Source organism: Magallana gigas, chromosome 3 (genome assembly GCF_963853765.1).
Source record: "Magallana gigas chromosome 3, xbMagGiga1.1, whole genome shotgun sequence".
NCBI classification, from domain to species: Eukaryota; Metazoa; Mollusca; class Bivalvia; order Ostreida; family Ostreidae; genus Magallana; species Magallana gigas.
This window is the reverse complement of record NC_088855.1, coordinates 15,661,919-15,863,814: the sequence shown is the minus strand read 5'-3', so window position 1 is coordinate 15,863,814 and position 201,896 is coordinate 15,661,919. Positions and strand designations below refer to the sequence as shown.

Genomic DNA, 201,896 nt, shown 5'->3' with positions numbered 1-201,896 from the left:
GTTGAATAAACTGTAATATGAATGAATCACAGAGGAAGCTTCAGATGCAGAGCTTGATCTTCATTATCAAGGATGCTAAAAAATATATATTAGTTATTACAGGTCCTAAGTTCACCAAACTTGAATGGATGGTGTGTCTTATGATTCAGATGCACCTGACAGGCATGGATGTTGAATCTGAGCCATAGGTTGCGGATGCTGGAGCAGCTTAAGGTTTTAATTGCTAGTGCCCTCTGATGATGATATCTTAGTTATTACTGGTCTGAACTCCACCAGTTTGCATGGAGATGCGTCTTATGTATACTAATGCACCTGACAGGCTTGAATGCTGAATCTGAGCCATAGGTTTTGGATGCTGGATGAGGTTTAGTTTTTTTGGAACAGGTCACATGTTTTATAGATGATAGCTTGCATAGTTGATTTAACTATATTATAAATGAAACGCAGAGGTTGCTTCAGATGCAGAGCCTGATCTCCATTATCAAGGATGCTAAAGAAATCTCCTACCTCACTCAAACCTGCTCGATAGATAGATGTGTTTGTATGGGGCGCCGTTTTAATATTTTTGAGGTATTTTCTGATATCAGAAAATGATTTTTTGATATCAAGAATTCAAATTTCTGATATCAGGAAATGATTTTTTTGATATCAGAAATTCGAATTCTTGATATCAGAAAATACGATCCATTTTCTGATATCAAAAAATCGATTTTCTGATATCAAAAAATCATTTTCTTATATCAGAAATTCGATTTTTTGATATCAGAAAATGATTTTTTGATATCAGAAATTGAAACAGATTTTTTGATATCAAGAATTATATTTTCTGATATCAGAAATTTAAAGAAAATGGCAAATAAATTTCACCTATTTAATGAATACTCCCTTGACCCAAAATTAAATTGCCGAACTACAGAGCCAGATTTGCATTTAAATATTTGTTGTCTTTTATTTATTTTAATGTAAAATTTAATAAGTGTTCTTGATAATTCTGGTCTTATGTATTGAAAGCACTAACTGTACGCCTGTATAACTCTTTATATTATGCGAGGCCATTATTTTTCAAAATTACAGCAAATCGCAAAGAAAGCAGTGTTGATCATTGTATATGTGGCAAAACTTGCCAGAATGAAACCAGGTTTAAAATAAGGCATTCATTATTATTCTTAAGAGACATCTACAGGCTTGAAACACATTTTCTTACAAATTACAAAAGTTGCATAAAGGGAGCATTCATTAAGTTGATAGTAATTTTATGTAAGTCTTATTTTCTGATATCAAAAAATAGATTTTCTGATATCAAAAAATGTAAATGATTTTTTGATATCAAAAAATGATTTTGTGATATCAAGAAATCGATTTTTTGATATAAAAAAATGATTTTCTGATATCAAGAATTCAATTTTTTGATATCAAAAAATCAACTTTAATTCTTGATATCAAAAAATCTGTTTGTGATATCAGAAAATCATTTTTTGATATCAAGAATTCGAATTTGTGATATCAAAAAATGATTTTCTGATATCACAAAATAGATTTTTTGATATCAAGAATTATTTTTTGATATCAAAAATTCGAATTATTGATATCAAATATTTATTTTTTGATATCAGAAAATACCTCAAAAATATTAAAACGGCGCCTCATATGTTTGTTGATAAATGATATAACATGATTCTTATGATATAGTATTGTATGGTATGAAACACTATTGTTTAATATGATACAATATAATATCATATGTAATATTATAAAAAGTTATATGATACGATATGATATTGTATCAATTTTTCTTATATGTTATGATATTGTATCATGATATCGTTATGTGTAGTATTGTATATTATGATAGAATATTGTATAATATTATATTGTATTGTTAATGTATTATTTTATCACATGATACTATTACATAAGATATTGCAAAATATAATATTGTATCCTATATGATACAATATTGTATAATTTATAATATTGTATCATACGATATTGTATAATATGATATTAGTTTCTGTAATATAGAATCATATCACATGAAATTGTATAATATGATACTGTAATATTATATAATATCGTATCATACGATATTGTATCATATGATTATGGTTTATAATATGATATATTATCACATCACATGAAATTGTATTGTATGATATTGTAAAATATATTATTGTATCATATGATAAAATATGTATAATATAATATTGTATTATATAATATTTTACTTTATCACATAATATTGTATCATTTGATATGATACAATGTTGTATCAAATTATATTGTATCATATGATACAATATCATATCATGTATCAAAAATCATACAATATTATACTATATTATACAATATAATATCATATGTTTCAATGTTATGATATATTATGTAATATGATATTGTAATATACAATACTATATTTTGTTTTATATATTATGATATTGTATTATGTGATCAAATACAATGACGTATAACACAATACAATGTCATATCATACGTTATAATATTATATCTCATCATTGTTTATTTTGGTATTTTATTGTATTATATGATATATGTTGTAAATATGATAGGATGCAATATTTAATTTTATATTATTGTATTGATTAACATATGAACATATGATTATCATACAATTTTTTAACAGATGATATACGATATTGTGTCAAAACAGAATCCATGAATATCCAAGATCATAAAGTATGATTTTCATTTAATATGATAAAGGTGGTCTCATAAAGGTGAAGTCTCATAAGGGTGATGTCTCGTCTCGGTGAGCTTTGTAATCTGTGATTACCTATGGGTTTTTTTTTTAAAATTCAATTAGTACTGCAGCATTCTATATTCACATTCTACTTTGCTTAAAGTATAAATGAGACAGATATACCGGTGCTTTTAATAATGCTTAGTGTGTAATGCCACAATTAGTTCTAAAGTTGTGTTTTACATTTAAAAAAAAGTTTAAAATTTTTACACAGTTTAACAGATCAATTCTATGTATAAATAAAGGAAAATTGTATGAGGGCAATTAAGAAATACGAAGACAGAGTGGCTGCATATCATATTTTTCATAATTTTAAAAGTCATAACTAAAAGATTAATCTATGCACTAACACTTATTTTATTGATATGTGAAGTTTCAGTCCATTAAATGGAACTGTACTTTGTTACCCAATTTTAAGTTTATAAAAATACTCCATCTTTATATCACGCTTAGTCTCTTGTGCCTTTCATCACAGACACTGTACAACTTAACATCTTGTTCGCTTAAATTTGTAAGAGAGTAATAAGTTACTTCTTTTAAGTTTCCATTTTTTATGGTGTGTCTCCTAATTTACATTAACTGAACGTCAGATAACGCCACCCATTCATTTGATACGGTTTATTGTTGACATAACACAAATTTTGTACGTGCGCCGTGGCCTCATATTTACAGGATTATATTCTAAATAAGTCTTAGAAATAAAGAAATATATGAACTTTTTTAAATTTTCAATTGTTTGAAACTTTTGCTAAATTATGTCTACCAGATTTAGTAATATGACGATAAGTAAAATAGCTGTAACAAAAGTCTTCGTATTTTAGAATGACCCTCGTATATATAGGGGATTCGTCCCGCAAGTCACGAGATTTTCTTTATAATGCATATAATGATACATATAGAAGTATTAAGTAGCAAGCTTCCATAAATTTGTTGCTAAGGGTTACCTTTGCTATGGTAACGAAGACAAAGAATAAAATGAAAATTTTTAGCAAAAATTGCAGCCATTATAAGTTATGATATATGAAATATTGAAATAATTATACGGTCAATTTTCAAATTAACGTTAAAAAAAGTTGGTGAGCAAATAAAAAACTAAAGAATGTTACCGTGGACACCGAAAATTATTTTCAAAAAAACAAAAACGCAACACCGGCGAGAATCCACGAAAACTTAAGTATAAACAAACTAAGGATAATCCTAAGCCAATATGCACATGCTGTTTTGCAGTTAAAATGATGTTGTGTCGGGTCCCAAAAGGTCCCGAAAAACTGACTCAATTAGGAATAAGTTCTTCATACATGTTAATGTTTCTAAGATATCTTCGTGAATATTATATGCCTGGAGGACTCGAATACGAATTAAAATTGAGTAAAAACAAGAGGCCCATGGGCCACATCGCTCACCTGAGGAACAATAGGTATGATAAAATCAGCTTAATGGAGTCATAATACAAACAATCTGGACAATGTACAATAATACACGTAGATCCTGTATAAATAAAATCCCTTTTTTCCACCTGGATATTCTTATGTTTATAATCATTAGTCCCTTTTCTAACAGGATGATTTTATAGTCATATCACATGTGGAGTATTGCAGTCCTCAAAAAGATCCCTTACAATTGTTTATATATGGGATATTAAGCTACATCAAACTCTGAACCTTCTTGTGAGGCCAAAGAATTGTCCTGGAGCCAAAGTCTTAACAATTATAAAGAATCATCTGGCTGATTAGTTCTGAGAAGAAGATTTTAAAAGATTTACTCTATATATTCCTATGTAAAACTTTAATACCCCCCCCCCCCATGTGGGCTCACCCTACCCCCAGGGATCATGTTTTCACAACTTTGAATCTACACTACCTGAGGATACTTCCACACAAGTTTCAGCTTTCCTGGCTGATTAGTTTCTGAGAAGAAGATTTTTAAAGATTTACTCTATGTATATAAATTCCTATGTAAAACTTCGACCCCCCATTGTGGCCTTACCCTACCCCCGGGGGTCATGATTTTCACAACTTTGAATCTACATTACCTGAGGATGCTTCCACACAAGTTTCAGCTTTCCTGGCTGATTAGTTTCTGAGAAGAAGATTTTCAAAGATTTACTATATATTCCAATGTAAAACTTTAACACCCCCCAATGTGGCCTCACCCTACCCCCAGGGGTCATGATTTTCACAACTTTGAATCTACACTGCCTGAGGATACTTTCACACAAGTTTCAGCTCTCCTGGCTGATTAGTTTCTGAGAAGAAGAATTTTAAAGATTTACTCTATATATTCCTTTGTAAAACGTCGACCCTCCATTGTCCCCCACCCTACCCCCAGGGATCATGATTTTCACAACTTTGAATCTGCACTACCTGAGGATGCTTCCACATAAGTTTCAGCTTTCCTGGCTGATTAGTTTCTGAGAAGAAGATTTTAAAGATTTACTCTATGTATATAAATTCCTATGTAAAACTTCGACCCCCCATTGTGGCCCCACCCTACCCCCGGGGGTCATGATATTCACAACTTTGAATCTACACTACCTGAGGATGCTTCCACACAAGTTTCAGCTTTCCTGGCCGATTAGTTTCTGAGAAGAAGATTTTCAAAGATTTACTCTATATATTCCTATGTAAAACTTCGACCACCCCATTGTGGCCCCACCCTCCCCCCGGGGGTCATGATTTTCACAACTTTGAATCTACACTACCTGAGGATGCTTCCACAAAAGTTTCAGCTTTCCTGGCTGATTAGTTTCTGAGAAGAAGATTTTTAAAGATTTACTCTATATATTCCTATGTAAAACTTCGACCCCCCCATTGTGGCCCCACCCTACCCCCGGGGGTCATGATTTTCACATCTTTGAATCTACACTACCTGAGGATGCTTCCACACAAGTTTCAGCTCTCCTGGCTGATTAGTTTCTGAGAAGAAGATTTTAAAAGATTTACTCTATATATTCCTATGTAAAACTTCGACCCCCCATTGTGGCCTCACCCTACTCCCAGGGATCATGAATTTCACCACTTTGAATCTGCACTACCAGAGGATGCTTCCACACAAATTTCAGCTTTCCTGGCTGATTAGTTTCTGAGAAGAAGATTTTTAAAGATTTACTCTATATATTCCTATGTAAAACTTCAACCCCCCATTGTGGCCCCACCCTACCCCCAGGGATCATAAATTTCACAACTTTGAATCTACACTACCTGAGGATGCTTCCACACAAGTTTCAGCTTTCCTGGCTGATTAGTGTCTGAGAAGAAGATTTTTAAAGATTTACTCTATATATTCCTATGTAAAACTTTGACCCCCCATTGTGGCCCCACCCTACCCCCGGGGGTCATGAATTTCACAACTTTGAATCTACACTACCTGAGGATGCTTCCACACAAGCTTTCCTGGCTTTCTGGTTCTTGAGAAGAAGATTTTTGAAAATTTCTCGAAATTTTTCATTAATTTTTAATTATCTCCCCTTGAAAACGAGTGTGGCCCTTAATTTTGAATCCCCTTTGCCTAAGGATGATTTGTGCCAAGTTTGGTTGAAATTGGCCCAAGAGTTCTTGAGAAGATGTTGAAAATGTGAAAAGTTTACGGACAGACGGACGACAGACAAAATGTGATCAGAATAGCTCACTTGAGCTTTCAGCTCAGGTGAGCTAAAAAACCTATATATTTTTTATATTGTATGTATCTATAATTCTGGAAAACTAAAAAAACAAAAACAAATTTATCACATTTAAAAGTAGTTTTCAAGACTTGCTACTATTTTATTTATTTATTTAAAACCCATTCACGGTAATTGCGGTACTGCTCTTTTGCAGTGCAACTTGACATAGTTTTATGAAATATGATGTAACGTCAATTGCTTCATTTACATCATTCAATTATCAACATACTAACACTTCGGCAAAATAATATACCAATTTGCTCTTTAAGAGAGCAGTATTCCGCAGCTATATGGTTCTGTTTGATCATACATTTCAAACAGTGTATAGATTGTTATTATGATGATGTGATAATTCTTTAATTGGTCTTTTTTTAATCTCTCTGAGACGAGAAAACATGTAGTCCAAATAATATGGAATTCCATATACGACAGCCAAGTGTCAGCTGCCAACTGTTTACTGTTAACTGTTTACTGCCTATTGCCAACTGTTTACTGCCTACTGCCAACTGTTTACTGCTTACTGCCAACTGTTTACTGCCAAATGCTTTCTTTACCTCTTGATTGGGTTTAGCGCATGTACATACATTTATTTGAGGATAGAGAGATTGATAGCCTTTATTTATTTATTTTTTTTACGCAAAAACCACATATTAACAATTCGAGTGCGTATGAAAACCCATCATGCACAAAATTTTAAGTGCATTAATTCGAGTTCACCACTTTTGAAAGACATGATCGAGAGATAGTGGTATTTTGGTTTGTCTGATGCCATCCATATAGAACGTCTGAGATTAAGTTTCATTCCCGTCATCCAGAATGACCTTGAAAGAGTGATGGACACAAGGAAACATAGAATTAGAAACCAAACACACATGTCCATCTAACGAGTGTTCTGAAATTGCTGTAGAAACAATCTTGCATCTAAATCTATGGCTCCCAAGCACGTTGCAAGAGGCTATGAAACTTTTTGGGAACCCTTTTATAACATTTTTAGTGTTTAATGGAGTAAAATAATTTCTGTAAAAATAAAATCATAAATGTTAAACTCACACCCCTACACTTTATAGTTTTAATTTAATATGCTCACACCAAGTTGGTCAAAACACGTTTTGAAAGCCATGGATAATATTGGCAGTCACTCATAATCTATCATGCCAAGCGCAAATTCTTTGCAGCAAGTTGCGCAAGGGGATACTAATTACAATATCGCGTACAGAGCAATGAAATCAGGATTTCAAATTACAACAAAAATTTGCTTGGGGGCAATAGTTAGATGCGGCATCGTTTCTAGAGCAATTTCAGAAAACTCGTTGGATGAGCCCATTACAAAATCATTTTCAGTTGCCTGTATATTTTCAAACATATCAAGAATTAATGTTTAAATCTACATCCTTTTTCATATCGCAACAGCCAAATACTTCTGGGTTGCTATACAAAAATACGGACGACCCGATGATATGGACGAAGTGTGTTTTATTTTCTAGATATATGATTATTCCTTGTGTCCATCACTGTTTCAAGGTCATTCTGAATGACAGGAATGTAACAAAATCTCAAACATTCTACATGTATCTGGATAAAATCAGACAAATCAAGAACTCCACTATCTCTCATGTCTTTTAAAAGTGGTAAACAAGAGTTGATGTACTTATGTGCGTGGTGGGTTTTCATACATACTCGAATAGGTTTCTGGTCACGTGATCAGGTAATTTAAATAGTAGGATCATGCAGTGGCGTGACACTCTAAGCTCGCTCGCTAGATGTGATTTAAGGTAAAATGGCAGATGATATGGAATGCAGTGATCCAGGGCTGACAGATACTTGTTAATTTGTGTTTAATATGTTTAAATTAAAATAAACGCTATCAATCCCTCTATTCTCAAATTAATGTCTGCACATAAAGAGGTAAACAAAGCATTTGACAGTTCGCAGTTGACAGTAAGCAGTTTGCAGTGGACAGTTGGCTGTCGTATATGGAATTCCATAGAATAAAAATATTTAAGAAGATTAGGGAATAAGATGGCGCAAATGCCTATTGGGTTTAGTAGTGAAATACAATTTTGAATTTATTTTAAGAAGATTAGGGAATAAGATAGCGCAAATGCTTATTGGGTTTAGTAGTGAAATACAATTTTGAATTTATTTTTCCCCAATTGAATATGTTCAAATATATTATAATACAAGTTTGCAAAAGCACAATTTCTAACTACATGCAGTTTTGATATATTTAACAAAAAAATAAGAAAAAAATATATTGCCTGTAATTTTGGTGGTATCGAACCCATAACATAAAAACTTTAGATGTATAAGGTTAGCATATGTCAGGTACTTTAACCACTGAGCCATTTCAGAAACATTAAATGGGCTGTTTAAATATAACGTGTGACTTTGACCACGAATTTACGGACCTGAATTGATTTTCAAAACGTTTAATTGTTGGGATACAAAATGATATTTTTAATGTATAGTGGGTCATCTCTCCACGTTTTTGTTGATTGAAATCGGTTTGTTTTCCAATAGACCTTATTCAAACTATGAGAAAAATATGGAACACAGACCCTATGTACAAAAGAAAATGCCTTGAAGTTCTAAAAAATGACAGTATTTGCAGGTTTTGATTCGTATACGCCCGTTTGAGTCGACATATTCCAAGTATTGAACATATCTATAGGATAAAAATCAATGATATGTTAAATATATGTTTTAAATGATCTAGAAAAAAGTATCAGATTTATTTATAATTTAATTTTTCAGTAGCTTGTCCGACTGTGTATGGGCATTTTACACGCCTTATCTATCCATCTTCTTTTTTTTTTTTTAAATCGCACAAATATCGATATAGTTTTATAACAAAATTGTAAAGTGCATTTTTTCTCTTTAGACTGGAAGAATATAAAATTCATAAGATTTAAACCAATAAAGCAAAAAAAATAAAAAATAAAAAAAATACAGTACTTAACTTGTACATGCTTTTCCTTCCCTTGGCTAGCGAAGATAAATGAAATCCGCCAAGGGTTTATGGGGAGCAAAGTGGACCGAAAACCCTTGGCTAGCGAAGATGTCGTTCAGTAACTTATAGAACATGTAAATACCAATATCAATCAATTTTTACCTTTAAAGTATATGTCATTGAAACATTTTTTATTTTTCAAAAAAGCAAAGATACTAATTTTGTATTCATTGAAAATAAACCCAATAAAAAGTATTGTTCTATATACAAGAGTGCTTTGAAAACCACAAATTCAAATATCTTCAGTTCTTCAGTTCATATTTACTTCAGATGATATGAAATCATATTATGCATAATTGCAAGAGAGTGGGGTGGGTGGGAGTGATGCAATTGTCAAAAGAAAATCCTATCTCAATACGGCATCTTAAGAACAATCCGAAAACATAATTAACATCGTAATATTTTCAATGCCATATTTTTTCACTTTTTTCAGGTATTATTTTCCAAATATAGTATCATATTGCATATTGATGACCAAGCTGTTCAAAATGTAACTTTAAAAAAAAGTATGTATAGTATAAATACATGAACATGACCGCACTAGAGCATACTCTACAAAACACTCATCTGTTTGAACAAAATACAATCGTAAGTACATTTTTTGTTAAATCGTAAACTTGAATATGTTGTTGATAAATTTTGATACATTATATTTTTAATCATATATTAGTTAACTATTGTGGTATATCTAATAAATTTCTGCATTTTTTTAATTTTTTTTATTTTTGTGATAATTTTTGTTTCATGATGAAGTTTTTTTTAAAATGTTACAAAATTTCAAGTTCCAGAATGTTGATCACATTTGTCGCATTTTTACTGGCAATGGATTGGGGATTATGTGAGAAAGTTTCCCCAAAACCAGGTCTGAAATTATTCAGAGAGGATTATAAAAGCGTTGAAGAAACATGTCTCGCTGTTGGATTTGTGAGGAATAACTGTAGAAATGAGACACGTATGAACACTTAATAGCTTACTTGCTTTCACTTGTATATCTTTTGATCTTGTTTCTCTCTCTCTCTCTCTCTCTCTCTCATTTTTATTTGATGATTTCAAAACAATGCTAATAAATAACCGCATTTTTTTGGTTTATTTGTTACATTGCACAAGTATTTGATCTGTGGACATGTTCCCGAAACGACTTTAAAAAAGGTTAAGAACATATTATGATCACTTAGATATAGCTCGACGGTAACTCAGGAACATCTTAAAATATTCTAACCTTCTAAGAACGTTCTTATTTTTCAAGTTTATTAATACAGATCAAGTTTGAGAGATTTGTGCAGGGATAAATCATTGGACATTTTACCAGAGAAAATTGTACGTGTCGGTAGTTAACACGATATGCATAAAACCAGTAATTTTAATGTATAAACTTTAAAAAATATACATTTACTTAAATATGTATAAGTGACCAATAACGATTTAGTTTTAAAACAAAAACAAAACCAAAAGAAATACACCCTCTCTGAAATCAAACAGCTGCAATTTTGTGTAAAGAAAATATGTATCATGACAGAATTGGCTTACGAGCAAATAATTATTTGCTCGCAAACCAATTTCTCTTTAATCTGCAACATATTTGTATGGGTAAAATAAGAAAAAAAGTTGTAATATATCTCGAAAATACATAAATACAGTTTATTCAACATTACGTATTTTTTTAAGATTATTTTTTTTTTCAGAATGAACTGAAAAAAAATGAAGAGTGATCAGGCATGGTTTATATCAACCAAATTAATCTTTAAATAGCCTTAGAAAATATTTTGAATAAATTTTGGCAAAAACTAGTCATCAAAACAATGAATGTAACTTATTTAAAGCAGATCTTAAAAATAAGTGAATAATTTTCTCTCGCCAAACAGAGACAGTATTTACGCAAAAAAATAAAGCTTAATTTATCAGCTTCCAGGCGGGCCTGTCGCAATGGAGAAAGGGGGGAGGGGGTCGGGTCCCTCTTTACATAATTATGTTCAAATGAACGTACATGATAGAATAAATGGATATACCTCCATCCCCGATTAGGAATATGAGTTTTGTGAGAAATACATTACTGTAGAAAAGATTACTTTATTCTACCGATCTTAAGAAAAAACTTCACAACAGTCCCAATATTCCAAAACAACGTGATTTTACAACCTTAAGATGGTCTTAGGACAAGGTAAGTGATGTGATGTCCGAAATTTAGGACGAAGTTATGTCAGTTCCTAAATTTAGGAGAGCTTCGAAAAGCAAACTTAAGACAAAGACGTATCCTAAGGCGTGCTTAGGACGCGCCATAGTCCCAAGTTAGCTTCGTGAACATGCCTGCAGGTTTCCAACACATGTTCAGGCGTATTTGAATATAAATAAAAAAGAGCCATTTATAAAATGCAGTGTGAAATACTACTCTAACAACTGCATAGTACTTACAAGTATTGTCTAAAACTGTATACTAATAGTACACAACCTTGCATTTAACGTTAAAGTTTTATTGACTTTTCTTTTCAAACATACTGCATTCATTTTAGATAAGGTTGCTTTTGACGTTCGGTTAAAGAACCATAAAAGAAATCTCGCCACCAAAGCAAAGGTTATATTCGAAACAGTTGATCTTAACGAAGGTCTCGGATATGATGCCTCTTCCGGAGTTTTCACAGCCCCCAGCGGCGGGTTGTACGTGTTCGACTGGACAGTTATGGCATGGCAGAAACAATTTGCCCGCACATCACTTGTTGTTAATGACCAGGAAAAGTCATGGAATTTCTGTTTTGGTAGTTCCACAGATTTGTGGCTTCCATGTAGCAAAATGACGATAGTTAGACTAAAACAAGGGGATAAGGCTTGGATTGGAGTTAATGCTGCGCAAGCTCATATGCATGAAAAACATACGTCTTTCTCTGGATATAAACTGTAATCAAAACATTAAATAAAATTTTTTTTTTATTTTAACAAAACTATTATTTTGGAAGCAGTATAAAATATGATTGTCGTTAAAAACATTGTACTCTTTTTTTGGTCACATCCGTAACTGTAGTTTACTTGAATTTTATTAGCTGCAGGTTTGTAGTTCCCGGTCTGAAAAAAATCGGATGGACGACCTGGGAGTTACAGTGCCGCCCATAGTAAAAAACCGCAATTGCGTTTTGAACTGATTAATCTAATTTCCGAACACATTCTGTAAAAATGTTTGATTCCAAAGCATTTCTAGGACATTACTACAGATATCGTCACTTCACTTGCCTCTGGTATTCTTTTAAACACCATCACCAGCCCCGTAAAGTGAAGTGGTGCAGTTTGTTTACATGTAAAAATGGCGACTCTCGATCTCGACGAAAATTAATACACTTCATTTTCCGAGGTCGGAAAGCATGTTTAAGAGATAGTTGGAGGCAAGTAAAGTGACGATTTCAGTAGTTACTCGCCTGAAAATGGTAATGACACTAACTGTTTTTCCAGAATTTGTGTGAGAATAGGGTTAATCAGTCCAAAACCAGCGCATTTTTTTGTGCGCCGTAAATTGCAGGTTTTTTGTTTTTTTTACAGTGGGATGCACTGTAGGTCCCAGGTCGTCCATCCGAAAGTTTTCAGACCGGGAGCTACAGACCTGCAGCTAGATTTTTATTTACAACCTGAACGTAACAACGTAACAAAGCATTTTCTGTTGGATAAACTGTACTTTGGACGTTGCAAACCCTACATGAATAACGTTTTTTATCGCACAAAATGAATTCTTTAAACTATTACTTTCATCTTACCTAACAGGAAAATAAGCTTACCGTAACAATAAACGTGAAGGAAAAAACCACCGAAAATTTTCTTAATTTTTAAATTGCATCCAACAGTCAAACTAAGCTTATCCTAAGAATATTAAAAATACATCTACCAAAAGCAGATGAATAGTTGTGAAGAAATATAACTAAAATTATTTTTCTTCGTGTCAAGAAAATTTGAATTTTCTCTCATATGGCACAAAGTATCCCTAACAAAAATTGAAATTGGATAAAAGAAAAACAAACCATTCTCTCAGTTTTGATGGTCATTTAACAGCAGCAAAGCACAAGTTCGGGTTTGAATGATGGCATAGTAAAAGGTCTCACCAAAGAAAATAAACTAAAAATTCGGATGCAACGGTAGCTTTGATTTGAAGTTAAACGTGTGTACATTATTTTTTGTATGTCTGCAAATGTATTACATTTTCAAGTTTTGTTTCATCGGTATGTAATTTAGTTTTCAAATAATTTCCCATAGTTGCACCCTTACAGAGTGTTTGGTCAGTGCTGCGTTAGCATGAACTTTTTATATATCGTTCGACCGCTTCAACTATTTTAACACTTTACCAAAGCCCTCCTATCTGGATATATCAAAAATATCATTGGCCAAAAAAAAGTTGTTCCTTGTCAACTTTGTTCAGTTTAATTTTGTACAATCATCAGTTTTGGATGCATGACAGCACAGAAACTCTTGTGTCGGACACATTCTTTTCTAGCTAAATGTTTTTGGTCTAACCCTTCCCCCTGTACGTGGAGAGTGGAGTGAGAAGACCACCAAAAACAACTTCCGGGAGCCGCCCCATACTCACTGTCCCCGAAAAACTTTCACCTGAAAGGGGACTGACATAATTGCCTTATATAAAATATACCCTAGTTATGTCAATGGAGTTGTTTGAGTTAAAATTCCTATATCCAATGAAAAAACCGAAAAAATGTGATAAATGATTAGTATAAAAATATAATTAAAAGTCGCTTCCATATGACAGTTTAAATCTTTCTTTCAAATACACCTCACACATAACAAAATAAATATGATAGACAGATTATTGGAAATCAACGTTGTCTGATTATGACACATTGAAATATGTCTTTTAATAGGTTTAGACGAATTATTACAAATTAATCTTATTATAAAAATAATGAGAACACAGATTCTGGTTGATATAACAATTAAAAACTCGCAAATATAATTTCTCTCAAATATATCTTACACAGTACAAAATAAACATGATAAAGTCTAAGCTATTGCTTGAAAAGATTTCTCATACAAAGGAATAAATGACGATGTGGAAACTGTGTCTTTCCTTATACATATGGTGTCAGCTGGTTTTTCTCCGTGCCATTGGTGTCTTATGACATCATCAGCCTATTAGTATCAAATTTTAGCTGAGGGGATTCCATGTGTTCCCAAGGCTCATTTTGTACATCTGATGTCATTGGGGTTTCCTCTGTGATATTGTCGTCATATGATGTCGTCTGACGATGGATGTACGATATTAGCTGAGTAGATCCCATCTGTTCCAAAGGTTCACTTTGTACATCTACAGTGGACTGTTTGCTGTTTTCTAGCCATATGCTCGGAGGTATAAGATATTCTTAGCCTGTTCTTTAGATTGATTTCATAACAAACGTAAGATGGGCGGATTATGCATCTTTAGTTCAATGTATTTATATTCTTTTGGTTTTGATAAACACAAATACAAAGTTTCTAAAATACCATATTTAACCGAAAAACATTTTAAATGATTCGAAATAAAAAACATAATTTTTTTGTTTAAAGAAATACCTGATGTTGTACATTTACTTGAAAATTGTTACTGGAATATAACTCCTGCATGCTCAACAGATGAATATTGCTAAAACAAAATTCGTTATTATGAGGTAATATATCATAATTACAAGATAGTTATCTAAATGTAATGATAAAAAAGTTAATTTGGTTATTACGAGAAAAAATCTCGTTGTTACAAAAAATTATCTCGAAACTATGATATCTTAACTTGATCGGTTTGATATTAAGGTTTTAAATATTCATAAATTCATATAGCTAAATGTGTCTCTTAAATGAGATTGCTTGCACTGTTAGCATAACAAATATACTTAGTAGCTAAATCTGTTTGAAAATGATTGTTAGGGATATACATTCATTTATATATTCAAATATTCCAATTCAATCATTTGATATGCTAATTGTGTGTTGAACCATGAGTTTGAATAATTTACAACATTCATAAAAATACCTTGAACTTATCTCTTACAATTTACTTTACATGAATAATCTTGTGAACTACAAATGTCAATCGAAAAAGGAATAAGTTCCTTAGACGTAGTTAGTTTGTATAATTTATTAAACCCTCATGGTAACTAAGAATTGTTTTTATAAATCAAACAAATACATGCACTAGTATCAGAGGTGTTATGAATTTCATTTTTATGTTTTGAATTTTTTATTGTCTTAGTTGTACACGTGTGTATACATTGTATAAATGGAATCATGTAGAGTAGGTCTATTCTGGTGCCAATGATCATTTGTGTAATCATTTACATGTATAGTATGCTTGATATAACAGTGCTCAAAACATCAGGCACATGAAAATGGCAGCAGTAAAGGAAGTAAAATTATTATCCTCTGACCTCTCCTTGTTACTTCTTTTCTGAAGAGAATATACAATAAGTGGGATTCATATTGGTATAAATCAACTGAATACAATGCACACGTGTCCTTCAACGATATTTACTTTCAAGTATCTAGCTGTTTATACTTTTAATATGGAATACGCCTATGCATAATATTGTTTGATAAAGGTTCCTTAAATCAGTTGTATTCAATGAATATTCTATGATAGTTTGAAGGTATGAACGAGACGGATATATTTTTACGTAGGGTGTCACTATCTAGTGAAAATACATTCATTTAGATAAACCGGATGAGTTGATTGCCTTAATGTGGATTTTAGGTACGATTTATTCTTCAATGTTTATGAAAACATTGCCTTTTTTTGAGTGAGAAATCGCACACATTTTTACAAAAAGGCAGCTCTAAGATAAGTATTGGTGATATAAAAAAATAGTGTCATAATTCAATTTAAACTTTACCTTCTCATGAACGTCCAAATATTGCAATTTTACAAAAAGGAAATTTTGGTCATTCATAGGGGATGAAGGTGGGTGATGAAAATGTCACAAACTTAATTATCATTTGTGGGTTATGTAATTTTTTTCTGCATTACTAGCTATTTTTCCGAATAAAGCACCAAAGAGAGCATTTTACTGTAAATATTCACATATATATTTTTTAAAATATATATTGGTACTGTAAATTAAGCAAAGAGTAATTACAAAATAACCCTTTGGTGCTTTTGTAAATCGGAGGTGCTTTTGGAAGATGCGAAAGAAAATCATTAAAATGTCATCTCTTAAAAAATATTTTAAAAATTTGAAACAATACTGTTGGGTGTCCACGAAATGTAGAAACGATTGTTTTATACTTGCAACAGTAAAGAGACATCACATTTGTTGCGAGGATCCATGAAATAATAAATATATAAGACATTTTGTATGCTGTCAAACAGTTAGGATGAAGTGATATTGAGTCCTAAAAGAAAAGCTTCTTGAACGTGATGTAGGACTAGAGAAACATCTTAGGACTAAGACTAAACGTAACTAAGACGTTCCCCAGTTATAGTTTTTAGAACATGCATGTACTCGAATATGAATTAAAATGAATATACAAATTACAAATTATATATTTTGTGTTTTTTATAATTCAGGAAATTGACATAATTTATTACATTTTATTTTAGGTGCAATTTTGTTTATTTATTAGATGAAACATCTCCGATAATATTGATCGTATTATGATTATATAAGTATGGTTTGACTGATAACTTGTTTGTGAACCAAGTATTCCAAAAGTTAAATTCGTGTTTTATTGTTTTTGCAAAAAAAAATATCAAAAATGAAGAAATATTGACATATTTTTTAACTTATATACAAATTATAAAATGCAGTTTTTCTCTTTAGAATACCGGTAGAAGATGTTTTGCACCCATAAAGCAAAGAAATTGTAGTAAACCAGTTACATGCTTTTTCTTCGTCTAATAACTCGTTGTCTGCTTTCGTTAAAAAAAGTAGTTAAAGTTTTGTATATTTAATAACAAAGGCCCTAACACAAGAGTGTTTTGAAAAATACACTTATTCAATTTTTTATTTTACTTCTGCCGATATTATATTTTGTTTAGTTGATATTATACATTATTGCATGTATCATGTTATGAGGGAGATAAAAAGATTTATTTACCCCCCAAAATGATTTCCTGAAAATTTTCTTAGAACAATCCCACAACTAAATGAAACATTTTTTCATTTCAAGGACTTATGTTTCATTACTTGATAAATTGTTTGGTCGATAAATTTTCAAGATATTGTTTTATCAAATATAGTATCAAATTGCAATTTAATGTCCAAGCTGGTTCATAATGTAACTTTAAAAAGTGAGTATAGTATAAATACATGAACATATGAAAGTAGTTTTACATACTGTACAAATTTCTCACCTCTTCGATAAAAAAACACCCTTGCTCGTAAGTACTGAATTCATTATATTAAGAATGTGTCAATATTAGTTTTAGGGTTTTAGAAAAAAACTTTTAATCATATATTTGTTAAGCAACTGTGTCGTATGTAGACAATTTTTTTTTATTTTGATATAAATATTTGATTTTTGCGATGTTTTCCGTTGTATGAACTAATTTATTTCTTATCATCTTCAGTTAAGTTTCAGAATGTATATCACATTTGTCGCATTTTTACTGACAATGCATTGGGGATTAGGCGAAAAATTGTCTCCAAAACCAGGCCTGAAATTATTCAGAGAGGATTATAAAAGCGTTGCAGAAACATGTCTCGCTGTTGGATTTGTGAGGAATAACTGTAGAAATGAGACAAAGACAAGTATGTACACTATATAAATTACCTACTTTCATCGGTAAATCTTTTGATTTTGCATTCTTTTTCTTAAATTTGGTAATTTCAAAATTAAACACATATTTTTGTACATCGCTCCCGCATTCGGTTTCTCACACTTGTACAGGTATACCAATATATTTATAAAAAAGAGTCGTTTAAAGATTCACATCGAAAGCAATGTGAATTATTACTCTGACAACTACAATCTAGTATATTTTCTAATATGGTACATGAACAGGAATTTGTTATTAACTTTTCTTTCAACATACTACGTTTATTTTAGGTAATAGAATAGTTGCTTTTGACGTTCGGCTTAAGAGTCAAAAAAGAAATCTCGCCACCAAAACAAAGGTTATATTTGAGACAGTTGATCTGAACGAAGGTCTGGGATATGACGCTTCTTCCGGAATTTTCAAGGCCCCCAGCGGCGGGTGGTACGTGTTCGACTGGACAATTATGGCATATGAGGATCAATATGCCCACACGTCACTCTTTGTTAATGACCAGGAAAAGTCATGGAATCACTGTTATGGTGGGACTCCAAAAGCTTGGCTTCATTGCACCAAAATGACGATAGTGAGACTAAAACAAGGAGATAAGGCTTGGATTGGAGTTTTCTCGGGAACAGCTAATATTTTTGAGACGTATACGTCTTTCTCTGGATATAAAATGTAATCAAGGCACTTATTCAAGAGTGTTTAAAAGATATTAGCTAGGAATCAGGAAAATTCTAATTGAGTATTGTTTTAAAAGACGAACTGTAACTGTTTGGTTGAACTATTTGAATAAACATCAGATATTTTTTTTGGTAATATTTTTCAATATAAAAAGGATACACTGTATTTTAGACGTTTCAGATGTTGCATCAATGTTAGTTTGTTGATGATATAAATTCTTACAAACAAATCACTACATATATCATAAGGATACGCAAATAAAAACATTAGGGATGATTAGGGATACCTCCGTACGTACTTAGACAGATTTATGCTGAAAGTAACGAAGTACATTTTCTCTTATAAAAATAAAGCAAGATGAAAGAAAGTCCAACCAATTCATCCCTGGATTGTTAATTTAATGAGACAATCCCAAGTTCAGGTTCGAATGATGTCATAGTAAAATGGCTTATCAAAGAAGAAAAGATTTAATTCTGGTGCAACAGTAATTTCAATCGCTTTGTTTTTTTTTTGAGGGACTGCTTTCCAAAAGAGTTAAGTATTAAATTTCCGTTTAGTTGTAATGTATTCGAAAAGTTATGATTGATTGATTAGTACAAATGTATTTCATTTTCCGGTTTTGTTTTATCGGTATGTAATGTAATTTTCAAACGGCTTACTTTGGTTGCACAGTAACACAGTGTTTGGGCTGCATGTGCAACATTATCATATTCTCTGTTATAGTATTCTCTAAAAGCAACTCTTACACTAAACTAAAGCTCGCCTCTCGGGATTAATCAGCAGTATCATTGGTTGTAAATATTTGTCTCTTTTCCCATTTGTTTGGGTTGATTTTGTACAGTCATTTGTTTTGCTTGACAGCACAGACACTCTTGTGTCGGATTATTAATGGCATCATCTTCGTTAGCAAAGTATGTTCTGTCATTTCCGCCCTCCCCCTTTTTTGTTGGGGGGGGGGGGGGTGAACCGAAAATATCCTTTGCATACAAAGATTGAATGACACATATGCATACGTCTAGTTAATTGTTTAAGATAAGTATTTAATCATGTTCAAATCTTGCAAACGTGTATTAAAGGCAATAACGTTGAACCTGTTTTAATTGTCTGCTGTGACAAATATTTACATACGTACATTAGACAGATTTATGCTGATGAAATAGTTTATTTCAAAATATTGTCTGATTAAGACATTTAAAAAAGTGAAAGTTGTAATAGCTTGTAGTTTCATTTATTTTTAAAAACATAATTGAGAATAAAAAAGCATTCTTTTAAAAACAAATAAAATTCTATATTAAGAAAAATAATGATGATCCAATGCCGTTTTATGAATTTTACATATAAACAGGTTCAAAACAACAGTCTTGCTATCACTGATATTATTTTTAAGATGACTATTCTTAAAATTGTTTGTAAAAGTATTGAAAACAATTTAAATCTTTTCGCTAATTTAACGATACAATGAAAAATCGCAATCATACGACAACTTTAATCTTTTTCTCAAATACATATTACACACAAGAAAATGAACATAATAAATGTTATGCAATTATTTAAAAAGGCTTCGTATGCACCGGAAACTATGACAATGTGAAAGCTGTCTTTCCTTATACACATGATGTTATTTGGGTTTTCTCCCTGTTATTGGCGTCATTAAACGTGGTCGGTCTATTAGCATCTAATTTTAGCCGAGAGAGCCTCATCTGTTCCCAAGGCCCACTTTGTATATCTGATATCATCGGGGTTTCCTCCGTAATACTAGTATTTGCGTCATATAATGTCGTCGATCTGTTAGTGTCAAATTTCAGCCGAGAGAGTCCAATTTGTTCATGAGGTCCACTCCGTATATCTGATATCATTGGGTTTTCGTCCGTTGTGTTTGCTTCATATGACGTCATCTGACGAGAAGTATATAATATCAGTTGAGGGGATCCCATCTGTTCTCGAGGTTCAATTTGTACATCTGCAGTGGACTGTTCGCCGTGTTGCTGGCCATATGCATGGAGGTTACAGATATTCTTAGCCTGTTCTATAGATTGATATTATAAAAATGTTTTTAAAAGAGACATAGATAATTAACCTAATATTGATTTTTTTATATACGATTTCCACATCAATTGTAGCTTCTTGAACCTTTCAGCCTGGAAAATCTCAAAAAGTTGCGATTGCTTCCACATGTGTAATCAATTAAATTCATAGGGGCCCATTTTCATGGATTGTGGGAAGTTTGCTTATTCGTCGGGATGTAATTTTGTGGACATCGGTTTCAGTAAGATAACTTACCCTTTGAAAATATGATTCATCGAAGTATAAATTCGTAAGGGGGTGCGGGCTTCCTACGAATACCACGAAAAGTAAGCCACCACAAATTCCAATGATTCCACAGTATTTTATATATTATATGACAAGACAAACATTTGTTGGAAAGTAAAATTTTATGAATTCGATTAAAATTGGCCAAACACTTATTACTTTGCTCTTCTGCTTCATAGTCACGCAGCGCAGGAAAATAAGGATATTACAGCATGACATTTATTATGAACAAGCGGCCTCTCAGTGGAACCCGATGTCTTCAAGAACTCACATAATTTGTATATTGTAATACAAATGGAATATTTAAATATATATTTTTATTTATTTAATAGATTTTTGACGGCTGAGATGAAAACAAAAATGTTGTAAAAGAAATGAACATGAAAAGGCATGAAAAGAAAATCAAAAATGAAATAATGAAAACAGAATAAATGGAAATCAAACATAATAATTTTGTGAAGCACTGAATTTTTGAAAAAATTTTTTATTTAAAGGGAGGAGTTGTCATGAATGCTCAACACATGTGCTAAAAACACGATATTGATAAATATGTTACCATTTGAACGAGTTAAGATATCGTAATAACGATATGATAATTTCGTAATCTTGTAATGATTAGTTAATATATCGTCTAATAAATCACAGAATCTGTTATCGTAATTACAAGATTTTTTCTCACGTTATAAAGAGATATCTTTATTACAAGATAATATTTCCCCCTAATATTACACTACAATTTCAACTGTTACCCTCCCAAACAGGCACTATTTATATAATGTTTCATGCAATTAATAGTTTATCACACCTAACGACAGACGATAATTTAAAATAAATAGGTTTCTATTTGTTTATCAAATGTAGTAAAGCAAATAACGTAGTTTATGTTTACCGGTTTCTTTCTATGACAGTGTTCTTATATGAAAAGGATTTAAAACTATTTTTAATAGAATTAATGAATTAATTACATCGTATGTTTATCCTCGAAATTTTTCTTAAGCCTGGAATGAAAATTCGAGGGGAAGGGATAGGGTGAAAAATATGACGATGACAGAAAAATATTAAGTTTTATTGCCCTGACACGTGATTGTATAGCCTAAGAACCAATCAGATGCCGCATTATATAGAATAATAATATTGAGGTATAATAAAAAAGATAAATACCTGCTAATAAAATTAACTTTAGCATATGAAGGTCCAACTGTTCAGTGGAGGTTGGATTATTCCTGTTGATTTCATATTCTTTAGAATCTAAAAAAAGATTTGAAATAAAAAAAAAATAAACAAGTATTTTCAAATGTTTGTTAATTACTTGAACCCATGTTAACTTTGACATTTCAGGGCGTTACTTCACTACAACCACAAAATAAGAAAAAGAATTTGGGTTAATAAAACAATTAAAACAATAGAAATGCCGATTTGTTGATATAAGGTACAATTCTAATAACCTTATAAATTCAACTCTTTCATAACATTCACAAAAATATTCTTCAGTCGAGTGACATTTTTAAAATTGAAAAAAAAATCAATTGTCAAAAGTAAAGCCATTGAAAATAACGATAATCAAAGGCAATATCTTCTGTCCTAAATTCGATTCACAAGGAACAAATGTAAGACATCTATCACATATAAATGATATATTACAAATAATATTTCAAACTAAAGTTTTCCTTCAACTCCCGCTTGTAATGAACAGAACCAAGTTATCAATTGAATTCTTAAGTTTAGAGAGTAAATTATTACTGTATCAGTAACATCAAAATATAATTTAAGAAGAAAACATTATTGAAATCAATTTTTCGAAAGAGTTTTTGAATATTTTGAACGTCCTATGTTCATGTCTTCTTCCTCGGATGTCTTTACTGATTTTGTGTACTCGACAATTCTGGGAGTTAGTTAGGATTACAATTTTTTTTTTCTATAATAATATCTTTACCTCATTTTTTTTTCAAGAGAAAACATCGAATTAAATAGGATTACAACAGAACATCAGGGATATGTGAAAATATCATACACATATGCACAAATTATTGATTTTTAAAGATAGATTACATTTACACCATACTTACACGCATCATCGTCTTCTTCTTCTTGGTCTTTGCCACAGCAATAACGGGAGATCAAACAGACCATGAAACCCATTAGCATTATAACTATACCAATAATAGAAAGGTAAGTAATAAAGTTTGATCCCCCTCCTCCTACTCCTACGCTTCCGCCTCTATAATTGAAAAACCCAATAAAGCATGTTCAATACATGTATATAATACTAAATATATCATTTATATTTTAACACATACGACGTATTTTGGTTCCTTTTGCTATAAAAACAGGTCATTTTAACGTTTTATAAGAAAATCTTTCATTTATACCCTATATATATTTTACAAACATCGAAATCTACAATGTTAAAATAGGTATTTAAGTTTAAGTAAGAATACAATATTGATAAACAAATATCATGGTAAGGAATTATTCTAAATGCCAAATAAAAAGTTTAATTGTTGAGAACATTAACATTAAGGATTCTTTTTCTCACACTATTTGTCGCAATCTTTTTGATAATGCTGACATCGTTCTTTGGTTGGTGTCTTGTTTTATACTTTGACGTGACATGGTCTGGATTAATTTCTTATCGATCAAGACTTTAGCTACATTGAGAACACGAACTTGCACGGACTGACATTAGGCTGCCAAGTAGATGTGGTAACCATATTATACTATACATATTTGGAAGAATTGGCTGTTCTTTCTGTTTAACGCGCTGATTGAAAATAGTGAAAATAGTGATACTGTACGTAAACATGTATGTTTTCATTTTAATAATAATTGAAATTGAGAAAGAAACCGCATAAAATACCAAGCAATGCACTTTGTTGTTAAATTAAAATGTTGTGAAAACTTAACTCACCGAACTTTTATTCTTCGGGCCTCTATACCTGTGATTAAACAATTCATGTTGATCACAAATCTACATGTTTGAATTTTTTAGACTTAATCAGTTTTATTTGATCCAATTTTAGGTATGATATTAATAAATCATGTTAATGACCCTATTTATTCAATGAATAAGTTCCTCAAACTTGTATACATGGAAGAACAATTTATAATAATTAAACAGTAATTTAAAAATTTCAGTATTAAGCACAAACAAAATCCTACTATAGATGCTTGTAAAGACTGAATGCCTTGTAAAGAAGAAGATGGTTGTAAAGAAGTATATGTTTTGAACATAGCTCAGATACTAGAGATGGTAAACTCTTCTGATCGTATATGATCCAAAGTCTGTCTGACTTTTACGTCCAGACTTACTTAGTAAACTTAAACCAACCATTTTATGAATTTAATTTGTACAAATGATATGTCGATATGTCAATATGAGACGATAAAAAAACCCAGTATACTTTCTCGGAAACACTTCATGTAAAATATCAATGATACCGACTACATAATATTTTAAATTGTTAAAATCATGATCTTTGCATAAAAATTTGGTCTTAGGTGGGGTCCAATGATTAACATAGCAATGGTTCTTTAAAAACTACTATTAATTAATAGTGGACGTTATTGGTGTTCGGACATACGGTAGAAACTCTGTGCCATGGACCAATAATGAACCCACTGAAGGATGCCATTTTAAAACTATTTTTCTGTTAGTATGAAATGTGCATGGCTATGTTTTTTTTAAAGCTGCATGATCTGATGTTTTGGCTATTACAATATCAAATAACTCTCCATACAAACCAACTATTTTATTAGAAAGTTATATACTTTCGCTTATTTACACTAGCAAAATCGGTCTTCTTTCAAAGTTAAAAATATCCAAAGTAAATTCAAGCAATCTTGTAATTAACTTGTCAATTCCATTTTTGGTTGAACTAGGATAGTCGTACCAATGAGGGATTTCAGGAGATTGAAGAGCAAGGAAAATTTTTAAAGATTTTTTTACATCAGAAGGAACTTTACACCCAAAGCTGCTGCTGTGCGATTTCCGGATGTTGTACATATCAAATTCCGTAAAACCATCACTCAGGCCTATAGCATTAAAGGTTTTCAGAGTTGCACATATACATGTATATGAATAAATAGGGTGAAATCCTCACTAGAACTATAGTGGTTCTGTGTGTGATTCATATACACGTGTTTTTATAGCTACAAAAAATCTAAACAACTTAATAAATCAAGACTTCCTTTAAAAATACATGTATAACAATAATAGATATGCGACATTTAAAAGAATTTAAAGCAAACAAATTTAGACTTTTGAAAATTAAAAAAAGAGTAAAAGAGATCCATTTGAAATAATTATTTTGAAGTCTTTATTAAATGGGGCACATTTGCTTTTTTTTTTTTAATGAATTATGAACTTCCTACAGACAAAAAATGATTAAATAAAGTGTATATTTTCGTAAGATCTATAAATAGACATGACTCCCAGTCATATGAGGTATGTACATGTATATTAAAATTCTATCTTCTACCTTTATAGTGGTACAATTTCCATAAATTTGAGACAATAAGGACACTTTTGACGAAAGAACATAAATTTATAAAGCATGTACAAGTATTTATATACGTTTAACTTTGATTTTGTTAGTTCCAACTTATAAAATCATATAATTTATTTGCAGGATATGAACTACTAACATTTGAAGTTAACTATCGACAAAACTTACCCTGAAAATATGCTGCAAGAACCACGAAAAACACTGAATACATAGCTGCCATGGCTTTTTTTTCATTTACCTTGACCAGACAATAACGCTTTTATTCCAATACGCTTGGTAGCATCTAAAGATTGTATAATCCCATGGCGCATTGCAAGTCACATGAACTGAAGGTTTTTTTTTTAAAATTACACATGTAGTTCTTAGAGATGTGACCTACTTATCAAATGACCCTGCATTCCGTGATCCAATGAAGTTTTAAACGGCAGATGAAACCGCATTGCAGTCAAGTCAGTTTGTGCATTAATTAATAAACTCGCTATAATGTGCATGTTGAAAATGCTGCTTGATACTTTTGAACAATATCGTGTCGTAATATCGATAAAATATAACTTTGAAACTGAAATGCTAGCAATATATTATTAGAAACTTTCGAGGACTACACACTCCTAGAACTTATCTAATTTTCAACCCCCGTTCTGTACACAAACAATACACACGTATTGCACAGTATCAATTTTTGTTATTTTTTGTTAATATAAGTAAATGATATGACAAAGCCAGATCCATTTGATAGACTTAAATCGACCTGGGTATATAGCGACTGTTACCTCCCCCCCCCCCAACCCCCCCCCCCCCCCAAATTTAACACTATGAAACGTATGTAAATATACAAAAGCACTGATACTAGGTATATGTGACCTAAAAATTACTTGTACAACCTGTTATGTTAAAATTGTCCATTACTTTTTACTTTTTTGAGGGGGGGGGGGGTGCAGGTGCAGGAACGAATAATATTATATCATTAATCATCTCTTATTCACATTTTTTGTTCTAAAATAAACGTTTGAAACTCATTCAATTTTTTTTTTTGAATTTCATGTAATTACACCATTCCACAATTATTTGTGTTAGTATCTATAAACAATGTTTTGAAAGTGACTATTAATTATGCTTGTTCCTGCATATTGCATATTGAGGCAATATGGACGGGGTGTTTTCTTCGTTTTCTTCTATGGAATGACCCAATTGAGATTTTCTCTATTTTGAGACTGTATGGAAATAATACTCGTTAATGATAGTATGTCCATGACACTTTTTTTCAGCTTTGATTCGAAACGGAAAAAACTGGAAACCCGGAAGTAGACCACAATTCAATGACATTTAAATTTTGGTGTCAAAAGAACCCTGTCAAAGTCTAGAGTATTCAAATTTAGGGAAAAAGCTTTTTATATGCAAATCGTTATCTGACATAAATCTTGCTCCCTTTTAATTAAAGTAATATTAAGGTCGTATACTGCATGTTTTACAGTCAAGTTGTAAAACGTGACTCGGAGTACCCCAAATTGACTGTGAAAATGGGAATGACTGAAACAGACCGGAGACTGAAGAACGAGGGACGGACTTTTAAATGTTTAATCTTATTACGATAATTTTATGAAACCCTTTTAAGGTTTGTCCATTAGTAGACGTCACAATATCGATATACCATTCATGATTATTGATAGCAAATATGGCTTTTACGAGTGGCTTCTAATACTGAACATCCTTAACTTTTATAAATTGACATCACTGACCTCCCTTGAGAAAACGTACCTTGGAGAAATTGTAACAAGAATTGAAATAGATATTTTGAAAAAAATACTAATGCAATAAATTACCCTATCTAATAAACATTTGTATCATTTTTGCTTGTATCAGTGTCCAGTATCATTAAATGATTCCCTCATACAGGAACGCATCGTTTTTGAAAGTTCTGGGGGACTCACTCATCTTGAAAATCTTGACGAGAAATTAAAAAAGACAGAAAAAAAGATTCGCATGAAATCATGAAAATCCTAATCCGTTGGATGGGGTGCAGGAATATGGGTTAAAAATGTGTTAGTGGGGGGGGGGGGGGGGGGGGGAGGGTACCTCCTTGATAATGCAGTGTTTTATTTGAAAATTTAAAAATAGGTTTGCTGCAAGAAAAAGGAGGAGGGGGCATCCCCCGGCCCCAATGATGGTACGTGCCTGCAATATGTGATTACACACGAACAAGCGTCAGCTGAGCAGTTAAACTTAAATCAATCGATACAATTTAACTAAAATCGTTACAAAATATACAATATTTTTGATTGCATTGTAAATGGAGTATTAAATTTTATATAATAATAAGAATAACGTGATGGTTTTGTGTATATTTTATTTTGTGTATTCATTTATTTATCCAAGTATGTGATGTGTATCTGTATATTATCTATTATGTCTATATGTATCCATATATATTAGGCGTGCCCGGGTCTATATTACCCAGCCGTGGTTCAGTATTATTATATGATAGGTGCATTTGTTTAATCAGCAACAGTCGACAAAATATTAATTAATTATCGATTAGACGCACGTACATGTATAACGGGGATTGGGGCCTAGAGTATCCTATTCTTGGATTTTATTTGATGTAATTTCATATCTCTTACGTTTGTTTTGCATGGTTGTTATTTACACAGAATATAGCATCTAATTCTTTAAACACCGAGATTTTTGTAATTCTTTTATCCTTCTGAACTCGGGTTATGTTCGGGACTAACTCCTAGCCAGTCCCATTACAGTAAGAAAACCAGCACTTGTTTTTGTTTGTTTATTTGTTATGGATCCGCACATAAAAAACTTTTCCTATAAGTCAAGGGTACGTTTTCTCTAACTTACGTTTTCTCCGGGGCACGATTTGAACTGATATCTCTTTGCAAGCCATTATGTCCACTAAAGATTCCATTGAAATATAGATACATGTATATACATTTTTTCGTGACATTACATCTGTTTTTTGCCATTATATCAATTTGTGTACCTTATGACACATTGGTGTACAAGTATATATTAGATAAACATATCATATATTAGAATACATTTACAAACAACTAAACTGTATATATTAACACTATAACATAAACATGATGAACACAACATTTCCTCTAATCAACGACAAAGGTTGTATTATAAAAGTCACATGAGCGATAATTCAAAATTTAATATAAATTATGAACTTAAACATTTGTTCATTGTTAACAAATTCCATAATTTTATGCTTTCCTTTATAGAACGTAGAGACCTATAGCTAAAAGCGCAAGTATTCGTTTGAGCTTGCCTGAAAGAGGTAAGCATTGTTAATACTGAGAGCAGACAATGGTTAGGCTGTTATGCAAGTGAACATTCACTCCATAGTGAAATTGATGATTAATGTGGCTTAACAGATTATTGGGAATAAAATCTGTCTGGTTATGACATTTATAAGGATTAGTTTAAACTGCTTTGCAATGAGACAAAAGAAAAAAAAAACCAATTGTCATGAAAACCTATTCAAAAAATTGTAATTAAAAGATATTAAACGTACTGGCTCAAAGCAGCTAATTTGATCTGTCTAAGAATTGTGTTTTTAAATAAAATATTACAAATTTTTGAAATCGTATTTGTATTAATATTGAGAACACAGCTTCTGGTTGATATAACAAAGAATTGCAATTTTACAATACAGTATCTCTCTCAAATACATATGTATATATAACACACTACAAAAACTGAACATGATAAATAATATGCCATTGTTGTAAAAAGATTCTCGAGCAAAGGAAGCTTTCGGAATGTAAAACATCTGGTTTATTTTGCTTATACATAAGATGTCATTGGGGTTTTCTCTGTGACATTTGCGTCATATGACGTCATCGGACTAGTTGTGACGAATTCTAATTGAGGGTATTCCTTCAGTATCCAAGGCCCACTTTGTACATCTGGTGTCATTGGGGATTCCTCCGTGATGTTGAACGTCCTCGGGTCTGAGTTAAGATGAGAGAATCCCATCTGTTCCCATGGACCACTTTGCTCATCTGCAGTAGACTGTTCGATGTTTTGCTGGGCACGAAGGTAGGTGACAAGTTTAGCCTGTTCTGTAAAATGTTTTAATATTAAACGATTTCAAAACAAAAGTGTATTAATACAAAATTGATGTTTTCAAAAATTATTTGTGCATTGTAAGTATGTATTATTGTCAAAAAATCTCTAAGGATTTTCACAAAAATTACCACAAATGACAATATCATTTTTACTATTAACCGTACGGTTTTTGTAATAATAGAAATACTATAAGTACATTTTGTCATCTTTTATTTGATATAAATGAAACTTTTCATTGTCCTTTTTGGACTTTCATCATCATCATCATCATCATCATCATCATCATCATCGTTACATCTTTACAAAAGATAAATAAATACCTGCTAATAAAATTAATTCCAACATGTGTTGGTCCAACTGTTCATCAGAGCTTTGTTTATTGCTGGGGTTTTTCAATCCTTAAGAAAGTAAAAAAAAGTCTATTTAAGATGCATGTAATTTTTGCCTATGTTCTTGTTGACATTCTATATCGTTCCCTAAACACAGTAATCAATTTAAGACTAGATGTCATTAGACAGCAATACTCGGACTAAGTGTTTACCCCTTAATAACAATCGATTGTATCAGTTTTTGTCAAAAAGAAGGCAACGTGCAACTTCTGGTACTTTTTAAAAATTATAATTTTTATAAACTTCAAATTTAAGGATGAGATCGCGTACCATAATACACATGAGCAGCCCTTTATGCACAATTTGGGGTTAAAATGTTTGCATGTGAAATTTCAATTTATCGATTATCTTAACATTTCAATTCAGTTGCCGATGCTAGATTTGCTTTTGTGTGCCAATGTCATCGTGTGCCGCATTTAAAAAAAGGGTAGGAATGGGGAGTCCAATTCATTTATATAGTAAATTTTAAAAAAATAAACCTTGGACTCCAACCCCATCACCCCATCCATGCAACTACAATTATTACTGCACTTTGCCACTCACCATAGCAAAAACAGAAACGCTCTTAATCTGCGCATGTGCCGCTACTACCTGAAGATTACATCAGAATATTTTGATATAAACAAAATTTTCTAATTTAGTTGCAATGAAGATGATTGTAACCAGGGCAAAATAATTGACACACTGCGCAGTGCTTTTCACTGTAGGAGATTTAATTATTAAAGTTGATGTGGGACACATGTCGATTGTAATGTGAATAAAAGTACTTTATAATCAAAACACTTTCACCATGTTAGAATTTTCAAATTTTACAATATTTGGTCCAAAAAGATAAGTTCTTGACATTTTAACAGGCCCAACAGGATTCGAACTCTCTACTTGCAATTATTTACCCAGGAAACCCCATGCCACTAAATCTGGCTCACGTAAATGTTGACACACAAAAGGAAATCTAGCGCCGAAACCGTCGGGGGTGGGTATAATTTAATTTTGTTTGTTATAATTATATAGACCATACTACATGTATCTACGAGGGTTGTTCGGAAATCATTGAGACATTTTCTCTTATTCTTTTAGTTAAAAAGATAAACTCTTGAAATTTCACCAAAACGGAAATCAGGATAGAGATTATCAATGTGAAAAGTTTCTTGTCCATGGCATGAATAGATCATTCCTGGTAAGCTAACCAACATGCCTTCGTCCAGTGACCCGGCGCAACTGCAAACTTTACGCAACGTCATTTTAACGCTTCTTATTGTTCTTGTGTTTTAAACACCTTACAAACGAACGGAAATAAGAATTATTCTTTATTGCTCATCTTTTGTTTTCATTTCAAGATGTCATCATTTATATTTTCTATAATTCTTGTGGTTTTGTTTGTTTGGTTTTTTTTTTTGGGGGGGGGGGGGTGGTGGGTAAAAATCGAGTTATTTTTACCCGAAAGTCTAATTACTGTGAATGTCTCATGCAGTCATTTTTTTTTTTATATATTTTAGAACTGTTGACAACAGTTAGTATGTCAAAAATACTTGATAATTAATCCCTTTGGCCTAATTCTAGTTTAACAATTAGTGAAAAAAATATGATGAACTGAGGCTCTATGCCTTCTTTTGTCATCGAATAGTTTTTTAAGCAATTGCGTGGCCCTAAAAGGTCCTTTTCTGATATTTTCACCAGTTTGACGGTTTTCAATGCGCCGCCTTGACGTCAAAATTCAATGTAAAGTCGTTGTCAGATTTCTATTGTTTGGTAAATATATGTGTACCATATCCGTATTTCAACTCGAACATCAGTGAAACTTAAATCAAAAGTTAGTCGCAAAGAATAGCAAAATGAACATGTTTAATTTGATTTCTTTTATCATTAACTGTAATTCTACGGACACTTATAAAGTAGATGCTTAAGTTGTTAAATCTCCGACCACCGACTTGATTATCTACCGTCGTAAACAAAATATTAAATATTCTTTTAATATTACTTTGTTTTATTATTTGTTGTCGTTTCTTTAGTGTCTATGCCAATTTTCACCAAAATTCGTCAATTAGAAAAGAAAATATTCGAGTTGTCTCAATAGTTTCCGAACAACCCTCGTATGATATGATATGTTAGATTATTGATTTTAAAATTTACATGCAGTTTTACACCAAATTGTACATAATGGGCCGTTTATGTGTGTTATGAGATGAGATCTCATCCTTTATGAAAATTGTAATTTTTAAAAAGTACCAGAAGTTGCATGCTTCTTCTTCTTCTTCTTCTTCTTTTTTTTTTTTTTTTACTAAAACTGGTACAAGAGAGTGTGTCATTTAGTGACAATTCATGCGGTTATTGCCGTCTAATGACTACATCGTGTCAATTGTTTTTTGCTGTAGCTACATATCCTATTCATGTCTGTTCTTTAACGAGTTTGTGTTTTTGGCGATTCCTGCAATTAATTATGACTAGTAGTATGCATATTTTGGTTTTTCAAATATAATATCAATTCTTAATAGCAAAGGATAAACATTCTCCATCAGTATGCGTCAGCATCGAGATCACGTGAGATTGCAAAGCTATTCCCAGAATTCAATGCGAAGTTTGACCCAGATTTGATCAGTCGTGGAATTTTATGCTCTGTAATTTAAATTTGTTTTGTGACCGTTTTTTAGTACATTTAGCGTTTCTCGTTGGATAGTGAATTGGTGCAGAACATTTGCGGTAAATTTGAAAGGAGTTTTTAGATGTAAACTGTTTTATCGTGCGTTTTTACGATATGGATATGGACATGATGGACGAGGAGCGTCCCTCAGGCTCCGACGCCATTTTGGGGGATTTTCTAACCCAAGTCATTGAACAGTCGGAAACGCATCATGATCAAGATGCGCATACAAGTGCAAAGCATTCTCGTAAGCGAGATGCGCTTGAACATAATTCGTCACCAAATGCCCATAAGTGGGTGGACGATGATTCTTCGAGACCAAGATCTAAAGAAGAAGATTACGTAACTACACAAGATAAAATGTGCAGCGAACAAGATACTGTGCATAACACCGAATTTGTTACCGAATCGATGTTCAAAAGATTCATGGTAGATCAAAATTCGGCTATGATGGCCATGAAGAAATCTTTGGATGCAATAAATAATTTGATTTATGTGCAAGCAGAATCGGCTGATGATAGTGATTCTGAATCGGTTGGAAAACATAGTACAACTAAAAGAAAGGCCGACAACGTTTCTAATAACGCGGCAAAAAAGGCCAAGATAAGCTGCGAGTCGACCGCGCATGGAAAATTACCCGCTGTCAGTCAAAAGGAGGCGGGGCCTTCAGACTTGGGCGGACATGACGTAGAGGTAAACAAAAATGGCGGCACGGATAAACATGACGAAGATTTCTTCGCTGTTTCCAACTACATTGTTGAGGAAAAAACTTCCGATGCCGTGACAACAAAATTAGCAGACTTAGTAAATAAGCTGTTAGTCAACAAATTAGAAGATTCGAAGAAAAATGACTTGTTTGATAAACATTTACGGCCAGAAAACTGCAAGTTGGAATTTCCTCGAGTGAATGATTTCGTTTGGAACTATTGTATGAACGAAACTACGAGGTCGACGGACGTAAAGGTTCATAAGATCCAGAAAACCCTATTGAAAGGACTTGGTCCCGTAATCAAGGTGGTGGATAGCTTGCTGAAACCTAACAATGAATTTGACAAAAACAAAGCAGCCAAAGATCTGCTCGATGGTGTGGCTTTGTTGGCCTCTAGTAACACTGAACTTTCTTTGCACAGAAAAGCATGTATAAAAAATAACATGAAACCAGAATACAAAAAACTGTGCACTAGTCAGACTGAAATAACGGCATATTTGTTTGGTGATGACGTGGTGGAAAAAATGAAAAACATCACGGAACACAACAAAATGGCTAACAAGGTAGCTTATGATGACAAAACTTCCAAAACTAGAATGAAGTTCAATCCTCGTCTGAAGTTCAGAGAAAGATCCAAACCTAATTTTTTAGGGAGAGGACCCCAGCATTACCAGCTGGGGCATTACAACCGGAACTACCACCACAGCAATCACGAAACAAAGAAGAACTACAACAAGAAACCCGTGTCCCACCAAAAGTAGAGAAGGTAGGTGACATTCAACATGCCGGACGGATTAGTCAATTTCTATCAGTGTGGAAAACTATCACACATGACAGATACATCCTTAATGCTGTTAAAGGATATTCATTAGAATTTACTTCAGTACCTGTTCAATATTCAGTGAGAGAAACTAAACTCAACTCTGCAGAGGCTGTGGCTCTAGACAGAGAGTTATTAAAGTTAATGGCGAAAGGGGTAGTGGAGAAAGCTTCACACTCTGATGATGAATATATATCATCTGTGTTTTTACGTCCTAAAAAGGATGGCAGCTATCGTGTTATCTTGAATTTAAAACAACTGAATGAAAACATTGAGTATGCTCATTTTAAAATGGAAACACTGTGTACAGCTTTAAGATTGATTCAACCGGGATGTTATATGGGTTCTGTGGATCTAAGTGATGCATATTATACTGTGAATGTAGCCTATCCTGACAGAAAATATTTAAGATTCATTTGGAAAGGAACTCTTTATCAGTACACATGTTTACCAAATGGTCTGTCAAGTGCACCCAGACTATTCACTAAGCTCCTAAAACCAGTATATGCTTCACTTAGATCTAAAGGACATGTGTCTGTTGCATACATTGATGATTCCTATTTACAAGGAGAAACTTATGAACAGTGTTTAAAAAACATACAAGACACAATAGATCTATTTGAACAATTGGGATTTAAGATCAATAAAGAAAAATCAGTGGTGGTACCTACACACGAAATTGTATTTTTAGGATTTGTTTTGAATTCTAAATCAATGACAATCAGTCTTACTCCGGAAAAGATAAAGAAATTCAAAAATCTTTATCACCATTTTTGTTCAAATAAATCACACTCAATTAGACAAGTGGCAGAACTAGTGGGAGTCCTTATTTCATCTTCAGTAGCAATTCCTTTAGGATTGTTACATACCAAACTACTTGAAAAAGAAAAAGCTATAGCTCTTAAATGTAACAAGGGAAACTTTGATTCAAAAATGACACTGTCAGCAGAGGCGCTTCAAGACTTAAAATGGTGGTCAATACAAATAAATAGTGGCATCAAGGCTCCAATTCGACAGAAAAGTATCCAAGCGACACTAACCACTGATGCATCAGGAATAGGTTGGGGGGCAGAATACAATGGTGTCTCTACAGGGGGACATTGGTCCATTGAAGAAAAACAGTACTTGCCCAACATTAACTATTTGGAATTACATGCAGTTTTTCTTGGACTACAAAGTTTTCATGCTGAGTTGTGTAATAAACATGTAAAAATTTATTGTGACAATTCCACAACAGTGGCATATATTAACAATATGGGTGGTACAAAATCAACAGCATGTAATTATAAAGCTAGAGAAATATGGACTTTTGTGCAAAGAAATAATATGTGGTTAACAGCTGTACATTTACCAGGTGTTGATAATGTAGTGGCAGACAGGGAGAGTAGAATGATTCGAGATGAAACAGAATGGATGTTGAATGAAAAACTTTTTAAAACTATAACTAGTGTATATTTTAAACCACATATTGATTTATTTGCATCTCGACTTAACAAACAGTTAGAATGTTTTGTAAGTTGGAAAAATGAACCTGGAGCATCTTTTGTTGATGCATTCACTATTTCTTGGACTAATTTGTCTTTTTATGCTTTTCCTCCGTTTAGCATTATCGACCGAGTATGTCAAAAAATCCTGATGGACAAAGCAGAAGGCCTCTTGGTTACACCTCTATGGGACACACAGAACTGGTACCCAATCATCTTGAGAATGTGTGTGAAACCTCCACTTGCTCTGAAGCCATCCAAAACAATGCTGCAGTTGAAAAACAGTCCTACACAAGTGCACCCTCTGGCCCGAAAACTTCATTTGATGGTGTGCCATGTTTCAGGGAAAATTTCAAGAAACTTGATTTATCGGAAAGATCAATTTCAGTTCTTATGAAATCATGGAGAGGCTCCACATGTAAACAATACAATGTGTACATTAAGAAGTGGTTTCAATATTCAAGTCAAGTTCAGTGTAACAGTTGTGTACCTACTATTTCTAATGTGTTAGATTTTTTAGCATCACTTATGACAGAGGGTTGTGGTTATAGTGCTATAAACACAGCCAGATCAGCACTGTCAGGTTTCATTATTGTAGATAATCTCCCTGTAGGCCAACATCCTTTAGTGAAAAGATTCTTGAGAGGTGTATTCAATATTAAACCTTGTTTGCCTAGATATGGTACTACTTGGGATGTAAATATAGTGTTAGAATACCTTAGTTTGTTAGAAAATGAGAGTTTGTCCTTACCAGATATGACCTCTAAGTTGACTATGTTATTAGCTTTAGTTTCAGGACAACGTTGTCAGTCCTTAGCTTGTTTAGATATAAGAGATATGTATATAGAGGATGATTGTATAGTATTTAGGTTTAATGTGTTACTCAAGCAAACAAGACCATCTTTTCAAGTTGCGCCTTTAGTGTTAAGAAAGTTTTCAGATAGTCCACCTCTGTGTGTATATTCACTGTTGAAACTGTACTTAAAAACAACAGCAGATATTAGAGGAGATACAACTAAGTTATTGTTGATGATTAGAAAACCACATAATGCTGTAACTAGTCAAACGGTAGCTCGCTGGATCAAAAAAGTGATGACAGACGCTGGCATAGACACGAACATTTTTAGTGCACATAGCACACGCTCCGCTGCCACTAGTGCTGCAAAGTCTGTGGGAATGTCGCTCACCGGTATCATGAATGCTGCAGGATGGTCTAACTCAGGAACATTTCATAAGTTTTACCACAGAACTGTAAATAGTGATAATTTTGGACTGTCAGTTTTATCCAAATATTCCACAAGTGACAATTCAACCCAATAGGTTGAAAATGTTTGTTTTAATAAATTTGGTAAATTAAAAAATTTGTTAATGCTTTCAGTAGAAATTAGGACATTATTGCTAAGTCCATTTCTCATATTTAGTGCTGTGACCACACTTTAAATCTCTCACGTGATCTCGATGCTGACGCATACTGATGGAGAATTTAAAAATTAAACGATACTTACAAAGTAGAAGTTTGATTGTAATTCTCCGAAGTATGCGTCAGTATTAGAGATCAGGTGCCACACCGCACCCACCCTGTATTGAGAGTCTCTGTTTGTGGCCTCAGCACCTTTTAAGATTGAATTCTGGGAATAGCTTTGCAATCTCACCTGATCTCTAATACTGACGCATACTTCGGAGAATTACAATCAAACTTCTACTTTGTAAGTATCGTTTAATTTTTAAATCAAATTCAATTATTAGGATTACAACAGAACATTGTTGATATATGAAACAAATAATAGCTTATCATAAACGTATACATGAAATATACAATATTTATGGGTTTACATACCTGCATCGACTTCTGCCTGTTGGTTTGCGCAACAACAACAACAAAGGCGAAACAGATAGCGTTTAATCCGCCGAATTGTGGGCAAGAAATAAAGGACACAAGCAAAGAAACACACTCCAATTATCGCTGAACCAAAGATACCAAGGTAAACAAGAAAGTCATTTCCTCCCCCTCCTCCCCTTCCTCCTCTGAAGAAAATAAAACCGATAGTGTTATCAGCTCAAGGTTCTTGTTCGCATGAAAATGATTCATAAATGTATATAATATTGAAACAAAATTCATCTAGCTTTTAATATAATGCTGTTTTATTTAAGCATTGAATGGTTATTCTTAAATATGCTCGTTCTTAGAACACGCAAGGCCACAGAGACAAAACTTGATTACCGCACGCTAGCGCGGTATGATACTTAGTCTAGTCTATGGTGTTATGGAACCAACAATTTCAAAATTAGAATTCAATGTCTATAATCATTTTGATGTTTATTTGGCTCGGAAGATTTTAGGAAACGTTTAAAACTAACAAATATTGGATTTTTTGCATTGATGACGTCATTTATGTTTTTGAGATATTGACATTTCAAACGATGTTTAGATTTTCTACTAAATAAATGAAGATATTGAGTTCAAATTTTCAGGGATTGTAGACCGAAGATTTTTATTGTTCTGTCATTAAAAACACAAAAGCTTGTAAAGCTTAAAAATTAAGGTTAAAAAAGCGTCCTGATTTTTAATAGTTTTTTAAAATATCTCTTTTCTCAAAAGTATGTTGTTAAGACATGTAAAACAAAAAGAAACAACTTTAAAAAATTAAGAGCTAGAGTTTATCCACGGCATCTGACCGCTTTTATACCTCTGTCTTAAATGATATGTATTTGTGATGCGTATGCACTGTAATGCACTTTTATCTAATTGTATGTGAAGATATGAACTTTTACATGAAATAAATTCAAAAATTAAGTTTTCATTTGATATCAAGAAAATGGGTTGGCCTTTCAAATTAGGGGCCGTGAGGGCTCTTAAGGCATTGGCTTTTTATAATAACTTTTAATTGTGAAATATTTTGTAATTCTTTATAGAAGAAATTTTGTTAAACGTTATTTTCCAATACATTACAATTATTTACTTCTTTATTAGTATAATTTAGGGATTTTAATGGACCAGAAGTCCGAAATTTTGATCTTTTGATTATATTTTCCTTCTTCCTGTATTTATACCCACTTAAAATGATAAGATAGCATTTTCAATTTATTTAATTCTTTTAAATGTGTCAATGTGTACCTAACTCACCGGAATCTTACTCTTGCTCTGCGGGCCTCTATACCTGTAATTAAACAGTTTTGTTGATTACATATCTATATGTTTAAAGTTTGAAAATAAGACAGTTTTATTTTGTTCCTTTTTATAGGTATAATGTAGAGTTAAACCATAATTATGACAGCTAAGTCAATTTCACTCTTAAAGTGGTTCACATGGAAGAACAATTAGAAATTGATTAAAATTTGATTTGAAGAGCACTGATCCTACAGCATTCAGAGTATTTTGTCCGACATCCGCCTGTTTCTTTGTACTTCCGTCTGTAAACTAATATCATCTCGACGTTTTGTCCTAGACTCAACAAAAACATTTTCGGTATTGTGTGAACGAATAAAGGGTCATAACCCTTTTCAAAAGCGGATAATGAATAGAAACTTAGCAAACCTTTTTCGGAGGCACTGAATGGATTTGAAATGTCGTTTTTTTTTCAAGTCAAACTTTATGATGAATATATTTCTATCGTAGCTAAAATCTGAAACCATCCAATAAGTTTGAAAAAGAAAAAAAATATTTTTAAAGGTTTGATAGTTTTGGAGATAAGCGACATTTAAAGACAAAATATTGAATGGATTCAATGGCGCCTCTTCCTGTTCATTATTTCAATACTGTTTGTACATTTGTGTTTATTTTACAGACTTCAATCTTGTTCGGGCATTGAATGTAAAAGGAAGGAACAAATTTAGACTTTTTTAAATTAAAAAGAGTAAATGGTTAGAAGATTCATCAGTTATTTTATAGTCTTTATTTAAGGGGCTCTGTTAGCTTTTCTCCATGAAAATATCTATAGATAGACAATAATGATAAAACATATGTGTCAAGGAATATCTATAGATGAGCATTACCCCCGCTCTAACATTGATTAAAATGTACATAAAATTCAGTCATGTACTTGTAGTGTTTTCTTAAAATTTAAGATAAGGACAGTATTAATTAAAACAGGAAAAAAACCCTTTTGAAAATGTAAAAAAGCATGCAAAAGTATCAAAGTTACCGTAACTTTAATTTTGTTATTATCCTTTTAATGTAATACAGAATTTTATTTACAGAATATTAATAAGAACTATCAACTTTGGAGATGAACTTTTTATAAAACTAACCTTGAAAATATGCAGCAAGCGCCATGAAAATCAGTAAACATTTAACCGCCATGTCTTTTTATGATCCTATCTTGATCAAAGAATAAGTTTTTATTTATTAAAACCCCGTTTACCCATTAAAAGTTCTAAAATCCCATGATGCCTTGCAACTAACTCATCCGATTGGTTTGTAGCCACACAACTAATCTAGAATACAAATTTATGAAAAGAAGTAGGAAAACCCAACTGCCCGATATTTTAACTTTTTAAAAAACTAGAATGTAAAGTGGGTTATGCATAAATATTTTCTATTCCGACTTAACCTATTCATGTATTCGTTTAGAAACAGGAAATAGTCTTCCGTTGATGAGAGAGAGAGAGAGAGAGAGAGAGAGAGAGAGAGAGAGAGAGAGAGAGAGAGAGGGGGGGGCTAGGGAGGGGGGCTTAGCCCCCCCCCCCCCCCACTTTTTTGCCAAGTAAGACCTAACCATTAGGCACATAGCATAAAAGAAGGTTGAGCCCCCCCCCCCCCCCCCCCACTTTTTCTCGCAGCAAGCATAATTGATCTGAAATTTACCTTGAAAAGATTGAAATATTTAGAAGTTGGAATTATAGGTATACTATTCCCCCCCCCCCCCCCCCCCTACACGGATAAGGAATTTCATGATTTGGGGGGGGGGGGATTTTGGTAGGAAAGATTTTTTTTGGAACTATGGTTATCACCTCCCCTCCCCCCCCCCCCCCCCCCAACGGATTAGGATTTTCATGATTTTGGGAGTTTGGGGAATTAGGTTTTGTCAAGATATCTGAGGATTAGTTTAGCCCCCCCCCCCCCACTTTCAATTTGCTTCCGACTGATTTATTTATATCGCTTTACGTTTTAACCAATATACAGGAGCTTAAAGAAGTCAAAATAATTGATATTTCCTCCCCCTTGAGAGTGTATGGAAATTATACAAGCTTATGGCTTAAAGGTCACAGGCGGTAACAAGACGGCCGCTAATTCAAGACGAACTGTGGTCGCCTTATGTTGTTTGTTATGTCATTAAACAAGGCACCTAATCTACATTGTCTCATGCCATCTAGCTGAAATTGGGTAACGACATACGCTGAGAGTTAACCTGTGATTGACTGGTGTCCAATCCGGGGGTGGGGGATGGGGGTCAATGTTTCTCTAGCTGAAATTGGGTAACGACATACGCTGGGAGTTAACCTGCGATGGACTGGTGTCCTATCCGGGGGTGGGGGGTGGGGGTCAATGTTTGTCATCCGCTTAGCACCACGGAAACCAGGGAAAAGCATCGGCCTTATATTCGCCTCTATGGCTCGGAGAAAGATTTGTTTATATTAGAACTAGTATTTCTATCGCGCTTTCTTCTCAAAACTGTGATTAGGAATTGGGAAAAAATAACCGCAAACCAGGAAATAACCCACAGAATAATGAACTTTTATTTTTGGTGTCACAAAAGCCCTGGCATAGTGTTATTTTAAAAAGCTTTGTGAGAAGTAAGTTGCTATCTGACAGAACTCTTTCTCTGTTCAAACCAAACAACTAATTAAGAATTTGTAAACTGTTTTGCAGTGAATTTGTGAAAAGGGATTTGGATTTCCCCACATTGATTGTAAAATGGGCATCAGCCAACTGACTGGAGAATGCAGTACAAGGGACGGCCTTTTAAAACTTAAATCTTACTTGACTTTGACCCGTGCGTTCACGGGTTGACATTGCATATGATATCGGACATTTACGAAATAGATACATCAACACACCTTTTTTTTTTTACATTTAGTTAACCAATCTTTAAGCCTACAATAATGCTATTAATTTCACTACACTTTGCTTAGTTAGAATAATCTGTGTCTTGGGACAGACCTTCACCACAGTTAAAATGACTCCCATCAGAGACACAAATAACATAACATAATAAAAATTATTTATGTCTCTGCTCCCATATACCCGTAATGAAGCAAAAAATTGCAGAATCGCTCCAAAACAATTTTTGAGAAAATTAATGAAGCTGCATTGAAAATAACAGTTAAATTATTCATAACAAACCATTTTGAGACTGTAAATAACTTTCATCAAAAAATTTATTCATATTTATAAAGATTTGTACACTTTTTCACCAACTTTTTTACTGGCTTCGAACACGCATTTATGAACAATGAGTCAGTATAAAAATTATGAATTGTGAGAAACATACATCTTGAATTTTGACAAAGACTCAAAATGTAGATCAATTATGCTTTATAACAATGTTGTCTTTATGAGAAGTGAGAACTTTGATTTTGTATAATTAATATTGACACTGTAGAACTTTTCTTGAAACCTTGTTTAGATAATTCTAAAAAGGTCCATTAGTTTTGAATTTTGATTACAAATTCAAAGAATATAAGATTTTTGTAGATGGTGTATAATTAGTTTTTTTTTTATAAATTAGAAGTTGATACTAGTAATGTAGAGTTTTATGTGTCCATTTGTTTCATCATTTGGCTAAATTATTCTAAATTTTTTAGGAATGACAGCTTAATCGATTATTTTAAAAAATATAACTGCGGGATATTATATGAAGCGTAATTTAATAATCGACATAAAATATTTGCCTGCCTGACGTTCAAGTTCCCTTTGTAGTCATGCCAAATGAATCCGATACAGTTGCAAGTATGCTCTACAGATCAGGACTAATTCTCTTATTTTGTGTCAACTTATTTATTGATTAGGATAATAATTTAATACCATTCGATAGTACACAGTTAAAGTATTGAAAGAAAATGGCTACAAATGATTCTCAGAAAAGAGTAGTTCAAGCTAATTTTAGTCAAGGGGATGTTTATTTCTCTAATGAATCCAGGGGTAAACAGTGTATGACAAACTGTGTTGTCTTCATAATGCAAAGTTGTTTGAAAAGCTTTGAAGATATTGACAGAAACGATTTGAATTTTACTTTAGTGAAAGGTGATATTTTGTATAAAAAGATGTGTCAATATGGTTTTCTTCGACCAAATCAAGAACTTTTACAGTTTTCAGATTTACCAAAGTTTGTCAATTTCAAATGCGTTAGTTTCTCAATTGAAACTTTATCGACATTTTATGGAAACATGTCAGTCAATGGAAGTGTTGATGGTGTTGGGAAGAAGCTAGAAACAAGTTTGAATTCAGTGTTGTCATCTTCTTGTTCCAAACAGTTTGCCATCCTAATTTTCCATTCATCTGCAGTTGCAATCACTTTTAATGAAAGAAATGGCACATATGGAGTATTTGACTCTCATAGTCGGGGTTTGAATGGTTTGTGTGATCCAAATGGATCAGGTGTTTTAAGTACTTTAGCATCATTCCAAGATCTGTGTTCATTTCTGAGAAAACTATGTATTTCATTGTCTCCAACATCAACTTTACAAGAAGTTCAGTATGAGATTTGTCGAGTCAAAATAGGAGTTTCCAAAAAGCGGAAGAAAACTTCCTTAGATTTGGATACAGATGTAGATGATGACCTGAACATTACTCACTCAGTAAGTGGCAAAACATGTGAACATGCTTTTGATATTGTAAATAGCGAATCATCATTGAATACGGAAAAAACAGAAAATGATTTCACTTTGAAGGATGTTACTGATGCAAGAATAGACAAAGTTGTTCAAAACTTTCAAAAGAAAGTTTGTCATGGACCCTGTTATATATGCAGTTGCTGTACACAAACATGGTTTAGGGAAAATGTTCATAAAGCCACTTCCGTCATTGGTTCATCAGATTTATTGCAAAACTGCTTACTTGGAATCAAAAGTGTGGAAAATGCAGAATGGGTATGTAATACTTGCTATAGAAATCTAAAATCTCAAAAAATTCCACCCTGTTCTGTCTTCAATGGAATGGGGTTCCCAGAGAAACCCCCTGAGCTTGACATTACTGAACTTGAAGAAAGATTAATAAGTCCAAGAATACCATTTATGCAAGTCGTAGAGAAACCTCGTGGTGGTCAGAAAAGTTTGAGAGGAAATGTTGTCAATGTACCATCAGATGTGAATTCTACAGTTACATCTTTACCAAGAACTTTGTCAGATTCCGAAACTGTTCAGGTTAAGCTGAAAAGAAAGATGAATTTCAAGCACTCTGTATTGCATGAAGCAATCAGACCAAACAAATGCTTGAAAGCTTTAAAATGGCTTTTGAAAAACAGTTCATTATTTCAGACAGAAGGGATTAAAATGAATGAAAATTGGAACATAGAATCAGAAATGCATGAATGGCTGGGGTATGATGTGGGTAATAGTGAAAGTGATTCACATATTGAAACATTATCAAGTGAAACTAAACTGACTAATCAAAACAATGCAAATCATGATGATGACTCTGATGAGTGGACAGAGGATCCAAATTTTGAAAACAGGCTAACTGGTAGCACAGATACATTGCTTCATCCCGTTGATGTAAGGTCCTTGTGTAAAACCTTTTCATTTGCCCCTGGAGAAGGTCAGGTACCACTTGGTCTTTATCAAGACAATAATGCAGAATATTTAGCATTTCCAAGTATTTACTGTGGTCAGAAACGTCCCGAGAACAAAGACAGGCAAATGCCCGTGCATTATAGCACTATCTGCAAATGGGAATTGAGAAGTGTTGACAGACGTGCAGCTTGTTCAGTTCCAAATATTTTCTTTAAACTAAAAAAACTGCAAATCAAGCAAATTCAAGATCGAGTAAATTTGGCTATGAGAAAGTGTCAACTGAATGGGCAAAAAGTTACAGTAGGACAAGTTCTGAATCAATCAACTTTTGATAATATTGTGAGACTTGATGAAGGTTATCGTGTATTACGGCAGTTGCGTGGATCTCCAGCTTACTGGGAAAGTGCGAAAAGGGATGTTTTTGCAATGATAAGGCAGTTAGGTGTACCTACCTGGTTTTGTTCTCTATCAGCTGCTGAAACCAGATGGCCATCTCTTCTCAAAATTCTTGGACAACAGGTTAAACATGTTGAATACACCGATGAAGAAATTGCCAATTTAACATGGAAAGAGAAGTGTGAGCTTGTACAAAGTGATCCTGTAACATGTACACGATTTTTCAATCACAGAGTGCAAGTTTTCATTAGTGATGTTTTGAAATCATCAAATTTTCCATTGGGAAGAGTTGTGGACCATTTCCATAGGGTTGAATTCCAACAAAGAGGATCCCCTCACATTCACATGCTTGTATGGATTGAAAATGCACCCCTGTATGCAAAATCTGACAAACAAGATTTGGAGAATTTCATTGACACCCATTCTTCATGTCAAAAGAGAAATGATATCCCAGATCTCATCAATTACCAAACTCATAGACATGCTCGCACATGTAGAAAGAAGGGGAAAAATATTTGCCGGTTCAATTTCCCCCTACCTCCTATGTCAAGAACACAAATTCTTGAACCATTACAGGATGCTGAAAAGGAAAAATATCCAAAAATCGTTGATGAATATGAAAGAATTGCTTCTCTTTTGAATGAAATGAAAACTGGCTTTGACATGTCTTTTTCAGAATTTCTTTGTAAACTTGAAATTTCAGAGGAAATGTACATAATGGCTCTGAGATCTTCATTGAAATCACCAAAGGTTTTCCTAAAAAGAGATGTATCTGAAATCAGAGTCAATTCTTACAATGAAATGATATTGAAATGTTGGCAAGCAAACATTGATGTTCAGTTTATTCTTGACGCATATGCCTGTGCTGCTTACATTGTTTCATATATTTCAAAATCGCAAAGAGGAATGTCAAACTTGATGTACGAAGCTTGTAAAGAAGCAAGGCAAGGAAATAAAACTTTGAAGCAGCAAGTGAGACATATAGGGAACAAATTTTTGACTCATGTAGAAGTATCAGCTCAGGAGGCAGCATATTTGATATTACAGTTACCACTGCGTGTTAGCACTAGGTCATTCGCATTTATTAACACCAATCATGATGAAAACAGAACATTCCTTTTAAAACCATTGGATGTTCTGTCAGAACTACCCGAGAGTTCAACAGATATACAGTCAGATAATGCTTTGAAACGTTACCAGAGACGACCAAATGCTTTAAAAAATATCTGTTTGGCTGATTTTGTGTTACAATTCGATGTTATTTCAGAGAAAAAAAATGAAGGTAATCAGAACAAAGATGGTGATTTACTGGAGGATGAAAGAAATGAAGAAGACGAGGACATGCTTGCAGAACAGGATGAAACTGTAGATTCATTGCAAATGGAGTATCACATGAGAAATGGAACAATTCTTAGGAAACGCAAGACAAATAAAATAATTCGATATGTAAGATTTAACAAAGACCAAGATCCTGAGAACTTTTATAGAGAACAACTTATGTTGTTTTACCCTTGGAGAAATGAGACAAAGGATTTGCAAGGAAACTATGGAACATATGAGGAACACTACAAAAGAAAAGTTGAAATCATAAATGCCAATAAACTTAAATATGAGGTAGATGAAGGCATTATTGACATTGTTGAAAAGAATATGACAGATTGTGATGAAGAATTCCACGTGATTGCAGCAGAAGTGCAGCACAATGAAGAAGTTGACCAATATGAAAAAACAGATGATGAAAACATATTTCATGGGTGTTTCAACCCAAAAGATATTGGTCTCGACTATGACATTGGCCTTGATTTAGGCATAACAAGGAAACAAATCAGCATTTGTGATACACCTGTGAACTCACTTAGTCATAATGATTATATGAATTTGGTCAGAACTTTGAATGAAAAACAGAAAATATTTTTCTATCATGTATTACATAAAATGAAGATGAATGAAGGACCAATTTACTGTTTCTTGACTGGTGGAGCAGGTGTTGGAAAAAGCATTGTAACTACTGCTATTTACCAGGCTGTGACAAGGTATTTTGCAAAAAAAAATCCATGAAAATCCAGATGATGTGAAAACTCTTTTGTGTGCCCCAACAGGAAAGGCAGCTTACAATATAGGTGGACAAACAATTCATTCTCTTTTCTGTATTCCTGCAAATCAATCTTTGAAGTACAAACCATTAGATATGAAGCAGTTAGATTCCTTCAGAGTCAAATTCCGTAGTTTGAAAGTTATTTTCATTGATGAAATATCTATGGTTGGAAACAAACTTTTCAATTACATAAATCTAAGACTTCTAGAAATATTTGCTACAGAGAAACCATTTGGTGGAGTAAGCATTATTGCTATTGGAGATTTGTTTCAGTTGAAACCGGTATTTGATGGGTGGATCTTTCAGAATTTGGTAGATGATTATGGACCTTTGGCAGCAAATCTTTGGCAAGACCATTTCAGGGTATTTGAATTGACAGATATCATGCGTCAAAAGGATGATAAAAGTTTTGCTGAACTACTCAATAGAATGCGCAAGGGATTGCATTCTTCTGCTGATATTGCCACTCTGAAAACAAGGTTAAAGTCACTTGATTCCATCCCATCTTCTTTGCCTTACTTGTACACTATTAATGCACAAGTAGATGAGCATAACATGCTAGCATACACAAATGCAGAAACCAGTAAAAAATGTACAATTTCAGCCATAGATACTGTTAGTGGAGATGTAACTAAAGACATTAAACAGAAAATTTTGTCAAAAGTTTCTGATTATCCATCAAAAACAATGGGGTTATTCAAAAATTTGCTAATAGTTGAAGATATGCCGGCTGAAATTTGTATCAATATCGATGTCGAGGATGGTCTCACTAATGGAACAACATGTTTGGTTAAAAAATTAGCCTTTCGAGTGGAAAATTCACAGAGGTGCAGTATTATTTGGGTTGCATTTGAAAATGAAGCTGTTGGTTCAAAAGCACGTACAAAGTATGCACACCTTTTTGCTCCATATTGCAGTAAATCTTGGACTCCTGTCTTAGAAATTACAAGAAATTTTAATGTAGGCATGTTTCGCTCTGCATATGTGATCAGAAGACAGTTTCCTTTGCGTTTGGCCTGTGCTAAAACCATACACAAATCTCAGGGGTCAACCATGAATAAAGCCGTTTTGCATTTTGGAAAAAGGAAGCAAGAACACATGCATTATGTAGGTTTAAGCCGAGTTAGAAAATTAGAAGATGTGTTTTTATTAGAACTAAATGAAAGTAAGATTTCTGTATCAAAGAGTGTTGCTGATGAAATGGATCGTTTGTACTCGGAGGCTACTCTACACTCATGTTTGCCACTTTTACAAAATCTGAACGAGGATTTAAAACTGCAGATCACTGCATTTGCATATCAATGATATGAAGTTGGAGAAAAACTTGATATCAGCTGATATCATTGCTATAGCCGAAAGCAGACTAAAACCATCAGATGATGCTACATGTTATGAATTACAAGGATATAGCACCTTTAGATTTGATGATGAGAAATACGTAAGTGGAAGGCCATATCACGGAATAGTTATTTATTCAAAGATCCCTTTCCAGAATATAAGAAGACTCCATATTATGGCAACTGAAACAGTGCTTTGTCATATAATTCACCGGGAAAGGATATTGCAACTTGTCTTCTTTTATTGCTCTCCTCAAAAAGCTTCACAGGGGTATTTGTGTCAGTACCTTCAGAATTTGTTTGAATTGCTTGGAACAGAACATCATTTTGTTATTATGGGAGATGCAAATGTTGACTTTTTTACACAGACTTGTTTATCAGAATTTCTCATAGACCATAAAGTAAGCCAGGTTGTTCACTCTGTTACAAGTGATTATGACTCATGTTTGGACCACATTTATACCAATATGATGTGTCCTTCTCAAATATCAAGTGCAACATTGGAGTCATATTACTCTGACCACAAGCCAATTGTGGCTTATTTGCCATATCATGATGATCATACTCATGAACTTGAATAAAAACAAAAACAAAAAACCTTGAAATTATCATGATATTTAAGCATTTTTTCAGTTGTCAATGTAACATAAACTCAGTTGTCAATATAACATTCCTCTTGGAGTTTAGAAATAATTTTTCATACCGAATCAGACTTGAACTTGACATAAATTTAATTTTCAGTTATTCCATTAATATGAAAAATCTGAGTTACAATCAGGTGTATATTAGTTAATTCGAAAAAATATACATTTGCAAAAGAAACACTTTATTCCCTGTTAATTTTGTGAGATAAACTGTATTATCAATATAATATTTTTTTGTGCCATCAAAAGCTATTCTCTATCTCTTCTGACTTTGTTTCAAAGTTGAACAGTGACAATATTGTTATTTCTTTGTAGAATGCCATTCAAAAGCATTCTTGACCTCAAGGAGGAAAAATGGTAAAACTGTCAAAGTGTTTACAAAAGGAACACATCGCCAAAAACAACAAGAATGGGTGAAGGCAAGAATAGATGTACCAAATGCCATAGAGGAATCTGCAGTTTAAATGACCATGCCCACATCACCAATAAAGAAGGTTTCTGAAACAAAGACTTCTCCATGGAGATCCATTTTCTCTGTTAAGAGACAAATAATCAAAGTAAGACTATAGTAAAATCTCAATCTTTGACATTGATAGTAGAAAACAACATACATTTACAACATGTTGGTATTTTATTCATGTACATCTGAATTTCTCCATTTGTTTATTTTAGAATGAAGCCTCAAAAACTGTTACGGTTAATGGAACAACACATTTATTAGATCAATAACTCTTCAAGAAGATAACCCATGTACATTGATGTCACTCTTTAGACAGAACTTGCAGAACAAGAACAACAGATAGGGAATTCAAATCAAAATCTCCCATTGTCTGTTGAATGAGTTGCAAGATATGGAACTCTTAATTCAAGTAGGAACACTATTGTTTAGGTCAATTATTTGTTCATTGACTACATGAATGTATATATGTATTGCAAATTACAACAATATTATAACTGTCATTTTCAAATTTAGATTGTTTTTGTCACACTTAACTACCATATTTTTAAAAGATATACTGATAAAGAAAGTCAATCTGACATTTTTTAATATATATTTGCAATTTTCTTTCTTTGCAGAAAATACAGCCACTTCAAATTCAAATTAGTGGACACATGGAAGCACTTAGGTCTACAATTGCAATAGGGCCATTAAAGAACAATCACTGGATTCAAACTACAGGGACATTACAGTTCAACTATAATCAGTAATGAAACAACATTATCAGAAAGTGACAACCATGCCTCCAGTCTCTCCTTCAATGAACCAAAAGATTATCTCTTGGAGTAAAATCCCAATTAACATTATTACCACACAACAAGGATCTGAAATTCTCAGTCTGAATATTGCATTTACTGACAACAACCACAACACCAATCTCAAATGAGAAGGAGATGGATTTCATACTGTAATTTCAGCTCTATTTATCAACTCAAAATTTTTTGTATACTTCTGAAAATTAATTATTCCCAATAGTTATGTAAAATTCTGAGGAAAAAAAATGTTTTCGAAGTATACACTCTCCCTCCTTTTTATATATTGTTATAACAAATATCATTCCAATTTTTAGAAAAAAACGTTTTGTTTTTTTTTGATTTTTATCGTAAAGGATTTAAACAAAAATATATTCAAAATGTGAAAGAACATTTAAGCTTTTGTTGTGCAGCAATATTGCTTGTTGTGTGTACATGTATATTATATGAATTTTGCAAACATTTTCCATTTGTTACAAATTAAGACATGGTTAAACCTTATCTGCAATTTTTTGATACACTTGTTTGTCCATTATTGTTATCGATGAACAATTTTGTGACATGATTACTATTAAAGAAGTATTGTTATGGTTATTAATATCTTGCAGATTGGATTGTGCTTGTATTTAATTCATACCTGATGTACATGTGTTGGTTTTTAGTTTGTTTTGTTTTTTATCTTATTACATGTTGAAACCAATCTCCAGCACCATTAAATTTCATATTTAATTTTCTAGGCCAGCAAACAGATTTTTGTAATATTTATCACACTTAACTACATTTTTTTATTGAAGAAAATATGTTTTTCTTCATCCTAAAGAACCTCTACTTGTTTATTTTTTTTCATTTCTTTTTTCAGTGTCAAATAATGTTTTACATTACCATTGTAAGCATTTCTAACTTTGTATTCATTGTGAAATTCTTTGCAATAAAACTTGTTAAATCTCTTAAATTTCTTTCCACTTTTACCTCTACAAATAACTTAAGACCTGCATGCATTGTGCAAATTACTCTTAATTCCCTTTACAATTTAAATTAAGATATAAACGAAATTATAAATGCATGGCTAATAAAATGAATATAAATGTTTTCACCTGCACAAAACATCAATGTTAATCTGAGATAACCTAGAACATTGTTTATGAAACCAATAATTACCTTTTTGCAAATATTTCAAAAATTGAAACCTTTCATTTTCCAGTAAACATGATAAGGCTGTCAAATCCAACAAAAAATGGTACACCTTCATTGTTTGACATACTTTATAGATTTTCTCTTTCCTTTAATTGTTGTTCAACAGCGTAGAAAATGTGGTACAGCAATAACTAAAAATTTGCAGGTTGTGAGTTTGAATCCCGCTGGGACTTTCATTGTATAAATTTTTGCCTTATCCCATTTCTTTTTCAAATAGTGTTCAATTTCAAAATTCTAAAACAGAGAAAGTATATCTCATGTACATTGCTTATTATTAGATTTAACAGATGTTCCTTAATACAGTAACAAACAGCAAATGCTTAGCGCTTCTCAGTACTTTCAGTACTTTGATTTATGTATGTAAACAAACCAGTGTTCATGTATGGAGAGGGTGATTGGGGGGTTCAGAGACAGGTAAAATAAAGAAATCTGCAGTAAATGGTTTGTGGATATTTTAGTATATATATTTACACCGAAAGTGATAGGGCAACAGAAGAGAAACGAATCGGACACTTGCCTAATGAAGACGCACATGTACAAACCTCCATGCACTCTCCACTTCCGTCTCGTTCTTTCACACCATCGTTCAATACTTTTATTGACTGTCGATTGCCGATCGAAAGGTGTAGAAATCGAGGAATTCATACCTATCACTTTGACTGGCAAGTTAGTAGGTAATACATGTGCATTATACATTTACGGTAACCGTATTTACATGAAATGAACGCTTAGCACATGCAACTTTTAAATATTATATTTTTTATAACGCCGTACTCTGGACCGTAGCTTGAGGCTATGGTTTAACGCCCGTTTACCCACAGAGAGAGAGAGAGAGAGAGAGAGAGAGAGAGAGAGAGAGAGAGTTTGTTTAGCACAGAATTTAAACATACGGGATAGTCGATTTTGAATGAATAAAATTGGGGGGAAATAAACTGTTCTGAGAAATCATTCAGCTCTGGCATTGCATAAGCGTATACTGATAACTCGGCCTAAAAATAGGAGTTAACCAATCATATAGTTTTCACACCGGCGGCGTGTATAATTTATGCATGACGTAGCTGACAGAAATGATCGTGACGCTATAGGAAAAGTCAAACCAAATCGGTTTTGATAATATATAACAAATTTTCAATGAAAGTTTTCACGTATTTGTAAAATCGTTTTTGAGTTTATACATGCAAATGTAATATTGTGGAAGCATAAACTAAAGAGCCTCCTGTGATTTAGCGTGAATGTAATGCACATGCGCAAGATTGTAAAATCCAAAAAACTCAAATGATTTCCGGATTTTTTAAAGAAATTTTCGTTGACTATTAATTAGCGACGCTTGATTGAGAAAAAATAAAAACAAATTGGTAATCTTCAAGTACCAGATGTTTAAAATATAGAAAACAAAAGACAGTACTCTTCCGATTTCTCGGTATTAAAGCCCAAAAATTCTAGTCTATTATTTTAATGTAGTAGTATAGATATCACACAGTGCAAAATGAACATGAAAAATGATATGCCATTGCTTTGAAAGGATTATTATGCAGGAAGGAATGGGATTGTGAAACTTTGTTTTTTCCTTATACATATGATGTCATTGGGGATTTCTCTGTGACATCTGCGTCCATTGACGTCATCAGACTAGCGGTGTCTAATTTTAACTGAGGGGATCTCGTCTGTTTCCAAGGCTGTCTTTGTACATTTGATGTCATTTGGGTTTCCTCCGTGATGTTGGCGTCATTCAACGTCGTCGGACTATCAGTGTCTAATTTTAGCTGAGGGTACCCCATCTGTTCCCAAGGTTTACTTTGTACGCCTGCTGTAGACTGTTCGTCGATTTGCTTGCTTCGGAAGTTAGCAACAAGCTTTGCCTGTTCTGTAGAATGTTTTGATAAAAAACAATTTCAAAACAAAATTATATTAGCATAAGATTGGTGTATTTCGTTTTATTCTACTCATTATATTTAACATCCTAATAAAAAGAATTGTAATGCCTACTGTAATTGTATTACATTGACTGTCTATTCAATGCAGCAATTTTTTGTGGAATGCAGCTTTTGCCAACTCAAGTACATCGCTATATGCTACGCACATAAGATTAGGAACATTCACAAGGTGTTATGTTATTAATTTAGATTATAATGAATGAAAACACTCCTTATAATACATATGTCATTAGGAAGAAATAAGTATTGTTTTGATGGCTATATAATGTAATCCCCCTCTCAAAGAACGGTCAAATAGTAAGACCCCAATGGAAGAATGGCTACATGTATGTAGTAAAATTCCCTCAGAAAATATCAAATGTAATATGTTTTATGTATGGCAAACATAACAGGTATTTCTCCATGTGTAGAAAAATTGAATTTATCAAAATTAAACTATAATGACTCTAAAGCAGAAGATTTCTTTAATACCTTGGAGAGAGTGATACTTTGTTTAGAAGATCTTTTTATATGTAATCTTGAAAGTTACAAATCGTTTTGTGGGTAAACGGAGTAAAGTTAATAGTGGAGTTAAGGTTGTGTTTTAATTATATACAATTTCATGCATTGCATGTTTGTCAAAAAAAGGGGGGGGGGGACTTCCAATAACAAGTGCCACGGTATCTTTCTCCTATTTGCCCTAAGGTTTTTGAATAATAGGAAATGCTATAATTATTTTGTAATGTATTGTTATGTATTTTTTTCAAATTCATTACATGTTTCCTTCGTCGTCGTCGTCATCATCATCATCATCATCTTAAATAAATACCTGCTAATACAATCAATTCCAACATGTACTGGTCCAGCTTTTCATCGGAGCATTTTTCATTCCTGACGTTTTTCAATTCTTTGGAATGTAAACAAAAAAAGTCTATTTATAATATCGTCTTTACAGGTTTATGTTATCTGCACCCATTTAATTGTTAACATTCCAATTTTAAATTTCATGATATTCGTATTTTTAAAACGATATTCGAGCACCACTTTGTGTGACGTCATAGGTGTCCAAACGCTCATACTTCCAATAAAAAATGAACGTGTTTTAATACGTATTTCTGACTAAAATGAAACCTTGTATTATTTTTGTTAGGTGTTCATGTACATATAACTATATGTAAAGATTGATATTATCAACATATTATATTTCTATTTTTTAAACGATAAATTAATAATGTAGTGGAAAGTTCATATCACAAGTTTTACAAGGCTATTGGTCATTTTCAATTCCTTATGCTGCGAGTCCTAAGTATTTTTCCAGCAATGGCACTAATAGCAGTTTAAAGACGATATTTCTTGTGAACTTACAATGCAATTTGAATATTGTAGAGATTTGACAACTTAAGAGGGATGTGCGGCCATCTTGTACGTTTGAGAATATGAATGTAAACATTTCTTGAACTGCCTTGTTTCTGCCCGAAACTGGCCAAACTGTTGCCAAAAGATGTAAAATAATAAATATGAGGTCCTACATATCATTTTGTTTGAAAAGTATGCATACAAGAACAGGACAATGCCTTTTAATAATTCAGAACAGCTGTTGAACTGCACAGCTACAGACTTATTTTGAAGATTTGAAAATCTGAAAAAAATATAAAGGGGGTTCATTGGTGTCTTCTATACAACCATTTGTTGAGAAAAGTTTGAATTTTGCTAATTTAAGTTGTGACTTTGGCTCAAAATATGGTACCCTATTTTTATCAGTCGGCATGGACTCTATTTTTAGAACAAGAACAATCCAGTCTATAGATAGAACTCCTGTGTATATGGAGACACATTGACGATAAATTTTCAAAAAATAAATAAAATAAAATAAAAAATAAATGTACAGCGTTTTGAATTTGATTTACATCTCTATACCTGTCCAAAGCTTGTTTTATGGGGATTCTTTAGTTCGATAATTATGAAATAAAGTATATTCTTTTTAGAATTGTGATAGAGGTCCAAAAAAGTGATTGTTTAAGATTAAAGAAGTTTACATTATATTTCAAGAAATATTTATCTGCAATGTACCTCCATAGACGCAGATAAATATATCTTGTGGTTTTTGAGGCCTATTCTAAGGTACCTTACTTTGAGACAAAGTTACAACTTAAATAAGCAATTGCAAGCTTAGACATTTTTCTCAGCAAATGGTTGTATAAAGGACACCAATGAACCCCCTTCATTTTTGAAATTGATTGGATTTTTGTTTTGTTTTTTGGTTTTTTTTTTTTGTATTTTTGAAATTGATGAACCCCCTTCATTTTTGAAATTGATTGGATTTTTGTTTTGTTTTGTTTTGGTTTTTGGTTTTTTTTGTTGTATTTTTGAAATTGATTTTTGAATCTTCAAAATAAGTCTGTAGCTGCGGAGTTCAACAGCTGTTCTGAGTTATTAAAAAGGTATTGTTCTGTTCTTGTATGCATACTTTTCAAACAAAATGACATATAGGACTTTATATTTATTGCTTTTATATCTTTTGGAACAGTTTTGGCCAGTTTCGGCCAGAAACAATCCAGTTCAAGAAATGTTTAGATTATTATCCACAAATGTACAAGATGACAGTACATCCCCCTTAATACTACATTCAAACTCGACTATCTCGTCAGCATCGGAAGTAACTGTAATAAAATAAAAGCTTCCTACCAAGTTTGATTTAAAAAGCTTAGATTTATTTCATTGCTACCAGATTTCGTCATGTTTACTGTTTACCGTTTTACTGTGGCTGTTATGATGTGCTTAGAAACAATGTTCACAGTAGTGTATCGAATGAAAAAAAACCCCAGATGAATAATTAATATTTGTTTTTATATAACTGAACACCACTCCTAAATAGCCACAGCAACACAGGTATATAAACCCTTCAATTTCGTTACACCCAGTTGCACACCTAAAATTCGTGGCCGACGTGTAGTGTTCCTTTCGGGGTCATTTGGTATTTTTATTTGCATATTATGTTAATAATGTACTGAGTTTATTTGATGTTAGTATTCCCCTGACTTGAAAAAAAAGTGCGTAAAATTTCATAAATTCATTGCAACCGAATAACACGGCAATGCAATAGTTGAGACTTATACTGTAAAATCCTTTAAACTGTTAAGAGGTCTGGGGATTATATAGGGGTTGCAGGGAGAGCGGTGAAGAAAGAGAAATATGGCGAACAGTGCTTATTTACGAGCGGTGTTCAGCTTTAAGTTCAAGTAGAAACTAATAACAATTTTTAAAATCATTTTGATAATTATATGTCAATCTGATCAAATCTAATCTGGTTTCAAAAGAGTCTATAAACACCTTTTTTTAATTATTGTCCGTCCTATCGTTGTCTTATCTATCCACGTTCTTTACTGATTTTGTGTCTTTTGCGATTTTAGCGGTTAATTAAGATTGCACATGTTAAATTTTTATCCGCATATTATCAATTCTTTATTGTTAATATTAAACATCAATTTCAATAGGAGTACAAAAGAACACTATTAGTATATGAAACTTATCATATACATATATGTATGCGCGAACTACATGTTTTTAGTAAATTACACCAAACATACCTGTATCGACCTCTGCTTGTTGGTTTTCGCTAAGACAACAAAGGCAGCGCGTAATTATGCATGAATAGCAAATATATAAGATGAACACTGAACCAAGGACAGCAACGTAAACAATCCAGTTTACCCCTCCTTCTCCATCTCTGAAGAAGAAAAAAACCCAGTAGTGTTTTCGGTGCAAGATTCCTATACACAAGTAAACATAAAAGGTTAATGTATTAAATATAGAAAAAGTATGTATTTTGTTAACAAATTTTCCATTTTGCCATGAAACAAGACATTTTAACATTCTATGAGAAAGTGTTTAATATTATGATATCACGACAATTATTTTCCGTTAACAAATTGCACAAAAATGCCTTGACAAGAGACATTTATTTACATCTGAATAGTTAAATAGCTTGGGGTGTCAGTTGTATGTTTTGCACCATGTATAGTTAAATAGCAAAGATCTTTCAAAATAATTGGTTGGGGTGTCAGTTGTATGTTTTGCACCATGTATAGTTAAATAGCAAATTAAAGATCTTTCAAAATAATTCGTTGGGGTGTCAGTTGTATGTTTTGCACCCACAGAGTATGCTCTCTGCTATATCTTTAAGTAAACTGATTGTGTTTCACATATCCAGGAAAAAAACAACACGAATTAAATAATTTAAATCAATCCGGGTATTAATAAAGGTACACACTCTTTTATTTTTTTAAACTGCATTCAAATGCACTGTTTAACTCATCAAACCTCAGCGTTTTTATAGATACCTTTAACTGATAATGTTTAATTACGTCGTTTTAGAATAGCTTGTTTGAACTTTCAACGCCGTGGACAATGCGTGGATTACATGTAATTGGTAATCGACCAAAATCTTAGCTATAATGAGAACACGAACTTCATGCACTTTTACGGGCTGACCTCAGACTGTCAAGTAGTTGTTGTAACAATGTCAACCTTTCTCATATATAGATTGACAATGGTGATAATTAAGGTATATCTGAGACAAAGATAGATATATTCTTACACACGCGGGTTTTGTATTGTAATTTTAATATCCACATAAAACATTTAAAAGGTTGTTTAGATAAAAACAAACCTTCAATAATTGTATTATTGTGAACTTTACTTACCGAGATGATTTTCCTCTTTCTCCTTGGGCCTCTATACCTGAAAATAAACAGTTGTATACATGTTTAAAGTTTGAAAATTACTAGTGACCCAATTTCATTTGGTCCCATTTTAGGCAAAAAATAGAGATAAAGCATGACTGTGATAATAAATTCAATAAATAAATCCCTAACGGTCTTCACATCGAAGAAAAATTGAAAATTGATGAAAAATTTATTCAGAAAGATATTGTTTGTAAGCCCAAACGAAATCCACTAGGGGGCTTTTAAAAGAGTATAGCTTTTTAGCATACATAGGCTATTAACGCTTGGGAACTTATTTGAATGTATTTTGTCCAACGTCCGTTTGCCTAGGTCATACACCTTTTTTAAAAGCAGATGATACATCAAAACTCATTAAACCTTCTCGAAGGCTCTGCATTTGAAATATCAATGTTTTTGATGAATCTTTATGATGAATATGAAATTTCAAATCAGTAAAGCTGTGATCTCTGCATTAAGTACGAGGTTCCAGAAGGGGATCAATTTTACAACAAACAATGCATTTTCAGATGTTGTACAAATTAAAGTTTGTAACAACAAAAAACCTGGCCTCGAGCATGAATGGAAATAAAGTATTGTTGCAAAGTTGCATTTTATACGAACAAATAGGGGGAAATAGTCTTCATTAGAACTACATTGTTACAATGCGTGGTATAACAAAGCAAGGATCGGGATAAAAAGCAGATCCAATTGTATTCAAACACTGACCCCTGGACTGATAATGTGGTCCCGTGGCCTTAATGTAAATTAATAAGATAGGGATGGATAATATTGACCGTTTGCTAACTGTAATCTACGTGAAAAGAATTTTTAAATCCTAATTATACAGAAATTTTCTTTGCTTTTACAATTAAAAGTTAAAACAAAGGTAAAGATATAATGTATAGAGCTGAGGGGTATTTGTTTTTTATCTAACCTCCATGGTACACAGGGTAAAAGAAGTAATTTAAAAAGCCTTTGTATTATAAAATATACAATGCTGCCATTTGTAACATTTCTATGCCTGCAAGCTATCAAAATGATATAACAATGCAAAGTAAAGTTGCTCACTTTAGCCAAAAATCACATTTGCTCTTTCCTTATCATCATTTTTATGACTTACACAGTCCTCTATAATATTTTAGACTTTGGATTTTTCTTTAGAATCACTTTTCGTCTATGATTAGACAGGGAAAATACTTAGATCAGAATTTAAATTATTCATGGATTTCTTGTGTTTAGCTATTTCTACTTATTTGAGATAATCATTGCAGTTCTCATCAAAATGGAAAGACCTATATGAATTTTAAAAGCATGCAAAATTATTAAAGAACCTTTAACATTAAGTTGGTGTTTTCCTCCTAACATATTTTCTTTAGAATTGAATTTACAGAATATAAAAAGGAACTATCAACTTTGGAGATAAACTTTTGATAGAACTTACCCTGAAAATATGCATCGAGTATCATGCAAGTAAGTAAATATTTATCCGCCATGGTCTTTTTTTATTCTTAACTTGATCAGAGAATAAGCTTTTCTTTATTTAAAATGTCGTTTACGCACTGAAAATTGTATGATGCCATGGTGCATTGCAACTCGGTTTGTTGTCATATGATTGATTTAGTATTCAAATTTATTGAAAAAGTCCGGAAAACCCAACGGTCTCTATTTTTTTTTTTAAAAAAGAGAATGCAAAATTGTTTTCTACCCCAGTCTTAACCTTTTCATGCATTCAATTTGAAGCAGGAAGAGGTCTTTTAAATTTCACAAATATTGAGGTGCAATTTATGTCTATAGAACAAGAGGGATGGATTCCATTTATATCGCTTCCTGTTTAAATAGCATCTGACCTGTTAATTGAGGTATTCAAATTTACTCCACGATTTGTGTTTTTTAGAAAAAAGCAAATAAAATCCATAGAACAGTCATCAGCAGCGTTTTATAATAAAAAAAAAACTATTTAAACCGACTAAAATTGAACAGAAAATAGCATACGTTAACAAATCAGTTGACATAATTGTTATAGTTTATTGTAGAGAAATGCTCACGTTGAAAATGTTGTTTGATATTTCTTTATAATGCCGTGTCCTTATATCGACAATACATAGAATTTAAAATGAAATGTGAGCATTTTTTTAAAAAATAGTTTCCCCTTAAATTGTATATCATATATATCCCCAGTCTTTCAAGGGGCATGGTCACGATTTTGGTCAAATTCTATTTTTCTGTTTTTATCATTAACAATGCTCTAAGAATGCATTTCTAAGTATTGAATGAAATTTGAGGGTCAGTCTTTGAGTTTTAAGCAAGATACAGGGCATACAATTCTTTATCATGTAAACAAGGCTCGTGTCCTGTTTTTGTTTACAAAGGTTCAATATACCAGTAAAAAATCTATTTCAAGCTGATTTGTCTACCTTTCTATTCATTTTAAGCATAAATAAACAGTTCTTAACGTGAAACACATTCATTTTTAGTCTGAAACTGGCATTTTCACTTGAACGTTCAAAATGTAAACAAAAGTTTTGTTTACATAGCAAAGAAATGCAAGCTTTGTAACTCGCTTATAACTCAACGAATGACATCGAAATTTTGGTTGCCTATTAAAAATGTCTTACTGAAGCATTGTAGCAATCAAAATTGATTTTTTTTAAACCAAAACCGTGACCATGCCCCTTAAATGATTACAAACACCATGTACACACGTGATGAGCAGTGTTCGAGGTTTTTGTACGTTCAAGTAATTGATATGACAGTGCTAGTGCCAGTATAAAGCAAAGGTTAAAATCCCCCCTACAAAGAAAAATCATTTAAAAAAATTAAACATCATATATAGTTAAAAGTACTTTTTAAACAATTTTTTGAATGCTAATTATTGCATGATTCTTCCATGCTTCCATGGATTGCATATCGAGGCGAAGTAGACGGTGTGTTTGTATCAAACCGAAAACCCAAATTGATATCCCTCTGTTAAAGACTTAATTAAGGTCTTCCGTTTCCAATGGAGCACCTTATTGTAATTGTTTTGTTTCTTTCCCCCTATTATTATAATTATTATTAGGGTCTTCCGTTTCCAACGGAAGACCCTCTTGTTATTCTATTGTTTCTTTCTATTATTATTATTATTCTTTTTATTTTTTTTTCTGACTCCTTTTCGGCTTAATAACTCAAAAAGTTTACAACCGATTTTGATGAAATTTGCAGAGGTTGTGTGCAACTATAATACCTCAAAGTTTGTGCACTTTCTTTGAAAACGTCACTTCCGTTTTTACGTTACGTCATTTTTAAAATTTTCAAAAAGTCATTTTGTCCGCGGCGTTTCTCAAAAACGCTTTAAGATAGAGGCTTGAAATTTTCAATGGTTATGATTTAATCGATTTACCTCTGTAATAAGGCTGGAAATAAAAATCTGTCACTTCCGGTCGAAACCGGAAGGAAATCAAATTTTTCGAAAAAATGAATTTTCTGATCAAATCAAAAAAGAGTATGTGTTTTATAGAGCTTATTTAGCTGAATCTAACACTGAAAGCCGTTTTAAAATCGGACGATGCATTACAGAGATATAAGAGTTCAAAAAATGATTTTTCCGGAAATTTTGATTCCGCGTTTTTGGTTAAGAAATTAGTATGAAGTTCTTGGTTAAATTAACTTGTACCTAAAAATTAATTGTTAAGTCGTACTGTAACACATTCGGATTTTTTTTGTTAAGTCGTTCTTGAAATCGGAAAGGTTTTGTTAAGTCGTACGTAAAATTATTCGGTTTTTGTTAAGTCGTACCAGGAATAATTCGATTTTTTCATCTTTTTATTTAAGGTACTCTTGTTATTGGTTTAAGAGCTCTGCTTCTTACAGGAAACTTCCAGCTTTACTTCCGACATTAACGGGAGACCCACTCGTTGCTTTGCAACGAGCTTTGCTCTAGTTGTTATTATTATTTTACATTTAATATCGTTTATCAAAAACGCTTCAGCCGACTTCAATGAAACTTTTAGATTTTTTAAACACAAAATTTGTAAGAAATTTGTCGATGAATATTTTGGTCGTCACTTCCGGTCCCGAGATATTAAGATTATATGTTTTGCTTGTTCACAATTTTTCTCCAAAAGTGTTAAGGAAGATAGAAATTTCAAATTTTCAGGGATGGTAGAGCGTCTTTAGCCGCAGTGTCTCTTGCATATCCGAACGTCAGCCGTCGCTTTCGATCGTCACCGAAAGGAAATGAAAAACCTAAATTTTTCAATTTTTACTTGACTTTTTTTTTATGTTCTTATTTGATAGACACGCTCTCAAAACTTTCGAATATGAAATTTGTTTTAAAATCGATCCATGCATTCACGAGATTTTGTGCTCCAAAGTCCTGAAGCGAGAGTCCGCGTAGCGACCCGGATTCGGTCCCCGAGTGCCGAATATTTTTTCGTCCTTAATTGTGTTAAGATTTATGATTTAATATTTGAATTGATAGATTTTTTTCTTATTTCTATTTTAATGTTATCAAAAATTACAATAATCATTATGGCGACTTTTTAAAGTATAATTTAACTACATGTATAATTATATATTTGCATATCAATTGTTCTTTCCCACTGTAAGTCCATACGGAGGAACTGCAATTATTTTTCTATAATCGCAATTGCTCTGTCTGTATACTATGATGTCATAAAGAAGTGACGTCATATACTTTTCCATGACGTTATAGATTTAAACCACTATAACGATACATCATGTGTTTTTCTCCAACTCCATAAAATTGATGTATTTAATTTGAAAAAAACGTGTCTTATAATAACATTTTAAAGGAATTACTTTATAACACATCATTGATTCTGTTAACAAATCTATGTGAATTAAAAAGAAAACGTTACATTACAGTCTGAATGTTTATTTTTGATGCAATAGCTAAATGTCAAGGTCTAGGGTAATACAGGGTATTTTCGAGTGGTAAAATGCAAATATAAGTAATAAACAACAATTATTTAGTGAACATGGCGTTATGAATAGCAACTGCTCTGCTGGCATATTTTCCATGATGCGCTAGCGCGCATCATGGAATATGCCAACAGAGCAATTGCTATTCATAACACCATGTTCACTAAATAACGTTGTTTATTTCTTAAATGTCTATTGAAATTTAAATAGAGGGTTCAATGTAATTTGATAAAGTGTTAGGAAATGATAGAAAAGAACAACTATCCCTATTGTCTACTATATGGTAGCAACGAGCGTCTAGTTTCTTCTTCTTCTTCTTCTTCTTCTTTTCCCCACAAATTTTGTGCACGTGATTTCTCGTAAAGTATCCAACCTATATACATGTACACCATTTTCACAGATGATTGGAAATGATCTGAATTTATTTTGTTTTTAATATTTTTGCCGTCGTCACTTCCAGTACCGATTTATCGCTGATTTTGTAGCTTTTACGATCCATGCTGTGCACGCTTGATCACAAAAACTATCAGAGATATATGAAATTTTCAGGATAGGTAGACCATAGTCTGAAGTTGTGCCCATTATTCTTGCTTTACGCCAGTTGCGCCATTCTCAAGAGCTCAATTTGGCTCGAAAATTGGGTACGAATTTTGTTCCCCTTTTTTGTACACACGATTTCTTAGAGATGGCTCGATATATTTTTTGAAATTTTCTGGAGTGATAGAAAAAAAATTATATCTCAAGTATCCATTTTTCATTTTTTCAAAGTTTATTTCCTGTCGTCCGTTTTGTTTCCCGGGGACAAAAGCTTTTGTCATTGAGATCACAAAAATGATAAGAACTTGAGCATTCAGACTTTGTATGAATATAGACCTATAGTTGATGATATCTTTAAATTATTTTGGTTTTTTTCGTTATTACTTCTGGTCGTCAGATGAAGCACTTCTAAAATTATTTTTTATTTTGCATTTAATTCGTTTCACATAGAATTGAAATATAAATAATAATCCTTACAAATGTCATGTATCCGATGTTAAATAAAAACAAAAAAAGTCTAGTTCCGGTGAGATATCTTAAATATCGCAGAATGCGTTTTTCAAATAAATGTTTTTCCAACGAGACCTCAGAAAGGCAGTGATTAATACACGAAACATATAGATAATAGACATTTGATAGAAATTTTAGAAAATTTAGAAAATTTAATTGCTTTCATTTTGTCAACTGTCACTTCCGGTCCTCACCGGAAGGGTTCAAACAAATCAAGCTGTTTGAAAGTTTAATTGTTTTTCTTTGACAATTTTAGTAAAAATTGATAAACAATAAAGTGCAAGTGTCTAATGTTCAAGAAATACTAACTTTTTATTTTCACTGAGCAATTCCGTTTGTCCTTTTCCTGTCAAGAGACAACAAAAAAACAATGACTTCACGAGATTGAGCTTTTTCATAACCTAATTTGAAGCCATGTTGTAAAAGGTAAGTCAGAATTCCTGAGATCACTGCACATATAGTAATGAGCGGATATGAACGGAGACAAGTACTAAAGATGAGCTTTTTAATGTATTTTTATCAATTGAGATTATTTTTGAAAATTTAACAATATTTTGTGGAAGTTGCTGCTATGATATCGATATGATCTAAATAATTATTGGAAGCAAATATAGTTTGAAAAAGTTGGGTGACACAAGCAATAATTTATACACAATAATCATAAACTTCTTCATGATTAACAAGTCTCATTACTATATACTTTTCTTTATTTAACTTGGGTGCAAAATAAAAACGAATTATTTATAATTTATTTCTTTTTCAAAGAACATACATACAGAACAGACATTCAGTCACACACACACATACATACCCACACCTATGAAAAAACACCTCAATGAATTATTCAATGGTTACTTGCCTACATAACAAAAACTACACAAAACAAAAGTTTAAGTAACAAATGATAAATAGACAAAATAATCATATTGGAAATAAATCAGATGTCAGCATCAAAGATACCTTTCCAACTGTCTTATAATTTTTCAAAATATTGTAATTTACAAGTTTGTTTTGCTACATATCTTTCAATATTGTAAGATTAATCAAGCATTAAATCTTATTTGACATAAGACAACAATATATATATATTATTTCATATAAAGACTTATAAAATTAATGACTTTGTTATGAAACGACAATGAAAGTTGGCCAAATATAATATGAGACATATTAAATCCAACTCTTTCAGAGGTCTTTTTGTAAATATACAAACTAAGTTCACTCCACATGGTATGTATTTTCTCACAGGAAATAAAAAAATGTATTATCGTTTCCACATTATTTTTACAGAACCCACATCTGTTTCTAGTTTTGTAATTAATTTTTTAGGTAGTATCCAACTGGATGAATTTTGTGTAAAATTCTAAAATGAAGTCATTTTACAGAAGAATCTTTCAAATTGGTAGTTTTAAAACAAATCTTTAATATGTCATAAACAGTAAGATATTTAACATTATAATCAGTTAGATATGTTTTCCATTTGGTTACAGCAATTGGAAAAACCACATTTTCATTCAAAATATTGTAAATAATTTTTGTGCACTTTTCATGGGGTATAACTGTTTGGGGGAAAAATAGTATACATGCATGGATAGAAATTTCTTTTAGCAGAAGTCCTGTCAATATTAGACCTTTTAAAAAACTTTAAAATTGCTGTTTTTACACTATTGTATTGCATTATACATTTATCCTTGAGATTGTATTTACATCTAAATATATCAATGCCTAAAAAATTATATTTTTCATCATAAAATTCTTGTATATAACCTTTACACCTATATTGTACCAGGCTTCTTTGAAATCAAACAAACTTAATCTTTGTATTTCCCCGTACTGGAGAGTACTAACAGCGCGGGTATTCGATTGTGTAAAAGAGGCGGGTATTGTTTCAAATCGGAGCACGCAGCTGTAAAAAAAAACTAACACCATTAAGGAGACGGCAATTAATCTGGCTTCACAGATTTACTTCCAATATGCTAGAGAAAGAGAAAGAGAGAGAGAGATATTTTCCTGTTCAACAATTACACTAATCTAAACGCATTAGTTGCCTACATGTATCTAAATTGATTGTATCTATTTGTGTCTCTCAGTCCTGTCGTTTAGCTTAATTTTGTATAGTCATTCCCTTGTTCCGAGTTGTTTTTACCTGAAAGCATAGAATCCCTTAAGAAAGGGTCACCAAACAACGAAAGATATGGTTGTATGAAACATATGTATGTTTATTTATATGATGTTATTGGTGTTTCCTCCCTGACGTTGGCGTCATATGGCGTAGTCGAATTAAGAGTGTCTTATTCAAGCTGAAGAGCCATCATCTGTTCCCAAAGTCGACTTAGTTCATCTGATATTATTTGGTTTTTCTGTGTTATGTTGACGTCATTTAACGTTAACTTACTAGGTGTGTCTAATTTGAGCTGAGGAGCCATCATATGTTGTCATTGGGGTTTTTTGCGTTATGCTGACGTCATTTAACTTCAAGATGCTTAGTGTGTCTAATTTGAGCTGAGGAGTTCCAACCTGTTCCCAAGATCTACTCTGTATAGCTGATGTCGCTATGGTTTCTTTTAAGTCATCGGTGTCATCTAACGTCATTGGGCTAAGCGTGTCTAATTTTAGCTGAGAGGATCCAACATGTTCCCAAGGTCTCTGTATATCTGATGTCGCTGTGGTTTCTTTTGAGTCATCGGTGTCCAATAACATCATTGGGCTAAGCGTGTCTAATTTTAGCTGAGAGGATCCAATTTGTTCGCACGGTCCGATTTGTCCAACTGCAGCGGATTGTTCGTTGTTTTGCTGGGCTCGAAGGTAGGCGACAAGCCTAGCCTGCTCTGTAGAATGTTATACAATAAATGATTTTCAATTGTTGAACTATATTACCGCAAGGTGTACAAATAAACATAAAAATCTTTTATAATCTACTGATTTACTTAAACCTAATAAAATTTTGCAGTGCTAACAGTCAGGAAAGATCTTAACATGCTATACCAAATCCACCTCTATTAATAGCACTAACTGCAACACTTGCACGTGTTATTCAGTCGAAAACTATTAATATATGAAATATATAATGTTCGATAATCTTAACGTATTCATTGTTCAGTCAAAGACAAATATCATTCAAATAACTCAAATTCTTTATTTCTATTATGATTAGTATGATAATGTTAAAAAAAATTAAAGATAAATACCCATTAATATAATTAGATCCAACACGGTAAGGTCTACTGAAAAGACAGAAAAAAATTGAAAACTTTTTATAACGTTTAATTAAGTTGCACAGTTTTTGTTGTTAACGTAGGATGGGCTTATTAACGATGAAAATAGGCTGACAATAAGGCACTTTTAAATTTTGAAACATTTTCAACTCAACATCTTTAAATGTTTCGGCATATAGAAACAATCCCTATCTACCAGTGGTTAAAAAAGGTATTTTCTCCTTGAGATTAACTACTGATTTTCTCTAAACTTGAAAAAAAAAACCCACTGGGAAACCAATTCAAAACTTGAGATAATCACTGTAAGTGTAACAAACAAATAAAACATTACAGTTTGTTTTAATAAATTAACTCTGTGCTTTTGTTTTAGGGAGGTAATATTTAATTTGAATAGAGGCAACTGACCGCCTTTCATGTGTATTGCATACTGCGGTACAAAGGAAGTAACCCAATCAATGATTGATCAATGTTTCCGTTAAATAGAATACTGTAGATTCCTTATTTTACGCGAATACATAATTCCATGTTTCAACGGTTTTCCAACAAATGGCGAGAACATGAAATCACGTATGTCGCGATTTTATCATAGTTTCATGTGGTTTACATATTGCCGAAAATTAAAGTCGAGATTTTAAAATTCGCGAGACGGGCTTCTCGCGATTTTACGCGGATATTAATTTCTCGTGTTTAATTATGAATTTACAGTACTCTTCTTGAAATGTAAATATAAAATTTTGAAAAAAGACCCGTTGTTAAAATCACACGACAATGCAGTTCTTTAATATAATATTATTTACATTGTTTTGTTGTAAATTTTGAATTTACCCGATGGCAGTTAATACAAAATTTTCAACATGACAACATTATACGTACCTGCATCGTTTCCTGCTTGTTGGTTTTCGCCACGACAACAAAGGCGGAAAATACGTTGTTTAAAGTTCGGCCATTTAGAACGGCAAAACTTAAATAAACGACAAATGCAGGTCAGGATCACAATAGCTATGATTGATCCAATGACAATGAAGGCTATAACTATACCTCCTCCACCTCCACCTCTGAATAAAAAAAAAGTAGTGCAATTCATTTAAAGATGTGTAATGGACTTCCTCTTCATGAACATTTTGAAAGAGACCTTTCTTATCAATGTAAAAGTATCATTGTAATTATCGTTCTTTAATTGTGTACATTGTGATATATAGGTGTCGCTTTATGTTTATTGTTTCTATTCAAACGATGTTTATGTTGGTTTTGTGAGAGTCAATGTATTGATGAGCTCTAAAAAAGGTGGAGTTTTCTGAAAGAGGAATAAGTTGTTGTTTAACTGCATTCTACCTTAATCTCAAACGACTGTGCAATGCGCGACCAGTGCCAAGTTCCTTGCTGGGGAAGAGGTGGAACCCCAATCTCTCTCTCTCTCTCTCTCTCTCTCTCTCTCTCTCTCTCTCTCTCTCTCTCTCTCTCTCTGTTGTTTTTTCTTCAACATTTGTTTTATTTATGATACACCAAACAAAGATTGAAATGAATGTGAATTAAACTCACCGTCCTACTCTTACTTTACGGGTCTCTATACCTGAAATTAAAAAAATAGTGCTGATTATTTACCGTTATGCTGGGGATTTTTTTTGTGGGTCATGAAATTGGCAGATTTGGGCCAACAATGTATATTATTATTAATTAATATTTATATACAATTTTGATCTATTGTAATTTTATATTAGTTTTGCTTAAACAAATAATGATAATGTCACTGTATGCATGTAAAAGTGTAATAATTTTATCAGTCTCGCAGCCTTTGGAAAATGATATAAAAAAGTATACCCTAAATCTACATGTGTGACGGGGGGGGGGGGGGGGGGGGGCTCCCTGTCACCGTCACTGATTGATAACTATTGTTAATATTTACAAGTTTATTTACATATTTACAACGAACACGAATTACACAATATGTATGAAACACAGGTAATATCAAAATGCGTCCAAACTCATTCTCTCCTGTCTCCGACGTGTTCCCTTGGTATGGCCATACCAATTATCTCTCACTCCCCAGACTCATCCATAACTCAATCAACTGCTCACTTTCATCTCTCAGAACTTTATCATGTACAATAAACAAATGACAACTACTGATATTAACTCAGAAATTATAGACTCATGTTCGCTCTCTCTTACTTGCCTAACGAGCTGAAATGATACTCTTGGGAAGCAGGGCAACAACGCCTGCCTCGCAGATCTGCAACCTTATCAAACCTTTCATACCACATTTTTCACCCAACATTTATCAAAGATAATTAACCCAAGGGATGGCCGGCCCTGTAACACATGTTTGCCAAAAATATCCTCACAGAAGTATTCAAATTTGGTGATTTTTATTTTGATTAATTTTCATAAATCCCCCAAAAAAGGCAAAAAATAAATACCCGCCTAAACAATTAGCTATAGGGTATTTATGTGTTTAGAGTTTTAGGAATCAGCAAGCTTCGTTTGGTCCGATTTTTGGAAATATGTTAATAAATAATGATTTTATGACAATAATTTTTCAAAAAGTCTCATAAAGTTGTTCACATGGAAATATTTAATAAGTTTCTGGTAGTAAATACAATTAAAATCCTACTAGACACTGGTGAATAGTAAAGCTTTTTTTCGCATATGTGTGCTACTAGCGTTAGTGACCTCTTCAGATTGCATATGATCCGTCGTATTTCTGTCTCTCTGTAAACTTAGCATCAATTCAGCATTTTAGTCCAGAACCACTAGATCAATTTACACCAAACTCAACGCAAAACATTCTAGAAATTGAATTAGTTTTAACAAAGAGTACCTATTAAAAACATGAAAAAGATGATTATACAGAATCGTTCTCCGGGCACTGATTATGTAATTGGAATGTTTCTGATAAAGCATTATGATTTACCTGTAAAGTTTGTTAAAATCATGATCTTTGCAACAGAAAAAGGCCCAAATAGTACAACTTTTGAATATTTTGATATAGTGTCTATTCAACCTTGCTCAAACAGTGTTCTGAAATCACAAATCACAATGGGGCCCAAGAGGTTGACTTTTTAAAACAGGAAGTGATAGAAAAAAGTTTTTAAAATCCATTTCAAGCACTATACTGAAGCGAATAAAAGCCACATTGACAGTTGCTCTTTTTAATTTTATCTATAAAATTTTATCTATCTATCTATCTATCTATCTATCTATCTATCTATCTATCTATCTATCTATCTATCTATCTATCTATACTTCTGCTTCATGTGTGCAAGTAACTTCTCTATCAAAAATGTCGACATGCAAGATAAATATGTTGACAATGACATGCAAGAAAGTTATGTCAACATGCGACATAATTATGTTGAAATGTAAGAAAATTTCGTTAAAAAACATGGGAAAAACAAGCGGTCTCAAAATTTCATTTTTACATGTTATACACAAGTATTGTTTTAGCACATCTGTTTTCTACCTAGACCCAAATCAGTACTACAAATTAAATTTGAAGACAAAGAAGACTTTAAGTATTAAGAATATCTATTATAAAATAAGCAGACACACTTAGACCTAGCTTTCATACAAAATTCAGTATGGTATTTCGAAATCTTTTTTACGAATACTCGTAATATGAAATAACTCTTAAAGTTCGATTTTGTTATTTTTCAATTAATATCATTTAAAAGAACTTTGACATATAGAATAATGATATTTTCATAGTTTTTTGATAAACGTTCGACAAGTCTTACCCAGAATATGTGCAGCAAATACTACGCAAAGCAGCAAATAGTTTTCAACAGCCATATCTTCTTATGTGCGTCGCAAATAAATCAATCGATTAAAAATGAAAATATATTAATTTAGCCAGCAAACTTGCAAGAGAGAAAATATGGAAAACCCAGCGGTCTTTCTTTTTTTCGGAAAAGGGGGTGGGGTGGAGGGGCTCATTTGTGTCTAAACTTTTTTTGAGGAAGGAAGAGCTCGAAATTGGAATTGATAAAACAATCGATAGTTTAAGTAGATATGCGAAGAAATGACTTTATATGAATGAGCTCCTTTTATATCTCTTCCTGTTTATTTATCCTAAACAACCGATTCAATTGATTTTATTGTCAAAATTTAGAGGTACATGCTAAGTTGGTTCATTATTTTTGTCGAATTGATGTTAAATGTCAATTGCATTATTCCGATTTACCCAGCGTTCAGTATCGATTTTCGGAAATTGTCATTTGACCGTTTTAAAGTGATTTAATTCATTAAAAGATGAAACATGAAACACACAGATTAATTTAATCATAAATGTGTAATCCCATAATTTTGCAGTCATCAGTATAATAAAATAATGTGATGATTGTTCTTGCAAGGTTCTTCTGTGCCTCAACAGACTGCTTGTAATGGGATTAAGAGGACATTTTCATCAAATAATGTGGGGCATAAACCCTCTGAAATCCATTTGGAAAACCCACATTTTTTTCTTACAAATATCACATTTGTTACATTTATTAGGCATATGTAATCAATAACATTCAGTATTGCTAAAACCTTAAAATATTGACCTCAAATTTAAATGATATTGAGACATCAAAATATGTATATGCTAATTGAGCAACAAAATGTTAATGAAATCGGGTGTTTTTTTTTAGAGTGGGTCATCACATCAATTCTAAAAGGACGTATACTGATAAAACATGTAAATGTATATCTTTCTCATTTTTAAAAAAATGGTACCAAGACCCACTCTATAAATACTGACGTTTTTCATACTAATTGTTAGACCATAATTAATCACCTAATTGTCTACGGACTTTTCCGTTTTTCCCCGATTACGACAAAGAGCGCACTGCAGGTGTGACCGGTCAGCGGAGGATGCTCACTCCTCCATGACACCTGATCCTACCTCTATCTTTTTTTTTAGGTCCGTGTTGCTCTGCTTTGAATTTGTATTTCGTTTTGTGGATTTTTGAGATGGTTGACAGTTTGTTATTGTCATTTTTTCATCTATAGTAAAAAGCAAGTTTTCTCCCTTCAATTTTCAAGATGATCACCAAATGGCATAGACCTAATTATGTTTGCGCACTACTAAATTGAGGTTGTTATCTAAATGGATAAAAACATGTGAATCCGTGGTGTAGAGGTTATCGAGGAGTTCTTGGAACATAAGTATCTTGAAGTCGGTGTTCAATTCCAATGAATCGTGTTGTAAATACTTTTTTATATCTTTGTTTTCTTTGTTTAATTCAAAAAACTCATTTGATCTTAAAAAAAAAACAAAACAAAAAAACAAAAACAAAAACAAAAAAACAAAAAACTTCGTTACCATAAATTAAGCATAATTTTATGCACTTAATCATTTGATAGTTTTTTTTCTTAAAAAGTTGCCTTTCATATTATTTTTTAAAATAACATGTTACATTGTTGGTTTGGGTTGGGTTGGGGGGGGGGGGAGTGTACAAATTAAGGACTTTAAGACAACAGGTTGGGATTCTTTATTCTATGTACATGCACATAATAGATTCTCTAGAGATATGTAAGCACAGGAACACAAATATTAAAAGTTATTACAAATATTATACTAAATGCTTGATTGTCATTTGAAACATACTAGTGAAAGTATTGTGGCCATATCTAGGCATATACCTCGGCTTATTCCCCCAGGTTCTTTTAAGACACCTCAAAGTATGGGTGCGGCTTTAAGGCTTACTAGTGGCATCATTTAATCTGGTTTAATGTAAATGTGGTTATTTTGACAGAAAGTTAATTGTGAACATCTATTCCCTGCGGAGTTCACCATTTTGCATATTTAGGGATGACATGCCAGGTTACATATTGATGCCTCGGCTCCCTCACTTAAACAGCCATTAAAAAATAAGATCATCTGACAGCTAACTTCTTTTTACTTTATTTACTGGGTATACCGAATCTCTCTAATTTTAACCTTCATCTTTTATGACGGTGATTTATAGCATATAATGTTTGCCTTAATAATTTAAGACTGTATGGAAATAATACCAAATAATATGTGCAATTTTTTTTCATAAAAGAACAGTACGGCGCAACTTATTACAAAACCGACTTTAAAAAAATATCCGATCGGGTTTGGTATTTTTGTACAGCTCATAATTGTATTAACTTTCAGGAAGTTACAAATGTCTCCATGAAATCAATCTAATTATTTCAATAAAATAATTATGTAAAACCCATAAATATATACATTGTAACGAGTTACGTGGTTTCGCATATTAAGCATGCGTATTTACTGTAAACGAAACACATGCAAGGCTTGCGAAGATTCACCTGGACAGGTTTGTCGATAGAATTATGTATTTTCTACTTTTCCTAGATAAATATTCTTTAATGTTTTCAAAATAGCCAGAATAGTTATTTTGTAAGCATATATTTTGCGTTTTTATCACAGGAATTGATTTTTATAATGAAAAGAATGATGTGATGGTTTTGTGTACATGTATATTTAATTATGTGTATTCATTCATTTATCCACATATGTAATGTGTATCTCTATATCTATGTTTCCATGTATCCATATAAGTAAAGGCGCCTGGGTCACAGGTACCATATTTTATCAATTTATATTATTGTTAATGAAAAACTCCCCAATACATGTAATGCAACACATGTGGGTTTTTTTTAGATAGAAAAAGATTTAAATTAAAGGAAAAAGTCATGTAGTGTGACTGACCCCATCCAACGAAACAATGGTAATATTGTGAGACCTCCACGGAAGACTGGCTTTATAGCGAGATTTTCAAAGGAATAGAACTAAGCAGTATTTTTTCAAAATAGAACATAAAAACCAAATGTAATGTATTTCTATGCATGGCAGAAATAACATGAAATAACTTCATGTGTAGAAAAGTAGAATATATCAAATCAAACAAACTGGTCCTGAAACACTGGATTTCTTTAACACCTAAAAGAGAACTGAAGTCAGAAATGCTTTTACACGTCTTTGAAACTGTTGTCATTTAAAATAGTGAGAATGTAATAATAGCGAGATAAATTTCTCGTAAAAACGATGTCATTTATGTTAACTTCTGAACATAATCCACGTCAAAAACGTAATGATTATCGTTTAATTTGCTTTTAAAATTCGAATAATGATGGGTTTTTTTGATGCTACAGTAAAATAGCCTGCACCATACCTATGTATGTTAAAAAATTCACTCTAAAGTTTTTCAAAAATGTACCACGGTATCATTTTGCCTATAATGATGATCTTTTTAATAATAGGAATACTGTAATAGTTGTCCATTTTATCATCTTTAATTTTATCTATTAAATTGTTCATGTCCTCCTTAGACTTTCATCATCATCATCATCATCATCATCATCATCATCATCATCATCATCATCATCATCATATCATCATCATCATCATCATCATACTTATTACATTTTCACAAAAGATAAATACCTGCTGACAAAATTAATCCCAACATGTATTATTCGTCCAACTGTTCATCAGAGCTTTTTTTATTCCCAGGGGTTTTCAATCCTTTTAAATGTTAAAAAATAGTTTTTTATGGATTTTTTTTTATCTCTATCAATGTTCTTGCTGATATTTTACAGCGTTCTTTCAACACAATAATCAAATTAAAAGAAAAAGAACTCTGGTAATAGAACAGGAAAAATGACCATGTGTTAATCGTATGACACTGTATGAACTAAGATTCGCTTTTAAAATTCAAATGTATGTCTGTTTCTTAAGTTTACGTTGTAACTTCTTACACTGTGCTTAAAATTTTCTATAACGTGGTTCGGTTTTCAACAGAGTTTTAAATATGTTTTAATTAATTAAAATTATGTATATTTTTGTATTTCCATATAATATCAAATCCTTATCGCTAAGAATAAACTCAAAATCAATAGCATTAAAACAGAACATCATTAATATACGAAACTTATTGTAACTTATTTAAAGTGTGCACAAATTACACGGTGTAATAAACAACACCAAACATACTTGCGTCGACTTCTGCTTGTTGGTTTGCGCCACAACAACAAAGGCGAAGCATATAGAGTTTAATACACCGAAAATTGGAAAGGCATAAAATGATAACAAAAATGATAGCTGCTATCATTATGACTGAACCTATGATAATGAGGAGAACAATCCAGTCATTTAGTCCTCATTCTCCTCCTTTTCCTCCTCCTCTGAAGAAAAAAAATAGGCTCAGGTTCATACGAAAGTAGTTAAACTTGTATATGATACATAGGATGATAAAGAAAATATAATTCATATTAATTTTAATCTGATTGATATCTTTATATCAACTAATAATTTAATTCTGGTTGTAACGCGCTTTCTGATTGGCTAAAAAATTATTTTATATCGTATAAAGAATGTTGCCTACGTCATAGTAAGACTAACGTCAAAAACGTATCAATAAGCCTGACGTTATGTTTGAATTTTGTACAATTTAACGTCATTTTAAAGGTTAAATGACCGTTTTTATCTACAATGAAGAGTAAAAAATTAAATTTTAAGCAATGAATTTAATATTTAGTAGTTTTATACGATATAAAATGGTTTGAAACAGTTAACGCTTTTTTATAAACCGCTTCGCGGTTTTGTAAAGCGTAAACTGTCCCAAACCATTTTATATCGTATAAAACAAATACATATTGAATTAATTCCTTAAATAAAAACTCTATTAAGAACTAAATGGTCTACATCTTTCCGCGTTCTGTGTAATTGTATAGGAACACATTCCACTACTTTTTAAAAACATCTTTCAAAAGCATTGTTTAACTCAATAAATCCCAAACCTAATTCAAATACCTTTTGCTAATAAAGTAAAAAAGTATTCATTGATGTTTTGTTTTATAACTGATTTTTTACTTTTGACGTTGTCAATGCGTGCATTAATTTGCCAATAATCGAGAATTGCAGAATCGCTCCGAAATGATTTTGGTGAAAATTAATGAAGTTGCATTGAAAATAACAATCAAATTATTTATAACAAACCATTTTGAGGTTGTAAATACCTTTCATCTAAAAATTTAATTCATATAATTGAAGAATTCAACACTTTTTCTAAAACTTTTTTACTCGCTTCAAATTTAAACACCATTTTGACATTCGGAAATCTCGGGATTTTTCATAGTAAATGAAATGTGTTAGGGTTATCTCCCGTATTTTCTTTGATGAACAGAATATATTAATAGCAAATCTCCAAAGAAAATGTACACGTATTTGAATCGTTTCTGAGTTTATCCATGCAAATGTGATATTGTGGAAACATAAACTAGAAAGTCTCCCGTAATTTAGCGTAAATGCAATGCATATGGGCAAGATTTTAAAATCCAAAAAATCCAGATGATTTCTGGTATTTTTTAGCAATTTTCGTTGAATACTTATTAGCGAAGCTTGATTGAGAAAAAATAAAAACATTGGTAATCTTAGAGAACCAATGATGTGTGAAATCTATAAAACAAAAAACAGTGCTCTTCTGATACATCGGTGTAAAAGGCCAAAAATTCGAGTCTATTGTCACTGTAGTATAAATAGTATAGATATTTACATTTTTCGTCCATTCAAAAGTTACTCGGAATACCTCGCAAATTTTTCACTTTTAACATCCGGACTTGCTGCAATAAAAAATCCCCGTAGACATCACATTTTTTTATCAGTGTATTGAAACCTGATAAGCTAATGGGGGCGTTTCAACTGAGAAATCTTGAAATTTTTCATACTTTTGAATGAACATCGTTTGAATCCTGAGGTATTTATAAATATCAAGTAATTAAACATCGGGGATATCTTGAGACAGAGTATACAATCAGTTGATTAAAATGTATCAAATAAAACATGACTCACCGAACTCTTACTCTTGTTCTACGGGTCTCTATACCTGTAATTAAACATTTTATGTTAATCACTTATATACATGTACATGTTTTAAGTTTAGAAATAAGCCAGTCTCATTGCGACCTTGAGGCATACTCTATCATTATACTTTCATGTTAAATACTGAAATATGATTGGTTTAGACGCAGTTGATAATCCGTTCTATTACCCTCAGCGTTAGCAACACACTTAGCAACGGGTAACACAACGAATTGTTACATGCGCGTAAATTATGTAATTAAACTAAGACATTAAGTATAATAAAATAAATGGTGTCTGTTTAGGAGGATAACAGTTGAAATTGACACTCCTTGAAAACCATTGTCAACCGACGCGAAGCGGAGGTTGAGATTGGTTTCTTGGGGTGTCAATTTCAACTGTTACCCTCGCAAAGAGGCACTTTTTATATGGTATAGAGTTATATCATGATTACCATATGACAATAGATTAATAAGTCTATTAAAGTGGTTGACACAGAAAAACAATTAGAAAGTGATAAAAATTTGTTTTGATGGTTTTTGTTTGAAACAAGCAAAAAACAAATTATATTTTTAGAGCATACCTAAACTATTCGTGCCTACACCCTTATCTGAGTGTTTTTCGTCCCACTCTGTACGTCTATCTGTCCGTCCGTCTGTAAACTAAATATCATCTCGAATTTTCGTTGAAAACCTCTTCGTCAATGTATACCAGTGCTAGAGACCTTATCCAATGAATTTTGTCCGACGTCTGTCCGTCTCTCTGTACCTCCGTATGTGAGAATAAAATCATATCGACTTTTTGCCAAGATCCACTTTGTCAAATTATTCCAGACTCAACACAAAACATTCTGGAAATGAAATTTGTTCAAATAAAGGGTCATACACATCTTCAAAAGCAAATAATGAATTTTTAGAAATCGGCAAAACCTTTACACACCCCATGCGTTTGACATACCGATGTCTCTTATGAAGCTTTTTGATATACATGTAAATTTTAAATCCTTAAAACCGCAATCTTTGCATCGATAATAAGGTCCCAGGAAGGGTGAAGTTTTAGCTAATGATGCACATTTCCAGATGCTGTAGTAGGTAAAGGAGATGGATGAATAAGGCGTGGATTGCTTTTATTATGACGGATAATATACTCAAGAATAAAAGATATTAAACAATAGCAAATCTGATGATTCTTTTAAAAAATTGTTTTCACCAATGTATATTTAACATTACATCAAATTGTTATCTTCAAAAGGTTCAAAACTTTGAATATATTGATTTCAGCTGGTGTATCAGTACTAAATTCTGCAAAAAAGGCCAATTTTTAGACCTTCAATGCCTATTACGCAGGCTGGATGAATACCAATAGTAGAGTCAAGTTGATAGTTCACTTTATCCCAAATCTCAGTCGCTTTTTAATTATCATCATTTGTTCGACTTCTGCAGACTTTCATCACATTTTAAGACTTGATTTCTTGTGTGGAATCATTTTCCATCAATGTTTAGAAGGTTTGGAAGGAGTGTGTAATAAGATCAGACTAATACATAAGTAAGATTATAAAAATAACAATTTTGAGAGCTTTCATTCACAATATTTTTACGTGAAAACAAGCCAGTCTAAACTAACCGAAAACCCATGATAAATAAAATATGTAAATAGCCAAAACAAAGTTTTAAATTTATTATAAAAGATTAAAAGACCTTTGCTTATTAAGAATGTGAGGGTGAAAATTCATTTTATAATAATATAGGTATGTTTACATCAACAAAAAAGGTGGTCTTTAAAATTGTCATAAATAAAAAAAAAACGATATTTGATAGGATGCCTTTAACTCATAGTATTGTTGGTACAAACGTGTTTTCTATATATGTTTTCTATTGTAACTGAAATCTAAGACCATCCATTGATTTCAAGGGTAAAAAAAATCCTTCTTTTTGAAAATTTAACAAGAGTGGTTTGTTCGGGAGATATACTTGTAAAACATTTCAAAGACAAAATATTTATTAAATTAACTTCATTTACACGCCTACCTGTTCATTGAAATACTGTTTGTGCATTTGTTTTTTTCTATTGACTGTAATCTTATTCAAGCAATGGATTTAATGCAAAACAATTTAGACTTTTAGAAATTCAAGAGAATCCATAGTAGAAGATCCAGTAAGACATCAGTATTTAAAGGCTTTATTGTAGGAATTGTGTTTGCTTCATGGAAATATTTATCGATAGACAAGCTTAAAACTACATATTTTTGTTGATGAATATCTATAGATAAGCATTCTTCTCAATCAAACATTGATGAAAATGTATTGAATAATAGATGATGTACTTCTACTTTTTTCGATTTCTATAAATTAGAGATAATGAAGGTTTGAATGAAAAAAGCCATGAATTTAAAAAAACATGCACAAGTAGAATGTACTTTTAATGTTGTTATTTTCCAACCTACATAATTTTTACAGAATATGGTAAAAACTATCAACTTTTAAGATAAACTTTAAAAGGTACCTTGAAAATATGTAGCAAGCACAATGCAAAATCAAAAAGTATTTAGCCACCATGTCATTTAATGTGCTGAACTCTACCAGTTTTTATTTATTAAAACCCAGTTTTCTGACTAAACATTGTAGAATCTCATGACGCAATACATCTCATTCAGTTGATTGGTTAATTTTAACATAACTAATTTAAAATGCAAGTTCGTGAAAAAAAAGTCGGAAAGCCCAGTTGTCTCGATGTCTTTATTAATCATAAATGCGAAGTTGTTTGTGTATTTGTGTATTCAATCCAGATTAAACTTGTCCATGCTTTCAATTTGAAGCAGGAAATGGTCTTCTTTTGATATTTACAAGATTTCTGATTGAGAGATAAGGACATCTATGCCTTTATCGTTGGAGAACGCTTAATTAATATCGTTTCTTGATTTTTTAGCAAAAGACCATCGAACATTCATCACTAACAAAATATAAAAAAGAAATTTTCGGAAAAGCCTAAACAAAAAATTGAAGTGTATACACATTTTTAAGCTTTTGAGGACTGTACACCCTAAAATTGTAGATCTGATCTAATCTTTTTTCACACACCATTAACCTTCAGTATAAATCACGTATGTACACATAAAAAGAAACACAGACACCTCACACGTGGTGAGTAATATTTGTTTTTTTTTGTGGGTTTTTTTTTGTTAGTGATATGACAATGCTATGCTGTATTATAGAATCTAAGTCAATAAGTCAAACTTCAAATTGATAAACACCTGATAAAGGAAACAAAATAACCGGAACTAGCAACATAGTTTGTATTGCTTGGTGTTATCTTTTTTCTGTTACTTCACATATAACATTGTATACTTACTTTATCATATATTGTTGATCTGTACATTTAGGAGACCAGCATAGTTTAATTTTGTATTGTGATTACGGCTTTTGGTCTGATCCCCTTTCATTTTATGCATTTAGTTTCCATTGTTTCATCTTTTAATGACATATACAATCTTTAGATTTGTGTTAATTTCCTTTTTAACAGCAAAACCTAGTATTGGCGAGATTAAGTAGCATTTGAACAACATAATAGATTTTAAAACATAGCTTCATAAGTCTCTAGTAAAAGTCGCTTAAAGAAATCTGACAAACTTTTCGCTCCGTGTTCACAAATCAACCAATGTTGAACTTCTTTATAATCTAATTTATAGCCATGTTTTAAAAGGTGAGTCAGAATACCTGAGATCACTGTACAAATAGTAATGAGCGGATATGACCGGAGACTTAAGTACAAAAGATTAACAATTTTTTGTGCAAGTCGCTGCTATAATATCGATAAGATCTAAATAATTACTGGAATAAATATGGCTTCTCTGTGTTGCTACAAATCCTGAAATTCTATAAATTTGCATCACTGACCTCATTATTATAATCGGTAAAAGACAGAAACACCAATGTTATGGGTTTACAAGCAACATATATTGCATCAAACAGCATAAAATGTCATTCTTAAAAGATTTTCGTTAATATATATAATCTTCGGCTTTGTATGCCAATACCCTCCAACGTTGTTTCTTACCCATGTTTTGGCATAAATTATGGTTTATAGTTATTTTTCAAGTTAAGGCCATGAAACACAAATTAAACGCACAATAAAGCAGTATTAATTACAAATATTCGGGTAATGTATAAGAAACAGATGTAACATGCACAATCATGGTGGATAGAACAATTCATATTTTAATTGAAATAGATATACAATGGATATACAATTTTCATATTGTTTTACATCATTCTGTTTAATTTTATTTTTTTTCCCATAGGGTAAATTAGTAAAATTTGTGAGACATATATTGAAATTCAACCAACAGGTAAAAATACACAGCATATATATTTACAAACAATTCAACTATTTGCATGCAAGTCTAAATACTAGAACATAACATGATAATTTAAGGTTTTTTAAACAAATGGGTAAAAAAAGTGGGGCTATAATAGTACACAAGCAATAATTTATACACAATAATCATAAACTTGTTAATGATACACAAGTTTCATTATTATACTTTTCTTTATTTAACGTGGGCACAAAATAAAAATGAACATAATCTTTGTATCTACCGGTACTGGAGTGTTCTTACAGTGCGGGTATTCGATTGTGTAAAGAAGGCGGATATTGTTTAAAATCGGAGCATGCAGCTGTCAAAACCTAACGGAAACAATAATAAAGATTTAATTCCAATATGTTGTAAGGAGAGAGAGAGAGAGAGAGAGAGAGAGAGAGAGAGAGAGAGAGAGAGAGAGAGAAAGAGAGAGAGAGAGATTCCTGTGCAACAGTTACACTAATCTACGCATTATTTGCCTATCTTATTATAATTTAATTGATTGTATCTATTTGTGTTTCTCGCCCAGTCGTTTCGCTTGATATTGTATGGTCATTCCCTTGTTTTGAGTTGTATAGAATCCCTTTAGAAAGGGTCAACATGCAACGTAAGATATGGCTGTGTGAAATCTATTTTTTTTTATTGATATAATGTTATTGACGTTTCCTCCTTGATGTTAGCGTCATATGGCGTAGTCGTACTAATAGTGTCTGATTCAAGCTGAAGAGCCATCATCTGTTCCTGAAGTTGACTTAGTTCATCTGATATCATTGGGTTTTTTGGTGTTTCTGTGACGTCCTTTAACGCCGAGGTGCTACGTGTGTCCAATTTTAGCTGAGGAGATCCCACCTGTTCCCAAGGTCTACTTTCTATATCTGATGTTGCTGTCGTTTCTTTTGAGTCATCGGCGTTATTTAACGTCATTTGGCTAAGAGTGTCTAATTTAAGCTGAGAGGATCCCATTTGTTCGCAGTGTCCAATTTGCCCATCTGCAGTGAATTGTTCGTTGTATTGCTGGGCTCGAAGGTAGGCGACAATCATAGCCTGGTCTAGATCTGTATAATGTTTTTACAATAAATGATTTGGAATCTCTCAACTATATTTAAGCTAGATGTACAAACTAACATAAAAATCTTTTATAATCTACTGATTTACTTAAACTTTATACAATTTTGCAATGTTACAGTATAGAAAGATCTTAATATGCTAAACCAAATGCACCTCTATTAATAGCATTAACTACAACATTTGCATGAGTTATCCATCCGAAAATTATAAATATATTTGATTGATAAATAGAGGATATCTATATTGTGTGATTTTATATTTGCTTTATCCAACGAGCTGAAATGGTGTATATTTTCGCGAGGCTTGCCGAACGAATATAACCATTTCAACGAGTTGGATAGAGCAAATATAAAATCACACAACTATAGAGATGTCCTTTTTATTTCATATTATTTGATTTATATCAAAAAGCTTTTGAGACAGGCCCTTATATCAACAAAATTGATTTTTTTTCAAATATTAAAAACAACGATGCAACGTTGTGTAATGCGGTTATTGTGACCTTGCGCAATACAATTTAGTACGTCATTTCGGAGATAATTCTAACTGTTTTAATGTAAAGTTTTATTGAAATAAACCTTGAACTAATTTTTTAGGTCTAAATAATTTTTCTTAGAGTTTAATCACCTGATTAAATGGAAAAACTGATCAGATGACCGGATGATCAAGTTTGTCGACATACATAAAGTTGCAAATGCTGGTGAGTTTGAATACACTCGAACGTGGAACAGTTGTTAATCTTTTATAAAACAAACACTAGCTTAATAATTCGGAAAATATTGAATAAGGATGCTGGTGGCGGAACAAAAGTTTTAAGAAACATTATTTCGGTAAGCATTCTGTTAATGTTTTCATCGCGTCGGCAGGATGAACTCCTTGATAGCTAGGGGGCCTATTAACGGGATTTGCATTTTTATAACCTAACTACACAGTGGAGTCAGATGCAAATTAAAAGTGGGGTGGGGAGCTAAACTTATCAAATATCTTGGCTAGCCAATTGGCTAGCCAAAAAAAATCTACCCTCCTTATAACGCCCACCCCCCTCCGGTTCCGACGCCTATGCTACACAGTTATGTGTTTTCCTTCATATTTGTAATATAAATCTTTGACAAAATCCATTTTATATCAGTTTTTGGCAGTAGATATAGTTTTGTTGAAAGTACTATAGCAAATCTTCGAAAATATATCACTGAAGCGTTTAAGCGAGGGGCTGCGTCAAAAATAGTTCGGACCAGAAGTATTTGATGAAGCATCACCTGTTTGATATAGCAAAAGTTTATCACACCGGTAGTATACACCACACGTATGAGATAAATGAAAGTATTCATTGTTCTGTCAAAGACATATGTTATTCAAATAATTCAATTTTTTATTTCCATTATGATAACTGTTGTTAAAAAAAAGAAATTCCCACTAAAATAATTAAATCCAACATGGTTTAAAAGTCCACTGAAAAGACAAAAAGTTAACTTGGACATTTTATAATGTTCCGCTTCCACTGTCACAAAACTTAAAAAAGAAGATGGGTTTATAAACGGTGGAAATAGGCTGACAATAAGGCACTTTTATATTTTAAAACATTTTCAACTCAACAACTTTGGATGATTCGGCATTTTGAAGATGGGTTTATAAACGGTGGAAATAGACCGACAATAAGGCACTTTTAAATTTTTAAACATTTTCAACTCTACAACTTTGGATGATTCGGCATTTTGAAATAATCCCTATCTCCCAGTGGTAAATACTGGTATTTTCTACTTAAGATTATCTACTGATTTTCTATAAACTTAAAAAAAAAACTACTGGAAATACCAATTCAAAAGCCTTGATGACCACTGTAAGTGTAACAAACAAACAATTACAGTTTGTTTTAATATATTAACTTTGTGCTTTTGTTTTAGGGAGGTACTATATAATTTGAATAGAGGTCATTGGCAGCCTTCTTATGTGCATTGCATACTGTGGTAATAAGTCACCCAATCAGTCTATGATAGGACAAAGCTTCCGTTGAAAAGAACACTCTACTTGAAATATAAACATAAAAATTTGAAAACAAAATCCCGTTTTTTTTTTTTTTTACATCAAATGACAATGCAGTCCTTTAATCTAATAATAATCACATTGTCATGTTGTAAATTTTTAATTTAACGGGTGGCAGTAAATACAAAATTTACAACATAACAACATTATACGTACCTGAATCGATATCGTTTCCTGCTTGTTGGTTTTCGCAAGGACAACATTTAGAACAACAAAACCATATACGACAGATCAGGACCAGAACAGCTATGATTGATCCAATGATAATGAGGACAATGATTACATATATACCTCCTCCTCCGCCACCTCCACCACCTCCACCTCTAAGTAAAAAAAAACAGTGCGACGTTCAATTTATTTAGAGATGTGTTATGGACTTCCTCTTTATGGACTTTCTGAAAGAGACCTTTCTTATCAATGTAATGTATCATTGTAATTATCGTTCTTTAATTTTGTACATTGTGATATTATATAGGTGTCGTTTTATTATTTGGTTTTAACTGCGTATGTTTACATCGCTCGACTGTTCCAAATATTGACGTTGTGTGGGTTATTTTGCGATCTATCGTAACTTAGAGAGACAGAACAGCTGAAAACACATTGTGTTTTAGTACAGATTTACCCATTATATCATTAAGAAATATGAAATAACGTTGATTGTGACAGTTGAAGTACATAAAATTTCCTTTCACATTCCTAATTGATATGATTATGAGCTTCCGAAAATTTAAGGTTCGTACAACTGATCAACAAACCGGATAAATCTTATATCGTTCATTTGTACCACGTGGATTTTGATTGACAGTAACTGACACTTGCTGAATGCTACAAGATCTTCGCCCATCTACGGTTATCATGGAAAACGAGGTAAAACGGACTCTCTAAACGGAACACATCATCACTTTCTCGATACACATGTAGTTTATAAATGGTCGACCAATTTCAGTCCACTTTAAAATGAACAGACAAAAATATGTCAAATTACCTCTCCAGGGGCCTAACATGTGTTTCGTTTATAGTAAACTAGATGATAGCCAGCGCAAGCGCGGGAATTAACACGCTACACATTATTATGATATAATGCTTAATATGTTAAACCATTTTTTTTTTGCTCATTTTTGTTTATACTTTGTCTGATTTTTTCCTTATCTTATTCTTGAAAATTGAATAAAAAAAATAAATTGCATTGTTGAATATTTAAAGGAGCGGACTAGGATGAAAAAATCTAAACTAGAATAGATTATATATATATATATATATATATATATATATATATATATATATATATATATATATATATATATGTATATATATATATATATATATATATATATATATATATATATATATATGGGCTTAATTCTGTTTGTTGCAGCTGACTGGTAAAAATTACCTTTTTATTGTATATATTTCAAACCAGTGAAAGGGTATTTCGTGTCTCTCTCTAAATTTGGTTCTTTAGGTCTATTTTTAATATAATTTCTATTACTGTCCCAAATAAGAATTTCAGATAAAAGGCTTTTTTTGAAAAACAATCTGGAGGAAGGGGAACTTCCCATTTAACATCCCCGTTTATGCATTTAGTCAACCCGTTTCTGGGCATGCACCCCGTTATGGAAAGTCCTTCCCATTGATACTAAAATTGCATTAATTGTTCCATTTTTTATTAACTTTTTATATTGATCAAATTCCGATCTAAGGTATCTGCCCGCGATGCATGATGAACTTGTCCTACACTTTTCGTTAATTAGTCAATCTGCGTTCTTGGTTACTACGTTTTGGAAAGTTCTAGCCCATTCTCTTACCAGAGGTCGTACTTCGCAAGCGAATGAGTATCAAAACTAACATCGCCCACTAAAGAAACGAATTAACATATTTTATTTATTCAACATTTGTCAAATCTTAACTTATATTTACATTATCCTGTGTCTTTGCCTGTGGTAACACTACGTATCGATTTTGTACTATATAACTGATAAATCCAAATTAAGGTGCCAGCGGGGTTTGCTTATTTAATCGTAAGATGGTTTAAAATTATATAAATATAAGTAATTAAAATAAGTAAAATAAAAAAAATAAATAAGTAATTCATTCTCACCAACGATATTCTTACACAGCACCAATCTGGCTTTAGACCAAATGATTGTACGGTCAATCAGTTATTAAGTATAACTAGTGATTTTTACAAAGCAGTCGATCAGGGTAAAGAAGTTAGAGTTGTATTTTTCGATATAAGCAAGGCTTTTGACAAAGTACGGCACATTGGTCTACTGTACAAGCTTGAAAAAATTGGCGTTCGAGGAGAATTACTCGAATGGTTTTGAAATTACTTACATGATAGAAAACAGTATGTCGTAATCAATGGTAGCAAGTCAAACATTGGCCATATTAAGGCTGGGGTACCCCAAGGTAGCATACTTGGTCCTTTACTTTTCCTTATATATATAAATGACTTGGTCACCAATATTAAATGTATGGTCAAATTATTTGCTGACGATACATCTCTTTATATTGTTGTTGATAATGCTGATACTTCAGCATGTTTATTAAATAAAGACCTTGAAAAAATACATAAATGGTCAAAACAGTGGCTTGTGTCTTTTAACCCAACCAAAACGGAATGTCTAACCATATCTAATAAAGTCAAGAAACCCTTCCATCCCTCCCTAATATTTAATGATGTTCACCTGAAAGAAGTAGAAACCCATAAACACTTAGGAGTTATTCTTAGTAGTAATTTGTCTTGGAATTTACATGTAGATGAAACAATTAAAAAAGCATATTCGCGCCTTGGTATGATGCGAAGACTCAAGTATATTCTTGTTAGGAAATCTTTGCAAAAACTGTATTTTTCTTTTGTAAGACCAGTCTTAGAATATATAGACATTATATGGGACAACATACCAGAATACTTGGTCAATAAGATTGAAAGTATACAATTGGAAGCAGCCAGAATAGTTACGGGAGGGAATAGGCTGGCATCCAGGCATCTGTTATATAAAGAAACGGGATGGGAACCATTATCGAAACGTAGGGAAAATCATCGTCTTATTCAACTTCACAAAATATTTCACAATATGGCTCCTAATTACTTATCTTCTATCATCCAATCACAAAAAACTCAAGGACATAACTACAATACAAGAACAATGCACCCACTGCGAGAAATCAATACAAGAACTAAGCTTTATTTTAATTCATTCTTCCCAGCTACAATAAGACAATGGAATGCTTTACCCCAAAATGTGCAATCAAATCCTTCATTACATTGCTTTAAGACATACTTACATCCCAGTAGGATTAAAATCCCAAATTATTTTTATTTAGGTACCAAAATAGGCCAAACTCTTCACTCCAAACTAAGACTAGAATGTAGTGGTCTTAATCTTCATTTGTTTCAAAGAAAGTTAATCAACTCGCCTCTTTGTACTTGCGGCGAAGTTGAAAGTACTGACCATTTTTTACTACACTGTAATACATATTCCAGAGTTAGGATCAATACAATCCTGACACTTCCATATTTTCTTAATGTTGAATTACTGTTATATGGTAACGCTAATTTATCTGAAAGTGAAAACAATAATATTTTTTACCTTGTCCAGAAATTTCTTGTTGAAAGTAAAAGGTTCTGAGTTCACCTGTTGTTTAACTATAACTACTGTAGTACATTAAATAACATATTTGTATGTACCTGTATGTTCACAGATATATAACGCTTATTTAGAGCTACTAAGCAACATTATGGTTCAATATTAATACATGTTTAAGTAACCTTAGTTTATTAGTATAGACATTATCTATTGGTTTGATACAATTGTGAAAACAACAATATTTTTTACCTTGTCCTTGTTGAAAGTAAAAGGTTCTGAGTTCACCTGTTGTTTTACTATAACTACTGTATTACATTAAATAACATATTTGTATGTACCTGTAATAGGTTCTGAGTTCACCTGTTGTTGTACTATAACTACTGTATTACATTAAATACCATATTTGTATGTACCTGTATGTTCACAGATATAAAATGTTTATTTAGAGCTACTAAACAACATTATGGTTCAATATTAATACATGTTTAAGTAACCTTAGTCTATTAGTATAGACATTATCTATTGGTTTGATACAACTGTCCCAATACTCAATTCCAGCTATTCTTTTCTCCCCATTCATTTTCTTTTTTCTTTCTCCTACATTTTTCCTAATCAATGTTTATGTGCAATGTTATAGTAATTGAAAATTTTACCCACCTCTCATTTGTTAAATGACGAGAGCGAGATTAACATAAGCCTTTTGGCTTGTTTCTCAATCTTCTGTGTACTGTTATTATAATATGTATGATGAAATTCACTAAATAAATATTGTTTAAACTAAGTAATAAGGAATCAGTCTTTGAATATTATGAGGTGATAATTTCGGTCGGGGCGTGATCAAATCTATCATAAAGCCCTTCGGGCTTTATTGGATTTGATCACGCCCCGACCAAAATTATCACCTTATAATACTCAAAGACTGATTCCTTATTCCTTATTTAAATATTCTCTAAATATTTTTTTATAACAACAATATATTTTGATCGAGATTATTCCTGACTTGGATCCGCCAAAGCGTGTCCACCACCTTTCTTTCATTTTTGCTATTTCGGGCTTGTTTATCTAAAATGATAGTCGGTTTTTAACAGGTCGAGACCACTATATTTTGTGACGTCGGCATAAATTTGCATACTAAATTAGCCATCCGTTTACTTTTATCGACAAGCCAATCAGGTGAATGAGTTGCAAGGCACTGTGGGCTACTACAAGTTTCAGTGTATACAAAGCGTATTGAAAATATATACCATTTTGAATTGTCCTTTGGAAACTCATTTTGAATGATTTTTCAGAATTTATGAAATTAATCTGGACAATTATGTCTGAACTTCAATTTCTATGCTCACATTCAAAAAATATTGCATATGAGGACTTATATCAACCTATTTAAATACCCCATTGTCAATGTTCAAAAGAGAGGTACGTCCTATAGAATTAGAAGCAGTGAGTGTCGTTTTTTCACGTGATATCCCATATTTAAGACAACATTATTAGAATGCGCGTTGATATTTTCTTCAGGGACATTCATCAGAATGCTTAACGGACAAAATACTATATGCTGCACAGCTTGCGCTTCTGCGTTTGTATATTTGTGCATTTTGACTACCGTGGCTATTCACGTATGTTAAAAATGTACAGTTACCTGTATTTATTTCTAGTGCACAATGATAAAGTCACCAATACACAACTGTGCAGTTTTTTCTTATCAAAACCTGTTTGTACTTGTATGCGTATGCTTGTCAGTCGTTTGATACTGATCATTTTGGAAGCAACAATTGATCAACTAAAACAACAGTATTTTTCAATGAGAGCATGGAACAAAGTTAATGGTACGTAATCTTTCCTTTTTTACCTTCTAAAGTAAAAATCAAGATGTACAAACATTCCGGCAAGCAATTAAATATTGTGAATAAAACAGACAAAAACCACGTGCGTCTGTTGAATCGTAAACACGTTGTAGACCGTCATGCATTGCAACTCATTCACTGGATTGGAGAATCTGTTTGACGAAAATATTGTCACGTGTTAAGTAATGCTATCCATATAAGGTAGTGTACCCGACCTGTTTAATTAATCTCACAATTATAACTTATCAGTTAAAATTCCATTAGACCTTACGCTACCTTACCCACGTAAGAATATTTCATATGTGTGTCCAGTGATAAATCCCGTAACAGGATATTTTATTTGATTTCATGGAGAAATTTGTAATTTTCTGAAAGTTTATACATTTATGATTAGTACAAAAATACCGAACCCCATCAGAAAATTTTTCAAGTCCGTTTTTTAATAAGATGCGCTGTACTGTCTCTCTAAGCAAATTGAGAGCAGAAACTTCACTGACTAGCACAAGCTAATCTAAGCATCAAATTTTTGAAGATCTGGTTGAATTTTCTGTAAAGAGATACGTGGATTCTGACACACACATGGTTTCTGTTGTTTTTTTCCTCAACATTTGCTTCCTTCATACCCGCATGATACACCAAACAAAACATTTTATTGTTAGATTGAATTGTATCAAATGAATGTGAATTTAACTCACCCAGTTGCTACTCTAACTTTAAGGGTCTCTGTACCTGAAATTAAGAAATCAGAGCTGATCATCTACCGTTATGCTCGGGATTTTTGTGTGGGTCACAGACTTGGCAGATTTGGGCCAACAATGTATTTTATTAATTTTGGCGGATAAAATTTTGATTTATAGTAATTTTATATAAGTTTTGCTTAATCAAATAATGATAATGAATAAATGTATTATTCTATGACATTGTTTTGATGTAAAAAAAAAAAAATGCAATGTTTCTATCTCGCAGCCTCTAGAAAATGCATTTAAAAAGTAAACCCTTAAGCTACATGTTTGCCAAAAAATCCTAACAGAAGTATTCAAGTTTCGTAAATTTTAATTTAGTGAATTTTTATAAATCGCTAAATTAGGCAAAAACTAAATACCCGCCAAAACAATTAGCGATACGGTATCTATGTTTCAGGAATCAGCAAGGTTCGTTTGGTCCGATTTTATGAAAAAATGTTAACAAAATCTTAATTACAATTTTTTCAAAAAGTATCCTAAAGTTGTTCACATGGAAATATTTAAAAAGTTTCTGGTAGTAAATACAATTATAATACTACTAGACACTGGATAAAGAGTAAAGCTTTTTTCGCATAGGTGTTCTACTAGCGCTAGTGACCTCTTCAGATTGTATATGATCAGTCGTATGCCTGTCTCTCTAAAAACTAAGCATCAATTTAGCATTTTGTCCAGAACCACTAAATCGATTCATACCACACTCAACGCAAAACATTCTAGAAATTGAATTAGTTTTAGAAAAGAGTACCTTTTAAAAACACAGAAAAGATGCTTTTACAAAATCTATCTGCGGGAACTGCATATGTTATTGGAATCTTTCTGATAAAGCTTTATGATTTGCCTGTAAATTTTGTTAAAACCATGATATTCGCAACAGAAAAAGGCCCAAATAGTACAACGTTTGGATATTTTGATATAGCGTCAATTCAATCTTGCGAAAACAGTATTCTGAAATCATAATTCACGATGGGGTCCCAGAGGTTAACTTGTAAACTAATCGGTGTTGAGTTTTGGCAATTTCGATCTGGAGGAAGCTCTTACTGCGGAGTAATATAAAAGCGCTAAAAACAACTTTGTAAGCTATGGTACAAGTAACTTACCCCATATGATTTTGTTGATTATGTGCAATTGTACCATAGCTTGGCGAGTTTTCTATTGTTAAAAGTGTTGGTTATATGTACATACCCCACACCGTTTTTTAACTCCGCCCACTATCTCGAGTAAAAACATCAACAAAGTTGTTTTTAGCGCTTCCATAATACTCCACAGTAAGAGGTTCTTCCAGATCAAAACTGCCAAAAACTCAACACGGATAAATGACTCGACTAACTTAGTTCGTCGAATAAATCTCATTTTTAGCTCAAGACAAGACAATATCGGCAATGGCTTTGTCAGAATGACTCTATTTTGATATTTCTCTCCATGTGTGCAGACAGTAGAGAAACGCGTGTTAAATGAAATAGGGGTACCCTGTGTAAAGGTTTTACAGAAAGTCAGTCACGTGATAGGAAAGCGTTTGAATAGAAAACGTGTTTTGTGGACAGAGTGAATAGCGGTAGCCAATCGAATTTGACATTAACCATTAACGGGTTCGCGATATGCATTTCTCAAATAATTTTTTTTTTTGCTTATTGATTTTGTTTAAATTATATATGTACGTGATTTTTCTGCCACTTTTAAAAAACATACATTGATACAGAGTATCAAATAAGATTTTGAAAAATCATCACCTTCATCAATTAAAATTTAATTTCAATTGTTCAAACAGAAGCATTGCACAATTTAGGGTTCGTTCATATGAAATTGTGTTACTAAATTTAATTCTTTAAAGCAAATATTGATACTATAAGTCGGAAAATGAATGAATATGAAATAAAAATATAACAATGAGAAGTCGATCTAGTCATTATAACTATGATTTTTTTTTAATGAAGAATAATTAATCTTTGTCGGGAAAGAAAGTCATTTTGGAAATTCACGCGAAGTACATTGTACATATATAAAGGCCAGCGCATTGGCACCGTATTGTTTAGAGGCAAGTGCACTCCCGATATTACTATAATAATAAGATACAATGAATAATCGTTAACTATGGTACAGGTAACTTACCCCATATAATATTGTTGATTGTGTGCAGATATCCGATGGGCGTGGTAATAACGACACGAGGGAGCTACGCTCCCTATGTCATTATGACCACGCCCATCGGGTATCTGCACATAACTAACAATATTATATGGGGTAACTACTACATACTCGATGGGCGTGGTCATAACAATACTCAGGAGCTACGCTCCCTCGTGTCATTATGAAAACACCCATCGGGTATCTGCACATAATCAACATTATTATATGTGGTAACTACTACATTTTTATAGTTTTTGACAAACGTTCGACAAGTCTTACCTAGAATATATGCAGCAAATACCACGCAAAGCAGCAAATATTTAACAGCCATATCTTCTTATGTGCGTCGCAAATAAATCAATCGATTAAAGATGAAAATTTATTAATTTAGCATGCAAATTTGTGAGAAAGAATATATGGAAAACCCAGCGGTCTTTTTTTTGTTTTGGGGGGGGGGGGGGGGGTCATTTGTGTCTAAAATTCATTTGAGGAAGGAAGAGCTCGAAATTGGAATTTATCAAAAACTCTATAGTTTAAGTAGATATGCGAGACAAATGTCTTTTTATGAAGGAGCTCCTTTTTTATCTCTTCCTGTTTATTTATCAAAAACAATCGATTCAATTGATTTTTTTGTCAAAATCTATAGGTACATGCTAAGTTGGTTCATTATTTTTGTCGAATTGATGTCAAATGTCAATTGCATTATTCCGATTTACCCAGCGCTCAGTATTAATTTTCGGAAATTGTCATTTGACCGTTTTAAAGTGATTTGTTTAATTAAAAGATGAAACAGATTTATTTAATTATAAATGTGTAATCCCATAATTTTGCAGTCATCAGTAAAATAAAAAAAATACGATGATCGTTCTTGCACTGTTCCTCCGTGCCTCAACAGACTGTTTGTAATGGGATTTAGAGGACATTAACCAAGTTTTGTTTGTTTGTTGTTGGGGGTTTTTTTTTGGTGGGGTGTGTTTTTTTTTGTGTGTGTGTTTTTTTTGTTGGTTTATTTTTTTGTTTTGTTTTTTTTTTGTTATTCCGTCAAGTTGTATCATGTGCAAATTCTTATTTTTTCAATAAAAAATATGTTGAAATTAAAATCTTTCTGTCAGATTCACCTTTTTTTCTGTTAGATTTCTTGTATCTACAGGTTGTATTCCTTTTGATTTTGCTGAAGTAAATATACTGTCTTCAAATATCCCATAGTCATGGCCGTTTTACGCATCTTCATCAAATGTGGGGCATTAACCCACTGAAATCCATTTGAAAAACCCACATTTCTTTCTTACAAATATCACTTTTGTTACATTTATTAAGCATATGTAATCATTTACATTCATTATTGCCAAAACCTTAAAAAATTGACCTCAAGTTTTAATGATATTGAGACATCAACATCTGTACATGCTAATTGAGCAACAAAATGCTAATGAAATCGGATGTTTATATTATAGTTTTTTAAAGCGTGGGCCATCATGCCAATTTTTAAAGGACGTATACTGACAAAACATGTAATTATCTTTTTCAATTTAAAATAAAATGGTACCATGACCCACTCTTTAGTTAAAAGCAAGTTTTCTTCCTTCAATTTTCAAAATGATCAACAAATTGCAAAGACCGAATATTGTTTGCGCAATACTAAATTGAGGTTGTTATTCATGTGAATCCGTGGTGTAGAGGTTATCGAGGAGTTCTTGGAACATAAGTATCTTAAAGTGGGTGTTCGTTTCCAATGAATTGTGTAGTAGATACTTTTTTATATCTTTGTTTTCTTTGTTTCATGTTTATTTTGATGCCTCGGCTCCCTCACTTAAACGACCAATTAAAAATAAGATCACCTGACAGCTAACTCCTTTTTACTTTATTTACTGGGTATACCGAATCTCTCCAATTTTAACTTTCCTGTTTTATGAAGGTGATTCATAACATAGAATATTTGCTTTATTATTTTAAGACTATGCAAATAATACCAAATATAATGTGCAAATTTTCCCCATAAAACTTTTCTTTATATTAAAGCGACAGTACGGGGCATTTTATATATTATTAGAAAACCGACGGTAAAAAATGTTCCGATCGGGTTCGGTATTTTTGTACTTCTCATAAATGTATAAACTTTCAGAAAATTTCAAATTTTTCCATGAAATCAATCTAATTATTTCATTAAAATAAATAATTATGTAAAACCCATAAATATAAACATCGCAACGAGTTACGGGGTTACGCCTTCTATACGCACGCGTATTTACTGCATGCATGTAAGACTTGTGAAGATTTACCTGGACAGATTTGCCGATAGAATTATGTATTTTTTACTTCTCCCAGGTAATTATTGTTTCAAGTTTTCAGAATAATTAGAATTATTATTTTTTCAGCATGTATTTTGCGTTTTTATCACAGGAATTGCTGCAACCTAAGTTCATTTTGTACTTGAGGCCCTTTGAGGGGTTATTTGACATATTCATGTCTGTTTATTTTAAAATGAATTGAAATCGGTAAACTATTTATAAACTATCGAGAAAGCGATAATGTGTTCCGTTTAAAGAGTCCCTTTTACCTAGTATTCCATGATGACAGTAGTCGGGCGAAGATCTTGTAGAATACAGCAAGTGTCAATTACCGTCAATCAAAACCCACGTGATACAAATAAACGATAAGATTAGTTCGATTTGTACAGCCCTTAAATTTCCGGAAGCTCGTAATTACATCAATTAGGAATGTGAAAGAAATCTTATGTACTTCATCACCTGTCACAATAACTGTTATTTCATATTTCTTAATGATACAATGGGTAAATCTGGAGTAAAACACATAATTCATGTGTTTTCAGCTGTTCTGTCTTTTTAAGTCTTTTTCAGATTCGGTTATTGTTTCGGAAACAGATTAGCAGGAAAGCCGGAGTCTCTGTCCTAGTCTTCATAATGAAGACATATTTTTTGGTGACGCAGATCGTTCTCTGACAGACCCAACTTTAAGACGATTTGGGACTTAGACACGATTTCATTACGGACGTTTGGTATCAGAATTTTGAAAATTGTTTTACCATTTTTTAAAGGTAGAAAAGTTAATTGAGTCTGTGTAATGTTTGAATAAATTTTTAATGTTAGAAATCAGGATACGAGTAAGATAGAGAATTCTTCGTTTTTAAAATAAGCAATCTGATCATTCTGATATGCTTATCTCGATTGTAACTAGTCAAATGATTTTGGTCAAGCATTGATAACGCCACAGTTAACATTCTTAAACATTAAAATTGAAAATGTTGAGCTAAAATGGTGATTCGGTCTTTTGAACACCAAATCGCTTCTATTGAATTTGTTATATTCTGGAGTCAAGTTGTTTCGGAGACGAAATATTAACTTACAATATTTGTAATAATCGTACTACCCGTGACGCCTTTGGCGTGTATTGCAGTAACATGGGTTCTCCATTTTTGTCACTGGCTAGCTTTTGGAGTATGCCCTAGCTTCTCTTTTGTTCTTTTATCTCGGCTTCCATTGTTCGCAAAATAAATGTAACTAATATATAATTTCTGGTGCCATTCTGTACACTGTTCTACTTTTGTGCTTGCTCTTAACAAGATCAATACAACCCAAAAACAAAAAACAATAAAAAAAAAAAAATTGGCATTTGCGTTCTGCATTACAGAGAGTCACTCACACAGAATCTGCAGTATTAAACATCAATATTCTGCAATATTCAACATCAAATCAAGTTTTTATTTGACGAGCAGCTTGTCATATATGCTCAAGTGCACATTACCATTATACCGGTATACTCAATAAGAACCTTCTTTATAAGCACTGATTATCACAACCATACACTTTAAACTTTCCCTTGCAAAGTTTGAACGCAAGAAGGAATACATATCGAACACGACTTACCGACAAAACCTTAAGCCCCGCCCCTTACTCTTATTGGCGTTACCACAAAAGAAAATAATTTTATTCAAATTTACAGAGTTCAACTTAAATAAATTTTATTATGATGAATCTTAGTGAAAATATTTGATCTATACATCCTCGCCCTGGTCTATATCCTGCTTGTTCTTTACGCAGTATGACATCTACAGCTATGGATATTCTTATGATGGTAATTGTTGGCCTTTATCTTACGAAGGATGGAAAGAACTCGCCAATTATTGCAGTCACCCAAGTTGACTTTCTTTGGTATTGTAATGACGACTCCATGATTCGATTAATCTGGTATGTTTTTTCTTTCCAGGATTTTATAAAAAAAAAATTGCGGTAAAAGTGTGGCTGTAAGGAAATTACCTGTATTGAATAATTCTGCATTTAAGTTGTCATGTCCAGAAGCTTTTCCATTTTTTAGAGATTATCTTGCAGAGACAATCTCTAGGTTGTTTTATGATGATGTTCAGGTCAGCTGCTAGATCACTGACATAAGGTTCATGAGTTGGTGATGGCCTGTTCAGTATTTCCTCAAAATGACCTGTTCATCGTTCTTCCAACTCTTTTGACCATAACTACTTTCCTCTTTTGTCCTTGACAGGTAGATTTGGAGATGGTCTATTCCTGCCACTCACTGCCTTTGTTATGTTGTAACGGTTTCTTTGCTCTCCTCATTTGGCTGCCTCTTCTCCTTTTGTTGCTAATTCATCTCTGTTTGCTCTCTTATCTGTGCGTAAAACCTTCATTTCCTTCTGTATTTTACTGTATGCCTTTTGATGAATCTCTTTAAGTCTTAATGATTTAGCCTCATTTACTTTCTTTTTGGCATCTTCTCTTGAGCCAATCATTTTCCAAGTTCTATGCGTTATCCAGTCACTCCGTTGCTTTTACCTGTATATCTCCAATACATTTTTCACTAGTCTTGTTTCTTTAATTGACCGCGCATAAATGAGTTGACCTGGTGGAATACGACAATAGCGATAATTTTAATACTTCAAGAGACAAACATTTTTTTATTAAAAGAATTATCAATATAATTTTTGTCTTATTTTTTTTCAATCGCTACCGTCGTAGTACCAATATACATTATTATTTTTTTTTATATAAAAAACAAATAATTTTTGGACGCTATGAAGGTTAGTAACATCGTTCAGTTAGCTTTTGTGTTAAAATCACATTCAAAATAGAATTTAATATATTCAGAAATAGCCTTCGGTGCATATTGGAATATTTGATCTTTGTACGTGCACGAGTTCTCCTATAAATACACTACCATATCATGTTATACATATGTTATTACGATAAGCTGTAAAGCTTACAGAAATAAAGAATTGAATTGTATTGAATAGATACATCCAATTTCATGCCGCACATTTTTTTCTATAAATTATTTGATATTTATAAGTATTACATCGTTCAAACGAAGTCGATTCGAATGTATGAAAAATCCCAAAATTTCTCCTTTAAAACGTCCCATCTAGCTTGTCTGGTTAGAGTACATTACTAAAAATAAAACGTCTACGGGGAATTTGCATTAATTAATGCAAGCGAGATGAAAGTTCCAGGATAATATATATAATGTTGAAAATTGTCTGAGTGAGTTCCGAGCGAATAAAATATGTTATAAATCTCCGTAAGAAATCTGTTTTAGTTCCTGTGAAATGTTTTCTCGAGTGAAAAACAATAATTGTCAATAAAGATGTTTTGGATATTTTATCTTTCATTGATTTCAACTGCAATTCTTTCACAGGTATGAGCATGTTTATTCCAAATCGCCCAAGCATACTGAAATCATATCTTGGGACAGACTACATGTATATAGTATTGTGTAGATCGCTTGGAAATCGTCAATACACGAGGGACGAATAAGCAACAACTAAAAGGAATGTGCGTATATTTAATAAAGAATGACAGTTGTTTATTACTACAATATATTTTAAGGAGAAATACTCGAATGTTGTAGAAAATTGCTTTTTGTCCCTCTAGTATATGTTTTTGTCATGCGCGGATCAAGTAAATTTTCCCGGGGGGGGGGGGGGGGGTCCGAGGCACATTTTTTGGTAATTTATTGTGTAATGTAAAGAAATTTGAATTTTGTTGAATCCCCCTCCCCTTCTAGATCTGTGCATGTTTTTACAATAAAATATGTTACCATTGGATTCAAGAAGCAATATATTCCCTTGTGGTTCAAGCAAAAACATAAACCTGATTCATGTATTAATATTTATTATTTATTGTGATAGTAACAAACAACGATAATGACCGTGAGAAATCACTCGGAGAAATTTCTAAAATTACATCTGTGAAGGAAAAAGCAAAAAAAAAAAAAAAAAAGCATGCGTTGTAAGATTAAATATTTCAACTGAATTAAAAATGTCGATCAACATTCATGTATTGCCTGTTTAGTCAAATTGCAGTGACCTTGATAATCCTAATATTTATCATTAAAATGCGTAATAGTTATTGTATTAATAGAAATACTGATTCATGGATTAAGTAGTGTAGATATATGTACAGTCTCTCTCTCTCTCTCTCTCTCTCTCTCTCTCTCTCTCTCTCTCTCTCTGTGTGTGTTACATACACACATATATCAAATTCCAATCAATCTTTAATTTCCATCTATTATCTTTAAACGATTAGTATAGACATTATCATAATAAATGTGTTGTCACAGTATAATGCTTGTTTGCATGCTTATGTGATAAACATACAATACAAAAGAAATGTTAATAAAAAGTAACAATGAATATTATCAGCGATTTCAATTTTCCGGAATTTCACGTGACCTATCACTGCATCGGGGTCTTGTTACCGGTGGTCTCGTCATAGGACGGCAGTGGGTTGTTATACTGTTGTCCTGGCGGCGGGGCGTTGGCGTATGGCTGTCCCGGGGGAGGGTAGGTAAACTGCTGCCCCGGGGCTGTGTAGAGTCCCGTGGGTGCGTATGGCACGCCCGCATTGTACTGTCCCGGGTAAGGCTGTGCCGGGTACATACCGGGTACTGTGTTTGCTGTAAATTTAAACATTTTATTGTTGAAAAGATTAAAATTGTCTATATCTTTATTTTTCTGACGATGTATTAAAGCCATGATGGAACAGTTCTCTTCGTTTCAATCTATACTGTAACATCAACATTGTTCGGGGAGGATCACTGTTTGTGGTTTTCGTCGATTTTCCTGACCCATAAATACATTCAAATTATTGTGTTATAATATGAGCAATCCAACAAAAATGCTTTCACTGATCATTTGATAATTCATGATATTTTTATAGTGCTAGTTCACCTTTATTGAATCAATTCCCGTAATTCTCGTTTGATTTCAATCTATGATCAATGTAACATAGCAAGTTATGGATATATATAATAATTCTTCCGAATTAATGAAGAGGCTGGATAGGCATCAAATTATCCATCATTTATCTACCTTAGAATTTTACTTATGATATTTTTTACCATGAATTGACATATAATAAAAAAAACCCAAATATTTGGGCTTTAGAATTATATCTCTGTTTAGAGCTCCTCTTCTCAAGGAGATGGAAATGGTCTGAAAATGGTCATGACGATCCAATGGATGATACAGGTAGACTTAGTCAAAAATGTACCTGTAGTAATGATAGATTGCTGGCCCCCGTTCGTGTAGACCACTCCGCCCAACTGGTTCCTCCTCTGCGCCGCGCGACAGCAGCAGATGATAGTTATAACGGTAACGGTCACGGCGGCGCCAATGGCCAATACAATGGCGCTGATTACTCCTGCGCTGTAACATCGAGATTGAATGTACTCAAAGTGGGGCTTTCATGAATTAAAACCATAATTAAGTGAGATTTATGGAAAGAGTGATGCATCGCGTTAAGCAATTAGTTCGTCAGTAAAAAAAATATGCATAATTAGTATATTAAAAAGACAGGAACCTTTTAAAATGTTTCATCACCCAAATGTACAGATTATTTTGAGATATTATAAAAAATTTTATTTGATAGTAATTTTCTTGCATGTCAACATAGATATGTTGAATGTTGACATAACTATCTTGCATGTCAACGTATTTATCTTGCATGACACATATTTGATAGCAAAATAACTTGCATATAAGGGGCAGAGATATGCCACCAAATTTAGAAGAACAAACAACATACTAAAAATGATAAGCTCCGCCAGCCGTTTAACTAAGTAGAAATTCAGGCGATATTGATACTATAGCATTGAACGATTTATTTCAAAATGATTATTTTAAAAGTTGAAGCATCAGTAACTACCGTCAGGTCAGCAGAAAAATTAACGCACTGTTATAGATTGTCTGCTTATCTGACAACCATTGTTATTGAAAGAATGGGTAATTTTTAAAATCTTCAATTCTTTCCTTCATACATTTGTTGAGAAACAGTTAACAAAGCTTTAAATTTATCAATTTCATCAAATTGAGATCTAGTTGACCGCTCTATTTCTCTAGAATTCAGACAGGGCTTTTTTTTAGCAGAATATTAGCACAGGAATGTATCACATTTTTTAAAAATTGATATTGCTAACAGAATATTACAAAAGTGTGATGGCATACTTACGCCTTTTATATATATACCAGTTATTTTTCTATACATCATGTAAACACATAGGAAAATTATGTCAACATGCAACACAATTACGTAAACATGCAAGCAAAATGTAAACATATACAAATTTGAAAATTTTCAGAAATTATTAATTACATCCACATATGACTTCCGACATGCCAGATGCAGCTTATCTATATTGACATGCAACTCAAATATGTTTACATGCAAATTAACACTGGTACATGTGTATCAATATATATATTCCATACATATAGGCAAATGGAACAAAAGAATAGTGAAATACTAAAATTAAGGTAACAAATCATTTCTTATGGTGCCATATATCTGCCTCTTGTGTGCAGGTTAATTAATTTTTTATCAAATTTGTCAATATGCTAGATAAATATGTTGACATGCAACTTATTAATGTCAACATGCAACTTGTAAGCATAATTAAATTGCATGTCAGCATAGATCAGTTACATGTCAACATATTTTTATGGCATACTGACATAAAGAATTAGCATGTTATCATATTTATCTCGGAAGTCAACATTACTAAGTCGCATGTCAACATAAATAAGTTGCTTGTCAACATAACTAAGTTGGATTTCGTCATTTATAAGTTCCATGTCAACGTGACCAAGTCGCATGTCAACATACATAAGTTGCCTCTCAACATGAATAAATTGCATGTCAACATATTCATTTCGCAAGTCAACATAAACAAGTAACATCTAACTTGCTTGAAGTTGTATGTAGGCTATGATGGCATACTTCTGCTAGTTTTTTTTCTATCAAATATGTCGATTTGCAATTACGTTGAACTGCGAGATAAATGTGTTGACATGAAACTTATTTACCACTAGTTATGTTGACATGCAATATAAATATGTGGACATGCAACATACATTTAACGATGTTGACATGCAAGATTTTTTTATTAGATCAAACACGATTTAAAATCTCAAAAATAATCAAATTGCACCAACATGTAACGTCCAACATGCTAAATGATACATGTAGTTGTTTATGTTGACATGCAGCTTATTTATGATGATATGGTCTAATTTATTTTGATATTTATCGATTGTATGTCAACATGCAACTTATAAATGTCGACATGCGAAATAAATATGTTAGCATGCAGTTTATTCTTTTTTTTTTGACATGCAACAGCATGTCTACGTGTATCTTAACATAAAAAAAAATTGCATGTCAACATAAATAAGTTGTATGACGACATCAATAAGTTGCATGTCAACATAAATAAGTTGCATGTTAACATACATAAGTTGCATAATAGTTTTTTGCATGTCCATATAGTTAAGTTTCATATTAACATGAATATGTTGAATGTTGACATTATTTTCTTGCATGTCAACATATTTAGCTCGCATGTCGTCATATTTTATTATTAAAAAAATTAACTTGCACACAAGGGGCAGAGATATGCCACCAATATTTACAAAGCAAAAGGAATACATGTATTGCATAATTAAATAAATTGGTAAAAGAGGATAATGTAAATGTAATGGATTATTATACTCACGAAATGGAATAATAGGAGTAGTAGTAGCTATAGTAGGAGTAATAACGGTATCGGTAGGCACAGTCTACACCTAGAAAAAAAATAGTTTGTATGTAGTCATGCCCCATCTTTACAGTCCCTGATACTGGAATTGAATTTCAAAGAAGTAAATTAGATGGCTGCAAAATTTATACTTATACAAACTTGGTTGTTGTAGTTTACACTTCTTCCCATAGGTATAAATAAGTATGAGAGAGAGAGAGAGAGAGAGAGAGAGAGAGAGAGAGAGAGAGAGAGAGAGAGAATATCACATTGTTGTTTTGATCTCGGTCCCAGCACCAGCCCTATCGGTTGTTATCGGCCCAAGCCCGGAGGTCATAGTAATTTTTTTTAATTAAGCCAATAGAAGATTGCGTTACAACAGGATTTAGATTATTAGGTAATAAGATTTTTTTTCTGGTTAAAGGCACTGTTCGTCGATGTTATGCAAATATTTACGAAGTATCAAAACCAGAACAAAGCCGTTTCTTAGCTAGTCAAGGATCCAATTCCTTCCCATATTATATAAATTCACATGTAGTAAAAAATAATTCGCATATAATTCTTAAGGGTTCTCACTATTTAATAAAAAAAATCATCTCCGTATTGTTTTCATTATGAAAAAATATAAAGTCTAATTCATAAATGTACCGTATATTTGGAAGTTATTGTATTAAGAAATCGAAGTTCTGAAGTACGGACGGGGAGCTGATTTTATTGATTATTAATTATTTTGATATCTGCAAATTCGCCTGGCAAGAAGTTTCTTAGCGGTATTTGAATAATTACGCACATTCAGGTTTTCTAACGTGAGTTATAGGGGTTTTTCGACAACGAATCCGAGATTTAGACGGACAAACCCATATGAATCACGTTGTGTAAAATTCAAAGATAAAATTAAAGCCATCAAACTCTACGAGATAAGCAGGGAATGCTCACTCCTCCTAGGCACCTGGATCCGCCAGTGAATCTCAAAACACATTTACAAAATATGTTGAGAAGACCATATGAATCCTATATAGTACACATTTTTGGCAAGATTCAATTTGTAATTCTAATTTAGTGAATCGTCACCCATCGCTTCTTTTTAGTAGACGGTGTTTAGTTGCCATAATAATGACAAGATATCTAACCAGGAAGTCAGTTCAAAATTATAAGACTATACCCACTATATCTACACAGGCTTTATAAATATTGTGTCGACTATGTAAATAATATAAAATTATTCTAAAAAGGTGAAATTGTAGTTTTTTCGAAATGAAAAATAATCTTTGTACATTTTGTTTATAGTTTGTTTATATTAGGGACTATTATGTCTTATCATCTTTATCAATACATGCTTAATTCTGATTTTTTCAATAAATTCATTCAGCATTTTAGTATTCATTGATGGCAAAACAATGAGTTTGTCTGACAATTTTCGATTAAGATGTACTTATAATATTATGGAATTGACGTAGTTTCAATATTTTTGGTTTTGAAGGCATGGGATAATACAAATTTAGACTTGTCAGCCTTTAAAAAGTTTGTTTTTCTTTCATATGAAGTTGTATTACGTCTGATGTGCTGTGAAGCATTATATTTAAAACGTAACTGGACCGTAATATAAATAAAGTAATATTTGGAAATAGCCACCAAGTATTAATCAATGTACGGCAAAAGCAATAAAGTACCCTACAATCAATATCTAGTGTTCCTTGTGGGTGGATTTAACACCAAGAACTTCATACAACCACCAATAAATTCTTTACTTTAAAATATTTCTTGTACATTACGCAATTGTCTGATCGATCTCCTTACTGAAATTCAATATCCAAACTACGTAGTTTAGACGTTCTACATGTATCTTATAATATGATGTACGATTACAATACAAAAATAACACTACCCTTATAGATCCTAAAACATGTTTCTACAAAAACATTTCAAGACTTTGTACAACAGTAGACATTTTACAACGAGTTACTTTAAAGGCGCTCCTTTCCGAGTGTGTCTTGCCCTATATATATATCATAAGACATCGATTCCGTTGAGGAAGTCAAGAGAATTTGTAATTTACTCTTACATGTAGTTGATCCGATTTGCTTCTCCTGGCAATCAACAACGATACAGGTACAAGTATTAATAAGGGTTTTTAATTAATTTTCAAAACTTACCCTGAAAAAACGCAAAAAGGACCAAACAGGGAAGAAGGTGAAATAATTCCGTGAACGCCATATTTGTTTTTAGTGTGTCTCTTCAAAGGTAACAACCGGTCCTCCGAACTTTAGGTATTTAAACTAGCATGGTTGGGTGCATATTGATCCTACATATCCGGAGTTGAGTTTTTTTAAACTAATACGTATACATGTATATAGCTTTTACATTCAGTTTATATTCACTGTCTTATATAATTTGAAGAACTTTCCGTGTCTAAAAATAAAAATTAACTTTAAGATGAGCGATAACGCATTTGTAATATTTGTATACATAATAAATGTATGGTCAATACCGCTTTAAAAGGTTAAGCGTTTTAAATCAATAATTCAATATACATGCAAGTCACACATTCAAATCTATCTAATTTCACAAAACTAAAACTCTCTCTCTCTCTCTCTCTCTCTCTCTCTCTCTCTCTCTCTCACACACACACACACACACACACACAAACACACACACACTTTGTCCACATTCCATTATTCAGTTTAATGGTAACTTAGATTTTTTGAACTCTTAAGATGGGTCTTTTATAAAATATGTGTTCTATGACACTTTACATATACATGTACATGTACATAAAAAACAAAATCCTATCCAAGTCTTCAAGGGGTGAAAATTAACTGAATTTCAAAATAGCAATAACAAAAACTGGTTCCAAATATTTTATCACAGAATGTTCGTAACAATATACATCAGTCACATGTGCGTTACAATGGCTCAATTTTTGGCTGGCGGAGGAACAAAGTTAGACTCCTTTGGCGACGTTGGGTAGGGCGGGGCCTTGTTTTCCGGTGGTTCAAACATGGAATCATAAGATGGCGCCGGCTCGCCGTAGGGAGGCGGCTGGGACGTGGAGGAACCGTTGTCTGAAGGATAAGGTACATTAGGAGGCGGATTCAGCGTCTCTCCGGGCGCTAGGTTGGAAGCCTGGCTTGTGCATCGAGGAGGATAAATCCCAGGGGTGGCATCTGCTTAAAAATCAAGATTAAAATTGGCATAGTTCTTTTTGTATGAGAGCTGTAATAGTTTTCAGAAATCGATGATGTGTAATTAAAAGGTAGTAATTAAGTAGGGACACGGCAAAATTGACATATTTTGCAATAGAAAAATAAGGATATTCTTTACAACTTTTCAAAATATTGATATCATATATCATAAACATACATAAAAATATATTACCATGGTTACAGAAAAAATAACAGTCGTATCTACATTATATATCCCTGATTGCCATGCAGGATTTTAGATATGTATGCATGCGCGGATCTAGAGGGGGGGTCGGGGGGGTCCCGACTCCCCCTGGAAAATGAAAATTTATTAAATTTACACAGTAAAATTATCGCGAAAATATGCCTCGGACCCCCCCTGGCAAACACAATTATCCTTCGGACCCCCCCTGGAAAAATTTTCTGGATCCGCGCATGTGTATGTGTTGATATTGGACTGATATTGATAAATTTTTGACGTCCATATTGTAGATAAAGGCTTTACGTTTACCTGTAATGATGGCCCGTTGACGTGCTGCTCTGGCGTTTAGAAATCTTACGCTTAAATTGTAACTATTATTTGTTCCCCTGTGTTTTATTTTACAGATGCAGGACTTGATGCAGTACGTCATTACACCGAGGAAAATGAGCCCCGAGATCACAGCTCCAATGATGCTTCCGATGAAAGAAAATAGTTTTTATTAAAGATCATTTCATTATAGTATCGTATCCAATCAATCAGAACAATACAACCAGTAAATAACTTCATGATTCATTACATATTTAATTATTCTGATCTCTCTCTCTCTCTCTCTCTCTCTCTCTCTCTCTCTCTCTCTCTCTCTCTCTCTCTCTCTCTCTCTCTCTCTCTCTCTCTCTCTCTCTCTCGTTTGGTTTGAACATATTGTTTGAACATATTGTTGAACATATTGTTTTCGTACTGTTTCTTATTTTTTTCCCCCAAATTTTGTGCACGCGATTTCTCGAAAACTACTCAACTGATCTCGACAATTTTTTCACAGATGATGGGACATTATCTGAATTTGATATGTTTTTGAATTTTTTGTCGTCGTCATTTCTGGTCCGGATTTACGGTAGATTCTCTATTATAATTTTTTACGACCAATCTTGTGCAGAGCTGATCTCAGAAACCATGGTTTGAAGTTGTGCTCTATATAGTTGTTTTGCACCAGTGGCGCTATTCCTTGGAGCTCGCTTCGGGTACAGATTTTGAATTAAAATTTCCATACGTTTTGATCAGTATCTTTTTATCGGTGGATATTTTGTTAAGACATATAGAACAAAAGTAGTAGAGAATCAAAAGTTCTATCCACCAAAATCAAGAAAAGGGGGCTGGCTCCTTTATTTAGGGATCAAGAGACTCGTAAAATCTATTACGAATAACTTGAAAACGATAAATATTTTGTTATGCATTATAGAATCAAAGTTGTTGATCGCTACAATATCTGTTTGAAAAAGTCATCGTCAGGCCCATGTTTGACGTAATTAGGGATTTTTATTCATTATCTTAAAATTTGGGGGGGGGGGGGTGTTAATTTTTAAATTGTGTCGATATTTCATTGTATCATTCCAAAAAAAAAATCGGACGGAAGACCTACTCGTTACTTGCAACAAGGTCGTATCTAGTTATTATTAATTTTTTCCACAAATTTTGTGCACGTGATATCTCGAAAACTTTTCGGCCAATTTCGACAATTTTTTCATAGATGATTGCCAGAGGTCTTAATTCTAGAAGTTTTTTGAAATTTTGAAATCGTCACTTCCGGTTCCGATTTACGGCCGTTTTTGTAAGTTTTTACGACCATTTTTGTGCAATAATAAACTCAAAGACTATTTGACTATTAGAGATATGAATATGAAATTTTCAGGATAGGTAGACTATAGTTCGAAGGTGTGCAGAATGTAGTTTTTTGGTGCCAGTGGTGCCATTTCTTTGAGCTCGCCTGGGCTCGAAAATTAGGTACAAATTTCGAATCAAAATTTTTCATACGTTTTGATCTGTATCTTTTTATGAGTTGATATTTTGTAAAAACATATATTATAAAAGTGGTAGAGAATCAAAAGTTCTTTCCAACAAAATCAAGAAATAGGGGCTGGCCCCTTTAATTAGGGACCAAGACACTCGTAAACTCTTTTACAAATAACTTTAAAACGATAAAGATTTTGTAATGCAATAAAGAAGCAAAGTTGTTGATCGTTACAATATTTATCAGGTAAAATCATTGCCACGCCCATTTATTACTTAATTAGGGATTTTAAGGTGGCCAAAGTACTAAAACTTTGACACAATATATCTACAGAAGGAGACATATTTTGTTAAGCATTGTAGAAAAGAAGATTTCTGTATTGATTATTCTAATCGATTCCATTAATCACAACACCAATTTCTGTGCCCATTTAGGATCCAGAGGGCTGGCCCCTAAAATATTAAATCATTTGTATCTAAAAAATAAACAACAATTCTAGATAAGTGTAAGAACAAACAATGTTATCATTCGTGAGACCTTTCGAATGAACTCAAAAAAAGGGCTGGCCCCTTAATTTAAAGGCCAAGACACTCGTAAAGTCTATTGCACATTCCTTAAAAACGATCAAGATTTTTTAATGCATTATAGAAACAAAGTTGTTGATCGTAACAATATCAGTTTGTAAAACTCATTTCCAAACCCATTGAAGACATAATTAGGGATTTTAGGGGACTAAAATCTTCAATCTTTAATGTGCTGTATGTGAAAAAGCAAAACACTTTGTTAAGCATTTTAAAGGATAATGACAATCGTATACATTATCTGAAAGGGAGTGGTTGAGGGTGAATTCTGAAATTCATTGATATTTAATCGTATCGTTTAAAAATTGAACGGAAGAGCTACTCGTTACTCGTAACGAGATCGTATCTAGTTTATTGTATATTTACACAATGGGATTGGGCACAAGTTCCATAACTTATTAATCTCTCACCCTGCAAAATTATTAACAAACATAATATAAAGCATAGTAAAAGGTCACATATTCAAAACAGATGCAATATATATCACATACATTACTAAAGTTGCTAATGGCACTATAAAATAGATATAAATATATAAAGTGTAGTACATTACGAAAAACGTTCAGATTTTTTTATGAAAAGGTGAACCATAGATAACAAAGTTTCATTAACACTGTCACTAATTGTAACATCGCCCCAGAGCAACACATGTGTGTTGACTTTATTCAAATTCTGAATCTTAAAAACATTATTAAAAAGCTCGTCTCTGGTGTCTGCATACCAAGTACAAGGAACAAATAATGATGAGTGTCTTCAACTTTTCCACATGTACATAAAGGGCTATCAATGATATTATATCGAAATAAGTAACAATTAATTATGCAATTATGACGTAGTTTAGTATGGATTATATTGTAGGATCTATCTCCGAAAGAAAAGTATGATGGCGGAGATTTATTTATATTTAAAATATCTTTATCTGAAGTGATTAAATTGGTGAAGGTTGATAGTGAATTAATTAACCTCCCTGATATGCAGAGGTAAGGAGTTCCATTCCCCAATGACTGTTGGAATTAAAGAAGATTTGTACACTTGCAATCGACATTTTGGTAGGGAATAGTTCTAAGAATCTCTCTCTCTCTCTCTCTCTCTCTCTCTCTCTCTCTCTCTCTCTCTCTCTCTCTCTCTCTCTCTCCAGTCTTACTAGGACGAGGTTCCTGAGGGATCGTAATAATAGTTGGATCTGTAGTAGCTATAGGATCTGTAGGAGCTATAAGATCTGTAGGATCTATAAGATCTGTAGGATCTAGAGGATCTGTAGGCGCCATCACAGCCTACAAAAGAAAAAAGTTGATATAAAGATCAGTCTCTTTATATCTTAAGAGCTATAATTTATCTCTCTTTTACTTTTAAAATTTTGCATTTTGAACATTGGCCTAACATTAAGACAGCACGAAATATCATGAAAGCTACAACTAATGTCTATGAAAATTATAGTGTCGAGTACAGCGTAAAAATGTACATAATTAAAAAAAACCCACTAAGTTTAAGATGTAAGAACCGTTTTTTCGGATTAAAATAATTAAACTTGTTGATAAACTTAAAGGAGTCACAATGTAACGATGGTAACCTAATCATTCGGTTGTAATACTTTTTTTATTGATATGCGTTATGACCAAATATCTATTATTTAATCAAATAGAGGAAAAATTCTTTATTAGCATGGGATTGCATCCGGATATTAATTTCACTTGGTTTGAATTACCGTAGGTACTTGAATCAACAATTTACCGAATCTCGATAGATCTAACAAATGGCGACTTACAAATGATTAAATACAAATTTCGAAGACTAAATTATATTGTTAACAGTTATTATTTTTCTATTTATGGTTAAAACGAATAACGCATTTAGAAATACAAATCATTTTAGCACTGAATGCCTTTTTTAGACTGTCGTCGGTCCTAAAACACACCAGGCCGTGCAGACAAATTATACTATCGCGCTAACGCGCGGTATATATCCTTTGGATGGCTGCGTGTGTGCCCTGTAATCCTACATCAGCTGTCATCATCTCATGATAAGTATAAAATGTAAAGTTTAATCCTTTATCGTAATTTGATAAAATTATCAATTTTTTGATTATCTGTTTAATTATAAGCTAATACTGATTTATTTCATCATTTTTTTTCTTATTTTTTTTTAAGTTAATTTATTAATTTTTTGTTAAAGTTGGGTTTTTTTTTGTGTTACAATTGGTAATTACTAATTAACCCTTGTTAATTACTGACATACCTTGAAAAAGTGTTAACAAGATCCAGAAAATTCCTATGTACTTTAAGACTGGTATTGACATTTTTGGACAATCTGTTTTTATCTCGTTTTTCTCTCGTTTTTATCTAACAACCAATTGAATGTTCTTCCTAGTGGTCATTTCAAGCTTACTAGTAGCCATGTAAACAATTCACGGACAATGGTTGAAATCAGGCGACATATGTCATATCTCTAAGTAGAATTATTACTTCTTTAGCCTATAAGTCACATCTCTTCATTTATATCTACAAGTATAATTTTTTAGTTGCGTATTGGTGGAAAATGCAGACAGAGGAAGTTTATTTTAGTGTCTAAACATGGAGGGAAGTGTTTTACGGTGCACAAATTAATCAACAATTACATGGCATATTGGACCTAGATTATATATCTAAGGAAGCATTTTAGTGCCACTTATGCACTTTTCATTTTTTTTATTTTCCCCACTTGAATCTGTAAAATTCGCACTTTAAAAAATGAACAAAAAAATATTTTAAAAAAAATTCTGATCTACCTATATCCTTATTATTTTGGTCCGGGTGCAGGAAACAGGGATATATTTTTTTGGCCTAAACAGAATTAATATCTTTCCCATGCCGACATACAATGTTATGAAACGTATAGGTATTCTAATTCTTATCATTTATTATTTGTTAATTATTTTAACATAGATTATTAAACAAGTTTAACATTCTGAACATTCTGGTGAGCAAACAGAGAATTGTGAGCAAAGCTCTGTATCTTGCTTATAATTTGAAGCTTGACACTCAAATATGGTTAGTAGATAGAAAATTGTAAACAATTAAAACAGAAGAAACATGCACTAAAACAAAGAAATAGCACAATTTATTTTTCATCATATATATACACCTATATGTTTCTAGCAGCGTAAACAATCTCCGTTTAGACTGAAAGTTTAGAAAATTCTGAGCATCTTAACAAAACGCAATTCATTAATCAACCATTACGTAGAGATCGTACCGAACTACCAATAGAATGAATAGTATTTTTATATGTTGTTAGTGCATCAAATTTTGCTCATTTGCGCAGTTAAACAATCAGCTGTCTGATTTACCGAAGTCTATATTTGATTTGATGCGTAAAAATTCCAAAATCAGGGGTTTTCCTACTGTTTTTTAACTGGGTCCAGGGTCCGTAGAATTGGGAAAATTAAACTATTCAAAATTGGGAAAATTACAAACAAGAGGCCCATGGGCCACATCGCTCACCTGAGCAGCAATAGACATAATAAAATCAACTTTATGGAGTCATATAGAAAATATCTGAACAATGCCGTATAATAGATCCTGTATAAAAAAAAAAATTCCCCTGCATATTCTTATGTTTATCATTGAGCCCCTTTGTAACAGGATGGTTTTACAGTCATATCACATATTGAGCATTGCAGTTCTCAAGAAGATGATCAGACTTAAACAACTATTTATATATGGATTTTAAACCTACATCAAATTTTGAACCCCTTGTGAGGTCCAAGAATTGTCCAGGGGCCAGAGTCTAAACAATTTTAAAGAATCAACAATATGTCAAAATGTTTGCATATAAGTAAAACCATATATAATAACATTTGAGTTTTTGTGAATAATTTAAATGTTTTCCTTTGTAAAATTGGAATCCCCCCCCCATGTGGCCCAACCCTACTCCTGAAGAATATGATTTTGACTAATTTTAATCTACACTATCTGAACTGACTGAAGTTAGAGCTTTTCTAGACAATTTGAGTTTTAGAAGATGATTTTTAAAGATTTTTCCCTATATTTTCCTACGTAAAAATTTGACACCCCCCCAATTGTGGCCCCACCCTTCCCCCGGGGATCATGATTTGAACAAACTTGAATCTTCCCTACCTGAGGATGCTTCCACACAAGTTGCAGCTTTTCTGCATGATCGGTTTCTGAGAAGAAGATTTTTAAAGATTTTTCTTCATATATTCAAATGTGAAAATTCAACCCCCTCTCTCACTGAGGCCCCATCCTACCCATAAGAATCATAATTTTATCAAACTTGAATCTACCCTAACGGAGGATGGTTTCACACAAGTTACAGCTTTTCTGGCCGATGGGTTTCTGAGAAGAAGATTTTTAAAGATTTTTCTCTATATATTCCTTTGTAAAAATTCGACCCCCCATTGTGGCCCCATCCTACCCCTGGGGATCATCATTTGAACAAACTTGAATCTACACTACCTGAGGATGCTTCCACACAAGTAGTAACTTTTCTGGCCAATCAATTTCTGAGAAGAAGAGTTTTAAAGATTTCCTTATATATTCCTATATAAAACTCGACCTCCCCCACCCCATTGTGGCCCCACCCTAACCCCAGGGATCATGATTTGAACAAACTTGAATCTACACTACCTGAGGATGCTTTCACACAAGTTACAGCTTTTCTGGCTGATTAGTTTCTGAGAAGAAGATTTTTAAAGATTACTCTATATATTCCAATGTTAAACTTTGACCTCCCATTGTGGCCCCACCCTACCCATGGGGATCATCATTTGAACAAACTTGAATCTACACTACCTAAGGATGCTTCCACACAAGTTTCAGCTTTCTTGGCTGATCAGTTTTAGAGAAGAAGATTTTTAAAGATTTACTCAATATCTTCCTATGTAAAAATTTGACCCCCGCATTGTGGCTCCACCCTACCCATGGGGATCATCATTTGAACAAACTTGAATCTACACTACCTGAGGATGCTTCCACACAAGTTACAGCTTTTCTGCATGATCAGTTTCTGAGAAATAGATTTTTAAAGATTTACTCTATATCTTCTTTTGTAAAAATTTGACCCCCCCATTGTGGCCCCACCCTACCCCTGGGGATCATCATTTGAACAAACTTGAATCTACACTACCCGAGGATGCTTCCACACAAGTTTCAGCTTTTCTCCATGATCAGTTTCTGAGAAGAAGATTTTTAAAGATTTACTCTATATCTTCCTATGTAAAACTTTGATCCCCCATTGTGGCCCCACCCTTCCCATGGGGATCATCATTTGAACAAACTTGAATCTACACTACCTGAGGATGCTTCCACACAAGTTTCAGCTTTTCTGCATGATCAGTTTCTGAGAAGAAGATTTTGAAAGATTTACTCTATATCTTCCTATGTAAAAATTTGATCCCCCATTGTGGCCCCACCCTTCCCATGGGGATCATCATTTGAACAAACTTGAATCTACACTACCTGAGGATGCTTCCACACAAGTTTCAGCTTTTCTGCATGATCAGTTTCTGAGAAGAAGATTTTTAAAGATTTACTCTATATCTTCCTATGTAAAACTTTGATCCCCCATTGTGGCCCCATCCTACCCATGGGGATCATCATTTGAACAAACTTGAATCTACACTACCTGAGGATGCTTCCACACAAGTTTCAGTTTTTCTGCATGATCAGTTTCTGAGAAGAAGATTTTTAAAGATTTACTCTATATCTTCCTTTGTAAAAATTTGACCCCCCATTGTGGCCCCACCCTACCCCTGGGGATCATGATTTGAACAAACTTGAACCTATCTACCTGAGGATGCTTCCACACAAGTTACAGCTTTTCTGGCCGAATGTTTTTGAGAAGATTTTTGAAAAATACCAACAAATTTTCAATGATTTTTTATTATCTCCCCTTGAAAGAGGGCGTGGCCCTTCATTTTAACAAACTTAAATCCCCTTTACCTAAGGATGCTTTGTATAAAGTTTGGTTGAAATCGGCCCAGTGGTTCTGGAGAAGAAGTCGAAAATGAAAAAAGTTTACAGACGGACAGACAGACGGACGGACAGATGGACGACGGACAAACTGTGATCAGAAAAGCTCACTTGAGCTTTCAGCTCAGGTGAGCTAAAAACCTAGATCCCAGAACTCCTCTTATGATTTAATGAATAGACACATCATATCTTATGATAGGGGCTGTCCTATAGATGTGCAATAGGGTTTGGAAATTTAAATTTCATACAGGGAGTCAAATAATAGCAAAAAATTGACGTTTATCACTCCAAAAAAAACCTACATCCCAGAAATCCTCTTATGATTTAATGAATAGACACATCACATCTTGGGATATGATAGGAGCTGTCCTATAGATGTGCAATAAGGTTTTAAAAATTTAGATTTCATCCAGGGAGTCAAATAATAGCAAAAAATTGATGTTTAGCACTCCAAAAAAACCCTAGATCCCAGAACTCCTCTATTGATTTAATGAATAGACATGTCACATCTTGGGATATGATAGGGGCTGTCCTATGGCTATAGATGTGCAATAAGTTTTGAAAAGTTAAATTTACAGAAAATTAACATTTATCCCATGTGCGGATCTAGAATTGGGGTCAAGGGGGGGGGGGGGGGGGTCCAGATCCCCCCTCCAAAAATCAAATTTCTTTAAATTACATTAGAAAATTGCCAAAAATATGCCTTGAAACCACCCCCCTCTCCCACCCCCTCAGCAAACTCGAATAACTGTCAACCCCCCGCCCCCGGAAAAACTTTCTGGATCTGCGCATGTATCCCTCCTTACACTGTAAATAAAATGACTTTTTTTTTCTTAAAATAAAAAAACCTTGCATTTATTTTTGCTTTAAATAAAAAACTTACATTTACACTTGATTTAATTGTCGAATGATCTATTAAATTCAAAATATAATTTGGGGTCTTAAAAGATTTTATAAACTGTTAAAAAATGGATTTAAAGAAATCACATTACACCTTGCATAATTGTCAAATGATCTATTGATATGATCAGAATTCTTATTTTCTACCACTGGGGATCAATAACTAATATTAAAGTTAAAATTAATAACAATAAATGATTAAAATTAAATGTTTATCATCCACATCCAACCCCATCCCCCCCCCCCCCCCCAATCAAACCTCAGGTTCTAAAGATTCAGAGTCTTCTTACATTCTTACAGTAGCGAATTATAAATCATTTCTTGATTCAGGTATTTTTCTCTAGATGCACATTAAGATCTTGGAAATTGCTTTTTAATTTTTAAGATAAACAAATTGTTATATATATTTGGGGCAATTGTAAAGTCTCCTAAACAAAGCAGGTTCATCATTAGGCTAGGAATTACCCACATGGGTCAAACACTACATATGAATAAGATAAAATACTTTATTATTTTCAGTTCTAGAAAGTCAGGGTGTCTCCACACAAATTAAGAGCATGCAAGAATAAATATGGTTTAGGGATGGGGATCTCAAAAGTTATCAAAATATATCATCATTTCCTATTTCGGGGGGGGGGGGGGGGGGGGGGGGGGGGTTAAGGACAACACCTGGGGGTCATGTACTTTACACCATTTGATGCATCATAATGACATTAGAAACAAGAATATATATATATATATATATATATATATATATATATATATATATATATATATATATATATATATATATATATATATATATATATATATATACACACACAGCCTACTCCAGATATATTGAAATTCAAGGGACCATGCAAATTATTTCAATATATCCGTATTTCAATATAAGCGAAATTGACTGACGTGAAGCCGCCATTTTTGAAAGTTCAATCCAGATGTAATCATAGAAAACCAAACCCGAACAAATTATGTGGTCATCATTTATCTATAACAGTGAACAGATTACATGAAATATTAGTCCTTCAAAGTTTGATTAAAATTATATCCGTAAGTTTTGTAAGTTTCATTTTGTTAAATTATTATCTTAAACCTCATCATAATCTCCGATCGCATTCTTTTACGTTTTACGGGAAAATCACCAGACTCAAACGATTAAAATACTGCTGAACGCTGCTTGTATATCACCGTAAGTGTACTCGCGATAATCTCAAAATCCTTAGCTATTTCGAATTTAGGCTTTGTTCTTTTATCAATAGCCATAACTAGTTCGTATTAAGTGTCCGAAGATATGGTTTTTCTTTTTCGTGGGGTTTCCATATTACGTCTAGCCTCAATACATCCGTATACGTAAAAACAAAAAAAATTATTCAGTGAATAAATTTTACTTTTTAAAAGAAGTATAAAACCACACATAATGAGAACTTATCAACTCATCAATTTACACCTTTGTATATCAACCGGTCAGTCTGGCATAATTACTGTCACCAACCGTGACGACAGCCGCCAGGGAGTATTTCAATATAACCGTTATTAAAACAACTAATTATCACCTATGGGGACCGATCAGTGGCTTCAATATAAGCGATATTTCAAAATAGCCGATTTCATTATATCCGTTAAAATAATGCAAAGAAAATGAGAGGCAAAAACTGGGGATTTATTTCCATTTCAAAATAAGCGGAATTTCAAAATAAGCGATTTCAATATAAGTGGAGTAAGCTGTATATATATATATATATATATGGTTTAGTGGTGGGGATCTCAACAGTTTTCAAGATATTTGGTATTTTCCTGTTCCATGGGGTCAGAACAATCCCATAGGGTCATGGCCTACATTATATTTGATGCATCATAATACATTAAGAAAAAAAAGACCCCTTCCTTCCTATTATAATTTTAACTCATATAAACATGATAAGTCTCTACACTTACTTATTATATAATACACAAATTTAATACAAAATGTAAGTCTGACAAATGAAAAAATAACTTTTGCAATTAAAATGACAGAAACTGTACAAATGCGATAGGATAGGTAATTATGATAAGCTTATTTAAATATTAAAAGATGATGATACAGTATGCTGGCAAAGGGAGATCGCTTATTTATAAAGTGAAAGTAAAACTTAAACCTATAACGGTGGCTCATAATATTGTTCTACTACATGTTTTATGCTTACCTATATTGGTCAACATCATAATGATAATCCAATTAGAACACAATATGAATCCCTTTTGCTGATCATCACAAAAGAAACGTTTATGCATGTTAATTAATCCTTTTCTGCATATGGAAAACACATACCGGTATGTACACCACGTGAAACCCAGAGCTGGGTAAAACTAGTACCCGCTAATGCGACCTGCAGACCTGTGTTAAGTACGTAACTTCAGACAAAGATCAGTTATTTGTAACATGCATGTATTTTTATGACTTTATTCTTCAAAACCCGCTGCACTATTTTATTAGGTAAATAACTATGTAAAGCACACATTTCAGTCTTAATTAAGGTGGTATACAGGACACCTGCATATTGTGATGTACTCCCTATTGAAATAAACAATAAAGTATAAATATAATATTTCCCCCCAAAATAATGTTACCTCACAGTGAAGCGCAATGGTTAACTACGTGTCTGTAAGTAGAGAATTCAAATCCCGCTGGGGCTCTGTCAAAACTAACTATAATTTTGAACCTCCATAATAAATGCAATCAGTAAATTATACATGTAGCATCCATTTCACAAAATTCAGGAATAATAAATATGTATCTCCAGGAGTCGAAAATCTCATTCTCTTTAAACAGATTTTCGAAAATTCCGAGATCAAATTCTCCCACGTGAACGTTATACACCCCCCCCCCCACACACACACACTTTCTGGGAGGATGTAAAAATTATTAAACAAAATAGCATTAAATAGAAATTAAATGTCTCCTCTCCCACTTTCAAAAACAATGCTCCTGGATTCTAGAGATTTTGTAGGGTAAAAATGAAGCCTTCAAATTTAGACTTTTGTGATATTGTAGTGAGTGATTTGTTTGTCAATAAAAGCGTGTATATGTGTATTATGTAACACTGATTGGCCGGCAGCTACCTAACTAAATTGGGCTTTCTATGTACGTTACACCATTGAACCCACGGGTTTTCTTCATACTACTCCGTTGAAATTAGTCCAATATGTAGAGAAATCCCATGAGTTTCCGAAAGTTGAAAATTAAGACTCGAAATTTGTACATTTTCTTTGCCAGGAGGAGGATGATTTAACTTTATATTTTGACAATTTTAGGGGGCGCGTGCCGGGTGCGCCCCCCCCCCCCCTTGAATCCGCGAATGCTGGAGAAAACGTACCCAGGAGAAAACGTACCCAGGAGAAAACGTACCCAATTTCTAGGGTACGTTTTCTCCAGGAGAAAACGTACCCGGGTACGTTTTCTCCAAGAGAAAACGTACCCTATGAAAATCATAAATAATAGTTTTCATTAATATTCTTAGATGACACAAAATAAAATATACAATAAACGTTTGTATCATTTGTTGCTGTTGTTTTTAAATACATAGTCACGTATATAAATTTTTAAGACAGTAATTTTGTTTAATTAGACAATAATTTGTTACATACACATACACGAACATCGCCTGAGCAGTTTTATTAGTCGGCAATTAATTCATCATAACGAAACCGTTAAATAATTAGTTTTTATTGCAATCTAATTTGGAGAACTAATTAAATGATGAGTATCTCAAGAAGTCGATAGGGGGATCTCACATAGAGATACTCATATAGGTAAGGCTAACGGTGAATGGAAAACTTAGAAGAAGTAGATTGATTACACTTTATGACAGGTCATTAATTCGTACTAAAATAAAAGTTGCTACAATTATTATAAAGGTATTATTTATAAAATAAATAAATCTTTATATATTTATGCATTGAAATATGCATTAAAGTAGCATTTGAAGAATATTTAATATGTCCAAACCCTTTAAAAATATGAAGTATTAAATTCATATATCTATAAAATTCATACATTTCTGTATATTTATTATGTAAAATAGCATTTAAAAGTATTAAAAACTATTAAGTAGTATATCTATGATTTTCATAGGGTACGTTTTCTCTTGGAGAAAACGTACCCGGGTACGTTTTCTCCTGGAGAAAACGTACCCTAGAAATTGGGTACGTTTTCTCCTGGGTACGTTTTCTCCTGAGTACGTTTTCTCCTGACACCGAATCCGCCACTGTACGTGCCTGATAACGTACAAAGTACCCATATAGAATTATTTACAAAATAATTTCATAATGTAATTCATTATAAATTAGTTATAACATTGATTTATTTGTGATTATTTTCCATTTGCATTGCCATTTGGGTTCATTTGGGGCCATTTGGGTTCATCATGTTCATTTGGGTCCATTTGAATTACAGACGTTTAGGCCCCAAGATGTTTAGGACCCAAGATGTTTAGGCCCAAGCAAAGACGTTTAGGACCCAAGATGTTTAGGCCCCAAGATGTTTAGACACCAATTTCAAAATGTTTAGGCACCTGTTGTTTTTAATATACTGTTTAATTATGTATCTCTTGAGCAGTTTTAAGCAAATAAATGCATTTTAATTAAATTTGGAGAAAATTAATTACATAAAAATTGCGATATTATTGTCAGAGCTGCCATTATGAGATTCATGACTAGAACACAAAATTAAAGTTATATGAGGGTATGCATTATAGTATTCATATTTGAAAATTGGTTTGTTGCCTATCATCATTGGAATAATACAATGTTTGAATATTTAAAAAACAATCTTTTATCATTGATATTCTTCACACAGCAGCAGATTTACCGATATATAAATAAGAATAAAATCCCTGAAGCAACTTTCTACTCAAACACAAGTTATTTCTGTAATCATTCCAGTAGAAAGATACAACTTGGCTGTTATAATTACGCTGATTCTTAACTGTAGATGCAGGTGATAAATATATTTCTTAGGGTTCACTATATAATTTTTGGATATATTTTTTTTAAATGAAATTTAACAGGCATGCACAGCAAATACACATTATATTCATTTTTGAGTTAATTTATTATTTTCATTGACAAAACCCATACATGTATAGAATATGTGATATTTATAACAGATTTAGATAAATCACTGCTTAAAGAAGACTAGTCTCTTCATAATTTAATTACTTCTCATGATTGGTGTGAAACCCCCATTGTATTGCAGTATCTCTTCATTATCTCTCCTTATTAGCACCTATCCAGAGAGGGAGCAGGATATTGGGGTGGAGGGTGGATGTTGTTTTAACAATTTAATTAATGGTAATGGTGGTTCAACACATGGTAAAGAAATGCTCATTATTTTATCTTTGTTGAATAAAAATTATGCAATATTCAAATACCCTTTGAGTGGAATTAAGATCTAAATATAAGATTCTGAATTTGAAAATAATTTGATAATTAATTAAAGAGAAGACGCATAATACGGACTTTTTAATGTAGATTTTATTTGATAAAAATTAAGTAGGAATTTTTTTTTTAATTTATAAATACAATAAAAGATTTGTAAGAGATAAATCTCAATCTCAGTCTATAAAATTAGTCAATAATGTTAAACAAATTTAAAAAAAAGGAGGTTGGTGCCTAAACATCTTAAGATAGGTGCCTAAACATCTTGGGGCCTAAACATCTTATAGATTAAGGGCCTAAACATCTTGGGGCCTAAAAGTCCTGCTACCCGTCGGAATAATCGACGCACCGGGTCGAGCTGAGTCGGTGTCAGACTACCAAGTCCGACTGATAGCGACTGTAAATGATGAAATGGTGCGTATTTCTTAACTATATATATATATTTATATATTTATGTATGTATATATATGTATGTATTATATTCATTTAAAAGAATATAAATAACAACAATCATAATGATAACATCAAAAGAGACAAAATCAAAATGGCGTCCTTTCTCACCGTGTATAGAATCGCACATAAGGGCTGATCGGTGTAGCCCCGGGCCGTGATTTTGAAGCGGTGAAAGTATGTTTAAACTTTTATTGTAACAAGGGAAACGCTGTTAATGTGTTGTATCCTCGTATTCAAATTATAAACCTGTGAAAATTGTTCAAAGACTGTTTAGAGCAGATACTGAGATAGAAAATGTCAATCACTTAACCATGCGAGATGACATATTTGGCATCTACAAAGTAAAAAATGTTCCACTAAATTATTGCATTTTACTTGGAAAATGCTTTATCCATCTAATTCATTCAAAGTCACCTGACAAACAAATTGAGTTCATTGCTTTTAAAAAATTTCTAAGAAATAAGCTTCATGCGAAAGAAAATTATCTCTGTTCGAAGTTGCCACCAATATATTAGATCTTTCCAGAAAATTTGTATGCATCTACACTGGAAATATCTATGATGTATAGTGTCAATTTGATTACAGTTGCCTGTGTTACAGATGGGACTTGGAATCAATTTCATATTAAAAAGCGACTTGTTAAGGTCTTCCGTTTCCAACGGAAGACCTTTCTATTATTGTGCGGGAAAGATTATTTTTCTTTTTTTTTTTTTTCTTCCTAGACGCGAACTTTGAGGCTTCATATCTTGCTTATTTCTGAACGGTTTTTGCTCAAATTTTCAGGGCAAATGTACTTTACAAAACACTATCTTTAGCAATTCATAAAATTTAGAATTCCCTTTCCGTTAAAGAGTTATTCCCCTTTTAAAAATTTTTAGGGCCTTTTGTTTCCAGACAAAGGCTCCGAGACTATGATAGCAGGGAATGGGAATCCAACGAATTTGAATAACAGAGACATTGTAGTTGTGCACATCTGTTTTTGTTTTTAGATTACGTTTTTTATTTAGGAAAAGGTAGGGGGTCAAAAAACAGGATTCAAAAAAGTGCGAAAATTTAGACATATTTTCCTTTATATCTTTTAAACGAAAAATATTTTGTTAAGACATGTAGAATAAAAGTTGTGCAAAATATAGAGGGCTTTCATTTGACACCAATAAGAAAGGGCTGGCCCCTTAAATTAAGGGCCAATGGCCCCTAAAAAATTTTGCTTAATAACTCAAAAACGGTTAGGATTTTGATATGGCTGTCGCTGGAAAAGTTGTTTGTTGGGATCTCATGAAGGTCGTTACAATGTTATTTTGTATGTGATTTGTGTAGTATGAGTGTAAAAAGCTTTACATGTTAACATGTACCTGTTTTCATTTGACAAGTTAACGAAAGTCTTTGCGCGTACAACTGGCATAAAGTCACCGCAGAAAGTATGCTGGATTATACAAACGGCATTAATTCATAAGAATTTTTTTTTTTAGAATATACGTGCTTTTTTTAGGAGTTTAAGTCATTGTTGTTAAGTTCTTATAATGCTCAACCCTTAAAAACGGGATTTGGAAAACAAATCATTGTTTTTCTTTTCTAGTAAACCACAAAATATGGAATTAAAAAAAAATTATGCATTACATTTTAGTTATTAACTCCATACATTTAAAATCTACCTTGAATCAGAGCTGGTGTGTACCATTACGTAAGCTCTCCCTCGCCCGCGGCCTAGAAAATCGGTCACCATGGTCGCGGCTGGACTACCTAGCGGTCAGGGGTTATCTAATACACGAGAGTTGCGTCTCTCATATATGAGTTTATTTATCCGCAAACCCAAGAATTGTTTTCGTTTTGATTACACATGTTTTTTATGGATTAAACGATTGAGTGTCAATTAAGAAATCGTTCAGTTAAATAATAAAAGCAATGTCATTCTCAATCTAAAGCAATAATAGATATAGATAAATTGTGGGTTTTAAGTTTAAAAAAAATAACTTCTATATGATAGAGTAAGGTCATTATACTGCAATTTTCAAGGCTTACTGGGTTCTGAGCTGTGTGGGTCTGTGCGTTGTACCTTTACGTAATCTATTGTTCGCCCACGGCCGAGGATCTCAGCCACGGCTGCACTACATAGCGGTTATTTATACACAAGATTCGCACACCGAGACGCACACTTCCATGCATATGAACGTGTTTGAGTTAATATAGTCGTAAATACAAGAACTGTTTTAATTTTATGTTATAAAAGTTTGTCCATTTTGTATTTATTTAATTAAATTTGAGTGTAAATGAATATTAATGAACGATATTACTCCAAATCGGAAACATCGTCAGACATAAATTAATGGTTGGTTTGTTTATATAAAATATTTTATAAACTGTACAAATAATGTTTTAAATCAACAACAACAACCCCCCCCCCCCTAAATATTAAACATTTAAATGATGATCATCCACCGCCCATGGCTGAGGAGATCCGGCACGATTGGACAAGTGATCCGCGGTTGGTTCGTGATCTTGTACCTTATCACGCGTTCATGTTTCATATTTTGGCATTTTGCACGGACACAACTATATTTCATTATGTTTTCAACTATTATTTTGGTTTAAGATGAAAAGATAAATTTATTTTACTTGTACAGTTGATTAAGCATTGGTGTATACGATAGCGTACAAGGTAGTTTAAAAATCAAATCAAATTATAATCAAAGTTCCATGTTACATGTTTGCGGTAGGTGCTAGCACGATAAAAGAATGTCCTGAGTTGAGGCATTCGATGATTATTTAAAAGAATATTCACAGGAGTTTTAAACAACTTTAGATTAGATTCTGTCGGTCACATATTAATCACTTCTGTAGTTTTTCTACATGTTCGTTTCATTATGAAACGAACTCATTGCTGCCCCCCCCCCCCGCCCCTCTCTTCCCGCCCCGCTGACAGGAGCTCGCGCTGTATTTTTATTTATTTTTTTGAGCGAAACGATATCAAGATCTGTCGAAAATCATTTTTGATGGCTTCTTCTTATGTGTAACATTTTGTTTCACTTTCCCAACCGTTTGTTTATTCGGTCAGTCTGTGTTAAAGCTATACACGCTATAATTTACGTCAATTTTGAATTACAGTGAAAACGCATGTGTTTGTCTACTTATAAAAGTTATCCTTAATCTGTAAATTACAATGGTGAATTCCATCTCGTTACAAAGATATACATTTTTAATTGTTTATTTTCCTGCCAGGAAAATATACCTTTTCATGAATATTGATAAAGGAAGAGCAAACCGACCTCATTGCGCATGTCCGTGGAGAACTAGGTAGTCGTTATTGTTTGCCTAATTAAATATCCAACTTGATTTTTAATATGCTTAACAGTTGTTATTTTGAAATACATACATGTATAATGAGTAAAATACGTTTGTCATTCACGATACCCGTACTTCTGCATTAACACTTATAGGATCTATATATAGCACATAGGGGAAAAACACAGGTCTACGTCATTTTTTTAAAGGCAGTATTTATATCTACTCACAGACTTGTCTTTTTTTGTACTCGTATATCGGACAAATTTATGCTTGACTGAAAAAATCCTTTCCTTTGTGAAACTATCACAATTATGAAGATGTTGACCCTTCACCAGTTTTGGTATGATAGGCTAAATTTAGCTGTCGATATCACGTGATAGATTGATATTCACGAGGAGGCATTACTTTCCTGGCAGGAAAATAAATATTTTTTATTCTTTAATATTTGATATATTTGTTACGTGATCGAATTGAGCATTATAATTAACAACATAAAGGTAACTTTTATTAGTAATCAAACACATACATTTTCCCCTTTATTCAAAATTGACGCAAATTATAGCGTGTATAGCTTTAATTCAATCGCCACGTGCGACCGAGAATCTTGTGTCGCTTCAGCGCACACAGCTCAGAACATATATAGCCCCGGGTCATCAATTGTTATGTAATTGAGTAACAGTTGGAATGGTGCTTTTACTACATAAAATATAAATAAAAAAATCATCCAGAAAAAAATGTTACCGTAACTCAATAGTCAATACCAAAAATAAAAATCCGTATGATTACAAACTGAAATCAGTTTTTCAGTATTCGGCGGGATTTGATTTTTCTTCTAACATTAGTATTTTTATTGGTTTCAGAGAATACGATGTAAAAATACAAACAGGAAATAAATCTGATATTTTTTACATTGATAATATTGAAAAATATTTAAAATTAAATTAGTCACATTCGTTAGAAAACAATGTTATACAAACATCCGATAATTTTTTTCCTATGTCGTATCATTCGCGTAAATAAATATGTTCTGTACATATCCATGTACCTCAGAAAAAATTCAAATGATTAAACAAAAAAGAAAGTTGTAATTACTATTTCGGATTTTTTTCAAAGTAATTTAACATTGTATTGAAAAGAACAAGAAATAAAAATGATTTAAATTTTTGACTCAATCTTCGTATATATTACCGGCGCTCCTTACATGTATAACGGCGTACAGTGTATATAGATTATCATGATCTATTTGAATTAAGTTCCATTCGTAAAGATTCCCTTAATAATTAATTGCATGACTGTGTACATTGTAGGCAAATTCCTGTGCGTTAATTACGTCTTGTTTTCCGTTAACAGTGGTTTAAGTAATTAAAATAATTACTTGTAAAAATATCTATAATCGGGATTCCAAAGAACTTACTTCCCGCAATTCATAGAAATGATCAGTATGTTTTCTTTCTATGTTTACATTTAATTTTGTTCAAATAATTAAGAAATTGTCTATCATTTAAATTGTGTGCTTCATCAGATACTGATTCCAATTACCTTGAAGTCATTAATTTTTCCATTGGCTATTGACAAAAAAAGAGACGCTTGACCATCCAATGAAAACAAATACACAGAGTTTGATTGACAGGTTCAGCCAGGTGCAGGTCTCACCCGATGTCCGAGGTTATGTGTGCCGCGAGTGGTCTCAATAAGAGTTATCGATGTAAATAAATTAAAAAAGATACATGCTTACCAAAACATGCTCGTGTAAGTTAAAGTTGATTAAGGCTTGTTCCAACAGAAATCATGTTTTGCTAACTGTATTTAATATTTTTTATGTATAGCCAATTTTAATATTGTACAGTCATTTTACCGGTAACGAATCAGTATGCGGTTTCTCGTGCATTCAATTATTATTATCAAAATTCCAAACGTTTTTATTTTTTGTTTAAATCGCGTTTCTTTGTCCTTCTAAACTGTATCAAACTTCCGAAAATATAAAGGATGAATTACGGAGACAGTAATTTCAACACCCCCTCCAGTTTCCTAGTTTCGAATTCGTTTCCCAGTATCGAGTTAAGCGCCCTTTATCACTTCTGACCGAATATTTTGAGGCGAATTAATTTCAAAAATATACTAGAGGTACATGTTAATGGACTTATAAATGAACAAGGAAAAACGATTGTGGGAATATGTCATTTAAACAAATTATATGATCGTTATTTTTATCATACCGTTTTCCGGTCAAATTGAAACTGGACTTGAACAGTTTTCATTTCCGTCACTTTATAATATTGAATTTTCATATAAAAACACTTTATAATAGTAATTGATGATAAGTAGTTGCCATTTTCCTTTGTTTTTCTCGTATATCTATCAATTTTTGCAGCCAAATAATACTTCTGTCGCAATGAACCGTAACTAGGAAAACTACATGTGGTTCTATTTGAAGTCGTAATTTCATTCAAAGCTCCATTATTATTTGATATGATGTATTATCTTTTTAAATGAATTATATTTACTAATTATTCACTAAATAGGGATCAATAACAAACTTATTTTCATAGTTAGGCTTAATTGTTTTCACACTTTCGTTTTTTCTGCTTTGAACATCCGGCAGCTCATATCTGGGGCACATTTTTAATTTGTAAACAATTCGGTAAATAATCGTGCAAATGGCAAAAAACTTCACACACTGCTATGATATTTATTTCTGTGTTATAATCACCTAGCTAGAATTTTTTTAAAACCTCAACTTTGTCTTCCACCAATAATTTTTCTAAAAATTATTCGATACTGGCAAATATTCGTTACCGGTAAAACTGTACCAGTACTGAAACATCGTATAAAAACGTTATATATACATGTACTCTGTAAATAGTCGTCTTTTAATACATATACCTTTCTTTTGTTTGTTAAAAATAAATTCAATTTTGTTAAAAGATAAGTATATCATTTCTTCTAGATTTTTTTTTTCATGAAAATACCTACAAGAGAGTTTTGCCAATCAAACAGTTTAAAGTACATGTAATGTAAAACACGGGCTCCATTTTGAAACAAATTGTCAGAGAGTTCCGAATGAAATCTGATAAACGTTTCACATGGTTCTCTCACGCTTTGCTCGAAACGATTTAAACGCATTGTCCGAAATTATGCACGCTTTGTCCGAAATGCTAAACGGTTTACACGAAACGCTTCACGATTCACACGAAACGCTAAACGGTTAGGCCTAATACAAAACGTTTTTCGCACGTAAGTCGCACGCTTTTTTTTGTTGTAGTAGTACGTTTCAGGGTCTGTAAAATTTGTCAGCACGCAACAATTCTAAATTGCACATTGTCTTCAAAAATTTACAAATATTTAAATATAGAAGTTATCTTAGAGAAAAGGTTACGTGTTTTGTAAACGGGTTCGGTTTAAAAAAAAAAACCCACAATTCCTGACATGACACATGAGTACATACTGTTTATTACAATGCTTGCTACCCTCTGAAAATTTAACTCGCCATTAAATATCTCATTTTTTAAATAATGTTTGTTACGATTACATAAACTGTGTGCGACAAATAGTTTCCCTAAAACATTTTCTTATTTTCTTTTTCAAAACACGTTTTATATGCAGGCTTTCAATCACAACACGTTTTTATAACAAAAGCAGAACTAAAAGTTTAGTAATTATAATCGTTTGACACCATATCACATATATTTTCAACTCGCAGCAACAACGGAAGACCTACTCGTGGCTTTGCCACGAGCTCTGCTCTAGTTATGTACTATGATTCTGTGTAATATTTTGAGCTGAAAAGATTGTGCGTTAGTTTGTGTGCAACACTGAAAAGGTAAATTTTAAAAATATCTTTTTAGCTCACCGAGACGAAGTCGGGGGGAGCTTATGCTATACCCCCGGCGTCGGCGTCCGGACCTGGTTAAAGTTTTTGTTGCAGGTCCTGTATCTAAGTTATTACTAGTCCTATCTTCACCAAACTTGCATGGATGATGCATCTGGACCTACTTATGGACTTGAAAGACTTATGAGTTTCAGATGCTGGAGGAGGTTAAGGTTTTTGGAGCAGGTTAAAGTTTTTGGTGCAGGTGCCCTTTGATAGCAATTTCTAAGTTACTACTGGTCCTAACTTCACCAAACTTGCATGGATGGTGCATCTTATGATACTGATGCACCAGACAGGCTTGAATGCTGAATCTGAGCCATAGGTTTCAGATGCTGGAGGAGGTTAAAGTTTTTAGAGCTGGTTAAAGTTTTTGGAGCAGGTGCCCTTTGATGATTATATCTTAGTTATTACTAGTCCTAACTTCACCAAACTTGCATGGATGGTGCATCTTATGATACTGATGCACCTGACAGGCTTGTATGTTGAATCTGAGCCATAGGTTTCAGATGCTGGAGGAGGTTAAGGTTTTTGGAGCTGGTTAAAGTTTTTGGAGCAGGTGCCCTCTGATGATTATATCTTAGTTATAACTGGTCCTAACTTCACCAAACTTGCTTGGATGGTCGGTCTTATGATACTGATTCACCTGATGCTGAATCTGAGCCATTAGTTTCGGATGCTGAATGAGGTTTAGTTTTTTGGAACAGGTCACATGTTTAATAGATAATAATACTATTTCAAACTTGCATAGTTGATTTAACTTTAATATAAATGAATCGCAGAGGTAGCTTCAGATGCAGAGCCTGATCTCCATTATCAAGGATGCTAAAAAATATATCTTATTTATTACTGGTCCTAACTTCACCAAACTTGCATGGATGGTGCGTCTTATGATACTGATGTACCTGACCGGCATTGATGCTGAATCTGAGCCATAGGTTTCGGATGCTGGAGGAGGTTAAGGTTTAAAGAGCTGGTGAAAGTTTATGGAGCAGGTGCCCCCTGATGATTATATCTTAGTTATTATTGGTCCTAACTTCACAAAACTAGCATGGATGATGTGTCTTATGATACTGATGCACCTGACAGGCTTGAGTGCTGAATCTGAGCCATAGGTTTCGGATGCTGGATGAGGTTTAGTTTTTTGGAATAGGTCACATGTTTTACAGATATTAGTTCTATTTCAAACTTGCACAGTTGATTTAACTATAATATAAATGAATCGCAGAGGTAGCTTCAGATGCAGAGCCTGATCTCCATTATCAAGGATGCTAAAAAAATCTCCTACCTCACTTAAACCTACTAGATAGATGTGTTTGTTGTTAAATGATATAACAGGATTCCTATGATATAGTATTACATGTATATGATATGATACACTATTGTTTTATATGATACAATATTATATCATATTGTAAAAAGTTATATGATATAATATGATATTGTATCAATTTTTTTGTACATTATGATATGATATTGTGTCATGTATTTGTTATGTATAGTATTGTATATTATGATACAATATTGTATAATATGATATTGTATTATATATTTAATATTTTATCACATGATATTGTTTCATATGATATTGCAATATGTAATATTGTATCATATGATATGATATTGTATTATATATAATATCGTATAATATAATTATATTTATTATATGATATTTTGTTTGTATAATATATTATTATATCACATGAATTGTATTATATGATATTGTAATATATAATATTGTATCATATGATACAATATTGTATAATATGATATTGTATTGTATAATATCTTACTATATCACATGATATTTTATCATAAGATATGATGCAATGTTGTATCAAATCATATGATACAATATCATATTATGTATCAAATATGATACAATATCATACAATACAATATCATACTATATTATACAATATAATATCATGTTACAATATTGTGATGTATTATGTGATATGATATTGTATCATGTAATACTATATTGTATCATATATTATATAATGATATTGTATTATGTGATCAAATACAATAATGTATGACACGATACAATGTCATATCATATGTTACAATTTTATATTGCATAATTATTTATTACAGTATTATATTGTATTATATGATACTATATTGTAAGTATCATAGGATGCAATATCGTATTATATATTATTGTATTGATAAACATTGTATCTTATAAGACCATATGAAATGAGCATATGATTATCATACAATTTTTTAACATATGATATAGGATATTGTGTCAAAACAGTTTCCATGAATATCCAAGATCATTAACTATGATTTTCATATCATATGATAAAGGTGGTCTCATAAAGGTGATGCCTCATAAAGGTGATGTCTCGTCTCGGTGAGCTTTGTAATCTGTGATTACCTATGTTTATAATTAGAGACTGGAATTTCTACTTCAAATATTTCTGACCATTGGATACAGAGAGTAATTTCCTTGCAACTGTTAATTAAAATCCAATATGCATCTTTACATTTTAATTCACTTAATGGTTGAAGTTTTCCTTGAACAGACAAGGAGTGCGTTATATTTCCTTAGCTATGGGGAGGATGTGTTTTGTCTTTGACATGTTTTTTCCAATTATTTGGGATAGAGGAAAGGAGACTGTTGAAGTCTTCGCGAAAAAGAAAAATCATCACAGGACATTTGGACAGACAGTTTAAAATATTTCACAGGACCAAACAAATTTTCACCGGTCCAAAATTCAAAAAGAAAATATAAAATTTGAAACCCAAACAAACAAACCTTGGACAAACGGACAGATTTTACCGGTTAGTGCATCGGACCAATTAGATTTTCACCTGTTTTGTCCGACGGTCCGGTGCTTTTAGGATAGACTGCTGTTGTATTGAAGAAAAGGGGGTTTAAATTTAAATTTTTCATAAAACTCATCTAAAGTTAAGAAAGAGCCATCATTGTTAATAATATCTTTTAAAAACATTATTCCATTTTTATACCATTCAGAAAAAAAGATTGATTTATTGTTGATGCATATAAAATTGTTAAACCACAAGCATTCTGTAAAAATGGGTGGTAGAGCAGAAACTGAACTTCGAAATTTCTTCGACTTTTGTAAGTATGATGAGTTATTGTATTAAAATACAATACAATAAAGTACAAAATGTACTTTCAATATATATAAAGTATAAAATTTAAATAGAATAGCTTTGTAAAATATCAAAGAAACAGTGTGACGTGACCCGGAATTGGCGACTTCACTGTATATGACTATTGGTGCAGAAATTCAAATTAATGATATCTATATTAAAGAAAATTGTCAGCTTGATGCCTTTGGCGGCTCCGGCCTTTGATTATAAAATATAATTTACATATGATATCATGGTTCTTATATTGAAATGAATTTAAGAATATATAAATTACAAAAAAAGGGTGAAATAAAAAAAATGGGAGTAGCAATACATTGAATAGATTTAGAATTCAATACCCACATGTTCATCGCTATATTAAAATGTGGATTTTGTTGGGAAAATTTGCTTAAATGAAATATAGTCACAGCCCCCTTTTTCCACAAGATCATCAGCCCCCTATGCCACATCAAGTTTTCGATCAAATACTCCTCAATTCATACATGTGAGATGGTTTTCTCTTACAAATATACTAGATTTTCTATTCACATGGAATGATTTTAGACGAAAAAACGTGAAAGTAGGATTCAAAATTTTTAATAAATTACTCTGAAAATAATACGTGGCGCCTACCCCACCTGCATTATGTCAAAGTGTTCGAGCTTTTCCAAAGATATCTTAAATCCCATGTTACTAGAGGTAGTTTCTCAATAATCACTGTCTTCCGTGCAATACTTTTGGTTATCAAAATTGATTTTAATGAAACATAATAAGTCTTTGAATACTTGATGACCTACTTTCACCCTTTTCAAAATCACGGCCCCGCCCTACACCGATCACGGCCCCCTTATGTGCAATTCTACACGATGTTTCTTATGTACACTTTTAAACGATAGGTTTGGTTAGTATGTGTATAATAATAGGCTTTGCAGTACATTTACTGTGCAAATAAGCCATATTTCAATAGAAAAATGATATACATATAAGGGTATTACATTTATTCGCCCCTTAATAAGATTTTCCACTGACGTCAAAGCAGACTTACGTATGATTGTGTTATGAGTTTGAATTTTGCTATGAATATTTCAAAAATGTGTTTGAAAATCAAAAATTAACCTGTGTACATTTTGTCCTTTTAACTTAGTTATGAAGTTTGTTTTGTTTACAATCAGTGCATAATATGCAGGTTGAATAAGACCAATCGATTTGGGGACAATTCAAATGGTTCCCTTTTCTATACACACCCATGATGCATTTTTTGTGTTCCCATGGTGAAATTATTTTTATTTACTTTGAACATTTCTATATTTGAAAGGATACTAATTCTGCTGGTGTAAATAGGTGAAAAGTTAAGTCTAACTTCCTAAGCTAATTGGTTTGTATTGAAAATTATTTGATACTGTAATGACCAAAAAATCAAACAAAGCAGCTTTAAGATGATTGATAACAACACTTTTGACCAAGGATAAGAGAACCTGAATTCCCCCAAGTACTCTAAAACCAAACTACTTGTATACTTAAAGATGATGTAAAGCTTTCTGCTTATACAGTCCCTGAAACATTCTACTTTCCCATTTTTGCGTTTGCTCACTGTGTGCTCACTGTGTGTTCACCATTCACAGTTTTGCACTCTCCGTTGGCGCTCACCGTTTACAAAGCGTTCACCGTGCGCTCACAGTTCACAGAACATTTAGCGTTCGTTCACTGTTCAGGTTTAAGGTAAGGTTTGCGGCTTGCAATTTTTAGGATTTGTACGAAAATTTAAAAGCATTTTGTTCACTATACTGAAGTCTTTTATTTTATAAAATGCAAATGATTTTGCCGGAGACGTTTTATAATTAAAAAGGTCAAAGTTCATGATTTCAAACTGTCATGTTGATGAAATGTAAATAATTTTGTGAAAATTTGTACATTTTATGTGTGACTTTTATGGCGGTTATTTATGCTTAAAATGTTTGAAAACAATGTCACTATTTATATCATAATTCATTTCTCTTAATTTCTAATGATTTATTTAAAATTAGAATAACATGTAACAAAAGTCAAATATTTGTACTAATATAATGTAAGCAAAAATATCTTATTGGAAACCTTTCCAAGTCCACCGATTTCAGGAAAAACTTACCCTAGTATATCATTATGTGTCATCTGGTGTTTCTAAATCACTATTTAAAACCATTTGATGCGGACTTCGTGTTTTGGAAATTGATAAAATGCTTGTGTCTTGTTCCTTTTTCATTATAATCTACAAAACCCTGCGAAAAAAAAAACTGAAATCAGTTATTAAGTCTTATAAATTTTGAAGTCATATCTGAAATGAAGGGAAGTGGATATTACCAGTATGTAACAATGAAAATCTGTGAGTTATCTCCCTGGGCATACTCAATTGGCAGTTCCGACAGGGAGAATGAACGGAATCCCAAACGAACAAATCGGAATTGCTGCTCTGGAACTGTCGAAACTGTTCCCGCCAGATAGGTGGTGCAGACAGAATTGGAATGGCGGAAAGACAACATTCACTACACGGTTGTTCCATGTGTTCAATGACATTTCCATCATTAGACAGTTTTAATATGCACAAATGTGCCCAAAGAGGTAAGACAATTCTCGAACAAGAGATATGCATTAGAATTTGACTCAAAATAAGCAATTTTAATGCCAAAAAAAAAAACTATGCTCGAATGTTTATGAATACACACACACATATATATATATATATATTCTGAATTCATGTGAATCAAAATACCGGTAAGAAATGCAGGTTATGTAAGCATTAATATAATCTGACCTAATTTTTTAAAGATGGAGGGTAACCTCCCCTTTTTTGTTTGGTTTAGGGGGGGGGGATAAACATGCTAAAATACGAAGTTAGATTTTTAGCTCACCTGAGCTGAAAGCTCAAGTGAGCTTTTCTGATGAAAATTTGTCCGTTGTCTGTCGTTGTTGGCGTTGGCGTCGGCGTTGGCGTTGTAAACTTTTCACATTTTCATCTTCTCCAGAACCACTGGGCAGATTTCAACCAAACTTGGCACAAAGCATAACTGGGTGAAGGGGATTCAAGTTTGTTCAAATGAAGGGTCACGCCCTCTTTAAAGGGGAGATAATTTAGAATTATTAAAAAATTGTAGGTATTTTTCAAAAATCTTCTTCTCGAAAACTATTAGGCCAGGAAAGCTGTAACTTGTATGGAAGCATCCTCAGGTAGTGTAGATTCAAGTTTGTTCAAATCATGGTCCCCGGAGTTAGGGTGGGGCCACAATGGGGGGATGAATTTTTACATAGGAATATATAGAGAAAATCTTAAAAAATCTTCTTCTCAAAAGCTATTAGGCCAGAAAAGCTCAAATTGGAGTGGAAGCATTCTCAGATATAAAGGTCAAAGGTCAAGGTTATTTGGAAATTGTGGATAGTGAAGATTCAAGTTTGTTTCAGGAGTATATAGAATAAATCTTTAAAAATCTTCTTCTCAGAAACTAATCAGCCAGGAAAGCTGAAACTTGTGTGGAAGCATCCTCAGGTAGTATAGATTCAAAGTTGTGAAAATCATGACCCCCTGGGGTAGGGTGGGGCCACAATGGGGGGGGGGGGGGGGTTCGAAATTTTACATAGGAATATGTAGAGTAAATCTTTAAAAATCTTCTTTTCCGAATCTAATCAGCCAGGAAAGTTGAAACTTGTGTGGAAGCATTCTCAGGTACTGTAGATTTAAAGTAGTGAAAATCATGAACCCTTGGGGTAGGGTGGGGCCACAATGGGGGGGGGGGGGGGTTGAATTTCTACATAGGAATATATAGAGTAAATCTTAATAATCTTTTTCTCAGAAACCAATCAGCCAGGAAAGCTGAAACTTGTGTGGAAGCATTCTCAGGTAGTATAAATTCAAAGTTGTGAAAATCATGACCCCCGGGGGTAGGGTGGGGCCACAATGGGGGGGTCAAAATTTTACATAGGAATATATAGAGTAAATTTTTGAAAATCTTCTTCTCAGAAACTAATCAGCCAGGAAATCTGAAACTTGTGTGGAAGCATCTTCAGGTACTGTAGATTTAAAGTTGTGAAAATTATGACCCTGGGGTAGGATGGGGCCACAATGGGGGGTCGAAATTTTAAATAGGAATATATAGAGTAAATCTTTTAAAAATCTTTAAAAATCTTCTTCTCAGAAACTTATCAGCCAGGTGATTCTTTAAAATTGTTTAGACTTTGGCCCCTGGACGATTCTTGGGCCTCACAAGGGGTTCAGAGTTTGATGTAGGTTTATATCCTATATATAAACAATTGTTTAGGATCTTTTTGAGAACTGCAATGCTCAACATGTGATATGACTATAAAATCATCCTGTTAGAAAAGGGACTAATGATAATAAACATAAGAATATTCAGGGGGGGAAAATGGTTTTTTATTTATACAGGATCTACATGTTTTATACTACATTGTCCAGATAGTTTGTATTATGACTCAGTTAAGCTGATTTTATCATACCTATTTTCCTCAGTTGAGCGATGTGGCCCATTTATAGATCCTTCTGGATCAGGAATCTCTGCTACTGCTGATGCAGAAGATGACTTACCTGACTTACCAACCACAAGCACCACTACAGAGAATGGAGAGGGGAATGGTTTATGGTCAAAAGCCCCAACACTTCTGCTGTTAGTTAGCTGGTGAGTGAATATAAAAATCATAAAACAACACTTGAATCAGGCAGACTTAGAAAAGTTGCATTGTTGACAAAAATAAGCTGATGCTACAGATAGGAATTGTAAAATTTTTAACTTTTTCAACAATTTTTAGCTCACCGAGACGAAGTCGGGGGGAGCGTATGCTATACCCTTGGTCCCACCTGGTTAAAGTTTTTGTTGCAGGTCCTGTATTTAACTTATTACTTGTCCTATCTTCACCAAACTTGCATGGATGATGCATCTGGACCTACTCATGGACTTGAGAGACTTGGATGCTTAATCTGGGCCATGAATTTCAGATGCTGGAGAAAGTTAAAGTTTTTGGAGCAGGTTAAAGTTTTTGTTGCAGGTGCCCTTTGATAGCTATTTCTAAGTTACTACTAGTCCTAACTTCAACAAACTTGCATGGATGGTGCGTCTTATGATACTGATGCACCCGACAAGCTTGTATGCTGAGTCTAAGCCATAGGTTTTGGATGCTGGATGAGGTTAATGTTTTGAGAGCTGGTTAAAGTTTTTGGAGCAGGTGCCCTCTGATGATTATATCTTAGTTACTACTGGTCCTAACTTCACCAAACTTGCATGAATGGTGCATCTTATGATACTGATGCACCCAACAAGCTTGAATGCTGAATGTGAGCCATAGGTTTTGGATGTTGGATGAAGTTTAGTTTTATGAAACAGGTCACATGTTAAATAGATAATAGTTCTATTTCAAACTTGCATAGTTGATTTAACTATGATATAAATGAATCGCAGAGGTATCTTCAGATGCAGAGCCTGATCTCCATTACCAAGGATGCTAAAAGAAATCCTATGTCATTCAAACTAGCCTAATAGATGTGTTTGTTGTAAAATGATAGAACATAATTTCTATTATTTAGTATTGTATGATATGATACACTATTGTTTCATATGATACAATATTATATCATATATAATATTGTAAAAAAAATTATATGATATGATATTGTATCATTTTTTGTATATTATGATATTGTATTACGATATTGTTATGTATAGTATTGTATATTATGATACAATATTGTATAGTATGATATTGTATTATATATTATTTTATCACATGATATAGTTTCATATGATATTGCAATATATAATCATGTATCGTATGATATGATATTGTATAATATATAATATCTTATCATATAATACAATATTTTATAATATGATATTGGTTTCTATAATATGTTTTTTTGTTATACTTTCATGTTAAATACTGAAATCTGATTGGTTAAGACGCAGTTAATAATATTTACTATTACCCTCAGCGTTAGCAACGCACTTGGCAACGGGTAACATTAAAAAATGTTACATGCGCGAAAATTATGCGCGTACGGTTCGCTGTAGAATTCACGTTATTCCTATATAAAAGCAGTAAAATTTTCTTAAAAATTTTAAAAAAGACATTCAGTATAACAAAATAAATAGTGCCTGTTTGGGAGGATAACAGTTGAAATTGACACCCCTCGAAAACCATTGTCAACCTCCGCTTCGCGTCGGTTGACAATGGTTTTCTCGGGGTGTCAATTTCAACTGTTACCCTCCCAAACAGGCACTATTTATATAATATCACATGTTGATATATCATTGATATTGTAATATATAATATTGTATCATATGATACAATATTTTATAATATGACATTGTATTTTATGATATATTACTATATTACAATATATTGTATCAAATGATATGATACAATCTTGTATCAAATTATATTGTATTATATGATACAATATCATATGACGTATTAAATGTTATACAATATAATACAATACAATGTCATACTATATTATACAATATAATATCATATGTTACAATATTTGTGATGTATTTTGTGATATGATATTGTATCATATAATACTATATTATTTCATATAGTTTTTAATGATATTGTATTATGTGATCAAATACAATAATGTATAAAACGATACAATGTCATATCATATGTTACAATATCATATTGCATCAGTATTTATACAGTATTTTATTGTATTATATGATATATATTGTAAGTATTATAGGATGCAATATCGTATTTTATATTATTTTTTTGATTAACATTGTATCTTATAATACTGTATGAAATGAACATATGATTATCATACAATTTTTAATATATGATATTGTGTCAAAACAGTATCCATGAATATCCAAGATTAACTATGATTTCTATATAATATGATAGAGGTGGTCTCATAAAGGTGATGCCTCATAATGGTGATGCCTCGTCTCAGTGAGCTTTGTAATCTGTGATTACCTATGTTTAATCATAGAACTAACAGTTTTTGTTTCTTTTTTTTTTTTTGGAAATGACAAGAAAGACTTTCTATTTTACTCTAAAATGGAGGACATCCTTGGAAAAGATCATGCTGTTTCCCCAAAGTGTCTTATATCGCGTCATTCAAGTGTCTCAAGTGAAGAAATCCCACCCCCTCCCCCAGGAAATATTAAGAGAATGCATGAATCTGATTCAGAGGAAGAGAGAAGTTCGGGAAGTCAGAAGAAGATAAAGAGAAGAAAAACTCGGTCATCAGAGATGGTTGAGTTTTTAACCACATGTGAACAGAAACAAGAGGAAAGACACAGAAAGGAGATTGAGCTGAGAGAACAAATGCACAGTGACAGAATTGAAATGTTCAAAGCCCTAATTGAAACAATGAAAAAGTACTTAATTTAATGTATATATAGTTATTTGAATTTTCACATCTGAGACCTGACCAAATTTAACAAAAATGTTTGTTGCAAAGGAATTTTTCCCTGCTCATAAATTTAGAGTTTGTTGTTGTTAGACTATGAAATACAATACATATAGAAAAAGAATAACCTCTTTATTGAGTCTTTAATTAAAATAATTTTTATTATAATTATTTATTTATTTTTTGTATTTACAGATGACTTGGAAGTGCGGTTTGGATGGTGTACAATTTGTTTAGACAATGAAATGGACTGTATTATACTGGATTGTGGTCATTTATACTGCTGCTCAGGATGTGCCGAAAGATTATAAAGGAGTGTTCCATTTGTCGGGGCAAACTTTCGAAAGTTGTAAAAATTTTCAAAGCATAATCAATTTGCTGCAAGAGAAATTGGACTTCGAAGTTTGAATATCCATGATACGCACATGTGTTTCACCTCCAGCTAAGCGGTGTATTTTAAGTGTGCAAGTGGAGAGTTTTCAAGCCGCTGTGACGCAATTTTTCAGAACCTTATTTTATATTCAGAGTTCAGAGATTCAGAGATCAATAAAATATCACACATATTGTCCTCGTAGATATTGGAAAAGTACAATTTTCATTTATGGGATGTTTTTATAATGTTTTTATTTAAGCATTGAATGCTCATTTTTGGATGTCGTCGGTCCTTTGACACACCAATGCGGTGCAGACAAATCGAATACCGCGCATTAGCGCGGTATGATAATATATAAGCATTTGTCATTCAATGCTTATATTTATATTCATACTGATGTTGTTTTGTATGAAATATATGTGTACCATCGCTGTAAAGCCATTATATACGCTCTCAATCAGGAATATGAAACATACATGGAACAGACATATTAACATGTTATTTAGTACGCTTCCACGGCTAAAAATATAACTGCCATAAACTTTGTAGAGAAAAATCTTGTTAATTAGGGAGTAGATATAATTTAATGATTATTTTTTCAAAAGTACATATCAAATTGGTTATGTAAGGTTGAAAGTTTCATTTAATCTTAAATAGATATACTCAAAACACGTGGTGACGTTTATATTTGTGCTCATGGCGCATGAATTATGAATTCATAGGAAATTGAACGTCACAGATTTCCAATGCAAACATAAGGGGAAATATTCACTGAATGTAAATATAATATAGAATATAGATCTACTCGGCAATTTCTCTGCACACGCTTTTTTTTTTTTTTAAATCATTATTGCACAAATGCAAGCTTTCCTATAATACATGTACATATGTAATACTTTCACATACAATATTTATACTATGACGCTGTTGTGTAACTCTGTATACATAGCAGAAGTATATGCATGCTTACAAATACCTCCATGATATTTCCACTAATGATATTTCATTTGGACGTCGGAAGCAAATCAAAAAATGGAAATAAACGTTTAAAAAAGGATTGTGTACATCTAATTTAAATTTAAATAAATAAAATACGGCGCTGACCCTCTTTATCAATTTTTTCTGTTTCCAACGTCCCCCCCTCTCTCTCTCTCTCTCTCTCTCTCTCTCTCTCTCTCTCTCTCTCTCTCTCTCTCTCTCTACTAATGGTCCTAACTTCACCAAACTTGCATGGATGGTGTGTCTTATGATACTGATGCACCTGACGGGCTTGAATGCTAAATCTGAGCCATAGGTTTCGGATGCTGGATGAGGTTTAGTTTTTTTGGAACAGGTCACATGTTTAATAGATAATAGAACTATTTCAAACTTACATAGTTGATTTAACTATAATATAAATGAATCGCAGAGGTATCTTCAGATGCAGAGCCTGATCCCCATTATCAAGGATGCTAAAAAAAACCCTCCTACCTCACACAAACTTGTTTGATAGATGTGTTTGTTGTGAAATGATATAACATGATTCCAATGATGTAGTATTGTATGATATGAAACACTTTTGTTTTATATGATACAATATTACATAATATATTATATTGTAAAAAATTACATGATACAATATGATGTTGAATCAAATTGTAATATGTAATATCATAATTATGAAATGATATTGTATGATATTTTATTATATCACATGATATTGTATGATATACAGGTGACACTTGATAGCTCGAACTTCGATCTCTCAAAGTTCTCTCTCGAAGTGAAATCACGGTCCTGATTTTTTTCTCTATATAACTAAGCAAATTAACTCTTGATCTCTCGAACTCCGATCTCTCGAAGTCCTTGATCTCTCGAAGTAAAACCTGGGTCCCGTTATACATATTTCATTGTTTTTCATACTTGATAACTCGAAGTGGTTGCTGTGTACACATGCGGCCGATCAAGCGTATAATTATAGCTCCGCGTGGACCTTACCTGGATGGTCGAGTGAACGCCTGGGGGCTAGCGTGGTAGTGTTAATTGGTTGATTACGTAATTGACACTACCCCTCGCTTCTTTCAAAGGGTAGATAGGTCATTTGTAACTGATCTATTAATTTCAACAATTTGTGAAAATTACGATATATTAAACAGCTCTTTACTTAATATATTCTATGATTAAGAAAACAAAATATGCTTAAAAGTTTTTTAACGTGAAAAAACCCACTTAATAACCACACAACTAAGTTATGTATTGTTTAAATTGAAGTAATGTAACAGAAAATACGAATAAGATCATGTTAGACTATCGTTCCATGTTATAAATATAAACTTCCAGCTACTATAATTTTAGAACCAAAATGACCGGAACAAAAATTTCCGGAATTTTTTAAACTTTCGATCTCTCGAACTCTTGATCTCTCGAAGTTTAATCATGGTCCCCTGAAGTTCGAGTTATCGAGATTCACCTGTAATACAATGTTGTATCAAATATATTGTATCTTATGATACATATCATATTATGTATCATATATGATACAATGGCATACAATACAATATCATACTGTATCATACAATATAATATCATATGTTACAATTTTGTGATTTATTATGTGATATGATATTTTATCATATGATACTATATTGTATCATATATTATATATTATGATATTGTATTATGTGATCAAGTACAATGTTTTACAAGATGCAATACCATGTCATATTATATGATACAATATCATATCTTGATACAATATCATATCGTATGTTACAATATCATATTGTGTCATTATATATTACAGTATTATATTTATATAATAGTGTTGTGTTGTGCATGTACTATGCCTAAATATTAGTCAGGGTTTGATACATAGTGCAGGAGCTTGAGGAAAATATTTGCTGTGCTCTATTTCGGCATAGTATGTTTACGCTATATAAACCCTTTGTATACTATGCGAAAATAGATGAGTATTGAATTTATAGAGATAAATTGACAGGAGGCATAATAATGTTTTATATGATATATATTGTATAGTATCATAGGATGCAATATGGTATTTTATATTATTGTATTGATAAACATTTTATCTTACAATACAGTATTAAATGAACATATGATTTTCAAACTATTATTTACATATGATATACGATATTGTGTCAAAACAGTATCCATGAATATCCAAGATCATTAACATGATTAACTATGATTTTCATATAATATGATAAAGGTGGTCTCAAAAAGATGATGCCTAGTCTCGGTAAGCTTTGTAATCTGGGAATACCTATGTCAACTATGATAGCATGTCCCTACAATTTTGTAAACACAAATTGGAAAAATTAGAAATCTTCATTTTATATTTACATGTGTTGATTTTTTTCCATTTTATTTGGCAAGTTTAAAACGTTCTCCCTACTTGCTATAAATTACTACTTTAGGAATTCATTAAATTATCAATCATCAGTAAAATGAGTAAAGATTACGTTAACAGCCCTTACCAAAATATAAGGCCTCTGGCAAACAGTTGCCGCAAATTTGCAGAGAGGTTGCTGCAAATTTGCGACAAACAGTTGCAGCAAATTTGCGGCAAGTTCAGAATTCGTATGCAAATTAGCTTCTGGCAAACTGTTTGCTGCAAAGTTGCGGCAAGTTCAGAATTCGTATGCAAATTAGCTTCTGGGAAACTGTTTGCGGCAAAGTTGCGGCAAGTTCAGAATTCGTATGCAAATTAGCTTCTGGCAAACTGTTTGCGGCAAATTTGCAGCAAGTTCAGAATTCGTATGCAAATTAGCTTCCGGCAAACTGTTTGCGGCAAATTTGCCGCAAGCTTACAGATAGACATAGCAACTTTAAGATATTACAACATAAGAAAAACAATTAATAAACACTAATAATCATTTAATAATGAGTTACTAATACATGTACTATGCTTTTCAATCAATTAACAAATAACTTCTACTGGTGATTGACAAAGTTGTTGTTTAACTTAAACAGTTGCAGCAAAATTAGAGATAAAGGACACAAGTAATTAACTTAAAATTTTACACATTTTATAAATTTCAAAAATAAACACAAAACTGATGAACAAACCATATTGAAATTTGACAAATAGTACTCAACCGATAGGTGATGATTTGTTGCTGCAGATCGATAAACTTGAATGCAGTTTGATCACAACATGCATGCACAGATGGACTTGTCAAAAGTTCACAATGAGCGAAGTTCAAACCATATACCATATTTTTCGGAAATTAGGTCGATACTTTTACCGGTAGTTCACAATTAAGCCCTGCACGGTCACTGGTCATGTTACAATTAATCACGGATTCTTTAAGGCATTCTCGATGTCTTTTTTATGACGGTCTCCTGTACGTGCTCTTCGATTTAATTTCACACATAAACAATATCACACAAATAGCCGAATATCACAATAATACCCACGATGGAATGGTCAGACTTCAGCACTGTTGTTTATATGCTTTTCTACGTAAGTCTTACACAAATTCTGTCTTCACTCTTTTTTGGTTGTATCATTTGATCATAAAATCAGTGGGGTTTTTTTTTTTTGCATGGTTTTCTTTAGGTCTGTGTAACCCAGTCACCAGGGCAGACACCTATTGGGAAGATAAATGGATTTCATATAAGCACAATTGTTTTCAGATTAAAACAAGTTAGCCTATCATATACTTACTCAATCTATAAATCTATATAAAGCTACAAATTTGCACTAGGCCTACTCTAACTCTGACTATGCGAGTAGAACATGAATTCTTTTATTTAAGTAATAAAAATGTAAATCATATAAAATGTACTTTTACACTATGTAATGATAATTTCCTAAATTTGGCGTTGTTTAAATAAATTTTAATCATTTGTTCATGCATCACAACGATGTCAATAACGAGCGTTTTGCTCGATTCGACACCCCGCATTGTCATAGGGACGGCCTTATACTGTTAAACTCATTATAAAAGATCACAGTCTTTCGTTTTATATTCCAATAACTGTTTAAACTGCCATTCAACGAATATGTTTTCATTACTTCACTTACTTTTTCAAAAACGTGCTCATGATCATGCAGATGGTGCATGCAGTGGCCTTGGGTGTTGAGACTCGATTCATTCACTTATATTCGTCCTCTGTTTAGCCGTGGATTTTCCAAAAGTAAACACTCCATTGACAATGTTTCTTTTACCTTGTGCACAGCCTTATTCCCTTATTTTCATTCACTTTACCATCTCGGTGATGGCAGACAACATGGCAGCATCGAATGTGAAAATTGGCGGCTAGCTATTGATCGACCAATCAGCGCGCGCGTAGCTTAACATTGAAACAAAAGTAAAAGTAGAAACAAACACTGAACAGCATATCTTCAATCTACATGATTCAACATCAAGCGGTTTATATACTCAAATCCAAGTTGACTGATATTTGAACGTAGGAAAAAAGAATATAGCATAACAAAAGAACAGACAGGTTGGTGTTCACGTAATACGTGGGGTCTGGGGGGGGGGGGTTCATTATGAAGCATCATGCGATTAAAGTTGATCTTATTTTCGTAATAATAAACATTTTTATCGAGACTATCTTAGAATAAAACTTAAATCCAAAAATAGATTTATTTTTTCTCTATACACAAATTATAAAAGCAATTCATTATAATTGACAGTCTTAAATTTGAGCTGAATGTGTATATGAAATTGTATAAGTCTTATTTCTGGTAAAGCTTTGGCAAGCTCATGAAGTAAAAAAAAACAGAGAAAAAAGAAGAAATGTTTGTGATAAACTTCTGGCAAATTTTTAGGTGTTTGCCAAAAGTTTGCCACTTCTGGCGAAGAAGCTGCAAACATAATTGGGTGTCTGGTAAACTTTTGGCAAAATATAAGAGGTTTACCAGAAGTTCGCTACTACTGGCAAAGATCGGCAAACAAGTTCTAAAGTTTTCTGGTAAACTAATCAGTTTGCCGAAAATTTGCGGCAAGTTTGCTGCAAGTTTGCCGCAAACAATTCATTTTGGTAAGGGAGTTCTTTCATCTTAATGATAATTTTAGTTTTAATTTTGTTTCAATGCTTGACCAAATTTTAATACATGAAATTGAAAGCACCTGTTCTTGCAAAAGTTTATAACAAAACAATACTATATATTTTAATATGTATTCTTGTTGAAGTAAGAGACGGAGGATAAACCCGAGTTGTTTGAACCAATCATACATCTTCCATTCACATTTCGCTCCCGTTTGCACTCCACATTCTGCGTGAGCTCACCGTTCACAGCCGCTTACTCAATTCCATTCAGCGTTTGCTCACCGTGCACTCTGCGTTCGCTTACCGTTCACTCCCTGTCCATGAGGCAAGTAAAATGTTTCAGGGACTGTATATCATGACCAGGGCCTTGGCATCAACATCTTACATTTAATTATTACAGTTATAGGTATAAAACTCCACATGACGAATCTACATAGCATAAGGCCAAGTACTACAGAATTTTCTTAATATCAATCAGGAGTTATCAGTACGATATACATGCTTACTCAATTTATTTTTCAGGCTCAGGAATTTGAAGCAAATGTTCTAAGACATGTATTTGACGATGAAGAAGGAATCTTTTTAGCCAATGTAATTGACTTCGAGGAGGGAAGATACTTTATAAAGACAGAGTTTCATGAGAAGTTTGTGGAGGCAATAAAGGATAACAGAGCAAAAAAGACTACCTGGATCTATTTGAATGGAATTGAAGGTTTGGGGAAGACATCATCAGCGATTTACTATGTTTTAAAGTGTCGAGAAAATGATGACCTCTCTGTTCATTATGTTGATGTAAACGAAATTGAAAAGCGAGATGAAGATTTGGAATTTTTCATCGCTTATTCAAAAAAGTTCAAAAAAAATGACTGTATTATTGTTGATCATTTAACTCTCTATAATACACATTATCTAAACAAGATGAAAAAGATTGTGGAACGACAAGTTAAAAACCCAAAGTTTATTCTCATTGAAACAGGCTTCACTGCAAGTGCACATAAATTTACTGAATTTGGAAGAAAATTTCAGCTTGATGAGGACTCTTTTCTAAACATTTGGAAGGGGTCCTTGGAATATTTGATATCGAAAAAAGATAGGGAGGATAAGAGTTATGAGCATAGACTTAGTCTAAAGGAAAAAGGAAAGGAAGTGTATAATGAGTTTTCAAAGGAATACATAATGACTCCCAGATTATTGAACAGCGTGTTAGAGGATATGTACACAAGAACAGATGGAACAGTTGAAGATGCTTTTGCACAGTACACAAAAGAAAAACAACATAAAATCATAAATTGTAAAAGTTGTGAAAGTCGTGAGTATTCCAAGTTTCAGCTTCATACTGCTGTTCTTCTCAATTTTATTGCAAACAAAAGTGAAATCATCATGAAATGGGAAGAGGCACAGGAATTTAGGATAGGGATCAACATATTTGAAGTTCAGCATTACAAAATCCAAGCTGAGGATCTACAAGGTAACCTTGAGTATGCAAGGATGGATTTGGATGTTGGTGATGTTTGTGTAAAAATTCGACATTTAATTCCAAACTTGGCAAACTGTTGGCGAGAAAGGTTTCCGTATCATTTGGAAGAGATGATTCACAATGCAAAAATTAGTTCTGATAAAATTTTGCAGATTATGTTTCAGAATGGTGGAGCTAGAAAGGAGTTTGAAAAATTGTTTGTTGAGTCTCAAAAACAGCAGGGAGTAGTACTTCTGCCGGAAAATGGTGGTAATACGTTGTATCAGCCATCACAGACAAAACAAGAAGTGTCACAATCATCTTTGAAAATAAAACTTATTCCTGCTAAAAACTTCTTTGAATGTGACGCAAAAGACCTGTCTTTGCACCATCAAGATGTACCGGACGATCTGAAAGGTCATGAAAGAAATATTGCCTTATTTTCTCTTTTTATTAAACACTATGCAGGGTCAGTTGATAGATTTTTGGTATATGCACAAATACCAAATTTTATGGGAATAGATTACTTTGTCTATTATACTGACTCTGGTGAAGAAAAGGAAGGGTGTTCGTCACCTAAAAGGGTCAAAGTTCAGGAAAAAACATTGTACCTTGTTCAAGTGGCAACTGGTGCTATGCATCGAGGTGATACAATTGGTCAAGCTTTGAATGTGGTGAAACAAATTTTTGTGAATGAAAATGTTGCAGTTCATGCTGTTGTTATTGTTGCAAGTAAGAACAAAGAATCCTTTACATTGACAAGGTGTGCATTTGAAAGGATTTCTGTGCTGAACTTAGATGGAACTGAAAAAATGCTTCTACAGCACAACAGCCTCCTGCATCAGTTTTACTTGGAACTTATCAGGTCACCAGAACTTGTCTAAAAATAGCTCATTAGCTGATGATGATAATTTTTGGGAGGGAATTCAGAAGTTCGAAAATAGAGTCCATCGTATTCCACCAACTTGGTTTGCTTTTTTGTCATCTTTTATCAACAATTGAACACAATACAAGACTCTTCTTTCTGATCAGATATCTTCTGAACAGTTTGTGATTTTTTCTTTCATATGAGAGGTATTGTGAATATCTTTTAGATGTTTAAAATTTATCAAGATGAGATGCACTGATGTAGCTGTTCTAGAGTGCCTAAATGGGAAACGTTATTTGACTTTTTAAGGTGGTATGGGACACTTCCATATTGTGACGTACTATTTATTTTGGTACTATTTATCAAAATAAACAATGAAATTGAGTGTAATTTTCTACCGGTAAATATTTTCTTTTCCAAAATTGTCATCGAACAGCGTAACGCAATAGGTTAGAGCGTTCACTACAAATCTGTAAGTCATGAGTTCGAACCCCATATAGGATTGTAAATTATTTACCTTTACAAAAGTCTTAGGGCCTCTCTCTTCGGGCGCCCAATAGTGATCAATCTGTGTCCATCCGTCCGTTTATCCGAGATCTCTTCTCCTGAGAATAACTTCTCTCCCCTTGGCCCAATCTGGCTCATACCAGAGATTGTCTTTGAGTAAAAGGATATGCAGTGACTTTGAACCATGTCTAAGATTAATGATGTTTGTAGGTCAAGTGTCAAGGTCATATTGGGATCACACAAAAATCCTTTTTCAAGAGCATACATGTTTATACTCTCCACATAGCCCTGACTTTGATCCAAGGCATTGTGAAGGTCATATCAGATATCAGTTTTAGACTGTAGTTTTAACCCCCATTTGCTTAATCTTGCTCAGACTGAACAAAAAAGCCTGTGTGTATGTACATATGTAAGGGGTAATTAGATTGAATGTCAGCAGGAAAATTTCTAAGTTATAGGTCAAGGTCAAAGCAAAATTCTCCGAAATACTTTACATTTTATTGGCTGTTATTTAAGGGGGCCCTAAATGGTCACCATCTCAATGTTGTCTAGTTTAAATATATTTTTTGGTCAATTATTGTAAAATTTGAAAATTGGTGAAAGTATTTTTGATTATAATGTAACTTTTATTCACATTAATATTGACAGATGTCCCATACCACCTTAACAAGAATCAAATACAGAGTACATGTACAATATGATATCAAGTTTCTATGATGTTAGAAGTGCAAAGGGCGGTAACTGTAGAAAGTGATTAAGAGTATGAACTCTTGAGTATTTTCCATAATCACTACATTCTTTTTTTTTTTTTGCCGTAAAATAAAATCAGAATTGTAATAATTTTGGACCGTTCATTTTCAGCTAAGTTCATGTTCCATGACTAGTACTGATACTTCCATTCCAAGTACTTTGGGTCGTCAATGACACTTTGCTGAAAAAGTGTGGTGGTTTTCGAACTTATTCTTTAAAATTCTGGAAGTTATACATGTGCACTGCTATTATGATCCTTTTGTCACGAGAAGATTACAATATGTCCCAAGTAAGCTTAAGAGATTAAAGAGAGTTTGATGTCTCTTTTTAGCTCACCGAGACGAAGTCGGGGGGAGCTTATGCTATACCCTCGGCGTCGGCGTCCGGACCTGGTTAAAGTTTTTGTTGCAGGTCCTGTATCTAACTTATTACTTGTCCTATCTTCACCAAACTTGCATGAATGATGCATCTGGACCTACTAATGGACTTGAGAGACTTGGATGCTGAATCTGGGCCATGAATTTCAGATGCTGGAGGAGGTTAAGGTGTTTGGAGCAGGTTAAAGTTTTTGTTGCAGGTGCCCTTTGATAGCCATTTCTAAGTTACTACTGGTCCAAACTTCACCAAACTTGCATAGATGGTGTGTCTTATGATACTGATGCACCTGACAGGCTTGAATGCTGAATCTGAGCCATAGGTTTCGGATGCTGGATGAGGTTAAGGTTTTTAGAGCTGGTTAAAGTTTTTGGAGCAGGTGCCCTCTGATGATTATATCTTACTTACTACTGGTCCTTACTTCACCAAACTTGCATGGATGGTGTGTCTTATGATACTTTTGCACCTGACAGGCTTGAATGCTGAATCTGAGCCGAAGGTTTCGGATGCTAGATGAAGTTAGGTTTTTCGAGCAGGTTAAAGTTTTTGTTGCAGGTGCCCTTTGATAGCCATTTCTAAGTTACTACTGGTCCCAACTTCACCAAACTTGCATAGATGGTGCGTCTTATGATACTGATGCACCTGACAGGCTTGAATGCTGAATCTGAGCCATAGGTTTCGGATGCTGGATGAGGTTAAGGTTTTAAGAGCTGGTTAAAGTTTTTAGAGCAGGTGCCCTCTGATGATCATATCTTAGTTATTACTGGTCCTAACTTTACCAAACTTACATGGATGGTGTGTCTTATGATACTGATGCACCTGACAGGCTTGAATGCTGAATCTGAGCCATAGGTTTCGGATGCTGGATGAGGTTTAGTTTTTTTGGAACAGGTCACATGTTTAATATATGTAGGTAATAGCACTATTTCAAACTTGCATATATGATCTAACTATAATATAAATGAATGGCAGAGGTAGCTTCAGATGCAGAGCCTGATCTCCATTATCAAGGATGCTAAAAAATATATCTTAGTTATTTCTGGTCCTAACTTCACCAAACTTGCAAGGATGGTGCGTCTTACGATACTGATGCACCTGACAGGCATGAATGCTGAATCTGAGCCATAGGTTTCGGATGCTGGATGAGGTTAAGGTTTTAAGAGCGTGTTAAAGTTTTTAGAGCAGGTGCCCTCTGATGATTATATCTTAGTTATTACTGGTCCTTACATCACCAAACTTGCAGGGATGATGCATCTCATGATACTGATGCATCTGACAGGCTTGAATGCTGAATCTGAGCCATAGGATTCGGATGCTGGATGAGGTTTAGTTTTTTGGAACAGGTTACATGTTTTATAGATAATAGCTTGCATAATTGATTTAACTATAATATAAATGAATTGCAGAGGTAGCTTCAGATGCAGAGCCTGATCTCCATTATCAAGGATGCTAAAAATTCTCCTACCTCACTCAAACCTGCTTGATAGATGTGTTTGTTGTTAAATGATTTAACATGATTCCTATGATATAGTATTCTATGATATGATACACTATTGTTTTATATGATACAATGTAATATCATACATTATATTGTAAAAAGTTATATGATATGATATGATATTGTATCAATTTTTTTGTACATTATTATATGATATTGTATTATGATATTGTTATGTATAGTATTGTATATTATTATACAATATTGTAGAATATGATATTGTATAATATATTATTTTATCGAATGATATTGTTTCATATTATATTGCAATATATGATATTGTATCATATGATACGATATTGTATATTATAATTATAGCATATCGTATGATACAATATTGTATAATATGATATTGGTTTATATAATATATTGTTATATAATACATGAAATTGTATTATATGATATTATAAGATATCATATAATATGATATTGTATAATATGATATTGTATCATATGATATGATATTGTATAAAATGATATTGTATTATATAATATCGTACTGTATCAGATGATATTGTATCATATGATATGAAACAATGTTTTATCAAATTATATTGTATCATATGATACAATATTGTGTATCAAATATGATACAATATCATACAATACAAAATTATACTATATTATACAATATAATATCATATGTTACAATATTGTGATGTATTATGTGATATGATATAGTATCAAATAATGCTATATTGTATTTATATTAGATATTATGATATTGTATTATGTGATTAAATACAATAATGTATAACACGATACAATGTCATATTATATGTTACAAAATCATATTGCATCAATATTTATTACAGTATTATATTGTATTAAATGATATATATTGTAAGTATCATTGGATGCAATATCATATTTTATATTATTGTATTGATAAACATTGTATCTTATAATAATGTATGAAATGAACATAGGATTATCATACAATTTTTTTACATATGATATTATATAAATAGTGCCTGTTTGGGAGGGTAACAGTTGAAATTGACACCCCGAGAAAACCATTGTCAACCGACGCGAAGCGGAGGTTGACAATGGTTTTCGAGGGGTGTCAATTTCAACTGTTATCCTCCCAAACAGGCACTATTTATTTTGTTATACTGAATGTCTTTTTTAAAATTTTTAAGAAAATTTTACTGCTTTTATATAGGAATAACGTGAATTCTACAGCGAACCGTACGCGCATAATTTTCGCGCATGTAACATTTTTTAATGTTACCCGTTGCCAAGTGCGTTGCTAACGCTGAGGGTAATAGTAAATATTATTAACTGCGTCTTAACCAATCAAATTTCAGTATTTAACATGAAAGTATAACAAACGATATTGTGTCAAAACAGTATCCATGAATATCCAAGATCATTAACTATGATTTTCATATCATATGATAAAGGTGGTTTTAAAGGTGATGCCTCATAAAGTTGATGCCTCGTCTCGGTGAGCTTTGTAATCTGTGATTACCTATGTTTTGGGGTTTGGGGTCAATGAAGATGCGATATTTAACATTACCTATCCAAAAGCAGTGCCCTCAGTTAAGATTAAGTTAATTTAAGAGTTTCCCAATTACCCTAAGAAAAAAAGATCTCTACGAGGGGAATATTTTATTTATACGTATTTTATCCTCCAATAATCAGCAGAGAAAACATTACAAAAACATAAGATCTGTTTAAAGCAGGCATGTAGCATCGGGGGAGTGGGGGGTCCCCTCTTTTTCTTCAAATAAACATTTTTCTTCTTACAGAAAACGTAACGAAAATTTAATTTCGAAAGGACACCTCCCCCCCCTTTTTAGGAACATGTTAAAAATTATAGGGAGAATCAGCAAAATTGATGTTACAACAGAAGTAACAACTCCCCCCCCCCCCTCCCCCACTCTCCCCAAACGGATTAGGATTGTGAATGAACATTGGCGAGGGGATAATGCACCTTCCCTCCATCCCCTGAACCCCATCCCACCCCAAACATACACACACAGAGATTAGGAATTTGAAGATTGGCGAAAGTTTATTTCTCATGCAATTGGAGATTGTTTTTTTTAAAAGATGCCTGTTAAAGTAAACTCTCTCTCTCTCTCTCTCTCTCTCTCTCTCTCTCTCTCTCTCTCCATTTAATAATTCAGTTTAATAGTATTTAAGACTTTTGGAACTCTTAAGATGGGTCTAATAATGTGTTCTATTACGCTCTACCTACACACATATATATATATATATATAAAACATTTCCCAGTCTAAAAGGTGCGAAAATTAAACTGAATTTCAAAATAACCATTGATAATAAAAACAGGTTCCAAATATTTCATCACAGTACATTCTAGAACGTTCGTAACAATATACATCAGTCACATATGCGTCACAATGGCTCAGTTTTTGGCTGGCGGAGGAACAAAGTTAGGCTCATTTTGCGACGTTGGGTAGGGAGGGGCCTTGTTTCCTGGTTGTCCAAACATGGAATCATATGATGGCGCCGGCTCGCCGTAGGGAGGCGGCTGGGGCGTGAAGGAACCGTTGTGTGAAGGATAAGGTGCATTAGCTGGCGGATCCAGCGTCTGTCCCGGTGCTAGGTTGGAAGCCTGGCTTGTGTACTGAGGAGGATAAATCCCAGGGGTGGCGTTTGCTTTAAAACCAAGATTAAAATTGACATAGTTTTATTTGTTATAAGAACTGTAATACTTTACAGAAATCGACGCTGTAAATAAAAATGTGTAAGTAGCAGACACGGCAAAATTGACATATTTACAATAAAATAATAATGATATTCTCTATAACGCGTCAAAATATTGAAATTATATCTCATTAAAATATATTCCCATGGTTACGGCAAAATAACAGTTGTTTCTATATATTATTTGTTTCTGATTTTCATGCAGGATTTACATGAAAAATACATGATTATGTGTGTATTGATGGTGGACTAATAATGATATAATTTTTTGACGTCCATACAGCGTGAATAAAGGCTATACATTTACCCGTAATGATGGCCCCTTGATTTGTTGCTCTGGAGTTCAGGAATCTTACGCCGAAAATGGAACTATTATTTGTCCCCCTTTGTTTTCTTCTACAGATGCAGAATACGACGCAGAACGCCATTACACCGAGAAAAATGAGCCCCGAGATCACACCACCAATGATGCTTCCGCTGAAGAAAAAAAATAGTTCTCGGTTTTAATTAAAGATTGTGTTTTGGGATTTAATCATTTCATTTATAGTATCGTATCCAATCAGTCAGATTAAAATTTGATATAATACATTACAACCAGGAAATGAAATCACATTTGATAACATATTTAATTATTCAGATGCTCCTCTCTCTCTCTCTCTCTCTCTCTCTCTCTCTCTCTCTCTCTCTCTCTCTCTCTCTCACACACACACAATCTTACTAGGACGAGGTTCCCGAGGAGTAGTAATAATAGTAGGATCTGTAGGAGTTATAGGATCTGTAGTAGCTATAGGATCTGTAGTAGCTATAGGCACCATAACAGCCTACAAAGAAGAAAGTGGAATGTATAGAGCAGTCTCCTTATATTTTAAAAGGTATAATTGTTCCTTCTTTTTATACAATGTAATTGTTTTTTCTTTTACCTTTTTAATTTTGCTTGTCATAGGCCTAACATTAAGACAACACGATATATCAGGAAAGCTAAAGTTAGTGTAAATGAAAACTTTAGTTTCAGGTACGACGAAATATAAACACAATGTGAAAGACCTAAATATAAGTTGTGAGAACCTTTTTAAAGTATTAAAGTGTTTTGACAATGTCTTTGTATGTTTAAGGAAGCTGGGGGATCAACAAAATGCCCATCACATCTACCTTATATTTTTAAGAGCTGATTTTTTGGGCGCTATTAACTACATGTACATGCATCATTTAGTAAAAAAATATTTCAAATATTAAGTTAAGATATGAATATCTTTCTATATATATATCCTTATACAGAGCGCTTCTTTTTAAAAATTTGATAAAGTCTAAAATAGTCACGACACCCAGCACTCTTTAAAAGAGGTCATAAGTCACTCAGTATACCTTTGAAAGCATGGGGGTCATACGAAGGACTTGACAACCCCCACAACCAACCTTTTACTCATCATCTACCATCAAAAACTTGATATATACTTAAATATGGCTATCAAATATGTTCAGTAGCTCACATTTTTGTGTCAATATAAATGAACTCGGTTTTAATTCCATATGAATGGGATTTCCATATTAGGAGAATGTACGTACAACATGCATGCATTACATATCATTACGGCAAAGGATGCTTGATTATTCATGTAACATCCTTTAGATCACAGCGTGTGTGCTCTGTAATCCTATATCTGATGTTATCATCTCATGATAAGTTTAAAATGTAGAATTTATTTATTCCTTTATCTTTATTTGATAAAATTATTTTTTCTGATTATCTATTTAATTATCAGCTTATACTGATAGATTTCATTGATTTTTTTTCCTTATTTTTTTTTTTCTAAGATTAATTCATTTTTTGTAAAAGAAAGTTTTCGTTTTAATTAAATCATAAACTGACCCTTGTTGATTACTGACATACCTTGAAGAAGTGTTAACAAAATCCAGTAGAATCCTAAGTACTTTAAGACTGGTATTGACATCTTTAGACAGTCCGTGGTGAATCTCGTTTTTATTTAACAACCAATTTAACGCTCTTCCTAGTGGTCACTACACGCTTACTAGTAGTCATGTAAACAATTCACGGATATTGCTGGAAATCAAGTCACAGATGTCATATATCTAAGTATAAATTATTACGTCTGCAATAGTTATAAATATCTTCATTAATTTACAAGTATTATTTTTCAGTTGCATATTGGTGATAAATACAGACCTAATATCAAAATGAAAGTAAGAAAGTTTTTATGTGTAGGGTGTAGTTTTAAAAGTTTTTTACATTGCTCATAACAATCACAAATCAATAGATAAAAACACCTGGCATATTGGTCTTAGAATTTATCTCAGATTACACAGAAAACGCATTTCTTTTGATTTAAATTAACCAGTTTCGTAGAATTGGTCAGTATTTGACAACAGAAAGATTTGAATTAAATAACAGGGTATTTTTTTCTATATTTATTAAACAATGTACATTTAAATTTGAGATAATACCTCCGCAGAGGCTCTCTAGATATACTTCACCTTCAATTAACAGTCAAATGCTTTTTATTTAAACCAAATAAGCTACATGTAGCGAAGCAGAATATTAATCTCATCCTCAACACACAATGTTATGAACCATATAGCTATTTTAAATTTTCACATTTGTTATTAATATCAATTATGAAATAGATACACTGTGGTGATATCAAATCTCTACGATGTAAAAAGTGCTAAGGGCGGTAACTGTTGAAACTGTAGAAAGTTAATTTTTGAGTATTTCCCATAATCACTACATATTTTTTTCTGTTTGCCGTAAAATTAAATCAGAATTGTAAGAATTTTTGACCGTTAATTTCAGCTAAGTTCGTGTACCATGACTAGTACTGATATACTTCCATTCCATGTACTTTGGGGTCTATATGACACTTTGCTGATAAAGTTCGGTTGTTTTCGAACTAATTCTTTAAAATTCTGGGGGTTATACATGTGTACTGCTATTATGATCCTTTCATCACGAGGAGATTATAATCTGTCCCAAGTGAGCTTAAGAGATTAAAGAAAGTTTGAAGTCTTTTTTTCTGGTTTCGATGACGACGCGGTATTAAGCATTGCCTATTCAAAAACATTGCTCTTAGCTCTAATTTTAGAGTTTCCCAATATCTTGGGGGAAAAAGATCTCTACGAAGGGGATATTTTATGATTAATAAGTATTTTATCCTCCGATGATCAGCAGAGTTAAAGATAAAAAAACCCTAGATCTGTTAGAGCAGACACGTCGGGGGAGGGGGGGGGGGGGTATTTCCCCTCTTTTTCTCAAAATATATATTTTTCTTCTTACATACAACGTACCAAAAATATACTTTCGAAGGGACATGCCACCCCCACTTTATAGGAACAAGTTAAAAATTATAGGGAGAATTGGCAAAATTAATATTACAATAGAAGTAACACCCCCTCCTCCCTCCCCAACGGATCAAGATTGTGAATGAACATTTGCGAGGGGACTATGCACCCCCATACCCCCAACCCCACACCCCACTCCCACCCCCAAACACACATAAACGCATATTAAGAATTTAAAGATTGACGGTGGGCTTTTTTAAAATTCTTATTCTTCTTGCATGTAGAGATTGTTTGGTTTTTATTAAAGATGCTTGTTAGTAAACTCTCTCTCTCTCTCTCTCTCTCTCTCTCTCTCTCTCTCTCTCTCTCTCTCTCTCTCTCTCTCAATCTTCAATATACATACAAAATTTTGTATTAAAATGTACTTTAAGCGTATCCCTTTTTCACGCTTTAAAGAATTTCGAGCCTTTGCGAAGGTCATTCACAATTTCAATAAAGCTATTTCAGCATATACCATTTTTGTAATTTCGCAATATAAAACAACAAAGATAAACATTTTGTCTGGTAAACATTACAATATATATTTGAGTCATACGGCAGGGGGCACGTGAAAAACTGTCTATATATATATGATGAACATCTCTCAGATTCGCCACGTTAAATATCGATCTGCACGGAATATAACAAGCCTTCAGTCAGCTGTAACTGTCGATTACTTGTGGACATGTGTGAACTTTCTAAAGTTTAGCAGTTGTTCGCATAGAATATTGTACAGGGATTGATAAGAGATCGCCGCTTTTCGTTTAATTTACCTTGTCTACAGGTGAGTTAGCTTTTTTCTGTAGTACGTGTACAGTATTATAATACATTTGCACGCAGTACTTAAATACGCTGTATCATGTTTAAAATAAATCCATGCATGAAGTGGCATCAGTTTCGTCATGGTTCAATCACTTACGTTCAGCCACTGTTTACATGTACATATCTGCCTAGCTGGTGGACCAAGGTCTTTAGGAAAAAGGGGTTCGTTATATCTTTTGCACTTCATAATCTTTAATGTTCATACATGTACGTGTGCATACGTACATGCATTTACAAAACAAGTATATTTGCACAGTTTTGTAGAATTTCAAAACTTTTTAACAATTTACAGTTATCAAATGTACCATGTATATTATAACTGTTGCGTATATGGTAATCATTGCTCTAAAATACGAACAGAGGAGGGGGCGTGGTGTAAGTACGCAGTGTTAAAATACACAGGATTTCTTCATCGTTGACATTGCGCAATCAACTCGTTTTCACCCCAGATTAGTAAAGTGCATTTATTTCAAAATTCAGTTACATGATCGATGTGTTAATCAAAATTTCGATAGAAGAGTAAAATATTGCTAAATCGGTTTCATAATAAACTCGTTTACACTAAATTACTACACCTTAACCCCCTCATAGGGTCACAACAGTGATATGTCAATCCCGAATAATGTCTATAGATAATTATATATGTAAAGTCTGATATCGCAATGGAGTATGAAGGACAAAAATTATTATATCATTTGTCTACTTTAACAATTGTCTAGATACGTTGTTTGAACAGAGCGTCCTTGAATACAATTCGATGAATGTTAAGCCTAGGTCAATGGCTGAAACTCTGTCTTCAAAGATCAACTTCATTCATTTACATGTAGGCTATTTAGTTTTAAAATGCGCATTTAGTTGATGGACTAAATGTATTACCCTTAATCTTGGACAATTAATTGAGTCATTACAGTGAGTACTAGTGCACTCTTCATTCACTCAATGGATCACCAACGATGCATCTTAAAGTTAACAGTGTACCCCCCCCCCCCCCCCCAAAAAAAAGTACCGGCAGATGTAATTGTATGAAGTACACTAGTATTTACTTATCTTTCATTAAACATGTATGTTAGCTGTTTGCTGTTTAAAGTGGAATAATCTAACTCCATCGGTGTTATTGGCCTCTGCGTACACCAGCTGTCGTAGAATCAATGTTATTAGGATCTACATAACAGCATGGTTCGTAGAGAGAAAATCTGATTTACATTTAATCGTTCTAGTCATCACGGGAAAAAATGGGGATAAAAACAAAACAAACTTGTTAAGACTACAAGGTTTTCAGTTTGGGGGGGGGGGGTGCGAAGGCTCAGTATTAAAATTATGAATTTATAATCAGTTCAAGGAAGGCCCTTGATTTTGTAAAGCCCCCCCCCCCCCCCCCCCTGTAACGAGTCGGTATTATTAAACTCAAGATAATGACGAGGATTAAAAATTATACAAACATAAAATATAGTTCCATAAATATGTTCTCAAATAATTTCAAATTAACATTCAGTATTTCACAACTGCAAGAATTTCAGTAGGGAGCTGTAGTGACTACTGAAATACGTATGTTTGTGAAATTTTAGTCAGCATGGAGAAGAGTATGCAATCGCTGAAGGACAGAATGAAAGACGTACAGCCCATAGAAGGGGATGAAGATTTCTTCCCAAACGATTCAACGTAAGTATTATTGTAAATCGATGCAAAAAGGAGGAAATTCCATCATATTCTGGTATAACATTTACACACGTTCTCCCTTTTACTCAGCATGGTGAGGTATCTGAAATCACGCGACTGGAATGTCGACGAAGCCGAGAAGATGCTCCGGAATACGATAGAGTTTAGGAGACGGACTAACGTCATAGACATCGACTGTCGCTGGTGCCACGAACGACCGGGCTTCCATACCATGGTACGTGCTCGAGTAGATGTGCAGGAATACTAATACCCCCCCTCCCACCATACACACACACACACACACACACACACACACACACACACACACATCTTTTCTCTCGCAATGCCAAATGTACTTCCTCCAATAGCTTCGTGATTTTTCCGACAGACCTCAAATGTATTAGATAACGTCCCCGGATGTTCTATACAAAATGGAGTCGCTTTTCAACAATTATTGAATGTTTCTCCTGTGGTGTATTTTAAAGGTGTATCATTGAATTTGAGCTCACAGTTCAACAGATAATGCATTGCACAGATAGTTTTATTATAAAATGGGGGTTTTAACTTTTAATACATTCGATGTTGTTTGTTGCGATTGATGTAATGTTGTGTTCTTTTAGCGGCAAGTTGGGTTTGATGAGAGCGGGCGGCCTGTGATTTATTCCAATTTCAGACAAGCGGCGACTCACCGATACAGCGCCGAGGACTCCATCACCCACGTGTCCTACATCATCGAGAACGCCAAACTGACCATGAAACCCGGCATCAGTACCTGGGTATTTGTGGTGGATTGTTCAGGTAATGATTCGGTGATATGTTTTAAAATGAATTTTAAAAATAATATTTGGTGACTTTTGTAATTAGTTGTTGTAGTTTTGGTTTTTTTAAATCAAGAGTTTATTTACACTTGACAAACATATGTCTAGAGACAGAAAGACACCCACACATGTACACACACACAAAATAAACAGTTTATTACCTTCATTATATGTGGGGGTGTATATATATATATATATATATATATATATATATATATATATATATATATATATGAAGTATGTTTTCTTATTTGAAATATATTCCAAGGAAGAAAGTGTCATAAATTCGGTTTGTAGGTATGTCGCTTCCTCTATGTAATCCCAAACTCGGCTACGGGGTCACACAGACCCTGGCTGACCACTACCCAGAAAGACTCGGAATGGTGATTTGTTTGAATCACAACACCGTGTTTCACGCAGTATGGAAAGCCATCAAAGTATTCGTTCATCGAAACACCGCATCGAAGGTGAACTTAGTTCGTTCGATGTCTAAAGTGAAAGAGCTTTTCCACGAATATTTTTCTGACGAATTAACAAATTGGTTACTCGATGAGATAAAACTAAACAAGAAAGGACCACTTTGCGATAGCCAGCAAAGATTCTGGGAACGACCTGCCAAAAAAGACTCCCATGATCCTCGTGGGTGTCCGTCTTATGTGGCCGAATACGTGGATAACTATTTGGAAAAGAAAGAAACGTCCAATCAGCGCGTGCACAGACCTTTCCCAACTATGATTGACAGTTTGTCTGGTAAATGTTGTAAGGTTCAGTCTAATTCTTCAAGGGACGAGGCTTCTTTGAGTGACGTCAGCGGAACCAGTAGTGACTGTGAACTAGATTCCGATAAAGCAGACGACATAGAAATTCCAGACGAGTTCAAAATTGACAACAGTGCTGTAAAACAAATCAGTGTGTCATAATCTTTGTTAATAATTAAATCTGGATTTATCTTGGTGTCTTTCAATGCAATTTAGTCCCTGGTTGTTGCAAGTGTTGTTCAAAGAGTAATAGTTGGTGTTTTCTCGTTATTCGTGTTTACGAAATGTATTTATTTAAAATATTTTCATAAATCAATAAATATTATCTACCGTTTCAGCCCATATGAACTCATGTGAGCTTTTCTGAGTACAGTTTGTCCGGCGTTCGTCCGTCTGTCATTCTGTCTGCAAAAGTTTTTTTTCTTTTTTTTTTTACTTTTTCTCCAGAACCACTGGGCCAATTTCAACCAAATTTAGCGCAAAGCATCCTTGCGTATAGAACTTTTAAATGTGTGTTAAAAGTATGACCCAGGCCTCATTCAAGGCTATATAATTAATAAAGAATAAAATAGAATGAAACTTGCGAAAACCCCTCTCAAGAACTTTTATGAAATTGTCATGCAATAAAGCTTGTATAGAAAACTTTTAGTTTGAAAATATCATAACTGCAACCCGTGTGGGTACCAGAAAGGAAGAGATTTTACGTGCATTTATTTTAAACTTTTTTAAATGAAAAGTGTAAATACAACATTCTGAATAACCAATATTGAAGCTTTTACAATAAGAGTTGCTCATTTGAAACTTCGTAAAAGTCATATATTGGATACAAGAAAAACCAGGAATTTTCCCATTCTATTTCTTTTATTGTATCGAATTACATGTGTATCTTTAATGAGTTTAATTTTCCTTATATTGTATCAATATTTAGCTTTGATTTTAGTTTTAATTAAATGCCTACCACACTTACTCAAATAAGAAATGTTTTTATTCTTTATTCTAAGCATTAAGAATTACATGTCATTTGTTTTTTAAGCATTACCCGGGAGTGATACGAGATGAAAGACTCATTGAGGTCCAAGTTCATCCATTGTAATTTATAGTAAATAATACACTGCAGAATTTATGTCTTTTTTCACATTTGATCAGTATGTAGAAATATGAAGAAATTACTTGTGAATTGGCGTATATATCTTAGGTTTTTTTCTCATGTAATTTGATTTTGGAAAGATGTTCAGGTGAGCGATGTGGTCCTTGGGGGTCTTGTTTGTGTAAATACACTGTCAGATAAAACAGAATAAATTATACTCGTCATAATTTTCGTCCTTCACTATTTTATCTCTTAGCAATGTTCGATAACTCTTAAAGAATCTATTGCGAATAACAATTGACTTGACCTATATGAACGGTATTGGTTTCTGTGTGTACAAAAAATATATCGATTTACGTTCCACTTTTTGATTTTAGGCCATACACAGTATAAACTCTTAGGTTCTTATTCTCATAGTGTATAGTGATTAAAAAAAAGTTCACAGTCGTTGTCCGAGCAGTATGAGTTATGGTCACTTTTTAACTTGATTACCTTTAAATTTTATTTTCAGTTTACTTTCTATGATACAAAGCATGTTCTTTATATATGCGTTTATTAACAGCAGGGACATAAAAGCAAATATCAAAAGTCTGGCGTGACCCACACGTTTTCAAAGGTTGCAAACCCTTTGACTCTTTGCTACAATGTACAAATAATGCATGTTGCCTTAGTTTTTTCAGCAGAAATTAAACTTGGAAGATGTAGAAGGATTTTTACAACTGTACAAGGCATTCGATCACTATCATCATTCACCGTAAATTCATTTGAACTTTTTTCCGTATTAACAGCTGCATCCTTTAAAGCTGCATGGTCCGATTTTTGTGATCGGCTTCGGCCGATCACTATTGTGTCCATATGAGGCATCCTGCAAATGCTTCCACGTGCACACACATTCCGCTTGCATAAGTAGTTCTCATAAAAACTTGAAGTTTGGTTTAGCATTTATATAACATTTTACTCAGTTTTATTTCAATTCATTTACCTAAAGAGATGCAAACATACATAAAATACAGTTCGATCTGTTAATTCAAGAATGCACATTTTGTCTCACGCGTAAGAATTTCGATCGAAAGGTTCATTCAGTAATGCAGTTGACCTCGATGAACTGACCTCAATCATAAGAAGATGCTCCATGAACTGACCTTGATGAATTGCAGCTAGGAAGACGGCTTGATTTATAAACAAGGTTACGTTATAATGCGACCTCAATAGCAAGTTATGATGGCATTCAATGTTTTTCAGTCGCATTAAATTATTTGAATACAACTCTTTCTTTGTATACGTGTTAATGCTCTTTTAAAACCCTACTCAGTATTCTGAAGAAGAATATACGTTAACATTTAATAATTACGTTAAAAATATTAAACTAGACAAGGAGTTTACGAACGGCTTTCCCCAAATTTATTTCAAAATTAAATTTGTTGACGGTTTATAATGATGAAATTATGGTGTACAGATTCAAAATCTTCTATATCTTTTTTAAAATACAGTACTTTTTAAATTATTTTACATCAAACTGATCATGTTGATTGCTTCTTGCTATCAATAAATCATTGTTGCCGATCATTCCTTTAAAAGGAATACTTGTTTCGCTATTACAGTATCAAATAATTTTCCATACAAATCAATTATCTTAGAAAGATGCAGACTTTTGCCTATTTACAACAGCAGAGTCGGTCTTTTTTCAAAGTTAGAGAATATTCAAAGTAAATAAAATCATTTCTTTTTGGGCAAACGAAAAAACAAACCAAACTGCATTATGGGAATGTTTAGAAAAGGGAACCTTTTGGTTTCGTCCCCCGCATGATTAGGTTTATTGAACCCACGTGTTATGCATCGAATGTAAACAAAGCAAACTTCAGAAATATTAATGAACTAAATGTACACAGGTTCAATTTTGATTTGCCAAAACATTATGACCTTTATATATACCGATGTCATCATTTCAAAGTCGTAATACTATCATAGCCGTCTCGGCGCCAGTGGGCGTATTTTAATATGAGACGAAATTACACGGAACCCATTTTGTGTCGTTTGTTTTCAAAATTAATTTTGAACATTATTTTTTCATTGAAATATGGCTTGATTGACCGGGAAAACTACTGCAATGTCTTTTATTAGACACATACCTAGCAAACCCATCGTTTCAAAACGGTCACAAAATTTAATACAAAATCGGACCAATCAGCTTTAAATGAAGGGACTTACCTGATGCCGGGATGACAAGGAGGCGGATTTCAAACTCTAACTGAACTATCCCCATTTTTTCTAATCTATAAAAACCATCCTCCTGCATTTTTGGCATAAAATGTCACCAATGCACACATTCTTTGCAAAGAACGAACTGCATCTTCTTTGCAGTACTTCTCTCACAATTGTACCATTTCCTTTAAATGTTCTGGAAAAGCAAACGCAACAGTTTTTGCTCGGTATGATATTTTACGTGGAACCTGTTTTGAATAACAGAGTGATTGATTCTAGTCCTCAATTAAAGCGTGCTCTCACTAAGGTATAGTTCCGGTTGATTGCTTCTACATTTAGTGAAGTATACACTTTTACAATCGATATCTTTAATTCAAAGAGCAAATGTGCATTTAAGGAAGAACATCGAAGTTACATATACAAAATGCACAATTCTGCATATTTATAAATGTCGTTAATAAAAAAAGTGACAAAAAGTATTCCCACAGATGGAATCGAACAAGGGCACAAAAAATGTCAAGTGTGACATAACTAGCGGTTTAACGTATTGAGCTATCGAGAACTTGTAAACACGCTTTGGCGTAAATATAAACCACTATGATAGAAATTAGTTTCCGAAATTTTTGTCGTTTTTTTTTTTTTCAAAATTCGACCCCAGGGCCAAGATGTCCCTATAAATAAATCTTAATTTATTCCTTTGAACAAACCCCATCAAAATATTTTAGATTTTTTAGAAGCAGGCCTGTCCTGAAGGATATATAGCCAAAAACCATGCAGAAATATACCATTTTACCGGAGCGAATGCTGTTTTAGCCCACTTTGAAGATTAATAATAAAATTGCAAGAGCAATATGATAGGATCAAAATGCAAATTCGAAAAATTTAGAAATGTGTACGACATAAAAAAAAATCTGTTTTCAAAAGTGATTTTTTCCGGGAAATCCGTCTCCCCTATAGGTCAGTTCAATTGTTATTCGCAATGGATCCTTTGTTTATGTATCATATACATGGCTTTAATGCATATCAAAATGTGTAGTAGTTTTAAATATTGCACAAACCTCCATATCTTACATGTTTTCTTTAACAAATTTAAATTCAAGTTAACATGATTATTTTCATAAAACATCTGCATACCATTTTGAATTTTATAAAAAAAAAAAAAAAAAAAGAAGATGGGGGGATAAGATAGCACAAATGCCCATTCGGTTTAGTCGTGAAATACAATTTTGAATTTATTTTTTCCCAATTAAATCCAATTAAATATATTATAATACAAGTTTGCAAAAGCATAATTTCTAACTATATTCATTTTTTAAAATATTTGACAAACGATAAAAAGATATTGCAATAAATTTTGGTGGTATCGAACCCATAACATAAAAACCCTAGATATATAAGGTTAGTCAATGTCAGGTGCTCTAACCACTGAGCCATTTCAGAACAATAAAGTGCGCTCCTTAAATTCTATGTGTGACTTTGGCCACGAATTTACGGACTTGTATTATTTTTTCAAAACGTTCAATTGTTGGGACACAAAATGATATTTTTAATGTATAGTGGGTCATCTGTCCACATTTTTGTTGACTGAAATCGGTTTATTTTCCATTAGACTTTATTTAGATTATGAGAAAAATATGGAGCACAGACCCACTCTATGAAAGAAAATGCCTTGAAGTTCTAAAAATGACACTATTTGCAGGTTTTGATACGAATACGCATGTCTGAGCCACCACATTCCAAGTATTGAACATATTTCTACTCTAGGTTACAAATCAATGATATATTAAATATATATTGTTTTGAATGATTTTTTTAAAATTATATCAGATTTATTGATTTTTTCATTTTTCAGTAGCTTGTCGGATAGTGTATGGGCATTTTACACGCCTTATCCACCCATCTTCTTTGTATAACCTTTAATAAACTTATTTTTAAGGTAACAATACTATAAAACTCGGAAAACAAATGAGGATTGGAAAACCTTAAATTTACTTTCAAGTAGTGGGGGCAAAATAGTTGTAATATTGTTTTCACATGAAACACTGAATTTGATATGCAAGCAAACATGAAATGTGCATGTGTAGTACGAAAATCTCCAAAATTTTCACAAAATACCGTATAACCGGTTTTTTTTTCGCGTATCACAAAATTTGCGAAAAATGGGGAAAATATGTAGCATATTAGATTTGCGTCAGTCATTTTTTGCGATTTTAAAAGTTTCCTATGAAAATAATACAGGATATAATTTCTGCGATTCAATGTTTTGCGATATGAAGGAGATCGCGAAAAAAAACCTAAAATTAGATCATCGCAAAAATTATCGGATATACGGTATCCTTCAGCTTTGTTACGTTTTGAGAACTTCTACTATCTGATCTCTATAAATGAATAGAGATACAATGTATATTAAACATACGGGTCAACATACGGGTCATTTGCAAGTAGTTCACAACTGGTTCAACCGTAGCCGGGGAGCCGCTGGGGAGTATAACATTTTAAGATAATGGTCCATCAAGATGTTTTAAAATCTTTCGAACTTAAGGGGTGAACAAAGAGCGTATATTTATTCTTATATTAATAGAGTATTTTTTTTTGCTAAGTAAATGTCATACATAAAGCAGCTGATTAATCTTCAATCATTGGATGGGTCGGCCAAAATGTACATGTGTACTTTACTTACCTTACTTTGAATCTCCCCATATACTGCACGATTTCTAAACTATTGGAACTTCGACACATTTGTTAAGGTCGGCTTTTTCTATTTTAAGTAATTGCCCCCCCCCCCCCCCCCAAATTAAGTCAAGTTAAGACAGCTTGTATACTTAATCTTGACTTCATAGAATTAGCGTCTCTTTTCTTATTGTACATTCTTTTTTCATAAAAGGGACAAACATGTATCTCGACATATGGTAACGTTTACAACGTGTCTCATATTCTCTCAAAAATACGATTTATATTAGTTCCAATGAAAGTTTAACAATAGCACTTTTAATATCATTTTTAAGGTAATCGTTAGGAAAACCTTTCTAAGTAGAATTGATAAACATAATACTATTTTTGCAGTCCATTTAAATCTATCGATTTTCATTTAACATATTTTTCTCTTTAGTTTTTCATTCTGTCCAAAATAACATGCATGGCAATAATTAGGATTTGACGTCACAACATCGCCAATGCGAAAGAAATGCAAACATGAAGATCCAATTGACATTATTTGCCACTGACAATGGGAATCAGACATATGCCATACAGGTTGTATCGTTTTTCAAAGTGAAGGGCCAAAAAAAGTATAGGAGCAAACTGGCTTGTACGATAAAATAATGGTTGGTGATAATTACACCGATGGCCAATGGCGAAGCGAAGCGAAATGCTTACACGTACATGTATATATATATAAGTCAGAACATGAATGAAAATCGAATCTGTTGTACAAATTTTCTTACAGCTCATGGGCGCCACCATATAAGCCGCCATTTTGTTCAACAAAGTTAACTCGATCATAACCTTTTGTTATATTCTGGGCATACGGATAATTTTTATCAAAATATATCAACCAAAGAAAAACCTCTTAATAGGCATTACAATATTTAAAAGAATTAAAAAATTAAGAAATATCGCTGATTTTCAAAATTGAGCCACATCCGATCAAATTAAACTGATCTCAAATGAAAAAATAACGTAGTAGAAAAATTAAAAAATAACCATTCCAGTGGCTAAAATGTTTTACGGGATTCCATATTAAACCATTTTTAGGAAGTTTTAAGCAATTATAAAACACCTTGTTGTTAGGTAATCGCCATATTTTAAAGAAGATCTCTCAGTTGAAACGCCCCTGTTAGCTTATCTGGTTTCAATACACGGCTAAAATATGTGATGTCTACGGGGATTTTTATTTCCGCAAGTCCGGATGATAACGTGAAAGATGTTACGTAATATTCTCCTTATAAGTCTTCCTAAGAAATCGGTTTTCGTTCCTGTGAATTTTTCCGAGTGAAAAATGATAATGTGTGAATGAAATTAGCTTGGAAATGTTCCCTTTCATCTATTTCAATTGTACTTCTTTCGCAGGTATGTGTATTTTTATTAGACTAAAAATCGTCCAAACGTACTGCATAAATATCTTGGGACAGACGGTAGTACTGCTTTTTATTTCACATTGTGTATATTTTAAATTTAAGTTTTTAAGTTTTTGTTTCTATAAGTTGGTTGATGATTGCGAATGATGGTCCAGGTTTGGTCAGATAATACCGTTAGCGTCGCCACGGAGTGAATCAGCTTGCAGTAGGTTTCTCACTATGGTTCATGCATTCCTCTCAAGTAGTAAGGATTAGTAATTAATACTAGTAATTAGTAATTTTTCATCTTTATTTCTGAAGCTAATTTTGACAAGACCGGGACATGATTAGTGAGTTTACTTGCCAGTCGCTTTACCGCTATGACATGTACATCTAAGAAAACGTCTTCCCCTGACGTACGAATAAGTTTATTCGCTTTATATAAGAGATCATCTGGTGGTAGTGCTCCGCACAGTAGGGCCTACTGTGCGGAGCATTATGGGAAGATTGGCACCAGGCTAGGTCAAGTGGAATCGTGATCTTCGAGTTCTTTTTTGTACTGTTATAACTCACAGATTGGATTATTGACTGAATCATCGCAAAATGTGCGAATGCATCATGAATAAAGTAATCCGATAAAATTAGAGTAAAAACTCAACTACATAGCACCTTTCCGTAAATTGATTGTTTCTCTCATATTACTTTTTTGATAATCTGAATTAAATTAATTAAAGCTAAGCTTGTTGCCACAGGAAAACATGAATTCTGTCGAGTCTGTACAACAATGTCAAAATTTACTGACCTTTTTTTCTGATCCTAATTTATTTTGGATAGAATATTATTCTTTGTAAAATTAATTAAGTTTCAATGAATTTTAATCCACCAATTATCACGATCGTCCTTTAAGGCGATCTGAAAAGCAATACTATACAGTCATTAATAATAATATACCAATGGTGTCATAACACGCAAATTGATACCTGGTCAGAACATTTAATATGGAAGGCACAAGAATAACCAAAGACAGGTAAAAAAATAACTTTAGTTCAAATTTTAAGAAATAAATGACACCTTTACTCATAACCCCTGGTTTAGTGGCCGTGCTTCTGCAGCGCAATTACGTCCCTAGCAGCTGTGCAACGTTGTTCAATATTGTTTCAACGTTGATTTCACGCCGTCGTATCAACAGAATTACAACAAAGAAAACAACGCAAAGAAGTCAAATATGTGTATATATAAAATAATTTCGCATTTATTCTATTATTTTCAAATACAAGTTACATGTCATGTGGGTGGTTTTAAAAAAAAAAACGACGACGAAACAATGCCAAAATCTACAGTTACAGCTAGTTGAATGTACGTTGCCAATGCTGTTAGCTAAGAAAGAAAAACAATTAAACATGTACCTACGCTTTTCAGTTTCTCGCTGACATATCGCTTTGTGATATCATATGCAGATCATCACCTTAAAAGGTACTTGAAACTGTTCATTACTTACATGTTGCCCCATGACAACTAACTTATGACTATGTGTAAAATTTTCGTTTGCATTCGGCTCTCGAAAAGTTTTCATACATCGGCATGCGTTTGTGTAAAGCGTCTTAGTGTGAGGTATGAAGTATAAGGTATATTCGTACATGTAATTATTTCAGTACATTCTTATAGAGATAAGTATTTTTTGCAAAACATAAAAAGAAGCATTATTGACTTAATTTGTTGTAGACTTGCATACTTCATACTGTGTCGTGGTGCTTCGCCCGAAAGTCATTGGTCAAAAAAGTCAATTAATATCAAGTATGTTAAGCTTAATATAAAAAGGTGCGCTAAACATTCTACAGTTATTGGCCGCAAACTAAAAGAGACAGATTAATCTCGCTATTTTATAGTATATATAACTTAGTACTAAAGCCAAACGCCTGAATGTACCCTAAGACTGGGATCTAAATGTAAGTTTGAGAAAATCATTTTCAATATTTTAGGAAATAATTTAATATTAACAAAAATTTTGTTATGTAATTTGATTTCTTTTTCGTTTTTTCTAAAGTAAAATATTTTAATTGCAGTCCGGTGGATTTGACTCGAGTGGTCTGTTCTCTACATGTAAGTTTTATTTTATAGTAGAAATGTTATTGAAAACTAAAGTATGTAGATATTTTCTCATCAAAAGTATTTATGTCAGTTTTGGTATTCAAAGCCTTTATTTTTTTCATGTACATGGTCAATACTTTTATTATTATTTAACTAAACTTCTTTTCAGAAAATTTGGTTATAAAATGTCTATGTGCAATATACTCGTAGACAGAGACCATTTTTTCGAACGCTGTACGAAACGTAAATCAGTTTTGTATTCCTTATCCTATCAAACATTTATTTTTATAGTATAATTTTACTGTGGTATAAAGCGCGAGATCCGCAGCATTTTAAAACATCAGCGACATAGCAATATGATAAGACAAAATCAGAAGTAAGAAATTAAAAATATTTATCACTTAAAAATTACGCACTTTGAAAAAAAATTCTAACGCCCTTTGAATGTGGTCGATATTAACACACTTTGAAAAAAATGTGCAAGTTTCATTCGAAATTATTTATAAACTCAAATATGACTATCATAGATAATTGTCTTAACCTAGTTTCGCTCTATAAGTCATTAAACAGAGAACCTAGAGTATTTTAGCTATCCCGAATAGCAGTTCCGCCATGAAAAGACTTGTCCAGAAGATCTTTTAGAATAACAACTTACACATAAAGAATAACAGCTCAAGAGTTTATTGAGATTTGTATTATCAAAATGTCACATGAACCGCACCGCTTAAAATTTAGACATGTAGTAAATTTTGTATTTACACCCAACCAGTATTTTCAAAACTTACAACATGACAGAAACAGCGCGATTCATCCTATTTACTTTTGGCGTAGCTTAAAAACATTTCATGTTGACAACTCATATCACATGCTGATCGTTCCTTTAAAAGAATTGCTTGTGTAAAAAATTATTCCTTTAAAGAGACAGTGCAGTATCTTATTAAAAAAACCGACTTGAAATTTTTTTTCGATCGAGTTCAGTATTTTTTTTTACAACTCATTAATGTATAAACTTTCAGAAAATTACACATTTCTCCATTAAAATTACTTTCCTTCGTATATCAAACATTTGATATGTTACGTAACAAGCTTTCAATTTCTTAAATGTTTGTTTTTCTATAATAATTGTAAAACATGTACTTGCTCCCAAGTACCGACAGATACGGAAATGGTCCGCTTATGGAAAATTGCAAAATGACCAGTGAGGAATAGTGTAATGAGGTGATAAATTAGTCTGTGTAAAGGTAATGACCAATGAGGCAATAGTGTAGTTTGTGTAGAGGTGATGACCAATGAGGTGATAGTGTTGGTGATAATGTAGTATTTGTAGAGTTGATGATCAATGGGGTTATAGTGCAGGCTGTGTAGAGTTATTGAAAAATGTCGTTATAATGTAGGTGATAATGTAGTCTTTGTAGAGTTGATGTCCGATAGGATGATAGTGTAGTCTAATTAGATTTGATGACCGATGAGGTGATAGTGTAGTCTGTGTAGAGTTGATGTCCGATAGGATGATAGTGTAGGTGATAGTGTAGTCTGATTAGAGTTGATGACCAATGAAGTGATAGTGTAGGTGATAGTGTAGTCTGTGTAGAGTTGATGACCAAAAGGGTGATAGTGTAGTCTGTGTAGACTTAATGACCAATGTTGTTATAATGTAGGTGATAGTGTGGTCTGTGTAGAGTTGATGACCGATGAGGTGATATTGTAGGCACACCGTACAACGGCTTTGAATCATTTCATTCAAGTGCCATGTGATACATTCAAAATTGTTTGTTTACCTGGACAACAGACGTTCACTGAGGAAAGAAATGTTCTTTATTATCAATCTTAAACAAATATTAATCTCATAATATTTGGTTAAAAGTAGAGTTATATAGTTGCTCTTTTATGACCAGTAATTTTTTTTAAAAAACATTGCAATATGATGAATTTTGAGCCATTTTCTAATGCAATTTTGCGGCAAAAATGCAAACTTTGAGGTTTGGACAATTATCAAACTAAAACGGCGTGTGATAACAAAATAATATAATATCAGGATATTAGCCTATTATCTACGCTTTAAATTGATATACGCAAAAGTTTCTATAATTCATTCTTGTAGCTGCTATTTTAATTTTAGCAACAAACCCTCGAAGAAAAATGATACGTTCAACGTCCGTTGGATGATACATTCAAAATATGTTTTTAAACCAGTAATGAAACACTCATTTGCTGTGTTTGTTTAGTTAAAATCAGCCAAAATAACAATGTTTTTTCGCCTCAAATGATACATTGTGATAGGAATAGGAAGCATTTGAAAAATAAATAGATAACAACATTATATTTAGTTAAAAACTAATGAAAGAGTATTTAATAATTATTTATTTCTTTTATTGTCTGTTAATAAACATTGTTTGTTGAAATCTTCATGAAACCTGACCTCACAAGATGAATTTAGAAAGTAAACAGGTAAGGCTACTGGAAAACGTGGACGGCAGAAAGACAATGCAAAAAGTGAACAAAGAAAAATCTGGTTTTTAAATTTTAGAAGGTGAGTTTTAATGCAAGCTTCTATGTAAATAGGTCAGTCACACAACAATGGATTAAGTTGTTATGGGACACTTCCATGTTGTGACGTTTCATTAATCGAAATAAACAATAAATTTAAGTAAAATTTTATGAATAGTTTCTTTCACAGTTTTGTCACCAAACAGCATAGCGCAGTGGGTCAGAGGATTCACTTCAAATCTGTATGTCATGAGTTCGAATCCCTCGGGAATTTTTATATTTGTACCTTTCCAAACAATGTTTTTTTTTTTTGCTAAACAAAGTAAAATTTGCAAATTTTAATTCGGTGAAAGTATTTTGATTACAATATACTTCAATCCACATTAATATCGACAGATGTCCCCCTACAACCTTGACTGTCAAGAGGGGCCCAGAAACAGCGCTAGGATAATTTATTTAGCTGTAGATAAAGTTTAAAAAAGGGCATTAATGTTTTTGATTTTTAAATTTCAATACCTATCCTTTCGTAAGGAATGCTGTACAATAGACTACTTTTAATAAAAATATTATAGCATTTGACATGTTTTCGTTTTATTAAAGTTTCGGGCTTTTGATCCTTACACCCCGAGTTAAAACCCCGCAGGGGCTTATGTGGTTTCTTACTTATTTGAATTTTTAAGATATTCGTTTTTTATTCCCCAAACTGCAAATGTTTTGCTTATTTGACATATGTACAGTTTATTTATCATTATTTCTTTAATAATCAAATAATTCACTGTTAATTTGAGTGACTTTATCGGGGTGTGTTATTCCACCTTTATTAGAAATCAATTAAAAAAGAAAACAATACACCCCTTCATTGTACTCCGTACGTTTATAGCTTTGTTAACTAAAGAAAGAATGCATACATTTATGAGGTTATTGAGAAGTATTTATGTCACGTTTTATTGTATAATATTTTACATCCACCAAGTATGATTTCCTCTATTTCTTACGGAAATTGATTGTACACTCATGCATGTAGTTCTGTAAAAATTGACAGGAATGAAATCTACACGCCACATTTATCGATTGCAATTGGTTGAAACCTTCAGCATCACTCACTGCACGAGATAATCATGCTGATGTCTGATTTAAATGCCTATAGAAGACATTTGGTTGTTTCTCATCTCTAAAACACTGATGCACATAAACACTATTCTAGTTAATTTTACTTACTGTTTACGATCAATTTATTAATATTTTAAAAGAATGATGTAAATGTTAACAATAGAATGCTTCATTAATGATTCAAGCAGGTTATGAAGGTGGCGATTATCGCAGAAAAAAAGGTGTCTTTCCACTTAGCTAAAATTCTGAATTTTTTATGGGTGACTTATTTTAGCTGAGTGGCTTAGTAGTTATCACTTATTTTGAATATCATATACATGTACTTAAATATTTTAGCATGTTGGTTTGATATAATTTACTTTTTAGTGCAAATATCCTGTGGTGGATTGTTATCACAGGTGAATTCTATACAGGTAGTTCACACCTAAAACAGACTATACTCGATGCGCACTTATGATCAGGTGTGAAAATCACAAGTTTAGCTAGGTGGCAATAAAAATTTCAGAATTTTAGCTACGTGGGAATACACCAAAAAAAAAAAAATTACATAAACACAAACTGGTGTTAGGTATATTTTCTGAAATGTCACTACCTTCATATCCCCGATGAATCACTAACGAAAGCATTTTATTGTTTAAATATAAACTTGTCGTTCAATTAATACGGTGATTAAAGGTGTATGACACGTTTAATTTTCTTTTGAAACGCTATAGTGTTTTTGAGCAAATTTTTTGTGCAAACACCGAAAATTAATATTTATCTCTGTAAAACAGAACTATTTCATTAAGCGTTTCGTCATAACAACTTTTGAATGTATCATCATACAACTTTTGAATGGATCATTGTAGCAAGGACAACGGACTTTGAACGTATCATTTTTCTTCAAGGGTTTGTTGCTAAAATTAAAATAGCAGCTACAGGAATGAATTATAGAAATTTTTGCGTATATCAATTTAAAGCTTAGATAATAGGCTAATTTTCTGATATTGTATTATTTCGATAGCACACGCTGTTTTAGTTTGTTAAGTGTCTAAACCTCAAAGTTTGCATTTTTGCCCCAAATTCGATTTAGAAAATGGCTCAAAACTGTTCATGTTGCAATGCTTTTAAAAAAAAAATGAATGGTCATAAAAGAGCAACTATATAACTCTACTTTTAACCAAATATTATGAGATTAATTTTTGTTTAAGATTGATAATAAAGAACATTTCTTTCCACAGTGAACGTCTGCTGTCCAGGTAAACAAACAATTTTGAATGTATCACATGGCACTTGAATGAAATGATTCAAAGCGGCTGTACGGTATGGTAGGTGATAGTGTAGTCTGTGCAGAGTTGATGGCCGATAGGATAATAGTGAAGGTGATAGTTCAGTCTGTGTAGAGTTGATGACCAATGTTGTTATAATGTAGGTGATAGTGTAGGTGAAGAATTGATGACCAATGGGGTGATAATGAAGTCTGTGTAGAGGTGATGACCGATGGGGTGATAGTGTTGGTGATAATGTAGTCTGTGAAGAGTTGATGACCAAAGGGGTGATAGTATAGGTGATAGTGTAGTCTGATTAAAGTTGATGACCGATGAGGTGATAATGTAGTCTGTGTAGAGTTGATGGCCCATAGGGTGATAGTGTAGTCTGTGTAGAGTTGATGACCGATGGGGTGATAGTGTTGGTGATAATGTAGTCTCTGCAGAGTTGATGGCCGATAGGATAATAGTGAAGGTGATAGTTCAGTCTGTGTAGAGTTGATGACCAATGTTGTTATAATGTAGGTGATAGTGTAGGTGAAGAATTGATGACCAATGGGGTGATAATGTAGTCTGTGTAGAGGTGATGACCGATGGGGTGATAGTGTTGGTGATAATGTAGTCTTTGTAGAGTTGATGACCAATGGGGTGGTAGTGTAGGTGATAGTGTAGTCTGTGAAGAGTTGATGACCAAAAGGGTGATAGTGTAGTCGGTGTCGAGTTGATTACCAATGGGGTGACCGATTGCGTAATAGTGTAGTCTTTGTAGATTTGATGACGGATGGGATGATAGTGTAGTTGTGTAGAGTTTATGTCCAATGGGGTGATAGTGTAGTCTGTGTAGAGTTGATGACCAATGGGGTGATAGTGTAGTCTGTGTAGAGTTGATGACCAATTGGGTGATAATGTAGTTGATAGTGTAGTCTGATTAGAGTTGATGACGTATGAGGTGATAGTGTAGGTAATAGTAGGTTCAGTCTCTGTAGAGTTGATTACTAATGTTGTTATAATGTAGGTGATAGTGTAAGTGAAGAATTGATGACCAATGCGGTGATAGTGTAGTCTGTGTAGAGTTGATGACCAATGGGGTGATAGTGAAGTCTGTGAAGAGTTGATACCAATAAGGTGATAGTGTAGGTGATAATTCAGTCTGTGTAGGGTCGATGACCGATGGGGTGATAGTGTAGTCTTTGTAGAGTTGATGTCCAATGAGGTGATAGTGTTGTCTGTGTAGAATTGATTATGTGATATGTTTGATTTACAGATATTGTGAATATGCAAATTATTATAGAATTTGAAAAATTTGATAATCTTATTATTTTGATACCTAAAATATCACAATTTATATACAAGCTGATAAAACAAAAGTTAATCATTTAAAAACTACCATATTTTAAATGTTTTTCGATAAATGGTTAAAATGCCCATAACATGTTCATTTAATTTGTATTCGAAGTAATTTAAATTACTTAATCAAATACTAAATAAATGTAAAAGTATATGAAAATAACCAGAAAGCATGTTAAGCTTTCTAACTTTTGGTTTTGTCTATCATTACGGCTAAGTGTCATTGTTTTTGAAAATGAATTTGTGTTTTAAACTTGTGCAACTGAAAATTTGAAAAGCTATAGCTGTATATATTTTTTTCTTGTAGTGGGTTCAAGGACATATAATTATTTTCGATTAGCAAACTGTTGCTCAAAAGAGATTCAAATAAATAATACTAAGAAAATCACAGAAGAAGAAGAAGAAGAAGAAGAAGAAGAAGAAGAAGAAGAAGAAGAAGAAGAAGAAGAAGAAAGAAGAAGAAGAAGAAGAAGAAGAAGAAAACCAAAAACGAAAAAAAAATAATGACACGAAATTTTACCAAAGCGAACAGTTTTTACAGGAAACTCATCATGGCACAACTTGAGTTTGACTACGCTCTAAGATACGTTGACTTCTATGGGGAATGGGGAATGGTATTTGTCCGCTATGTTACTCCATATTTGTGGGTGGCCCCGCTCACTGTAGCAATTTTTCTAATGGTTGCTTTTAAGAGACTTCGTTTGTTTGGACCAATGCAAAAATGTCTGATTTCAGTCATGGCTGTCGACGTCTTTTTCATCATTTTTGTTGGCCTTAAAGACGCAATTTTCAATTTGTTGAAATGGAACTATGGCTTTATTGAATATAAGATTTGTAGTTTCGTGCTAAATTTCATTCATATTCAAATCAGCATTTACAGCACCTCGCTTTGGATCAAATCCCTTATGCTTATTCATCGAAGTTTTATGTTTCTTTTTCCCTTTAGATTCAGATATTTTAATGTAAAACTATTTCTTGTTCCTTTTGCGTTCTTCCATTTGCTAATAATTGTATTGTACTGTATCTCAACAAATATTATTCCGATAAAAAAAATTACAACCATCCAAGAATACGTTCCGCAGATGCCATTGAAAATCATTGATGCGTGTATCCTAGAAAATGATGATATGAAGTTCTATAGTGGAATCACATACATCACTATAAGGTGGTTTCGTTATTTCGTTCATATCATATATTTCGCTTTGTTGCCATTGTGTATTCAAATCCTATGTACAGTCGTTCTTATTTTCATGATTAGAAAACAAATTACAAAACTTTCCTTTTTAACTCCTATTGGTAGGTCAAAAATTGCCAAAAAAGTGGCATACCTTGTTTTAATCAGGGCACATATTTATTTAGCCGTTTCGTTTTTGGTGCAAGAGATTCCAGTTTATTTCGCTGTTATTTCTGCACTTTACAATCAAGATACTTCCAATTTTCAAAAAGTGAATTCGATACTTGTACTATATATTTACCAAACATTTGCCATCGGTAAACTAATTGATTTTCTTATTTATGCAAGCCTAAGTCGTAAAGTAAAATCTGAACTCAAGAATCTCATTTTTTGCAAAAAATGGAAGAAGGAAGTGGCTCCGAAATAAAATCAAGAGTCCTAGGGGCCATATCGCCCACCTGAACAACAATAGCCTTAACTCTGATCAAATCAGCATTACGGTATCAAAATCAAAATATCATGACAACTAAGTACAAAAATCTGCCGATTATTATACACATATTTACCAACAATCAAACTTTCAGCTCAAGTGAGCTAAAAAGCGAGGGTTTTTTTTTAATTCACAATGGAAGTAGTGATACAAATGTATAACACAGGTACTTGTTATGCATAATGTGCTTGCAAAAATGTTAATCACTGCAACGTCACAATTACATTCTGTACGTCATGATGTCATTCACTAGAATAAATGATCTTGATTTGGTTAAATCGTAAACAATGAGGAATAAACTAAAAAAGTTCGCCATGTTACACCATTATAAAATGACTTGGGACAATTTATCAAAGTACTGTTATAACATTTCTGGTTTGTGAATATACCCTGAAAATATCACTGGAAAGAAACATTGGAAAACTGTCTATCAATTTCAGCGGAAGAAATTTTGCATCGACAACTGCCGATCCGTTACATATCACAACGGTGGTTAATATGGGGAAGTCCATGTGCTGGACAGTCTTTTAATTTGACACTCAACTTATGTCTTTTGTTGTATTTATGTCAGTGTAATTTAATTATTATTAAACTTCAAATCAGAAATAGTAGTAATCTTCATTAGTCTTCAAAGATGGATGGATAGATAATTGTATCAAAGAAATGAATAATAAATCCATGACAATGTTTGATTCCTCTGTTCTTTCGAAATAACGTGCCTGTTTAAGACTATGCATTCAGTTTATATGGAGGATAAGAGGGTAATGTCAGGAACATCATTTCATCATGTCTAAATATATAAACTTTTTACTACTGTTTTTAGTGATTAGTGGAACGGAATGGAACCAGTTAAGATGTGCCCCACAGGAAATTGAATTTTTAAAAAATCAACAACATATATTAATTTTTGAAATAGAGTCATCTTCTTTTCTGAAAATGTATGTTTTAGGGCAACTGTTTCCATTTGGAGGTACACTTTGACAAATGCAGAGTAACACAAACTATTCCTCACATGCAATTTCAATAATGCAGGCAAGTTAAAAGGGACGCGGTACGATTTAAGCTGAATATTTTATCTATTTTTTTTTTCATTTTTGATGTGTACAATTTCTCATTCATATGGCTGGATGGTCCTTGCCATTTTAATCTCCTTTAAAGGGACTTGGACACGATTTGAGTTTTAAAATTTTATTTTTATTTTTTATGTGTAAAAATGGTTGACTGGTGCGTTTTAAATGATAGACCAAGATATTATATGTTAAAGTCAAGATACAAACGAGATACAGGGGTAAAAATTTGTTATGTCAACAAAGCTCGAGTCTTATAGTTGTCTACAAAAATGTAATGTAGAGAATTACCATTTCTTGGACAAAATGACATGTAAAAGACAATTTAAACTCATTAAATATCTTCATAGATACCATTATCAACAAAGGAAAAATACATTTGATTAAAACTTACACCAATACAACACATTTGTAAAAAATGACAATATTCGAGCTTTTTTTACGAAATAATGAATTATGCACTCTGTATCTTTCTTATAACGTGATATTTTACTTTCAAATTTTGACATAACATTATAAACTTCTATATTTATCAGTATAAACAATGAAAATGGAAAAAATAAAATTTGAAAATTTTAAGGTGGCTCTATACACCCACAGTTAATTCCAATTTTCATTAGAAGACCAAAAAAACATATACTTATCAAATATTAAAATGATGATAGGGATACTATAGGTATTTTTAAAGAATTTTTAAATGTTTTTTCGTTTTTTTGTAAAATATTTTTTAAAAAGATACCTATTAACAAATTGAGAGAAATTTTTTTGTCATATGATGGTAGTTTTCTTCGGACACAAAAAAAAAATTTAACACTTCTTAAAATTCAAAAATGTTATTATTGCAATTTTTTTTAACATTTCCCAAAACATAATTTTTCATATTTTCTTACTCTGTTGACAAATCATCTGAAAAAGTTGCTTGATGTTAAAAGAAAATGTATTTTAATAACTGTGACATAAAAAAATGAATGAAAATCAATGCAAATAAACAGAAAAAATATTTTTATTTGGTGTGAAAGTTCCTCAGGTAAGGGTTATCGTTCCTAAGTCTCAAGGCCCAAACACCTTTGGGACTTTCCATTTCTGAGTTGAAGAAAATTTCCTAAATATAATGTTGGAATGATAAATACATACGTATTTCATTATAGGCCTGTATAAGTGAATATATTCGCTTTAATGCAAAACTAAGTCAAACAAGCATTCTGAGAGTATTGCATAAGCAATACACGTCCCCTACCGGTAAACCCTTTGATTGAGAATGACAAAAGTTTGAGACCCTGTATATTAAATATCCCCTATCATAAATGTAGTAATTGTAAAGTATGAAATTATGAAAAATGATTATAATTAACAGCAAACAATCTCAGAAATCCATTAAAAAAAGTACATATTTGAAGCAAAGCAAACACAAAAGTCTAGTATATTATTCAACAGCCCAAACCCGATAACGAACCCGATTGTAATAATAATAATGATAAAACCCTGACGTTAAAATTTACACAATACTTGACACCATTTTACAGAAGTTATTTGTTTGTTATTAGAAATGATAAATGTAATAAAACAAATAATGCACGATATTATTTATTATTTTACTGACCACATAATGTCCTCGTTCATTTAGTACACACCGAGCCCGATAACGAACCCGATCATTAAAAAATTTGGAGTGAAAAAAATTTAAATTTCTGGAAATTGTGTTGACTAGACGCTACAAGAGTATAAACTTGGTCTGCTGTTTGATATTTTGAAGCTGCTCAGCAAGTTTCACATCATTCGTCAAACGCATGCAGAAAAAAAACAACGGAAAACTGAAGTGGGACAGACAGACGGACGGACAGACAGACAGACAGACGGACGGACGGACCGACGGACAGGCAGACAGACAGACGGACTGACGGACGCAGAGGAAAGCTATAGTCCCCTCCGGTGAAACCGGTAGGGGACTAATGAATAAAGGGGAAAATTGACTAGGCTAATAGGATTTATGTATCCCAACCTAAGAGAAATTCAAAGCAACCCTCCCATCCCCTTAAGGTGATAAGGAACATCTGTCGATATTAATGTGCATTAAAGTATATTATAATTGAAATACTTTCACTAGTTTAGAATTTTCTTTCACAGTATTCAACCAAAAATACATTTTAAAAAATTTTGGAAAGTTAAAAAATTTATTGTTCTCAACGGGAATCGAACTCATGACCTTCAGGTTTGTAGTGAACCCACTAACCCACTGAGCTAATGTGTTACATATTGATGTTGGGAAAGAAACTTTATTATAAAAAAAAAATACTTTTATTTTATGGTTTATTTCGATAAATAATACCACACAACGTGAAGGTGTCGCATACCACATTACTTGTAAGTGATGAAATTCCCAATTATCAAATTAAATCTATTCATTTATCAAAAGAGCGGTCCCCATACAATTCGCCTCAGTTTAAATCAGCCAGTTCCGGAATTGCATGCTTCCAGATTTACTTTTTTGCGTACTGTGTCATCAAAAAGTGGTGTATTGAGCCATCTTATGTCAAATCATGTCCAAGTCCCTTAAAGTTTTTAATGAAATGTTTACATGTATTTTTTTCTTTAATAAATAATAAGTCAGGGCCAAAAATAATACTTATGAATTAAAGGGACTTGGACACGATTTGAGCACAAAATTTCAAATTTTATTTCTCCATTTTTAATGTTTAGAATGGGTAATATGGGTATTTTTAATCTTTTATCAAAATTTGAAAGTCGGATATTGAGTTATAAGCAAGATACAGCGTTTGCAATTCTTTGTTTTTTAAACAAACTTGAGCGTTGTTATTGTTTACATATGTGTTTTATTGTTATCAGTTTCAATTAAATGTTGCTTTCTTCTATTTATAATATATTTTATATACACATTGAACAAGTTTGCCTTGTTTATTACAAGTTGTTTAGCCAAAGAAATGGTAATTCCATACTTTACATTATTTGTAAACAAATATAAGACTCGAGCTTTGTTTACATAACAATGAATTCTTACATGTGTATCTCTCTTATAACTTAAATTATAGCATTAAAATTTTGGTCAATCATTTAAACTGTGCAAGTAAGCCATTTTATATCTAAAATTAAAGTACTGAAGTACTGAGGGGAGTTGATTTTATCGATCATCATTTATTTTAAAATCAACTTATCTTGCATGGCAATTAGTTTCTAGTCTGTATTTGAATTACGCACTTTTTTATTATATCAATTTTAAGACTTTTCCGACAAGAATTTCGAGAAACCCCATATGAACCATGTTTGTTATATTTAAAGATAGATTTCAAACTATGTATTCGAATCGAAACAATTCCAAAAATCTTTTGGATCCAAGCACTATTGATATCGAACTCTAGTTTCGTTCAACCAGACGCTCGGTTGTCTCCGTTAATCTCCGACAAGCAAAAGAGCCTCTCTGCTTGTTGGAGATTTACGGAGACAGCCGAACGTCTGGTTGAATGAGACTTTATTACACTCTGGCGTAGGAACACATGAGACTACAAAAATATCTAAATTGTTCGTATTATAAAATCTGACTATTTTAAAGTGTTTATAGATAAGTTTCCTTGAAAAACAACGCTTCAGCATTCGTTACATCGAATTTTTCTACTATTTTCAAGAACTAAGTCTTGTCAGAGGCGATGATTTGTGCTTAGGTCCAAACACTGTTTCGCTTTCGATTTGCCAGAGTAACTGCATAGGAGATTTAATTAAAAGCAACTCCCAAAAAAAAAAAAAAATAAAAGCTTGATCTAAAATCGTGTCCAAGTCCCTTTAAGGCATTTTGCAAATAACTAAAAAATGCCTGCACCAGAGTACTTGCATAAGGCCCTGTCACACCAAGCTGCGTCCCCAAGGCGTATTCACAGTGTTGTAAAATTCACGGAATCGCCGTAGGATCGCAAGGAAAATTCAGAAAAAATGTACAGTTTTATTTGATAATTTTACAAGTGGAGATGTCACGGCGTCCTGACGGCGACCGAGGCGTTCTTACGGAGCTCCCACGGCGTGTAACTGCGTTTCCACGGAGTTCTACTTGGCGATTAACTGCGCTCTCGCTGAGTCTCTGCCGAGCGCCCATGACGTGCTAGGAGTTTTTACCGCGTGTCCACGGCGTGCTCTGTGCTGACCTCTTGGTAGGTTAATATTAATTTGTAGAATTGTATGGGGAAACAAATAAGAATTTACAACAAGTAAATAAATGATTAAAAATTGTTTTGATTTTATGAAAAGGTACATTGTAATTAAAACATAACTACATCTAAACAATTTGTGAAGGACTAGGACAAAACTCTTAGTAGTCAGGCCTACAAAAAAATCCGTTATTAGTTGTTAGAAAACATAGAAAAGATGTGAAAACATCAGAACCAAATGGCATGAATTCCATCTGCGTCCAATGATAGGTCTTGGAATATTAGCAAATGCTACTTTTTACATAGCCATCTACATCCAGTTTGATGATTATTACACCGCTTGCTATTGTTCGAGTTTTCGTGGTCTTGACGAAAACGTACTAGAAACGCCGGGGAGGCGCGGTATAAACGCAGATGGAACGTCACGAGAGCGCGATAAACGCAGCAACAGCTCTTTGGGGTCGCTGTGTGAACGCAGCCAAATGAAAAACTGCTTGTTCAAACGTTGTGGATGCGCAGTGAGAGCGCAGTGAAAGCGCGACAGAGACGCAGTGAGATCCCAAAGGACTCCGTAAGGTCTCCGTGCAAGCGCAATTGACTTATCACTGCGTCTACACTACGATTAGCTGCATTCCTTGAGCGCGCCGACGTGGCACTGTTGGAGATACTACGACACTGTCACAATCGGTTTTTGGAACGCAGTTCGCAGTTCGCAATTGAATAGTGAACTGCGTTCTAGAACGCATTTCGCAATTCAAAATTTAGAATTCGTATTTGGGGCCCGAAATTTTCAGAGGCAGCTACTAGTGGTTAACCATTACCACCATGAAAATATGGTGAAGTGGTCATCTCCACTTTTTGAGATTCGGGCTTATTTGTAATTGAAAAGTTTACTGCGTTCTAGAATTTATTTAGAATTCATATTTGGGGCCTGAAATTTTCAGGGTCATCTACTAGTGGTTTACCCCTACCACTGTAAAAATATGGTTATGTGGTTGTCATTAAGTTTATAGACTCGGTCCCCACTCATTTAACACTGTGAAATTGAAAAGTGAACAGTGTTCTAGAACGCAGTTTGCAATTCAAAATTTTGAATTCATATTTGGGGCCTGAAATTTTCAGGATCATTTAATAGTTGTTGACCACTTCCATCATAAATATACATGTATGGTGAAATGGTGATCTCTAGTTTTTGAGATATGAGGCCCTTATACTTAAATATTAATTATTTTGGGATTTTAAACATCGGGCTCGGAAACATCGAGGGCCCCTACCCTTGACCCTGAAGGTTTATAAATTGTTGATCTTACTGAAAATACACATACGCTAATACTGAATAGTTCTTTCAACTTCTTTCAACTTTTGTTTAAATTTTGCAGATTTTGTTTTCTGCTAAAACATTTTTGACAGTACTTCACTATTAAAAGTTAAACTTTTATATTTAAGTCAATGTAATCTTGCATGTGTTTTGTTGCTATTATCTCACTTAATCATTAAGATAACCACATGACATGCAATGCAAAAATATATTGAAAAATACTTAATAACGATAAAAGACATCGTATCTCAACATTTTTATCATTGACATTTTAATTTTATACCTGGAAAATAATATCAATATAATTCAATTAATTTTGTTGTATTTAATCATTCAATTTTTTGTTTAATTGAATAAAAAATGGGAAGGGATTTGAAAACTAATGGAGGAATTTCGAGCTGTTTTACTAGTAAGAGTGTAAAAAGACGCAGATCCAGAACTATTTTATAAGAGTAGTGAGGGGTGATGGGAAATTTAGATGTATGAAGTACATGTTCGCTTGCAGGGTTTTTCAGAGAGAGTGGGATTTGGGGATGCATAGAAACTCCAGCTTGTTAAGGAGGTCCAGGCACCGAAGCATTCAGGGGCTCCTAATTTTTTTTAGATTTGATTAAGTACAAACGAAACCGTTAAATAAGCATCTGCATTGGTGTTCCCGTGCTTCTTGAAAACCGACATTACAACCATAAGATGCACAAACATATTTACAGCAAACCCCTATTGATGTAAAATGGATATATATATGTTATAAAGAAATTTCTTACATGCCTGGTTGATTTCCTTTTCCCTTTCTCTCCCTCTCTTCTGTTTATTTTTTTAAAGAGAGGGTTTTTTTCCAAAAGGACGGGGATGGGGGTGGACGTGTAGCATCCCCTTCTAAATCAGCAACTCTAAAAATCATTTAAATATGAAATATGATACATGTACAATAGATAAACTAGGATTGTTAATCATACCATGGACTAATCACATCTGATGATAACACGAAACAACCCCACCCCCAAACAAGTGACGTAAAAATTTAAATGATATCTTCAGTATTACAATATGGAAAAGTCTTACACCCAACATAATTAAATGTTTTTCATATCATTTTTATATCAGTCCCTAAAACGAGCCGATACCCGCAAATATACAAAAGAAAAACTGGGAATTATATTCCCTCAGTCATGTTTTGACGTGAACCCCCCGAAAAAAAAACTTGTTAAGAAAACATCGATGATTCGAAGCCCAATTTTAAAACCCGATTATAATGGATAGTGTTTTATAAATGGAGACCCGAACCTCAATAACTAGATTAACCCCATTGGTCATCAATTCTTCACTTACACTATCACCTACATTATAACAACATTGGTAATCAACTCTACAGAGACTGAACTATTACCTACACTATCACCTCATTGGTCATCAACTCTAATCTAACTACACTATCAACTACATTATCACCCAATTGGTCATCAACTCTACGCAGACTACACTATCACCCCATTGGTCATCAACTCTACACAGACTACACTATCACCTCATTGGAATCAACTCTACAGAGACTACATTATCAACCCATTGGTCATTAACTCTACAAAGACTACACTATCACCTACACTATCACCCAATTGGTCATCAACTCTACATCGACTACACTATCACCCTATGGGCCATCAACTCTTCACAGACTATACTATCACCTACACTATCCCTCAGTCATGTTTTGACGTGAACCCCCCGAAAAAAAAACTTGTTAAGAAAACATCGATGATTCGAAGCCCAATTTTAAAACCCGATTATAATGGATAGTGTTTTATAAATGGAGACCCGAACCTCAATAACTAGAGATGACCACTTCATCATATTTTCATAGTGGTAATGGTATAACATTAGTAGATGACCATAAAAATTTCAGGCCTAAAATTTTACTTCTAAATTTTGAAATGCAAACTGCGTTCAAGAACGCAGTTCACTATTCAATTGCGAAAAAGCCAAAATCTCAAAATCTAGAGAGGACCACTTCACCAAATTTTCATGGTGGCAGTGGTCAACCACCAGTAAATGCCCTTGAAAATCTCGGGCCCGAAAATGAATTCTAAATTTTGAATTGCGAACTGCGTTCTATTCAATTGCATATAAGCCCTATTCTCAAAAACTATAGATAACTGCATCACCATATTTTCACAGTGGTAGTGGAATACCACTAGTAGATGCCACTGAAAATTTCAGGCCCAAAATATGAATTCAAAATTTTAAATTGCGAACTGCAGTTCGCTATTTAATTGCAAAAAGCCAAAATATCAAAAACTAGAGAAGACCACTTCACCAAATTTTCACGGTGGCAGTGGTATACCACCAGTATATGCCTTTGAAAATTTCGGGCCCCAAATTTTGAATTGCAAACTGTGTTCTAGAACGCGGTTTACTAATCAATTGCGAAAAAGCCAAATCTCAAAAACTAGAGAAGACCACTTCACCATATTTTCACGGTGGCAGTGGTCAACCACCAGTAAATGCCCCTGAAAATATCAGGCCCCAAATATGAATTCTAAATTTTGAATTGCGAACTGCGTTCTAGAAAGCAGTTCACTATTCAATTGCATATAAGCCCGATTCTCAGAAACTATAGAAAACTGCATCACCATATTTTCACAGTGGTAGTGAAATACCACTAGTAGATGCCCCTGAAAATTTCGGGCCCCACATATGAATTCCAAATTTTGAATTGCGAACTGCGTTCTAGAACGCAGTCCACTAATCAATTGCATATAAGGCCGATTAACAGAAACTATAGATAACTGCATCACCATATTTTCACAGTGGTAGTAAAATACTACTAGTAGCTGCCCTTGAAAATTTCGGGCCCAAAATATGAATTCTAAATTTTGAATTGCGAACTGCGTTCTTGAACGCAGTTCACTATTCAATTGCGAACTACGAACTGCCAACTGTATTGCAAAAACGGCGACTTACTACGCTTCTACGGCGTGTTTATCAGAATGCAAAGCCACGGCGCGTACTTTGTGCATGTTCAAAGTACGCGTCGTCGCATGGCGTACTTAAATGTTCATAGCGATCCGACCGCGAAGGACGAAGATGCCGTTGCGTTGTTACGGCGCTGTAAGAGACTCTACTGCGTTTAATTTGGCGTTTTACTTTATTTAAAGGCGCAGCGGGATCGCCTTGAGGACACAGCTCTGGTGTTACAGGGGTTTTACACCTTTGGTATTTCAACACATGTCAGATGTTGTCCGTATATAATTGAATTTTAACTGATAATTTATTATTGTGAAATTAATCAAAAACCTACTTTCATTTTCGATAAACAAGCCCGGAATAGCAAAAATGAGAGTAAGATGGTGGAAACGAAAGTCTCAAAATATATACTTGCAATGTAATATTGAATGATTACGTATAGAGTGACACACCCCAAATCATGAAATGGGGGGGGGGGGGGGTGAATACCCTTGACTTCAATTTTCAAAGATTTCAATCTTTTTAAGGTTGAATAAATAAAATAAGTCAATTCAGTTCTTTTGTGGGCGATTTTAGTTTCGATATTCATTCGCTTGCGAAGCACGACCTCTAATGAGATAATGGGATAGAACTTTCCAGAACGGGGAAACCAAGAACGCGGATTGACTAATTAACGAAAAGTGTAGGACGAGTTCATCATGCATTGCGGGCAGATACCTTGGATCGGACTTCGATTAATACAAAAAGTTAAGTATAAACCGATGCAAAAAGGAGGAATTTCCATCATAGTATGGTATACCATTTACATACTTTCTCCCTCTCTCTCAGAATCGTGAGGTATCTGAAATCACGTGACTGGAATGTGGACGAAGCCGAGAAGATGCTTCGGAATACGATAGAGTTTAGGAGACGAACCAACGTCATAGACATCGACTGACGCTGGTGCCACGAACGACCGGGCTTCCATACCATGGTACGTGCTCGAGTAGCAGTGCGTGAATCCCCCCAACGCACACATCCTTTCTCTCACAATGTAAAATGTACTTCCTCCAATGGCTTGTTTTTATTGCAATCGCAACCTATCGGATCTTTCCGACAGACCTTGAATGTATTAGATAACGTCCCCGGATGTTTTATACAAAATGGAGTCGCTTTTCAACAATTATTGAATGTTTCTCCTGTGGTGTATTTTAAAGGTGTATCATTGAATTTTAGCTAATATTTCAACAGATAATGCATTGCATAGATTAGTTTTATTAAAAAAGGGGGATTATGGATTCCCAAACTTTTAATACATTCGATGTTTGTTGCGATTGATGTAATGTTGTCTTCTTTTAGCGGCAAGTTGGGTTTGATGAGAGCGGGCGGCCTGTGATTTATTCCAATTTCAGACAAGCGGAGACTCACCGATACAGCGCCGAAGACTCCATCACCCACGTGTCCTACATCATCGAGAACGCCAAACTGACCATGAAACCCGGCATCAGTACCTGGGTATTTGTGGTGGATTGTTCAGTAAATGATTCGGTGTTATGTTTTGAAATGAATTTTAAAAATCATATTCGGTGACTTTCGTAATTAGTTGTTGTAAATGAACAATAGTTTGTTTTTTTTAAATCAAGAGTTATTTACACGCACTTGGCAAGCATATGTCAAGAGACAGAAAGACACACACATGTACACACACAAAATAAACAGTTTATTACCTTCATTATTTGTGGGAGTGTCTATATATATATATATATATATATATATATATATATATATATATATATATATATATATATATATATATATATATATATATATATATATATATATATATATATATATATATAAGAAGTATGTTTTATTATTTGAAATATATTCCAAGGAAGAAAGTGTCATGAATTTGGTTTGTAGGTATGTCGCTTCCTCTTCCTCTTTTAAATCAAGAGTTTATTTACACGCACTTGACAAGCATATGTCTAGTGACAGAAAGACACACACACATGTACACACACAATAAACAGTTTATTACCTTCACTTTATGTGGGGGTGTCTATATATATATATATATATATATATATATATATATATATATATATATATATATATATATATATATATATATATATATATATATATATATACATGAGGTATGTTTTCTTATTTGAAATATATTCCAAGGAAGAAAGTGTCTTAAATTTGGATTGTAGGTATGTCGCTTCCTCTATGCAATCCCAAACTCGGCTACGGCGTCACACAGACCCTGGCTGACCACTACCCAGAAAGACTCGGAATGGTGAATTGTTTGAATCACAACGCCGTGTTTCACGCAGTATGGAAAGGCAATCAAAGTATTCATCGAAACACCGCATCGAAGGTGAACTTAGTTCGTTCGATGTCTAAAGTGAAAGAGCTTTTCCACGAATATTTTTCTGACGAATTAACAAATTGGTTACTCGATGAGATAAAAACAAACAAGAAAGGACCACTTTGTGATCATGATAGCGAGCAAAGATTCTGGGAACGACCTGCAAAAAAAGGCTCCCATGATCCTCGTGGGTGTCCGTCTTTTGTAGCCGAATACGTGGATAGCTATTTGGAAAAGAAAGAAACGTCCAATCAGCGCGTTCACAGACCTTTCCCAACTATGATTGACAGTTTGTCTGGTAAATGTTGTAAGGTTCAGTCTAATTCTTCAAGGGACGAGGCTTCTTTGAGTGACGTCAGCGGAACCAGTAGTGACTGTGAACTAGATTCTGATAAAGCAGACGACATAGAAATTCCAGACGAGTTCAAAATTGACAACAGTGCTGTAAAACAAATCAGTGTGTCATAATCTTTGTTAATAATTAAATCTGGATTTATCTTTGTGTCTTTCAATGCAATTTAGCCCCTGGTTGTTGCAAGTGTTGTTCAAAGAGTAATAGTTGGTGTTTTCTCGTTATTCGTGTTTACGAAATGTATTTAAAATATTTTAATAAATGAATAAATATTATCTACCGTTTCAGCCCATATGAACTCATGTGAGCTTTTCTGAGTACAGTTTTTCCGGCGTTCGGCCGTCTGTCATTCTGTCTGCAAAAGTTATTTTTACTTTTTTTTAACTGTTTCTTCAGAACCACTGGGCCAATTTTAACCAAATTTAGCGCAAAGCATCCTGGGTATAGGACTCTTAAGTGTGTGTTAAAAGTATGGCCCAGGCCTCCTTCAAGGCTATATAATTATAAAAGAATAAAATAGAATAAAACTTGCGAAAACCCCTCTCAAGAACTTTTATGAAATTGTCATGCAATAAAGCTTGTATAGGAAAGTTTGAGTTTGAAAATATCATAACCGCAACCCGTGTAGGTACCAGAAAGGATGCACACTGTGCGAGATTTTACGTGCATTTATTTTAATCTTTTTTAAATGAAAAGTGTAAATAAAACATTCTGAATAACCAATATTGAAGCTTTTACAATAAGAGTTGCTCATTTGAAACTTCGTTAAAGTCATATATTGGATACAAGAAAACCAGGAATTTTCCCATTCTATTTCTTTTATTGTATCGAATTACATGTGTATCTTTAATGAGTTTAATTTTCCTTATATTGTATCAATATTTAGCTTTGATTATAGTTTTAATCAAATGCCTACAGCACTTACTCAATAAAAAAATGTTTTTATTCTTTATTTTAAGCATTAAGAATTACATGTCATTTGTTTTTCAAACATTACCCGGGAGTGATACGAGATGAAAGACTCATTGAGGTCCAAGTCCATCCATTCTAATTTATAGTAAATAATACTCTGCAGAATTTATGTCTTCTTTCATATTTGATCAGTATGTAAGAATATGAAGAAATTTCTTGTGAATTGGCGTATATATCTTAGGTTTTTTTCCCCATTTTATTAGATTTTGGAAAGATACTAGTCTTGTTGTTCAGGTGAGCGATGTGGTCCTTGGGGGTCTTGTTTGTGTAAATACACTGTCCGATAAAACAGAATATATTATACTTGTCATAATTTTCGTCCTTCACTATATTATCTCTTAGCAATGTTCGATAACTCTTAAAGAATCTATTGCGAATAACAAATGACTTGACCTATATGAACGGTATTGGCTTCTGTCTGTACAAAAATATATCGATTTACGTTCCACTTTTTGATTTTAGGCCATACACAGTAAACTCTTAGATTCGAGTTCTTATAATGTATAGTGATTGAAAAAAAACGTTCACAGTCGTTGTCCGAGCAGTATGGGTTATTGTCACTTTTTAACTTGATTATCTTTAAATTTTATTTTCAGTTTACTTTCAATGGTACGAAACATGTTCCTTATATATATATATATATATATATATATATATATATATATATATATATATATATATATATATATATATGCGTTTATTTACAACAGGGACATATTAGCAACTATCAAAAGTCTCGCGTGACCCGCACGATTTCAAAGGTTGCAAACCCTTTGACCCTTTTCTACGAATAATGCGCGTCGCCCTAGTTTATTTAAGCAGAAATAAAACTAGGAAGAATGAAGTTTGTTGATGTAGAAGGATTTTACGAGGCATTCAAACACTATCATCATTCACCGTACATTCAACTGAACTCTTTTCAGTAATATGTTTTACGGTGCTACCGTTCCGGTGTTCTGGCGAGCGCAGCAAGAATTACATATACCTTGCATCATTGTCAACTTAGTGTTGTTTAGGTATCAACGAACGTCAAAGAATTTTTTAGAGAGTATTGCTCTACAATAAGTATGCCAAAGGTACTAATTGTAATGGTTATGATACATACAGAGCAACCCCCTACCCCAAGAGAGAGAGAGAGAGAGAGAGAGAGAGAGAGAGAGAGAGAGAGAGAGAGAGAGAGAGAGAGAGAGAGAGAGAGAGAGAGAGAGAGAGAGAGAGAGAGTTTCCCACTTTTAAATTTAATGGTTTGACTATATGCAATATCTGCATAAATTTTTTAACTGTTTATTTTTTCATTTTATTCCTTTTTATTTAGTTCAAAATGTCCTATTGTTTTATTTCCTCCCTACTCATATACTTACCTGCCTACTGTACATGCATGCACAATTTGCTTAAAACTGGATCGATATGACACTAAAGTATGGCTCTTGCTAGTATATATTTATATAATCTCTATATAAAAAAAAATTAAAAACAAATCAAATGTCAATAAGGCAGATAAAATAGCTAGTACACTCATTACAGATGTTTGATCCACCTCTAAATTTATCGCGGGAAATATAGCGAGAGGGCACTGTGACGTCATCCATGACTTTGTTTGTCTTTGTTTACGTATCTCGACTCAATACGAAGGTATGGAAGCATGTAACAAATCTTTTGAGTCTCTCCAAAGCATATGCGGTACTCAAAACGTATCTTCAAACTTTAAGACACCGTAAATCACGAGTTAAAAGTCGGCCATTTTTGGCATAGCACCACGGGTGAAAGCATTAGAAAGCATTATGGGCCTTAGCAAAAATAATTTGTTTGATGAACTGTAGGTTTAGCTCGTTCTTTTTCCCGCGCACACTGAATCTTAGTGCTCGCTTCGCTCGCCGGCGAGCTGCGCTTGCTATTAAAAGCTGCACCCCTAAAACAGTTAAAGGGGCATGGTCACGATTTTGGTCAAATTCTCTTTTATGTTTTCATTATTTACAATGAAATGCAGTTCTAATAATCAAATAAAATTTGAGAGTCATTCGTACAGTTATAAGCAAGATACAGGGCTCACAATTCTTTGTCATGTAAACAAGGCTCGTGTCCTGTTTTTGTTTACATAGGTTCAATATACCAGTCAAAAATCTTATTCCAGCTTATTTGTTTTTCTTTTTTTATTTAAACATAGATAGTTTAAAACATTCGTTTTAGGTTTAAAACTGAAAATTTTACTTTAACTTTCAAAATGTAAACAAACGCTTTGTTTATATAGCGAAGTTCTGTAACTCGCTTAAAACTCAACAATTGACAATCAAATTTCGGTTGCCTATTAAAAATGCTTTTCTGAAGCATTGTAAATATTGAAATAGGAAAAATAATTTTTTACCAAAATAAAGGGACTTACCTGATGTCGGGATGACAAGGGGACGGATTTCAAACTCTAACTGACCCACCCCCATTTTTTATAATCTTTAAAAACCATCCTCCTGCATTTTTGGCATAAAATGTCACCAATGCACACATTCTTTGCAAAGAACTAACTGTATCTTATTTGCAGTACTTCTCTCACAATTGTACCATTTCCTATTAAGATGCTCTGAAAAAGCAAGCGCAATAGTTTTTGCTCGGCATGATATTTTTTCGCGGAACCTGATTTGAGTAACGCAGAGTGAATGATTCTTGTTCTCAAACAAAGCGTGCTTACACTAACTAAAAGTTTAGTGAACCATCGATATCTTTAATTCAAAGAGCAAATGTGCATTTAAAGGTCACGATTTTGGTCAAAAATCATTTTTTCGATTTGAATGATTACAATGCTTTAGTAAGGCATTTTTAATAGGCAACCAAAATTTGAGTGTCATTTGATGAGTTATAAGCGAGTACAGAGCTTACAATTCTTCGCTATGTAAACAAAGCGTTTGTTTACATTTCGAATGTTGAAGTGAAAATTCCAGTTTTAGACCTAAAATAATTGTGTTAATCGTTAGGAACTATTTATTTATGCTTTAAAGGAATAATAAGATAGACAAACCAGCTTTAAAAAGATTTTTTACTGGTACATGTATATTGAACCTATGAAAACAAAAACAGGGCACGAGCCTTGTTTCAATGACGAAGAATTGTGAGCCCTGTATTATTTTTTACAAATGAGTTCTCGACCAAACGATGTGAGTGCTCAACCAATGAGTACTCAATTAATCAATCTCTGTGTAGCAAAGAAAGTGTAGTATGCTCGGCACACCCCGCGAGAGTAAGAAAAGTTCCACGTTATCTTATGGGAATTTACCAGGATACTAACCCTAAGCAACAAGTATTTGCTTCTGAAGTCAGGACTTCTCTGATCTTTTGTGTAGATGATGCGACGCTTAATATATATCCTTTTAATGCGGACGTCTGAGAAAACATCCCTTTATTAGAAGCGGGAAATTCGAATAATCAAATCTATTTACATTACATGAGTTTTCCTTGCCAGTCGCATTACCGCTATGACATGCACATTTAATTAAGGAAACGTCTTCCCCCAACGTACGAATAAGTTTATTAGCGTTATTAAAGAGATCATCGTCTTCCGGTATCGGGATACCGCTAGCCATAAGTGTAAAGTTTTTTGGGTCAAGTGGTAGCCTGGTTCCGGCGTACCCATAATGCTCTGCAGTAGGGCATACTGTGCGGAGTATTATGGGTAAGCTGGAACCAGGCTAGTTCAAGTGGATTCGTGATCTTCGAGTTCTTTTTTGTACCGTTATCACTCACAGATTGGATTATTAACTAAATCATCGCAAAATGTGCGAATCCATAATGAAAAAAGTAATCCGATAAAATTAGAGTAAAATCTCAACTATATAGCACCTTTCCATAAAATAATTGTTTCTCTCATATTACTTTTTTGATAAACATAATTAAGGCAAAGTCTGTCGCTACAGGAAAACATGAATTCTGTCGAGTCTGTACAACTTTGTCAAAATTTACTAATCTTTTTTTCCGATCCTAATTTATTTTGGATAGAAAATTAATCTTTGTGAAATTAATTTTCAATAAATTTTAATCCTCAAATTATCACGATTGTGTTTTAAGGCGGTCTTAATATAAAAAGGTGGGCAAAACATTCTACAGTTAATGTTATTGGCCGCAAACTAAAAGAGACAAATTAATCTCGCTATTTTATAGTATATATAGTACATGTATATATACTCAAGCCAACCGCCTGAATGTATCCCAAGACTGAGATTTAAATGTAAGTTTGAGAAAATCATTGTCAATATTTAAGGAAATAATTTAATATTAACAAAAATGACAGAACACATAATTTATAGATTAAATCTTTTTCTTTTTTTAAATCTTTTGCAACGCATGGATCTTGTGTAGGATATTTAATTTTGATTATAATTTGATTTCTTTTTTGGTTTTTTCTAAAAAAATATTTTAATTGCATTCCGGTGGATTTGACTTGAATGGTCTGTTCTATACATGTAAGTTTTATTTTATTGAAAACTAAAGTATGTGGATATTTTCTCATCAAAAGTATTTAAGTCAGTTTTGGTATTCAAAGCCTTTATTTTTCCATGAACATGGTCAATACTTCTATCATTTTTTAACTAGACTATAAAGTTTTTCTTTTCAGAAAATTTGGTTATTAAATGTCTTCATGTATGTGCAATATACTCGTAGACAGACCCCTTTTTCGAACGCTGTACTAAACGTAAATCAGTTTTGTATTCCTTATCCTATCAAACATTTATTTTCATAGCATGTTGTAGAATTTTACTGTGGCATAAAGCGCGAGATCCGCAGCATTTCAAAACATCAGCGTAATAGCAATATGATAAGACAAAATCATAAAAAATTAAAAATATCTATCATTTTAAAATTACGCACTTTAAAAAAAATGTAAGTGCGTTAAATTTGGGAAATTGTTAATGCACTTTGAATGTGCTCGATATTGACGCACTTTGAAAAAAATGTGCTAGTTTCATTCGAAATTATTGATAAATTCAAATATGTCTATCATAAATAATTGTCTTAACCTAGTTTCGCTCAAGAGTCATTAAACAGAGAACCCAGGGTATTTAAGCTATCCCGAATAGCAATTCCGCCATGAAAAGACTTGTTCAGAAGATCTTTTAGAATAACAATTTACATATAAAGAAAAACAGCTCAAGACTTTATTGAGATTTGTATGATCAAAATGTCACATGAACCGCACCTCTTAAAATTTAGACATGTAGTAAATATTGTATTTACACCCAACCAGTAATTTCAAAACTTAAAACATGACAGAAACTACGCGATTCATCCATTTACTTTTGGCGTCACATAAAAACAATTCATGTTGACAACTCATATCACATGCTGATCGTTCCTTTAAAAGAAGTGCTTGTGTAAATACTTACTCTTTGAAAGAGACAGTGCGGTATCTTATTAAAAAACCGACATGAAATTTTTTTTCGATTTAGTTCAGTATTTTTTTACAACTCATTAATGTATAAACTTTCAGAAAATTACACATTTCTCCATTCAAATGACTTTCCTTCGTATATCAACCATTTGATATGTTACGTAACAAGCTTTTAAATTGACTTTTCATTTATTATCAACAATTCACTTTCTTAAATGTTTGTTTTTCTATAATAATTGTAAAACATGTACTTGCTACTAAGTACCGACAGATACGGTAATGGTCCGCTTATAGAAAATTGCAAAATGACCAGTGAGGAATAGTGTAATGAGGTGATAAATTAGTCTGTGTAAAGGTAATGACCAATGGGGTAATAGTGTAGTTGTGTAGAGTTCACGACTATTGAGGTGAAAGTGTTGGTGATAATGTAGTCTTTGTAGAGTTGATGACCAATTGGGAGAAAATGTCGTTGATAGTGTAGTCTGATTAGAGTTGATGGCTAATGAGGTGATAGTGTAGGTGATAGTGTAGTCTGTGTAGAATTGATGACCGATGGGGTGATAGTGTAGTCTGTGTAGAATTGATGACCGATGGGGTGATAGTGTAGGTGATAGTGTAGTCTGTGTAGAATTGATGACCGATGGGGTGATAGTGTAGTCTGTGTAGAGGTGATGACCGATGGGGTGATAGTGTTGGTGATAGTGTAGTCTTTGTAGTGTTGATGACCGATGAGGTGATAGTGTAGTCTGCGTAGAGGTGATGACCGATGGGGTGATAGTGTAGGTGATAGTGTAGTCTGTGTAGTGTTGATGACCGATGAGATGATAGTGTAAGTGATAGTGTAGTCTGATTAAAGTTGATGACCGATGAGGTGATAGTGTAGGTGATAGTGTAGTCTGTGTAGAATTGATGGCCAATGTGGTGATAATGTAGTCTGTGTAGAGTTGATGATCGATGAGGTGATAGTGTTGGTCATAATGAAGTCTGTAGAGTTGATGACCAATTGGGGATAATGTAGTTGATAGTGTAGTCTGATAAGAGTTGATGGCTAATAAGGTGATAGTGTAGTCTGTGTAGACTTGATGGCCGATAGGATGATAGTGTCGGTGATAGTTCAGTCTGTGTGAGTTGATGACCAATGTTGTTATAATGTAGGTAATTGTGTAAGTGAAGAATTGATGACCAATGGGGTTATAGTGTAGTCTGTGTAGAGTTGATGATCGATGGGGTGATAGTGTAGTCTGTGTAGAGTTGATACCAATGAGGTGATAGTGTCCTTGTAGGTGATAGTGTAGTCGGTCTAGAATTTATGTCCAATGAGGTGATAGTGTTGTCTGTGTAGAATTGATTATGTGATATATTTGATTTACAGATATTGTGAATATGTAAATTATTAAAGAATTTGAAAAATTTGATAATCTTATTATTTTGATACCTAAAATATCACAATTTATATACAAGGTGATAAAACAAAAGTTAATCATTTTAAAAACTACCATATTTGAAATGTTTTTCGATAAATGGTTAAAATGCCCATATAATGTTCATTTAATTTGTATTCGAAGTAATTTAAATTACTTAATCAAATACTAAATAAATGTAAAAGTATATGAAAATAACCAGAAAGCATGTTAAGCTTTCTAACTTTTGGTTTTGTCTATCATTACGGCTAAGTGTCATTGTTTTTGAAAATGAATTTGTGTTTTAAACTTGTGCAACTGAAAATTTGAAATGCTATAGCTGTAGATATTTTTTTCTTGTAGTGGGCTCAAGGACATATAATTATTTTCGATTAGCAAACTGTTGCTTAAAAGAGATTCAAATAAATAATACTAAAAAAAAACACAGAAGAAGAAGAAGAAGAAGAAAAAGAAGAAGAAGAAGAAGAAGAAGAAGAAGAAGAAGAAGAAGAAGAAGAAGAAGAAGAAGAAGAATACCAAAAACGAAAACAAAAACTAACAAACAAACAAAAATCCAAAAAACAATAATGACACGAAATTTTACAGTAAGCTTACAGAAAGCTTACAGTATGTACAGGAAACTGATCATGGCACAACTTGAGTTTGACCACGCTCTAAGATACGTTGACTACTATGGGGAATGGGGGATGGTATTTGTCCGCTATGTTACTCCATATTTGTGGGTGGCCCCGCTCACTGTAGCAATTTTTCTAATGGTTGCTTTTAAGAGACTTCGTTTGTTTGGACCAATGCAGAAATGTCTGATTTCAGTCATGGCTGTTGACGTCTTCTTCATCGTTTTCGTCGGCCTCAAAGACGCAATTTTCAATTTGTTGAAATGGAACTATGGCTTTATTGAATATAAGATTTGTAGTTTCGTGATAAATTTCATTCATATTCAAATCAGCATTTACGGCACCTCGCTTTGGATCAAATCCCTTATGCTTATTCATCGAAGTTTTATGTTCCTTTTTCCCTTTAGAGTAAGATATTTTAATGTAAAACTATTTCTTGTTCCTTTTGCGTTCTTCCATTTGCTAATAATTGTATTGTACTGTATCTCAACAAATACTATTCCGATAAAAAAAATTACCACCATCCAAGAATACGTTCCGCAGATGCCATTGAAAATCATTGATGCGTGTATCCTAGGAAATGATGATAAGTTCTATAGTGGAATCACATACATCATTATAAGGTGGTTTCGTAATTTCGTCCATGTCATATATTTCGCTTTGTTGCCATTGTGTATTCAAAGCCTATGTACAGTCGTTCTTATTTTCATGATTAGAAAACAAATTACAAAACTTTCCTTTTTAACTCCTATTGGTAGGTCAAAAATTGCCCAAAAAGTGGCATACCTTGTTTTAATCAGGGCACACATTTATTTAGCCGTTTCGTTTTTCGTGCAAGAGATTCCGATTTATTTCGCTGTTATTTCTGCACTTTACAATCAAGATACTTCCAATTTTCAAAAAATCAATTCGATAGTTATACTATATATTTACCAAACATTTGCCATCGGTAAACTAATTGATTTTCTTATTTATGCAAGCCTAAGTCGTAAAGTAAAATCTGAACTCAAGAATCTCATTTTTTGCAAAAAAAGGGAAGAAGGAAGTAAATAAAATCAAGAGTCCTAGGGGCCATATCGCTCACCTGAACAACAATAGCCTTAACTCTGATCAAATCAGCATTACGGTATCAAAATCAAACTATCTTGACAACTAAGTACAAAATTCTGCCGATTATTATACACATATTTATCACAACAATCAAACTTTCATCTCAGGTGAGTTAAAAAGCGAGGTTTTTTTTTAGATTCACAATGGTGGTAGTGGTACAAATGTATAACACAGGTACTTGTTATGCATAATGTGCTTGCAAAAATGGTTAACAATGCAACGCCACAATAACATTCTGTACGTCATGATGTCATTCACCAAAATAAATGATCTTGATTTGGTTAAATCGTAAACAGGAATAAACTAAAAACGTTTGCCATGTTACACCATTTTAAAATGACTTGGGACAATTTATCAAAGTATTGTTATAACATTTCTGCTTTGTGAATTTACCCTGAGAATATCACTGGAAAGAAACATTGGAAAACTGCCAATCAATTTCAGCGGAAGAAATTTTGCATCGACAACTGCCGATCCGTTACATATCACAACGGCGGCTAATATGGGGAAGTCCATGTGCTGGACAGTCTTTTAATTTGACACTCAACTTATGTCTTTTGTTGTATTTATGTCAATGTAATTTAATTATTATTAAACTTCAAATCAGAAATAGTAGTTATCTTCATCAGTCTTCATAGATGGATGGATAGATAATTGTATCAAAGAAATAAATAATAAACCCATGACAATGTTTGATTCCTCTGTTCTTTCGAAATAACGTGCCTGTTTAAGACTATGCATTCAGTTCATATGGAGGATAAGAGGGTAATGTCAGGAACATCATTTCATCATGTCTAAATATATACACTTTTTAAAACGGCTTTTTGTGATTAGTGGAACGGAATGGAACCAGTTAGATGTGCCCCACAGCAAATTGAATTTTTAAAAAATCAGCAACATATATTAATTCTTGAAATAGAGTCATCTTCTTTTCTGAAAATGTATGTTTTTAGGGCAATTTTTTCCATTATGGGGTACACTTTGACAAATGCAGAGTGACACAAACTATTCCTCACATGCAATTTCAATAATGCAGGAAAGTTAAAAGGGACGCGGCACGATTTAAGGTGAAAATTTTATCCATTTTTTTTCATATTTGATGTGTACAATTTCTCATTCATATGGCTGGATGGTCCTTGCCATTTTAATACTATTTTAATCTCCTTTAAAGGGACTTGGACACGATTTGAGATAAAAAAAAAATTCTATTTTTACTTTTTATGCGTAAAATGGTTGACTGGTGCATTTTAAATGATTGACCAAGATATTGAATGTTAAAGTCAAGATACAAACGAGATACAGGGGTTAAAATTTGTTATGTCAAAAACGCTCGAGTCTTAAAGTTTTTTACAAAAATGTAATGTAGAGAATTACCATTTCTTGGACAAAATGACATGTAAAAGACAATTTAAACTCATTAAATATCTTCATAGATATATTATCAACAAAGGAAAGATAAATTTGATTGAAACTTACACCAATGCAACACATATGTAAAAAATGGCAATATTTGAGCTTTGTCATCTTCGCTAGCCAAGGGTTTCCGATATACTACGCTTCTCATAATTTTCTTTGGAGAGTTTATGAGAAGCGTAGTGTATCGGAAACCATTGGCTAGCGAAGATGGAGCTTTGTTTACGAAATAATGAATTATGAACTCTGTATCTTTCTTATAACGTGATATTTTACTTTCAAATTTTGACATAACATTATAAACTTCTATATTTATCAGTATTAACAATGAAAATGGAAAAATAAAATTTGAAAATTTTAAGGTGGCTCTATACACCCACAGTTTCAATTTTCAATAGAAGACCACAAAATATATACTTATCAAATATTAAAATGATGATAGGGATATTATAGGTATTTTTAAAGACTTTTTTGAAATGTTTTTTCGTTTTTTTGTAAAATATTTGTTAAAAAGATACCTATTGACAAATTGAGAGAAATTTTTTTGTCATATGATGGTAATTTTCTTCGGACACATAAAAAAATTAACACTTCTTAACATTCAAAAATGTTATTATTGCAATTTTTTTTAGCATTTCCCAAAAAC

At 32.9% G+C, this 201,896-nt stretch overlaps 7 protein-coding genes, 8 long non-coding RNA genes and 1 other non-coding gene across 36 annotated transcripts; 7 read left to right on the top strand and 9 right to left on the bottom strand.

Annotated features, from left to right (window-relative positions):
• Positions 1 to 9,979: 9,979 nt before the first annotated feature.
• LOC117693027 (uncharacterized) lies at positions 9,980 to 12,112 on the top strand. The gene is made up of 3 exons (XR_004604273.2): positions 9,980 to 10,017; positions 10,212 to 10,381; positions 11,937 to 12,112. It is a non-coding gene; the product is annotated as an uncharacterized lncRNA (long non-coding RNA).
• Positions 12,113 to 17,704: 5,592 nt separating this feature from the next.
• Positions 17,705 to 18,934, top strand: LOC117693026 (uncharacterized). The gene is made up of 3 exons (XR_010711516.1): positions 17,705 to 17,761; positions 17,951 to 18,131; positions 18,430 to 18,934. It is a non-coding gene; the product is annotated as an uncharacterized lncRNA (long non-coding RNA).
• A 1,493-nt stretch (positions 18,935 to 20,427) lies between these two features.
• Positions 20,428 to 26,028, bottom strand: LOC117693024 (uncharacterized). Of its 2 annotated transcripts, none has more exons than XM_034482937.2 (5): positions 25,807 to 26,028; positions 24,042 to 24,069; positions 23,200 to 23,351; positions 22,295 to 22,381; positions 20,428 to 20,849 (listed from the first exon to the last, which is right to left on the bottom strand). In XM_034482937.2, the coding sequence occupies exons 1-5, from the start codon at positions 25,856 to 25,858 to the stop codon at positions 20,428 to 20,430; spliced, it is 741 nt and encodes a 246-aa protein (XP_034338828.1). In that variant the 5' UTR covers positions 25,859 to 26,028. The 2 variants fall into 2 exon arrangements, with proteins under 2 accessions (XP_034338828.1, XP_065934729.1); XM_066078657.1 differs by having other exon boundaries at positions 25,877 to 26,027.
• Positions 20,747 to 106,881, top strand: LOC136273661 (uncharacterized). Its single transcript, XR_010711866.1, has 4 exons — positions 20,747 to 20,826; positions 28,878 to 28,933; positions 29,550 to 29,697; positions 106,601 to 106,881. It is a non-coding gene; the product is annotated as an uncharacterized lncRNA (long non-coding RNA).
• Positions 27,994 to 40,192, bottom strand: LOC105349120 (uncharacterized). Its single transcript, XM_011458802.4, has 5 exons — positions 40,016 to 40,192; positions 38,892 to 38,925; positions 37,605 to 37,792; positions 30,048 to 30,125; positions 27,994 to 29,720 (listed from the first exon to the last, which is right to left on the bottom strand). Exons 1-5 carry the CDS (start codon positions 40,065 to 40,067, stop codon positions 29,443 to 29,445), a joined length of 630 nt encoding a protein of 209 aa, XP_011457104.2. The 5' UTR covers positions 40,068 to 40,192; the 3' UTR covers positions 27,994 to 29,442.
• LOC117691881 (uncharacterized) lies at positions 32,627 to 36,034 on the top strand. Of its 2 annotated transcripts, none has more exons than XR_010711862.1 (2): positions 32,627 to 35,404; positions 35,888 to 36,034. XR_010711862.1 is itself a non-coding variant. In XM_034478784.2 (2 exons), exon 1 carries the CDS (start codon positions 32,869 to 32,871, stop codon positions 34,222 to 34,224), a length of 1,356 nt encoding a protein of 451 aa, XP_034334675.2. In that variant the 5' UTR covers positions 32,627 to 32,868; the 3' UTR covers positions 34,225 to 34,229; positions 35,888 to 36,034. The 2 variants fall into 2 exon arrangements, 1 of the variants encoding a protein (XP_034334675.2); XM_034478784.2 differs by having other exon boundaries at positions 32,627 to 34,229.
• LOC136273660 (uncharacterized) lies at positions 49,254 to 51,705 on the top strand. Its single transcript, XR_010711860.1, has 3 exons — positions 49,254 to 49,466; positions 49,582 to 49,778; positions 49,987 to 51,705. It is a non-coding gene; the product is annotated as an uncharacterized lncRNA (long non-coding RNA).
• Positions 52,832 to 57,006, bottom strand: LOC105349119 (uncharacterized). The gene is made up of 3 exons (XR_010711861.1): positions 56,855 to 57,006; positions 54,097 to 54,174; positions 52,832 to 53,218 (listed from the first exon to the last, which is right to left on the bottom strand). It is a non-coding gene; the product is annotated as an uncharacterized lncRNA (long non-coding RNA).
• LOC105328846 (uncharacterized) lies at positions 64,583 to 71,074 on the bottom strand. Of its 2 annotated transcripts, none has more exons than XM_020067452.3 (5): positions 70,911 to 71,074; positions 68,716 to 68,746; positions 68,050 to 68,231; positions 67,150 to 67,185; positions 64,583 to 66,789 (listed from the first exon to the last, which is right to left on the bottom strand). In XM_020067452.3, the coding sequence occupies exons 1-5, from the start codon at positions 70,963 to 70,965 to the stop codon at positions 66,356 to 66,358; spliced, it is 738 nt and encodes a 245-aa protein (XP_019923011.2). In that variant the 5' UTR covers positions 70,966 to 71,074; the 3' UTR covers positions 64,583 to 66,355. The 2 variants fall into 2 exon arrangements, with proteins under 2 accessions (XP_019923011.2, XP_065934728.1); XM_066078656.1 differs by having other exon boundaries at positions 67,150 to 67,182.
• Positions 82,016 to 84,769, bottom strand: LOC136273334 (uncharacterized). Its single transcript, XR_010711515.1, has 2 exons — positions 84,630 to 84,769; positions 82,016 to 82,420 (listed from the first exon to the last, which is right to left on the bottom strand). It is a non-coding gene; the product is annotated as an uncharacterized lncRNA (long non-coding RNA).
• On the bottom strand, positions 98,895 to 117,753 carry LOC105328850 (protein shisa-4). 4 transcript variants are annotated; one of them, XR_010711863.1, is made up of 7 exons: positions 117,619 to 117,753; positions 109,708 to 109,837; positions 106,506 to 106,669; positions 104,966 to 105,979; positions 102,792 to 102,861; positions 100,292 to 100,446; positions 98,895 to 99,695 (listed from the first exon to the last, which is right to left on the bottom strand). XR_010711863.1 is itself a non-coding variant. In XM_011429880.4 (4 exons), exons 1-4 carry the CDS (start codon positions 105,024 to 105,026, stop codon positions 99,475 to 99,477), a joined length of 507 nt encoding a protein of 168 aa, XP_011428182.3. In that variant the 5' UTR covers positions 105,027 to 105,125; the 3' UTR covers positions 98,895 to 99,474. The 4 variants fall into 4 exon arrangements, 1 of the variants encoding a protein (XP_011428182.3); XR_010711864.1 differs by having other exon boundaries at positions 104,966 to 105,976; XR_010711865.1 differs by lacking the exon at positions 117,619 to 117,753 and adding an exon at positions 110,799 to 111,209.
• Positions 117,754 to 121,142: 3,389 nt separating this feature from the next.
• Positions 121,143 to 157,142, top strand: LOC105341359 (uncharacterized). 13 transcript variants are annotated; one of them, XR_010711853.1, is made up of 6 exons: positions 121,164 to 121,264; positions 133,187 to 133,283; positions 133,870 to 134,159; positions 136,060 to 136,225; positions 138,585 to 138,931; positions 139,159 to 139,527. XR_010711853.1 is itself a non-coding variant. In XM_066078651.1 (4 exons), exons 1-4 carry the CDS (start codon positions 121,254 to 121,256, stop codon positions 153,959 to 153,961), a joined length of 390 nt encoding a protein of 129 aa, XP_065934723.1. In that variant the 5' UTR covers positions 121,148 to 121,253; the 3' UTR covers positions 153,962 to 157,142. The 13 variants fall into 13 exon arrangements, 5 of the variants coding, with proteins under 5 accessions (XP_065934720.1, XP_065934723.1, XP_065934721.1 ...); XR_010711852.1 differs by having other exon boundaries at positions 121,166 to 121,264; positions 133,958 to 134,159; XR_010711851.1 differs by lacking the exon at positions 133,187 to 133,283 and having other exon boundaries at positions 121,157 to 121,264; positions 133,958 to 134,159.
• LOC105339603 (uncharacterized) lies at positions 143,848 to 145,340 on the bottom strand. The gene is made up of 2 exons (XR_004601276.2): positions 144,366 to 145,340; positions 143,848 to 143,928 (listed from the first exon to the last, which is right to left on the bottom strand). It is a non-coding gene; the product is annotated as an uncharacterized lncRNA (long non-coding RNA).
• Positions 148,022 to 152,579, bottom strand: LOC136273659 (uncharacterized). The gene is made up of 2 exons (XR_010711859.1): positions 152,268 to 152,579; positions 148,022 to 149,241 (listed from the first exon to the last, which is right to left on the bottom strand). It is a non-coding gene; the product is annotated as an uncharacterized lncRNA (long non-coding RNA).
• Positions 153,185 to 155,497, bottom strand: LOC105341361 (uncharacterized). The gene is made up of 3 exons (XR_010711858.1): positions 155,356 to 155,497; positions 153,775 to 153,944; positions 153,185 to 153,419 (listed from the first exon to the last, which is right to left on the bottom strand). It is a non-coding gene; the product is annotated as an uncharacterized protein (transcript).
• A 92-nt stretch (positions 157,143 to 157,234) lies between the features above and the next one.
• On the top strand, positions 157,235 to 190,495 carry LOC105341366 (phosphatidylinositol transfer protein 3). Of its 3 annotated transcripts, XM_066078655.1 has the most exons (6): positions 157,235 to 157,584; positions 157,726 to 157,784; positions 159,188 to 159,281; positions 159,369 to 159,513; positions 159,899 to 160,076; positions 189,840 to 190,495. In XM_066078655.1, the coding sequence occupies exons 3-6, from the start codon at positions 159,193 to 159,195 to the stop codon at positions 190,463 to 190,465; spliced, it is 1,038 nt and encodes a 345-aa protein (XP_065934727.1). In that variant the 5' UTR covers positions 157,235 to 157,584; positions 157,726 to 157,784; positions 159,188 to 159,192; the 3' UTR covers positions 190,466 to 190,495. The 3 variants fall into 3 exon arrangements, with proteins under 3 accessions (XP_065934727.1, XP_065934726.1, XP_065934725.1); XM_066078654.1 differs by lacking the exon at positions 157,726 to 157,784; XM_066078653.1 differs by lacking the exons at positions 157,235 to 157,584; positions 157,726 to 157,784; positions 189,840 to 190,495 and adding exons at positions 157,842 to 157,864; positions 160,394 to 162,245.
• The last annotated feature ends 11,401 nt before the right edge of the window (positions 190,496 to 201,896 follow it).

Coding starts and splice junctions, on each gene's coding strand:
- LOC117693024 (XM_066078657.1), bottom strand. CDS start 25,949: ATGCGCCATGGGATTATACAATCTTTAGATGCTACCAAGCGTATTGGA. Junction 23,352..24,041: donor GCCCGAAGAATAAAAGTTCG/GTGAGTTAAGTT, acceptor TTTCAATTATAG/AGGCGGAAGCGTAGGAGTAG. Junction 20,850..22,294: donor AAAGTTAATTTTATTAGCAG/GTATTTATCTTT, acceptor ATCAATCTATAG/AACAGGCTAAGAATATCTGT.
- LOC117691881 (XM_034478784.2), top strand. CDS start 32,869: ATGGATATGGACATGATGGACGAGGAGCGTCCCTCAGGCTCCGACGCC.
- LOC105349120 (XM_011458802.4), bottom strand. CDS start 40,067: ATGGCGGTTAAATGTTTACTGATTTTCATGGCGCTTGCTGCATATTTT. Junction 38,926..40,015: donor GCTTGCTGCATATTTTCAAG/GTTAGTTTTATA, acceptor GTTTAATTACAG/GTATAGAGGCCCGCAGAGCA. Junction 37,793..38,891: donor AGAGCAAGAGTAAGATTCCG/GTGAGTTAGGTA, acceptor TATTTTCTTCAG/AGGAGGAAGGGGAGGAGGGG.
- LOC105328846 (XM_020067452.3), bottom strand. CDS start 70,965: ATGGCTGTTGAAAACTATTTGCTGCTTTGCGTAGTATTTGCTGCACAT. Junction 68,232..68,715: donor CGTAAAGTAAGAGTAGGACG/GTGAGTTTAATT, acceptor TTTTTTATTCAG/AGGTGGAGGTGGAGGAGGTA. Junction 66,790..67,149: donor GGATCTAATTATATTAATGG/GTATTTATCTTT, acceptor AACATTCTACAG/AGCAGGCTAGGCTTGTCGCC.
- LOC105328850 (XM_011429880.4), bottom strand. CDS start 105,026: ATGGCGTTCACGGAATTATTTCACCTTCTTCCCTGTTTGGTCCTTTTT. Junction 102,862..104,965: donor CCTTTTTGCGTTTTTTCAGG/GTAAGTTTTGAA, acceptor TTTTTTTTCTAG/GTGTAGACTGTGCCTACCGA. Junction 99,696..100,291: donor GCAATCTATCATTACTACAG/GTACATTTTTGA, acceptor TTAAATTTACAG/CAAACACAGTACCCGGTATG.
- LOC105341359 (XM_066078646.1), top strand. Junction 133,284..145,861: donor GTTCACTGTTCAGGTTTAAG/GTAAGGTTTGCG, acceptor TTTATTTTTCAG/GCTCAGGAATTTGAAGCAAA.
- LOC105341366 (XM_066078654.1), top strand. CDS start 159,193: ATGGAGAAGAGTATGCAATCGCTGAAGGACAGAATGAAAGACGTACAG. Junction 159,514..159,898: donor GACCGGGCTTCCATACCATG/GTACGTGCTCGA, acceptor GTGTTCTTTTAG/CGGCAAGTTGGGTTTGATGA. Junction 160,077..189,839: donor ATTTGTGGTGGATTGTTCAG/GTAATGATTCGG, acceptor TTTGGATTGTAG/GTATGTCGCTTCCTCTATGC.